The 288358-nt window shown below is 43.9% G+C and overlaps 6 protein-coding genes and 2 long non-coding RNA genes across 24 annotated transcripts; 3 read left to right on the top strand and 5 right to left on the bottom strand.

Moving 5' to 3' along the window:
* Window positions 1–36852: 36852 nt before the first annotated feature.
* DIO3 (iodothyronine deiodinase 3) lies at window positions 36853–39926 on the top strand. Its single transcript, XM_083728701.1, has one exon. The coding sequence runs from the start codon at window positions 38270–38272 to the stop codon at window positions 39134–39136; it is 867 nt and encodes a 288-aa protein (XP_083584827.1). The 5' UTR covers window positions 36853–38269; the 3' UTR covers window positions 39137–39926.
* Window positions 39927–99706: 59780 nt separating this feature from the next.
* Window positions 99707–104871, bottom strand: LOC310844962. Of its 2 annotated transcripts, XR_014564397.1 has the most exons (3): window positions 104819–104871; window positions 103632–103741; window positions 99707–100063 (listed from the first exon to the last, which is right to left on the bottom strand). It is a non-coding gene; the product is annotated as an uncharacterized lncRNA (long non-coding RNA). The 2 variants fall into 2 exon arrangements; XR_014564398.1 differs by lacking the exon at window positions 104819–104871 and having other exon boundaries at window positions 103632–104358.
* Window positions 104872–105091: 220 nt separating this feature from the next.
* PPP2R5C (protein phosphatase 2 regulatory subunit B'gamma) lies at window positions 105092–179210 on the top strand. 9 transcript variants are annotated; one of them, XM_083734739.1, is made up of 17 exons: window positions 105259–105486; window positions 107565–107630; window positions 113714–113876; window positions 118998–119040; window positions 152994–153193; window positions 156664–156774; window positions 157569–157661; window positions 157748–157878; window positions 160640–160699; window positions 161136–161244; window positions 163864–163917; window positions 164921–165091; window positions 165532–165659; window positions 168546–168647; window positions 170284–170356; window positions 173290–173406; window positions 176198–179210. In XM_083734739.1, exons 5-17 carry the CDS (start codon window positions 153125–153127, stop codon window positions 176327–176329), a joined length of 1350 nt encoding a protein of 449 aa, XP_083590865.1. In that variant the 5' UTR covers window positions 105259–105486; window positions 107565–107630; window positions 113714–113876; window positions 118998–119040; window positions 152994–153124; the 3' UTR covers window positions 176330–179210. The 9 variants fall into 9 exon arrangements, with proteins under 9 accessions (XP_083590858.1, XP_083590860.1, XP_083590859.1 ...); XM_083734732.1 differs by lacking the exon at window positions 118998–119040 and having other exon boundaries at window positions 105092–105486; XM_083734740.1 differs by lacking the exon at window positions 173290–173406 and having other exon boundaries at window positions 105263–105486.
* Window positions 176916–185281, bottom strand: LOC310845185. The gene is made up of 3 exons (XR_014564555.1): window positions 183437–185281; window positions 180342–183288; window positions 176916–180289 (listed from the first exon to the last, which is right to left on the bottom strand). It is a non-coding gene; the product is annotated as an uncharacterized lncRNA (long non-coding RNA).
* Window positions 185282–186449: 1168 nt separating this feature from the next.
* DYNC1H1 (dynein cytoplasmic 1 heavy chain 1) lies at window positions 186450–244019 on the top strand. Its single transcript, XM_083729746.1, has 78 exons — window positions 186450–186873; window positions 192450–192537; window positions 194146–194319; window positions 194765–195020; window positions 195884–196070; window positions 196214–196485; window positions 197146–197373; window positions 197818–198894; window positions 199464–199643; window positions 200777–200926; window positions 201816–201962; window positions 202088–202228; window positions 202464–202640; window positions 202943–203053; window positions 203391–203510; window positions 203776–204015; window positions 204533–204688; window positions 204851–204964; window positions 206341–206451; window positions 206545–206754; window positions 207551–207697; window positions 208280–208446; window positions 208605–208778; window positions 210077–210242; window positions 211131–211319; window positions 211425–211619; window positions 211748–212030; window positions 212437–212537; window positions 212871–213030; window positions 213768–214011; window positions 214254–214437; window positions 215021–215233; window positions 215556–215794; window positions 215907–216063; window positions 216488–216715; window positions 216841–217071; window positions 217221–217361; window positions 218028–218261; window positions 218766–218972; window positions 219055–219176; window positions 219526–219691; window positions 219803–219966; window positions 221145–221274; window positions 222264–222397; window positions 222713–222827; window positions 222944–223105; window positions 223568–223782; window positions 223895–224099; window positions 224220–224393; window positions 224507–224626; window positions 224743–224863; window positions 225511–225706; window positions 226348–226465; window positions 226676–226891; window positions 227588–227800; window positions 228426–228553; window positions 229299–229452; window positions 229902–230048; window positions 230143–230293; window positions 231676–231929; window positions 232063–232197; window positions 232281–232375; window positions 233697–233871; window positions 234637–234712; window positions 235141–235301; window positions 236329–236440; window positions 236529–236589; window positions 236689–236812; window positions 237439–237552; window positions 238251–238421; window positions 238780–238997; window positions 239099–239202; window positions 239661–239872; window positions 240252–240405; window positions 240931–241073; window positions 242529–242697; window positions 243335–243462; window positions 243576–244019. The coding sequence occupies exons 1-78, from the start codon at window positions 186603–186605 to the stop codon at window positions 243702–243704; spliced, it is 13956 nt and encodes a 4651-aa protein (XP_083585872.1). The 5' UTR covers window positions 186450–186602; the 3' UTR covers window positions 243705–244019.
* Window positions 244020–244097: 78 nt separating this feature from the next.
* LOC310844307 (uncharacterized protein) lies at window positions 244098–251451 on the bottom strand. Its single transcript, XM_083738391.1, has 5 exons — window positions 251267–251451; window positions 250376–250446; window positions 248530–248583; window positions 246378–246431; window positions 244098–245642 (listed from the first exon to the last, which is right to left on the bottom strand). Exons 1-5 carry the CDS (start codon window positions 251340–251342, stop codon window positions 245217–245219), a joined length of 681 nt encoding a protein of 226 aa, XP_083594517.1. The 5' UTR covers window positions 251343–251451; the 3' UTR covers window positions 244098–245216.
* A 1509-nt stretch (window positions 251452–252960) lies between these two features.
* On the bottom strand, window positions 252961–265454 carry LOC310844182 (uncharacterized protein). Of its 8 annotated transcripts, none has more exons than XM_083738008.1 (7): window positions 265345–265454; window positions 263933–263998; window positions 262933–262986; window positions 261100–261163; window positions 258524–258637; window positions 255264–255797; window positions 252961–253120 (listed from the first exon to the last, which is right to left on the bottom strand). In XM_083738008.1, exons 2-6 carry the CDS (start codon window positions 263984–263986, stop codon window positions 255265–255267), a joined length of 819 nt encoding a protein of 272 aa, XP_083594134.1. In that variant the 5' UTR covers window positions 263987–263998; window positions 265345–265454; the 3' UTR covers window positions 252961–253120; window position 255264. The 8 variants fall into 8 exon arrangements, with proteins under 8 accessions (XP_083594134.1, XP_083594132.1, XP_083594133.1 ...); XM_083738006.1 differs by having other exon boundaries at window positions 255264–255804; window positions 261104–261163; XM_083738007.1 differs by having other exon boundaries at window positions 255264–255804; window positions 261104–261163; window positions 262933–262983.
* A 2527-nt stretch (window positions 265455–267981) lies between these two features.
* HSP90AA1 (heat shock protein 90 alpha family class A member 1) lies at window positions 267982–275996 on the bottom strand. The gene is made up of 11 exons (XM_083733941.1): window positions 275408–275996; window positions 273636–273794; window positions 273180–273546; window positions 272840–272973; window positions 272161–272469; window positions 271553–271718; window positions 270529–270719; window positions 270298–270445; window positions 269667–269935; window positions 268852–269185; window positions 267982–268712 (listed from the first exon to the last, which is right to left on the bottom strand). Exons 2-11 carry the CDS (start codon window positions 273792–273794, stop codon window positions 268603–268605), a joined length of 2187 nt encoding a protein of 728 aa, XP_083590067.1. The 5' UTR covers window positions 275408–275996; the 3' UTR covers window positions 267982–268602.
* Between the last annotated feature and the right edge of the window lie 12362 nt (window positions 275997–288358).

The following is a 288358-nucleotide window of genomic DNA, read 5'->3' as shown; positions in this document are numbered from 1 at the left end:
GTAGGGTCTCAGCCTGCATACCAGGTGGAGCTGATAGACAGCTGCCCTGGTCAAAGAATTGACCCGCTCCTCCATGGACAGCTGTGAGTCCAAAATGTAGGGTTTCCTTTCCTTTCTTTTTTAGTTTAACTATCTATTTTATTTTATTTTATCCTGTATTTTTATCTTGTGAACTGCCCTGAGCTCTTCGGATGAATGGCAGTATATAAATTTAATAATAGAATATAAATAAATATAAATAATAATAATAATGGCCACAGCCACTTTGGCCATGCCCAGCATGAAGAGTGCCCTTTTCTTGGTCACCACTGGCCTGGGGCACCCAGAAAAAGGCTTCCGCTTATGAGCAAAATGGAGATTAGGCTATCAATGGCTACCAGCCACAATGGGCAAGTTCTACCTCTATTGCTGGGGGCAGTAAACCTCTGAATACCTGTTGTTGGGAATCCCAAGGAGGAAGGAGGACAGTTGTGTTCTGGTGCTGTTTGTGGGCTTCCCAACAGCATCTGATTGGCCACTTTGAGAACAGAATGCTGGACTAGATGGGCAATCAGCCTGATCTAGCAGGATCTTCTTGCGCTCTTATATTATTATTATTATTATTATTATTATTATTATTATTATTACTACTACTACTACTGATACCCCACCCATCTGGCTGGGTTTCCCCAGCCACTCTGGGCGGCTCCCAACAGAACACCAATAAGAATAATGAAAAAGCAACAGGGCTGCCTTCAGATGTCTTCTAAAGGTCAGATAGTTGTTTCTTTCCTTGACAACTGACGGGAGGGCGTTCCATAGGGCGGGCGCCACTACCAAGAAGGCCCTTTGCCTGGCTCTCTTGTTCTAACATCCAGGGTGTGGCATCGAGGGTGGGTCCCTAAACTACAGGATTAATCCTTTAAGAATACTGCAACCGTATTCAGAAAAGGTTGAAGACCACCTCGTGGTGGCATATGAGGCTCCCCATCCAACTAGGGATGTGTCCCTAATTCTGCTTTGATCCTGCCAAGGCCAACCCTACTGTTAGACAGTGTGAGGCATCTGATTCAGGTGACAAATCTTTGTGGTACCACCACCACCCGCCCCAAAGTTCTCTTAAGCTAGCCTGCTCTGCACCTCTTAAGCTTGCCTGCTGCAGTTCCCAGGTACAATGAAAGATGCAGTCCACAATGCTGAGGTGAGATGTTCCATTCATCATTTGCTGAGTTTTATGAGGACAGGTTGTTATTATATTACTTACAGTGTGGCTGAGATAAGTGATCCCAGCCAATACAGACTTCAACCGGCAGGAGGAGAAGGGATGTTTCTCATGTGTGGGGGCCCTGCACATTACTCCTCAAATAGTTATTAAAGCACCATTTACAAAAATGCTGGATTTTTATCCAGCTTGCCTGGATCATGAAAGCGACCATCATTGGAAGCAATTGGATGATTAACAAGATTAGAACAAGATAAATAAGTTGCATAAACTCCCCACAGTCACCGAGGGTAAATAAAATGTTCCGTTGTAGCTGCCAAAACCGCACTGACAATCAATCGGCAGCTGTCCACACTACGTAAATATGCCTTTCCTTCAAAAGATGTGTGGAATGAGAGACTTCTGCTCTGACCAACCATGCAGGGGAGAGGCCAAATGTAAGATGAAGAACTGGCCAAGTCCGAGAAAAATAATAAAGATGAAGTTGTGTGCATGATTTAAAAGTACAGATTTGGAATTACCTTTGTTTTATGTGCCCTAAAGAAAACACGAGATCGTTCCGATGGAAGCCTGTGCTCTATCGCCCCGCAAGAAAGTGGAACGTACTGCAAGCATGCAACAACATTGCCACTTCCATTGTAATTTGCGAGGATGTCTGATCAAGCACTCCATGTGGAGCTACCCTTCTGGCTGGTCTGGAAGCTCCCGCTGGTGCTGGACTGTTGATGGACACACTACTACCTCTGGCACCAAATTTCAGAGCTTGAGAGCTTGCACTGGCTGCCCATCTGCTACTGAGACAGGTTCTCTTGCATCAATGTACAAGGCCCTTAACAACAGGGGTCCAGGACATCTTAAGGATGGTCAGATCCTGTATATCCCTACTGGATGACTGAGATCGTTGGAGAGTCTCTGTCGGTGGGCCTCCGTGGCTCAGCTGCACAATTCATAAGGACCAGAGGTTGTGCAGCATTCATAAGAACATGTGAGATACCTTCTGGATCAGGCCAAGGGCCCATATAGTCCAGCATCCTGTTCTCACAGTGGCCAACCAGATGCCTTTGGGAATTCACCAAGAAAGACCTGAGCACAAGAGTGACTCTCCCCTCTCAGGGCTTCCAGCAACTGGTATTCAAAAGCATTGCTGCCTCCAACTGTGGAGAGAGAGAATTGCCATCATGGCTAGTAGCCTTCAATAGCCCTCTCCTCCATAATTTGTCTAATCCACTTTAAAAGCCATTCAATATGGTGGCCATCTCTGCCTCTTGTGGGAATGAGTTCCCTAGCTCAACTATGTGCTGAGTTCAGAGTTGTGGGCCCAAGACTGTGGTTCTCCATCTTGTCTGAACTTAGATAGGCACTCTCCTTGGTGAACTTCAGGGGCACAACAAATATTACAAATATTCTTATTACAAGCAGGCATTTTAAGATTGCGTTCAGGTTTCTGTTTGTGTTTATGCTGAATTTTTATTGCATTATTCTCTATGGGTTATTTTTCTTATGTACCCCACTTAGAAAGACTAATGATTAAGTGGTATATAATTGCCTTAAATAGGCAAATAAAACGAATAAGTTGTTGCAACGTCAACAGCCAGGTTAAGCCATAGCAAGGGTTGAAAAGAAGTTGGAGGTTGCTCTGCCCCAATATTATCTCTGTATCTCTGGAGACTTGCCAGAGTCCAAGCTCAACCCACCTGTTGAAGCTGGCTTTGGCGGGGATCAGCGTTAATTCAATTTCAAATTATATTTTAATACATGTGGAATCTTCTTCTGCTCCCTGCTCCCTAGAGGGGTTGTGTTTTGCCTCATTCCACATCGAAGGCATGAATGAGGCTTTTGCAATCCTTAATTCGCCCTCCAAGAGAGCTGGGTCAGCAGAGGATCACATCGAGTCCCAGAGATCAACTCAGGGAGGTCTTCAATGTACCAGCAATAGAAAACAAGATTAGATTCCACAGGTGCTAATTGGAATTTAAGAAAATGTCATTCAAAAGATGAAATGGAGGGACGAAAACAAAGAAGTGGGGAGACCAGTTGCTGCTGTATTGCTGGGGATGTGCATAAGAACATGAGAAGAGCACTGCATCCTGATTATTATTATTATTATTATTATTATTATTATTATTATTATTATCATCATCATTATTGTTGTTGTTGTTGTTGTTGTTATCATTATTATTATTATTATTAATTATACCCAGCCCATCTGGCTGGGTTTCCCCAGCCACTCTGGGTGGCTCCCAACAGAATATTAAAAACACAATAAAACATCAAACATTAACAACTTTCCTAAACAGGGCTGCCTTCAGATGTCTTCTAAAAGTCAGGTACTTGTTTATTTCCTTGACATCTGATGGAATGGCATTCCACAGGGCAGGCGCCACTACTGAGAAGGCCCTCTGCCTGGTTCCCTGTAGCTTCACTTCTCACAGTGAGGGAACTGCCAGAAGACCCTCAGAGCTGGACCTCAGTGTCCGGGCTGAACGATGGAGGTGGAGACACTCCTTCAGGTATACTGGGCCAAGGCCATTTAGGGCTTTAAAGATCAGCACCAACACTCTGAATTGTGCTCGAAAACGTGCTGGGAGCCAATGCAGGTCTTTCAGGACCAGTGTTATATGGTCTCACAGTGGCCAAGCAGATGCCTGTGAGAAGCCCACAACCGGGAATGGAGAGCAACAGCACTGGCAATTCCCAGCAACTGGAATTCAGAGGCATATAACTGGAGGCAGAGAGAGCAAAGTCATCCTAACCTTAAATAGCCTTGTTTTCTGTGAATTTGTCTAACCTCTTTTAAATCCATCCAAGATGGTGGCCATCACTATCTCTTGAGGGAGTGAATGCCATGGTTTATGCATTACCTGAAGAAATGCTTTTTGTCATGAACCTTCCAACATCCAGCTTCCTTGAAGAAATGCTTTTTGTCATGAACCTTCCAACATCCAGCTTCCTTGGCTGCTCCACGTTCTGGTATTATGATGGAGGAAAACGTCTCTCTATCCTCTTTGCCCGCCCTGCGCGTAACCTTATATACCTCTGCCAAGTCACCTCTTATGCAACTTTTCTCTAAACAAAAAAGCCCCCAGTGTTGCGACCTTTTCCTCACCCCGGTGCACCCTTGATGGTTTTGGCTGCCCCTTTTTGAACGTTTCCCAGTTCTACAATACCCCTTTTGAGGTGAGGAGATCAAGTGTGTATTGGCAGGTATGGACATGATCAACAATCTGTCTGGGAGTGGGATGTATATAACATATATATTTTTAATAAACTGGATTCAGATTTCTTTTCTATAATTCAAGAGAAATGCCTCTCACCGATTTAAGAAAGTTGCATTGCAAAATTCAGCAAGCCAAACAACAACAACAAAATCTGCTATGAATGACAGCAGTTAAAACCAACGCTGTGCCAAAGCCCTTCAACATCTCAATAAGTTTTATTCCCCTTTAAAAGCGGGTTCTATTTTTCTGTCTCTATCTCAGAGCCCTGTATAATTTATCATTTTATAAAAGATGCACGGTTGACCTCACCTTATTCTTGTAAGGTGGCTATTGCTACCCGTGTATGTCTGAATCCACGTGCATATCTACCCCCCGTGAGAAACCCAACATGCACTTTTGAGATGAAATAAAAACTTTACACACAAAACATGTATCAACTGCATGTATACTATTCGCCCTTATCCCCAGTAAAGAACTGTTCACAGCAAGTACTAACAAAAGACTGGTTTATTAAATGGGGAAAATGAAAGTATGTTGTTTGGACAGAAAGTTACAAGGTAATTGTAAGTGTTGTTGTTTAGTCGTTTAGTCGTGTCTGACTCTTCGTGACCCCCTGGACCAGAGCACGCCAGGCACTCCTGTCTTCCACTGCCTCCCACAGTTTGGTCAAACTCATGCTGGTAGCTTCGAGAACACTGTCCAACCATCTCGTCCTCTGTCGTCCCCTTCTCCTCGTGCCCTCGATCTTTCTCAACATCAGGGTCTTTTCCAGGGAGTCTTCTCTTCTCATGAGGTGACCAAACTATTGGAGTCTCAGCTTCAGGATCTGTCCTTCCAGTGAGCACTCAGGGCTGATTTCCTGAAGAATGGATAGGTTTGATCTTCTTGCAGTCCATGGGACTCTCAAGAGTCTCCTCCAGCACCATAATTCAAAAGCATCAATTCTTCGGTGATCAGCCTTCTTTATGGTCCAGCTCTCACTTCCATACATCACTACTGGGAAAACCATAGCTTTAACTATACGGACCTTTGTCGTAAGTAGTCAGCAAATAATCCTCATTGCTACTTGAGTTGGAGGGGGATAGCCCAAGGGTGTCTAAAGGAAAAGAGATGGATAGAATTCCCTGTGCGTAAGAAAGCAGGTATGTGCATTGAGGCCCAGTGTGTGGCTCTGGGACTGGAATGCACATTGGGGCCTCTGATCCACAACCAGAGGGGAAACCAAAGCAAAATTGAAGGATTCCACAAAGACTGATTCTGTGATTTGAGCCCCAAAGCAGCTGTTGACCAACTTGGGCTGAGGACTTCGTGAAATTCCAGGACAAAGAGCTATGCAGGCAACCGCACGGTGTGGGTTTGTCTTCAGGGGACTGTTTATTGATTTTCTGTACAGATCCTTCTTGCAAGTTTTGTCATTGTTCTTTTGAAATGCTGTTGGTTGGTGATTTTTGCATGTTTGTGGTGATGGGAACTGTTTGGTTTTCAGGAATTGTTCTGATAACACTGTGTGTGTGTGTGTGTGTGTGTGTGTGTGTGTGTGTGTGTGGTATGTTTGTGTGTATATACAACTGTGTAGGACAGCAAGCGGCGAGAATGTGTGTTTTTGAAAGCTGTTTGTGCTACAGTGGCACAAAGGGAAGAATGAGAAAGGCCTTCAGGCAAAGCAGCTCTGGCAGTGAGTGTAGTATCCTGCCTTAAACATGTCAGAACCCCCTTAACTTAGGCATGCCAAGTGTTGAAACTTGTGGGTGCCAAACTGTGACTGGGTTTCTGTATAAAGAAAAAGAGGAAATACTGAAGAGATCATGATGTTACTAACTGCACTGAGACCTACGGGTATAGGGTGGTATACAAATTTAATTAATTAATAATAATAATAACCTTACTTAAAAGGAATAAGCTGTTACTGCACAGGTGTTGGGGTAAAAGTGCACCTATGCTTAGCTCTCTGTTCTTGATGATGTGTGTTTTAATGTCTTGGTTAACTTGTGTTGCTTTTCTACAGGGAAGCTGTTCTTCTGCTGTTTGTACATCTGGGGACAGATATCTTGTTCTTGGAGGGAGGGAATATTGCGAGTTGAGGGGAATCTAATGGAAGATCTCACTGTTCAAGTAGCTAGGTAAGGGCCATAATGGGTCATTCACATAAGAAAGGAAGCTGCTCTGTGCCAGAGTGCAACTGGGTGGCACCCCCTCCCTTACCTGGCTGGTAGCAAGAATAATAATAATAATAATAATTTATTATTTATACCCCGGCCATCTGGCTGAGTTTCCCCAGCCACTCTGGGCTGCTCCCAATCAAGTGTTAAAACAGTACAGCATTACTGTAGGATAAGAGAAGGATAAGAGTCAGAGTTGTGTGAGAGAGACCTGGACCAGAGTGTGCCAATTTACCTTCACAAAGTCTATAGTTTCAATACATTTTGGGGACTCTCTAACTCCTATGCAAAAGGGGCTTGTATCCCTGTTCAAGTGACATTCCTTTGAATTCATTTGATTCCTTTGAAATGTGTTTGTTCCTTATGGCTTACTACCATATTGTTGTGAAGAGGTGAAGAGGGCAACCTTCTACATTTGGGGAAAAACAAGTCTTATCTCTGTGGTTCCCACGTCATAAATTGAAGCCCCAAAGTGAGAATCCTTGTTTGTTGAAGCCAGAGTTCCTGTGGAGAAACTGATAACCAGTTTTTTTTCCTGGGAACTAAACAATTTTATTGATCTGGTCTTCCCTGCAGCTGCTAAGTCGGGAAGTCCATTGCCTTCCATGTCACAAAAGGTTAGAAACAGCACTGGGGGTCAGAGGTAGTTCACAAGGGGCTAATTTTAAAATCCTTTTTTTCTCCAAGCAAGACTAATAATCTGCATTGCTGAAATGGGCTAGGTAAAAATCAGGACATGTGCCACTCATGGTCTGCTTCTTTCCATGAAATATTTACTATAATATTTCTATAATACTATAATATTTCTATAATACTATAATATTTCTATAATACCATAATATTATAATATAATATAATATAATATAATATAATATAATATAATATAATAGCCAGTGTGGTGTAGTGGTTAAGAGTCTCGTAATCTGGGGAACCGGGTTCGCGTCTCCGCTCCTCCACATGCAGCTGCTGGGTGACCTTGGGCCAGTCACACTTCTCTGAAGTCTCTCAGCCCCACTCACCTCACAGAGTGTTTGTTGTGGGGGAGGAAGGGAAAGGAGAATGTTAGCCACTTTGAGACTCCTTAAAGGGAGTGAAAGGTGGGATATCAAATCCAAACTCTTCTTCTTCTACTACTACTGCTACTACTACTACTACTCTGCAGACTCCCCGGCTGCTGGCACCTCCTGACCTGAAAAATCCTCATGCGAGAAGTTACTTCCTGATTCAAGGTGCCATGCTCTCTACCTGAAGCATGGAAAGCTGGGATATCGGGCACCTGACATTGGTGCAATTGCTGCTTTTCTTTTTAAGGAAGTTCTTCCTATTACCTTTAAAAAAAAACTGCACTGATTTATATAAAAGTTAAAAGGCTCAGCAGGGAGCAACTACCATGTGCACAAAAGGCAGCCTCCCCACCTTCCTGTGTTTGGGGGAAGCAGGTGGCACTGTGGATTAAACCACAGATCCTAGGACTTGCCGATCAGAAGGTCAGCGGTTCAAATCCCCGTGATGGGGTGAGCTCCTGTTGCTCGGTCCCAGCTCCTGCCAACCTAGCAGTTTGAAAGCACGTTGAAGTACAAGTAGATAAATAGGTATCGCTCCAGCGGGAAGGTAAAAGGCATTTCCGTACACTGCTCTGGTTTGCCAGAAGCGGCTAAGTCATGCTGGCCACATGACCTGGAAGCTCCCTCGGCCAATAAAGTGAGATGAGCGTTGCAACCCCAGAGTCGGCCACGACTGGACCTAATGGTCAGGGGTCCCTTTACCTTTAGCTAGCTGAGGATGTCATGGGGTTTTCAGGAAACAGAGGCACCCAGGGAGGCTGCATTGTGAACCAGAGAGATGATTTCTAGAATGAATGAAAGGCTGCTGTGTTATATCCACATAATATATATTGTAGCAAGGTATGTGTATATTTCTCTTCTAACATCCAACCTAATTATTCAGAAACGATGCTTCTGAACACTGGTTGCTGGAAACCACAAGAGGGAAGGATGCTTTCATGCTCAAATCCTGCTTGCTGGTTTCCCACAGGCTACTGGTCAGCCACTGTGAGAACAGGAGGCTGGACCAGATGGGCCGTTGGCCTGATCCAGAAGCGCTCTTCTTATGTTATTCTGTTCTTATCCTGCTCATCCTCTCCCAGGAACCCAGGGCAGCTAACAAACACACAATAAAAAACAAAAACAAAGCAGGAACATTCTAAAACATATCGATACATTATAAAATTATTATAGAACAATTTAGTTATTTCATAAAATATACAGACCCTTCAACTGTATAAAAAACCAAAACCTCAAACCGATTTACAAAAATATATAGTTAAAAACGGTACATTTTTTCTGGAAGGGACACAGGGGTACACATACCCCTAAACATTTTGTGCATCTAAGTTTGGCCTCATTGAGAGGCAGTATTTCAATATGAGTAGGAAAATAAGAGCACCCTTAAACATTTTTTTAAGAAAAAAAGCACTGGTTAAAAACATTTCAAACCAGTTACAGTTGCGAACATACTTCCATCCAGTGATTTCAGTTACTCTTTGGTCACCGAATGCCAGGGGAAACAGGAATGTTTTCAAATTCTTCCTGAAAGTAAATAATATTGGAGACAGGTTCACCCCACTAGGCAGGGTGCACACACACAGACATGGGGGGGGCTGCAACCCTGTGTTCATTTACCTGTAAGCCCCACAGAACCCAACAGGACTTACTTTCTGAGTAGAGATGCCTAGGATTGCACTGAATGAGACGGAAGAAGAAGCAGATTAGAAGCATTCTGCCTCTGACAGTGGAGATAAAACAGACCCGTTGTGGCTCGTAGTAGCCTTATCCTCCATGAATTTGTCTAATCCTCTTTTAAAGTCATTCAAGTAGTGGCCATCAGTGGCTGCTGTGGAAGTGAGTTCCACAGTTTAACCATGCACTACGTGGGGAAAGTGCTTTCTTTTGTCTTTCCCAAAACTTCCAGCATTTGGCTTCATTCTATGTCCACAAGCACTAGTGTTTTGAGGGAGAAAGCTTTATCCACTGTCTCCATGCCATGCATTATTTTATAACATTCTATTGTTTCACCTCTTGTTGTTGTTTAGTCGTTTAGTCGTGTCCGACACTTCGTGACCCCATGGACCAGAGCACGCCAGGCACTCCTGTCTTCCACTGCCTCCTGCAGTTTGGTCAAACTCATGCTGGTAGCTTCACGAACACTATCCAACCATCTCGTCCTCTGCCGTCCCCTTCTCCTTGTGCCCTCCATCTTCCCCAACATCAGGGTCTTTTCCAGGGAGTCTTCTCTTCTCATGAGGTGGCCAAAGTATTGGAGCCTAAGCTTCAGGATCTGTCCTTCCAGTGAGCACTCTTACTCTTTTCTAAACTAAAGAAGTCCCAAGCGCCGCGGCCTTTCCTGATAAAGGAGTCTCTCTCCATCCCTTTGGTCATTTTGGCTGCCCTTTTCTGAACCCGTCAACCTTCAAGGATGAAAGTAAATTGTCACATGACGACAGTCAATGCGCAATACTGGAAGGAGAAGCTGGGATCATCTGGAAATGCGGGGGGACGGACGAAACCACGAGTACTGTAGTGGAGCGGAGACCTTGCCCAGCATTGTAGCAAGCCGATCGGTCCTCTTGGATGGCGCGCATGCCCCGTGCCCAGAGGTGGGGCAAGCCACCTGTGGGGCTGGGCAAGCCTGGGCAGAATGCTCCATGGGGCCTCTGAGGAGTTTGCCTGCCTCCTGCCACTCAGCCACCCTACAGCTGAGAGGGAGGTGATGGGCAGACCGTTTGGGGCAACATGGAGCCTACAGGCACCCAAGCCACCACATCACTCCCAGGAGAGACGCGTGGCTCAGGCGCACTGCAGGCCCTGAGGTGAGTGCCACCCAGGATTTTGTCACACACACACCCCCTCAGTAGTGGCACCCAGTGCAGACCACCCCCACTGCACCCCTCCCCCTGGCTACGCCCCTGACCCGGCCTTCTCCCTGAACACCATGCAGGAAAGGTGGAATACATGAAAATAATACACTTGCGCAAGCATTCCCATGTTGCAAGAGTACACATACGCAAGTGTATCATTCTGCCTGAATGGCATTGCAACATTTATTCCAGCGTGATTTAAATTAAATATTGTCTCTCTGGTGGTTTTCAAAACTGCTGCTGTTTGCTATTTAAAAAGTATTGCTTTGTTATCTTTGCGAGTGTGCAGTTTCAATCAGTGTAATTCTCCTTGAGGGCACCCGTCAGGGGGAAAAAGTCAGTATATAAACCATAGGGAAACATACTGAAATAAAAGAGAAGCATGTGACCCTTAAACCCACTGGAAAATTAAGGATCTGGATTCATGCTGCAATACCTCAGTGCCTCTGTTGGTGTGAGAACTAAAGTATAAGCACACACCATTGTTGTGTGATAGCTGCTTGGGTGAATAAATTACCGGTAAATGCTCTGGTGGGCTCAGTGAAGTCCCTAGTGGGCATATGCCCACATGGCAGAAATAAACAGCATATATATATATATATATATATATATATATATATATATATATCACACACACACACACACACACACACACACACACACACACACAGTGGTGCCTCGCAAGACGAAATTAATCCGTTCCGCGAGTCTCTTTGTCTAGCGGTTTTTTCGTCTTGCGAAGCAAGCCCATTGACGGCTTAGCGGATTAGCGCTATTAGCGGCTTTTAGCAGCTTTTAGCGGCTTAGCGGATAAGCAGATAAGCAGCTTGGCGGCTTAGAAAAAGGGGGGAAAGGGGGGAAAAACTGCAGGAACTCGCAATACATTTTCGTCTTGTGAAGCAAGCCCATAGGAAATTCGTTTTGCGAAGCACCTCCAAAACGGAAAACCCTTTCGTCTAGCGGGTTTTCCGTCTTGCGAGGCATTCATCTTGTGGGGCACCATTGTACACACACACACACACACACGTATGCCCTGGCAGGAAAGTACTTTAAAGAGATAAGAAGTCACAGTCAAAGAGTCAACTACTGGAACTATTCATTTTACACCAAAAGCTCTTTAGAAAATATGTTTGGGTTTTCAAAGATGTCTATCTAGACCTCACTCTCATTTCTATCATGAACTAATTTCTAGCTACATTTCATTCTTTCTTTTTCATTTGATTGATTGGTTTGTAGGCTGCTATTCCACAATGAGTGGCTTAAAGCATTTGAGAATATCAGAAGAGCCTGCTGGATCAGGCCAATAGCCCATGTAGTCCAGCAACCAGAGGCCAATCAGGAAACCTGCGGGCAGGATCCGAGCACAAGAGCAATACTCTGCCCTCCTGGGGTTTTCAGCAATGGGCATCTGGAAACATTGCTGCCTCCAACTGTGCAGGGCAGAGCATAGCCATCACTGCTAGCAGCCATTGATAGCCCTCTCATTGATAGCCAGTGTGGTGTAGTGGTGAAGAGCAGTGGACTCGTAATCTGGGGAACCGGGTTCGCTTCCCCGCTCCTCCACATGCAGCTGCTGGGTGACCTTGGGCCTGTCACACTTCTCTGAAGTCTCTCAGCCCCACTCACCTCACAGAGTGTTTGTTGTGGGGGAGGAAGGGAAAGGAGATTGTTAGCCGCTAGGAGACTCCTTTGGGTAGCCATAAAGCGGGATATCAAATCCAAACTCTTCTTCCTCCTCCTCCTCCTCCATGAATTTGTCCAATCGTCTTTTAAAGCCATCCAAATTGGAGGCCATCACTGCCTCCTATGGGAGCAGGTTCCAGCTTTTATCTGCCCTGAATCTTCCAACCTTCAGCTTCATTGCATGTCCACAAGTTCTCATGTTATGATGGGAGAGAAAGAAAAACTCTTCTCCACATTTTCCATGTTGTGCATCATTTTATAAACTTCTCTCGTCTTTCTCACCTTTTCTCCAAACTAAAAAGTGTTGCATATGGGAGGGTGTTCCCAACAAATTTCTACAATCTGGTTCCTGCATCTTGACAGGACAGGCTGCTTTCTACAAAAAAAAATCTAAACACCATAGTCATACCAAATATATATATTCACCGTTTCTAGCTTCAGACACACACACACAACCCACACAGAAACCTGGACAGAGGAAGCAAATGGAATCACAGAGGGAAGAAATGTGCTCTGAAATCACTGAACCTCTTTGTGGTAATGTGAACAATGTTCTCCTGCGGGCTGAGGTGGGAGAACCTCATAACCCCATAACAGCATGTTTTGTTTTACTTTGCAGCTGTTGTTTTCGCCATTTATAAAGCAATAGCCACAACAACCGCCTCTGCAAAGCCACATCTCCTTTGTTCCCTCGATAGTGGATGCAAGGTCATGCTCTCCTCCTCTCCATTTGGCCCCTTCGGGGAGGGGAAAAATCTTGCATTGACTGCCTGGGTTTCCACAGACATTAGTTGATCGAGGTTAAGCTCTTCTGAATGAGTCACCTTATGGTTAATCACCTATCCTTACTCCTTCTTGCTGCTGCCAAGATGGAAATGGCTCACCATTTCTGGTAAGCGGAAGCCTTCTCAGAAAGTAGGCAAGGAAAGAGAGTGATAACAATAAATTATAACCTTGAAACCTTTTTTTTAACTGTTTCTAATTCTTTATTGCATTTTTAAAAAAATTACAAAGAAAGCGTAAATTGAACATTACATCAGGTATCTGAAGAAGTGTGCATGCACACGAAAGCTCATACCAAGAACTGACTTAGTTGGTCTTTAAGGTGCTACTGGAAGGAATTTTTTTTGTTTTGACTATGGCAGACCAACACGGCTACCTATCTGTAATCAGATATCCTAAAAGAAAAAAAAATACAAAGGAAAAAAATATAAATATAAAAAGAAAAAGAAAATAATAAAAAAGAATTAGTCGGGTACAGAATATTATTGAAAGGATACAAATGCTAATTTAAATATTCTATACACCAAGTTCTCAGAAGGAAATACATTTTTAATCCTTCTTTTCTCTCTTTCTTTACGGTCGCTTTCTTTCTGTTCCAGGAAATTAGTTTGGATCCCTGCTGTATTGGTTGACTTCCCTCTATCTCTTTGTGGCTTCAACACTTCTCTTAAGTAACAAATCTTCTGTATTCATTTATTAAAATCAGTTGTTGTTGTTGTTGTTGTTGTTGTTTTAAAAAAGGTAAAAAAAAGGAATGGGGTTGCTTTAAAAACTACCTGACAAAATATGGTTCCAAAAACAATACTTGGTTGTGCTTAGATTAATGTCACAGATATAATGGGGGGGAAAACAACCTTGAAATCTGGGTGGCTTCTTCACTTCATATGCCTCATCAAAACCAGGGGATAGATGTGCAGGACTCTAGGGCATGAGAACTGAAACTTAGGTAAGGTAGCTCAGCTGCAGCACATGTCAGAAGGATGTCACACGTGGAAGCACTTGGAATTTAGTATGCATCCCAGTGGAGCTTGGTGCCTGATGGAACTGGTAGGGTAGAAGACAAGGAGGCCAACAGTAGGTGGCGCCAGAGCAAGTGTCTGGCAGAGGCAGAGCCAATGTCCTGCAGACATTACCAGTTCTGGTTTTGTTCCCATCCTTCTCCCTGCCAAGCTCTGCAGGCGGCAACACTGAGACTAAGGAGGAGGGGAAAGCTGGTGGTCAATGCCACACCCCCTGGAGTAGTTGTATGTAAGTGGGCAGGTGACAGCTGCTGCCAGCAGACTGAGCTTAGGCCAACAATGCCCCATTTGTCCTAATGGCCCAGCCTCCACTAATTAATTTGTTACAAGTTAGTTATAATTAATTATCCCAAACCTTATGGTGTACTCATTCTCATATGTGCCACTGAATCTACATATGGCTCCCCCAGACACACAATTCTTATTTTTTAATCTTTGAGGGGTCTCGTTTTACTTAACTCATACTGAACGTAAATTGCATCTTTATATATGGCTTCCCTTGGCCTTTTTGCTACAGCTAATATTGCCTCCCAATATATTTGCATTATGATGACAGCTCAGAGGCTGGGGCTACTACGGAATTCAACTGTTAAGTTGGTAAGTGGGACAGCTCAATGGGGCCATATGTCACCAGTCCTGAAAGTGCTAGACTGCCTGCCAGTAAGCTACCAGGACCTATTCAGTGTGTTAGCAGAAGTATAGGTAAAGGGGTAAAGGGGACCCCTGACCATTAGGTCCAATTGTGACTGACTCTGGGGTTGCAGCACTCATCTCGCTTTATTGGCCAAGGGAGCCGGCGTACAGCTTCACGGTCATGTGGCCAGCATGGCTAAGCTGCTTCTGGCAAACCAGAGCAGCGCACGAAAACACCATTTACCTTCCCGCCGGAGTGGTACCTATTTATCTACTTGCACTTTGATGTGCTTTCGAACTGCTAGGTGGGGAGGAGCAGGGACCGAGCAACGGGAGCTCACCCCGTCGCTGGGATTCGAACCGCTGACCTTCCGATCGGCAAGTCCTAGGCTCTGTGGTTTAAACAAAACAAAAAAAAACCTCTATCTTGACATTATATTTTTGGGAGAGAGACAGCTTAAAAGGTGGTGTGGGATTAAAGCAAAAGCCAGAAATGCATTCTACTTCTATTGTGGATTTTCGTCAAAGTGACATTTTAATAAAAGAACACAAATCAAGGAGAAATATCTTTGCAGGATGCTGGTCTGGGATGCCACTGTTCCTTGTGCACAATTCCAACAATCACTTGGCCCATAGGCTTTGAATCACAAAGATATAGCTTGAGCTATTCACAATGTGAGCAAGCACAATCCAATAATCTGGAGAGGGTATGCTGTAGAGAAGGAATGAACACCAGAGAGTCGAAGCCTAAACGGTGCTTAGAAGTCACAAGGATTTCCAAAATAGAATAAAAGAATTGTAGAGTTGGAAGGATAGTGTCAGGGAACTGCCATCGGAGCCAGAGGCGGAGGCAAGGCTCCCAAGCGATGCTGGAGAAGGGCCCAGCAGGGAGAGAGGGAGCTCATCGGCTGGGGAAGGAAATCAGCATAACACCAGGGATAAAGGGGGACAGATGGGGGAATCAGCGAGGGGGCTCCAGGACTCCTCGCCGGAGACCAGCGGGGAGAGCATGGGTCCTCCGCTGCCCACACCCACCCTGTGCAGAAGACTTCCGCGCAGGGAGAGTAGGCGGAGACTTGGCGTCAAAGAACTTCTTTGCTAGAAGAGGTTCAAGAAACGCCCACTGACGGATTCTGCTAGTGACTGAAACAGCCACAAAGTGAAGGGCTGTCCAGACAGAAAAGGTTTAACCAGGCAACCTAGCCAGGAATGGCGGCAACTTACGCACAAGCAACCCCTATAACCATTACAGATAGGTTTGAATTGATAGATCAAACCTATCCATTCTGAAGGAAATCAGCCCTGAGTGCTCACTGGAAGGACAGATCCTGAAGCTGAGGCTCCAACACTTTGGCCACCTCATGAGAAGAGAAGACTCCCTGGAAAAGACCCTGATGTTGGGAAAGATGGAGGGCACAAGGAGAAGGAGACGATAGAGGACGAGATGGTTGGACAGTGTTCTCGAAGATACGAACACGAGTTTGACCAAACTGCGGGAGCCAGTGGAAGAAAGGAGTGCCTGGTGTGCTCTGGTCCATGGGGTCACGAAGAGTCGGACACGACTAAACGACTCAACAACAAGAGTTGGAAGGAACCAGGATGATCATCTAGTCCAACCTGCTGAGAAGTGGGAATATTTTGCCCCACATGGGGTGCAAACACACGACTCTGAGATTGAGAGTCTCATGGTCTACCAACTGAGCTATGAAAGATGAGAGATGAAAAACGAAAAAGGTTGTGTGATAACCTCAGCTGGCAAACCTCAGAGATAACAGTATCTCTTGATCTTGAGACCAACACAGGAAAAAGTTTGGGTGGAAAAATTAGAAGTTCCATCTTTGCCGTGTTCAATTTGGATATATCAACGAAGAAGCGTGAGCATCATGAAAGATCAATGTCATGGCATCACAAAAAGCTGAAGGTGGTGACAGGATTGCTGTCCAAGCAAACCACTTTGATTTCGATTCTCTGAAAACCCTTCGCTGACAGCAAATTCATTTGCATGGAACGAATTAAAATAAAATTGGAAAAAGTCAAGGAAGTGGTTGGAGAAGAGACAAAAGACAGTGAGCATACTAAATGGAGATCACAAATTTCATACAATCATAGAATCTTAAGAGTTGGAAGGGACCCCAAGGGTCATCTAGTCCAACCCCCTGGAATGCAGGAATCTCAGCTAAAGCATCCATGGCAGATGGCCATCCAACCTCTGCTTAAAAACCTCCAAGGAAGGAGAGTCCACAACCTCCCGAGAGAGACCGTTCCACTGTTGAGCAGCTCTTACTGTCAGAAAGTTTTCCCATATGTTTAGTCGGAATCTCTTTTCTTGTAACTTGAAACCACTAGTTTGAGTCCTATCTTCCAGAGCAAGAGAAGGTAGGAGGAGGTGGGGAAAGGAACAAGTTGGAGAATAATGGCTCCTCCAGGTGTCATTTTTATTATACATCTGTGACGGTTTGTGCACATGATGCTATCAGGGCAGTCACACATGATCCAGTTTTCAATTCTGTTTGCACCTGCAAAGTCTTGGGAGTGCTTCATTTAGCACTCAATGCACAACCCATAACTTCCTACTGAAACCCTGTAACTTTCAATGCTACCAAGTACCTTGTAAACCAGATAGGTAGTTGGGTTCCTATTGAGGGTACTTAGGAAGCCACCATGACAGTGATGAGGGAAGGAGCATTGATCATTCTGTGGTATTATGAAAGTGGGCAAAGCTGTATTGCAACATTCAAATAAATGTGTTTTAATAATATTTTTTTAAAAAATGCTACCGATGTTCTAGTTTATTTTGTCCTGCCTTTGTTGGGTTATAGGCCCTCTGGACAGCAATAATCTGGTAGCATCTGGGGAAGCATCACAGCACAAATTAAAGCAGAAGAAATCTACCATGACTGCACTGTCATTGCCTCAAGAACAAGTTGCAGGATATACCAGCAGTAGAAGACCAGTCTGGTGGGGCCATAAGGTGGTGAGGAAGGTTTGATTGCGCTTGAAAGCCAAGGGCAATTGGCCAGAGAGAGTGAGACAATGAGGAACAGAGTGGGGTGAAGAGATTTATAGACGGGAATGGAAGCTAGGAAAGGGACAAGCAAGCTGAGAACTCAGGAGATCCAAGCTGGTCAACCAACTGTCTAGACCCCAGATAATATGAGAGATTAGACTGTGAAGTTGGGCATTCAAAACCCAAGCTTTAGGGTGGTTTTGAAACCACCGTTAAATACTTATGGCAGAAATCAAGTAAAGTGGTACCTCGGGTTACAAACACCTCGGGTTACAGACTCTGATAACCCGGAAGTAGTACCTCAGGTTAAGAACTTTACCTCAGAATGAGAACAGAAATCGCGCAGTGGCGGCGCAGTGGCAGTGGAAGGCCCCATTAGCTAAAGTGTTACCTCAGGTTAAAAATGGTTTCAGGTTAAGAAAGGACCTCTGGAACGAAGTAAGTTTGTAACCAGAGGTACCACTGTATATCACCATCTACAGGAGCTGGGATGACATACACAAAGCCCTCAACATGCAGGGCGTTAATCTAAATAGCACTTAAACCAATTAGAGAATATTGTGTATCTTTCATGTATGTAGCCAAGGCAGCCATTAATAAATCCCAGAGATTCTTCAGAATAATGCAACACCTGCCCAAGGCCTCTTTCCTGCAAACCCCCTTGGGCTCAGGAGGACAACAGTCTGAACTGTGTTTGAAAAACAAGTTTTTAATTAGAGTTTGCTCTTCCAAGCTGGCAACTGGCAGCGACGCTCTTGTTGAAAAATGACAGCTGCTTGGGTTGGCACTGCGATGGCATAGATTATTAAAGCAATATTGGAACAGACAGGACGTGTTATGTGCCATTAGTGTGCGTCCGCATGATAGCACTGGTGAAAAAGACAATAATATCTTAGTTTTAAAAAATACAGTAGGATGTTGGAAGTTGATACAACCAAGCCTCTGATTAGAAGCTACCATAAGGAAAAAACCTTGAATTGTATTGGGCAAAATCAAAAGAAAATTATCCTGTTGAAATATCTTGCTTCCCCCTCTCCTTAACCTTTTAGTCCCCAAAGCCGTTGCATTTCAGTGCAATTTCCACACATGTAGCTTTGTCTCTGGATTGCATCAAACAGGCAAATCTGCTACATCCCAAGTCAGACCACAGGTCCATTTACCCTTGTGCTGTTTCCTCTGGTGGAACATTTTCTCCTGTCCCCTAAAGATGTACAATGAAGACACCAGGTGAACCTCCCTGGAGAGAGCATTTCACAAACAGGGGTGTCTACAGAGAAGGCCCATTCTCGTGTGGCAACCTTCTGGAGATACACAAAGAAGGGCCCCAGAAGATGATCTCAAGGTCCAGGTAGGTATATATGGAGACACGCAGCCCTTGAGATATTATGGTCCTCAGCTGTTTATATCTAATTCCTTCTACTAGCTTCTACTGGTTCAATCACAAGGCATAGCGACCTTCTGATCTTTTGCTCCTTCCTTTGTCATCAGCAGTGGAGGAGGCACACGAAGAAGGGCCTCAGATGATGAACGTAAGAGTCCAGGACTGTTTATATGGGAAGAGCCAGTCCTTCCAGTATTGTGGCCCCGAGTCATGGCTCTTTCTTCTTCAAGGTATGGGTCACTGCTCCTCTTGAATGAAGTGAGCTGCTGGAAGATCAACCAAAGGCAAGCATGGGATGCCTGCCGCCCTCCAGAAGCTGGACTCTCAACTCCCATCAGCCCCAGACAGCATGACCGAGGATCAGGAATGAGGAGTGTTGTAGGCCAGAAACATCCCAAGGGACTCATCCCTGACTTACACTAACACAATCCTCCAACTTGTGAAATCCAAAATTCTCCAGGTTATATTTACCCTCTCCTTCGTCTGCAGGACCTTGTTTTTGTTGAATGGTCTCTTTAAATTTGAAGGTTCATTATTGTTCCACAAGATGTGCATTTCTTTAAGGGCCAGAGCAAATAATATGACCTAGTTTTACAGCTGTGAAGCAGTATAGCAGGTGCTGTTAAGTTAATTAAGCTGTTGGGTATAGTATATAAAGAGCAGCACCTAGCTCTCTCAGTACCCTGGTAGATGGGTCATGCTTATTGATATATTGTAAAATGAGTTTTTGTTTTTGTTATTAAGGTAAAGGTAAAGGTACCCCTGCCCGTACCGGCCAGTCGTGCCCAACTCTAGGGTTGTGCGCCCATCTCACTTAAGAGGCCGGGGCCAGCGCTGTCCAGAGACACTTCCGGGTCACGTGGCCAGTGTGACAAAGCTGCTCTGGCGAGCCAGCACCAGCACAGCACACGGAAACGCCGTTTACCTTCCCGCTATAAAGCGGTACCTATTTATCTACTTGCACTTAAGGGTGCTTTCGAACTGCTAGCTGGGCAGGAGCTGGGACCGAAAGATGGGAGCTCACCCCACCGCGGGGATTCGAACCGCTGACCATACGATCGGCAAGTCCTAGGCACTGAGGTTTTACCCACAGCGCCACCTGCGTCCCATCAGTTTTTGTTATTAAAACCTAGCAAAAATTACTTTTGCATTCCTTGTAATGTGTGGTCTCCCCAGCATGCCTTCTGCAGCGCAACTAATCTGCCAACAGTTTTATTGCCTTTGCTATGAAAGAGCCAAGCAGCCAGTTGACGTCTCCTCTTAATTACTCTTCCCAGGCAGCCCAGCAGCTTCCATTTTGTATGCCACAAGCTTCTGAGAGGAAGACAAATATGGTGCGCATACCATGTCGGTCACAACAACAAATCCACAACCACCTCAGCTTCCCTCTGTGGAATATTTCTAGCCAGGCATCGTCTCTCCCTTGTTTACTCCCTCCTGCTAAGTCTAAATAAACTGACAAGCAAAACTAAAAAGGAAATATGTAGAGATTTCAAAGATCAGCAAGGGATGAGGTTTTCCCAATGTAAACTAGGAAGAATCGCGGTCCTGTAAGATGCTGAATAATTTCAGTTAATTACTTGCTGTTTCCTGACTATTGGGGCGGCAAGAGGCGGGGGCAGTCTGAAAACAAATCCAAATCTTCCCAGTGCCAAAGAATAACTCAGAAGAGTCACTAGATTTACACAAACTGTACATCAACTTTAAAAAAAAACCTTCATAGAAAGAACCCAAATTCAATCAGATTAACAAATTCAGCGTCCTGAAGCTTTTTTACTAGGTCCAAAAATACCAAAGGAGCAGAAAAGACTGTTTATGTATGCTACAACAGCTGTGCAGATGCTATTTGCCCAAAGATGGAAGGAAGAAAAAGTACCTACAAGAGAAGAATGGCTGATAAAGACGGTGGACTATGCCGAAATGGCGAAAATGACCAGGAAGATCAGAGATGATAAATTTAATAAAGAATGGGGGAAATTTATGTGTTATTTAAAAGAACACTGTAAACAATTAAAAACATTGGCAGGATTCTAAAAAACTCTGGAAATGGAACGAGAACTATGGTGAGAATTGAGTATCAAGTAAATATGGAGAACAGTATGAGATGCAGTTGGAAAAGAATAAAACCATGGAGGGGTGGAGGGAAGTCTGGGGATTCAGAGAATCCTATGTGTACATGATTATGACATACAGTGGTACCTCGGGTTAAGAACTTAATTCGTTCTGGAGGTCCATTCTTAACCTGAAACTATTCTTAACCTGAGGTACCACTTTAGCTAATGGAGCCACCTGCTGCCACTGCGCCGCTGCTGTTCTCATCCTGAAGCAAAGTTCTTAACCCAAGGTACTATTTCTGGGTTAGCGGAGTCTGTAACCTGAAGCGTATGTAACCTAAAGCGTCTGTAACCTGAGGTACCACTGTATTTGTGATGATAATTGTTAAAGACAAAAACGAATAAATAAATTATAAAAAATAAAACAAAACTCAGTGTCCAAGTCCTCTGGGACATCAGGACATTAACTCAGGAATGGGGAACCCCAGGCCCAGATGTGGGCCACCTGGTCTCTCCCCAGCCCATGCCATCCCCCCTCCAGATGACACCCCTCACCAGTCCTGTTCCTCACCCTCCTCAAACTCTGTCCTTGAACTGTGATAATCGCTCTTGCTCGCCTAGACGAAGGGCCAGTTAAAGCCTCTGTCTTTTGTGTGGTGGGTATTAAGTTGTGGGTGAACATATCAGACGACACAGCGATTCTTCAAACAGCTCTTGTTTATTCACAGGCCAGAACAGAACAGAACTGAAGGGTTCAGTCAGCCTGCTTATATAGAGCTCCAGTACAACGTAACTGTAACAATTTTCTAAAACTATCCAATCACTGAACGTCACTTTCGATCCCTTATTTGCATAACTATCTACAGTACTGTATCCCCCTGCTGGCCCAGGGTGAGAACCTCAGTACCTAACAGTGGGAATGCAGTCTACTGTACAAAAGCATGGCATGCAGCCCACAGGGTTCTATCAACCAGGGAATGTGGATCTCGGGCTTTAAAAGGTTCCCCAGCCCTGGTTTAACTTAAATGAAAGGAATAATCTTTTCAACAAGTAAAGGAGCGCTGCAAACTGTTGTTCAGTAGAACAGATCTTCTCTGTAAGAGCTCATTTATTATCTGGTGCTAGCAGTCTATTTTTAATTCGGGTCAAACATATCCAGAAACTCTCTTGATTATCGATAAACAAAAAACTTTCTCTTGCATTGAGTTAAGATTAAGAAACACACCCTTTCATGTTTTTGGTGTTTCTTTAGGCCTCAGCAGAGTGTGACATGCCAGTCTCCGACAGCAGAGGAAGCAGAAATAACTTACCAAGGGTCTGGGAAGAGCAAAGGAGGGAAAGTTCAAGGGAGCGCTTGAAAAAAGAACAATGTACCAATCACCTCCATCTTAAAAGAAACACATTTTAGAATGTTGCATAACGTTGTCTAATACAGCTAAAAATAATGCAGTGGCAGAACAAATGCCAGGAATCAGAAGTTACCAGAAAGGAATCTTCTCCAAGTCGATGTTTAAAGCACAATCATGGAGTGGAAAAGGAAAGAGGGAGGTAATATAGGCAATAATAATAATGCTTGATAGATATAGATGATATAGATATAGATATAGATATAGATATAATCTACTATATATTTAGGAAAGTTGTTTACATTTGCACACCTCTTAAAGATACCATAACCAAATTTTGCATGATGGTTTCTGAGTTCAAGGAGCAGGTTTTTGCCTAACTTTGAATACAATTTGACACCTCTAAGGAGATTGAGGGCATAAGGAGAAGGGGACGACAGAGGACGAGATGTTTGGACAGTGTTCTCAAAGCTACCAGCATGAGTTTGACCAAACTGCAGAAGGCAGTGGAAGACAGGAGTGCCTGGCATGCTCTGGTCCATGGGGTCACGAAGAGTCGGACACGACTAAACGACTAAACAACAACAAGAAGCACAGCAGCCAAGCACTCTTCTGTTAGAATCATAAGAGTTGGAAGAGACCCTAAGAATCATCTAGTCCACACTTTCCAAACTTTTCATCTTGGTGACACATTTTTTAGACATGCATCATTTCATGACACAGTGATTCAGTTTTACTAGCAAACCGGAGGTTAAACTAACCCCTTTCCAGCCCCGGGAGGATCGCAGGGAGCACTCGCGTGATACACACACACACTGCAGCCAGCACATTGATGTGTCACAACACAGAGTTTGGAAAGCTCTGATCTAGTCCAACCCCCTGCAATGCCGGAATATGCAACAGGGATTGAACCTGCAACCTTGCCATTATCTGCACCATGCTCTAACCAACTGAGCTATCCAAGTGTCTGTGCCTACTACCTACTACAACAGCCTTTACCAAAGGTGTCATGGGCTTTGAAGACACTCGAACTCAGGATGCAAGGGAGAAACATGCTAAGAGGAAGGCACGCTTGGCAAATCCGCACCGTGATCAACGGAAACTGTGGAGGGACGTGTGGATCCAGAATTGGCCTCCACAGTCACTTACAGACTCATTGTTAAAACCGTGTTTATGGAAGACAGTCTTACTTGGCTACTGTCAGGGGCTCAGGTCCACTCGGTGTTGGACTGGAAGAGCCCTCGCAATAGGAAGGAGGTCCAGAAATTCATCGGCTTTGCCAACTTTTATCACAAGTTTATCAAGGGATTCGCCATGCAAACGGCGGCCATCACGGACACCCTCAGCTCCAAGAAGAAGAAGTTCATCTGGACGGAGCAGGCGGAGCGGTCCTTTCAGACGCTCAAGCGTCTCTTCGCATCCGAAGAGCAGCTGCTGCACGTGAACCCCAGCAAACCCATGAGGGTTGAAACGGACGCTTCAGACAGAGCGGTGGGGGCAGTCCTGTTGCAGCGAGACCCGCAAGGGGACTGGAGGCCGTGTGCTTTCTACTCCAGGAAACTCAGCAAGTCGGAGCAGAACTACACCATCTGGGACAGGGAGTTGCTGGCCATCCATGCAGCCTTCAAGGCGTGGCGGCACTTCCTCATTGGAGCCAAACACACAGTGCAGGTCCACACAGACCATAAGAACCTGGAGCACTGGCGCACGGCGCGGTTCCTGAACCAGAGACACATCCGCTGGGTGGAGTTCTTTGTGGATTTCGACTTCAGAATAGAATACATCCCAGGACACAACAACATCATGGCGGATGCGCTATCCAGGAAGCCGCAGTATCTCGAGGAAGAGGCACCGGCGGCGGCCAAGCACATTTTCGCGCCGAAAGCGTGGGCATGCGCCTCAGCCACGGTGGACCTGGACGCGGTACGTCGCGCACTGCAGACGGATCCCTTCGCACGATCCAAGATGGAGGAGGTGCGAAGCGGCACAGCGAAGGACGACGAGTTCCAGATACGCGACGGGCTGCTCATCCGCAAAGGGGCCCTTTACGTGCCAGGAGACGACCTCCGCGCGAAGGTACTGCAGCAGTTACACGACGCGCCCAGCGCTGGGCACTTTGGCAAGGACAAAACGGTGGAATTAGTAGCCAGAGACTTTTGGTGGCCCAAGATGAGGGGAGAAGTTGCGGATTACGTCACGAGGTGCGACACATGCCAAAGGGCCAAGCCAGTACACAGACCGCCGGCAGGACTGCTGGAACCGCTACAGACACCACTCGAACCGTGAGAGAGGGTGGCCCTGGACTTCGTCACGGATCTGCCCAGCTCGCGGGGCAAAACAGCAGTACTCGTGGTCGTGGACATGTTCACCAAGATGGCCCACTTCATTCCGTGCGCGAAGGTGGCCACAGCGGAACAGACCGCCAAGCTGTTCATAGACCACGTGTTCAAGGTGCACGGTCTACCACGGTCTATCCTGTCCGACCGGGGGCGCCAGTTCATCTCGAACTTCTGGCAGAAGCTGATGGGCATCCTGAACGTCAAGATCAACCTAGCATCAGCAAGACACCCGCAGACCAACGGACAAGCGGAGAGGGTCAACGCCATCATGCAGCAGTACCTGAGATGCTACGCGAATCAGCAGCCTTCGACATGGGTGGACTACCTACCGCTGGCCGAGTTCACCTACAACAACACGAAGCACGTGTCCACGGGGGTGACACCGTTCTTCGCCAACAATGGGCGGCATCCCAGAACCTTCCCGGGATTAGAGAGAGTGGGGGAAGGGGAGCCACAGGGAGCAGAGGCCTTGGCAATGGAGCTACAAGAGGTCCACGAGCAACTCCGAAGGCAGTTAGAACTATCGAAACACGCCTACAAGATGCAGGCAGACAGACACAGAAGGGTTGGGGAAGACATACAGGTGGGAGACTGGGTCTGGTTGGCAGCCCAGGCAGTACCGACCAGATCGTTAGCTAAGAAGAAGCTCGGACACAAGCAGCTAGGGCCTTACCAAGTCGAGGCACAGATCAATCCAGTGGCCTTCCGGTTGACACTCCCGGAGGGATCCAGAATGCACCCGGTCTTTCATAGATCCGTGCTCACGCCCTACAAGGCACCTCACAGATTTCAGGCGCAAGAGACAGCACCAGGCCCGCTTAGGGAAGCGCCCACGAAGGGGGGGTCACCGAGGGTGGAGCCACTCAACGAGGCCACAGAGATTTTAGACTCGAGATGGGGGGAGGAAGGGATTGAATATCTCCTCGCCAAGGAAGACACCCCGGCCAGCGCCAACAGGTGGGTACCGGACTATGCAGTGGAGGAGCAATTACTCAAAGACGAATTCCATGCACTTTTCCCGCACAGACCCATGCCGGCAGATTATTTCGACGAATATCTTTTCACACCCACACTCTCAGCCAGCACGTTCCAGGGGTTCTCTTCAGCTGAGGACACGGTGCCGGAGACTAGCTTCCCGGAGGGATCCCTCTCAGGGTTTGGCACAGGCGGATCTTATTGGTGGGAAGATCAACCTGAGGTGGGGTGGCGCAGAGAACTGCCGAGCGGGGCCTCGCACGCAGCGTCACCCCAGGCAACAGAGGGAGAGGGGGTCATGGGCGAGTTGGGGGAAGATCCAGGGTTCGAACACACCTCCAGAGAGATGGGAACTGAGGAGATCGACGTCGACGAGCCCATTGAGGACTATCCGGATTTATCCGGCTGGCTGCACACCACGGGGGACGAACTGTATCCCGCACTCACCCCCACAACACTGGAGCACCCAGAACCCACACCAGAAGAGAGGGAGGGGTAGGGGGGCTTCGAGGGGGGGATGGATGTCAGGGGCTCAGGAGCAGAGGCACAGGGAAGAGAGGGAATGGAGAGCGAAGGGGAAGAATCCGAGGGGAGCGTAGGAGAAGAGGACAGTGGGCCGAGGGATTCCATGAGCCTCTCCAGCGAATCGGAAGATTCACAGAAGGGGGCGCCAGTGGCCAGAGGTAGGGGGTTCCCAAGGGGAACGCCCCAGGAGCAAGGGGGCAGCAGGGACTCCCAGAGCAGTAGTTGGAAATCAGGACCAGCCTCCCCACCAGAGCAGAGTGGGGGGGAAGGGTCCCAAGTATCGGGGCCAGTGCACTCCCCACCAGGGAGAGAAGACGAGGCAGGGCTGACCACGCCTCCATCGGAGAGTCGGACAACGGAGGGAAGGTCAGATCCGGCCAGCATCCCGGAAGAGGGAAGCAGTGACAGAAGTAGTGTAACGGTTAGGAGAAAGGTCACTGGGTTGGCGCGAGAGGCAAGTTCAAATGTACAGGAGCGCGGGACAACAGAGAATGAGGATTGGGAACCGGGTCCTAAAGCCCGCCGGAGGCAGGGGGAGGAGCTAAGCGACTCAGCGTCAGAAGAGTCCAGAAAGGGCAATGCCCCAGCGGGCAGGAGGACCCAGAGGAGGAGAGAGCAGCGGAAAAGGTAGAGCAGGGCTAGGATCTTAAACTGATGTCAGAGGGGAGGAGACTCAGACGGGACTTCGCCGATCTAGGGTTTAAGACGTAGGGCTGCACGCTGCGGCTTTGAAATGGAAACTGAACTTCAATAAAGACTTTTGTACATTACGACAGCCTAGCGTTGGTCCTCTGTGAGCTGGGACCTAGAGGCAGCTCTGACAGCTACGAATGAGAAGGAGAAGGAGAAGGAGAAGGAGAAGGAGAAGGAGGAGAAGGAGAAGGAGAAGGAGAAGGAGAAGAAGAAGAAGAAGAAGAAGAAGAAGAAGAAGAAGAAGAAGAAGAAGAGTGGAGAATATATGGTCTCATCACCCCTGGCCCTGGGCCATGCTGGCAGGGGCTGGTGGGAGCTGGAATTTGACATCAGCTGAGCCACCACTGGTTCACCACCACTGACCCAAAACAAAGAAGCATTCTGCCTCTGAAGATGGCTCATAGATAGTGGCCATGATAAGAGTTATCTCCTCCATGAATTTATCGGATCCTTTTCCAAAGCTATCTAACCCTGTGACCTAGAGAATCCCAAGTGTTTACCAGCATTGTTCAGCTTTTCTTATTGCTTCTGACTTTTGATGGAACCAAAGTGCAGTGTTTTGTTACTGGGGAAATAAATGTGCTCCCTCCCAGCTGAAACTTCAGTAGCAATGGCTTTTACGTGGTCACCCAAGGGATAACTGGCAAATCAGGGTCTGGAGTTGGACCTTAGGTCTGTGTTTTAGGCACTGCCAGCTCAACTGCAATGTAATTACTAGTGTTTATTAATGATTCTGAGTCATGACTAATATCACAAAATATGTTTGCCCACCATGGATATAAACACTATCAAGGTTACCACCTCTGTATTCAAAGAGCAGGTGAGGTTTTCAGTGTATATAAAAAAACTGCCCTGTGTGACCTGAGAATATAAAATCAGGCCCCTCACTGAGAGCAGCTTCGTTTGTGCCATTTCCCCTTGCACAGAAATAACCCCTTCTAATCTGCAAAGTGACCCTGAACCACCATCATCCTGAAATTCTTTGTCTATGTATACAGGAGTTGCCAGTTCAGAGTAACAATCCCAAGTCAACATCATCAGGTAGCCTTATCTCCCCAGTTACAGATAGGTAGCCGTGTTGGTCTGCCATAGTCAAAACAAAAAAAATTCCTTCCAGTAGCACCTTAAAGACCAACTAAGTCAGTTCTTGGTATGAGCTTTCGTGTGCATGCACACTTCTTCAGATACACTGAAACAGAAGTTTCCAGACCCTTCTATATAGTGAGAAGGTGGGGAGGGGTATTACTCAGAAGGGTGGTAGGAATGGGTGATTGGCAGATAGCTGTGATGAGCCTGTTGACGACTCCTAACGACTCTTACAGGAAAAAGCAAGGGGTGAAAAAGGCTCTATCATTGTTTATTTTACTTTTTTATACCTGCCCACATTCTGCAGAAAATGAAGCCAAGGATCACAGACTCTGCACACCTGAGGAAAGGCCTTCGTAGTAGAGACATCCAGAAGACCATTGGCCGCAGAAGTGGCTAAGGAACCTATTTGCTTCCTGAAATATCCACTCAAAGGGGATTTTGGTATGCCCAATTCGTTGATCAAATAGGACAGTCAATGAATAGGGTGAGGGGAATTACAGACCCTACTGACTCCTATTGCTCTTAACCTCCACAGTTTGACCTGGCTACTTACACAGAGTACATGTTGTCTGTGTTGTGAACTGCCCTGTGATCTTTGGATGAAGGGCGGTATACAAGTTTTAATAATAATAATAATAATAATAATACTTCAACTGTCAGACAGCATGTTCCTCAAAACTAGTTGCTGGAAACCACAGGAGGCGAGAGGGTCTTGTGCTCAGGTCTGCTTGCAGACTTCCCACGGGCATATGATTGGCCACTGTGAATATATCTGAAGGAGCGTCTCCACCCCCATCGTTACGCCCGGACACTGAGGTCCAGCACTGAGGGCCTTCTGGCAGTTCCCTCACTGCGAGAAGCCAAGTTACAGGGAACCAGGCAGAGGGCCTTCTTGGTAGTGGCACCCGCCCTGTGGAACGCCTTCCCACCAGATGTCAAAGAGAACAACAGCTAACAGACTTTTAGAAGACATCTAAAGGCAGCCCTGTTTAGAGAAGCTTTAATGTTTGATGTATTAGGGTATTTTAATATTTTGTTGGAAGCCGCCCAGAGTGGCTGGGGAAGCCCAGCCAAATGGGCGAGGTATAAATATTATATTATATATTATATATTATATATTATATATTATATATTATATATTATATATTATATATTATATATTATATATTATATATTATATATTATATATTATTATATATTATATATTATTACAGGTTGCTGGACTATATGGGCCCTTGGCCTGATCCAGAAGGTATCTCACATGTTCTTATGAATGCTGCGCAACCTCTGGTCCTTATGAGTTGTGCAGCTGAGCCACGACGCAGGGCCACCGACAAAGACTCTCCAAAGATCTCAGTCACCCAGTAGGGATATACAGGATCTGATCGTCCTTAAGATGTCCTGGACCCCTGTTGTTAAGGGCCTTTATATTGATGCAAGAACCTTGAACCTGTCTCAGTAGCAGATGGGCAGCCAGTGCAAGCTCTCAAGCGCTGGAATTTCGTGCCAGAGGTAGTAGTGTGCCCATCAACAGTCCAGCACCAGCGGGAGCTTCCAGACCAGCCAGAAGGATAGCGCCACATAGGGCGCTTGATCACACATCCTCACAAATTACAATGGAAGTGGTAATGTTGTTGCACTTTCTTGCAGGGCGATAGAGCACAGGCTTCCATTGGAACGATGGACCACTGGCCTGATCCAGCGGGTTCTTCTCATTAAGAGAATGGCAAAACGAATTGCTGGCGGGAAGTTAAGGTTCAATTTAGGCCACCCATAGGAATGCGATTGTTCCTTGCAACCGTAAGAGTTGGTAACGTAACTTTAGGCTTTATCTGGATATCAGGATTCATTCCTCCTGGGCAGATCCAGTTCCCAGTTCTGTACTGATTTAGCAGGCGCACACAGACGTAACTGCGAACAATGACTCATTTGATCTAAGAGTCCGTGGCTACAAATGACACAATGGAACAATGGTTGACATGTGCGGTGAGAACCTGCAGAATTACCGGGTGCGCATTGTTAAACATGGTACTTGAAATTAGATCGGAAGAACCTGTAAACTTAACAAGCACCCTGTCTGTACTCAAGAGAGGACTCTTGTACTCTCAAGAGGTAAGTGGCTGAAGAAGGCAAAGACATCTTGAAGTTTCGTATCAGTTTGCAAAGATTCTTCTCAGGTATTACTTTGGACCGCATGGCAGGACATACCCACAGAAATAACTGTGCAGCTCAACCACTGAACAGAAGGGCCACCTTCCCTTGTGCGCAACCTCATGGGGGCCACATTCCAGTGGTGGGTGGGCCCACAGGCAAAATCAAATGGAGCAATGGATGTAACTCAAGCTGTACCATGCTAGTGCCAGATATCTCTATGTGACTGAAACTGGACCCATGCCAGTAGGAAAATGCACCTGGTACCTGGCTAATTTCAAACACTGGTACCAGGATGTAACTGCAATAGATGTCTCCGGACAGTGATTGTTTTCCGGTTTGTACACTTAAAATGGATTAAAACACTCTGTTGCTCTGCTGCAACAAATCCACTTTTTAAAAAAAACAAATCATAAAACTGGCCAAACTTTTTGTGGTTTGTAAAACAAAGAACGCACTAAAGAAGTGTGGGATGAACAGACAATTAACAGGAAGATGTGTAAACACCCTGCAAGCAAATCAGAATGCAGGATGAACGCTCATTGCCATAAACAAGTCAGAGGAAACACTCAATGAAGTCTAACCACCATGTCAAGTTTTGGGCAGGGACATCATCTGAATAAACAAATCAACTGGGGGGGAAACGCCTAGGCTTTTTGCACAGTGACACACAATCCTTTCCATCAAAGCATGGAAGAGGCATTATTGCAGTTCACTGACATATTCCAGCCGGGCAAAAGCAGCCAAGAAAGGTGTGGTAAGGAATGTGACCTGGGGACAGTTGAGGATCAGATAAGGTGACCTGGAAGGCAACATCCAGCAATGGCTCTACCCACAATTGGTTGAAAAAACACAATCGGGAGACAGGGGGAGATGTGATTAGAATGGTGAGGTGTGGAAGGATGCCAAGATACTTGCTTCGAATGCTCCACACATATGGGATTAGTTAGCTGGCAGAATTCTGATTTACTCAGATTTCTTTGGGGCGCCCACATTTACGTCCATGCAGGAGGTTTAACTGAAGCTGGTCTCATAAAAAGGTATCACAGCACTCTTGAAAAGTATTCTCCTCTTTCTCCAATTGCAAGACTCCGTTTCAGCAAAAGACGGCTAATTTATTCTCTACGGGGCATTACAGGATGAACGAGGGCTTATGTAATATTATCGGTGTGTGAGACTATATGTAATATAAATTGTTCAGCATGCCTTTATTTCAAATTTCTATGATTTTATGAAGTGCCAAGAGCAAAAACAGATGTTCCCCTACTCCACTTGGATATCAAAAACCCTAAACTGGTATGCTAACATGTCCCACAAGGCCTGTGGACTGTCTGGTAAATCTGGGGATAGATTAAGAGGCCCAAAAATGCTTGGCTCCAGAGTTTTCATGCCAAGATTGTCAAAATGGTTGAAATAAATATGAATCAAATCTGGACTCCAATGGGGCAGTCAAACATTACTCAGAGGTGGGGGGGGTGCTCAGTGCTTAAATATAAGTCTAAGATGGAAACGTTCATCTGAAATGTCAGTAACTGGTACAGTGTGTTTGAATGGGAGCTTTGCCAGCAAAACCCAAAAGGAAGTTAAAAGGGTAAAGGGACCCCTGACCATCAGGTCCAGTTGTGACTGACTCTGTGGTTGTGGCACTCATCTCTCTTTATTGGCTGAGGGAGCCGGCGTACAGCTTCTGGGTCATGTGGCCATCAGGACTAAGCTGCTTCTGGCAAACCAGAGCAGTGCACAGAAACACTGTTTACCTTCCTGCTCGAGCGGTACCTATTTATCTACTTGCACTTTGACGTGCTTTCAAACTGCTAGGTGGGCAAGAGCAGGGACCAAGCAATGCTAAATCCCACTGAAATCAATTGGGTTGAAAAATCTGTATGTTTGTGCCTTAATGACAACTGAATTTCCTACAGAAGTTGAACTGTTATAGGAATGTCCTGTTTTCCCTGCTGCTAAAATTATTATTATTATTATTATTATTATTATTATTGATAATAATAATTTTATTTGTACCCCAATCATCCGACTGGGTTGCCCCTGGTACTCTGGGCAGCTTCCAACATATATAAAAACATAATAAAACATTAAACTGCAAACTGCAATATTCTGCATGTCAACTTTCTCCGCATAGATAGGTTATTCGAACTGCTATTCTGATAGTGCACAAACAACTAAATATTGTTTAGGAAATTATTAGCAGGTAATGACAAAGCTGTTTCAGAACATTTCCTTGTCTTTCTTATGTAAGGCAGAAGAAGCAAGACCAAGACTCCAAGCAATTACCTGACGAAGTGTGTATTACACACGAAAGCTCATACCTTGAAAGCTTATATTTAGTTGATCTTAAAGGTGCCACTGGAATTATTTAAAAATAGTTTTTTCATCTTTCATCTTGTTATTTATTATAACTTCAGAAGCTGTTCACTGAGCTAAACCTCGAACAGGAACACAGGACGAAACAGAAGAAGCTACTACATTATACCAAGTCAGACCATTGCATCATCTAGCTCACCACTCATCTTCAACTGGTGGATCAGGACCTTAAGGATGTGAGTGGTGCTGTGGTCAAAACCACTGAGCATCTTGGGCTTCCCAATTAGAATGCCGGCGGTTGCTGTCCCAGCTTCTGCCAACCTAGCAGTTTGAAAGCACACCAGTGCAAGTAGATAAATAGGTACCGCTGCGGCAGGAAGGTAAACGGCGTTTTCATGTGCTCTGGTTTTCGTCACGGTGTTCTGTGTCACCAGAAGCGGTTTAGTCATGCTGGCCACATGGCCCGGAAAACTGTCTGTGGACAAACACCAGCTCCCTTGGCCTGAAAGTGAAATGAGCGCCGCCACCCCATAGTCGCCTTTGACTGGACTTAACTGTCCAGGGGTCCTTTACCTTTTTACCTTTATGGTTAGTGGGTTGCAACAGGAGCACTGCCACCATGCAAAGAGTAAGAAATGGGTCCCCAAGTGCATGTTTAGGTTAAAATATGGGACTGGGTCTGACAATGTTGAAGAGCTGGACTGGCTTGCAGGGTTTCTGACAAGGGACTGAACCTCAGACCTTCTGCATCCAAAGCATGTGCTCTTCCTGAGTTTTCTTCCTACCTTATTGCGGAATAAGGTGCCATTCTGCACACCCACTGGCAGCACATGTCATTGACCTGCATATGTCAATTCATAAGTCCCCCAGAGTACAACAGAACTTCCTGCCAGGCAAGTGAGTATCACGTTGCAGTCTAATTGCTTTCCAGGTGCTTTCCTAGAAGCCATGGGCAAATCATGTAAATGCATTGCAGCATCTGCCAGCCTAATATATAGTTGTGTGGCTTTAGATTTCAGCAATTCACTTACCTGAACCTTAAAGAATCTCAGGCATCTGCCTCTCCCAATTATCCCTGATACACAACCACCCTCTGCAGCTGTTTTATAATGTGTAGCATTGGGAACATACCATATTTTTCCGTGTATAACAAAACCCCTATTTTTCGGGACTCAAAAATTATGAAAATGGGAGATGCCCCCTGTTTTTTAACATTAGAGTAAAAAAAGCCCTAGTCTTATACACAGAAAAGTACAGTACAGTGGACGCTCAGGTTGCGAATGTGATCCGTGCGGGAGGCACGTTCACAATCCGCAGCGTTCACAACCCGCAGGTTGCAATTCGGCACTTCTGCGCATGCGCAAAGCATGGTTTAGCGCTTCTGCGCATGCTCGAGCGCCGAAACCCAGAAGTAACCCGTCCTGGTACTTCTGGGTTTCAGCGCGTCCGTAACCCAAAAATGTGCGACCTGAAGTGTCTGTAACCCGAGGTATGACTATAGTCTGATTTAGGATAAGGCAGCGTATTTGCCCATCTAGGCCAGATTTTTCTACCCAGGCTGACAGGTGGTTCTCCAGGCAAAGGTCTTTTTTGCACTGATGCCACCTTCTCCTTTTAACTGAAGATGTCAGAGGCTGGACCTGGGAACTTCTGCATGCGAGCATGTGCTCTACCACTAAGCTATCATCCCTCCACAGTTATTCATGCTCCAGATCAAACTTCCATTCCCCTTTGCAAACAATGGTCACGATCTACAATATACAGAAGGTGTGGGGAATCTTTGGGCCCAAAATAGCTGGAGTAAAACTCCCATCAGCCACAGAAAGCACAGCCGATAGCCAGGAGGGAAGTGACGGGAGTTGGGGCTCAGCAACATCAGGAGAGCCGAAGATTGTCCATACCTGCCAGACAGCTTTCTGCAACCCGGTGCCCTCCAAATGTTTTGGAGGGCAACTCCAACTGAAGTCCCACCCAGCATGGCTGAGGAAGGCTACATCTCAGTTTCTGGCCAAGAGTATGCAAGCTCCCAGGGAGAAGAGTTGGTGGAAGAAGATTGGAAAAAATTTAAAGTTTATCTACAGAAACATTGTGAAATTAAGGAATGTTAGAAGGATGTTGGAATGAAGTTATGTGGTTTTAGCAGAAATGTTATAAAGGATTAGGAAAAAACAGACTGTTAATTGGTGAAAGGAGGGAAAGTAAAGTTACATTATACTAAGATAAATTATAGGACAAAATCTGGGAAAGATGGAAAGGATTTGCTGAAATAGCTAACCGAACTAGAATACAAAAAAGGGAGGTGTGAGGAGGTCAAGGAAACAAGCAAATGAAAGATAAGTTATGGGAAGGTTTGATGTGTTTTTTAATTGTTTTTATTTTTCTGTGTTTTTTTCTTCGTGTTTTTTTCTTATTGTGATGTGTTGTTTTGTTTTTGCTGAATTTGGTGTTTTCTCTTTTCTAATTTTGTAACCTTTAAAACTTTAATAAATATTACTTTAAAAAAAAAAGAGTATGCAAGTTCCCAGGCCACTGAGGCGTAGACCATATTTGCATTATACATTCAAAGCACCATAATACCACTTTGAACAGTCGTGGCTTCCCTCCAAGAATTCTGGGAGCAGCAGTTTCTTAGGGATACTGAGAGTTGTTAGTTCCCCTCAGAGAGCTACAAATTCTCAAGAATGGTTTAATGAACCCTCTGCAATTGGGAGAACCCCCTGTCTGAAACCCTGGGGAGAGCTGATGCCAACTAGGCAATACTGAACTAACAATAACTCTGTCCATCTGACTGGGTTGCCCCAGCCACTCTGGGCAGCTTCCAGCATATCCAAAAACATAATAAAACATTAAAAGCTTCCCTATACAGGACTGCTCTCAGTCTAAAGGTTACTTTAGAAAGTAGTCACTTATCTCCTTGATAGCAGATGGGAGGGTGTTCTACAGGGTGGGCACCACTACCGAGAAGGCCCTGTGCCTGGCTCCCTGTAACTAGATGGGCCAATGGTCTGAGGTAGTACAAGCCTATGAAGGGGTGTCTAACCCATAGAGGCTAGAGGCGCAGGGCGCCAAGTTCTGGAGGGCGCCAGGGAAGAGGCGGAGGCTGGATGCATCAGCTCGCCGGCCTCGCCTGCCTCCACCATGCTGCGCTGAAGCAGTGCCATGCCCAGAGCCTCCACCTGCCATGGCCACCACAGCACAAAGCAGCCAGCTGAGCTAGGAGCCGCCGCATCCAGACTCCGCCTCTTCCCCTCCAGAGGAGCTGCCCTCCAGCACTGGCAGAGGAATGGGGGGGGAGGTACCAGGGTGCCATCATGGCTGCCTCCCCCTGCCTGCGTTGGGCACCCCGCCCCCGCAGGCGGTGCGCCACACCCCCAGGACACGCACCACACCCCTGCAGGCGGCACTGGGCACATCGCCGGCAGCGCCATCCTCCCTAAAAAAGGTTGGCAACTTTGGGAAAGGGGGGGCACTGGAGGGATCTTCGCAGCACAGCACCAGATATGCTTAAGACGGCCCTGAGCCCATGTCCTATGTGCCTGTGACCAGGCAGCAGATGATGGGAAAGGTGTCTGCTTTGAGAACAGGAGTTGCCAGTTGAAGTATTGCAGGTACTGGACCGGTGGCCTTGTGACTATGCGGAAGGTGGCTCTGTGTATTTGTGCAACGTGCCCATCGTGGGTGGCACTGCGGTCTAATCCACTGAGCCTCTTGGGCTTGCCGATCAGAAGGTCGGCGGTTTGAATCTGCGTGACGGGGATGAGCTCCTGTGGCTCTGTCCCAGCTCCTGCCAACCTAGCACTTCGGAAGCACACCAGGGCAAGTAGATAAATAGGTACAGCTGTGGCAGGAAGGTAAACAGCATTTCCATGCGCTCGGACACTCATCACGGTCCTCCGTGTGTCAGTAGCAGTTTAGTCAATCTGGCCACATGACCTGGAAAGCTGTCTGTGGACAGTGGTGGAGCTTCATGCTCCGGCACCGGGGGGGCGGAGAACATGTGGGGGTGGGGCTGGCAGGTGTCCGGGGGCGTGGCATGCTGCCCGCAGGGGCATGGCGCGTGTCCTGGGGGTGTGGTACACCGCCTGCAGGGCCTGATGCCCAGCGCAGGCAGGGGGGACAGCCATGATGGCACCCCACCAGGACCACGCTGCCGGGGGCGGTGCGTTCCCCCCCACACACACACACACTCCTCTTCCTCTGCCAGTGTCTGTGGACAAATGCCGGCTCCCTCGACCCAAGAAGCAAGATGAGTGCCACACCCCATAGCCAAAGAAGCAAGATGAGTGGCACACCCCATAGCCAAATTTGACTGGACTGAACCACCCAGGGGTTCTTTACCTTTTACCCTAACAGATCAACCTGGAGCTAGCCTGAGTTCACTGAACTTTTATATAGTTTTGGGCACAGTGAGCAAATGTCCTAGGCTTCTTGGGTTAAGGGAAAGCTGCCAACCAGGAACACGATTATTTAGACCTGGAGGAAGTGAGGGGGGCCGTAAATACCCACACGCAGCAGCAGCAGCAGCAGCAGGCAGCCTCGTATCTAGTAGCTTCGCCTCCAGCCTTCAGCCAACAGCTACCCCTAGTGGTTGCTCCCCCAAAAAGCCACTCTGCGGTTTTAACTCTTAACTCTTGTGAATTTCGCTCCGGTCAACAGGTTTAATGCTGGAGCGGCACCGAGAGGTCACTAACCAAGCATTAACCCCTTTCCTGCCGGGATCAAGGCTGTCGGCCGCCACTCTGAAGGCTGAGAGCAAGCGGCGCCTGAAGGTGGAGCGAGCACGGGAGAGATCGCTTGCAATAAAAAATTAAAAATGAAGAGAAAAATCGGGACACGGTAAACGCCACCACCACCCGCTTTTCTTAAGTAATTGATCTTTTTAGCGTTCTTCGGACTTGCAATGTTTTCCGGCAAAATAGGGGGGCGAGAGGCAGTTTGCGGCGCTCGAAGGAGCGGGGAACGGGGCTGCGGAAAGTTTGCCGGTTGCTGCTGAGCGGCTGTCGCTTTGGGTCCCGCGCCGCAAGCGGTCGGCGGGGAGGGGCGGTTAAAAGGATGGAGAAAACTCTCGGCGTCGGAACTTGGCTTCCCCGCCTCGCGTGGACGGCACGCCGGGGAGACACAGAGGGAGGCTACAGAGGGGGGCAAACTTGGCCGAGTTTGCTCGCTTCCAGGCGGGGAGCCGCTTCCCGTAACCCAGCCAGCGCCTCTCTCGGGGGGGGGGGGTTGCGTCCGCTGCCCTCGCGCTCTGCCTGGGGCTGATCCGCCTCCCCGGACGCGAGGCGGGGGTCCCTCTCGGGCGCTTTCCTCCCGGCGCGCCCGGCCTGCCCTCTTCCCCCGAGAAGCCCCCGAGCGTCCCTTCCGGCAGGGCGTCTGGCGGCGGCTGCTCCCTGCGCGCTGGCACGTCCCGCCGGCTTCCTGGCCCAGTCGGATCCGGCTCTTCCTCTTCCTCCTCCCTCCCTCCCATCCCAGCCCCCACCCGCTCTCCTCCCGCGCGCCTTTCCTTTTTCTTTCTCTTCTTCCTCTCTTGGCCACCATATTTTTAGGTCACTGGACTGGAGGGGTAGGTAATCCCCAGGCTCAAGTTCCAAAGGGGGCGGGTTCTGGCCGGAGGTGGAGTCACTTTTTCATTTAAATCCCCGACTATAAAATGGGCTTAAGGAGAAGCGGGATCTCAGCGGCTAAGCCACCCGGAGGAGTGGCGGCACGAGGGAGAGGCGGCGTGGCGGCGAGGGGCTCCGGGCACTTTGCGCGCCCCTGGCCGTAGCCGCGGCTCCGGCGATGCTGCACTCCATGGGCGCCCACACCTTGCAAGCGCTCAGCCAGGTGGCCGCCTGCGTGCTGCTCCTGCCGCGCTTCCTCCTGACAGCCGTGATGCTCTGGCTCCTCGATTTCCTCTGCATTCGCAAGAAGCTCTTGCTGACGACGCCGCCGGCGGTGGCTGGAGAGGAGGCGTCGGCGGCGTCGGAAGAGGAGGAGGAGGAGAACTCCTCATCGGGGCCCCCTTCGGACGACCCTCCGCTGTGCGTCTCCGACTCGAACCGCATGTTCACGCTGGAGTCGCTCAAGGCGGTGTGGCACGGCCAGAAGCTGGACTTCTTCAAGGCGGCGCACGTGGGCGCGGCGGCGCCTAACCCGGAGGTGATCCAGCTGGACGGGCGCACGCGGCTGCGCATCCTCGACTACGCGCGGGGCAAGCGGCCGCTGATCCTCAACTTCGGCAGCTGCACCTGACCGCCCTTCATGGCGCGCCTGCGCGCTTTCGAGAGCCTCGCCGCGCGCTTCGTGGACGTCGCCGACTTCCTGCTGGTGTACATCGAGGAGGCGCACCCTTCCGACGGCTGGGTCAGCTCGGACGCCGCCTACGACATCCCCAAGCACCAGTGCCTCCAGGACAGGCTGCGCGCGGCACAGCTCATGCAGGAAGGCGCGCCGGGCTGTCCGCTCGCCGTCGACACCATGGACAATGCCTCGAGCGCCGCCTACGGGGCGTACTTCGAGCGCCTCTACATCATCCAGGAGCAAAAGGTGATGTACCAAGGGGGCCGAGGGCCCGAGGGCTACAAGATCTCCGAACTCAGGCGCTGGCTTGACCAGTACAAGCGCCGCCTCCAAGGGGGACCCAGCACGGTGGTCGTCCAGGTGTAGGAAGGGGCCGCAGGCGGCGGGATATAGGATGGGGAGAGGGCGTGGTGGGAGACCCTCCGACCGGGAGGAGAGAGGTTTCTCCCATTTTCCTCGAACTCGCGACTCCCCAAAGGCTCCTGCGTGAGTTTTCATGCAAGACGTGCCCCGTGACTCTTTCCACTATTCGAATCATGTTGATTTGCCGAGCATTTGTTATTAACATTCATTTCTACGTGCGGTTTTAATTTTTTTCCTTTTTAAAAAAAAAACACAACAACAAATAAATTGCGTGGGTGGATGAATAGATCTCTCTTTTGTGTGGGGGGAGAAAAGCAGCGTTTACTACTTGGGTGGAAGTTTCTGGGTGTCTGTGCAACCTGATGAGTGCATATTTGGTTAAGTGTGCCGATAGGATTGCAACCTGAGTGCGCGCAACACGCGCTGTTTGTTTGTTTGTGTCTGGGTGTATGTTCCGGCGGGATCCGAGTTCTGCCTCGCACGTGTGTCATGTTGTCTAGGGCAAAGTTTCCTCTGCGCCCGAGTGATCTTCCGCCGTCCTAGCAAAACTCTTCACTGGGATTTCTAATGTTTCTGTGTGATGACCGGTTTCGAAATGGTGATCCCGATGCCAGGAAATCGCGTCTGATGATCTGAAACATTAGAATGACCAGTTTAAAACAAAAGCAAAAAAAAGAAACGAATGTTTATTTATGTGACCTCTCCGTTTGTTGTACTTTTCCTTTTTTTTGTAAAACGTCCATTTTTTATGAACTTTTTATAACATTATTAATAAAGATCATTGAGTAAAAGACATGCCTGATTTGGATCTTTCTAACTGAAATGTAAGAGTGTGCAAAACGCCTCCTCTCTGTTGTTGTTGTTCTTCTGTCTCCTGGGTCACATGGCTTCCTCCCAAAATCCTGGGAACTGTAGTTTGTTACAGAGTGCTGGGAATTGTAGCTCGGTGGGGGAGCAAACTACAATTCCCAAGATTCTTTGGGGGAAGCCATGACTGTGTGGAGGTGACCCTGAACAAAGCAGAGAGCCCTGCTCTAAAGTGCAGTCAGCTCCTTGCGTTTAGCTGGGCGGGGTATGTTTTTTAATGGGTGCTCTGAGAGTTACTATTTGGATGTCTCAGTGCTGAAAATGTTTGTGCATGGATGGAACAGCCTTTCACTCCAGCCAGCGTGGCTGATGGTGCTATGGGATGAGGGCAGTGGTAGCCCTCCAGCCACATCTAGATATCCAATGCTTCCTCATTCCTGGTCCCAGAAAATGAGACTATTATTAGTTTTTATCTGACCAAGTCATACTCAAAAGGTGACCCAAAGAAAGTGACCTGAGTACATTCAATTCAGTGGCAGTGCTCTGAGCATGACTTGGCCAGATGCAATGCTTACTGATTTCTCAGGAACCTGATTCCAGATCATGTGTGTGTGATCAACACCAATGCTTAAATTACAGAGGGGGTGTGGACCCCTAAATACTTGCAAGGACTCCCTTATATACTGTTTTTAGAAAGCTATGGGAGATGAGAGAAGATCAGGAGCTTGGGCTTGTGGATTTCATTAAACCTCCTCCCATCTTCCCATTCAAACACGGGCAAATGTCCACACATCTACAAGGCTATAACCCCCCTACTACACACTTCAGGACCCCTCAACACAGCAGCTTGAGACTGAGCAGTAATTGTATCTGAGGGACATCACATTGGTGGACAACATAATGTCCTCTCCTCCCCATGCACCCCTAAAATCTGATCTGGGCATTACTCTCCCCTCCCATAAATCTCCCCTTGCCGCCTCCCCCCAGCAGATTTGCAAGCAGAGCAAGGGGAGGAGAAGAAATTTGGATGCAGCCTGCTCCATCCAGCGTGGTTTATTCCCAAGTAAGTATGCATAACAGTGAAGAATATGGCAGACTAAGTCTGCCTAGACCAGTGTTTCCCAACCTTGGGCCTCCAGCTGTTTTTGAACTACAATTCCCATCATCCCTGACCACTGGTCTTGCTAGCTAGGGATGATGGGAGTTGTAGGCCAAAAACATCTGGAGGCCCAAGGTTGGGAAACACTGGCCTAGACAGCTCACCATGATGCTGATAATGCCAAGGTTGCAGGTTCGATCCCTGTATGGGACAACTGCATATTCCTGCATTGCAGGGGGTTGGATGATCTGGATTCTATGCATCAGGGAGTTGCTACACAGAGCTTTTCAGGTCACCCACATAGACACACATTGCATGGGATGCATCTCATGAGGGGTCATCAGCCTTGAACTGTTCCAATCTCAAGCCTTGTTGGACTGCAAAGCAAAGGGAGCAGTCCTTTTCCAAACCAATGGGCTACAGTGTCTGTATATCAAAAACACAGAAGCACCCTGTAATAACAACATAAAGACATCTCTGCTGGATTGGAACAATAGTTCATCTAGTCCAGCATCTGGTTCCTGCTGCAGCCAATCAGATACCTATGGAAAGCTGTATCCGTGCAATAGCCCTCTCCCTGGCAACTGGTATTCAGAGGCATACCAGCTCTTGAGTTAGCACACAGCTAATATTTTGAATCAACTGAAATGTCTACGTTCATCAGAAGAGCCCTGCTGAATCTAGTTCAGCTGCATCTGGAGGACCAAAGTTTCCCCTGTTTCAAGTAATGAATGGGATGTGCTCAAAAAAGTCAACTAGATGATCCTCAGGGTCCCTTCCATCTCTATAATGCTTTGATTAAATTAATTGCATCCCACAACTCTGTACATGACCTCCACTGAGGTCAATGAGTTGTTGTTTAGTCGTTTAGTCATGTCCGACTCTTCGTGATCCCATGGACCAGAGCACGCCAGGCACTCCTGTCTTCCACTGTCTCCCGCAGCTTGGTCAAACTCATGGTTGGTAGCTTCGAGAACACTGTGCAGCCATCTCGTCCTCTGTCGTCCCCTTCTCCTTGTGCCCTTCATCTTTCCCAACATCAGGGTCTTTTCCAGGGAGTCTTCTCTTCTCCAAAGTACTGGAGCCTCAGCTTCAGGATCTGTCCTTCCAGTGAGCACTCAGGGCTGATTTCCTTAAGAACTGATAGGTTTGATAATAATTCAAAAGCATCAATTATTCGGTGATCAGCCTTCTTTATGGTCCAGTTCTCACTTCTATTCATCACTACTGGGAAAACCATAGAGCAGCAACCAGCAAGCTACTCCAGTATCCCTGCCAAGAAAACTCCATGGACAAAGCCAGAGGTCAATGAGAGTCACCCTCAAATACATGTACAATTGCAGGAAAAGAGATGGGAGAACTGGAGCCCTCCAGATGTGGCTGGACTCCAACTCCCATAATCTCCAGCCACCATGGTCAATGCCCAGGGTCGATGGGAGTTGGAGTCCTACAATAACTGGAGGGGGGCCACAGGTTACCCCCCCCCCTCCCTGCTTCAATGCTTTTCGGAGAGAAGTGCTTACAAACACCTGCCTTCCTTGTAACTTTCCACATCCCCACAAGCAAGTCTGCCTTGCGCTAAACATTGTGACCTGCAATAACCCAGAGGGTCAACCACTTACAGCTGAGCAGAAAACTCTTATCTGTAGCTGTTTCTTCATTATTTGCATGGCTCCTTGATAATTTTATTTGAACAAGGAGGGATTACTTGAGACCAAACAGTTACTCATTTTGTTTACTAATTTATCTCACAAACACACAGTGTACCCCCCTTTTTTGCCATCACTGCAAGTAAATACCTTGCATTTAGTTGTAAGGGGCATGTATGGTAGGTTACATGGCTGCCCAGTGCCGTAAATCTTGTGGGCCAATCAACATTTGTGCATAGTACCGGGCCAAAAATTGGCCAGGCCACCAACATTCATCGGATTCCAGTTTGGGTTCGATTTTGCTTAGTAGCAACCAAGTGGGTTAAACTACAGAGCCTAGGACTTGCCGTTCAGAAGGTCGGCAGTTCGAATCCCCGCAATGGGGTGAGCTCCCATTGCTCGGTCCCTGCTCCTGCCAACCTAGCAGTTCAAAAGCACGTCAAAAGTGCAAGTAGATAAATAGGTACCGCTCTGGCGGGAAGGTAAATGGCGTTTCCGTGCACTGCTTTGGTTCGCCAGAAGTGGCTTAGTCATGCTGGCCACATGACCCGGAAGCTGTATGTCGGCTCCCTTGGCCAGTAAAGCAAGATGAGCGTCGCAATCCCAGAGTCGGTCACAACTGGACCTAATGGTCAGGGGTCCCTTTACCTTTAAACCAAATGGAATAGGGAGTAAAGATCACACACACAAAAAAAAACCACAGACTTCTGATTGTAACTGAAACAAGTCATTGGTTTATTGATATACAAAGCTCAACAGAATGAAACTGCATGAAAATGATATGAAATAGAACGATATCGAACTTAGATAGAAACGTGAATTTATAAGAACTAAAATAAGACAAAACATGATAAGATTTAAAGCAAGTTAAAGCAACTGAATATATTGCATGTGATCTGATAAGTAGCTTTGACAAAGCAATCTAATCAAAGTAAATAAGATAACTCTTAACTCCCCGCCCCCCATTTAGTTGTGAAACAAAGACTCCCTAGATATCAGATCAACAAAACTGCACAGTTACCACTATTAGGGCAATAGGCTGGACCTCGGATACAGCAAAGCACACAAAGCAAGGCAGATCACAGGGAGCAAGAAAGAGCAAGAAAGAAAATGCCCCCAGCCCCAAAAAAGAAGACCCACCTACAAAATCTGTGTACAGCTTTTATATCATTCAGCAACAAGACCTATCCATTGGGTTTGGGGTTAATTTTACAGTTCATGTAATTGGCACTTCTTCTGCTGTGCCTTGAATCAAAGTTAGAATCAAGTGCAAAAAGACTGCCATGTGCAGTTACTGACTTGATGATTCTTATTAGGAATGTAAGTCAGTGTTGTCAGCACTGACTGGCAGCAGCTCTCTGGCGTTTCAGCCCAGGGGTGTTCTTAGCTCTACCTGGAGGTGCCAGGGATTGTTTGATATTTCATTGTGTTTTCCTATTTTGTTGGGAGCTGCCCAGAGTGGCTGGGGCAACCCAGCTGGATAGGAAGAAGAAGAAGAAGAAGAAGAAGAAGAAGAAGAAGAAGAAGAAGAAGAGGAGGAGGAGGAGGAGGAGGAGGAGGAGGAGGAGGAGGAGGAGAGTTTGGATTTGATATCCCGCCTTTCACTCCCTTTAAGGAGTCTCAAAGCGTCTAACATTCTCCTTTCCCTTCCTCCCCCACAACAAACACTCTGTGAGGTGAGTGGGGCTGAGTGACTTCAAAGAAGTGTGACTGGCCCAAGGTCACCCAGCAGCTGCATGTGGAGGAGCTTACGAGACTACCGCTCTTAACCACTACACCACACTGGCTGTGGTCAGGGGTCAGCAAACTTTTTCAGCAGGGGACCAGTCCACTGTCCCTCAGACCTTGTGGGAGGCCAGACTATATTTTTGGGTGGGAGAATGAATGAATTCCTATGCCCCACAAATAATCCAGAGATGCATTTTAAATAAAAGGACACATTCTAATCATGTAAAAACACACTGATACCCGGACTGTCCGCGGACTGGATTTAGAAGGCAATTGGGCCGGATTCAGCCCCTGGGCCTTAGTTTGCCTACCCATGATCTGGAGTACAGTGGTACCTCGGGTTAAGAACTTAATTCGTTCCGGAGGTCCGTTCTTAACCTGAATCTGTTCTTAACCTGAAGCACCACTTTAGCTAATGGGGCCTCCCACTGCTGCCGTGCTGCTGCACAATTTCTGTTCTCATCCTGAAGCAAAGTTCTTAAGCCGAGGTATTATTTCTGACTTAGTGGAGTCTGTAACCTGAAGCGTCTGTAACCCGAGGTACCACTGTATTCTGCATGCAAAGCATTGGTTAGCTCAGTTGGTTAGAACATGGTGCTGATAATACTAAGGTTGCAGGTTCGATCCCTGTATGGGACAGCTGTGTATTCCTTGGGGGTTGGACCAGATGATTCTCAAGATCTCTTCCAACTCTACAATTTTATGGTTCTAGCACAGAACTACAGCTCTTCACCTTTCCTTTTAGGTAACTTGTCAGAAGTGGGTGGGTGGTGGTTTTGTTTTTTTTTAACTAAATGCTTCCCATCAGAAAAAAGGAATTTGCCACAAAGGCTGGGGAAATCCCTACAAGTGGTCGCTCTTCCCCTTTGCGTCAATCAAGGCTATCTGTTCCCATCATCTTAGCCTCTTCTCAAAGTGAATCATGGTTCGCCTTCCCACCAGGTATTTATGAACGTTTGTTTCCATCAGATTAGACCGCAGGACTCCTGCTCTGACAAAACCTATGTGTATCGCAAGAACCTTCAGATGATAAGAGTGCATTGAGAAATAGCTAATATATATGCTTTATTTCATTTTCTTTCTCTTAAAAAACCCCACAAACCCTCAGTGTAAAATTAATGGTGATCCAAAGGATTACAAATTTCTGACAGAATATGCACAGCTTGCAGACTTAACATATCCGAGAACAAGAAGAATATACGTTTAGAGAAGAAATGGGAAATAATTGTGTCCAGCTAAAAACGCTGGCAGCATTAAGATAAATCCAACAGTGTAAATAAGTTTTGATGGATGCAATAATGGAATACTGAACGGTATAGTTTTTGTAAAATGTGCAGGGATTTGTGATATGTAAAATGAACCATGGAAAGAGAAGAAGGGAAGTCAATGATATATTAAGGATGTAAAAATGAGTATTTTAAATTGTAAAACAGAAAATTTAATAAAAATTATATACAATAAAAGGATTGCAAATTTCCGCAATATATATGTATACATGATGATTGGATTGTTTTCATATTTAAATACAAAGAGACTTACAATGGTACCTCGGGTTAAGTACTTAATTCGTTCCGGAGGTCCGTTCTTAACCTGAAACTGTTCTTAACCTGAAGCACCACTTTAGCTAATGGGGCCTCCTGCTGCTGCTGTGCCGCCACTGTGCGATTTCTGTTCTCATCCTGAAGCAAAGTTCTTAACCTGAAGCACTATTTCTGGGTTAGCGGAGTCTGTAACCTGAAGCGTATGTAACCTGAAGCGTATGTAACCTGAGGTACCACTGTATTTTTGGCCTTAAACATGTGTAAAATTAGGGTGTCCCCCATGCACACAAAATCTCAGGCAATTTAGGCATTTTTTGTGAGTATAGAAAAAGACAAAAAATATTATTTTAATCCCCCAGGTTGGAATAATATGGCTCTCCCCACCCTGCTTCTACTTTCACAGCAGCCCTGTGGGGTAGGTTGGGCTGAGAGAGATGGAGGTTGGTCACTGAGTGAGCTTTGTGGCTGAATGGGGATTTGAGGACAAATTCCCCTAGTCCCAGCCGGTATTCTAACCGACAGCTACACAGCACTGGGTCACTTTACCCTGCGAGGGGCAGAACATCTGCTTGGCATGTAGAAGGTCCCAGGATCAACCCCCAGCATCTCCAGGTAGGGCGAGGAGGGACTGATCTCTGAATGCCTGGAGAGCTGCTGCCAGCCAGTGTCAGCAGTACTGAGCTATATGGAGCAAGGCTCACCCAAGGGACCTGCTCCACAATTCCTTGCCAGCCGCCTGGAATGTTAGAAGAAAGAAGATTCTAACTAAACATCAGGAAGATCTTTCTGATGGTAAGAGCTGTTCAGCAGTGAAACGGGCTCCCATGAGCGGTGTTGGATTCTCCTCCCCTGGAGGTTTTTAAGCAAAGGTTATATAGTGCTGTGGGTTAAACCACAGAGCCTAGGACTTGCTGGTCAGCAGTTCGAATCCCCGTGACGGGGTGAGCTACCATTGCTCGGTCCCTGCTCATGCCAACCTAGCAGTTCGAAAGCACACCAGTGCAAGTAGATAAATAGGTACCACTCTGGTGGGAAGGTAAACGGCGTTTCCGTGCGCTGCTCTGGTTCGCCAGAAGCAGCTTAGTCATGCAGGCCACGTGACCTGGAAGCTGTACACCGGCTCCCTTGGCCAGCAAAGCGAGATGAGTGCCGCAACCCCAGAGTCGGCCACAACTGGACCTAATGGTCAGGGGTCCCTTTACCTTTACCTAGATGGCCATCTGTCATGCATGATCTAGGTGAGAATCCTGCATTGCAGGGGGGTTGGACTAGATGACCCTTGGGGTCCCTTCCAACTCTACAGTTCTGTGATTCTAATTCCTAGGGCCGGCATATAGTGTATCCCAGCATCCCCTGTAGTATCAGAAGGGATATTGTGCTGTGACTCCCAGACGACAGGTTGCAGCTGTCCATGATGGACGCCATGTGCAAGCCATTAGGCACTCCCCTCCCCCCAATACAATACAGTGGTAGCTTGGTTCTCAAACGCCTTGGTTCTCAAACAACTTGGAACTCAAACACTGCAAACCCGGAAGTAAGTGTTCTGGTTTGCGAACTTTTTTCAGAAGCTGAACGTGCTCTGTTTTGTGTTACGCTTCCAATGTGAGTGCCACACTTCCGTTTTGAGTGCTACACTTCCATTTTGAGTGCCACACTTCCGATTTGAGTGCCACACTTCCGTTGTTTTTGTGACTGTGTGGAACACAGTTCAGCTACTGATTGATTAATTGTGTGACTATAGTACAGGGGTCAGCAACCTAAGGCCCATGGGCCACAAGCGGCCCACGGAGGTCATTTAACTGGCCCACGAACCGCCCCCGAACAGAGCCACCCACTCAGCAAGTCCCCGCACGCTGCACTAAACCGGCGTGGCGCGGCACAGCGCAGGGAATCGCTTCCGCAGCACTGGAAATTGCGTCTGTGCAGACGCCAGAATCATGGGCATGTGCACTCACACACACGTGCGATCTAGCCCAGAGAGGGATCTCCGCTGGAGAGAACTGGCCCAGGCGAGGTTAACCTTGCTTACCCCTGCTGTAGTACATTGTTTATTGCTTTCATTTTATGGATCAATGGTCTGGTTAGTAAAATTCATGTTAAATTGCTGTTTTAGGGGTTGTTTTTAAAAGTCTGGAACGGATTAATCCGTTTTGCATTACTTTCTATGGGAAAGCGTGCCTTGGTTTTGGAATGCTTTGGTTTTGGAACAGACTTCTGGAACGGATTAAGTTTGAGAACTCAGGTACCACTGTACAATACAATACAATGCAGGAAGATCTGCAGTTCTCCTTCCAAAGAAAATGCACACTGGAACTAACAGAATTTTAACCACCGGGCTTTTAATGAAAATTGTTGTTGTTGTAACATAATGGTCGTTACCTAACAACCCAAAAATGCAGTAGCAGGGTATTGCATTGTACCGTATAGAAGCCAAGCAAGCAAGCAAACAATAAATAAATAATAGGAAATGGCAACACACCTATATAACCCAAGACTTTTATGTTTCCCAAGCTGACATGGATGGTGAATGTTGGACATCTAAGTCCGAAACATAACAAATAAAATCCCACAAGGCGATACAAAATTGTTCTGTATCCTCCATCCCTCTGAAGACACACAATTTATGCCTCACACCACCCCACAAGTCTGTAAATTCTTATACCACAAAGACCAATGTTGGTTTTTCAAAACTTCTGGGTTACTGAAATCCTACCTGCAGCCATCGTCCATATCAAAAGTTCTTAAAAGTGTCAATCAAAAGATTTTTTTAATGTTTTCCAGTACCAAGCAAAATTCCTTTTCATTTCTCCAGGGCTTTGTACTATGCTGTCCTTTAAGCCATAATTATTTAGCTTTTGGGCTTCTTTCTGAAATTAAAAATACTCTTTTGCATATTCTAATTGTTCGTTTTCTCCTAAAAGATCCAGAAGGCTTTGTTTTAATCTCTGTTTTGGCTGTGGATTTCGTAGTCATCTGCTGCTTCTTAATCTGATCCATTGATTATTAAATTTGTTTTTGCTTCTGAAGTCACACACAGAATGGGCAGCCAATACAGTGGACGCTCGGGTTGCGAACGTGATTCGTGCAGGATGCACGTTTGCAACCGCAGCATTCTGCGCATATGCAACAGCCGAAACCCAGAAGTAACTTGTTCCAGTACTTCCAGGTTTTCGCAGTCCGCAACCCAAAAAAACACAACCTGAAGCATCTGTAATCCGAGGTATGACCGTACTGGTGGAAAAGAAAACTGCAATGCAGGGCTGGGGCCAAATCCTGCCCTCTAAGCACCTCTGCCTTGCCCTCAGAATTCTTCCCATGCCAAGCCTCTTCCTCTCTGATCTACACTCTCCTCAACTGCTTTTGGAAGGCTGAGAAAGTGACATTGAACTGGTGATGCTTCTTGTTTGCCTGGGGGAAAGACTGGAGAAATTTATGAATGGGAGGGGTACATGGTTGCAATGTTGATTGCAGTATAAAGGTGAGAGTCATCCATTGCTCCACCAAAATTTGGCTTTGGTCTCCATCTTCCACTGGCATATAGGCTTTGGAAGTCTAGGAATACAGTGGTACCTGGGTTCTCAAACTTAATCTGTTCCAGAAGTCCGTTCTGGAACGGACCAAAACCAAAGCGTTCCCAAACCAAGGCGAACTTTCCCATAGAAAGTAATGCAAAATGGATTAATCTGTTCCAGACTTTTAAAAACAACCCCTAAAACAGCAATTTAACATGAATTTTACTAACCAGACCATTGATCCATAAAAGCAATAATCAATGTACTGTACTATAAAATAAATAAGACAGTATTGTAGATGATGAACAATTTTTTAAAAAAAAATCTTACTTGCTCTGATGATAGTCATTGTTTGGAGGGGGGACTTTTATCCATTTCCACAGTCACACAATCAATCAATCAGCTGAACTGGGTTCCACACAATCACAAAAACAAATTAACTGAAAAAGCCTCAAAAATAAAAACGCAAAATAGATAGCAAAATAGATAGCAAAATAGATAGCACCAAATACAGTGGCACCTTGATTCTCGAACTTAATCCTTTCCAGAAGTCCGTTTGATTTCGAAAACCAAGGCACGGCTTCTGATTATAATAATAATAATAATATCTGGCTGAGTTGCCCCAGCCACTCTGGGCGGCTTCCAATCGAGTGTTAAAAACAATACAGCATTAAATATTTAAAACTTCCCTAAACAGGGCTGCCTTCAGATGTCTTTTAAAGATAAGATAGCTGCTTATTTCCTTGACATCTGAAGGGAGGGCGTTCCACAGGGCGGGCGCCACTACCGAGAAGGCCCTCTGTCTGGTTCCTTGTAACCTCACTTCTCGCAATGAGGGAACCGCCAGAAGGCCCTCGGTGCTGGACCTCAGTGTCCGGGATGGATGATGGGGGTGGAGACGCTCCTTCAGGTATACAGGACCGAGGCCATTTATTATAATAATAATAATAATAATAATAATAATAATAATAATAATAATAATAATTTTATTTATACCCCGCCCTCCCCAGCCAAGGCCGGGCTCAGAGCGGCTTACAAGCAATAATAAAAACAAGATGAATGATTACAACTTAAAAACAAAAATAAAATACAACATTAAAATAATGGAACATTAAAATATTAAAATGTAGCCTCATCGCAGGAGGAGAAGGAAAAGAAAGGGGGAAAAAAGAGAGGGAGGGAATCAAATTGGCTCCAAGCCAAAGGCCAGGTGGAACAACTCTGTCTTACAGGCCCTGCGGAAAGAAATCAGATCCTGCAGGGCCCTGGTCTCATGAGGCAGAGCGTTCCACCAGGCCGGAGCCAGTGCTGAAAAGGCCCTGGCTCTGGTTGAAGCCAATCTAACTTCCTTAGGGCCCGGGACCACTAGGGTGTTGTTATTTATGGACCTTGAGGCTCTCCGTGGGGCATACCAGGAGAGGCGGTCCCGTAGGTACGAGGGTCCTAGGCCGTGAAGTGCTTTAAAGGTCAAAAGCAGCACCTTAAATCTGACCCTGTACTCCACCGGGAGCCAGTGCCGCTTGAAAAGCACTGGGTGAATATGCTCCCATGGCAGAGATCCCGTGAGGAGCCTCGCTGCAGCATTCTGTACCCGCTGGAGTTTCTGGGACAGCTTCAAGGGCAGCCCCGCATAGAGCGAATTACAGTAGTCAAGCCTGGAGATGACCGTTGCATGGATCACTGTGGCCAGGTCGGGGCGGGAAAGGTAAGGGACCAACTGCTTGATTCGGCGAAGGTGGAAAAATGTCGCCTTGGCTGTTGCTGTAACTTGCGCCTCCATGGAAAGGGAGGCGTCAAGGATTACACCCAAACTCTTAACGGAAGGCAATGGCACTAATTGGGCCCCCGCAAGAGAAGGGAGTTGGTCCCTCATCCCCATGCCATCCCGACCTAGCCATAGGACCTCTGTCTTCGAAGGATTTAGTTTCAATCGGCTCCCACGAAACCATCCAGCCACAGCTTCCAAGCATCTGGTCAGTGTGTTCGGGGCCGAGTCAGTGTGGCCATCCATCAGCAGATAGAGCTGAGTGTCATCAGCATATTGGTGACAGCCCAGCCCAAAGCTCCGGATAATCTGGGCAAGGGGGTGCATAAAGATGTTAAAAAGCATCGGGGAGAGAATTGCGCCCTGCGGCACTCCACACACCAAGGAGTGGCGCGACGACATTTCCCTCCCTAGTGCCACCCTCTGTCCCCGACCAGAGATAAAAGAGCACAACCAGTTACGGGCTATGCCCTGTATCCCCACGTCTGCGAGGCGGTGGTCCAGAAGATCATGATCGACCATGTCAAAGGCTGCTGACAAATCTAAAAGGATCAGCAGTCCTGACCCGCCTCGATCCAGTTGTCTACGGAGATCATCTGTTAGGGCAACCAGAGCCGTCTCCATCCCAAAACCAGGACGGAAACCAGACTGAAATGGATCTAATGCCGATGTTTCCTCCAGAAATCTACCAAGCTGTTCAGCAACCGCTCTCTCAATTACCTTACCCAGGTATGGAAGATTTGAAACTGGGCGGTAATTGGATAGGTCTAAGGGATCTAATGAAGTTTTTTTTTAAGAGTGGACACACCACTGCTTCCTTCAGTTCCCCTGGGAATGTCCCCGTGTCAAGGGACAAATTGATAATTTCAACCAGGGGGGTCCGCGCAACATCTGGGCACTCCCTAATCAGCCAAGACGGGCACGGATCAAGGAGGCAGGTGGTGGGCCTACCAACTTGGAGGAATCTATCCACATCAGTAGGGAGTATCCGATTGAAATGGTCCAACACTGGACCTGAAGTCAGTCGAGGGGCCTCCAGTTCAGTCACTGTATCTAAATTGGCAGGGAGGTCACGGTGGAGCAACAGGACTTTCTCCGCAAAAAAACTCGCGAATGCCTCACAGCTGTGGGTCGAATTGGTGCTTAAATTTGGTTGTCCTCCTAAGGACATTATTGACCTAATTATTTTAAAAAGTTGTGCCAGGTGAGAGCTAGCGGATGCAATGGAAGCTGCAAAGTAAGATTTCTTAGCAGCTTTCATAGCCATCTCATAGGCTTTCATAAGTGCTTTCATAGGGCTTTAAAGGTCAGCACCAACACTTTGAATTGGTGCAGGCGCCCCGGAAACAATAGTCGACAGCCGCATTGGACATTCGGCTTCCGAAAAACGTTTGAAAACCGGAACACTTACTTCCGGATTTTTGGTGTTTGGGAACCAATGCGTTTGAGAACCAAGGTACCACTGGGCGACCTTCAGGCTGCAAAGGATTCCTCATTCCTGTTGTAATGTGTCAGGCAAGAAGGAATCAGGCGATCTGGAGAGTCTAAGAACTGTCTTAGGTTTGCCTCTTCAGCCTGAGCTGCTTTGTCTGCATGAGATTCACCCCCTGTGATTGATCACTGGCCTGTTTGGACCATACTGTTACCCTCCGACCTCACTGGGCCCTGGTGAAGAAACAATCCTAGAAATGACACCATAAATAAAGAAACGGGTGAGAGAAATACCCAAAAGTTAAAAGCTATTTGATAGCATCCCTTAACATATGCAGTGAAGGGCCATCAGGAAGCACAGGGCTGCTGTCAACCAGATTAGCAGCACATGGACCTGCGAGAACAAGCTGTACTCAGACACATGCATGCAATTCCAAACCGCAATCAAAATTAGTCCCAAAAGTAAGGAAAGCAGCGGAAGTTCTGCACATTAAAGCTGGTGATAGAACAATTGGGGAAAACAACAACTGCTCTACATGTCCAGAAAACTGGCTGGATTTATACAGTATCTATATTCCTGTCTCCTTCCTTCTTTCCTCTTTCTCTTCATGCACCCAACCCTATCTTCACTAGCAGCCTTTGACTGAAATAATATGCTCGGTGGGAGGTGAACTTTGTAAAAAGTTGACTTTGCAAAGTTGCTAAGTTCGTGGAAACTAGAATTCCACACAGTGATCCGTAATTCTGTTGCAAAGAACAATTTTGTAGTTGTCTTTTTTTGAAAGATATCATTAAATATTTGCAGTATCAGGACCATAAATTTTGTTAATATTACAGAAGGCTTGACAAAAACCTGCAGCAAACTCAGATTGGCCAGGTAACTAACTAACTATCTATCATCTATCTCTCTCTCTCTCTCTCTCTCTCTCTCTCTCTCTCTCTCTCTATCTATCTATCTATCTATCTATCATCTATCTATCATCTATCTATCATCTATCTATCTATCTATCTATCATCTATCATCTATCTATCTACAGTGGTACCTCGGGTTAAGTACTTAATTCGTTCCGGAGGTCTGTACTTAACCTGAAACTGTTCTTAACCTGAAGCACCACTTTAGCTAATGGGGCCTCCTGCTGCTGCCGCACCACTGGAGCACAATTTCTGTTCTCATCCTGAAGCAAAGTTCTTAACCTGAAGCACTATTTCTGGGTTAGCGGAGTCTGTAACTTGAAATGTATGTAACCTAAAGCGTATGTAACCCAAGGTACCACTCTATCTCTATCTATCTATCATCTATCTATCTATCTATCATCTATCTATCTATATCTATCATCACCTATCATCTATCTATCTATATCTATCTATCTATCATCTATATCATCTATCTAGCTATATCTATATCTAGCTATCATCTATCTATATCTTTTTAAGTGCCCATGCTCTTCATGTTCTCCTTTGTAAAGTTTTCCAGCACAAGTGTGAATGACAGTGATCGGAACCTTGCATATGCAGTTCTCTTACATCACACAGATAAGCCCTGCAGGCAAATACAAGTGTCAAAGTTATGAATGGGCTACAGATCTTATGTTTCAGAAACTTGTTCTTCCAAAGCTGAGCAAATAGAAAAGGCGTCAAAGACACACCAGCCTGGTACCCTCCGGATCTGTCGGACGGCAGTGAATCCCTGACCATTGGGTGTGCTGGTTAGGGCCTGATGGGAAAACAAAAGTGGGGAACTAATGCTCTCTGCTCCAGGCACATCATGAGCTCCCAGGACTTAGGGTTGTATGCAGTTTAGGGTTGTATGCAGCTGCCCCATGTGCTGAGCGACTGGTGGAGCATGCATGGTAGAGCATCTGCCTAGAAAACAACTTAATATCCTCATGTACTGGAGGGACCCCGCTCATCCAAGCCAGCTGTTGGTTCCTTCCAGACAGGAAATACTATGAGATGGATTCCCATTCCAATTAAGCCTAAATTTAGCGGTATGGTCTTCTTGTGCTCTGGGGCTTTTCTGCATCCTTTGGCTGCATACACACCCTGCATTTAAAACCCATGACTTCCCCAAATAATCCTGGGAAATGTAGTTTACCCCAGGGGGTCATTCCCAGCACCCTTTACTATAGTTCCCATAATTATTTGTGGGAAGTCATATGCTTTCAATGTTCTTTTAATATATGTTTGTGAGTGCAGCCTTTGTTTCCATCTCCTTTGATCCTGGCATCTGGTTTCCTCCATTACCCTGCCTCTTTGTTTAACCTTTAAGAAGAGCTCTGCTGGGTCTGGTCAATGTCCCATCTAGTCCAGCATCCTGTTCTCACAGTGCCCAACCAGATGCCCGTGGGGAACCCCCAAATGGGACCCGAGCACAAGGTCCTGTGGTTTCCAACAACTCTTATTCCAGAAGCATTACTGCCTCCAATGCTGGAGACAGAGCATAGCCATCAAGACACAAAGCCTGTCAGGAGTGCATGCAGGAGCCAGGTCCTGTGACCAGTAGGACCTTGCAGGACTGGGGCCTTCCTACGTTTGTACTGAAGAGGCAAGGCGCGGCCGCACAGGTGTGGCCGATTGGTAATGCACAGCACTTGGTGGCAAGAGCCATGAAGGGATATAAGGTCAGCATTTCCCTTCGGCTCTTTGCCACAGCAACACATTCCCTGCCTTGCTGTGTTTGGCTCTGTGCTGGTCCCGGGGGGGGGGTTACCGTGCAGTGTGGTCCGTGTCCAGTCCAAGGCTGAAGCAGGGTCCAAGGCAGGGAGTCGGGCATGGTCAAGAACTCTTGGCAGAAAGCAGGACAGGGTGCCGGCAGGAACAGGTAACCAACGATGTGGCTCCCGCCACCTGGGACTGGGCGGGCTGGCCTTTATCTCCTCTGAGGCATAGGGTGGCCCCGGTCCACAGGTGACTCGTCTCACCTGGCCTGGAGGTGAGCACTCCTCCTGCAAGAACTTAGTTCCCTCCGCCTCTCTGCCCTGAGCCTCTGCAGCTCAGGAGAGGCTGGAGGGTTACTGGACCCAGAGGCAACCTCCTCTTCCCCTGACAGGGCTGGGAGAAGAGCACCTGCAGGCAATGGATCCTCAATCACCTACGGAGCTGGTGTCTGCTCCTGAGGATCCGGCACAGGTGAGGGCCCTTCAGGTTCAAGCCCCTGCCCCGGCTCAGCCGGCCCTGGAGGCGGGGACTCCTGTGCAGGCTGGGATTCCTCAGGTTCAGCCTCTGAATCAGATTCCCAGGCCATCATAGGCTCCTTGACTCCTTGCTTCCCGACCCTCAGACCCTTGGCTTCTTGACTCCCAGCTCTCTGATCCTCGGACTCTTGGCTTCCTGGCTTCTGGACTCCTGTTCTTGCTCCCACCCTGCCGTCTTGCCCCCCTCCCGGTCCCGACGTCCCCAGCCGGGGACGCCCGTGAACCGGACCATGACAAAGCCTCTCATCCTGACCTGTTCCTTCATCCTGACAGCTGGCTTTATTTGTGGTTCCTGACATTCCTTCTTCCAATCAGGAAGGTTGAAAAGGAGCCGTGCTTCCAGGTAAACAATGGTGAGGAACAGACTTCTACTTCCACTTCTTTTGGATCATGTCAAGGCCCAGTAGGGTCTGTGGTAGTAGGCCAGTGGGACAGGCTCTGGAGAAAACAGATGGACAAGGATGGATTAGGAGGAGGAGGAGGAGGAGAAGAAGAAGAAGGCCAGGCAGAGTAGGAGTAAGTCAGTGAGAATAGGTCATCTCATCCCTTATATACCCAACCAGTTGCTGAGCTGTGCAGGACAAGGATTACTATTGAAGACTTTCCATTTCCAAAAAGCCTTTGAAGAGGAGGGTTCGCACGTGTGCTTTATCCCAGTCTGTATCTGTGTTACACTTGACTTTTTAAATACAGTGCTACCTCGGTTTTCAAACGTCTCCATTGATGAACATTTCTGTTTTCAAATGCTGTAAACCCGGAAGTAAATGCTTCCGTTTTTGAACTCTCATTGGAAGTAGAACATGCCACATGGCTACCGTATTGAGTTTTCCGTGTGGAGGCTTAAGTGCTGAGTTTTTGGTTTTCAAACGTTTCGGAACTCAGTCTTTCGGAACATATTACATTCAAAACTGAGCTACCACTGTATATGTATTTTATTGTTGACGCTTTTAATTCATAAATAAAGTTGCTCAGATTCGGGAACCAAGCCTGGGGCAAGAGCTATATAGAGCAAGCCAGGCCTCTGTTAGTCCCTTGAGTCACCTCGTCTGGCTGTGTTGATGAGCTTCAGTATCCACACCATTGTGGGGACCAGGTTGCAGCTCACCAGAGCTCAGACCAATCTCCCTCTGGTGGAGAGCAGTCTGATGTGCAAAAGGCACTTAGGGCCTGCTTCCAGAGGCTGTGTATGAACCATACATTTAAAGCACACCCTTCCCTCTCCCCAAATGAATCATGGGAACTGTAGTTCACCCCATCCCAATTCCCAGCACTACAACTCCCAGGATTCTTTGGGTTGGACAGAAATGTTCTTCAAATGTATGGTCCTTAGCTCAGTTTGCCAGCTTTCCCTAACCTGATGCTCCCCACCCCAGACCTTATTGGACTACACCTCCCATCATCCTCAGCCACCATGATCGGTGATCAAGAATAATGGGAGTTGTAGTCCAACATCATCTGAGGACCCTAGGTTGGGGAAGGTTGCCCTGGAGCCTTACACCTGGAGCATCGGGGATTAACCAGCATTGAGCAAATTCAGCCTTTATCGTTATCATCATCGTCATTGGCTTCTTGCTTTACTCTTGCAATACAACAATATTTGACTACCTTTCTGCAATACAAAATAAAATGTTCTAGCACACAAATCGATTTTGAATGATCTTGTGATTTGTAATGTTAGAATTTAAGTTTCCATTTCAGGCACACCCAGAATCTCACTTTGCAAATTTTGTCACCAGTTCCTTCAGGGGTCAAGTGCTGATGCTTGGGCTTGTTCAACTGATATAGCTGCCAAGCCAGCTAGTCTCTTTTGCAACATTGTCTTTTTTTAAAAAAAAATAAATAAATTTTATTAAGAGTTTTGTTAATACAATAGAGAAAAGACAGAATAAACAGATAATAGACAGAAAAAAGAACAAACATAAAATTTAACATCTTATAATACTCATCTTTTCTTCATCTTTTGGACTTCCTCACATCTCCCGCTCTTGCATTCCAATTTACAAAACTTTAGCCAGCAACTTATCACCTTGTTTCAATTCTTATTATACACATTTCCAATATTTTGTCCCTAACTTTGAATATTTTTATCTAGGTCTTAGGTTCCTAATTTAACACAATGTTTATTGAAAATTTCTCTTTTTCTCATATATTTCACTCATTCTCATAATTTTTATCAACTAACTCAATGGGCCCTGTTATTTTCAATTCTCTCATCCTTCTTAGCACTCATATAGTTTACAATGCTTTTGTAGATAGTCCTTAAATTTCTTCCAGTCCTCTTCCACGGCTTCCTCTCCCAGGTCTCGGATTCTGCCGGTCATTTCTGCAAGCTCCATGTAGTCCATCAGTTGCATCTGCCATTCTTCCAGTGTCTTTTGCAACATTGTCGAGGGTATGTAAGTCTGAGCTTTGAGAAACTGTGTTCAAAATATAAGATAAAAGTAAAACAGTCAGAAATTTGTAAGAAACGACGAAAAACAATCTGTATAAAACCATGTCCCTCAAAGGTCGGAAACTGTGCCCCTCTGAGGTCTGGTTGTCCTGGTTAAGAGTGAAGCAATGCTCTTTGATTTCATTTCCTTAAAAAGGTCACTTCAGAACCTTTGCTGAGATGGCATTACCCAGAGAGAGTTCCCATGACTTCATGGGAGATGAAACGCAGGTTCTAAGAACCAAGAAGGAAAGTATTTCCAAGTCTCAGATAGCCCAGAGTCAGCCTTCTTAATCCATATTTAATTTCCTCAATAATGCCATAATTGGACTGCTTTTCAATGAGAAAATACCCACAAATCCCCTTGAAGTCCATTGGAGCAGGAAGCGCTCAGCTCCACTGAAGAACATGTCAGCGTTGCTCAACAAGCTAACTATGGGTTGATGAACTTTAATTTCTTAACACAACTTAGCAGTGCTTAATTTTTTTTGGCCGGTGAGTAAAGTAACAGACGGGAAAGATTTTGAGCTTTGGTGGCCGGGGTGTGTTCATTGGCTCCAAAAATAATAATTTGCTATTAACATTGCTTTTCCTCCCTCTTAACAGCTTACTTTAAAAGGTTGCTTAAGCCAAGCGTTAGCTGTCCTTAAATAGGGAATTGTTAAGCAAGGCTTAACTATCTTACATAGCTATGAAAATTATGCCAGTCCGTGCAGGTACAAGACTTTTGATTAGCTTTTTCAAGAGGATACAGAAGTAAAATGGATATAGAAGAAAGCCATGGATCAACATAATGAATTAAGAGACTACATTCATGGGGGGGGGGGGGAATATGCACTATCCAGAGAGTCTTCTCTTCTCATGAGGTGGCCAAAGTATTGGAGCCTCAGCTTCAGGATCTGTCCTTCCAGTGAGCACTCAGGGCTGATTTCCTTAAGAATGGATTGTTGTTGTTGTTTAGTCGTGTCTGACTCTTCGTGGCCCCATGGACCAGAGCACGCCAGGCACTCCTGTCTTCCACTGCCTCCCGCAGTTTGGTCAAACTCATGCTGGTAGCTTCGAGAACACTATCTAACCATCTTGTCCTCTGTCGTCCCCTTCTCCTTGTGCCCTCCATCTTTCCCAACATCAGGGTCTTTTCCAGAGAGTCTTCTCTTCTCATGAGGTGGCCAAAGTACTGGAGCCTCAGCTTCAGGATCTGTCCTTCCAGTGAGCACTCAGGGCTGATTTCCTTCAGAATGGAGAGGTTTGATCTTCTTGCAGTCCATGGGACTCTCAAGAGTCTCCTCCAGCACCATAATTCAAAAGCATCAATTCTTCGGCGATCAGCCTTCTTTATGGTCCAGCTCTCACTTCCATACATCACTGGGAAAGCTGGGATCACTTTAACTATACAGACCTTTGTTGGCAAGGTGATTTCTCTGCTTTTTAAGATACTGTCTAGGTTTGTCATCGCTTTTCTCCCAAGAAGCAGACGTCTTTTAATTTCGTGACTGCAGTCACCATCTGCAGTGTTTATGGAGCCCAAGAAAGTAAAATCTCTCACTCCTCCATTTCTTCCCCTTCTATTTGCCAGGAGGTGATGGGATCAATGGCCATGACCTTAGTTTTTTTGATGTTGAGCTTCAGACCATATTTTGCGCTCTCCTCTCAAAGCTACTAACATGAGTCTGACCAAACTGCGGGAGGCAGTGGAAGACAGGAGTGCCTGGCGTGCTCTGGTCCATGGGGTCATGAAGAGTCGGACACGACTAAAAGACTAAACAAAAAGCTGTGAGAATAAAACTGAGGCAAGGAATGTCCTTGAGGACCTGTGACTCACCAGATATTGTTGGACCATAAGTCTCATCAGCTCTAGCCACTATGACAGTGATGACAATTCATGGACATTGTTTGTTGTCGGCATCCATCTGTCTCAAGAGACAATGGAGTGCACCTCCAGGAGTGAAATCAAATTGCTTGAGAATCACAGCGCCTGCTGTGGCTGCAGAGACTGGTAACTGGTAACTGCTGACTCCTACGTTGTTTTTGCTGCTTCAGCAGCACCAAAGTGACTTCTCCACGGTGCCAGCCTGGGCAGCGTATATGGAGGTCCTGAGTTGCTCAGACGACAAGACCTCCCCTCTTAGCCTCACTGATGTGGTCCAAAAGAAAGCAGAGCAATACATTAGGCACCAGCTTGGCTGCAGGAGTGGCTGGAAGGAGGTGTATAGGGATTTGTGTTGGGTTTGCTCCTTAGTCTTTTCTTCTCCCAAAAAGCTTTGGGATGGACACCGTAGTCCAACAATATCTGGAGGGCCGCAGGTTCTCCACCCCTGACCGGAACCAATATATAGAGATAAGTAATGGCTTAGTAATAGAACACGTCATTTAAATGCTAAGGACCCCAGGCAGTGGTGGCTGCTGACTTCTGGTACTGGTGGGGCAGAAGACCACAAAGAAGGAAGACCAACAGTAGGTGGAGCCAGACCCAAGGACCGGTGGAGCCGACTAACTAGTTTTGTCTACCTCCTCCTCTCTGATGAGTTCTACAAGGGCAACACTTGGAAACTGTTGTACCATTCCCTGGACTGGTAGGAAGTAAGAGGGCAGACTGATGGTGCAGCAGAGCTCCCTATGCCCGTATGGACCTGTCTCCACTGAACCCAGATTTATTCCACAGCATCTTAGTTAAAAGAGGTGTTTCCAGCTAGCCCACTTCTTACCTTTAGAAGCCTTATAAGAAGCTGCTGTAGGAGAGGAACTGTGAACAACCTCATGGAAGAGGTGTTTTTAGAACCAATGTAAAACTACCCAAGTCCTTTTTTTATTCTTGGTGCTGCCAGGAGGTGTAATATTGCAATCTTGTTGTAGTAGTGAAATGTTGTGTTTTTGTAAAGGTAAAGGGACCCCTGACCATTAGGTCCAGTTGTGGATGACTCTGGAGTTGTGGCACTCATCTCACTTTATTGGCCAAGGGAGCCGGCGTACAGCTTCCGGGTCATGTGGCCAGCATGACTAAGCCGCTTCTGGCGAAACAGAGCAGCGCACGGAAACGCCGTTTACCTTCCCGCCGGAGTGGTACCTATTTATCTACTTGCACTTTGATGTGCTTTCGAAGTGCTAGGTTGGCAGGAGCAGGGACCGAGCAATGGGAGCTCACCCCATCGCAGGGATTCAAATCACCGACCTTCTGATCAGCAAGCCCTAGGCTCTGCGGTTTAACCCACAGTGCCATCCGCGTCCCTTGTGTTTTTGTACATTGTTGTATATGCTAATATGTTGTCACTCCATTATTTTATTATGAAACAGTTCTCACGATGCTTAATTTCCAGGCGTATTCCTCTTTTCTTTGTTGTAAGCCACTTTGATCATGGTTCTTTTTTTGTGGAAAGGTGGCATACAAATAAAATTACAGCGCTGATGAAAAGGATCAGGTAGCAAGTGATGGAAAAGATGTCTGAAAAGACGCACCAGTCAAGGAAGCGAAATGAGAACCTTACTGTCTCGCAGAACCAGAAGAAGAAGAGCAACAAGAAACACTTGGCTCGCTCAGACACAACTAAGTCCACTGCCACCTAGTGGTCAAGCTATGTAACAAAACTATCCATACAAGGAGAACCAGCTAAGATCCTCAAAATTAGGGCAGGATAAAAATGTAAAGATTAAAAATTTAGTTTGCTTAATGCAGATTAAAAGGGCCTGTTCAGGCCTGGCACTGCTATCCAATTGAAAACAAGTCGCTTTTCCTGAAGTGGCAGCCTAATAGCCAGCTGGCAATGCACTGATAAATTCTGGGCCCAAAAGCAGTTTTCACTGGCTCTGGTGATCCTCCCACCTTTTAATTAAGGTGTGATAAAGGGTCGGCCTGCCATTTTGTTCATGTGAGAAAATGCCGAACTCGGCCATCTCCCCTTCTCTGTGGCTTAGCAGTCCCCGAAGACACCAAAGAATGCTTTTCTGGAATGGAATTCCTCATCCTATTGGCTATCCTCCTTAACACTTAAAACCATGTTTCAGTGGCTTCACTTCAGGCTGTTTAAAGGAAGCAGGAATTGCTGTAATTATCAGCAGGATGTTAAAAAACAGAAAGCACTTCTCTCCTGATTTAAGGCAGATTGTTTTTCTTGCTTCATGTAAGCAACAGAAATGAAGAGTTGGCTCATAGAGGGCAATGCTCACAGAAGCAGAATGAGAAAAAAAACAGGGAGGGGAGGGCATAAAAGAACATGGAACTGCACTGATGCCAGCTTTCTCAGCCACAAAGAATAAAGCAGGGGTCAGGGAACCTCAGGCCCAGGAGCCAAATGTGGTCCTACACCAGGGTTTCCCAAACTAGGGTCTCCAGTTGTTTTTAGACTACAGTGCCTATCATTCCTAGCCATTGGTCCTGCTAGCAAGGGGTTATGGAAGTCATAGTCCAAAAACCAGCTGTTTTGAGACCCAAGTTTGGGAAACCCTGTCCTACAGGCCTCTTCTTTCTGGTCTTTGGAACTCTCACTAAGCCACACCCCCTCTCACTAAGCCACACCCCCTCTCACTAAGCCACACCCCCTCTCATTAAGCCACACCCCTCGCTGGCCTGGATTTGCACCAGAGTGGTTTTCTGCTTGACTGGAATGTATTCTTGAACTTTGATAACAACTTTTGCTTGCCTGGATGGAGAACAGAGATTGTGTGTGTGTAGAAACTAACCTACTGTCCATTGCTCTGCCAATTTTTGCCTCTGGCCCTGCCCACCACTGGCATGTGACCTTTGAAAGCTTTCCAGAAAGGAATGCAGGCCCTAGGGGTGAAAATGGTTCCCCATCCCTGGAATAAAGGCTCCAACTTCCACAAAGTTTTAATAGTGAGTGTCATTTTTTAAAAAAAATTATCATGATGAACCTGCAAAGTGGAGTAAGTTAGACATCAGAGTAGGTTTCCCCCCCCTAAAATGCCCACATGCCTGCTAATAGCAATTCGTTACATTTTAAATGCCATTAAAGGTAAAGGGATCCCTGACCATTAGGTCCAGTCGTGACCGACTCTGGGGTTGCGGCGCTCATCTCGCTTTATTGGCCGAGGGAGCCGGCATACAGCTTCCGGGTCATGTGGCCAGCATGACTAAGCCACTTCTGGTGAAACCAGAGCAGCGCACGGAAACGCTGTTTACCTTCCTGCCGGAGCGGTACCTATTTATCTACTTGCACTTTGACGTGCTTTCGAACTGCTAGGGTTGGCAGATTTCCACTCCTCCGTAGTTCATTACTTGCAGCCAGAGATCAGCCTCACCATCTTGCAACTTCTTACTGTGAGCCATGGAATAATTCTGAATTGGCAACAGGAGCAACAGGAGCTCACCCCGTCGTGGGGATTTGAACTGCTGACCTTCTGATCGGCAAACCCTAAGTTCTGTGGTTTAACCCACAGCGCCACCCATGTCCCTTAAATGCCATTACATTGTACTATTTTTTTTATTATTTAAAAAAACCAGAAATGTAATAGCAGCATAAAGGTAAAGGTAAAGGTACCCCTGCCCGTACGGGCCAGTCTTGACAGACTCTGGGGTTGTGCGCCCATCTCACTTAAGAGGCCAGGGGCCAGTGCTGTCCGGAGACACTTCCGGGTCACGTGGCCAGTGTGACAAAGCTGCATCTGGCGAGCCAGAGCCACACACGGAAACGCCGTTTACCTTCCCGCTGGTAAGCAGTCCCTATTTATCTACTTGCACCCGGAGGTGCTTTCGAACTGCTAGGTTGGCAGGCGCTAGGACCGAGCAGCGGGAGCGCACCCCGCCGCAGGGATTCGAACCGCCGACCTTTCGATCGGCAAGTCCTAGGCACTGAGGCTTTAACCCACAGCGCCACCTGTGTCCCGGAATAGCAGCATAACTGTTACTAAAAAAAATTAATGGCCAGTAAAACCCATTCTTAAAACTGCAGACACAAATGTTCTAGACTGTCATTTTAAAAAATTAGTTGCCTTCAGAGAACACATTTCTGTAGTGTACATAACCTATCATCCAAGCAATCCAGGACATCTCTATGCTACAGGGAATCCTGGGAAAGTTATGGAAGACACACTCAATTCACATGAACAAAACCATTGGTCTCCTTCATTTGTACTAGGGTTGCCAGCTTTTATCCCTGCCATGTACAGTGGTACCTCGGGTTACATATGCTTCAGGTTACACACTCCGCTAACCCAGAAATAGTGCTTCAGGTTAAGAACTTTGCTTCGGGATGAAAACAGAAATCGTGCTCTGGCGGCACGGCAGCAGCAGGAGGCCCCATTAGCTAAAGTGGTGCTTCAGGTTAAGAACAGTTTCAGGTTAAGTACGGACCTCCGGAATGAATTAAGTACTTAACCCGAGGTACCACTGTACTCTGAATCACTAAGATAAGCCATATCAGTAAACAGGCTTCTACAAATATATCACTCACACAATAAAAAACTGAAGGTATAAATCAGGTGCACATCCAAACGATATAGATGGCTACACATCCAACTGTGGATTCTGTTTATCCACGCTGTATTGCTTTCATTGGGATGTGCATTCTACTGTGCACATTCTGGCAAGATTAATTGTAGAGACTCTGTGGTCCAGACAGGAAACCCTCCTGCTTGGCTGAAGCCAATGGCCCAAAAAATGAGTATGGCCCCTTTAAGCACAGAAGATAGAAATTATGACCTGCCTGCAGCCTACTTAAACCTTTGGTTCCAGACCTTCAGTAGAGTAACATCCCTGTTTGCTTGCTTTTCAGTGACTGTATCCAGCCTGATTTTTTGCTCAGTGCCACCCGGAGCTGTCCATGGTCCTGTGCCTGAACTCCCACCCCATTTTCCCAATTCTCCCTGCAAACTCTGCTTAGAGCAGGTCAAATACATTTGGGGGAATGGAACCAAGTAATAATTTAATAGTTTTGTCAAGTAAGGAAACAGCTGTAGGACTGGGGCATCATTATAAATGCATATAATCATGAAGGATCCATGTGCAAATAATCCAATTTAAGATTTGTCTAGCATACCCAGCTACTGAAACACAAAAAGTATAGAAATCTGAGTACCATTATGGATATGACCAGAGCTATAAAAAATAAAAAAACAATGCCAACTGACCTCTAGATTTCAGCTTTTTAGAAAGTGTATTGGAATTTTTGCAATACCACTGACAAATCCAACTATGGACATTAATTTTATAGTCTGTGATTTGAGAGGTTATATGTCAAGGAAAGACAAAGCACAATCCTATCACCCAATTTCACAACTGTATTATGACTCTACAAGGCAACTACTATTTTTTAAGAAGCTCAAACAATATTGGTAATTATGTAAATATTAATCAAACTAGTTTTAACTCTAAATAAACTATTGTAAAATACATAATTCAGACTACAACCTTATTAATATTTATCTAATCCTATACATGTCTACTCAGAGGTATGTCCTGTTGAATCTAATGATACTTACCTCTAACAAGGTATATATGTGCTAACAGCACATATGTCAAAAAACAGCTGCTTAAAGCTTCAGGAAGGTGCTGAAAAAGCCTTTGATAAGCTAGAATGGAGGTGTTTGGCAACTTTTTTGCTAAAGTGTCTTAAATTCTGTAATTTTAGCAGTAGCTTATATTGGTGCTTATGAAAAGAAGACAAGCTGGAAACAGATGATGTAGTCCCTGATACACATAATTCAGAGAACTTAAACACATAATGGGCCTGTAATATATAAAAAGATGGCTGGTTATATAGCCTTGGATTCTGAGAATCACACAGAAAAGAAAGCTAAAGGAAAGGGAATTTAATATTTCCTTTTCCTCTCTACAACTCACTGATCCTCCAAACGCCCCCCCCCCCCCGAGGGTCAGGAATCCTCTTGAACAGAATCAAATGGGCCATGCTGGTGGGCTGCTGGCAAAGGGGAGAGAGACCCAAAGTTGGACAGACGTAGCTTATGTATGTGAAAGTCAACTCACACAAGGTGCCTCTACCTGATTTTGAGTGATTGTCTCCTTCCCCAGCAGCTCCACCCATGCCCACATTCCACACTGTTCCAGAGGATTCCTGACTCATGGGAGAGACTGTTCAGGAGTCAGGGTTGCAGGACTGAAGCGGGTAGTGGAAAACCAGAGATCACACCAATCAACTTACTTGCTTGTCAGAGGAAGTTGACCACAGGAAATTCAACAACAACAACATTATTTATATCCCACCCATCTGTCTGGGTTGCCCCAGGCACTCTGGGTAGCTTCCAACACACATAAAAACATAATAAAACATCAAACACCTTCAGATGTCTTCTAAAAGTTGTATAGTTTTTTTATCTCCTTGATAAAAACTATTTGGACAAGCAGAAGTATGGACAAGCCCTGAGTAACCATGAGCAGCCATGAAAGAGTTGAAGAAAAAGAGTCACTTTTATTTAGTGGGGCAGGAAAATGTTCATTTATTAGAAACTGAAATATTTTCAAGGCAATTCCCCCTCTCGGGGAAGGGGGATCCTTTTAGAGATTGAGTTTCGCTGGCATCTCTTATTTTTAAAAATGTGTTTAGCACTACTGATCTGCAAATGGTTGCTCACACGAATCTCACTATGTTTTAATAGAATAGAAGAAAGGAAAGGGCAACAGCCTGGTTTATTTTCCTGTTTTATTTAATTGACATTAAGCCAGAGTTCTTCTGTTTCGACATAACAGGAATCTTGGCTTAATGCAAACCCGGATCTCTGCACCAAAACTGGCATGCAAAAGGAAGAGGGGAGGCGTGAGATAAGAGTGCTGGGCCTTGACACTTATCCCCAGCTTCATAAACCATGTGCAGCTGGTTTACGAAGCCTGGAATGACAATGAGAATTGGGATAACCGTACTGGGCAAATTTTATGATGCGGTGGCTGTGTACGCACCATGCATTAAAAGCATGCCGAAAGCACATTTCTCCTGTAATTAAGTTTGCTGGATCAGGCCAATGGGCCGTCTAGCCCAGCATCCTGTTCTCACAGTGGCCAACCAGATGCCTGTGGAAACCACTCTCCCCTTCTGTGGCTTCCAGACCCAGACAGAGGGGAGGGGGCATATGGGCCACTGATTCCAAAGGGGGCCTCGGTCAGCACATTCACAATCGCGATAAGGCAGAGTTGCTTGATTTTTCCTGCGTAATTCAAGAATTCGCAGAAAAGAAAGCTAGGAAAGCATTTTTAAATGTAAATACTTACCGTATTTTTTGCTCTATAAGATGCACTTTTTTCCTCCTAAAAAGTAAGGGGAAATGTGTGTGCGTCTTATGGAGCGAATGCAGGCTGCGCAGCTATTGCTGAAGCCAGCAGAGCAAGAGGGAGAGCTGCGCAGCACCTCTTGTTGTGATGCCTTCACGGATGTCAGGGAACTGACATCGGAGCCAGAAGTGGAGGCAGGGCTCCCAAGCAATGCCGGAGAAGGGCCAAGCAGGGAGAGAGGGGACTCATCAGCTGGGGAAGGAAATCAGCGTAACACCAGGGATAAAGGGGGGCGGATGGGGGAATCGGAGAGAGGGCTCCTGGACTTTTCACCGGAGACCAGCGGGGAGAGCACAGGTCCTCCGCTACCCACACCCACCCTGCGCAGAAGACTTCCGCGCAGGGAAATTAGGCGTAGACTTGGCGTCAAAGAACTTATTTGCTGGAAGAAGTTCAAGAAACGCCCACTGACGGATTCTGCTAGCGACTGAACAGCCACGAAGTGAAGGGCTGTCCAGCCAGGAAAGGTTTAACCAGGCTACCTAGCCAGGAGTGGCGGCAACTTACGCACAAGCAACCCCATATAACCATTACAACAGTGATGCACAATGAGGGACGGAAGGGAGCCCTTACGGAGCCCCTTCCGTCCCTCATCCTGCTTCGCTGGGAAGCCAGCAGACCAAGAGGCGCTGCACAGCTCTCCCTCTTGCTCCGCTAGCTTCAGCAGAGCAGCACAGCACCTCTTCAGCTCCATAAGGGCTCCCTTCCTTTCCTCCTCTCACTTCGCTGAAGAGTGTCGCTTCGTCTCACCTGCCTCCTCCGATCCCCCCAGCAGATCCAGCTTCCCCAAAGGGGCGGGTGGACCAGAGACTCCTTAGCCTGATCCTCGCTCCTCCTTCCTCTTCAACAACCTTAGATTCAGAATATTTTTTCCCTTGTTTTCCTCCTCTAAAAACTAGGTGCGTCTTATGGTCAGGTGCGTCTTATAGAGCGAAAAATACGGTGAAATAATCCTTTTCCCTATGTATTTTTAAAAAGCACTATTGTATATCTATATTTTCCATTTTGTCTATATATGCAGATACAGTTCAAGCCTTGAAATAAAATTATTTGTCAGCATAACTTTTGTGAAAATTATTTACCGTATTTTTCACCCTATAGGACGCACTTTTTCCCCTCCAAAAATGAAGGGGAAATGTGTGTGCGTCCTATGGGGCGAATGCAGGCTTTCGCTGAAGCCTGGGGAGTGAGAGGGGTCAGTGCGCACCGACCCCTCTCACTCTCCAGGCTTCAGGAAACTATCCACAAGCCTGGGGAGCCCGCAGGAGTTTCCGCAGGGCTCCCTAGGCTTGCAGATAGCAGCCTGCTGCCCAAAGCCCGGGGCGCGCTGAAGCAGCGTGCCCCGGGCTTCAGGCAGATAACTGCAAGCCTGGGGAGACCGGCGGGACTTCCTGCCGGGCTCCCAAGGCTTGCAGATAGCAGCCTGTTTGGGGGGCTGGGGTTGGGGGAAGCTCAGGCTTCCCCAGCCCCGCTCCTGGGAGGGAAATAAGAAAATCCTTTATTTCCCCCCCCAAAAAAAACCCCTAGGGCTACTTACTTATTTATAAAACTTCAGTTACCCCCAGGGTAAAAAAAGGGGAGGCCACATCATCTACCTGTCCCAGGCCTCTGCCTGGCTCTGCAAGGCCCTGGTGGCTTCTGGCAACTGGTATTCTGAAGCACTGCTGCCTCTGACCATGAAGCAGAGCAGAGCCATCATGGCTAGCAGTCACTGATAGCCTTATCCTCCATGAACTTGTCTGAACCTCTTTTAAAGGCATCCAGGCTGGTGGCCATCAATATTTGCTGTGCAAGTGAGTTCCATAGAACTGCCTTTTGCCCATCCTGAACCTTCCAACATTTGGGTTCATTGGATGTCCACCAGTCCTAGTGTTATGGTTTTTTCCTGGCCCCCTGGTGGGCCCTCCTAGATGCATATTGTTGAGTAATGGATGTCTTAGGTAAAGGGACCCCTGACCATTAGGTCCAGTCGTGACCAACTCTGGGGTTGCGGCGCTCATCTCGCTTTATTGGCTGAGGGAACTGGCGTACAGCTTCCGGGTCATGTGGCCAGCAGGACTAAGCCTCTTCTGGCGAACCAGAGCAGCACACGGAAATGCTGCTTACCTTCCCACCGGAGCGGTACCTATTTATCTACTTGCACTTGATGTGCTTTCGAACTGCTAGGTTGGAAGGAGCAGGGACCGAGCAACGGGAGCTCACCCCGTCGCAGGGATTCGAATCGCCGACCTTCTGATCGGCAAGTCCTAGGCTCTGTGGTTTAACCCACAGCACCACCCGCATCCCTAATGGATGTCTTAGCTCACCAAATTAGCTCATCCTGCTCCCTGGCTTTTAAACTGCAATAGTGAAAACCCACCAGCAGTAGCAGCAGCAGCACAACATTCTAAAAGGTCCAATGGGAATCTGGGCTTGGAATATGAGTGCCCCTCATTGGCCAGTGCCCTCTCCACCCCTTAGCGATTATTGTATTTATGCCTCCCTCCCATTACCTTACCCTACCTCTCCTACTGCATTACCAGAAGCCCAGAATAGCTAAAAAAATCTAATTGGTCCCCAGTGTGTCCTCTAGCAAATTCAGAGAATCTATAAGAAAACTCCATGCCATTTCCACACTTGGTGCCCAGATTTTCGATTCTGCCTATTTTTAGCTTTAAAAACAAGAATCTTTATTTTTACTGGACTCTTCAAAGTCCAGCTAACTCTTCGTGGAAAATGTTGGAAAACATTTTATTTCGAAACAAGCCTGTTTATCCTTCATTCATTCGCTGGAACGCCACACACTCCTCTGCTTTTGCTGATTAGTAATCCCCCTAACTGAGAGCATCGTTCTTTTTTGGAACCCAATCCTGCACCATACTGGGCATCCAATTTATTTATTTTTAACAGTACAATTGTTTTACTATATGCTAGCCAACTAGGATGTCAAAAGCAATGTGGCTTGAACTGGAGACTGACTACCTTCAGGCTCAGTGAAGTTGTAGCTAGTAACAGAATGTCCACTTGCCCTGATTAATCATCACTGTAATTACAAGGACCTACAATGAAATATTGGTGTGTGGAGTGCTACTGCTCAGGATTCCAGAAAGCCCATTTCATCCTCTCCAGTGACCCATTTTAAGCCCCACCCACTCCATCCCAAAAAAACAGCCAGCGCTCCAAGGCCACTAAACACACACTGTCTTCACTGAGCTGTTTGGTAAGATTTTCTCGCCATAGGTTTCTTTTCAAAAAATCCTAAATATTCCCCAATCCCTGTCTCCTGCAGATAACATCTTACCAGGAGGTCATTCTGCCCAGTATAAGAATCAGGCCTTTAGTGTAGTGGCATCTACTTTTTGGAATTCCCTTCCCTTAAATATTAGGTGCTATTTCTGTTGTCTTTTTTTTTTTTTTTTGGCACCTACTAAACACCCTCTGTGGACACGGGTGGCGCTGTGGTCTAAACCACTGAGCCTCCTGGGCTTGCCGATCAGAAGGTCGGCAGTTCGAATCTCCGCAACTGGGTGAGCTCCCGTTGCTTGGTCCCAGCTCCTGCCCACCTAGCAGTTCGAAAGCATGCCAAAAAGTGCACGTAGATAAATAGGTACTGCTCCGGCGGGAAGGTAAACGGCGTTTCCATGCACTGCTCTGATTTTGGTGTTCCGTTGAACCAGAAGCAGCATAGTCATGCTGGCCACATGACCCAGAAAAAATATCTGTGGACAAACGCCAGCTCCCTCAGCCTCCCTCAGGACTGTCAGGGGTCCTTTACCTTTTTTCTTTTAAACACCCTCTGAGTGTCCCGATTTTTTAGGGACAGTATCAGTATTACGAAAGCCATCCTGGCTTCTGATTTGATCCCGGATATGACCCTGTTTCCCCTGCCAGCGCCGCCACTCAGGGAGGAGAATGAGCTGGCGATTGTCCCCAGCTGTTAGGTACTGAGTTGAATAGGATCCAAAATGCAGCAGTCTGCTGCATTTTCCCCCACTGGCTACCTAGAACAATAGGATCCAGAATGCAGTAGTCTGATTGGTCCACAGGAGCCACCCAATTCGGCTCCAGGTGGAAGTGAATCTGCAACCTGATTGGCCTACAGGTGAATCCCAGAATTAGCCAATCACGAGGGGCCCATTGTGTAAATGTATATAAAACAGACATTCTGGGGGAACTTCCATTCCTCCTCACCGCTATGAGCTGAATAAAGAGCATGAAATCCACTCTCAACTCTGAGTATATTTCACCAGCGATGACAATGGTGGCAGTGGCACTGAGGGAGCATTGCTATGCCTCTCCATGGCCGTTGCTGCTGGCCTCCTCCCTTGGCAGCTCATAGCAGCTGCTGGAGAGCAGATGAGGAGAAGGGGCTGCCGCTACTGAGGCCCAGCCTCATATGACACATTGGCTCTGAGGGGCAGGCAGAGGGAGGGCAGGTCTGCCATGGGCAGGAAGAAAGTGGGAGCAGAGTGCAATAAATCTTGTTATGATAAAATGCTTTGGGCATCTGCATCTCATCTTGCCCCTTTCTGAAATTTATTTATTGCAATGTTTCTTTTTGTAAATCTACCAAAGAATAAAATAAAATAAAATTTTGGGATTAAGGGGTTTTCTCGGGATGGTGGAGGGCATGTGTGCTGTGTCCCATTGGTGAAGTTGTGGTGGCACTTGCCCTTCTTCTGATAGGAAATGCTCCATGGGGGGGGGGGGAAATGGGAGGGTCAAGAAGGGTCTGTTGTGGGGGAGTGAGAAATGTCCCTATTTTCATCTGAGGTATGTTGGAGGGTATGAGACCTTCCGCTTCCAACAAGCCTTTTGGGTAGACATATTCCCCAGTTTGCATCTGTACTGGAATTGTTTTTTAGATGTTTTCATTGTTTTCTCGCTTGTGCATTTGCCACCCTGGGCTCTTTTGGGAAGAAGGATGGGCTATAAATTAAATAAATAGTGCATAATAATGCATAAACAATGACACGGCCTGAAATTAGACACAGGGGGGAACTGTTGCTGTTTTATCAGCACTGTGTATATGCTGTTTTGTAGAACAATAAAAAGGAACAAACAAGTTACTGAATCTTTGCCTGAAAAATCTTACAATTAAAGTTTTGACAATGGGACAACAGCCAAAGCAGATGGCAACTCCATCTGAACCTTACTAACTTTACCCCTGACCTGGACATAAACCCCATGGAATTTAATGCGACTTACTTCTGAGTAGATATGTAATAGGTTTGCCATCGGCAATCTGGAGCTCCCAGCTTTACTGTAGCTAGTTTCTCATCCTCCTGCAGATGACTGCCTACAGATGAATTCTGGAAGCCACAAACTGTGTTGTTGATGCCAGCAACAAAATTAATTGGCAAAACTTTTCATGCATCATGCCACTTCAGGTGGCCAGTGGTGTACGGCATTATCAGTGTAGGCTCCCTGCAAGCAGAAGGTGTGTTCCACATGTTTCTACCTGACAGGCTATTTCCCTATGTGCATGGAGTTCAGGGAAGACTTTCAACAAGCATCTCCTATCCTACAGCACAAAGTGGTAGAGTATAGAAGGCAGGGGTGCCAACTTGAATAAAATATTGGGGGGCCCAGGTAAGCCCCAGCCCACATAATTGATCACAAGACATGGTGCGCGCACACCATTTGAATGGCAATGCCCATCAACTTGTGCGGGAGGAGGGGTTGCCCCCCTCAAATATTTTTTGGGGGGAGCCAAAAGGACCTGGGTCCTAGGAGTTGGCTCCTATGATGGGGGAGGTGTTACATGAACCCTATCACAGACTGACAGCATATGAAGGTGTCGCTCTAGGTCATAGCTGTCAACTTACAGATTTGAAAATAAGGGACCAGCAGCCTCGCCTGTTCCAGGCACTCCAGTCTTCCTGTCCTCCTGCAGTCTGATCAAACTCATGCTGGTAGCTTCGAGAACACTGTCCAACCAACTTTGTAACCAGAGGTGCAACTGAATAGAATCTGAATCACATGCACCACAAGGCCTATGCAGCCGCAACTTAAGATGGCTCCCCGGCCTGGCTTTGCACTGCAGCAGCACGTGCAACAAAATTGCTGGCAGGGAGGGAGGGAGAGGAGCTGCTTCCTTTGAAATTTAAGGGACATTTAAGGGACATCCATCAATAAGGGACAGCAGTGGGACATGGCGCTGGAATAAGAGACTGTCCCTTCAAATAAGGGACACTTGACAGCTATGCTCTAGGTATCTCTGAGGGCAGGGACTGACTTGTTTTTACTGATAGGCAAGATGCTCTGAGTTGTTGGTTTTTTAACTGAGGAGAAGGGTAAAAATTACTTAAATAAATAAGGTAACCCAGAGAGCTTTGTGGCTGAGTGGAGGTTTGAACTCTTGTCTCCCCAGTCCTAGTCCTCCTTCAGCATTCTAATATGTGATGTGACATGACTTCATTTCTAAATGAAATAAATGCCCTCTCATTCAGAACATATTCCTCACATCCATGGATGTGTCGAGAATAGTACATTTCTTAACAGGGAAACTGTGGCATTCTATAGACCATACATTAAAAGAACGTTCCCCCGCCCCTGAAAATTTTGGGGACTGTGGTTTGTTAAAGGCTCTGGGAATTGTAGCCCTGTCAGGGTTAAGCCACAGTTCCCAGTATTCTTGTGGGGTGGTGGGGTGTACAGAGCAAAATAAACATTCTCCCTTAAAAGTGCTGTAGAAGTCATGGGGTTGTTAAAAAAAATCAGCCCAGCCAAGTCAAAAAGTCACCAGCTACCACTACTCCAAGTTATCCACTCAGGAGATATTAAGATGGATGAGAAGTTTTTGCTAGGGTGTGTGTTTCTCAGCTGTTTCCATAGAAGTGTCTTTATAAGTGGGGTGGGTGGTAGAAAAAATGGTTCCACATACATCTGGTGCCAAAGGTAGATTTTGGGTTTTTAATGAATGGTTGTGAAAATCAAGTGTCTTTCCCCGAAAAAGCTTTGTTTCAATTAGCTAAGATGTCCACGATTTCTTTTTCAGATAGCCAAAGGATTAGAGACCACCAAACTGCTGGTATTTTAAGAATCTGGCCGTTCACTGCTCTTGACTTTCTCTATCATCTGCGGTTGAAAGGACGTCTTAAGCACTTTAAATTCTTTTGGTTAAGGATCCCTCCCCTCTTTCAGAAGAGACAAATAGAAAAATATGCCAAGTGGACATTTATTACATGCTCTGTGTGTTTTAAGGAGGGGAGGGAAACTCTCCTATCTTCATCTGGAATTTAAGTTCCTGTATTTCAGTGGAAAGGAAGAAAAAACTGTAAACTGGAGTAGAATCCTAGAATTGTAGGATTGCAACCCCTGCAATGCAGGAATCCTTTTGCCCAATGTGGGGTTCAAATCCACACCCCTGAGATTAAGAGTCTCATAGAGGCATAAATACAAGATGGGTGACACCTGGCTTGAGAGCAGTACATGTGAAAAGGATCTAGGAGTCTTGGTTGACCACAAACTTGACATGAGCCAACAGTGTGACGCGGCAGCTAAAAAAGCCAATGCAATTCTGGGCTGCATCAATAGGAGTATAGCATCTAGATCAAGGGAAGTAATAGTGCCACTGTATTCTGCTCTGGTCAGACCTCACCTGGAGTACTGTGTCCAGTTCTGGGCACCACAGTTCAAGAAGGACACTGACAAACTGGAACGTGTCCAGAGGAGGGCAACCAAAATGGTCAAAGGCCTGGAAACGATGCCTTATGAGGAATGACTAAGGGAGCTGGGCATGTTTAGCCTGGAGAAGAGGAGGTTAAGGGGTGATATGATAGCCATGTTCAAATATATAAAAGGATGTCACATAGAGGAGGGAGAAAGGTTGTTTTCTGCTGCTCCAGAGAAGCGGACACGGAGCAATGGATCCAAACTACAAGAAAGAAGATTCCACCTAAACATTAGGAAGAATTTCCTGACCATAAGAGCTGTTCGACAGTGGAATTTGCTGCCAAGGAGTGTGGTGGAGTCTCCTTCTTTGGAGGTCTTTAAGCAGAGGCTTGACAACCATATGTCAGGAGTGCTCTGATGGTGTTTCCTGCTTGGCAGGGGGTTGGACTCGATGGCCCTTGTGGTCTCTTCCAACTCTATGATTCTATGATTCTATATTCTACCAACAGAAGTAGCTAAGCTTTTCAGCTCGAGGGCCTCAATTCCTCTCAGCAGACCTTTCAAGGGCCACATGTCATTGTGGGTGTGGGCATAGGTGTGCTGCACCTGCAGTAGGGTTGCCAGGCCACCAGTCTGACCTGAAGTCTCTAGGTGGCAGGTAGAGAAGCTGAATCTCCAGGTGGGCAAGAGTGTTTTTATTTCATTTTTTCCCCATTAAGAAGACTTTTCATGCTTCAGCCCAACAGGAGCTGGCTGCAAATTATAGCCTGGACACTCTGGGGGAACAGCCCTCCACTAGTCCCCTCTCCCAATTAACCTCCGTCTCCAGGGCCTGCCCCCATGACATCACCAGGGGCTGGCCCTAGGTCTCAGGTCTGGGCCCTGAAACCTCAGAACCTGGGATGCACCTGACCTGGCAAATTGAGCTCTCACACAGCACACTCTCTCACACAAAGGGGCCTGAGCGCAATTAAGCCCTGTTGATTTGAATAAGGAAAGATTAAGGCACACGCTAAACTCTGCCACTGGGTCTTCCAAGAGCTCACCTTTGGCTCAGCTGTGGCTTACATGTCTTAGTTTGGAAAGTCATAACTTGGACAGGAAGATGGTCTTACATGATCAAGCTGAAGACTCTTTTCATAAAAAGGAGGGTGATTTCCACCAGTTCCTCCTCCTTTCTGCTGCACACCATGCAACATCCTACAATTTTGGAAGGTACCCCAACTCTGAGGAGCAGTTTTTAAGGGTTTGCAACAGGAAGGGAGTTTGCTCACGGTAGTCAGGCTGCAAACCATCATTGAAGGATTTCCATGCAGCCATGGGACTTGTTAGGGGACGCGGGTGGCACTGTGGGTTAAACCACAGAGCCTAGGGCTTGCCGATCAGAAGGTCGGCGGTTCGAATCCCCACGACGGGGGGAGCTGCCGTTGCTCGGTCCCAGCTCCTGCCAACCTAGCAGTTCAAAAGCACGTCAAAGTGCAAGTAGATAAATAGGTACCGCTCCGGCGGGAAGGTAAACGGCGTTTCTGTGCGCTGCTCTGGTTCACCAGAAGCGGCTTAGTCATGCTGGCCACATGACCCGGAAGCTGTACGCCGGCTCCCTAGGCCAATAAAGCGAGATGAGTGCCGCAACCCCAGAGTCGGTCACAAGTGGACCTAATGGTCAGGGGTCCCTTTACCCTTTACTATGGGACTTGTTAACAGAATCCCAGATGATCAAGAATCACAGTAAGCCATTGAAGCAGCATGGTTTGAATGGAGCTAGAACTGGAGAGCTCCAAGTTTGAATCCCAACACCCTTGGTGACTTTGGGCCAGTTAATATCACTCAGCATGATCTACCTCGCAGGGGTGTTGTGAGGATGAAAAAGGTGGAGTGGAACTATCCATATCAGATACAGGAAACATTTTCATGCCAAGATTCATGTTACCTTGGTCAGAACTTCCCAGAGCTGAGAAAAGTGGGTGGGGCCAGAGTCCAAAGTGGGTGTGGCTAGAGCAGGGCACACGGGGACACACACACATTCTACACCAGTGTTTCCCAACTTGGGTCTCCAGTTGTTTTTGAACTACAACTCCTAGCAGGACCAGTGGTCAGGCATGATAGAAGTTGTAGTTCAAAAACAGCTGGGAACCCAAGTTTGGAAAAAAAACACTGCTCTACACTGTCCTGAGCTCACTGGGCAAAAGGTGGGATAAAAGCTGCAATAACAATAATGTTATTTTTCAGTGTTCCAAGTTCTCAGTATCAGAATTGGCAGTCTTAATGGGATGAAGTGCAATCCTGAAGTTCGATCCCCCCAGCTCCCTAAATCAGAGCTCTGCAGGCATTCCTTTTGAATTGATGTTTCAGCAGCCCCTAGAAAGAGTGCTGTGTTTTCCAACCGAACAAAGAAAAGCATCTAGACTTACCACTTAGAGAGCCTTTGGATCTATTCACAAGCCAATAATAGAAACAGGACTTTTTCCTTGGAAGGCTGCTCTTGGAAAACATGTCAGATTCTCATAGAAACAAGTCAGGAATTCAAAAGAATGTGTCTGTGGCAGAGACATTAAATCTTTCATCACTGGTCAGGATATTTCTGGTTTGGACCGCCTGCGATTGTGTGCTAAATCATGTGGTATTATTCGGCTGTGTGTTTGCGTTTCATGTTTTATGATTTGCACTAGATTTCATTTCCATGTGCCGTTTGGCTTGTTATGAAATTGGGAGCATTTTCTGACAGGGCGGCTGGAGAGGCGTTTCTGCCATCATTCCGATAACTGGTGTTTTTGAAACTCTTCCCTAAATCCTTCCTCTTTCCTCAAGAGAGTGAACTATGCTTGTGGTGCTGTTTGGGGTTTTTTCTTGCCAGCAGATTCTTAACATGCAGATCCTGTGTCAAAAATAGTTTAGTCTCCCATTCAAAAATCGGATAGAGGGGGAAAAGGAGCAAACTGGAATTTGAGCTAAATTTGGGCTGTCATATAATTTACTACTGTGGCTCCTTCAGTATTAGTCCTACTGCATTAAGCAGACGGGTGGTAAAATATTGATTTATTTCCCTTCTCCATATGATGCGTTAAGGACTGTGGGGGTGGACACTGGCAATGGGTGGCAAGAGATTGAGTGGGTGGCGGTGTCTGATGTTTCAGACCTCCCTAACTTGGTGCCTTCCAAATATTTTGGTCTATAAATCCTATGTTTTAGCTGTGCTGGCTGGAGCCAATGGGAGTTATAGCCAGACACTCTGAAAACTTTTGTATTTCCTACTTAAACTTTTCCCCTGTACCAAGCTGAGCATATGGGAGCCAATCCACCAATATAGCTCCAGTCTCAGTGTACAGTGGTACCTCGGGCTAAGTACTTAATTTGTTCTGGAGGTCAGTTCTTAACCTGAAACTGTTCTTAGCCTGAAGCACCACTTTAGCTAATGGGGCCTCCTGCTGCTGCCGTGCTGCTGGAGCACAATTTCTGTTCTCATCCTGAAACAAAGTTCTTAACCTGAAGCACTATTTCTGGGTTAGCAGAGTCTGTAACCTGAAGCGTATGTAACCTGAGGTACCACTGTATTACGACATATCCTCCAACAGTCCTCAGGTGAAAACAGGGACATATTCTACATCAGTGTTCACCTGCCATTCCTCCTTGAAGGCTGAGGCAGGGATGCAGACGCAGTGAAGCAAGCCAGAGCCAGGCAACCATAACAGCCCACCCACGGCCCTGTGGCGCCCCTCGCAGCCATGGCAATGGCCTCATGGAAGGCCCCGTCCCTATCGCTCCCCCACCCACCCCATTCTTTATGGGAGACTGGTTGTCTGAGGCAGTGGCGTAGCGTGGGTTGTCAGCACCCGGGGCAAGGCAAGTAATTTGTGCCCCCTAACCCATGGATTTGCGCCCCCTAACCCGTGGATTTGCACCCCTAACCCTAACCCCCAGATGTTGCACCCGGTGCGGCCGGCCCCCCCTGCACCCCCCCACGCTACGCCACTGGTCTGAGGAGCAGTGGGAAACTTTTTTTAGGGGCATTTAAGTGACCTGGATCTTGTTTCCACAAAAACAGGAAGTGCCGCCATATTGAGTGGGGGGGGGAGCAAGAGGCATAAATCTAAGAAATGTGGTAGAGGAACACACAGCTCTGCACTTCCAATAACATGTTGAAATGCTGTACGGAAGGGAAGGTCCCTTGGGAATTCGGGAATTTGGTGAAAAAGGGAGAAGCTGTGATGGCTTAAGGGTTTTTGTGATGTTCCTGGTATTTGGGGGGCAGTTGGAGGGTATGTTATGAAGGATTGTGCAGTATATCCATTACATCTATCGTGGGACTCAATTAATTTACCAAGTGAGAGTATTTATACTGCTACCTCTATGGCAAACCAAGACCATTTTTAAAACAGAATTTGCATACACATTGCCTTTGAAACAGAGTATCAGAAAATCTACCTTCAAATAAAGTATTGCTGGCTCCACTTAAAAGAAAACATTTTCTGGGCCTGGTTTAACAACTTATACATTGGTAGAATTGTGGAGACAAGCCGAAGTTTTTTGGGGTTTTTTAATCTCACTCTGTTTAGCCTCAGATGAACTTTCAGTGTCTTTACATTGCCTACAGACTAACATGGCCTGTAATTCATGATTTTCTTCTTTGAATTGTGTAGACTCTGGCGCGAAGGAAGATATTTGGTAAAAAATTTAGAGTGCTGAGTGACTAATGTGGTTAATGCTTCTTTGCACAAGATTAGAGAGTCACATTCTCAAATCCTATGGGGAATTTGGCTTCGACGCTCACCCTGTTTGATATTTTTAGGAGAAAGAGCTAGAACGTGCTATAAACACACACACACACACACACCCATCACACCATTTTGACATGGAGCTGATCAAAGACATGTCAGAAGGAAAACAACATTCCACAACACTTGGGGGATCAGAAAGCGAAGAAATATGCTAGGTGGTAGCAGGAAAAATTGAGAGTTGTTGTTACTGATGGTCTTAAAGGGATTAGGTGAGTGACATTGACCAAAAGAAAATGTGGCTGGCAAAAAGGAGGGGGGAAAAACCCCTACCAAAATAGACATAAACACATTTAATCTTCATTGAAATCTTTGGAAGAGTCGTTAGTCCTTTTCAGATGACAAGCCAAGGCAGGAAGTTAGGAGAGTTGGCTGCTGGGAGATAGAACAGCAAATAATTTGCTGCTGGGAGATAGAACAGCAAATAATGCTCCCTTTAACTTACAGTCACAATACCCAAGGTTTGCAAAGTTATTTTGGCCCCGGAGACAGAAAATCCCACGAAGACCTTCCCCTGGGAGCAAGAATGCAATCAACATGAATGAAATTTTGCTCAGAAATTATTGTTCAGATCAACTGCATTTTGGAGAGATCCTTGATATTTGCAGATGGCTGCAAATCAGCTGGAATAATACGCAATCCAAGATCCCAACTTCACTAGGCATTTAAAGCACATGGCTTTTCTGAAAGAATCCTGGGAACTGCAGTTTATCCCTCAAAGAGCTACAATTCCCAGCGCCTTGAACAAATTACAGTTCCCAGGTTCCCATTTGCTTTAAAGGTATGGTGTAAATGTGACCCAGAACACATTTTAAAACAAAACAAATCTGGGCATAGCAGCTACTTTTGGCAAGTTGAATATAATTGAACGCACAATATTTACTCTGTTGCCAAAAAAGTTAAAGTTAATAAAATGTTAATAAAATGGCAATTTGATAGCCCTGTCCCCTGTTGAAATTCTTCCAAGTTCTCTTAATAGAAATTGAATTTCACTGCTTTTCCTGCTTCAAGAAGAATGTATGAAGATTCCCTTAACATAGAAGACTAATCAGTTCAGCAACATCTAACTTAGTGAACTGTGCCCTCTATAGTCTTAAACTGTAACTGATGTGTTTTGTGACCTATGTCAGTTTTTTACTCTTTTCTGCATAAATTGTATGCTGTGGTCCTGTGGATATTGGGAAGTAAACCCTGCTGCATACAATGGGACTTACTTCTGAGAAGACATGTAAAAGATTGTACTCTGTGCCTTCCTTTAACTATAGGCTGCACTGCCACAACACAACCCTGTGTTTCTTTTTTTGGAAGTAATGTTCCCTTGAGTTCAGTCAGGTTTACTCTCAGATAAATGGATGTTAGATGACAGCTTTAACATCAAGCCTTGTTGTTTTTTCCACCGTAGAGAAAAGCTTTCAACCTTCGCAGAGAGCAGGTTTTTTTCTCATATAGCAGGCCCTGACAACTTGTATATATATATATTTTGAAAATCCCTGAAGGTTAGCCATGTCAGCCTGTTGGAGCAAAAATAGTGAAGACTTTTTATTGTGGCTTTTTATTGTGATCACGGCTGGACTGAACTAGGTCAAAGTTGTTTTTTTTGTTTCGTTTTATCACACTACATGTATTCTTTGGGTTACCTACGCTAAGGTGCCTGAGTGGTCAACAGCAACTGTTTCGTAGCAATGGGCCTTAAATTAAATTAAGACTTGCACAACAGAAAATATAAACTATAACAGAGCTTATATTTTCTAAGAATCCTCCGGAAAAACAATCTCTCAAAGGACCTGTTGATGGCATTTTACCATTGTACTGTGGAGAGTGTATTAACTTATGGTCTGTGTGTGTGGTTTGGGAGCTGCACGGTCAGGGAAAAAACAATGCTGTCCAGGGTTGTAAAGACTGCAGAAAGAATAATTGGGTGCACTCTTCCCACCTTAGATCAAATCTATGCTGCCAGGTGCGATAAGAATGCTGCAGAGATAGTGCAGGATATTGCGCACCCCGGAAATGATCTCTTTCAGCTTCTGCCTTCTGGAAGAAGGTACAGTACAGGACTAGCCTGTCCTTATAAAGACTAGGACTAGCCACTTGAGAAACGGTTTCTACCCAAATTCAATTCTGGTTTTAAACGCAGTATAAGGAGTCTCTATAGGAGTATATTGTATTTTAAAATGGGGTTTCAGAGTTTTTAGGGGTTTTTGAATGTCTTATGTAGATTTTTCCATTTCATTGTTCTGTATGGGACAATAACAATAAAGGTATCATATAATAATTTTTAGAATCTATTGGACTTCTTTGCAGTTGTATAAAAAAGGACTAGCTCAGATAGCTCTGTTTTGGAGATGTGGCAAGAACAATGCTTCCCTGAAACACATGTTTGTACAGTGCTCTATACTTACAAAGTTTTGGGAGAAAGTGCTGAACTTCATAACTATGATGGTGCAGAAAAAGTTAATACCTTCAGCGAAGGGCTTTCTTCCAGCCAGACCTCACTGGAACTCAGTTCCAGCACCTCTCAGGTGGGCGCCATTGCCATTAAGAGAGAGCAAGGAAGGCGTTTGGGGTGAGTTCTGGCACCTCTTTTTCTAGAAAAACAGCACTGCTTCAGTGCAGAATATTCTTTTGAACTATATACCTATTGTAGGGAAATTAACAACAGGACAACGAAAATGGATTCTACGTGCCCTAATGGTGGCTAAAAGACTGATACTGATGAATTGGAAGAATAAAGATATGATACCCCTTAATCAATGGATCAAAAGTATGGCAATACTCATAACTTAGGAACAGACTGCTTACAGGAGTAGACTTTGTTTGGATAAATATGACAACATTTGGAATGAGTTTATACAGAATGTAAGTAAAGGTAAAGGACCCCTGACCGTTTGGTCCAGTCGTGGACGACTCTGGGATTGCAGTGCTCATCTCGCTCTACTGGCCAAGGGAGCCAACGTACAGCTTCTGGGTCATGTGGCCAGCATGACGAAGCCACTTCTGGCGAGCCAGAGCAATGCACGGAAACGCCATTTACCTTCCCACCGGAGCAGTACCTATTTATCTACTTGCACTTTGACGTGCTTTCGAACTGCTAGGTGGGCAGGAGCTGGGACTGAGCAACGGGAGCTCACCCCGTTGTGGGGGTTCGAACCACCGACCTTCTGATCAGCAAGCCCTAGGCTCTGTGGTTTAGACCACAGTGCCACCCACATCCCTTATACAGATGACAGTAGGCTATTAATATCTACATATGCATTAGGATAATAACACTATGAATTTATATAAGAATATTACATTGCATTTTTGTGTGTGTATATATATATATATATATATATTCATATTCTTATTCTTATATACGTCTTTGTTTCCCCCCTCACTTCCCCCCTTTTCCCCCTCTGTATCACTTTATTCCTTTATAACTGAAATTCTTCCAATAAAATATTAATAATAAAAATGACCAGGGTTACTTGTTAAATTACCACCATCTCTCTGCACCATCTGAATTTCATTTCCCTCTGACCTCTCTGTTGACAATTCACATTCATCCAGCCAAACCAGGTGTATAAATGAATACGTGTTAACTCTGTGCCTTGATAAATTCATTAGCTTTTAAGATGCCACAAGACTCATTCAGAATCATTTTTGTGTCATAGGTAATGGAGTGATTTATTCTTTTTAATGAGGAAAAGTGAACACCCCGTTATGTTTTGCGGAAATCGTTGACCCAACAGTGGAAAAGAAGGGACATGGGTGCATCAAGCCCACACACAGCCCGTCCAGCTTTGAGTCCTGTGACTTCCTAGTTTTTGCAGGCTTTGGCAAAAGCAGCATAGGCCACCATGAAAGTCAGAGTTGCATACAAGATTTGGGAAGGGGCCATAGCTCAGTGGTAGGGCATTTGATGTGGATGCAAACGGTCCGAGATCCCTGGCATGTCTAGGTAAGACTGGGAATGTCCTCAGGCTCCATTTCTTTGAGCCTTTCTTGGAGAAGCTCTGTCAGCCAGTGGTGACATTAACTGAGCTAGATAGACAAATGGTACATAGCTGTCAACGTTTCCCGTTTTTAAAGGGAAATTCGCTTATTCTGAATAGGATTCCTCACAAGAAAAGGGAAAAGTTGACAGCTATGCAATGGTATGACATAATATAAGGCCAATGGACAAATCCTGGCTAATGAACTTCTGTGGAGCTGCCTCAGACAGATTTGAGGTTTGTTTGAATGAAAACAGAATCTCTTTGAAGTGCTTCACATCAAAATGTTGTTGTTGTTTGTTGTTGTTTAGTCGTTTAGTCGTGTCCGACTCTTTGTGACCCCATGGACCAGAGCATGCCAGGCACTCCTGTCTTCCGCTGCCTCCCGCAGCTTGGTTAAACTCATGCTGGTAGCTTCAAGAACACTGTCCAACCATCTCGTCCTCTGTTGTTCCCTTCTTCTTGTGCCCTCAATCTTTCCCAACATCAGGGTCTTTTCCAGGGAGTCTTCTCTTCTCATGAGGTGGCCAAAGTATTGGAGCCTTAGTTTCACGATCTCTCCTTCCAGTGAGCACTCAGGGCTGATTTCCTTAAGAATGGATAAGTTTCATCTTCTTGCAGTCCATGGGACTCTCAAGAGTCTCCTCCAACACCATAATTCAAATTAAAATGGGAGCCTCCAAAATCGCCTCACCTTGCCCCATGCAAGGGCCGGCCCTGCAGGCAGCTGATTTGGGTTGTCATGAAAGAGCCACGAATCATTAATTCTTCCATTTATTATCATTGCATTTTCTACTATGTCTTGGGGGGCTGAGAGCCTTACAGTCACTGTTGGTTTCAATTCCTTTAGTCTTGGCTAGAGGTGATTTAGTGGGAGTTATCCAAAGGTACAAAATAATATCGAAAACAATCAACAGTCTTGTCCCAAAAGCATCACCTGCTCCACCTCAGTGATCCACGCAATCACAGTTCTTTATGCCAACTTTATGCATACATATATATTCATGACAAATGTAGCCTCATTTGTGCTGGAACAAGCATTTCCCGCAAGAGGGCACTGTTTACATGCCTTAGAAGACCTATGCATGCATAGGTTTGAGGAAGAAAGAGGGGGGAAGACTGGGGAGTTAAAAATGCACCACCTAAAACAATAAAGATGTTAACACTCAGTCCTTTCCAAGAGCAGAGTTTGCAGGCACAGAAACCCCGACGCTTTCTTCTCATCTAAATATAGAAATGTCACATTCTGCATAATTGTCCGTGACTAATTTGTTGTTTGGGACGCAGGTGGCGCTGTGGGTTAAAGCCTCAGTGCCTAGGACTTGCCGATCGAAAGGTCGGCGGTTCGAATCCCTGCGGCGGGGTGCGCTCCTGCTGCTCGGTCCCAGCGCCTGCCAACCTAGCAGTTCGAAAGCACCTCCGGGTGCAAGTAGATAAATAGGGACCGCTTACCAGCGGGAAGGTAAACGGCGTTTCCGTGTGCGGCTCTGGCTCGCCAGATGCAGCTTTGTCACACTGGCCACGTGACCCGGAAGTGTCTCCGGACAGCGCTGGCCCCTGGCCTCTTGAGTGAGATGGGCGCACAACCCCAGAGTCTGTCAAGACTGGCCGTACGGGCAGGGGTACCTTTACCTAATTTGTTGTTTTATAAGGGTTTTCTGTCATACACGGATGAAATGGGTACAGTTTTTCCAGCAGAGACTGAAATAGTGGCTTGCAGTGAGTAACCAGGGTTGGGCAGGTCGCAGGACTAGAGGTTCCCCTTATCTCTTTAAATCTGCTTTTCAGTCAGGAGATAAGGGCAGCAGCATTCTCTCCTTCTCCTTTGTGCATGGCGCCCCAGCCTTTTCATCCATCACTCTGTTTCTTTGGCATGTTGGATATGCATCCAGAGCATAACAGGTGGTGTCATAGATTGGGGGTGTCAGAGAAAAGGTACCAGAAATTGCATCAGTTCTGGACTAGATTGGGCACTGACCTGACCCAGTGGGCTCTTCTTTGGTTCTCATGAATCGCATTTGCCATTTTAATGCCCGTTCTCCTTTTTTATTATTAAAATGTCCTCTGGCTGGTTTACAAATTAAAATCAATGAAATGCAAATATAATCAATGCTCAGTACAAAAGCTGTACCAGCACAGAAATTAAGTGTGAATTAAGCAACATAAAGTCATAAAAAGCAGCATAAGCTCACAACAACAAAAGAGAAAGAGAAATCAAAGAGAGAAATCAACCTAAGAAAGCAAGACGTAAACCATAATTATTACAAATCTTGGGAGAACAAGAAGGTGCCAAAAAGATCTTCTGCGGGGATTTTTCCATAACCAAGGGGAGAGTGTACCACAGAACAGGATTATATAGTGCAAACATAGCCAACAGTGATACCCTCCGGAAATTGCTGGTTTGGAGAGATCTTTTTGGAGTTCCTCAAAATCCCTTTTTGTTGCTACCATGCTGAAGAATTGGGTGTCATCAGCAAACCTGACCACCCTAATTCCAGATCATTGATGCACATGTTAGAAAGTGCAGGTTCTAATACCTGCCCCTTGGGGAAACGCCATTTCCTCCATCTCTCCTTCAAGAGAACTAGCCATTTATTGCTGCTCTCTGCTTCCTGTTCCTTAACAGCTGAACCAGTTACTTACTGATCCACAGGAACACTTCTCCTCTTATCCTGTGACTGCTAGGTTTACTCAGGAGCCTCTTGGTGATGGGAAAAAGTCAGAAGATTCCCCCCCTCCCCTGAAGTTTAAGTACATCTAATTGCTCCTTTTTGACACTCTCAAAGACTGTTAAAAGTTTGGTGAGACAGGAAAATTACCTTTCCAGAAGCTATGTTGATTCTTCGGCAAGACTTGCTCTGTATATGATGATATTATCTTTAGCCCCAAATCAAGTTATTTGAGTATGCTACCTATTTCATCTCCATGCAGATCCCATAATTAATTTAAATGTGACCATATCGTCCCCTGCCCACTGGAGTTTGAGAGCATCTGCTAGCTATGACTCTTTATACCATGAACAGTTGGTCACGGAAGGAGTTTCTATTGGGACATTATTCCTTCCCAATAAAAACAAAAAAACAAAGCCTGCTGTGGTTATCTCTGCAGATAAATTATTACCTTGCAGGAAACCACTGCTTTGTTTTGCTGCTTTCATTAAATTGCCTTTATTGGGGGGGGGGAGTCTTTAGTCCAGAACCATTTTATGCCTACTGAAATCTATACTTTTAAGAACATGTTCAATCGTTTTCACTCTCCCAATTATACGCTGAATCTGAGAATTTGCGCTGGAACAAATGGTCAATTCCTTGACCTTGTGTGTATTTAAAATGTCTAGACTGGATCCCGATTTCACCATCCATGGACAGAATGTCTCTTTCCATCCGCAGAATGTTTTGGATGCCCCGGAGAAATCTTGCTGGGGTGACTTTTGCTGATTCTCACTACACTTGCATTGTCTGCACGGCTTTCCATAGTGTTTTGCTCACCACCCAACCTTTGTGGGTGGTGGCGCTGGGGGTTGTAAGAGTCAACCAATATTGTCCCAGCCACCCCCAGCCACTACTAGGAGAGGTCTGTTAAGTTGTGGGTGAACATATCAGACGACACAGCGATTCTTCAAACAGCTCTTGTTTATTCACAGGCCAGAACAGAACTGAACTGAAGGGTTCAGTCAGCCTGCTTATATAGAGCTCCAGTACAACGCAACTGTAACAATTTTCTAAAACTATCCAATCACTGAACGTCACTTTCGATCCCTTATTTGCATAACTATCTACAGTATCCCCCCTGCTGGCCCAGGGTGAGAACTTCAGTACATAACAAAGTCTATCTCCAGCTAATCATCATTATTATTATTATTAAAATTTTTATTCTTATGCCATTTGCATACCACCTCATTACATTCCTCTCACAATAAATGAGTAAAAATCAATTGAAATACCAGGTGGAACATAAAACCATTAAAATGGTTGAAACCTACATAAATGCAACTAAAGAACCTGATGCATCTGAAAAAAATTAAAAATGGAATTAGAAACCAGAGGGCTGTCACATAGAGGATGAAGGAAGCTTGTTTTCTGCTGATCCAGCTGGTATATCTTGAACGAATAGAGTCAAACTGCAAGAAAGGATATCCTGATGTATTAAAAAAATTAAGGTCTTATATATATATATAATAAATGTTCATAAATGTACCAAGCAAACATGTACATAAATATACAAACCACATGTCTGAAGCAGCACAGGAAGACAGTCCTGAAACCATTTTGACTCCCAAACTGACCAAATGTTTCTCTGCCAGGAGGGAGGGGGTGAGGGAACTTTCCCATTGTCTCAGGAATTAAGTGATTACCATCTCAAATGAATGGCCAGACTACCAGAAAAGGCAATCAGATAAGGCAATCAGGTAACTTGCCAGACAGGAGATAAACAACGCACTCAGATTTCTGTTGTAGACCTCCTTTTCTGTGATGTATGTATGATGTATGGAGGAGTGGTCTTGAGCTCCAGGGCAGGGCAATTCAAAATGACTATATAAGGGCAGGCACACCTTTGTTCTGGGTCCTCCTCCGCTCCTCTGCTGTGTGTGAGAAGAGCACCCTGTTGCAACAGTTTTAATAACGATCAGGCTTACTAGCTGCTTTGCTTCTCAATTTTCTCAGGTTGGCCTCTGTTATCTTCTCTTACCGATGGAGAACCCACAAAAGACTCTATAAGGGCAGATTTTGTTTACAACACAGACTAAACATTAGGAAGAACATTCTGGTGCTAAGAGCTGTCCAACAGTGGAGCAGTCTACCTTGGAAGGTGGTGAACTCTCCTGTCTGGCAAAGGTTGCAAGACGCCCGCTTCTTAAAAAGCAGAGACATCACCTTGCCAACAAAGGTCCGTATAGTTAAAGCCATGGTTTTCCCAGTAGTGACATATGGAAGTGAGAGCTGGACCATAAAGAAGACTGATCACCGAAGAATTGATGCTTTTGAATTATGGTGCTGGAGGAGACTCTTGAGTGTTCCATGGACTGCAAGAAGATCAAACCTATCCATTCTTAAGGAAATCAGCCCATAGTGCTCACTGGAGGGACAGATCCTGAAACTAAGGCTCCAATACTTTGGCCACCTCATGAGAAGAGAAGACTCCCTGGAAAAGACCCTGATGTTGGGAAAGATGGAGGGCACAAGGAGAAGGGGACGACAGAGGACGAGATGGTTGGACAGTGTTCTCAAAGCTACCAGCATGAGTTTGACCAAACTGCGGGAGGCACTGGAAGACAGGAGTGCCTGGTGTGCTTTGGTCCATGGGGTCACGAAGAGTCGGACACGACTAAACGACTAAACAACAACAACGAAAGCAAAGGTTGGATGGCCATCTTTCAGGGAGTCTTTAGCTGTGATTCCTTCATGACAGGGGGTTGGACTAGATCACCCTTGGGCTTCGTTCCAGCTATACAGTTCTATTATCCTGTGCTTTTTGCAAGGTCAAGTCCTTGTTCCATTGAGCCCAGTACCTGGCAATGGCTCCCTAGGGCCCTCAACCTGATACCTTACTTATCTGCCACCTCTCCTATGACGGTATTTTATGCATTGTGTTTTGCTGTTATTTTTATTGATTATAGATTGGTAATTCTTTATTGTGTGAGTGTAAACTGTTTAAGTGTTATTTGCTGACGTTTAATTTTACTGTTTGCTGTTAGATTCTGATGGATTCTTGAATATTGCTTTGTTTGATATAAGTTGTTTATTTTAAAGTTATTGTGACTTTTATATTGGATCAGATTGTTACTATCAATGTTTGATGTTTTATTGTGTTTTTATATGTGTTGGAAGCCACACAATGTGGCTGGGGCATACTGGGCTGGGGTATAAATAAAAAATATTATTATATATTATACATGACTCCTTTAAAAAAAGAAAAACCTAGCAGCACTAGAGTTTGAATATGAGATTTTATTGTTGCAATGGGTGCCCGCTGCCACTGAGTGTTGGTCCCTGTGACGTTAACATATGAGAGTGCTGGAGGTGAAATAGTTAAACAGGGTGCCCAGTCAGGACCCAAGGGGTGGAGTCAGAGGGACTATAAAACCAGCTCTGGGAGGGGCGAAGGAGGAGTTCATTGGAAGTTGGGTGGTTGGTTGGAGTGGGAGTGAATTGGGATACAGTCTGGGGGTAGGTTGAGTTTGTGTAGCGAAATAAGCTGAGTCAGGAACAGTTAGGGGCTAGGAAGACAAGTAAATATCTGAGAGGTGGTTTAGTGAGTGAGAGCAGGTAGCGGAAGTTATAGGTCTGGATAGGCACCTGTGATGGGATGATGAGCTGCTTGTGCATAAAAGCTTAGTCCCTCAGAGCTTGGGCATGTTTCTCATACTCTGTCTTTAGCGGAGCCCCTTAAACATGACTCCCTTAATCACTGGCAGAATCCGACAGTGGGCGTTTACGGAATCTACTCCAGCATAAAAGCTCCTTAACGGAAACACGTCTTCGGGATTCTCGGCGCGACAGTTTCCGGCGAGGAGTGGGTGTACCTATAGGAGGTCCTGAGACTTCTCCACTGTTTTCGCTGGAAGACTCCCTGAGCCATCCCTTCGACTCACTTTCTCTCTGATCTCCCTCTCTCCCCCTGCTGGTGCCTTCCTCCGCTGCTGAGTCTCTCCTAGCTTCCGAGAGCCCCTCCACCACCTGCCTTTCCGATGGCAGTTCCCTGACATCCACCTCCCCTCCAGGGCCCCCTTCCCGCCCCCTTCTCTACTGGCGGTGAGGATGGAAAACCCCGGAAAGAACACTCCTCATCGTCAGAGGATTCGAACACTTCTCTCCACTGACTCCTGTCTCTTCTCCCTGAGTCCTCCTCCTCGTCAGAGTCTATTCCATCTTCCAGCCCTGATTCTGGGAACCCTTCAAACTCCTCTTCCTCATCGGTGGTGCCACCGGCTGAGGTTTCTTTGGGAACCGTTGATGAAACGTTTCTATTAAAACCTCGTCATTGACCTCCTCTGCCGGTACCCATGTATTTTCTGACTCCGGTTCCCCTTCCCATTCTACCAAATACTCCACCTGATCCCCTTTCCACCTGGAATCAATGATTTCTGCCACATGCATGTTGCGTTCCCTTTCTTCTATGACTGGTGTTTGAGTGACCTCCCTCTCACGTCCCCCCCACTCCCGCCCCTCTCGATACGGCGACAGTAAGGACCTGTGAAATACTGGGTGCAGTTTCATGTGGTTGGGCAACCTGAGTTTGAACGCCACCGGGTTGACCTGCTGTATGACCTCAAAGGGTCCCAGCCGTTTGGGTTTCAATTTCTTACACCCTCCCTTGGGTGGATAACCACACCCGGTCCCCCACCCTTATGGTTTCACCTTCCCGTCTGCTTCTGTCTGCTTGCTTCTTGTATTCTTCCTTGGCCCTTTCTAAATTAAGTTGGAGTTGCCGGTGGATCGCTTCCATCTCTTCAACAAAGTGTTCCGCTGCCGGGACACTCCATCTTTCCCCCCCTTCTCCTGGAAATGCCCTGGGATGACACCCATAATTGGCCAGGAAAGGACTCATCCCTGTGAACACATTCTCCGCGTTGTTGTAGGCAAATTCTGCCAGAGCCAACTTATCTACCCAATCATTTTCTCTGTCATTAACATAACACCTCAGGTATTGTTGTAGAATACCGTTTGCCCTTTCCGCCTGCCCATTTGTTTCTGGGTGTCGGGCTGTCGAAAAATTGACCTCTACGTGTAGTAAGCTCATGAGCTTTCTCCAGAACCTGGAAGTAAATTGTTTCCCTCAGTCTGAGACCACCCTCAAGGGGGCGCCATGCAACCTGAAAATATGCTTTACAAACAACTTGGCGGTTTCTTCCGCTGTGACCGCATGCGAACAGGCTATAAAATGGCACATCTTGGTTAATAGGTCTACCACCACCATGACAGCTGTTTTCCCTTTGGATTTGGGCAGATCCGTCATAAAATCTATGGATACTGCCTCCCATGGCCTTTCTGGTGTGGGCATGGGTTCCAGTAGCCCCGCCGGTGCCCGCCTTTCCCCTTTAGCCCGCTGGCAGCGGTTGCACCCCCTGACATATTCCCGTACGTCTTCCCTCACCTTGGGCCACCAAAACTCCCTGGTAACCAACCACATTGTTTTGTGTTGCCCGAAGTGTCCTGCTGTGGGGCTGTCGTGCAATTGTTTGAGTACTCGGCCCCTCAGTTCTCCTTCGGGTATGTACAGTGCCCCCTTGTAATACAACGCTCCGTTCCTTTCCTCAAACCCCCCTGTGTTCTCTCCCCCTCCCCGGAGTCCCCTGAGCTTCTCTTGGGCATATTCATCGTTCTCGGTTCCCTCGACCAGTTCTCTCGGCCCCACCAATGCCGCCCCACACATCCAGTGGTCTTCGGGGATGACATGTCTCTCCTCTGGCGCTCCCTCCCCCTCTAAATACTCTGGTTTTCGAGAGAGAGCGTCCGCTCTGACGTTCTCCGGCCCTGGCACGTAGCAAATTTCAAAATGGAATTTGGAGAACTCCTGGGCCCATCTCACTTGTCTCTGGTTCAGTACTCGGGCAGTTCTCCAGTATTCTAGGTTCTTGTGGTCGGTGCACACTTGGACCTTGTGCTGTGCTCCAATCAGCAAGTGTCGCCATCTCCGGAACGCTTCATGAATGGCGAGTAGTTCTCAGTCGTACACGGTGTAGTTCCTCTCGGATTTGTTCAATTTCCGCGAGAAGAAGGCACACGGTCTCCATTCCGACGTATCCTTTCCCGGCTGAAGAAGCACCGACCCCACCGCTCGGTCTGATGCATCTGTTTCTACTCTCATCGGTTGCCGCAGATCCACGTGCAAAAGTTGTTCTTCCGACGCGAACGCCTTCTTTAACCTTTCGAATGCCCGCTGCGCCTCTTCCGTCCAGACAAATTTCTTCTTGCTGCTGAGACAATCAGTGATGGGCGCCGTTAAGTGGGCGAAGTTTTTGATGAACTTCCGGTAGAAGTTTCCAAATCCCAGGAACCTTTGCACGTCCTTCTTTGTCTTTGGTGTCTTCCATTCCAGTACCGCTTGAACCTTACTGGGATCCATGGCCAATCCCTTGTCTGACAAACGGTACCCCAGGAATTCCACCTCTCTGGTATGAAACTGACACTTCTCCAGTTTCACCCACAGCTGGTTTGCTTGCAGTCTGCTCAGTACCTCTCTTACGTCCCGCACATGCTGCTCCTCATTCTCTGAGTACACCAATACGTCATCCAAGAATGCCACACAGTTTTTGTAAAGTAAAGGTCCCAGGACGTGATTCATGAATGATTGAAAACAGGCTGAGCCCCCCTGTAGACCGAAGGGCATAACGAGGTACTCACAGGCCCCCAAGGGGGTGAACATGGTAGTTTTCCATTCGTCTCCCTTTCTCATTCGTATCAGGTTATACGCCCCCCTCAGGTCCAGTTTGGTGAAAATTTTCCCCTTCCTCACCCAGGTCAAAATGTCATCGATTCTGGGCATGGGGAAAGTCACTGGTTCTGACACTGCATTTACGGCCCTGTAATCCATGACCAATCTGGGTTTATCTGTGTCTTTTTTGTCCACAAAGAACACTGGACTACCCCCCACCGCTCGTGACTCCCTTATGAAACCTCGTTTGAGGTTCTTGTCAATGAACTCCATTAACTCCTGCATCTCCCTGTCGGACATGGCGTACAGCTTGCCCACTGGCAGCTGGGCTCCTGGGAGCAGGTTAATTTGACAGTCAAAGGGTCTATGCGGTGGCAGTTTATCTGCTTCTCTTTCGCTGAAGACGTTGCCCAGGTCGGCGTATTGTCGTGGTACCTTCCCTTTATCTGTTACTTCCATCCCTGCTAGAGTGGCCTGGGCTCCTCCTTGAGCCCCCCCCCCTCCTTGCAGTGTGCTAGGCAATGTGCTGACCCAAAGGAAACTACTCGCTGGTGCCATCCCACTAGTGGATCATGCGGCGCTAGCCAGCACATTCCCAGGGTGGCCACATTAAATGCTATCACCTCCGTGTGTCTTCCCACCTTCATTATCATGGGGACAGTTTGTTGGTTAACTTCTCCACCCAACAGTTCCCTCCCATCAATCGTTGTCACCTGCAAAGGGTTACTTAAAGGGATAGTCTGTATCTGGTGTTCAGCTGCAAACTCCTTGCTCATGAAATTGCAGGAGCTGCCTGAGTCCAATAGCGCCTTTATCTTTAGCGGATGTCCGTTTGGTAGCTCTAGCACCACCTCTACGACAAGCGCTGGTCTTGGGGGTTCAGGCTTGGGCACATTCACTGATCTTTGGCCTGGCTGCTGTGCCCCGATGCTGGCAACCAGGCGTTGGCTTTTACCTGCTCCTTAACCCCCTCCTCTTCACCCTCAACAGCTCCCGCCATTCCTTGCCATCCCTTCCTTTGAGGGCAGACTCTGGCAAAGTGACCTGGCTGTTGGCAGAGGAAACATTTCTTAGCGCTCTTTCCCTCCTTCTTCCGCCCTTCGTTGGTGTTTGAAACTCTGCGCGTGCGCGCTGTTCCAATCTCCATCGGTTCTACTGGCGGGGAATGCTGCTCTGGCATCTCTGGAATGCGGAACTCACTCCAACGTTCCCCTTTCCCTTCCCGCTTTTCCAAGGCTCTCGCCTCCTGGCGTGCCCCTATGGCAAGCGCGGATTTGGTCAGCTGGTCCATAGACTCCGCCCTGGGCGCGCGGGAAAGCTCGTCCTTCACCGCCGAGGATAACCCTTCTTCGAACAGCATTTGTATCGGGTCCGCAGACAAGTCCCACCCCAATTTATGGATCAGCATGGTGAACTCTGTCCAGTACTCTCGGACGGATCGGTTCCCCTGTTTACACGCCATCAACTGTCTGCGCACCACCCCTTGCTCAATCTCGCTGGAAAACATCAGGTCCATTGCGCGAAAAAACTTTCTCGAGTCTTTTAGAGCGTCATTGTTCGCTGCCATCAGGGGCCTCACCCAGTCTTTCGCCCCCCCCTTCGAGATGCCCAATGACAAACGCCACTCTCGATTCCTCATCGGGAAAGTCATCAAACTGCAGATTGAGGGCGTATTGCATCTCTGTCCTAAAGGCTTGATAATTTCTGGGATCTCCCCCAAACTTTTGCACCAACCCTGGCACCTTCCTTGTGAGTGGGGTGGTTTTCCCCTTGTCTGCATCCTGAGCCCGCCTCTCTTCGAGCCTCGCCGTTTGCAGCGCTAGCTGGAGTTCCAACACCCTGTACCTTTCTTCCAGGCTTGGACCCGCTCCAGCTCCTCCTGCATCTCCGGCTCCGGTTGGGTTGCTCATGATGCCTCTCCTTGCACAAGCGGCTTTCAGGGTCTGTCTGATTGCTGTGATGGGATGATGAGCTGCTTGTGCGTAAAAGCTTAGTCCCTCTGTGATGGCCTGGGATTCCGATTCAGAGGGCGAACCAGAGGAATCCCAGCCTGCACAGGAGTCCCCGCCTCCAGGGCTGGCTGAACTGGGGCAAGGCCTAGATGCTGAAGAGCCTGCACCTGTGGCAGAGCACCAGGAGCTGGCCCCAGGTGAAACCCTTCTGGCCCCAGAGGGGCTTGAGGACTCAGTGGCTACAGGTGAGCCTCCTCCAGGGCCCAGTAACCCTTCGGCCTCTCCTGATCTGCAGAGGCTTAGGGCAGAGAGGCGAAGGGAACTGGTTGCTCCCAGGAGGAGTGCTCGCCTTAAGGTCAGAGGAGGCGGGGCTCCTGGGGGCCGGGGCCGCCCCTGGCCTTAGAAGAGGATAAAAGCCCAGTCAGCCCGGCCCCAGGTTGCGGGAGCAACGTCGTTGTTGGCTTCGGACCTTCCTGTGTTCCTGATCCCTGCTTGGCCTCCTGTTCCTGACCATCCGGTGCTCCTGTTCCCTGCTCGGCCTCCTGTTCCTGACCATCCGGTGTTCCTGTTCCCTGCTCGGCCTCCTGTTCCAGCGTTCCTGTTCCCCGCCCGGCTCTCCGCCTCGGACCTCGCCCCTCTTCGTGTGGACTCTGCTTACGCCCACGGTACCTTACCCCCGGGTCCAGCACACCCTCAGAGCTTGGGCATGTTTCTCATACTCTGTCTTTAGCGGAGCCCCTTAAACATGACTCCCTTAATCGCTGGCAGAATCCGACAGTGGGCGTTTACGGAATCTACTCCAGCATAAAAGCTCCTTAACGGAAACGCGTCTTCGGGATTCTCGGCGCGACAGTTTCTGGCGAGGAGTGGGTGTACCTATAGGAGGTCCTGAGACTTCTCCACTGTTTTCGCTGGAAGACTCCCTGAGCCATCCCTTCGACTCACTTTCTCTCTGATCTCCCTCTCTCCCCCTGCTGGTGCCTTCCTCCGCTGCTGAGTCTCTCCTAGCTTCCGAGAGCCCCTCCACCACCTGCCTTTCCGATGGCAGTTCCCTGACAGCACCCCATGATTGTAATTGACCGATGCCTTTTATGAAAGCAACACGCTTGTTAATCTGAAATAAATAAACAGAAGTTCATGTTCCAATTTAACTCTGACTGGACTCAGTATTGTACTAGGTAGGCCCTGGGTGGTGGCAGCGAGGAATAAAGTGGTGGTACAGGGATCAATAGACTGTGAAACGTCCAGGGACCCTGTGTGATCACCACAGTCCCTCCCAAAGCTTTATACCAGGTCAGACTATTTGCCCATTTGTCTACTCTGGCTTTGCAGCAGCTCTCCTAGTTCACAGCCTAAAAGTTGCAACTCATAATTCTATTTCATATGGAGCATTTATCACACCAGCTTGAGTTGCCCTCACATTAAAATCCTGACTTATTCCTATTAATTGCTTCGGCTGCCTTAGGTTCATCATCAGATGTCACGCAGTGAGTATTTTATGTGGGATGATTCAGTAGGAAATTTCCAGCGATCCGAGATTTTTCTTCCCATCAGATATATTTTCCCTGGTATTTGAAGGCACACATGTGTGCTGTGACTAACAAGTTCCATTCCCTTTATTCTACCGAAGAAGAATTTAAAATGTGGTGCTTATTTTCATAGGAGATCAGTGACTGGAATAAATTTACAACAAGCAGTTCTGCATTTCAGTAAACTCGGCATTTGCTTGTGTGAATATTGAAAATAAGTAAGTATACTGCAAGATTTCAGAGGATTCTCCTGGGTTCCCCCCACACACTCATAATTTTGGGGTCAAAATTTTGTGGTTGCGAACGCATTAAAAATGTCCCTATAGGAATCAATTGTAACAAATGATTTTCTGAGAATGTTCCGATGGCAAGACCTGCTTGTATCTGTAATCGGAGTGTTCCCATGGCTCAACTTGCCTTGCCTTCTAGCAATATTGACCTTAGACCACTTAGTGTGTGCCCTGTTACCTCAGCAGCTCTGAACATTTTTTAGGATCAGTGTGAAATCTTACAACATCAGAGGAACCGGATTGTGAATGAAACTGTCAGGTAATTAATTTTACATGGGCTACTGTCATAAAGTCATTTTCATAAACTAGTTACTTAGAGACAGAAACCTCTGTATCCATTATCCCGAGTACCCTTGAGATCTAGTTTGCTGATCCGAGGATAAAATGCCATCAATAATTTATTCACAGTTTGTAGTCTCATTTCAGTTTTGACATAAATCCTTTCTCTCTCTCTCTCTCTCTCTCTCTCTGTGTGTGTGTGTGTGTGTGTGTGTGTCTGTGTTGTTGTTGGTTTTTGTGTGTGTGTGTGAAGCACCTGCTCACACATCTTTCCCCCTCCCGGTCTGAGGCAAATGTCTCCATCATGTTTTGATTGTGGTTAATACAATGGTACCTCTGGTTACGAACTTAATTCATTCTGAAGCGTATGTAACCTGAAGCGTCTGTAACCCGAGGTAGCACTGTATTTTAAAAGCCTTTTAAAACAGATCCACGGTTAAGGGATATTTTAAGCTGCATTCTGATTGGCCTGAAATATATGCTTTTCTTTTCTTTCTTTTTTTAAGGGATGCTTTGCATGGTATCCTAGAAACATGATGCATGGCAATTCATACTGCATTTGATGCCATGAATAGCATGAGCAGTAAGCAAGAATTAAAAAAAGAGATTCGTGTTTTGTGGAAATGAAGACAGTCCTTCAAGTAACACTCAGAGATGGGCCTAGAAGGATTATTTGCCCTATTTCTGCCATCTGCCCACCCAACAACTCAATTCAATCTGAAGACTTTTGTATCTGGAAAAAGACTCCTGTGGCCGCCTCACGGTACTCTGTGGCTGCATACATGCCATGCATTTAAAATACAGTGGTACCTCAGGTTAAATACTTAATTCGTTCCGGAGGTCCGTTTTTAACCTGAAACTGTTCTTAACCTGAAGCACCACTTTAGCTAACGGGGCCTCCTGCTGCTGCCGCGCCGCCGGAGCCCGATTTCTGTTCTCATCCTGAAGCAAAGTTCTTAACCTGAAGCACTATTTCTGGGTTAGCGGAGTCTGTAACCTGAAGCGTATGTAACCTGAAGCGTATGTAACCCGAGGTACCACTGTACATGAGAACTGTAGTTTTCTGCTCATGGGGCTTCAGCTCCCAGCACCCTTAATGAACTACAGCTCCCAGGATTCTTGGGGGGGGTGCTTTAAATGTATAATGTGTATGCAGTCTTTTTAAAAAAAAAAAATATTTTTTATTAACCAGCCAATCAAACCAAATTAAATCACATCACATAAATTCCGAATTACAAAGCCGAATTTTAAATTTTGTTGGGGGGACCCATATTTCAAGATCCGAAGGGGGATTCTGATCATCTTCTTGCTACTGCGTTAATGTCCAAATCAGTCCAAATCAGTCCAAACAGAGTTCATAATTCTATCCAGTCTTATCTTGCTGTTTCCACATCACATCTTGTTCATATATTTTCTCTTTTTTCTTTATGATCTCTTCTGATAGTCTCCTTAAGCCGATAAACACCAATAATAATCCTGTGTGAATTTTTCCATTCTTCCAATCCTCAAATCAAGATGGTTTCCATATATCATCGCCTTCATAGATAACATCACTCTTTCCATCATTAATCTCGCAAAACTGTCGCTCTTAAGTCCCTCTGAGGAGTTTCACCCACAATATAAAAATAGCTCTATTTCTCTATTTCTCCTCCCAGACTCAAGTCCTCCGACAGAACTTCCCAATATGGCGACGGCATTTTTAACTGCGTCATTCCAAAGCTCTTATACATTCCACGCTCTTCTTAAAACATGCTTTGGTTCGAAAGTTTATCTCCATACAGCCTTAAATCCACAGCTTAAGTCCTTAAAACGACATTTCTGACTCATGAGGGGAGGGGATTCTTGTTTAATCACATAAGGAAAAAAAGGAAAGCTTTTCCCCCCTCCCTCATCAGTCACTTGCCATACCGAGTCTTGGCGTATCTTCTCATGATTTAATCTTGTCTTGTTTTATCAAAGATCTCTTCTGTTAGCAGTCTTTACTCCCCCTCCTTCCTTGAAATATGTGCATTCCTTCATCCAAATTGTTTCTTTTAAAGTTCTTGCAGCTAGTGGCGCGGATCAGGGATGGCGTCCAGGAGCACTGGAATCCCACAGGAGGGCTTTGTGCCTAGTGCCCCCATCCCCACAAATTCGGGGGTGGTATAGGGCACAGCAGGCAAGGCAGTTCCCCCCCCCCACCATCCTGGGGGGGGGTAGGGAGGCTAATTACTCCCATCATAGCCTCCAAATTACCTCGTGTGGGTCAGAGAGATGTTATTGTCAGCCATCTTCCGATGCGCCCCCTAGTGGGCCCCCCAATGTGTGTGTGCAGTCTAATCTCCTCTATGACTTGCCCTCTGTGCTGGTTCCAGGTTTAGGGAAGCCCTTGGCTAGCTGTCTGAAGTATAGGTGGGTTCCCACCAGGCAAGACACGGTGATAACAGCAAGAACCTATATTGAACTACATAACTGGGAAGCAGGGGCAAAGCAACTGCTTATATACATTCCTGAAAGCCTGGGCCACTCCCACTCCCAACATGATTGGCTGTCTAAACTTCCAAGCTGCGAATCACAACTCAGAGTTCAAGGGCCATTGGCAGAGGCCCAAATTATGAAATGTTCTGTGATTGGACATCATGTACCAAATCAGAACATAGGAGCTCAGATTCCTTAGTCTAGACTGACGCTCAGCCAAACACAGACCACTGAATGCAGAACATTGTCCACAATGGGTACTCTTCTCCTGTTGGCTCCTGAGAGGGGCAGGGGTGGCATCATTGAGCGTCCCAAGTCCCCTGGGGAAAGGGATTGATAGGATTTACTACCCTAAAAATTTTAGCTCTGTGAGGGGGGATACAAACCACAGTGTCCCCAGTATTATTTAGGGGAAACCACAGGGCAGCAACCTCAGGGGACAAAACCCAATTCCACCAGATAAGCAAGCAAAAGTGGGGGGGTCCCTTTCCCAGAACCTGGAAGCCAGTGCTGCAGCCCTAAAACTCCAGTAAACAGTTGTGCCGCCTTGCCCCCACGATTGTGGGGCCCCAGGGCTGTGTGACATCAGCACGACATGCAAGCATGCCCTGTGGCATGTGTGCACGGCTGCCACAGAACTTGGGGGGGATGGGGACGCGGACCACTTCGTTGATAATTTTCGGGGAGCCTTGGCCCCCCCTACTTGGTGCCGGTGCCAGTAAACAAGGATTTGGCAGGCAGGCAGGCAGGCAGGCAGGCAGGGGAGGGGGACAGAAGCAGCAGCCATGAAATCATCACCATCTGTGTGGCTTCCAAGAGTGGCCCCTGAGAAGCCATGACTGTTAAAGTGGTATAAAAGGTAAAGGGACCCCTGACCATTAGGTCCAGTTGTGACCGACTCTGGGGTTGCGGCGCTCATCTTGCTTTATTGGCCGAGGGAGCCGGCGTACAGCTTCCGGGTCATGTGGCCAGCATGACTAAGCCGCTTCTGGCGAACCAGAGCAGTGCACAGAAATGCCATTTACCTTCCCACCGGAGCGGTACCTATTTATCTACTTGCACTTTGATGTGCTTTCGAACTGGTATAATAGTGCTTTAAATGTATAGTGTAGATGTGGCCTTGGGAACAGAACCCAGAATGGGATTATGCAGAAGAAATGTGTGGGACTATGCAGATAAGAGCAGGCTTAATTTTCAAAGTCTGGAATCGCCATAGGCCGGAAGCAGGCTTCACCTCCATCCCTAATAGTGTTCTTGTTGGCACTCCTGAATATTCTCCCATCTTAGGGAACAGCTGCTGTTTGCTTTTATGGAAATAAGGGAAGTGGTGCCCTTGGGAAAGTTTTTATGGAGTGTCCCTGACACTGGATGGCTGCGCTTTAGCAACAGGGATCAGGTCTGGAGGCAGAGACCGAGAAAGGTAAAATGTTTATCGGTGTGCTTCCCCCAAGGTGCCCTTGAAAATGTAATCCTCCTCTCCATAAACACATCCCATTATAATGATGGATATTTTGCTAGTAGTTAAATAAATACATAAATGGGTCCTTGTTTATCCCTACCGTAGAGCTGAGACATAAGGAGGTCAAATGATTTACAGCTGTGAAGTTACATGCCTTTGTATTAGGATAAGTTGACATTTTGTCTTTGTGGCACAGATTCAATGGAAATTCAGCCTGTGGGCTAGGCACATCACAATTACATGGTACACGCTCCTGCTTGTGCGGGCCAAATATATAAAACCCAATGCAAAAATAAAAATAAACAACATTTTACATTGGTTTAAATTTTAATACGGTTCTCTGTTGTTATATTTTTGTTCAGATGAGGCATAGCTATTGCACGGCATTTGTGGTGAAGAAGTTGTGGTGCTGTGTTGGTTTGTAAAATTCATTTATTCGTCAGCATCATCATTTTTCTTTTCATTTCTATACCAACTCTACAATTCTATGATTCTATTAAATTTAAAGTATACATTCAAAGCAGCATAATTAACAGGAAACTAAAATATTATCTCAAAGATTTCAAAATAAAACATTACCAAAGTAATTCAAATATAAAATGTGCATAACTGGCAAAAGAATGAAAGAGTATCATAAGCATGAAACATATCAGCTGCTGTTGCTGCCAGTGCTGCCAATGGTGGTTCACGTACCCTCCAACATTTCTCCGATGAAAATAGGGACATCCCATTCCATAATGATAATTTTACTATTTATACCTCAAACATCTTACTAGGTTGATCCAGCCACTCTGGGCAGCTTCCAACATATATGAAAACATAATAAAACATTAAACATTTTAAAAAAACTTCCCTATGCAGGATTGCCTTCAGATGGCTCAGGGGTCATATAACTCCATACCCTCCAACATTTCTCCAGTGAAAATAGGGACACATTCCGAGATCAAATTAGAAACAAGGGTGGCTTCTCTAAATCAGGGGTGTTCCTGGAAAATAGGCACACTTGGAGGGTCTGGGTCAGGGGTCAGCAAACTTTTTCAGCAGGGGCCGGTCCACTGTCCCTCAGACCTTGTGGGGGGGCTGGGCTATATTTTTGGGGGGGGGAATGAACAAATTCCTATGCTCCACAAATAACCCAGAGATGCATTTGAAATAAAAGTACACATTCTACTCATGTAAAAACACGCTGATTCCCGGACCATCTGCGGGCTGGATATAGAAGGCGATTGGGCCGGATTCGGGCCCGGGCCTTAGTTTGCATGACTTGGGTCTGGACTAAGAGACACCCAAGATGGTCTCTGGTTTCTTCAGCAGCCTCAGCTTTTGTAGTTGGAGTCAATCAAAACCCTGCCCTCCCAGGCCTGGTGGGAAAAGGCCTGCAATAGAGGGAACAGGTCCTCTGGGACTCACAGCCAATATGGTCAGGGAGCTATAGAGTCCACAGCAAAAGTCAATGGACTGGGTCAAATTAGGTCTTCTTCCACATGGTCCCTCTTGGGCTTGCTGATCGGAAGGTCAGCGATTTGAATCCATTCAAAGGAGTGAGCTCCCATTGCCCTGTCCCAGCTCCTGCCAACCTAGCAGTTTGAAAGTATGCCAGTGCAAGTAGATAAATAGGTACCACTGCGGAGGGGAAGGTAAACAGCGTTTCCGTGCACTCTGGCACTCAGCACGGTCCTCCGTGCACCAGTAGCAGTTTAGTCATGCTGGCCACATGACACATAAAGCAGTCTGTGGACAAACGCCGGCTTCCTTGGCCTGAAAGCGAGATGAGCACCATAGTCCCATGGTCACCTTTGACTGGACTTAACTGTCCAGGGGTCCTTTATGTTTACCACATGCAGGTGGTGCATTCTGTTAATGGAAGGTTTGTTTTATATTTTGCACTAGAATACTGTTTGAGAAAAGTGAAACTCAGGGCCTAATTACACATTATGCTAATTGCATGATTAGCAATCATATTGAGGGTGTGTGTGTGTGTATATATATAAACACACACACACACACATATATATACACACACACACACACACATACACACCAGGTGCAGGTGTGTATGTGGCGAATTGTCATTGGTGCTTCAGTGTGACAGGAGGGGAGGTTTAAACCTTCTCTTCCCAGCTGCAGTCTCAGTAAATTAGCATTTGGCACCAATAGGAGGTTTTGCCTAATGCTACTTGCCATGCAGGGGGGGACAGCTTTTCCAAGATCGCTCCTCCCTATGTGCTGTGGTGCCAGTGTCAAGCATGCTCCCCCCCCCCCCCCGCTAGTAATTAATTTTTAAAAACCTGTGATGAGATTTACTAATCATGTTGTTAACATAATGGGTAGTCAGGTCATAAATCCAAATATATTATTCTACTTGCACAAGAGCAAATTGCAACTGTTGTTTGTGCAATTGGACGCGTGAGATCAGCTATGGAATCTACCTTGAATAATGTTGTGTGTGGATTCTTGCTCAAGCTTTTATGGAGCTGCTGTTTCTCTTTTCCTCGTGCCTCTTTGGATCCAACCCATTGCTTGTGCTGCTGTAGCTAAACTGGATCAATAAGATTAGGCTGTATGTAAATTATATGTGCAATATTGTTCGAAAGGGAAGTTGATATTCCAGAGCCAAAGATAAAAAGTTCAGAAATCCCTGTATATGCAGAGTTATTTTGTTGCTGCTCCTAGCATGATAGCATTCTGTTACTGGACTCGTAATACAGTTCATTTGTTTACATGTATAACAAACGCTACTGGCAAAGTAAAGAAAGATTGTACAGGTGGTGCTCTCTTCTTTGCGTAGCTTACATCTGCATACGTTGGCCCACAATACTACAAAGCATTTTTTTAAAAAACACCGGCCAAGTTACGTGACTAAAGCTACTGATCTCCACCTGCTCCTTTATGGACTGCCAGCTCAGTGTGTTTAATTACATGGTTGTCTCATTTTGTTCCTAAAATGTACAGTACAACGGTAACCAGGGAACTTATTCCCCAAAAAAAACTCTACCAAAGGTACTCAAACACTGGACTGGATGTTTTCAAAAGAGATTGAATACTTTCGCCAGGTGTAACAAATGAAAAACAGTTTCCCAGGGAAGATGTCCTATGTCAAAATAAACAGAGGGGGTAGGACAGATTTTCATTGCCCTACAACATGTTTTAAAGTCGTAAAGAAGCCACATTCCTCTAAGACAGCGGTTCTCAAAGGGTTGGTGTGGCAAGAGAGGATGGCATGTGTGGAGGAGATTCAAGGACGATCAAATAAACATTTTAACATTTCAGTGTAGTATAGTATCTTTCTTTCTTTTTAATTTGCAGAATATGGATTATTATTTTCCAAAAAGAGCAAGAGCATTAAGATTGATAATGAGGACCATCCTAGTCGTGTTTTCCAGTGGATTTCTTATGAATAAAAAAAAAAAATCAGCGTGACACGAGCAAAGTTTTATTCTGAAAGTATGGCCAAGAGGGAAAAAAGTTTTGAGGACCACTGCTTTAGGTCGTCTTTTAGCTGAGACAAGGCTGATCCAAGGCTGCCTGAGACAAATGACAAGATGGCACTCCTTAATTTCATGCACACCTGACCTGACCAGCAGCTTCGACGCTGGCAATGGGACACAAAACACACCTGAGGGCTTCAGGCAAAGAACACACAGAATGTATGGCACATATGATGCGCTCTGTCTCTCTCTCTTCTCTCCCACCCACCCCATATACCGCCCCGCTTTGGGGGCGATAGGGCTGAGGTTTCTCCGTTTCTCCTCCTTCCCTCAGGCAGGCGGGGAAAAGGGCGGGAAACCGACTCCCCCCCCCCCCGCGCCGCGGCTTCGTGAGGAGAAGTTTGCCTCTTCCGCCAAAGCGGCGTCGGCGTCAGGGAGGGGGAGGGGACGTGGAAGGTACCGGGGAGGAGGAAGAGCAACGTTGGCGCCACGTGACGCGGCGCAGCCAATGGAGGAGGGGCCCCGCCCCGCCGTGGAGCGAGAGTTGCCGACTGAGGCCGCCGCCTCCTCCCTCCCTCTCCTTTGCCGCCGCCGCCGCTCCTGGGAGTCCGAGAAGGCGGGGTGGTTGGCTGGTTGGGGGGGGGAGGGAAGAGGGGAGAAGCTTCCGCCGGGAGGGAGGCGAGGCAGGCCGGCTGGCCGGCCGGTGAAGTAGCAGCGGCAGCCCCGGGGAAGAAGAGGAGGAAGGGGGAGCCACCGTCCCCGCCGTGGGAGGCTGAGACTCTCCGGCCTGGCGGGCCCCCAGCCGCCCACCCAGCCGGCCATGCCGAATAAAAACAAGAAGGAGAAAGTGAGCCAGGTCAGGCCTGAGGAGGAGGCGCGGGCTGGAGGAGGTCCTGGGAGAGGAGCAGGCCCCGGGGAGGGTGTCGCTGGCGGGGTGCAGCAGGCCTGCGGGGGAAGCTGGAGTTTGGGAGGTGGGAAAGGGGGTCCGGGGGGTCGCTAGTACTGGCTGGGCTTCGGGGAGGGTGGTCTGAAAAGACACACAGGGCTTGAAAGATGTACCTCCTGAGAGCAGCTGCTGCTGCTTCTTCCCTGAAGATTTGTTAAAACACGCGTCCCTGTGTACACACGTATACATAAGACACGCGCCTTCCATTATCCGCGCACGCGCGCCGCGCTTCATTATTTTACGCGCAGGTTCCCTCACGGATCTCGAAAAGGGTAACAAAAGGGCAAGAGGCACGAGTTTGTACTTTGGGGGGATAAAGAGACAAAGAGTCTTGTGGCTTTTTTAAAAAAAGGACTAACAGGTTTACTGTGGCGCGGGAGTTAAGTCGTTGTTGCAGCAGGCTTAGGGCGGCTCAGCACCCCTTGCTTTGAGGTTGGTTTCTGGAGGTGTCTGGTATTCCTTGCTAAAAAGTGGGTGGGTTTCTTTTGGAGGGGAGAGGGGAGTCTATCATGCCAAAGGCTGCCAGTGGGAAATACACAACAGAGTTGGTATGGTGGCATCGGTGTTGTTTGTTTATTTATATTTTAATTGGGGCATGTCCTAACAAACTTCCAGATATGCTTGTCAGCTTTCTGGATTTGGCTCTGTCATGTATTTGCAAAAAGAGGCAATTAAAACAAATGTTAAGGTTTAACATGTCATCCTCCTGCTTGGGTAGGGAAATATATTGGCATCTTGACACAGACATGATTGCCTTGAAGTGATGTTTAGGCATAAATCTTAAGTAATGCTGCAATCCTATCCACAGGTACTTGGGGGTAAGAGCTGCTGCTTGATGAGATGTATTTTGAATAAGCATACATAGGATCAGGCTGTGTGATTGCCAGATGGAATGGTCCTCCCTATGTGTGTGGTTCTGGAGGTGGGGAAACTATTGCACAAGCAAAAAATCCTTGCACAGGGCTTCCATTGACTGGGCACATTAAGTAAAACCTGTCCTTTGTCTCCTAATTGACAGGGCAACTGAGGCAGAAACCTGGCCTCTTTCAGACATTCCAAGAAGTCTTGTTTCAGTGCTAAAACTGTGATAAAAGGCTCCTCTTCCACTTAACAGGACCCTTTAGTGTTGAATTCCATGCAACATCTGCACATCTGTTCAGAATTTGTGTGCTTATTGCACTCTGTCTGCTATCTTTTGTATCTCACTGTTACCCTAACAGACAAAAAAAGGCTGTAGCATAGGCCAAATAAATCCCAATAAATTTAGGGGAAGAACAAATCCAGGTGCTCTGTGATGGCTGTTAAGCTGGGTTCTAATTGTCAGGTTTGTTCTGAAGTGCTGGGGAGGGGAAAGTCTCAGGTCCGGTTTACACTTTAGTCCTGCTGTTATAAATATATAAAGTTATGGGAGTGAGCCTTGAACTTGCATGTCTTCTCCTCTTCTCTGTTGTACATAGTTTTCAGTTTGAACACATGGGGTCAAAGTTTAAAGTAGACCTCAGGATCATAGTACTGAAGGTGATGTCATGGATCACCTGTTTCATCTTTGCAACCGTAGGATATATTCCCTGAGCTTCTTCTGTACTAGCTGTGGCCATCCAGCCTCCTTATAATTCTCCAGGGTTTGAAATTGCTCAGACCCCAGTGTCTCTGTCCAGATTTCTAAGCTGTTCATAAAAATTAGAAAGCAGTGGTTGATTGCCATAATACTTTCTGCAGCTTTATTGCCCATCCCTGTTCCATATCCTTTCTGACAGCTTTCCTTGAAATTTCAAAACTATTGCATGTTTCCTTTTACTTGCATTGGGGTAGTTGAGCTTGATTTGAAAACTATGCTGCTTGCTAAGAGAGAGTAAATGGAAACCTAACATCTTCTCTTTTATAGTAAGCATGTGTTGCCATTTATTTTATTTCATGGATTTTGTAACCGAAATTGTACTGTTTCTTTTTCTAAGTAGGGGAAACTTACATGTCTCTGTAAATTTCAGGAACCTCCGAAAGCAGGGAAAAGTGGGAAAAGTAGCAAAGATGTACAAGATAATCTGGACATGGAGGTAAATGTTACAAATTTAAACGTTTTGCTTTCTTTCATAAATGTTTACACTGATGTTTTATAACTTCCTTTGCTGATATTTGGCAGTGCTTTTCAGTCCCTCTTGTGATCACTAGCAACTTCTCAGTTAAAAACTAAAAAGTGAAGTGCCTTAGTGACCTTGTTTTGTGAGAAGCATTAATGTGAAGTTCTCAAAGTGTGATTAAAAATTGTTCCTCAGCATTTTTCTTTGTAGTTAAGAAACTCAGTTTTGACCTGTATGACACCTTTAAGAGTAAAACAGTCTCAATGGGGCTTGTTCTCTTTACCATGAACTTCTGGGTAACTAGGCAAACTGCCCCCCAATCTGAAATACGGGAATAAGAGAGCTGGTTTACCTTACAGGAATGTTGTAAGAAATCTTGAGATAATACACTTCAGGTGCTTTGAACATTTAGGAAAATTGTGCTACAATGTTTGGGGATCTATATTTTTGCCTTTTAAAAGTATGGTGGTGTACCAGTTTTTAATAGAGTAGACCCATTGAAATTAATTGGCATGACTAACTTCGGTCCATTAATTCCAGTGGGTCTACCCTGAGTGGACGGTAGTTGGATGCAGTGCATAAAGGTAAAGGTACCCCTGCCCGTATGGGCCAGCCGTGTCCGACTCTAGGGTTGTGCACCCATCTCACTTAAGAGGCCGGGGGCCAGCGCTGTCCGGAGACACTTCCGGGTCACATGGCCAGCGTGACGAAGCTGCTCTGGCGAGCCAGCACCAGCGCAGCACACGGAAACGCCGTTTACCTTCCCGCTAGAAAGCGGTACCTATTTATCTACTTGCACTTTGGGGGTGCTTTCGAACTGCTAGGTGGGCAGGAGCTGGGACCGAAGACGGGAGCTCACCCCGCTGCGGGGATTCGAACCGCCGACCATGCGATCGGCAAGTTCTAGGCACTGAGGTTTTACCCACAGCGCCACCCGCTTCCCGGATGCAATGCATAGACTCTTGGAAATGAATGTCTCATGTGACTCATGACAGACTGCCAAATGTACTGTACCTTCTACAGATTTGTTCTTAAGGCTGCAATCATGTACGCATTTGCCTATACAAAAGTTCCATTGGGTCTTATTTTTCATGAAAGTACAGCTTTCTCATTTTATGTTTTAAAATGATTCGGTTTGGCATTTCTGTGTGCTGACAAATGCTGATTTCAGCACTTGGAATGTGTTACTGTTGTGGCATTTTTAGGATGGCCATCTGTCATGGATGCTTTAGTTGAGATTCCTGCATTGCTGGGGGTTGGACTAGATGATCCTTGGAGTCCCTTCCAACTCTACAATTCTGTGATTCTATAAAAAGGCATAGGGAAGTAATATGTCTGTTACTGTTAACACATTCTTTAATGCTTTTGTCAAATCTTTAGCTGAACTACTTAAGCAATGTTTTTAAGCATGATAGAAATAGAAATACTTTATTGTCACTGTGCCACTTGTTTACAGTGTAATTAAACGAGGCCCCCCCCCCAATCTCTCTGTCCTTTTAAAAGTTTCCAAAGTGTGTCAAAAGTGTTTACCCTGTTACTGCAGCCGGATAGTACTCAAAGGGTTTTGATGTAATAGTATGCACCTAGCCTCGTCGTATTTCCTGTATGCTGGTGGTGCAGCATGGGTGGGGCCCTGTTGCACCTAATTTTCAACATGAGTTGCTAGTGCTGCATGCAAGCAGACTTGCTGTTTCCCAGATGAGAATCAAATCAGTGGGACAGGATAGATACTGTGCCTGCCTGTTGGAGGAAGAGAGTGATTTCTGTGTCAGCTAGACTTGTGTTCATATGATCCCTTGTAGCTCCCAGAGGAAAATATGAGAGGAAAATTTGCTTCCCTCTTTATTTCACCAAAAATTATATGCCAGTTGATAATAAGGAAACCTCTTGGTACAAATATAAAATAAAACATTAGAAACATTAGAAAGATTATTAAAACCATAATGAAAAAAGAGATAAAACACCTGCCATTTCCAGAGATTGAAGCGGTGGAGTTATTCTGCAAGTAAACTGGTGCTAAGCAGCTAATGCTTTATATACTAACACCTTGCATTTGGCCCAGTAGCAAATGGGCAACCAGTGCAGATCTCTTTAAGCAGAGGTGTTTCTCATCCAGTCAGCTTCTCATTCCTGTCAGCAGCTAGGCTGAAGCACTCTGCACAGTTTCTGGCTCAGGCACAAGGGAAGCCCCACGTAGAGTGCATTGCAGTAATCCAGTCTTGAGAAGTTACCAATGCCTAAATTACTGCGGCCAAGCTCTTCTGGTCCAGAAATGAGCGTAGCTGTCACATCAGTGACAGCTGGTATAAGATTTGCGAAGGGAAGGAGCTGTAGAGACAACCTATGCTGCTGGGGAAAGGAGGATGGAGAGAGAATGGAGAATTGACAGCGATGTGGCTGAACATATGGGCCACATTTGCACAATCAGCCAGGATACGCATGAGCGGTGTGCACCCACACATCCCCGCTTTGCTGCTGCTTTAGTCTTCACTTTGTGTGGGTGGTGAAGCAAACCAGGAAATGAAGTTAGCCATGGTTTAAACTTGACTTCTGAATCCTGTCTCATTTTTTATTTATTTTATTTTTACCATTCACACAAAGGGAGAATCAATGTGGTAGAAAAAGAGCTGTCTGCATGTACATACAGCTTGTACATATCCTGACTTAACAAGCCAGGATTTGATCATGCAAACAAAGCCATGGGATGGCTAGCACCCACAGCAGATAATCTTTCGTTGCTAAAACCACAAGGATGTAACATGCAAGTGTTTCTGCACTTAAATTGTTACTGGCAGAGTAATTGTGCATATTGGAATGTAAGACAATAGTTCAGGTACAATTAAATATTCCATTTAAAAAAAAATGTCTGAATACATATTAATATGTTTTGTGTACATGTACGTAAAAAGAAATTATTTATCAACATACTGGGAACCATTTTAGTCTCCAGTATGAAATTGTGTCTCGTTATATGAAAATATATAGTGAGTGCATATTCTGAAGTGCCATTAATGGCTAAAGGTGTGATGCAGAAAAAGCGCAAAAATTCCTTGCTAAATGAATGTTCTGTGTGTTATACAATGCAGAGCTCTACCAGACTCTCCTGGCGCCATTTCTGATGGCTAGGGAACAAAGGGATACACAGAAACCATACACTTGGATGCTTCCCAGAAAATAGAATCAGCACTACAATCACATATGCTTACACGACGAAGCACAAGTAAATGGGCCAAAGGCTCAGTATGGAAGTTGGCTTCACTTAGCATTCTTAACAGCAGCTATCCATTAGCTAGGTGGTAAATCTTATATCCGTTCAACTGGTTGTAATGTCTGCAGCGTGCAAAAATCAAAGCTTATTTCAAAAGCAGAAATTGGGTGGTTTGATGCTTTCCCATGGCCCAATATTCCCTGGCTTAACTTCTCCACCTTTCCCTTCCCCTGTATCTGTCTTGAGTACTTTGGGCTAATTTTACGTATAATCTTAAGCCTCTCTTTCTGGAAATGTACTAGCATATGTTGTTTTGTTTCAAGTGCTTGTGAAAAATGCCAGATTGTGAAGACTAGAGAATGTCCTCTATTCAAAGAACAAGGAGAACACAAGTGGCTACATCCCACAAATATTTTATTTATAGACACCTATATAAATCTTATAATTTTATTTGAATTCATGGTGGTGCTTACTTTTATGTTATCTTCTCTGTAGATCTGAAAGCACTAGTAAAATGGGTAACATATTTCAAACATCTCATGCAACTTCTCTGAAGTCCAATTAAAAATGAATTCATGGCCAGGGTTGCAGCTGAACTTTTATATTCTGTTAGGCTGGAACTACATAAAGCAGGAGCTGCTTGGCTGATTCCAAAAGTAGAATATATTTAATAAGTGTGGTGTCGTTACACTGTTGAGTTTTTCTGACACCACAAGCAGCAACTAAGTAGAGTAGGGTGGGAAACTCAGCAGTCTACTGTTGTTTTGTGGTACTGGACTTTACCATCTAGGAGGAGAGGAGGCGATGGAAAGCCGCAGTTTGTTGGTGCAGCAGCTATATCTATTTCTGACCTCATCTTTTTTTAAGTCATCTGCATCTGTCTTGCTTACTTTAGTCCAAATACTGATGGTCACAATTGCATCATATCAGATGTAATTAGTTTAGAGTTGTCATTAAGTAGCCTTCTGTGCATCCGCAGACCCTGCTCACAACTGCCCAAAGAGCCTTTGTGGTGTGACTAATACGGTACACCTATTTACAATTCGTTGAATATCCTTATTAAAAAGACACCAAGTTCCATGGACCCCCCCTTCCTTGCCTGAGGGCAAAATATTAACTTGCATATTCCTTTGGGTCTACAGTACTGACAATATTAATTATGAGGGGGTGTGACAACAGACCACTGTAGAAGGTAAAGTACACTAGTCATGAGAAAGAAAGTGTTTATTGGAAGAAAATACAAACATAGTTCAGAGAGTGCATCCATAGTCCACTCTCCTGAGGTTAAAGCAACTTTTTCTTCTTTAGGAAAGAAGTTCCATACTGTTCCCTTTGGGGTGGGCAGGAGCAGCAGTGGGGGAAGAGTCTACTGATGCAACTCTACTTGCTGTTAAGCCCCAACCCGTAAGCTTTTATTCAAAGAAAAATGCTAGTAGGCATTGATTTTCAGTTATACTCAGGGTACTTTGATGAGCGGTTTTCCCTCTTTAAAATGAAGGTGACAGCAAAGAGTGTTAAAAATAGATGCAAGCTTGTTGTAAACAAAGTACTGCTTTTTGGAATCTGAAATGCTATGTGTACTTTACCTAATACCATAATGCAGGTACAAAGTAAGTTCTCAATTCTAACTTAAAGGTTCAGGAAAGTCAGCGAACTAACCTCTAAGAGCTGCTCTTCAAGTGTAGTTCTTTCTTCAAAGTCCATGGATCGCAGACTTGCTGAACCTCATGGGTATTAAAGAGACATATTTAGCCACTTTGCCTCCCTATCCTTTTGGAATGTGTATAGCAGCATACAACATTAAACAAAGTCATTAATCATAGAATTATAGAGTTGGAAGGGACCCCGAGGGTCATTTAGTCCAACGCCCTGCAATGCAGGAATCTCAACTAGATCATACATGACAGATGGCACCCCACCTCTGCTTAAAAACTTCCAAGGAATGAGAGCCACCACCTCTCATGGGAGTCTGTTCTACTGTCAAACAGCTTTTACAGTCAGAAAGTTCTTCCTGATGTTTAATTGGAATCTTTTTTTCTTGTAACTTGAATCCATTGGTTTGGGTCCTATCCTCGAGAGCAGGAGAAACTCCATGTGAGAGGCATTTAGATATTTGAAGATGACTATCATTTCTCCTCTCAGTTTCCTATTTTCCAGGCTAAACATACCCAATTCCCTCATAAGGCTTGGTTTCCAGACCCTTGATCATCTTGGTTGCCCTCCTCTGCACATGTTCCAGCTTGTCAATAGCCTCCTTAAATTGAGGTGCCCTGAACTGGACACAGTACTCCAGATGTGTTCTGACCAAGGCAGAATAGCATGGTACTATTACTTCTCTTGACCTGGACACTATACTTCTGTTGATGCAGCCTAGAATAGTGTTAGCTTTTTTTTGCTGCTGCATCACACTCATGTTAAGCTTGTGGTCCACCAAGACCCCCTAGATCCTTTTCACATGTACTGCTGGCAATCCAGGTGTCCAATCAGATGTGGTTTATTTTTATGCTTTTGTGAAATAGACACACCAAGGGTGAGGCCAAAAATAGAGGCTTCATAAAGCTTGCCTAAAGTAAAGAACATTGGTATTTTCTCAAGGATGCTTCCTTTCTGGATCATGGATTGGGTGTAGCAAGTCTTACAGCACTTGTTACCTTTTTGAGACTGTCTCTTGGCATTATGGACTTGTCCCCTTTAAGGTTTTCTAAAATAGGTTTAAATATGTGGTGACAGCCAAAAAAGAAAACCCCTTTGGAGTTAGTGCTAATGGTATTAGAAGTGAAAACTATCGTTGACTGCTTTATATTGTTTGACTGCTTCTGTTTAAAAAGTCTTAATTATTCTTTATATACAGGTTGCAAGCAAAAAATCCAGCAGCACCGTTGTACCTGCAACACAGATAGCTAAAATCAAAACACCTCCTGTACAACCTGTAGTGAAGAAAGAAAAACGGCAGAGTTCCTCAAGATTTAATCTTGCCAATAACAGAGAACTCCAGAAGCTGCTAGCTTTAAAAGGTATTTACTGTCTTTCTTTCAGTAATCCTTGTCATAGAAGCAAGTTGGTAATGTAAGAGTGAGCTAATTTCTGCAACTGCAGACTTCAATTTGGAGGGCTCATTTAGGCATGCACAGCAGAGGTTCTGACCTTTTCCCCTCAAAGATTGAGTCTTCAGAGCACTTCTCGAACTCGCCTGGTTTCCAAAGTGACTTGTCAAGCTGTGCATAAACTGCTGTTGAGAGAAGGTGGGGAGAAAAAGCTAGTGACCTTGTTGCACATCCAGCTCACCAGATGGCCTATAGGATTGTAGCCGTGGGGTGCGAGCAGCAGATTACATTCCAAAATGCATGCGATAACATTGTGCATTGGTAACGTCGGGGCAAAAATTAGCTAAGAACTTATTGGGCTCTTACTCAGTATGCATCTACTGTAGAGCCAAGACTACACAAGCTTTGGTTTATTGTGGGGCCCTGGGCCATTTCAGAAAGCAAAGCAAATGGGCTTCTACTGCAGATGCTGGCAGTGAACTGGAGAACAGATGAAATTCACACTGTTGGCTATGAGTGCATGCCATTCCATAGGTGATGGCAGCAAAATTCCATCTTTTAAAGAGCCTTGGCATTCATATTTCCCAGTTCATGAGCAGCGTCCAATATGGCTTTTAGCGCTTCAACCTCTGACATACCACTTTTGGCCCACAGTATTTACAAAGCCTACAATTATTCTGCCTGGGCATATTGGCACAATAAAAGGTTATCAAATTCACACCAGTTGAACTGCCAAGGTTTTCCCCTATAGGTCTTGATGTCCCTTCCAACTCTGGTCCCTTCCAACTCTACAATTCTATGATTCTGTGATTGTGGTTTTGTGAGATGCTGTATTATAAAAACTTGCCCTGCCAGCACAGAACTGCAGTTTTCAGTTTTCCTTGGGAAGAGGGATTAATCCTTAAGTGAGTTTTGTAGATGATGCAGATTCAGTTGTGGGTATTTCTAAAGTGTGGGTCACATATGTATTCTTTCTTTGGCATGAATCCATCACCTGCCTTGGTAGCTATTGCTGACCTGGATTTGAAACCACAGTTTGAAGCTGACTTTAAATCCTAATTGAGAGAGAGCACTAGTCATTAGTGAGGGTGGTAAATGCAAATACTGGTGTAACATTAACTACAGTTAGGTTTAGTTAGACTGTTCCTCCGAGAGGAGAGCATGTGATCCTGTAGCCTTGTGTAAAAAGCTTTGCTCCCATTTAGAAACACTGGCCTTTAAATATGCTACTTCATTTGATTTCGTGTTTTTAATATTCTGTTGGGAGCCATCCAGAGTGGCTGGAGCCTAAGTAAATTATTATTATTATTATTATTATTATTATTATTATTAGACTTGAATTCAAGTATTGGCAAATGTCTGTGTACTGAATATCAAAAAGTATCTCACAAGCATATAAATAACTAAAGCAAAGTGGCTGGATGTATCTATGCGGTTCTATGCAATTGTGTGCCTTCTCTTTCATCTATGGTAAATGGAGGTACATTTGAAACATGCAAGTAGTATTTGAAGCGTTAGAATGTTTAAATGTTAGGTGCAAGTTCTTCTTTATCCTATATGATGACCAGTCAGTAACCTCACATTCCAATAATATTCCTCCTCCCGATGCAATCTATTGCTATTTGCTTACTGCAACATCCTCTGGATGTTAATGTGATGTTCCTTATAACTTAAAAAATAGGAAGTTCTGCAAAACATCAAGTATTGTATATAACTTTACTCTAAATACATTAAAATTGGAAACTAGTTGTGTAATCTTATGTTTTTGTCATTTTGCTAATAGAATTTGGTTCTCTTTATACGGAGTATAGACAATGGTTTTGAGGAAGTTCTTCAAAACATAATCCAAATACATTTCTGTTGTTAACTAGCGCTGATGCAAAGTAATGGGGTAGGATTCTGAGAATCACAGGTGAAAGGATGGTTGTGGGAGGGGACTTACCAATTCCCTGCTTCCTACGAAAAAACCTCTGGAGTGTCAGGGGTCCACCCTGAACAACATGGTATGTGACATGGAGGAGAACTTGCCAAAATGATTCAGAGGCATCTTAAGGTTTATTCAGGGCTGGGGAGTCTAGAACCCCCCCCCCCCTTTTCAGACTCTGCCTAGGTTTCACCCTGACGAGAGAAGCTCTGCACCCTCAAGTGCTTTTGCCTGGCTGGAACTGTCTTTGAACTATGGTAATGCTGCTTGTTCAGCTGAATGGGCTGTGAAGGTGTGTGTGAGAGAGAAAACCTTTAGACTTTTACATGACTGGAATGTAGCGTATTATGCAAAGGTAAGAGTCACTTCCCTTGTTTTGCCCATTCTGGCCCTGCCCATTTTTGCTTCTGGTTTTATCAAATCGCTGGCATGTGGCTATTAGAAAGTTGCCCATGAGAGAAAGTGGCCTTCAGACTGAAAACAGTTCCCCAGCCCTGGGTTAATCAGCCTTAAGGTGTCTTGAAACAGACATTTTAATGTTAATTACCTAGCTCTGAAATAGCTGGGATTAAATGCAAGTTTGGTGAAAATTATCTAAAACATGTGAGTTTTGCTTTGTTTTTGTTTTTTTATTCTAAGCACTTGTGCTCATTGGATTTTGTCTTGGACATAATCCAGTGAGCTGAAACATGCCTTGTACCACATCAGTACTTAACCACGAATTGCATTATCCCTCCTGCAGATACTACATTGCGTTCCTCTTTATGGTATGACTGGGAAGTCTGAGGGTGAAGTCTGAGCCACACATAAGCTGTTGCTGGTTCCTTAGTTGTGTATGACTAGCAGAAAGTATGTGGCGCTGCCCAGGAATTTGCAGAAACCGAAAACTGCTGAGATTTTTAAATGAATAATGCAACTTGCTAGTTTCTAGGGCTGTGTCCACGAGCACTTAGCCCCACCCAGGGAGCACCTGCCCCTGCGCAGAATCAGTGCAGGGGGTTGGGCTAATGTTTAACTGGTTTTGTTTAACCCTATACTGTCAGGAAGGTGGGTGGGAAGGAGACATTATGTCTCCTTTCTCGCCCTCCCAGCTGCACTGCAGAGAAACAAGTGTTCTGTTGGAAACATTCTGGCAAAGCAGACCCCATCAGATCAGCCAGCAGGATTGCACCCTTGGCAGTCAGCTCCTGCACTGCTGATGTGCTGGGCCTGTTTATCATCTCCCTCCATAAACAAGAGTGAGAGACTGACTCCAGACACTGGCCCAATATGTGAGCATTTCTTCTCTGCTCGTCTAGCAGATTTTACCAAGTGATTTTTAGTTCGTTTTAATTAAGCACTTCAGGGTAACCAATTGGTGCCTTGGGTGGCTGCCCTTCATGACTTTAGAACAGTTAAAAGGAGAATCTTTAGTGTCTTGGTGTTGCTTGATTTTAAACTACTACTTGATAGCTGTAAATATTAGAAAATGAGAGTATGTAACATCTCATGGGTATAGCATTTGGTCCCAATGTTTAACCTGGCGTCATAGGAAGAGTGGAGCACTTGCAGTCTCCATCAGTGTCAAGGATACTACAAATATCTTCAAAACTTGTATACAGTCCTTCAAAATTGAGAAACAGGCTTGTTCTCTTTCCTGCATAAAAACTAATAATTTCCCAGACCAAGCAAGAATATTTGTGGGGTATTCAAAACTGAATTATTCAGATTACTAGTAATATTTGCATACAAAGAAAGAGAGAGAAAGAAAGAAAGAAAGAAAGAAAGAAAGAAAGAAAGAAAGACTTTGCAGTATTACTTGTGCTGCTTTTGCAAAAATCCTGGAGTTGGGTCTCTAGTACTTCTATTTTACTTATGACGGGCCAAGGGAAAGAATTAAATTTACCAAGGCTGCACAATTTCTGGTAGCACTGAGATTTGAATGCTGCTATCTGAATGAATTAGGGAGGTTTTTAATGTCTGGGCATTTGTGTTTTAATATTTTGTTGGAAGCTGCCCTGAGTGGCTGGGGCAACCCAGTTAGATGGGAGGCATGCATAAATAAATAAATAGGATTATAAGAAACTTTATATACAGTCAGGCATTGTTTTATGTACACAGATTGGCAACATTCATCCAGAATTTCAGGCAAAAGTTATTTAGTTGTTGTGCTTTATTTATTTTGTAAAAAAAAATACACTGCTTGATTGTAAAAAAAACTTCAAAGCAGTTTATAAAACAGTAAAATAAGGAAATCATGAAAAATTCACAACCATACTTTAAAACATGCAGAAGTTAAAATACTAAAATAGATTAAAATTACCGTATTTTTTGCACCATAACACTCACTTTTTTCCTCCTAAAAAGTAAGGGGAAATGTCTGTGCGTGTTATGGAGGGAATGCCTATGGGTGGCATGCCTACGGATTTTCCTCCTCTAAAAACTACGTGCGTGTTATGGTTGGGCGTGTGTTATAGAGCGAAAAATACGGTACTTCTACTTTCTGAACATCTGGATAGGCTTGACTAAACAAAAATGTTGTGGGTTGAACCCCAAACCTTCTGCATACAAAACACTGAGCTATGCCAAACTGTACCAGTCACCCAGTAGCACCATAGAATTTATTGACAACCATAGACCACACCTTTGCACATTAGCACAATTTTGAAATAAGTACTGTATAAAGCTTTATTTCTGTCCACTGTACTCCAGCTGTAGAAAATGGTAGTAATAGAAGTAAATAATATATTAACGACTTCAACTGGGTCTAAGGCCTCTTAACCTATGCCTGCTTGTACGGGAATCAGCCCTATGGAACTCAGTCAGTGTTAATTCTTAGTAGGCGCACATAGGATTGCACTGAAAATAGCTTTTCCTAAGTTCTTACCCTGGGAAGCAACCCCACAAAGTACTACACCAAGCCAGGTTGTGAAATAACATACCAGAACTACCATTACTTGTCTGCAATTTTCCAACTTGAATAAAGGTCTTGTGAGTAACTCTTACATTGTCAGAGCTGCTTCTTTAATTTAATTTTAAGGAAATTTGATATTTAGAGGAGCGCTCAACTTTTAGTAGCTATAATCTTATATGTAGTCAAAAGGCTTTACAATGTCTGTCTTGCACTTTTTAAAGTTCACCTCACTATTATTTTCATAGTTTGTATTGATTGCCCTTTTTGAATTCAGGACTTGGAAAATGGATACATCTTTCATAGAGATCTGTGTCAAGGTAGGCGTCCACTAACAAGCTGCCAGTTGTGTCTCATGGGCATAAGAGCTTCTGTTGATAATGGCCTCTATTTTAGTCTTTGCAAGCGTATGCTCAGCATAGAGCAGACTTCTGTGGTGTTTTTTGAATAGAATAGATGCATGTGACATGCGACTGACTGACTGCTTAACTCCTTTTTGCTAGAGAGTCTGCAGTGCATGCTTATCTGCCGTCCCTTGAGTTCAGTCAAAAGAATTTTTGGAGAGAGGTGACAACAAAATGGATTTGTATTTCCAGAGTGGAGTATATTTATAAAGCTATCAGTGTGCATGAGGCTTTGAGGTTTCTAAAGTAACAAACGGAATGCTAATATCTGGGACAAAATCTAAAACTGGAACTATGTTCCATGAAACTTACAATTTGAAACTAAAATTCTTCAGCATTTGGAGTGGGTTTTGTCAGTCCCCCCCCCTTTTAAATCCAGCTAGCTGTATAATTGCATGACTTTGAAGACTGCTGATATTCTGGCAGTTTCTGCTTAGTTTTTCTTTAAAACCTGCAGGCAATGTGCATCTTCCTTAAATGTCAGAAATGGTTTATACACTTCGGAATTCTGGAAGATGTACTGAAATTTAGTTTGAAAGATGGCTTCCTGGAAAGAATCTTCACCTTGCCATGGTTTCCTTCTCTTTCAAATAAGAACACAGAACAAAGTTTGAGTGAAATTATTGTGCCTTGCTGTCATTCCAGCAAACCTATTTCCTGGTTCTTATGTTACGTTAAACCATAGTTTAAACTATGGTTTAACATGAATGTTCAGTGTGTTGGTGCACACTTGTGAAAAGCTTATGAAAACAAGCCAGAGTCTGACTTGTGCTGACTCCAAGCTCAGCCTCATGGCTTCTTTCTCTCCACTATCCAATGTATATTAAACAGAGGGAATAAATTAAACTGTATCGGTATTCCCAGACAATTTTTTCAAGGTTTTGTATGTGAGTTCTGATTAAAAGGTTTGTATGCAGCACTTTTTGAGTGTACCAGCATGAGCCTTTTTGCATGCATTTGAATATTGTGACCCAGTTTTGTAAGTCGCATCCAATCCTATGCAACTTTTCAAGCTCGTGCTTGAACTTTTAATGGACTGCAGTTGAGGGAGACAGGACCAATATGGACTATGTCATTCTTCTGGGATGGGCATGATAAATCCCCAGTGCTTCCCCAGTCAAAATATTTCTAACTCACCTTTCTGCCCCATAGGGACTCCCAAGGCAGCTAACATAACAAAACTTGGAAACATACTTTTAAAAACGTTTTAATAAGATTTGTATATAAGAAAACCAGGTAAAACACTTCAAGCAAAGGGGGTTAGCCATTCTGCTACCTGACAGACCAAAGGCACGCTGAAATAATGCAGTATTTGCTTGACATTTTAAACACTTAGATTAAGAGGGCCAATGAAACCATAACTGATAACACACACTCTGCCAGCTGTACCCATGCTTGAAGCAAAGGCTCCTCATGACTACTTAAGCAGGAAGAATTGTGTATGTGGACACTATCCTTTAAGTGTACTTTTAGTATGTATGCGTTTCTAGTGAGAACAAAGTGTCTGGGCACAGAACCTTTCCACATCTCTCTTTAGAAAGTTCCCTGCATTCCAAGACCTAGTTTTCATGCTTTGCATTCAGTGCAGCTAGCTGTTTGGCTGCAGCGCTCTTAATTTTCAACCGTACTAATCTGACGAATTTTCATGATTCAAAAAGTGATGCTGCTCATTCACGTTTACTTAACAGTAAGCCCACTGTGTTCAGTGGGGCTTACTCCCAGGAAAATGTGTGCAGGTCATTAAGAGAACAAAGGAGAGGGGGCTCTGTGCCAGATGCCAAAACGTGGTGCCCGTCCTTCAACTGAGATAGACAAAGGCAGAATTTAGAGCAAAGTTTGCTGTGATGTGAGCTAGAAGCAAAAGCAGCAAGCGGAGGGTCAGCGAGCAATGTTTGATTTCTGTTTGAATCCAAGGCTGTGGCTAGGGGAGAAGCAAGACTCTTTTGAGGTGTTGATGCTGTGAACCCCTCCTCCATTGTATGCTTAGGTTGCATATGTGTGTAAATAAACCATACATCATTAAGACACCACAGTCTGCTGTCCTCATTCTGAAAGGGGAAACAAACCCTGCATAAGTGCATGGAACCCCTGGAATCTTGCAGCACTCAGAGATTGGGCTGGATTGCAACAACATGAATTTGCTGGTGTAATAATCATAATAATTTATTTATTTCTGCCCCGCCCATCTGGCTGGGTTTCCCCTGCCACTCCGGGCAGCTCCCAACAGAATACTAAAAACACGATAAATGATCAAACAGGGCTGCTTTCAGATGTCTTATAAAAGTCAGATAGTTGTTTATTTCCTTGACATCTGATAGGAGGGTGTTCCACAGGGTGTGCGCCACTACCAAGAAGGCCCTCTGCCTGGTTCCCTCTGATGTGGGAATCACTGGTGCATTCCACTCCTGGCATGGCAGGAAGGAAATAAGCCATAGACTGGCTTGCTATGTGCAAGGCATGTAACAACAAACCAGTCTGGGTAGAAACAAAGTGCCTGCAAATTCAGTACCATACATTCCCCAAGGTGCACACTGTGACCACCACCTTCTTGAGCCCTAAGGAGACAGAAAAAAAGTTTGTTTTCCCACAAACACACTAGGCTAGTACACCCAAAGCTAATGCTTTCCCTGAGCGGTCTAGACAGGCTACAGACTGGGATATAATGTGTCAGTGCACTGTCATCTGTTGAAAGAAGAAAGCCATTCCTAAAGTGTATCGCACTTTATTGATTTCTCAGTAAGCTGTGTATAGGATTGCAGCTGCAGTGCAAATGCAGTCTCTCTTGAACAGCCATCAAAAGTCATGTAGATGTATGTGTATATATAACTGAAAAAGCTTGCATACCATAAGTACAAAAAATCTAAGCAGCTGGGATATTTCCTTACCCCTGTCTCTGGTGGCAAAATGGGGGTTTATACTTGGAATTTCTCATTTTTATAAACTGGCAAGATTGTCCTAACAAACCAGGAGAAGCACTTTCCCTCTTTCTAAAGCCTGCAAAGTTCATTTAAAGAAAAAGTCATGGATTTCAACCTGTGTGCTCCCCTGAAGTATTTATTATAACTTGGGTTTCTGTGACCTCTTCCTGAACTTCATCTCTATTCTGTCTTTAACTTGCAAGCAATAATTTGATAATTAGTTGCTTCCTTTCTTTGACCTAATTGAACATCTTTACCAGCACACTTAATTTCTGTTTACATAAGTTGCTCATTATGCAAGGGCTTGCCCCATTGCTAGGCCAAATTTCTGCACATTGACCCAACACTTGGACATTGTCTTAATAGCTCTTCAGGCCAATTGTTAACCATGCTTGTGTCCTTAGGGGGTGTGGAGCTATTTTAATAATCATTCCCTGTCCTAAGAAAACAGTTTTTAAAGAAGATTTTTGTTCAACTCCTATTCTTCTGAGTTTTCTAGGCTTCCTGCGGGAGTCAAGAATGTATGTGCTCCACACAAATCAAAGCGGGAAAGAGGAATGCGTGTGGTCCAGGCAGTTAAATTCTGAGTCAAGAACCTGTGCAAATTATGCAAATTGAGGAAATGTTCGTTGCATTATTGTGGCTTTGATCACAGAGAGAGGCAAGAAGGTCTGCAGAGTAGCACAACCAGCCCATTAGAAATCCTATTCACCTGCTCATTGCCTTCTGAAATCTTAGCAGGTGACATGTCTGCAATTTCAAGTATACCTTCATTCCCATATGGTCTAGAATCTGTGGCCTTTAAAACGTGGTGGGGTTGCTTTTGTTGGTTACTATGTGATGCATTTTTGTACTTCATATTGTAAATCACCCTGTGATCACTGGGTGAAGGACAGTATAGAAATCAAATAAATAAATAAAAATAACTCTTTTTTTTTTTTAACAAGAGCTACGATTCTAAATGAGCTAAATTCTGTGCTCTTCTAGAATTGTGCTCCATACGTTGCACTTGCAAAGTTTGCGTGAAGCTTGTACCCTAATATGATGGGATAATGAGCTGCTTGTGCGTAAAAGCTTGATCCCTCTGGGGTTTGGCTGGTCACCCAAACCTAGGCACTAACGGAGCCCCCAAAGCATGACTCCGTCAGTCGCTGGTAGAATCCGACAGTGGGCGTCTACGGAACTTACTCCAACATAAAAGCTGTTTGACGGACATACGCCTCCTGGACTCTCTGCGTGACAGCTTCCGGCGAGGGGTGGGGGTTGCTAAAGGGGGTCTTGTTACCTCCTCACTGTTCTCACTAGAAGTATCCCAGGGCCTCTCCCCCGATTCCCTTTCCGCTGGAACTCCTGCTCTCCCCCTACTGGTTCCTTCTTCTGCTGTAGAGTCTCTCCTATTCTCCTGGAGCCTCTCCACCACCTGTCCCTCCGATGGCAGTTCCCTGACACCTAACATTCAGGTATACATTTTGGTTTCAGTGAAATTACCAAAATTGCCAAGCCATGGAATAACTTCAGTAATCCTTCCAAGACAATAATGCCCACCCACATCACAAAGAACTCATAACCCACCTACTCTCAGCAGCCAGAAACAACATTACCAGACACTGGAGAGACCTGTCCAGGAGTAAGCATGGACCAATGGTACCAAGTAGTATGGGAAACAGCCTTACTGTTTAAATTAACCAATAAGCTGAAACTAACACGGGGACAGATAGAAGAAGATGCCTTCACCCCGGTATGGCTCCCCTTTATCACATACACAGCCCAGCAAAACAATGACAAGAATCCACCAGTGGCATACGAATCAATATGGCTAACCTGATCCAAAACATCCACCCACACATGAAAACAAAGTTCACCAGAGCCAATCACAAACAAGCAACCACACCCCAGACCAGTGGTGTCCAAACTTTTTTCGAAGAGGGACAGATTTGATGAAGTGAAGGGCCATAAGGGCCAACCAACCCTTTTTTAGGACTGAAGTTGTTGATCTTTTTTTAGTGTTGAAATTGTTGAGGTTTTTTAGGATTTTACCCCAGGAAATAAACTGCCACAGTGGCCAGATTAAACCGACTGGCAGGCCGGATTAGGCCCCCGAAAAGGACTTTGGATATGCCTGCCCTAGACCAACCCCAACTTCTCTCACCACCAAAGGAACACAAGCGAATAGCAAAGAGAGCCTGCACAAGACGCTGACACAAAACCCCACACATACATTAAGTAAAATTTAAAACATCGCCACCCGACCCCACCCCCACCCACCATGGCCCCCTCCACCTCTCCCCCCTTTTTTCCTAATGTAACACTAATGTCTCAACAAATGAAGCTCACCTGTAGAAAATGTAACTTGAAAAAAGAGACATTGCACATACAAGAAACCTTTAATAAAAAATACCAAAGAAAAACCTTAGTAATTCTAAATCAGGAGTGCCAATAAAAATATTTTTTGTGGATTTGCTGTATTTTATTTTTATCCTCTGCCAAGTGTGTGTGTGTGTGTGTGTGTGTGTGTGTGAGAGAGAGAGAGAGAGAGAGAGAGAGAGAGAGAGAGAGAGAAATTGTAAATTTCTTTGGATGGTGGGCATATAGGTATTACATAAATCCAATAAATTAAATAAATAACAACAAATATAAGCATTTCTTCTCTGCTCTTGCAGTCTTTAGAATAGGGTTTCCCAAATTTGGGTCTCCAGCTGTTTTTGGACCTCAACTCCCATCCTCCCTAGCTAGCAGGACTAGTGGTCAGGGGTGATGGGAACTGTAGTCCAAATGTTTGGGAAACCCTGCTTTAGGGCAAGGATGGTAAAAGGCTAGGCACAAATCTGGTATGGCCCTTAAAATGTTGATTTGGGAGCCTAGAAATAAGAAATACATTTTCTACCTTATTTCTATCATTGGTCTCTCTGTCTGAAAACAAGCAGCCGTCATCCTTTTCTGTGGGTTCATGTCCTTTCGGATATACATCTAGACTGGTTCAAATTTTTAAAAGGGAGTTTTACCAAATGTAGCTTTATTATTGTAACCTGTGGCATTTTATCAGTTTTATTGGACCTTTGTATGCTTCTGGTGTGGTGTAGTCCTTGGTTTTTAAAAGGTTTTTATAGAGTGCTACTGATTTCAATCGTTTTGATTAGGTTGCATATATTTATTTGTATTGGAAATAACTATGGATGGCTACCCCTGTGGATTTTTGTAACTGAAATTGCTTGATATTAATATTTAGTCATGTCCTATGAGCTCAAGTGTTGGACCTCAATATTGCAATAAATGGCTCTGCTTTGTGGATTTTTTAAAGATGCTAAATAACTGTCAAATACTCATTCTTACAGATAACCAGATACGGTGTTTTTTATATAAATAAAGTTACATCTGCCACATTCCCCACCCCCAGGCATTTCTGGATTTTTTCAGGCCCTCTCTACTTCTATTTATTTTTTGCAGCCATAACTTTTGCGGTTGATCTCATTATTCTAAAATGCTGCTTTTCTTACTCAGATTGTTTATAACAACCATCCAAACATGTTACGGTTGATACCTGCTCATCTTGTCACATATGCGTCAGTTCCTGTTTCCCACCATACAGTACTTTGATTTAAGAAGATTTTGGAAGTTGTTTTCCAATTGTTACTTGGAACACTTGAAAAAAGAACAGGCTTCACAGGGCTGTAAAAAAAACCCACAGTATAGTTATTTAAGCTATTTTTAGAATCAGGACTTCTAGATCTGCACATAGAGCTGACTAATTTTCTCATGGGTCTTAATAAAATAAGCGAATCTGGCCATCTTTGAGTTTTTTGAACTAGGAAAATATCATTAGGAATATGAATCTTAAGTATGGGACTAACCTTATATAACTTGGAAGGAAAGAAGGAAAAAAATCCAGCCTCTGACATCAAAGCCCCCACTTTCTAGAAAATGGCAGTTCAATAAATATGAAGGTAGTTGGTACACAGAGGTCAGAAATGATCTGTTAAACAACAAGTAATATTCAGCTTAAAGAGACAAAATGCCCCACTTTGAGAACAGTTTTCAGATTTCCTTAGGCCATGGGTGAGGGACCTCTAACCAAAGGACAGTCTTGGCTCACCAAGGGGTCCTGTTTGGCCCTCTACCATTTCCCAAAAACTCTAGCCATCTACCAACCAGCTGATGTCACTTTCATGGGCAGGTGACACCAGCTGATGGATGGCACGGGGTTCAATTCTATATTGGCTGCATGTTCCAGTTCTCGAAGCTACCAGCATGAATTTGACCAAACTGCGGGAGGCAGTGGAAGACAGGAGTGCCTGGCATGCTCTGGTCCATGGGGTCACGAAGAGTCGGACACGACTAAACGACTATAAACAACAGCAACCAGTTCCCCAGAGGAAACTGGCGCACACACAATCAAAACATCAGGATTTAACCCATGCTCATCAGCTGCTGAGTGGGAGTTAAATCCTGCTCAGACTCCTGCAGAGAGCAGGATTGAAGCCTGTGCTCATCAGCTGTAAATTTTAAGCAGTGTGCCTCCGATTGCCGCTTACTGGGGGCAGCAGGAAAGCTGTTGCCTTTGTTCCCCATTTGTGGACTTCTCAGAAGCATCTGCTTGGCTCTGGAAAACTGGATGGTGTTTTATTTGGCTATTTATATCCTGCCTTTCAACAAGTTACCAGGGCAGCTTATCAGTATGCTGGACTGGACTGATCCAGCAGGGCACTTCAGTGTTCAAGAAAAGATGTGGGGGAATATCTCTGCACTTTTAACCCACTGCAGCTGAGCTGCTGCATGGGATCATACATATTTGTACCCTTCCTATCTTTCCATGAACTTCAATGTACATAGCTCAATGGATGCTTGGGGAATGGGACACACTGCTGCTGCCTCTCCCACTCCCCAAAGTATTTCATGGGGGAAGGGCTTCCTCCTCATGGTCAGTGGAACGCATGCAGAATAGCTGTATGATAATGCAGCATTTCAGCTCTGAGCAAGTTCAGTAATAGTATTCCTTTTAATGGAATTTTGGAATGGAGGAAACCTCTATGTCTGCATTATAATTGACACAGGTGAGATTCATATCCACCATCAGAGGAGTGTCCTTTTGATCGTTCATTCATTCCTACCATTAATTATATTTTTATGCTGCTTTTCACTATCACAAGTCAGAAAGTGGCTTGCGTAAAATAAATAACAACATAATAGAACATCACAGTTACAACATAAATCATATGAAATAATTAGCAAATCATCAGTAAAAACAACCACCTTCTATAAAACACTATTAACAGAGCAGCTTAAAAAAATAGGCTAAACACCACAGCCTCAAGAAAAGCCATATTGTAAAATTCACAAAGCATTAAACAGCACCCATTATCCACAAAACAATATTAACAGTATTAACAAACTGACAACAAAAAACAAAGTGCTGTTGAATTCACACACACACACACACACACACACACACACTCCTCACAACCATGGCTTGTAGTCTTCCACTTGGTTCATCAAAAGACACATACACATAATAGCCATGGCAGCAATTCCCTTCTGAAAGCTCCAAGGGCTGGAGGGTGGGGCAAGGCAAGTGGAAAAAGCCCTTGCCTGGTGGTCAACAGAGAGTCCCATTCCCCTCACATACCCCTATGTGTCAGTGTAGTTAACCACGTATTTCTGATTGCAGTATTGCTATTAGAGCAGTAGCATTTGCATTGTCATTATAACGGTTATTCCAACACTGGTGTTTAGGGTTAGTGTGTATTTAACCAGATAAATATGTATTGATCATATATGCAGCCAAAGAATGTCTGTTCATGCTAATGCTATGGGTGGCCGGATGCAATTTCTCAACAACTCCTTGCAACCTTTTTAGGAACATGAGTAAAAAATAAATAAATAAAAATGCTTGCCTCTTGACCAAGCCATGAGTGTACCTAATCCAGTAAGTACTGTGATCCCAGCTGTGATCAAACCAGCTGCCCAGGGAACTTCCCAAGCAAAGAAAAATGGCGATAGCCACCCGCTTGCATGCCCCATGTATCTGATATCCGGAGAGATACTGCCTCTGAATATGGGGGATGCCTTTGGCTATAGAGATAATTCTAATTTTCATTAACTTGTCTTGGCCTCTGGATTAGGTGGCTGTAAACAGAACATTACCACAACTTTTAGATAATAAATTATTTTTGTTAATGTGTAGTACTTTTTGCCAGTCCGCAACTAACTACTAATTTTATTGAATGGCCCCAAGTTTTAGTGTCAGGGAAAAGAGACCCCTATTCCCCTCTCCCCCCCCCCCCTCTACACATTCAGCTTTAGCAGTCCTTCCTCCCTCGAACTTAAATGGTAATTTAAGTGTAGCATAATGGTTAGAGTGTTAGATTAAGACCTGGGCGACCAGGGTTCAAATCCTCACTCAGCCACGAAGCTCACTTGGGCCAGTCATTCACTCTCAGACTAACCTACCTCTCAGGGTTATTGTGAGGAAAAGATGGGGAGGAAGAGAACTGTATGCCACCTTGAGCTCCTTAGAAGAAAGGTGGGATATAAATGTCATACATAAATAACCTCACAACAATTTAGCCTCTCTTTTTTGTAGGAAAGGTGTTTATTTTTGTTGCACTGCACATTTTACAAGTTTAAGTTGATTCCTGCAGAGAAGGATGACAAGGAGGTTTGTATAATATCCGGGGGATGTTTCAAATTATACTATATATTTGTATTAAGTCGGTAGTTGCAGTTTTCACATTTGTTAGTCACTAATCAACAATGTAGTCCAAATCTTTCTGCGTTAGGCTGAACAGAGCTACTCAAAACATCTCAAAATGTTGTGCTATTTTATGCTGTTGTCACAGCAAACAAATGTGCCAACACAGACATGTATATATAGTAGTGGGTATATTTTTTACTATCTTTCCTAAAATGTTAAGAGCAAGTTGCAGACTTCACCTTTTAAAATAAATTTTACATTGCTTGGCTTTTGTTTGTTCAATCTGTCATTCCAGACAAGTGTCAAATTTGTGTTTTAGCTCTAGTTTCATTAAGGGTAAGCAAATTGAGGTGTCTTCTGTTTAGATCCCAGACACTAACAGTCAAATTAAAATACAACATTGTTTTTTGTGACACTTTTTTTACTTGTATCAAGATCCCTGTTTTCTTGTCAGGCATCATTGTTTAGAATATACTCTGGGAATTGACAAATTGTGCCCACTTAATTTGTTGCCCCAGAATACCAACATTGGCAGGGTTCAGATGATATTTCCCTAGCTTCATCAACCATGATTTTTATTATCATTTGGCTTGTATGCCCCTTGCTTATCCAAGCCCTTGCATACAAATATTCTTCATTCTTTACTTGTCTTAATCTAGAGTTTCCCTTTGTATCCAGCAGGAGAACTCAAGTTAATGACTGTTAACCATCGTAATAAGCCAGGGTCTGTTTTCTGTACAAATGATAGATTCTAAGTTAATCTACTTAGCAGAATTGGAAAAGGGTGGGTTTGTTATATACAGATTGGTCAGAGTCTGTTTGCTCAGGCATCTGAAAATTTGTTAATGCTGTCTAAAATGTTTCTGATCCAACAATTAAGAAATATTTTCCAGGTTCCCTTCCTGAAGCAGAATTGTAATTTCTGCTATCAAATGCTGGTGGGCCTGGTGAAAGGGGAGCTCTTATAAGGCTGGAATGCAGTTCCAGTGAGATAAACTTCTGGTGCTATTTCAGCATAATTATTTTTTGTAGTGGATTCATTAATGCTGTAGTGGATTCATTAATGCTTTGTAGTGGATTCATTAATGCTGGTTGTTATTCATGTTGTATCTCCAGAATTATAAGCATAGTAATCAAATTGACTTCCTCAATACCTTTGCTTCCTTCCATATTGGGTATTAATAAACCTACCCATCATCCTGGGGGCCTGGTTTTGCTAGTGGCACTTGATGTATTATATTCAATTAGAATTATGCTCCAACGACCATTTGCCAAGTTACTTAGATACCGTGGTACCTCGGGTTACATACGCTTCAGGTTACGGACTCCGCTAACCCAGAAATAGTGCTTCAGGTTAAGAACTTAGCTTCAGGATGAGAACAGAAATTGTGCTCCGGCGACGTGGCGGCAGCAGGAGGTCCTATTAGCTAAAGTGGTGCTTCAGGTTAACAACAGTTTCAGGTTAAGAACGGACCTCCGGAACGAATTAAGTACTTAACCTGAGGTACCACCATATACAGTAAGCCAAGGTTTGCCATAGTGTACATTCAACAGGGAACTGCAAAATATTGTAGCTCCTGATGAGTGTAATTATATGCTACATGTGCCTTTACAAATGTATTTGTTTGATATTTATACTTCACATTTTTAGGCATGAAAATGTTTCAAGCCTGTATATGAAATTATCCTTTCCCTAAATCAGCTTAAAATTGATATAGGCTGAACACTCTGAAAGGAGATAATATCTGAATGATCCAGGAAGGAAATTGATCTTGTCTCTTTACACAGCTTACTAGTTGAGCCTTCTAAAGTTAATTTCACTGTAATTGGTATACAAACAATAAACGAATACTGAAGGAAGAGAAGAGCAAGCAAGACACAGCAGACTTTCTTCTCGTGTTCAGAGAAGCTCTATTTTACTTATTCTACTAAATAGTGCAAGGATTAGTTTTTGCCCAGTGGGATTTCCCTCCTCCTATGTGTGCCATGTACTGTCCCTAAATCTGCTCCAGAGGGTAAGTGGACCCCTCCAGAACAGATTTAGGGGGTGCATGGGGGAGAAAAGGGGAAGAATGTTCCATTGCACAAGGATAAATCCTTGCAGCACCGACTGAACATTTTGCACAACACTACACTGAATACTGCCTGTTGGCTCTTGTCAAACAAGCAATTTAATGTATTCATCAATTACCTATTTGTGTCTTAAGGTGGTTTTATTGGGGTTTGCCTCAAATGACTAGAGTACTGTTCCTTTTCCTCACTTGAAGTAGATAAGTTTTAAGCTGACCTGTTTAATCAGTTCAGATTGAGGCACATTTGCTCCTACATATGAGTTAGTCTATGACAATCCTACTAGTACAATATTATATTTTGGAGCTTGTGTGAACTTCTCTATCACCCCCCTTTCCAAGCCACCCTACTTCATACTGGATTTTTGTTGTTGTTGAAAAAACTGGTTAGCTCAGTTAAAGTGTGGTGCTGATAATGCTAAGGTTGCAGGTTTGATCCTCGTATGGGACAGCTGCGTGTTCCTGCATTTCAAGGGGTTGGACTAGATGATCCTCAGGGTCCCTTACAACCCTACGATTCTGTGGCATTGCAGTGGGCCTATAATCCCCTTGTATTGTTCCTGATGTACTGTGCTTTGCATCTGGTCCTGGTTTTATAAAGCTGAATCCTTATGAGAATTGAAGCATATCTGACTTTCACTGTGAATATGGTTCATAAGAATCCACCAACAACCAATGCAAAACATTTCTTGGAGAAATAGGTAGTGTATAGATACTTGGGAAGGGACAGATGCCAAGAGTGTTATAGACACTAAATTCATTAATGAGCGACTCTCAACCCTTCAAATAAAGCTCACCAAAAACCAGCAGCCTACTATTATAAGCACTTATACACCAACACTAGATGCCGATGAAGACATTAAAGAAAATTTTTACTCTCAGCTGGATACCGTCCTATCAGAGACACCTAAGGAAGATAAAATTACCCTCCTGGGTGATTTTAATGCAAGAGTTAGGTGAGATTTCGATCTATGGCCTGGGACTATTGGGAAAGAAGGAGTTGGCAACAGCAACCAGAACGGAATCTTACTTTTGACGATATGTGCAGCGCACAACCTTGTTATTACCAACACACTCTTTCCACAGAAAAATAAATTTAAAACTTCATGGAGGCATCCTCGGTCAAACCACTGGCACCTCTTAGACTATGTTATTGCCCGTGCTAAAGATCACCGTGATGTGCTCCTTACCAGAGTTATGACGAGCATCGACGACTGCTGGACAGATCACCGACTAATACGCTCCACAATGGCTATCAAGATTATATCTCAACGCAGGCTTCAAGGAAGGAAACCAAGGCACAAAGCGAACACTCAGGCCCTTCAAGATCCCATTAAGCGGGATTGCTTCCAAATGACTCTTAAGGATCATCTGCTTTCAGAATTCCCTGATAACATGGAGGAACACTGGACGAAGCTAAAAACATCCATTATTGCAGCCTGTGAACAAACTATGGGATACCAAACCAAGAAACACCAGGACTGGTTTGATGAGAATGACAGTGAGATTGAATGCATGATTGACAAGAAAAGGAAGGCCTTTCAGATCTGGCAAAGAGATAGAAACTATCCCACTAAGGGGGGGAAAAAACTATGGCAACGCTAAAGCTGAGGTTCAAAGAAGAACCAGAGAACTAAAAAACACCTGGTGGATAAAAAAAGCTCAAAAAGATCCAGCACTTAGCCGACACTCATGATGCACAAAGTTTCTTTAAAGCCACAAAGACCATCTATGGGCCAATAAATCATGGCATATGCCCCCTACGCTCAGCAGACAGTATCACACTTCTAAAAGAGAAAAAAGTGATTGTACTGTGCTGGAAAGAACATTACCAACATCTCCTTAACCGCAACTCCCCTGTAGCTGCTGAGGTCCTCTCTCAAATTCTTCAAAAACAAGTTAGAGATGAGCTTGCAGTATCTCCAAATCTGGGAGAGTTGTGTACAGCTATTAACCAAATGAAAAACAACAAAGCCAGTGACCTGATGGGATACCTGCCGAAATCTTCAAAGTGGGTGGAATTGAACTTACACAACAACTTCACAAGCTCATTGAAAAAATCTGGGAAAGAGAAGAAATCCCAGCAGACTTTAGGGATGCCAAAATCAGCAATCTCTTTTAAAAAGTTGACAGAACTGATTGTGGAAACTATTGAGGCATCTCTCTATTAGCTGCAGACGGCAAAATTATTGCAAGGATCTTAGCAAACTGTCTCTTAACAATATCTGAGCTGATCCTTCCTGAATCCCAAAATGGTTTTCGGCCTTCTAGGGGGACAGTGGACAGGATTTTCACCGCTCGACAGTTGCAAGAAAAATGCAGAGAGCAAAACCAACCCCTGTATATGGCGTTTATTGACCTGACTAAGGCTTTCGACACTGTAAATCGCAATGCCCTGTGGACTGTCCTGAAAATTGGCTGCCCAGATAAATTTGTAAACATCATTCGGCTCCTCCATGATAATATGACAGCAACAATTGCAGATAACAATGGCTCTCAAAGTGAACCATTCACAGTGGGATCAGGTGTTAAACAGGGTTGTGTTATTGCCCCAAGTCTATTCATTATTTTTATTGCCATGATCCTACACTTTGTCGAAGGGAAACTCCCCACCGGAGTAGAAACCATATATCGAACAGATGGAAATCTCTTCAATCTGAGCAGGCTGAAAGCAAAGAGTAAGGTTACCGTAACTTCTGTCATAGAGCTTCAATATGCTGATGACAATGTAGTGTGTGCACACTCAGAGGATGACCTCCAAAACATCCTAAATATCTTTGCAGAAGTTTACGAAAAGCTTGGCCTATTACGCAACATCTAAAAAACCAAAGTGCTGCACCAGCAAGTACAAAATAACCCCTCTGCAGTGCCACAAATCCAACTCAATGGTGTAACGTTGGAAAATGTCAATCACTTCCCCTACCTAGGCAGTTATTTTTCCACAAGGGCCAACATTGATGCCAAAATCCAGCATCACCTGAGCTCTGCAAGCGCAGCTTTCTCCTGATTGAAATGCAGAGTGTTTGAGGACCAGGACATTCACAGGGAAACCAGAATACTTGTTTACAAAGCTATTGTCCTACCAACTTTACTATATGCTTGTGAAACATGGACCACTTATAAACGCCATCTCCAACACCTCGAAAGATTCCATCAACGGTGTCTCCGAAAAATTTTACATAGCTCTTGGGAAAACGGGCGAACTAATATCAGTGTACTGGAAGAAGCAAAGATCACCAGTGTTGAAGCAATGATTCTTCAGCTTCATTGAACTGGCTATGTTGTGCGGATGCCTGATGGACCGTCTTCCAAAGCAACTATTCTATTCCAAATTTTAAAATGGAAAGCGTAATGCTGGTGGTCAACAAAAGAGGTTTAAAGACTGTCTCAAGGCAAATCTTTAAAAATGTAGTATGAACACTGACAACTGGGAATCACTGGCCTGCGAGCACTCCAGTTGGAGAACAGCCTTTACCAAAGGTGTCATGGGCTTTGAAGACACTCAAACTCGGGACGCGAGGGAGAAACGTGCTAAGAGGAAGGCACACTTGGCAAATCCACACCATGATCAACTCCCGCCCGGAAACCAGTGGAAGGACGTGTGGATCCAGAAGTGGCCTCCACAGTCACTTACGGACTCATTGTTAAAACCGTTTTTATGGAAGACAATCGCCAAAGAAGAAGAAATTCTGGATGATAAAATTTCAGGAACTATCCAAGTTTGCATTCTGATGAACGGACCTGTCCCACAACTTGCATTTTGGGTGAATCTTGTAATACAGTGGTACCTCGGTTTACGAACGTAATCCGTTCTGGAAGTCCGTTCTTAAACAGAAACCATTCTTAAACCAAGGCGTGCTTTCCCTAATGAGGCCTCCCACCTCCAGTGCCCTTCCACCGTTTGGATTCCATTCTTAGACCAAGGTAAAGTTCTCAAACCAAGACACTATTTCCAGTTTTGTGGAGTTTGTAAACCAAATCGTTCTTAAACTGGACTGTTCTTAAACCGAGGTACCACTGTACAATAAGCCTGCAACTCACGCAGGGGTTACATTCCAGGGATCATGCCTAAAACCATAATCAAGTATAGTCAAAACACAACGAGTTCAACAGCAAGCAGGATTGCCAAAGTCGTCTTTCCCATATCCTTGCCCGCTTATTATTTTTTATTTTTTGCCAAGCACATAAAGTCGAATACACACATGGTAAATGATTGTAAGTTGGTGTAGCAGTTAGCATGTTGGACTAGGACTTCAAAGAAACCAGGGTTCAAATCCTCACTTGGCCATGCAACTCAATGGGTGATCTTGGCCAGTTAATGCCTCTCAGCCTGACCTACCTCACAGGATTGTTGTGAGGATAAAATGGAGCGGGGGCATGTATACTTGAGGTCCTTGGAGAAGAAAGTGGGATATAAATGCAATAAATAAATGATAAATAAATAAATAAATAATAGTGGAGCATGGGATTGTGTTGGGGTCCTGTAGCAAACCTCTAGTATGATGCTATGGATGTCTGTATTTTTTTAAAGTGTATGATGAAATTTAATATAATTGCTGCTTGCAAACTTTTAAAAGTTTTGTGTGTGTGTGTGTGCGCACGCACACGTACATTGTGTGCCTTTTGGGGGGAAGAGCTAAAATATTTCTATTCGTGCTAAAGCAATCATAAGGCAAATATCACAGAGCCCATGCACACAGTTTGCAGGCTTGTGCAGTTCATTTTGAAGAAGAAAGGGGAAACATTTAATGCATTCATGAAATACTGCTGAAATAGAAAATTGAGACAGTGCATCTATTTGTGGATCTTTGCTGGCTGATAACACAAATAGACTCTGAAAAAATCCTAGCACTCCTTTTGTGAAGTGAAAGTTAACTCCATGATATACTTGTTTGTTCGGAAGGTTTAGTGCTTGTATTTTCAAACAGTAGCCTGGGCATTCATTTACTAATGATGAATGGAAGTACAAGAGAGCTGACAAATGTACAAGCTTAATGCACGGTGACAGCCACACAGAGAGCTCTTTTCATTTGCGGCTTTTCAGAGTCATTTTAAGTTGGTGCATTTAGCCAATCAGCTTTCTCCACTCTGCTGACATCACTAACTAGCCAGTTCCCTCCAGCTGCAGAGAGCTTCAGTTTCTTTTTTTTTAAAACTAAAATGGAGGCTGGTTTCTTGCCTTAAGGAGTACACCGCTTTCCCTGCTGAAGCCTAGATGTTGACATGTAATAAAGCTGGCAGCAGGATGGTGGTGGACGCAGCCAATTCAAACGGGCCATTTCAGCCCGTGGCCCTTCTGCATATTCGAGGTGAGTTATTTGTGTTTGAATGAATTGTAACCCTCTGTGGCTTGGTAATAAAAGGCTATTGTGATTCTCGGGTAAGGAAAGCAGGAAGTCCTTTGTAGCAGAATCCATTTTTGTTCCGATGCAGATTTATTAAAGTTGAAAAAATATAGGGGAGTTCCATTAAATCTTTAAAAGATTTAAGAATCGGAAGGGCTGCTTGCATCGTTAAACAGGTTTTGCTGCTTTCTGCCCTAGTGCTCCCCTCCCCCCACTTTCAGGCTGATGTCAAAGGATGTGAAGTCACTACCCCAGAGAAGGGGGGGGGGGGAGTTGGAGGGAAGAGAGGCAGGGCACTTAAGTTACACAGCAGTTCTTTCAGAGAATTGCAGCTCTTTGTGGCATATGTGAGCGATAACGTGCAATAAAAGGATTTTTGTGTCTACAAGTAAGGGTTCATTTATGGCTGCTGTTTAGGTTTGCAACTAAACAGGAAAGTGTGACTGAGTGATACAGTCCATTGCATTATAGAAGGAAGCCACTATATATTTAGGAAACATCCATCGAAACATGCTTTTTGAAACATACAATGCTGAGATTGTGAATCTTAAAACAATTTTACATTGCCGTGTGGAGCGCTGATTATAGAGAGCATGAGTGTATTCTGCCATTGGGCGTCTTAGAAATCTGTAGTGTGTTTTTAAGTACAGTACCTTAAACAATTCCTAAATTCTCTCAAATTTGATTCCAGTTTGCTTTGTTTCAAACACTTGTGGGATTCATTGATTCATGGCTTCTGAACAAATCAAACATCAGCCAAGATACTGATTCTGTGTTTCTCTTTGAAACTACAATCCCAAATGCCAGTATTGTTACAGGATTACTGGATGGCATCTCCTCTAGTTTTACTAGCAAACTAACAGCATTATAAACATACACCATTCCCCACTCCCTTATAAGCATTCATGGCAGAGAAAGATTTCTAAGCTTTACATGATGGAGACTTCCAAAAATAAAATTTAGCAAGGAGTAATCTTACACATTTCTTGTCTTTGTTATAAAATCATGTACATTTAAAAAAATAAATTTTACATGCAAAGGAATCTTGTATTTCCTGCATATATTTCGCTTCTGGCTGTAGTTTTATTGATAGAAGAGTTTATTTATGTTTGTATTATAATTGATGTGTGCTTTCACTACAAAAATTATTTCTTAAAAACAATAACACTAACGGTCTGTTCAGGACTTGCACTTTAAATAGAGGATGCCTTTGTTAAAACCCTTAACTTTAGGGTTCACTAGTTATGTCCTTTCCATAGTGACCTTCAAACTCTAGCAGTGACTTTTTAAAAGTTAAGGCAAACCACCTCCAGCACTTTCATTTCTAGATAAATACTGAAACAGTTTTAACTTGCACTAAAGTAGAGTGTGCTGAAAAACCTAAATTGCCAGGCCAGTCCATTCTTCTTTTCTTACACACTACCAACTTTTTTTAGAAGTTTCTTTGCTCTTGAAATAGCTTCCCAACTCGTATTTGTAATTGGGATGAAACAGTTGTGTATAACTAGTGGCGTCTAATGCCCACTAGACTTGGTGGGAATACAAAGATGTCAGGGGTGTGTTGTCAACAAGAGGTCATGGGAATGTGTCCGAATTCTGATATTCTCCCCATTCTCCTCCCTTGCAAGATACAGTGGATGCATAGGTTAATGTATCTGCTTTACAAATAGCACCTAGCTAAACTGGAAAATATCATTCAGGAGAAGCTCCTGCTGTCACAGTTGCCTTTCTGCTGGGAGGAAAGTTGTATGGCTTCCACTTTTTCTGTTTCTCTCACTATTCACCTGCTTTGCAAATAGTGGACACTGCATCATTGCAGTTGTAATAATAATTTGGCACCTAAATATATTATCTTGGATCAGAAGGGGTACCCGCTGTCACAATTTCTAGTGTGGGTTCATGCCATAATAGCCATATTTTTCTCAGAGGTAAACCCCACGGGGAATTCCACTGGGGCTGCTACCTGATAAGCAGGTTCAGGGTTGCAGCTGGAATTGGCCACACAGAACTGTTAAGAAGGGACCCCCTAAATTTCCAAACCTGGAGGAAAAGATTATTCTCCTCCCCCCACCCCAGCTTTTAAAATTTACCTAAGTGTCTTATAGTCTTTTTATCTCCACAACAACCCTGTAAAGTAGGTCACAGTACAATTTTAGCAAAACAACAGAAAGGATAGTACTATCACATTAAAAACTAAACAAAATATAAAATGGCATAGCTTTCTTGGGTTGGACTCCACTTCATCAGATGCATCATTCTTGATAATCCATGAATCAGTTATGCAGTAATACTGTACAATACTTTTGCTGTAGTATTTAAAGTGCTACTGGATTGCCCCCCATTTCTGGTGTAAGCAGGGGAAGTGAATCCCATTTTTGGTATAAGTACAGAGAACAACACCACCAAACAATAAGTCTATGGTAAAGGGGAGGAATTGTAAATTATGGCCACTTTATCCTCTGGTGCAGGGGTCGGCAAATTTTTTTTTTAGCCGTGGGCCGGTCCACTGTCCCTCAGACCTTGTAGCAGGCCAGAGAAGTGGCACCGGGGGGGGGGGGCTGGAACAAGAGGTGAGGGCGCAAGTAGTCCTACCCAGCCGCTACGCTTACCTTCCCAGGGGCTGCCACCACCACCACCGCTGCTGCTTGTGGGTAGGCAGAGGGAGCTCGTCTGCTCTGCTCTCTGGCCCACAGGAGCACCAGGGCGGGGGTGGCGGAGGGAAGATGAGCGGCGGGAAAGGGCTGGCTCCAGAGAGGGGCTGCTTAAAATGGCACTCAGCCAGCTCAGCCTAGCCCCCTTCCTCCTCTAGGCAGGGCGGGGAGAAGCCAGGAGGAGGGAGGGAGGAGGCGCCGCGGTGGTGTGTGTGAGGGAGAGGTGGGGAATGGAATGGCTCAGCCCAAACAAACAGAATCCCCACGCCAATCCACAGACAGTTCGCGGGCCGGATCCTGAAGACAATTAGTTTGCCAACCCCTGCTCTGGTGGTTTGGGGGGGGGATGCATAAAGACAAGACTCTTGCCAAGTGCCATCCAGAGAAGGAAAAAGTACAGGCAACAGTTTGGTGAAACCCATGGATTTTATACTGTCACCACCAACTACTCACAGTAACCCACAGTATCCTTGCAAAGATTTAAGCAAGGGGGGGGCATCCTGTGGCAATGGGTGCCCAATTAATCTGGCGGGGTGAAGGCAGGTCCTGTCACAAACAATTTTCCCTCTCTCCCACATAGTTACACTTAATGCGAGCACACACACACCTGACACTAGCATACACTCCTGACACACTCACCTGTAGCTCTGTTGCGCGCGCACGCACACACACACACACACACGGGAGGAGATACTCTGGTCTGGGAACAGGGAAACAATGAATCTGTGGGAGGAGAGCGTTTCTGTGCTTCCTGGTCACTAAGGTAGCACAGGAGCAAGCCAGAGGAGATGTTCAGTGAAGAAGATGTGTGCCTTCCTCTCTGAGAAAATTCACACCCTTTCTTTTGCTCTGTCCACATTTGCTCGCTCTTCTCAGTCTCTCTCTCTCTCTCTCTCTCTCTCTCTCTCTCTCTCTGTGTGTGTGTGTGTGTGTGTGTGAACAAATACTAGTTGTAAAAAAGAAAACCAAGCTGCTCAAACTAGCAAACTTTCCCTCTTGCCTGCCTGCCTGCCTACAAAGTGTGCTTCAAACTGTTTGGAGGTGTGGTCTTGAAGGTAGCAGCCATGAGCATACTCAGAACAGCTCCTGGGTCTACCCAAAAGGTAGATTACATTAACTAGATTGAGATGATGACAACAGGGGCGGGGGCCGGGGAGCAGTTACAATCAGGGCAGATAGCTAGTAGCTCCTTGTAAGATAAACACTGTAAGACGTCTTAAGGGGTGTATAATATTTATTACGCATATATGCCACGTGTTACTCCAGGGGGCTCAAGGCGGTGTGCATTGTTGTCCCTTCCCTATTTGATCTTCACAACAACTCTGTGAGGTAGGTTACCAGGCGCCGTCTAATTAAAAAAAGATGTTTCCCACAGGGTTACAATCTGCCGCTGACCCACTGTTTTTTCCTTGCGGAGAATACCATATAGATAGTGTTCTACAGCATTGTCTTTTTTGTCTATATATTTAATTGGATGTTAGTTCATAACCAATTTCATTTATCATAGTTTTTCATTAGGAAAATAAGTATAATGTACGAATTAAAAGCGTGCTCAGAGTGAGGAATGTTGAGTAAGATTCATGAGGGATAGTTGGGGGCGGAAGAGAAAGGGGCGAAGTGCCCAGTTCCTGCTAGCTCATTGTTCAGTTTGGTTATGAGTGTGCCTGTGATAAACTGGATTTGTGGCGTAGTCCTTACAGATCAGCTTGCTGACTCACACACTGGCGTTGAAAGTGGATCTAATGCATGTGATGTAACACTTAACTAGATAATAAAGATGCAACAGCTTCCCTCTGATTTTGATCAGTTAAATGTAAAAGAGCGCATGCAGCAACTGAAAAAGCATTCACATGAACTCAAAAGTGGTGGGATACCATTTAATAAATGCTGGGTGTATCAGATGTGGATGCCACTCAGATCAAGGCAGGCTATGATAAAGCAAGTTCAGTGTGGATATGCGATGAAGCGGAAGGCCAACCAGTTTTAAGAGATGTTGCCTTTGTCCAATAAGCTTAGTATTTATTGGTTAGATTTGTATCCTACCCTATCTCCAAGGTCTCCGGATTTGTAGATTATGCTGAAAGTGACATCTCCAAGCCAGCCAGTGAAGTTCATAGTTTAGTGCAGGCATAGGCAAACTCGCCCTCCAGATGTTTTGGGACTACAACTCCCATCATCCCTAGCTAACAGGACCAGTGGTCAGGGATGATGGGAATTGTAGTCTCAAAACATCTGGAGGACCGAGTTTGCCTATGCCTGGTTTAATGTCTGTTGGAGGACCTTCTCCCAAGAGGGCTGCATACTGGCTTGCAGTGTATATATTTCATTAGAAATATATAGTACAGCCATTGGTGAAAATACAGCTTGACAGTGCCACTGCATCACTCTGTATCTGCATTATTGTTCTTTAAAAGGGTGACAAAAATCCCTGTTGGCATTTAGGACCCTGTTAAAACCTGCAATACTACTAATAACGATAAGCATTGATGCAGCCTTAAGCATTCAAAGCACTTCACACCTTATATTATTGTGATTATCCTTACAAGATTTGTAAGGGTGGTCTGTATTATTAACCCATATCACAGATTAAGGGGTGGGGCTAGGACACACTGGCTTGCTTAAAAGCTGTGAAATAAGTGCATCACGGTGGTGAGATGCACACTGACAGCTTTGTGAGTCATAGCTTGAGCCTGTGACTACGCCACCCCAACTTTTGATATATAATTAACCAATGAGTGTTTGCCCACTCCTTTCTCTGCTGTCTTCCTTGTTCCCCTGTTCTCACACTCTCTGCTGTCCATCCTGCCATATTTCCCAGGCTTTTGAGACCTAGGAAGACAGTGCGATAGGTCTTGCACTCCTCTTTCAAGCCAAGAAGCAGTAATGCAGTCCTACGATGTTCAGTTGCTCTCATGGTTTCAAAGGTCCTGTAGCTTTGCACAGGAATGTCAAATCAGGAATAGCTTCCTACTACAGTGGTACCTCGGGTTAAGTACTTAATTCGTTCTGGAGGTCAGTACTTAACCTGAAACTGTTCTTAACCTGAAGCACCACTTTAACTAATGGGGCCTCCTGCTGCCACCAGAGCACGATTTCTGTTCTCATCCTGAAGCAAAGTTCTTAACCTAAAGCACTATTTCTGGGTTAGTGGAGTCTGTAACCTGAAGCGTATATAACCTGAAGCATATGTAACCAGAGGTACCACTGTACCAGTATCATTGTTTCTTGGTGCTGTTACCAGCTGGTTATTCCCCACCCCCAATTTTGTATTTAGCTCAAGATTGGCCGTTTTTAGAGTTTGAATTCCACAGAGAATCACCATGTTATTTAGCAAATTTCAACAGTTTCTCTCGTGGTATGAAAACCAGTATTATGCTGATTGTGTCGGGAATGCCAGCCTTTTTTAGACAGCTTTCCAAAACATATCCCACTCCGGCTGGAACAAACAAGTTGTGACCTGTCATTCTGATGCTGACAGACTTTCAGTCATGGTGTGCTACTTGTTTTTGAAGTTACTAAATATGCGATGGCTGAAAGGCCTAGCACACCTTTCTGTTGCTTAAGGAGATTTCTCTGGGGATAGTTGTTAACTGTATACGGCATACTTTGGTTTCGGAAGACCACTACAGGCCAGTAGTTCAGTTTGAATCCTGGGGGAGGGGGGGGACGACATTTGCCAACCCTGCAAACATCTACCATTTCATTCCTTTATTGATCATTGCTTTTCGTCAAAGGGCAGAAAGACATGCCTGTGCAAAAGCAAGATGCACAAAATAAAGTGGGTGGGGCTGTTGTCTGTAGTGTGTGTTCCTACCTGTTCTAGAGATTAAAATTCTTCTGTCATACTGTGATTGGCTAGTAGGCCAATCCTTTTTGGGTGAGGCCGCTTGGCCTCTGTTTTCCATTTTTTACTTATTTTAAAATATGCTGCCTCTATTGTATCACCAAGATGGTGTACAGTAAAAAAATCAATACAAAACAACAATTAAATATAAAATAAAAACTATTCCAATCTTTGGGGAGGCAGACTTTGTTGATTTACACATTGATGTGGCCCGTTAGCAGACAGTATTATTTTGCAAGGGAAAACCACACCCAATTAATTCCCCACTATGTCTGCATGGCTGCTAGCCCAATTAAAAAAGAGGGAAGAAAAGACTTGTTTGGTTCTTTTTCCTTCTTCTGAGCCATTTGACTTAGAAGTGAGATGGGCGCACAACCCTAGAGTCGGACACGACTGGCCTGTACGGGCAGGGGTACCTTTACCTTTACCTAAGCCATTTGGACCCCACTGGATACAGGAGTAGTACTATAATGTAACTGATACCAGCCCATCTCCTTTAGTTTCATGTGTCCCCAATGACAATGTTAATTAACTGTTTGGGGGATTCGATAGGAAACCTTGGATCCTGAAGCAACTCTAGTTTCTGTTCTTTCATACAGAATCTTGGTGATTTCCTCATGACGCTTATATTTTTGGACTCTTGCAGTTTTTGAATTTTTATGATTATGCTGTTACAGCATCCATGAACATAGTGTGCAGAGAATGAAAAGACAAGTCTGTGCCCCAAGAGGTTTACAGTCTAGAAAATGACATAAAGGAGACAACAAGAAAAGACAGAAGCTGGAAGCAGGAATAGAAAGGGGGAGACTATGTGAAGTGTACATGTAATTAGGTACAGTAATTCTTAGATACAGTTGGGAATGGGAACTAGAGGCTTCTCAGAAAAATTAGATTTTGAAGAAGAGTTTAAAAGAAGCAAGAAGTGACACCATAGATTATTTCTGAGATGCAGTTTCAGGCAGAATGAACAAGGGAGAAAAGGAAGAATTTTTTGACGGGGGCCTTTGAAGTTTGAACCTGGATGAGATCATAATGGTGGGGGGTGTGCCATGGAGATTTTTTTGAAGGTAAAGACAATAAGAATGTGCAGAATCTATGAATGGAAAGCTAACCTGTGTAGGGATTTAAAAGAAACTGTGGTATGGTTGGAGGAATGAGAGAAGTGAATTATTTTGACAGCAGAGTGCTGGATAGAGGTGAAAGACCAGATGTAAGACAACAGAAAAGAGAAAATGCAAGGTGAGAGATGGCCGAGATGGACCAGAGTTTTTGTCTCATTTTTTTTAATGTTGCCTAGCGAGAAGTGATGCGATTTGGTAACAGGCAGCAAAAGAAGGACGAGTTAAACCCATGACCTTTTGCCAGATCAATAGGATAGAGGATATTGTCATTGAGAGAAGAGAGCTGGGAGAAGGTACAGCCCAGCTGGATCACAACAGTGGCCCATCTAGTCCAGCATCCTGATCCTTCATGGAGGACGTTGAACATTTTAAAAACTTCCAGATACAGAGCTGCCTTCAGATGTTTTCTAAAAGTTGTGTAGTTCTTTATTTCCTTGACATCTGATGGGAGTGTGTTCCACAGAGAGGGTGCCACTGCCGAGAAGGCCCTCTGCCTGGTTCCCTGTAACGTCACTTCTCACAGTGAGGGAACCGCCAGAAGACCCTCACAAGTGGGACCTCAGTGAATGATGGTGGTGGAGACACTCCTTCAGGTATACGGGGCCGAGGCCGTTTAGGGCTTCAAAGGTCAGTACCAACACTTTGAATTGTGCTCGGAAGGGGTTTGAAACGATGACAAAGCACTGAAATATCCGAAAGGCACATGGAGATGCAGAATTGGAGGGAGAAGGTTCTAGGCTAGAGGGTCAAAACCCTTCTGTCAGAACTATTGGTGGTACTGAAAACCATTAGGTGTGATGCTGGGTAGAGGGAGAATAGTGAAGAGTCACTCCCTTGTGTCCTGCACAGCCATTACATAACCCCTAATGAAGACTATACTCTAAAAGACTCAAGATTCTGATCAATGTTCAGATTGTTGCTTACAGATATATCACTTGAAGCTACCAGGCAACTAGGTTTCTGAGTACCTTGGCTGTTGGATCAGCAATTCCTAAACATTCCATTGTGAACCATTATTCTAGTTTCTTCTTCTTCCTCTTCCTCTTCCTCCTCCTCCTCCTCCTCCTCACTGCCACTTTTTTTCTTATATTGCAGGGACCATAGCATTCAGCACCCATGATTTCCATGCTATGCAAGCAATCTGTGTGGTGAGAGAGACCCATGTTATGGCTGCTGCTTGGAACAGCTACAATGTAAAAGTCTTTCAAGCATCAGCCTCCCACGCAGTGACCATGATCTGAGAATCTCAGTAATGAACAGGAAGCACAAATATAACAACACTTATCTACTATCTCTCCGAACTCGCGCACCCATTGTTGGAATTTATAAAAACTGGAACTCTTCTGTAACTTCACATAGTAAAATGATGCATCAGACTAGGACTTAGAAATTCAGGCTAGGAGTGCCACAGAATTCTGATTGGGATGTAGTGAAGGCTGAGTCTTCTTTCTTCAGAGTTTAGAAATCTAAAATAATTGTCTTGTTGAATCAACTGTGTGCATTGCAATTGCATTGCTATTTCTATTAATACCCGGTTTTAGTTTAGTTTAATTCCCGTCTTCCATTTTTTTTCTCCTACTGAAAATAAACCAGTGCCTTCTCTAAAAATTTCTATAAATTAGCCTATATGACTGAGCTTTGTCAGGCACTCCTGTCTTCCACTGCCTCCCGCAGTTGGGTCAAACTCATGCTGGTAGCTTCGAGAACACTGTCCAACCATCTTGACCTCTGCCGTCCCCTTCTCCTTGTGCCCTCAATCTTTCCCAACATCAGGGTCTTTTCCAAGGAGTCTTCTCTTCTCATGAGGTGGCCAGAGTATTGGAGCCTCAGCTTCACGATCTGTCCTTCCAGTGAGCACTCAGGGCTGATTTTCTTAAGAATGGATAGGTTTGATCTTCTTGCAGTCCATGGGACACTCAAGAGTCTCTGAGCATTGTGCTTAGAGATTGTTAATCTTTTGCCCTCTATAACTTGTCTTTAGACCATCTCAGAGGTCCAGAGAGGCCTGGACTACTTGCAGCATTTGAGGCCCCTAGTTGTAATAAATATTTGAAAAATGAGCAAGTTTGTATATATAATAGCTGGTTTAGGAGGGCATGTTCATCACATGTTCATCATTCTTGTGCTATCGTGTTTATGTACAGTGGTACCTCGGGTTACAGACACTTCAGGTTACGGACTCCGCTAACCCAGAAATAGTACCTCGGGTTAAGAACTTTGCTTCAGGATGAGAACAGAAATCGTGCAGCGGCAGTGGGAGGCCCCATTAGCTAAAGTGGCACCTCAGGTTAAGAACAGTTTCAGGTTAAGAACGGACCTCCAGAACGAATGAAGTTCTTAACCCGAGGTACCACTGTACATTTTAAATTATTCAGGATGATAAAATCTATATCAGTTAATGATGACCTATGTTCTTTACCAGATTGCATATTTTATTTGCTTATATTTGCAGCTCTAACCCGAGCGTGTGTATCACATTTTGGTTGAGTATACATAAAAACATAGCCTCCCCCCCCCAATCCTATACACAAATAGAGAGAAGGATTTGAGCCTGATTACATATCAAATACTTGAGAGACAAAATTACTTATTTGCAGTAGTTCAGGTGGGGGAGCTGTGGAGGGGGGGTTATGGTTTTAAAAATTAGAATGTCCCATACTTGGGTAACTTTCAGTCAGTTTTGACCGGTGATGTTCAGAAGTTACTGGAGGCATGAAAGTGTCTGCATTAGCCCCGTGCCTGTCCTGATTGTTGGCTGTGGTGATTGTGGTTGATCAGTCCTACTGAAAAAATTATACCTTCCCAACTGGTTAGCAGCATTTGCTTTCTAAGATAGGTGTTTGAGGACTACTTCGCCTGTTACTTTTTCTGACACAATGGTTGCTTAGGGGAAATGTGTGTGAAGTTATTTATTTATAAGATATATATTTTACTATAGAGCAGGTAAAACAAAAATAAAAGAAGTTAGACTGTTTGTTTTCCATTATAAATAGAAGTATAACTTTCCCAAGCAAAGTCATGAGGTTGAGTGATGGTCCAAGTCTCTGTTCCTCTGCAAATAGATGGGATGTGATACTACCGCATTTATTGGCTTCCCAGTTCACATGCACATGTTAAGATATTTTCACTGTTCTTGTGCTATAAAATTTGCTGGAACCATATCTCCACATTTGTGTATCCTATGGGATGATCCTAGTTAGGATCAGGATTGTGTCTGTATTAAGATCTCTACTAGTCTGGATTTGTAGCTGATCACGACAGTCTGACTACATTTATGTGGTTTCTAGTCAAATAAGAAAAAAAAGTTTTTTTTTATAAGTCCTATTTGAACTTTCTATTGCCCTGGCTAATATTGATCATAAGGTATAAACTGACTGACTGACTGGCAAGAGAGTCTGCTTCTTCATGAGGGCTTCTCAGAAGATGATCTCCTTGAGAAATCCAGGTGTAGTGTTCTTCAGGTTTTAATGATGTATATATATGTGATCAAAGTACCCATGGTAACCTGAAACATAACTGATTACAGGCCATGAAGAATAGAAGAAATTTACATAATTAAAAAAAAATACTCAGGAGACAACAAAGTATTTTGTGGCATTCCTTATTTCATATGAACATATGCTATCAACTTCAGCACAAGATGCTTTGATTACTTTAAAATATGTATATATAACATAAACCACTGTAGCAGTAATATTTTATGAAGAATTGCTTCAGTGCGCTTGCCCCAAAAATGTTACATGTTTGAGTGTGCAAGTAGATCCTTTCCAGTCCTGTCCCCCCTTATCAGAGAACCAGATTTACAACTTACCACGGCCCTACCATACGTAGAAAGAAGAGCCTTTTGGATGCTATACATTTTATGGTTTCCATGGTGACACAATGCCGCAGAGACATCTTGAAACAATATTCTCACAAGTTAGCACAAATATAAAAATGTCCTCTTTCCAATAAGGAATCTCATGTTGTACTAATCAGAATCTTTTTTCCATTGTCTTCAATTCTTTTTACACAATGCTCTGGTAGTAGTAACATATGATTAAGCAGGAAAGCTTTGTCTACCACACTTGCCATTATGCTTTTTTTCAGAAGAATACAGTTTTTCATGATTAATTTTTTTATTTGGAATAAATTATGCATCACTTCCACTTAAGGCTGCACAGCATGATTAGGTGGTTTTTTTTTAACATTATCAGTATTTATGTAGGTGAGGCATTTTGGGTGTAACCTCATTATCCTTTCACCAACTCAAGTTGTCAAATGCCGTTTCTTACTATCATGGCTAATACTTTCAGACCCTACAGAAGTCCTTGTGCAAACGAGATTACTTCATTGGATGCAGCCTTATGTATTTATGGAAAACTGGCACTAATCATGAAGTGAAAGTTGTCCATTTCAATATCTTAAAATAATCTAGATCTGGGCTCTTTTGGAGGACTGTTCGTCAAACTATTGTGCCTACTACTCATTCAATATCACTCACTTCTACTCACATAAATCCATCAGAAGAGGCACATACAGCCGCCACCAAATCACTCAAATTGTATACATGCAGGTCCCGCTTTGTGAACGCTCGCCATGCAAAAATGTTAATTTACAACAAAATGAAGCTTTCTTGAATTCACAGCCCACTAAAACGGAGGTTGCCCACCATTCTGGAGTCATTGGACAGATCTGTAAATTGCTGTGGGCACTACAAATGTAGGCACTGCATCTTAGTCTATTGGCTACAACAGAATGCTTCTTTCTTGCTTAATTTCAGCAAGAGCAGGAGACCCTGCGAATGTCCTTTACCAGCGCTCATGCACTAGAATATTAGTGCAATGCCTGTCTGGTCTTGCACTTGAAAACTCTTTTCAGCATGCCATCAGGGCTGTGTGGGAAGAAAAGTAACTTTCTATTTTTGTTTCGAGTTAGTCATTTTGCTGGTGTCTAGAGGACAAACGGCTTAACTGTGTTTTTTTGTTGCATTTAAGCTGTAGTTGGGCAAAAGGACACTTGAATAATTATTTAACTGGTTTTCTACCTGTGTCCTGCTGAATGAGTAGGCTGCCTAGAGTCGCTCAGATCACAGGATATTAGGAAAATCATATTAAAGTAATTTACAGTGCTTTACAAAAGGTAATGAGCTTGAGCAGTCCCTTTTTAAAGTAAAGGGCAGTGAAGAAGCCTTCTTGAGGAAGAAATGAGCACACGCTAAAAGTGTAGTAGAACTCAGGAGAAGTGGCAGAGTTGTTTTTCTGTGAAACTCTTTCAGGTGCTAGATAAAATGTCAGGTTTGCTTTAGGGCTAAAATCTGGCTTTGTACATTTTGTTTACTTTCCCTCACTCAGCTAGCTTTTCTACACTCTGCCTGTCTGATTATCTGAACTGGCATCTTTTTAAAATTTCCAATGATATTTGTACTTAAAGTCACATTCATTTTTAGTGGTTTCACTTGCAGTTTAGAGTGTTTCTCTGCAGAGTAGCTTTCAAATATTTGTGTGGTTTCTCTGAACACCATTTCTCAGAATCGTATTTCCACATTATGTCAAACTTCATCTTGATTTTTGACATACTTTACAAAGCAAAACTGGCCGCTGTTGCATCTTTATTGATAAATAAGAACCGCCACCATTTTTCCTTATATTATTTAGAAGGTTTTTAAGGCAGTAGTTAAATGTGCAATGAATGGAAGGAGCTCCATTTTCTTCTACTATTCCTTCATTCGTTTGTTCTAGTTTTAACCCAGGACATATCTTGATTGAAACTTAAACTGAAATTAGACTTCCTTGCAGTTCTCTTCCCCACTTTTTTCTAACACTAGTAGATACCTTTTTTATTTTTACTAATAAACAAAATGAACAAAAGATGAAGAGCATAATGAAATACTGTTAAGCAGGTGGAAAGCAGCACAAGATTGGACACTGTCATTGAACATTGTTCTAAAACATTTCTTAAAATACGGATTTTTCCATAAACCAGCTGCGTTGCTTAATATGTATTCTTTTGTAATAAGTTAGCTTAATCATAGTGACTATGGACCATATTTTCTCAATCCATTCAGATATAGTAGGAGATAGGCTTTTTCCATTTTTTAGCTATTATAATCTTAGTACTTAGAAGGTCAAATATTCTTTCTTGCTCATTTTCCAGAATAACATCTTTTAGATAACCAAGCAGCTATAGTTTAGGTCCCAAATGTATATGATATCCTAACATATCAGAGATATTAGCCTGAACAGATTTCCAGGATATTTCTATTTGAGAACAATTCCCAAAGATGTGTATGTAATCTGCTTTATTTAATCCACTTCTCCAGCATTTATCTGATCCTTATATATTAAGTTCAGTTTATTAGGCATTAAATACCATTGATAGAGAGTTTTAAAATAGTTCTCATTTAGGTCTGCAGAAATTAGCAGAACATTTATTATTTTACATTTTTTGTTTCCTTTCCTGGGTAAAAATAGCTTTCTTGTGCGCAGAAAAGTGTCTGCCCATTTATTCAGTTTATTTTTTTATCTCCAAACAACCTTTCATATGTTCATTCATTCATAGACAGACAGACAGAATAAGTTTAAATAGCTCCAGTTTAAACAACATCCAAATCCTGTGCTTCTGCAGAGGTTATTCAGCCGTCCTATTGCATTGGAGCCATGGGAGCCATTTAGGTCATTTGTAAAATATTGCATCTCAGCTAGTGTATGCTTATGATCACCTGGCCAGGATTAGCCCCATCCTGTCACACATTTTACCCGTTGTGTTCATACAGTCGGTGTGTTTCAAGAGACGTATGGCATGTGGAATGGTGATTGTAATTCATGTTAGACCATAGAATGGTTGTTGCATAAGCAGATGCTATACACTGTGTGGGATGTTCTGATTGGTTTAGCATCAACAGGAATTATATTCTCTAACAACAATCAACCACAGTCCGTGACCAACTGGTGAGCCCGTTGGCTATCTCGAATTGCCATTGCAATCTCTAGCCCAGGAGTGAGGAACCTCTGGCCTAAGGCCAATCTTGAGTCCCAAGATCATAGAATCATAGAGTTGGAAGAGACCACAAGGGCCATCGAGTCCAACCCCCTGCCAAGCAGGAAACACCATCAGAGCACTCCTGACATATGGTTGTCAAGCCTCTGCTTAAAGACCTCCAAAGAAGGAGACTCCGCCACACTCCTTGGCAGCAAATTCCACTGTCCAATAGCTCTTACTGTCAGGAAGTTCTTCCTAATGTTTAGGTGGAATCTTCTTTCTTGTAGTTTGGATCCATTGCTCCGTGTCCACTTCTCTGGAGCAGCAGAAAACAACCTTTCTCCCTCCTCTATGTGACATCCTTTTATATATTTGAACATGGCTATCATATCACCCCTTAACCTCCTCTTCTCCAGGCTAAACATGCCCAGCTCCCTTAGCCGTTCCTCATAAGGCATCGTTTCCAGGCCTTTGACCAATGTGCCCACCTGCCCATCAGCTGACACCCCTTGTGATGTCAGTTGGTGGGCAGAAGGGTGGAGTTAAGTTCTGCTTTGACTGCATGCACCTGTTCTCAGCAGGGAACTGGGGCACCCAGTTAGCGTGGGAAGGTTGAACGACCCATTCAAGTGATTAATGGGGGAGTCAAATCCTGTCAATTCTGCAGGTTGCACACCTCTTTATCAGAAGCTGCAACTTATAAATATTTTAAATAAATGTGAAGTGACAAAAGGTACCAAAAGCAGATAATTTAAAGTTAAACTTTTGCAGGAGTGTCAAATGTCTTTAAAATAATTTCCATGTTGTGAGTTTGGTACCCGTGTTACTTTATATTTAGTTGTTTGGGGTCTTAGAATTGGCTAAATTGAGGCTCTTACCCTGCCAGCCGTCATAAGAATGGTGTTCTGTTCTTAAATAGCTGTCATCTAGCACCTTCTTTGTGGTTACCAAGCTCTTTGCTATCAATGGTCTCCTAGTAACACTGACGAAAGCTGTAATTGAATTTCACTTTGCAGTGTGTGCCTTCTAGACTGTTCGGTTAAGTTGATGCTTTTATTTATTTTGAAGATGCAGCTTAGAATTGCTAGATACGTGGAATTTTAATAAAAGCTATCTTTCTTTGCCCAGAATAAAACTTTTTAATTGACTTGGCATTTTTGGTTGCTCAGTTAATATATTTTGTAAATTGCTTGCACAAGACATTACATGCTGAACTAGAAGGTATGAGTAACTTAAATTTTCAAGGAACTTTGCCTTTTTACACATGTGTAAATTGAAGGTATCAGCACGGGGAGTCTCATTTCCTGTATTTTCAGAAAAGTGCTGACTTCTCAAAGCTTCCCTGTTAAAATGTGCAAAATGTTTCTTTAGCACAGATGAAAGCTAGATGTTTTCTAATTTACGCAAGAAGACATTGCTTGAAATTGCTATATATGTGCTAGTAAACGAGACTTGAGTTTTACAAGCAAGACATTACTGTCTTGTCACTAGAAATCCTACCTCACTCTTGAGACTGAGGCCTGGTCTTGAACCCTGAGATGATAAGAATGGACTGTACAACCTCGATTTTCTGGTGGGCAGTGTCCTTTTTGAATATTCCTCTGCATTTAAAACAAAAGCTGCAAGAAGCAGGAAACTCAACATATTAAAGATAACATTTTATCACATTTCTATATTTATAGGGAGATTACTGTATAGGAAAGCATTAAAAATGTGATTTCCCCACCTGCCACCTGAAATGGTACTGTCTGTTTTACAACCTAAGGACTCCACTGCTCTATTCTGCAGTATGTAGCCAGATTCATAGAATTATAGAAATGTAGAGTTGGAAGGGATCACTAGAGTCATCTAGTCCAACCCCCTGCAATGCAAGAATCTTGGGCCCAACATGGGGTTCAAATGTGTGGAAATGAAGCCAAGCCAGCATTCCCATCTATACATAGTTTTATTTGCTCTAAACTATAGAGCTAACTTGTCCTAGGTGAACTTCATGTCCTGTGTTTTACCACTGCATAAGCAAACACCCCGTTTTTCTAGTTACAAATGTGTAACGATTAATAATGAGAAAAGTACACGATACATGTCTATATAAGTAAATAGAGAGGCTGGAAAAATAGATTATACACTACCTATGGCACAAAACTTTTACAGCTAAATCGTTATCTCTTCGGGAAGTTCATTGCAGTCTTCCACAATACAATATTTTACAGACAATAAAGACTGTACTGCATAAACACAATACGGCAATAACGCAATATTTTCACTCCTTTCAGATGTCCCCCCTGGAGAGCAAGAAAAGCTTTTTATTCAGAAGTTGCGACAATGTTGCGTCCTCTTCGACTTCGTTTCTGATCCACTAAGTGACCTGAAGTGGAAGGAAGTAAAAAGAGCAGCTTTAAGTGAAATGGTAGAGTACATCACGCATAACCGCAATGTAATCACTGAGCCCATTTACCCAGAAGTAGTACATATGGTAAGTGATTTAAATGTAATTTATTTATTTATTTTAAACAACCTTTTTGTTTCTGAGTAAACTCCCCATAATGGAAGCTCTCTAGGTTCTAGAACTGTGCTCCTCAAACCGTGGGCCTCAGCCTACTTGTCATGCAGTAGCCCTTTTGGTGGGCTGAATGCTTGCAGGGGCAGCTCCCTACATGTGCACTACATAGGCATGTGGGGCAGTGGGAGTTGGTTGGAGAGCAAAGCAAGAGTGAAGCTGTAGCACACCATGTTGGAGGACTAGATAGAAAGGAAAGAGGTAATGGCCAAGTGCGACAGAAGAAAGAAAGTGGGAAGGAGGGAGGCAAAGGAAACATACTGCATGAAGGAGAAGAGGAGGGAGGAGAAGCACCCAGGGCCACTGCTGAGTCTTCAAGCTCTCCTCTGCTTTTCTCTGACTCTCACATTGCACACTCAACACCCCGGTTCTCTCTTCCTGCTGAGTCTGCAGTAGAGCCAGGAAGACTCCATCTTCTGAAGGGAAGAGGCCAGAGGGACTGTTTGAGGAAATGAGAAGTAAAATGAATATATTTAAACGTATTAATATTAAAATATTCTAAAAGTAAAGTAATAAACTGGAAATAGAGAAGAAGTGCATAAGACAGGGAAGCCGTTAACAGCAAGAAGATAGGACCAGAGATTAAAGAAGGGGGAAGTTAAGGGGGGGAGGGAATAAGGTAGAAGTAAAGCGTGAAGGGAGAAGTAGGGGAACGACAAGAGAGGAGAAGAAATATTTTGCCTGTTTCCACATGCCTCTCAGATTTTACCTAAACTGAAACGTAAGCCACTTTGTGCCCCGAAAGGTGACCTATAATTAAATTTGCATATGATGTATTATAAGATTAAGAATGGGATGTGTGAGTCACAGTGCTCCAAAATCAGTGCTGTACTTTGCTATGGGACTCCCTGCTACTAGGAAATTGATGTGGCAAAAAGTAATATTGATTTCAGAAGAGGAAATTATGTCATTTTGTAACGGGCATTGCCCTTGCACTGCCATTTTCTGATGGGGGTCAGTATTTTTTCACCCTCAAAAGGAGGCTGCAGTTGGAATATTAAGAACCCCTGATTTAAAAGGGTTTTCTTTACACTTCATTTCCTGCATAACACACTGGCTTGGATTTTTAGTTCACTTTGCACTTTCAGACTTGTCTTTTATAACTAAAATGTAACAGCACCATACTTGCAGCAGCATCAAGTGCATTGTATAAATCTGACTCCAGTCTTTCAAAGTCTGCTTTTACTTCTAGAATCTCGATGGTCCATTTGTATGTTCTAAATTTACAAAAGAGAGAGTTAATAATCCACTAATTTTGGCATTGCTTGCTAGCCAAACCCATTACTTGTGGGCATCACAAAGGTTGTCTTCTCCCCAAATCCTCTGATATGTGCAGTTAACTTGTGTGGGGGAGGGGTTGTTTGCAAAATTAACAAAGCAAACAACATCACTATTTCACAGCCCAGAGGCCCTCCATGAAAATACCATCCTAAAATCATTAGTGAGGGGGAAAGCCTATAACCTTGATGTTACTAAAGTGGTACCTCAGTTTAAGAACAGCCCTGTTTACAAACTGTTCGGTATACAAACCCTGCAAAACCGGAAGTAGTGTTCCGGTTTACAAACTTTACCTTGGTTTACAAACAGAAGCCGAAAAGTGGAAGGGCACCAGCGGCGGGAAGCCTCATTAGGGAAAGTGCGCTTTGGTTTAAGAACTGCTTTGGTTTAAGAACGTGTCATGCTTGGGTCTCCTATCCTACATGCCCAGCCCACGTTAGAAAGTGAAAGAGCACACAGAACAGTTTCTGAAGATGACATAATTGTATGGATTAAGTTCATATGGGAGAAGATGGTCCTTGAGACGTTACTGTCCCAAACCACTTAGAGACCTAAAAGTTAGAAGCAGTACTTTGAATCAGGCCTGAAAAGCAACTAGAAGCCTTCATCGATGGCATAAAATCAGATTGATTTACCTGTGAAGCATGCCCCTGTCAGCAGTCTAGCAGCTACATTGTGGTCCAGTTTAAAGTTTCTGAATATGCTTCAGAGGCCACTTCCTGTACGGCACATTACAGTAAATTTTATTTGAATATCAGCAGACCTTGAGTAACTAGAAAAGATCTCTTCTCTAGGAAAGGGCACAGCTGGAGTTCCAACTAATTGGCAGAAAGCGTCCCTGGCTACTTCCATCATCTGAACATCTAGAAACAGTGCTAGTCTGATCCTTAAGTGGAGATGGAACTCCATTCAACAAAGAAAATACACCTATACCCAGTCCAGTCATATTTTTGATTGAAAGCATCTCTGATTCATCTGGTTTAAGTTTAATGGTTGTTGCTCCTGATTCCATTACTCATCTCAGACACCACTTTGTGACTCCTGCTGTCTCCCCCAGAATTCATTGGAAAAAGAGCAGGTGGTGTCTCTCTGTTGATGGCATCGTAAACCAAATCACAGTAACTATTACAAACATCCTGTAAAGTATGCCAGTCTTATTCCCCTATTACAGATAAATGTTGGGGCTAAGGGATATTTGTCTAGCTTATGCCTACTCAGTGAGTTTATTCCTGAGCTAAGATTTAAACCAGGGTCTTCCCAGGTCATACTTGCAGACTTACGACTGCACTGTTATTTAGGACTGCGTGTGGTAGTTAGAACAAAAATACGTCTTAATACTTTGGTTTCAAAAGCATATACAGTCGTACCTTGGAAGTCAAACAGAATCCGTTCTGAAAGTCAGTTCGACTTCCAAAACGTTCGGAAACCAAAGCGTGACTTCTGATTGGCTGCAAGAGCTTTCAATCAGAAGCCGTGGAAGTCCCATTGGACGTTCATCTTCCAAAAATAGTTCGCAAACCGGAACAGTCACTTCTGGCTTTGCAGCGTTCGGGAGCCAAAACGTTTGAGAACTAAGCTGTTTGAAAACCAAGGTACAATTGTATCTCTCTGTATGTGTAAACTAAGATGAATATATTGATATTATGGTATGGCTAATGTGCTGGTTATTTTCTTTTCCCCTTTTTATTTTTTCTTTAACAAACTTTTAAATAAAGTTAAAAACACTTCTTAACATTTAATAGTCTTGATAGTGAACAGAATACTAGTATACATGGGAATTCTTAAAAAATAATTACAAAACCTTTTGACAGTAATTTACAGAAGAGCTTCCAAGATACAGTGTTCTTTCCCTCTGGTTTACTGGACTTGTCCTAGAGGCAAGATCCTTCTTTATATAAAGCAAATGAAGTGAACATTATTTCTGGGGTAGCGAGAGATAGAAACTTGGAGAAAGAAATGCAGAATAGCAAAACTTGTTTGGTGGTATTTGGAATAAGATTTTTTTCTGCTGTGTATTTATACTTGTTAGGATGTCCTTGTTTAATTTTTTTGTTTTGTTTTTAAATGGGATTTTCTTATAATGCCACTTAGACAAATGTGATTTTTAGTTTGCAGTTAACATGTTTCGCACACTACCACCTTCATCCAATCCAACGGGAGCAGAATTTGACCCAGAGGAGGATGAACCAACCTTAGAAGCCGCCTGGCCTCACTTACAGGTACTATACAAACATAATTTTTTTTCGTTTCTCTGACTAAACAAAGAGGGACTAAATTGCTGCAAAACAAAAGGTTTTAAATCTGAACGCTCAGCACACTGGTTTGCTGTTCTAAGTTTCTAATGGATAGCTTACACCTTTTAAGACTGCAGTTTGACATAAATGTTAATGAACTGTAACTTGGTTATGTCAATGTAGGTTTAGTGTAATACTTTAATCATAAAAATATAAGTGAATGTATATTACAGTAATTGATTTGGGCCTTTTTGGGCTTGTAGGGTTATAGCTTTGAAACATAAGCTCTTTTTAAAAGTGTAAGGTGCATGGTGCCCACTGTTATATAAACAAAAACCCACAAATAGAGTGTACACACAACACTGAGCTGGTTTAACTAAAGTATTCGAGTGTTGGATTGGGGTGGATAGCATAAAGGCCGGGGGTTGCATATGGTCAGCCAAGGTATGCTCAATTCAATTTCCCACCTCTTTTTCTTCCAACAGGGATTTACCAGCAGTTGTGTTTTGTTTCAGCCCAGCTTTGGCAACTATTAGCCTTAATTTGTGTCTTTCTCTAGGTAACTGAGCTCCTATGAGGTGCTTGGCAGGGAAGGTTCTGGGTGGTTTATGCTCATTAAAAAACATTAAGGGAATGTATACAGTTAGGAAGTCGAAGCGATTAATGCTGTTTAGTTTTTCTTTAAATGGTGTTTAAAACTGAGTACTATTTTTAACTGCTTTTCAAAATTCAAGTTGCATTTCTGTTGTAAAACTAATTTTTTTGTGGATCTTTTTCAGCTTGTTTATGAATTTTTCTTAAGATTTTTAGAATCTCCAGATTTCCAACCTAATATAGCTAAGAAATATATTGATCAGAAGTTTGTATTGCAGGTGAGGTTAAAAATGAATATATCTTCAAACTTTAAATCCATATTAATCTGAAATAGATTAAACAAGTAAATGTGCGTCTCTTGCAGCTTTTAGAGCTCTTTGACAGCGAAGATCCTCGAGAAAGAGATTTTCTTAAGACTACTCTGCACAGAATATATGGGAAATTCTTAGGCCTAAGAGCTTACATCAGGAAGCAAATTAACAATATATTTTATAGGTATGTTTTCATTCTGTGCCGATGCAAATTAACTGGGTAAGGTATATTAGAAATGTTGTAACTTTGATGGTACTGCCCTGCTCCCCTCAAATGTTGGCAGTGTTTCATTAAATCTGCAGGTAAGCCTTTTTTACGATGACTTTAGCATTATTTTAATTTGCTGCTCTGGTTAAACCGAATTATGGGTGGGAATAACATGTTAAAAGTTCTGAGTACAGAATTAGCTTTCATTAAGAATGTGCTTTTGGTCAGCTTTGGCAATTTCTATGCTTTACCTTTTGAAAGCTCAGGTCAAGCTTCCTTGTTTCCTTAAGGTTGGAGTTCTGTTTCATTTACCTATGGCAACTTATTCCAATCCCCCATGACCACATTCTGGCATGTGAATTAATACAGTTGTTAAATTTATTATCCCCCTGCCCTCCCCGTGCTGTGTACAGTGAGTATACGAACATAGCATTTGTTAAAAGTGGTTTGGAAAGGGGTGTGTACAGTGGTACCTCAGGTTACAGACACTTCAGTTTACAGACGCTTCAGGTTACAGACTCAGCTAACCCATAAATAGTCCCTCGGGTTAAGAACTTTGCTTCAGGATGAGAACAGAAATCGCGCAGCAGCAGGAGGCCCCATTATCTAAAGTGGTACCTCAGGTTAAGAGCAGTTTCAGGTTAAGAATGGACCTCCAGAACAAATTAAGTTTTTAACTCGAGGTACCACTTTATTGACATATGGCCTTTGAACTTGTTATCTTTCCAGCATATCTGCAGCAGGGCACTATTCTTCCAACATGACCAAAAAAAAATTTTTTTAACCTATATGATTTCTTTATTCCCACTCCCCTTTCTCCCCAAGGTATATTGAGCTGTAATAACTCTGCCAGCTTTTAGCTCATTTTTCTATAGCTTTTCCCTCTGTGCAGTTTTCCCAAAAGGGAATATATGGTACTGCTCCTTTAAGAGCCTGATGCCAACTGCGCCACAGCTTTTTGCCAGTTCATCCATAAGAGACAATAGCACCAGCTGTAGAGGGAGCTTATCTTCTGTACAAATGGTAACAAATACGCACTTTGGGGTGGGGGCGGACAGAGGCATTGACTAAAAATAGCAAGTAAGCTTCATCTGTCTGCATTCAGCAGGTTTTGGCCATACAGAGCCAACACCAATATTTTAGATGAGTGTTTCCTTCCCCCCCCCCCCCCCGGGATAAGAGTTTCTGTAGAAAGAAGAGGTGCAGGGTATAATACACTTCTGATGGGAAAGCTTTGATTTAGGGCTGGAATGCACAACGTATGGCATACGCCGTTGTGAAATCCATGATACTGTGTATTCCACTCTTAAATCAATATATATTTAATTCTGATATTCCATCATGGGCATGTCGCCATAGTTAAGGTGTGAGGTTGGGTTACCACATAACACTAAAGCACAGTTTATTAACTGGAATTTATTCCTTCATTATCCTACCTTTCCTTCAAGGAGCTCAAAGTGTCGTACATGATCCTCCTCCCCCATTTTATCCTCACATTTTATCCTGTTAGGTAGGTTCAAATGAGAAACTGTGAGTGACCCAAGGTCACCCAATGAGCTTCATTGTTGCATGTGAACCAGGTCCTGGTCCAACACTCTTCTCCACTGCACTAAACCATGGTTTCATGTAATGTGTGAGTCAGGTCTCTGCTCTGTCATTCACTGATACAAGCTGTAGGGTCTTCTTCATAGTGGTGCCCACTTTTTGGAACTCACTGCCAGGGAATCTCCTAGGCTGTTCTTCTACTTCTTCTTTATCAGCAGGTTAAAACATTCCCTTAACAACATAGTTTTTAAAGAACTTCCCCAGCCACTGAATATACCAGATGGTTGGTTTTTTGTGGGTTTCATGAGCTCATTGTTTGGTTCAGTATTATTATTTTAGTTTGTTAGGGTTTGCCTGTCCCCCACATTTTATTAGTGGTACCAGCAAAAAGAAGAAGCTGATAAATGCATATATATATATATTTAAAGTTTCAAGAGCTTTGATGTAAAGTTGTTATGTTAACAAGTCTACAGATATAGTGCAGCTTGCCATATGATAGTAACCAAATGGAGACTGGGCTACATAGTGGGATGTTGTGCATGTCTACTCAGCAGACATTCCCACTGAATTCAGTAGGGATTACTCCCCCATAAATTGGTAAAGTTTGCTGCATTAATTCTCTATATTTCATTCTAACTTTAATTCCATCCCTCTCAGAGTATTTTCAAATTCTAGCTGATCTACAAGGTAGCTATTAGTCGTTTTGTAAATCTAAGATTATTACAACTAGCACTACTTGTATTTTCCTGCCCTGTTTCCCAAATGTTGCTTAATGACATGGAAGAATGTGATACACCTTTGCAGTATTTTAATTGCCTTTAATACACCCTGGGCAATAATTGGTGGTAACACTATAGCAGAAGTAAGCAAAACTCATTTAAACTCTTTTCTATCAGCTTGGAAACCACTATTTTTTGTGTTGCGCTACCTTTAGCAAACCAAAACATTTTTAAATGAGTTTATACAGAAAGTATATAAACAGTAGAACAAAGTTAAGGATAGGTACGAAAAAGAGTTGGCCTAAAAACTATATCGAACCTTTAGTTAGGCAAGAGTATTGAACACAAAATTTTCTGATATAGTTTTAAAATAAATGGCAGCTGTTCCTCAAGTTCTTATCCAACTTGAGCTAGACGCATTACCAAACAGATGCTGATTGTCCTCATTGCTGATAACGTATTTGCTTTGTCAGGTTTATTTATGAAACAGAACATCACAATGGCATTGCAGAATTACTGGAAATATTGGGAAGGTAAGCTGCTTAATAGTTACGCATCATAATGTTACTATCTGTGCTCTAAAGCAGAACGACTTTCAAAGAAAGTGAGGGTGGACCTTGGATTGGAAGAAATTTGTACAATTTGTACAGCTTATCTTGGTTCGAAATGAAGAATATAATCACTAGCACTTACGGGGTGAAAACAAAAAATGTGGCAGTACTTCAGGATCAGACAAACCTGTTAAAGAATTCCTGTGTATTTTAATACATAAGAATCTACAGTTTTGCTCTTGGTTGCAGTGTAAGTGAGCATTGTACTTGGGTATTCCGTAAATTCAGAATGAAATTTGAGTGGGAAACATGTCATGAAACAATAGAATAAAAGTGATTTCAAGAAAAGATTTCACGATGAAAATGTAACATCTTTTTTAAAACCATGACGCACTAAATCTCCTCTCCTCTTTTTTAGTATAATTAATGGATTTGCCTTACCATTAAAAGAAGAGCACAAAATTTTCCTTCTAAAGGTACTATTACCTTTGCACAAAGTGAAATCACTGAGTGTCTACCATCCACAGGTAAATGATTCTGCATTTGAATTTCGTTTAAGAGTGTTGATTTAATAATTTACAAACTATTTCTGAGTATATCTAGGAAAAAGATAAAATTAACCAAATGTTACACAAATGCCACCCTCATTTACAAAGTTCGTTGTCTAGCAATAGGTATGATTTTGTTGTATATTAGAAGCCTGATACTGACTTAAATTAATGTCTGTATTTTGGTTGCTTCTGAAAACTATTAAGGTGGTTGGAATGGCTTCGTTGCATTTTGGGCTCACTTTAATTTCACAGTGCTGTAGCAGACTCTTGATAAAGTAAATGAAAGATCTATCATGCTACTAAACTCCCAGGTGTGCTGCAGAACTCCCCCATCCTAGTGTCCACAAGTAGCTGCCCAGAAGAGCTTTTTTATGAATGATGAATTGGCTTTTGCCATCTGGCCAGAGAGTGTTGCTTTGGCATCTTTTGCAACATTTTGTGTGCATTTTGCAAGACTCTTTAGGGATAAAATCGCTCAACTTCAACCAGAATTGGATTTCACATTCAGAATGATGGTATCAGATGTCCCACTTTAACTTGGCCTTTGACCGTTAACCTACTTGCAGGTGCTTTGTCTGTTCTTTGATATAGAGGCGTTGACCATTTTGTGCAGGGATTCTGTTCCTGGAACCTGCAAGCGCCAGCAGAGCGTGCGTAATCCTGCCCCGTTACGCCCCTGTTTTACCCTCTTCCAGGTCCAAACGGGGCACAGGCATCCGTGGTCGCACATCAGCTGAATGCATACAAAATGGTCACTTCCTGTATATTATTCAATTTTGTTTTGGTGTGGTTTTATTCAATTTTAATATCATATGACTGTATTGTAGTAACCTGCTCTGGAATCTTATGGTCAAGGCTGGGTATTATTTAATAAAAAAATTAAAAGGTTATGGAATGAACTCCCAGGTAGCATTCACTAGGCTTTGTCTCTCCTGCCTTTTAAGGAAAAGATAAAGATAGTATGTTAAAGGTTTTTTTTATTATATGACATACTGAGTATGGCTTGCTTTCATTTTGGGATATTCTTCTTCATTTTACTTGGGTGTTAATATGCCTCTGCTCTGCTTTTTGGATATGCAGCAGCAGCTCCCTCGACCTCATCCCCCAATTTGCTTCCAAGGACTCAGGGGCCCCTTTGGAACAATGCTGTAGGTGGCATGGGAGGATGGAGGGATGTACAAAAATTGCTTCTCCTCCTGTGCTCCTCACCACCCAGCTGGTGGAGGCCTCCTCTGGATCAAAGAGCCTTCCCATTGGTGGAGGGACACAATTGCAAACAGCCCTATGTTTTTAACTTTCAAAATACCTCCATCAGCATGGCGAGTTTCAAATGTTTAAAGTGAATAGTTCCAGCATGCACTTTTCAGCTGCGGGTTGAAATACTGCTTTGTAGGTGTGCGCAGTGTTTCTTTGGGTGTCTTCCCCTCCCTCCTTCTACAGTAAACAACAGACATAGTATTTTTCCATCTACCAGGAAGCAAGGTGGTGTGTGTTCTCTCTTGCGCAGACACAAAGAGCCATCTGGAAAAGCTCAACTCTTGTTTGAGCAACATTGTAGACTATTATAGTTACAGTGAAGAATACACAGCTGCCTTTTGCTGGTGAATCCAAATTCAAATAAAGAGCACAATAGGCTACAGACCCACTGATTTTAGCCTATAAAGTTTATCACTTGCTTTTTGCCCCTCAGTTTCATTTATCCTTTCTGATAAATGCTCCTAGAATAGTAGAAGAGACAATAGTATTCAGTCCTCACTCCAAGAGCAAGAGTGGAACTTCCAAGAAATTGTGAATTTGTTTATTTTTTTCTTATATTGAATTATCAGCTCTCACACATCACTGCCAATGAGGGCCTCTGTAGCTGCAAACCTTTGATGCCTTTCCCTTCAGCTAATTTTATTAATCGTACAAAATGTTGCTTAAGTTTTTAGTCATTGATTGTGTTTCTGGAGGAGGCCTATGTGCAGTTACAGCAAAACCGAAGCTTCATGTCCCAGTGTTGCATACAAAAATTGCTTGTCTGATTTCCATAATTATTCTGGATCTGACAGCTGCCCCAGGTTAAAATTATTTTACAAAGGGATAGAAGTTGTCAAAAATAGTATCTTTTTGTGCGTTTGAATTTAGTAGTGTTGAAGAGGGCAAGTCAACAGTACGGTTTACTTGCTGAATAAAGAAATATGGAATCTGTCAAATATTCCCATAGATCCCTGTTAACCTCAAGATAGCTAGGGTGGTGATGGTTGGTTTCCCTCCTTCCCTCCATATTTCCAAATATTTTGTCATTAGAAATAAAGAAAATGTTGCAGTGTGGAATGTAAATAAACAGGTATAGAAAACTGCTTGTACAATGGACATTGTTGTATCCTACCTGAATATCACAGCCCAAGTTCTCAAGTTCACAGTTAAACTGTTTTTCTATATCCTACTTTGTGAGCCTTATTTGTAATCTTAACTGTTGAGTTTTTGCATTTTGCAATATATTTTGGGTTTCATTCACCAAAAATGAACATTCAATAACAACAAAATGTATTTGACTTCTGTATATATATATATTTGGTAGCCTAACAATGTTATTCTTTCCCCTCAATTTAGCTGGCATACTGTGTAGTTCAGTTTTTAGAAAAGGACAGCACGCTTACTGAGCCAGTAAGTTTAATTTCTTTTCTTACTTTTAAACAACATCTTTAAAAGTTTTTACCAAAATAATATAATGGAAATACATTTGATTAATTGCAGGGCAACTACCTTGTCCCCTGAAATAAGTTATGAATTGGTACAATGTTCTACTTGCTAATCAGCTGATTGCAGTGACATCAAGCTTCCCTTGTCAATACAATCAGAATGCATTTTAAGACTTACAGTCATGCACTGACAGACCCATCTCTACCTGCCATCACATATAATGTCAGGTGTGAAACAGGTGGGTGTGGTTTGGAGAAATGACCTCATGGGTCAAATTGAGACTCATTCTGAGTCTAATTTGGCACACTGGCCAGATGTTCCCCACCCATGTCTATTCTATTTGCGTTTTCAATTGGAAATGAAAATAGTGTGAATAGTTTTTCAGTGTGCTTGTAGGAGGCACTGAAAAACATCAACAGATGTATTTTGTCATGCAGATATTAGCTACGAGTTTAGTACTTCCTCATCTCTTATTAAGAACATCAGTGAGAGTCATAAATAGTAAAATCACCTGCTTAACAAAAAAACATTAAAACCTGTGTTTGTTACTTGGAGATAACAAACTTTGATCTCTCCAGGATCTCCAATCACTATGAGCACATTCTTCATAATCAGCATGGCTATACAGAAAAACATATACAGAAAAACATGTGCCTGAGAAATTTCAAACAATACTGGAAAATATGTTGTTATTTTGAGATCATTCCTCTTAAGAATTACTTAGCCTTTCTTCCATCCTGTTTGCAGAGGGTCAAAGTGTTTTTAAAACAAAATCACATTCAACCTTCATTAACAGTTTTTAATTGCAAAGTAAAACTATAATGCCTGCCATTAGTCAAGAATCTTGAGTGTATATTGTTGTTACAATTATTTCATAATGGTGGCAGTCAATGCAAGCAATCCATGATAAATCACTGGACAGATTTATAATGTCCTGAGCATTCCCTCCTCCCTCTTTTCTTTACAGGTGGTGATGGCACTACTCAAGTACTGGCCAAAGACTCACAGTCCAAAAGAAGTTATGTTTTTAAATGAATTAGAAGAAATTTTAGATGTTATTGAACCATCTGAATTTGTAAAGGTTATGGAACCTCTTTTCAGGCAGCTAGCCAAGTGTGTCTCCAGTCCACATTTCCAGGTTGGTAATTCCAATAAATGCAGTACTGTAATTAAGTTTGACATTTTGACATTACACTGCATTAATCACTGCTTAGTGAATATGTTACATGCCTTTTAAATGGACCACCTTTCAGTATGTTGTTAGGCACAATATTTTAAGACCGGCTGAGGGCAGGAAAGGAATAAACTCAGCTACTGCAGCTGTGAAGTCTCCTCTCTATTATCCGTAAACAAAAGTACAGATAGTCTTTCTGTTGCTTTTGACAGTACCAGTTTTGGTTTCTAGTGGATGCTCACACAGAAAGCATAAAAGTGCACCTAAGGAAGCAGCAGGCAAGGGAACAGAAGAGCTCAAGTTGAGATGAAAAAAGGATTCTCTGCTTCCCAAAATGAGAGAACTGTGTAAAGTGTACAGTATGTTAGAGGTGTTGAATGGTAAAATGCTCCCATGTCTCTTAGGTGGCAGAACGAGCACTATACTACTGGAATAATGAGTATATTATGAGCTTAATCAGTGACAACGCAGCAAAGATTTTGCCCATCATGTTTCCATCCTTGTACCGAAATTCAAAGACACACTGGAACAAGTAAGTAGCCATTGAAATATATTGCTTGATGCCCTAAAGTCTGACTCTGTTCATGTCGCAGCATTTTTATAGAAATATAAATCTCAATAAAGTTTGTGTGCTGCAGTTTCCTCATAAGATTGTAATCGGTCAGAAGTATTTCTCTCAAGCAGGTTAGGTGAAGGTAAATGTCACATCACAATAAGGAGCTAAGAAAGATTGATTGAGTAGGTTCTTCCATATCTATGCAGAGTTCTCAGGCACACGTCCTTAAAATCACTGTTCACAAACCAGCCCGTCTTGTTGATGCCACACACAATGGCATAGTGGGGCAAGTCTGGTTCACAGCCCTCCCACCCTGCTGCATACAAGAGGTGGGGAACACCTTTGCCTCCATGGGCCAGATCCTTCTTGGGATATGCCTTGTAGGCCAAATTTGACAGATGGGTGGGGCTGCCCACCTGTCAATCACCTGGAGTCACATATGTCGGCCTTGAAGTTCAAAAGTCGGAATGTCAGTGCCCCTCATATGCAACAAGATGCTTCCAAAAGGAAGTCCTGCCCTCCCCATGATTTTAGCAGCTTCCACATGCAGTGGGGCTTCCCTCCCCTCTCCTCCTCTCCCCACATCTCCACAAAATTGGCTCTGTGGGGGTTCAGTAGAAACCTGAAGAACACCACACAGTGGGAGGAGAAGGGGGGATTGTTCCATCCAGCAAGCTTGAAATGTTTGCCCTGGGGGAGCTAAGGTAAAGGTAAAGGGACCCCTGACTGTTCGGTCCAGTTGCAGACGACTGGGGTTGCGGCACTCATCTCACTTTACTGGCCTAGGGAGCCGGCGTTTGTCTGCAGACAGCTTCCAGGTCATGTGGCCCGTGTGACTAAGCTGCTTCTGGCAAACCAGAGCAGCGCATGGAAGCGCCGTTTAGCTGTGGTACCTGTTTATCTACTTGCACTTTGGTGTGCTTTCGAACTGCTAGGTTGGCAGGGATTCAAACTGCCGACCTTCTGATCGGCAAGCCCTGGGCTCTGTGGTTTAGACCAGAGCGCCACCCGCGTCCCCTGGGGGAGCTATCACCTGTTAATCCCTCACTATGAATTGTAACCCATGATCACCAATTGACTCCCAGTACATTTCCAAGCACAATTGAAAGTGTTGGTGCTGACCTTTAATGCCCTCGGTGGCCTTGGCCCAGTAGACCTGAAGGAGTGTCTCCACCCCCATTGTTCAGCCCAGACACTGAGGTCCAGCTCCGAGGGCCTTCTGGTGGTTTTCTCACTGCGAGAAGTGAGGTTACAGGGAACCAGACAGAGGGCCCTCTCGGTAGTGACGCCTGCCCTGTGGAGCGCCCTCCCATCAGATGTCATGGAAATAAACAACTATCTGACTTTTGGAAGACATCTGAAGGCAGCCCTGTTTAGGGAAGTTTTTAATGTTTCATGATTTATCGTGTTTTAAATATTTTGTTGGGAGCTGCCCAGAGTGGCTGGGGAAACCCAGACTGATGGGCAGGGTATAAATAGTAAATTATCATCATTATAAGTTTGTATTATTTCCCCTCTTTTTCCTCTTTTCCTTCTTTCTGCATTTCTGTCCTAGTTGGTTGTATTTTCATATAGCATGTCTCTCCTTTGTCAGTTTTCATCCACACAGTAGTTTAGAATTCTGGCATGAACCTGTTACTAGCCACCTTGATTTTGCAACTGCTATTTGCCTAAAGAACCTTTTAACTGAGCTACTGTGCGAATGCTGGATGTCCCATAGCCTGATGCTGGTGACAGACTAATGACTACTGATAGAGTAGCCAACAATGCATGTTAAATCTGCACAGTGAAAGAAAATGCTGAGTAGACAGTATTAAAAGTTGATTTACACTAACTGGATGTCAGTAATCCATTGATACATTGGTTTTAAAGTAACATGGATTACTTCATTGAAGATTTGGCAGTCTGTATTTTTTTCGCTTCACCACTTGTGGCTGTCCAGTCATTCTGACCTAAGCATGAGTAATATCACTCTGCACAGTCACATACACAGAGTATATGGCACACCTTTGTACGTGTTTAACTTGCATGATGCAAGGAGCCATAAAACTGGTTTGTCTTTTGTATCTGATGGCCTAACATGTAAGAGATTATTTTTGCAGAATAACTTAACTTCTCTGGCAGGGAGTGCTGCCTAATTCAGGTGACGAGCTTTTACTTTCTCTCCCCATCCCCAATACCATTTTCTAATCTGCTAATTTTAGTTTAAGAAATGAGCTGATAGAGTAACCAAAATTCTCCCACCACTGCCAGTGGCTGTAATCTATCAGGAAAATACCTTGTAGAGACAATACAGCTGTGCTCAGGAAACATTTTAGCCCAGTATGTCTGCATAATGTTGCATAATTTTCGCATCAGTTGCTAGAAACCTGTTAGATGTAGCTTCAAGTATTGGCAATGTTCTTACTTCTTTTACTGAGGCTTCTGTTACTGCGTGGAATTTTGTAATATGGACGATTAATGTTAAAATTGCTGAAATTATAGCATTGATATTCAAGAGGAGAGCAATACAACATCTAAAGAGTGCTTGTTTTTTGGTGTTGAGAAGTTATAATGCATACTTTAGCTAATGGAAGCATCCATTGACTAATTTCTGGTTTTTATGGTGTGTGTGTATTTTGAAATAATCAAACTTCCAGAAGAGATACTATGTAATTATTATTTTTAGAAGACATCTGAAGGCAGCCCTGTTTAGGGAAGCTTTTAATGTTTAATAGACTATTGTATTTTTATATTCTGTTGGAAGCCGCCCAGAGTGGCTGGGGAAACCCAGCCAGATGGGCAGGGTATAAATTATTATTATTATTATTGTTGTTGTTGTTGTTGTTGTTGTCATTTTGAAGCCAAAATTTTACTTTATAGGACAATACATGGCTTGATTTACAATGCTCTGAAACTATTCATGGAGATGAACCAAAAACTGTTTGATGACTGCACACAGCAATTTAAAGCAGAAAAAGTTAAGTAAGTTTCCTCTTGAACATCTTTTTTCCCCTTTCATTTTGTTTTCCACTGATTTATTAGAATAAGCACTATCATTCATATATATATATATATATATATATATATATATATATATTTGCATATATATATATATATATATATATATATATATATATATATATATATACACACACAATAACAACTGTTTAGCTCCTTGAAAATGTTCTCTTCCTGCTACTATCATCATGATTGGTTTATATTGCATGCCCGTATATTGTTTCACAGTGCTTACTGGAGCTGTGTGAAACCCATTAATCTCAATCAAAAATGGGCCGATTCACAATTCACCGTCTTGTTTTGGAGAATACTTGGGGGAGGCTTGAGCAATTTCTGGGATTCATTCAGAGCTCAAAAAGTCCCAGCCCTAGGAAACACCTCTATCATCAGACTGCAGAGTGTCAGTCCCTCTTCTTCCTTTTCTACACTTCACCAGATTAAAAGTTGTGGAGGAGAAAGAGGGGAAGCCCCACAAAAGCCAATGGCTCTCTGCCCTAAATGTTGCTGAGCATGCTCAGCAATCCCATTGTCCACAGGAACTCTGGGAGTTTTATTCATGTTCCTCCAGGAAGAACAGAGAAATTTATTTCCTGAATTAAGCAAAAATATTTATACCCTGCATTTCCTCATATATTTCAAGGGGCAGCTTTGAAATAGGAGAGGGGGCCATATTACTTGTGGCTGGTGCATAAAGAAGAATGGGAAAATTGCATAAGCAACCCTCAGTTTTACCCATAGCTGCTATATTCTCTCCCTCCCAAGGCTAGCCCTATGATGAGGCAAGGTGAACCCCACTGCCCACGAAGCTGCTTGTCACTGGCTATTATGCTTTTATATTTGTTGGAAGCTGCCTAGAGTGGCTGGGTACAAATAATAAAATTATTTTTGTTCCTGCCCACTATCACAACCAGCCTCCCACTACTGTTGGTCATCAGGACCACCACCACCACAAGGCATTGAGTGGCGGTGCTCTTAACAGCAGGCCTGTCCAGAGCATGGGTCTCACCACTCCTCATCCTGAGGCTTTGTGGGTGAAGTAGCCACAGAAATTTGGCCACCAGAGTGTCATTGTTTTGCCATAACAGCAGCCAACACTACACAGAACCAGTCTGTTTAAACAGCATTTACCACTGTTGCAGCAAAGTGGTGGCACAGGCAATCTCTGGGGTCACTTCAAACCTAATGCCTCATTCTGAGGAAAAACTACCTCAGGCAGGGCAAAGTATTTCACCAGCCCTACACAAATACACACCCCTTCAGAATTTGGTTAAGTGGGGTGGGAAAAGATACTTCCAGCCATGGCAAGGTTTGGAGTAGGGTTGAGGTTATCTTGTAATGACTAAGGGTTTTCTGGTATGTGGAGGAGTGGGGAGAGGATCATTTCTGAAATTATTTTCTAACCCCAATATATACTATTCATGATATCTTATGGCTGTTTAACCCTCTGTTATATTTAAATATATGTCCGACGTTAAACAAGTAAATACAAAAAAAAAAAAACCCTGTCCTTTTCTGTAGTGTCAAAAGCAATTTGGTAATTTGATTTATTTGAAAAGTTCATTGAGCTTTTTCTGTGACGTGTGTGGGTTTTTTCCCCTAGGGAGAAGCTAAAAATGAAGGAACGGGAAGAAGCTTGGGTTAAAATAGAAAATCTAGCCAAATCAAATCCCCAGGTATTTCAAAAACGTTCAGAGGCTGAACATTTCAACTGTACATTAGATACTGCTGGAACAATAAGGGCCACCATGAATGTAACATTTCCTTACTCACATTTTTTAAAGTAATTAAAGAAGATGACTCTGTGTGGCTGAAGTGTGCATCTTTGGGTGGTTTCCAATTGTCCGTGTGGCAATAACAAATACCACACAATAGCCTGGTTGTTAAAAGCGCTTCATCACATGGTCAGTCTTTAATAAATACTTCTTCTAAGAGCTGTAGCTGCCACAGGTGAGCCAGAGAACAGTATTCATGTATGAACCAATTACTGACAAGCCAACAAAATCCACTGTTTGTATGTAATGTTGGAAAAGTCCACGCAGAAAACAACATACATAATTTCTGGGAGAGGTCCCAGGAACCTTGCAAGATGCTGCTCTCATACTTGTGACTCATCAGACACCACAAATGCGGGTTTAGGTGTTTTCTACATACTTCTTAACCCTCCCCAAAAAAAAACATGACTAGCAAAATATTTAATTAGAACTAGCCCTAATATTCCTTGCCTATTGAGATCAAGCAGGTGCCTTCACTACTCTTTTTTGGCACCTGTTTGGACAACCCGACCCAGATGCTTAGGAATTTGAGCTCATTTTAATCTGTTTTAGTATTTTGACTTTTGAATGTTTTAAAGTAGGGTTGTGATTTTTTTTTTATACTCCTTTTTATTGTTTTATCATTTTGTAAACTGCTTTGAGTATTTTTTTAAAATCAAGTGGTGTACACGTTTTATGAAATAAAGAAATAGTTCAAGTGATACATTAAATCTGTAAGAGTGCTTTAAAATGTCATTGTGCTGGTGGCCTGTTGGCAGACTTGGTCACAACTGCTTTTGAGGTGTGTGTCTCCCCCCCCCCCCAATCAAGTGGTATATCAGTTTCATGAAATAAAACAAATAGATTAAAATCCCTCTGGTTCGTATCCAGAGTAGCCCTTCTGTTCACCAAAGGGTGGGAGATCCAGTAGAAGGAAGGAGGCTGATTTCTCCAATTCTCCCTGCAGCCTCTTACACCACTTCCCACGCTGTTCTGTGGGGTCCTCCATCCCTCCTCCTGTTCAGATTTTCAGTCGGCACAGGGCTGAATTTGGAATTGGCAGGAATTACCGTATTTTTCGCCCCATAGGACGCACTGCCCCATAGGACGCACCTAGATTGGGGGGGGGGAATAAAGGGGGGGGAATTATTTCCCCCCCCCCCAGACGTGGGGCTGGCGCGGGGGAAGCCCAAGCTTTCCCAGCCCCCAGAACAGGCTGCCGCCCGCAAGCCTTGCGCGCCCAGTGGGACCTCCCGCCGGGCGCGCGAGGCTTGCGGACATCTGCCCGAAGCACGGAGCGTGTTCCACAGCATGCCCCGGGCTGCAGGCTGCCGCCCTAAGACTCGTGCGCCCAGCGGGACCTTCCGCTGGGCGCGAGAGGCTTGCGGACATCTGCCCGAAGCAGATTATTATTATTATTATTATTATTATTATTATTATTATTATTATTATTTTATCTTGCCTGCTTTGTTGCTTCTGGATAGCACTTAAGAGAAACAAACCATGATCCTTGGCTTACATTTGCATCCAAACTGGATAGTTTGTCTGGGTGAAACAAACCACAGTCTCTAGTTTGAATATAATGCTATCAGCTATGTTTTACTGAGGTGCAAACGAGACCATATAGTCTCTTGATTCAGGTAGGTAGCCATGTTGGTCTGATGCAGTCAAAAATAATAATAAATAAATAATTGTCCAGTAGCACCTTAGAGACCAACTAAGTTTGTTCTGGGTATAAGCTGTCATGTGCATGCACACTTGGTATCTGAAGAAGTGTGCATGCACATGAAAGCTGATACCCAGAACAAGATTAGTTGGTCTCTAAGGTGCTACTGGGCAATTTTTTATTTATTTCATATAGCCTCTTATTATTGGGAAGTGCTGATACCAATAATTGGGCCAATGCAAATATTTTAGCATCGTGTCTTCTTTTCCTGGCATACCTTTAGCCACCATTTTGTGCAGTGATTGGTCTTAAATTCTTCTACTAAATTTTAAAATGGTAGGTCATCAACCAGTAAAAAGATGTTTGCTCTAAAGGTTACTTTTTATTGTATCTTGGGTCCTAGGAGCTAGATTAGGGTTTGACTGGACGTAGCTGTTTCTCATTTGAATTTCCCATCACACCAATTTAGCGTGTCTAGTTTGGAAATCCTTCAAAGTCTCAAAGGTGGTGCAGGATAAGGGGGCTGGGTGCATAAAGCCAAACTGGGAGAACCATATTGTTTCATATTTCCATTGCAGAAACGTAATAGCCCTTCTGGATCAGAGCAATAGTGCATTATTCAGCATCTTGTTTCCCACAACAACCAGTCAGATGTTCTGGGAAGCCTCACAAGTAAGGCATTCCCCTTTAAAACCATTTAAGCTAGTGGTCATAACCTCCTTCTCTGGCAGCAGATTCCATAAATTAAGCACTGTGTGAAGTTATTTTCTGTTTTGCTTTTTTTGTTTTTAATCTCCTGCAAATGGGTTTTATTGGATAGAACAACACATTTTCTCCACCATACACAGTTTCAAAAAAAAACCTCAGTCGTGTCTCACCCTTAAGTAACGGGTTTCAACACTGACAAAATGAACCTTAGATTATTATTTTTATGCTCATTTCATTATTTCCATTGGACATACGGCTTTATTAGATTTCAACAAGCAGTTTGGACTATCAGATCTCCTGTTTTTTTAAGATAGAAGCTATAACAGTTCATGGTTTAATCCAAAACTCGATTTGTGCAACAAAATGTGTAAATTACTCTTAATCAAGTGTGAGGGTAACATTTCTGTCAGTAAAATTGCTGTTGCTAATCCTAAGCTTTGCCATCAAAAATTCTGACATAAAACATTTTGCATTTGGTTAGTACTCAGTATTTAGTGACACCTGTCTGGTGAGCAGTCCTGTTGCAATGGAAACAGATGGGCCTTTAATTGAAGACTTGCAGGTGCTGAAAAAGACAGTGAAAGAAGAAGCTTGTCCGGTAAGCACATAGGAAGAAAAATTAGCCTACTCGTTCCAAACTTGATTTAGAAATTACTTATTTTGGTTGGTAGTTATGCTTTTCCTCTCTAAATGACAAATTTGAAACGAGCAGAATAATTTTAGTAATTTCTAAGTAGTTTCCTGTTGTCAGTAAAATAGTTATTGTAGCTGTTGACCGTGTCCCATTGGATATGTGAGCAGTGAGAATTTTTTGTCCTGTGTTTATTAAGTGGCTTCAGAACCATTAAAGTGAAGTGGGTATTTCAACACATATACAGTGAAGAGATTGCTTAACAGAACTCGCTTATTGAAATTCCATGTTTTTTTATTCCCTCGTCCCGTGTCTGCTCAGCACAAGACTGCTCAGCCCTGGCTTCTCTGACATCAGAGGATTGCCAGTGAGTCTTGATGCCCTCTCTGCTAAAGCCACACTGAGAAATCAACGCACATCTAGTTATCGGGTTCCATGAATGTGATGCCTGTGGTTGCAATGGCACCCTTGGGTATCTCCTGGCATCCACAAAGCTAAGCTCACTCCCTAACTGCCCCTTTTTTCAGAAGGTGGTGAGGGTTTTCCCTGAAAAATGCAGAGAGCTAAAGGAGAGAATTGGAAGACTCCTTTCTGCTTCCTCTTTCAGCTCTGTGTGGTTTTCAAGACAAAGTGAAGTGACCAAGAGGATAGAGGAAGAGTGAAAGGGGTGGGGGTGGTATGCCACAGGCATCAGGAGCAAAATAACGGAGAAAAAGCTGTGTCTACACGTACATGCACATACACATAATGAATCCAATAAAATGGATCCAATTGACATTGCAGAATTTTAATAGGTTTGCCCTACCACTACCACCATAGAATCAAAGATCACATGTGCCTCCATAGACTGAACCGTAACCATCACACATCTGGTGGTTTCCAGTTCTGCCAGTACAAAAAAAAACATGGTTCTGCAGCACAGATCCTCATATATTTTTTTTTTGCAAGGGAACATCTCAAAATTACCATGTAATTATAGGCCACATCTTTGTGCATAGATGTGCTATGTGATTTGTTGGTGGTTTTGTTCTCATCCCGTGTTGAATCATGGGATCTGTGCCCTTGGGTGAATGTTTTTGTGGTGCTGGCCACAAGGACCAGATTTGTGATCTTTACTGTGCAGTCTACCAGTGTGGTTTTTCATTTGCTGGTGGGGAGGCAAATTTAAGAGGATAAGTTTTAATTCTACTGGATGCGATTTTTCCCCTTGGAAAAACAAAAGGGTATGGGGTGTGTGGGTGTGCGCACACGCATACACATGTGTATGCGTTAGTGCATGCACATGCACAGTTGTGCATGAAGACCAAAGAGGGAAGGGAAGCAATCAGAAGTGGTAGTATCCAGTGCACTGTCAAAATTCCAGATGTGCTCAGGCTCAAAAAAGTTGGTGACTCCTGGTTTAAACATAGAGATACTGCATATTTAAATATGGCGCAAAAGTTAATAACAATTGGTTTCATTAAAAGGCTTCCTTGTCAAGTAGAAACTGGTCTAGCTTCATTAGTGAGGACTTCAATATTTCTAGCAACACACGTATACTTCAGGGAGATAGAAAATGATCATTGGTTATTATTCCTGCTCCCTCTACCCCACCCCTCAGCATCTTGGATTTTATAGTCCTGACCTAATTCAGATCCTGCCCATGACTACTTACTACACAGGTTTTTGAGGCTAAAACTACATAAGGACCAAATAAGGATATAAATTCATTCGTTCATTCAGCCTGTATTGGCATAATTTAGACAATAAAATCATAAAAGAGAAAGAAGGGGAAAACCATCCATAAAACATTGGCGATCCAAACATATTAAACACGTAAAACATTTATTTCCTGGAATATAGCTGGATGGAAGAACAAAGCTACTGACTCCAACCTCGTTGATTATCTCAAAAGTTTTGACAGTATCTTACTCCAAGAAACTTGGTTAGTGACTGAATATAAGGGGGTGGGCAGGTGCTCACCCCCAAACCTATGTCACCTGTGCTTCTCCTTCCCCCATTTCTGTCCCTGCAACCTGCTATTTTTTCCATCCTCAGTGATGTTGTAGGAAGCCTATGCCTGCATTTGAAAGCCTGACTCACAGCTGCCATAGCACTGCTATGCATCTCTCCAGCTGGCAAAAGAGCTGAGTGCAAGGCCATGGTCTTTCTCGCTTTGGGCCAAATAACAGTAGGAGGCAGGCAGGCATAGTATAGATGTGTCTCCCCAATAAAGAAAACCATAGTTCTATGTATGGCAGCTGCATATGCATCCATGTACACTACTTCTGGACTTACTGACCTACTTGGGTGAGTAATCAAAACATGCCATTCCATCCATTTCAGTGCTACACTGTGCTTCCATGGACCTATGGCTGACTCCTAGGATGGTGCTGTCTAGGATGGTAGCCGCACAATTGGCATGGGCACCTGTAGCCGAAAGAGGGAGTGGGTAGGACAGTTTGCTACACGACTGCTCACCAGGGGGCATGACTATTAGCCTAAACAACTTAAAAATGGTATGCCTATAATGATAGTATGTACTGACTGTTAAATTTATGGACTTGGTGGCTTCCCAAAGAACCAGGAGAATCCAAAAATGTATTCAGAGGGGTGCCGTGTATGGATAAGCATTGCATCAACCAAGTCATTCCAGCAGTAGCCAGGTTGTATTGCCAACTTGCTGTCGTAAGCTTGCTAATAATACTTTTCTTCACCCAAAAAACCAACCTATTGTGGATCAAATCATTGCATTAAAAAAAATGCATTTTGATTTTAGGCACAGAAGGAACAGAAAAAGGATCGTGTTATTGTGCGCCGCAAGTCCGAACTGCCTCAGGATATCTATACCATGAAAGCCTTGGAGTCCCATTGCCGAGCTGATGATCTAATAACGCATGATGGGCATTAGACTATTCAAGTGAAATCTTATTTGGAGGAAAACCCTTTTTTCTGGACTCTGTTCCACAGTAGAGAACTTACTTTTTTTGTGCCATACTGATCAGTTACACACAAGTCAAAGCTTTTTCCCCAATCCCATTTCTTTAGGCAATAACTTTGATACAGTATGCGCAGCTCAAGATTAGTTGTTCAAACAATGGTAAATTATCTGATTCTATATGCAGAACCTTGGGTTGACAAGTATTAAACGATGACACTTCCTTGAGGATGCTGGCATAGTACTAGCCAGTCGGAAGCATGCACTTTTCCCCCTCCATATTATTACTGAGAGAAGAACAGCCTTGGCACAAATCATCAAACACTGTTGCCACACAACCTCCCTAAACCTTTTTGGCTGCTCCACCTTCCCTCTTTTGTGCCGGGTATGGAAAGCAGTTCTGTATATGGAAAAGCATGAAACCATAACGTTGATCATATTGTTTGCAGTATGTACACCTGTTATACTACTGTCGGCTGCAGCTTGTGGCTCATGTACATCATATATGTGCGGGCACACAAGAAAACGTGTGTGTGACTGCACATTCCTTTTCCCCCCCCTTTATATGGAACTGCTTTCTGTGTGTGCAAAGTGGCCTTGCATAGATTTTCCTAATTGGAAGCTGCAGTACAGGAGTGCCTGGTAGGCTGAGGCCATTTTCTTTCTATTCTTCCTGTCCCCAAAGTTGGTACTGTGGCAATAGCCGAGTTTTTAAATTCACCGAAAACCTATTAGGCATTTTTATAACACTGAAAAAACTTCCAGGGGGGAAAAAACAAACCTGAATTACTGCCTTGACAAATTCCTGGCAGCTTGGAAACACACACACACAGTTAAATTGTTCTCTCAGTTCAGCTTACAGAATGGCAATTTTCATGACAATCTTCGATCACGGCTAATTTCTGGGAGCTCTGAAAATTATTTCAGAGAGAGGCACCCTCAAAGTACTTTATATGGATTGAAGCCATATTTTCCAATCTTTTAGCATGTAATAGAAGCTGAGTATTTTGGAACTGACCTGCTAGAAAAAGAATTTGTGTTCCTAAAACTGAAATCCTGTCTGCCTTGATTAGAAATAAATTGCATTTTTTAAAAAAAGTCATTGCATAACTCTTATTTTGGTTCCCCCCCCCCCAAAAAAAAAAACCTATTATTTCATTTACCAGAATGACTTCTGTGTTTTTCTCCCTTACCTGAGTTTTTACTGTATGGCATATTTTGAGCTCTAAGAGTTCTTTTTGTAGACATCATGAGACCAGCTAGCTGGATACATTTCTCTTGGTGATATAATTTGATAAGAGTGCAGCATTAGTACCTTTTCAGATTATATTTAATAAGGCAACAGATCCTCATTGCATTATGCATTTTTCCGATGCCTGTCTTAAAAGCTGAGAAATGAGTTACAGAAGTTCTGCTGTCATATTGTTTTCTGTGGTGAAAAGCACATGTAAAACATACACACCTCACAAGGAAAAAAAACTCATCCGAGTTACTGTTGATCTTCAAATGCTGCTATATAGTCCACAAGATTACGTGCATGTTGTGAGCTCTTTTTTATTGTTGTGGATGGGAAAGCACGAAGAAATTTTCTATATATATATATAGTGCTTTGTCTTCGATATTTGATTTCTCTCAGGGTGGCCAGTATTTTTAGACTTTTGTATCCTGCTTAAGAGCTGGGTTTCAGTTGTGTTTTATTTAGAACAAGCAACTAATTTCTTTTGTCTCTGGCAGTAGCAAACAGTGTTTTAATGTCTTGATGCAGAAAAAGTTAAAACATGTGGCTTCTTTAAAATAAGTTTTTAAGGAAATGAGGTATCGTGAATCCATTAAAATTATTGTGCGAAACAGGCAGTTATAGTAACCTTGTGCAGATGTAGTGCCTGCTGTCTGGTCTCACTTAAAACAAAATGTCCAATATTTATTGCAAAAGCTATGGGGAGAAATCATATGTGGTGTGATGGGAATTAGTGGTAAGGCAGAACTAAATTAATATAAAGACCACTCCAAGCTTCAAATAAAATACCCATTCTGTGTAAAAACAATTCCTGTTAAACTTGAAAATAAATATGGTTTACCATGAAAAAACAAGTAATTTAAAGCAGATTAAAGATGTCTTCCCTTTTTGAGGTGGTGGGAAAGGGTGCTTTTTTAATTGCAAACGGCAACGTCTATATGTATTTTGATATACCATTGTTTGAACTTCCATCTTTAGCTGGTAACCTGTCAAATACCTTTTTATAATTAGGCTGTTCAGTAGGTTCATGAAAGAGGTTTCTGGAAAGAAGCATTCAAACTAATGTTATCCTCTGGGGGGAGTGGGAAAATATTGTATATCAATGTTTGGTTGACTGTGTAACGCTCAACGTATAAGATCTTTCACTGTCTAGATTTTATTTTTTCTCTTTACTGAAGATAAACATTCACCAAAAAGCTAACGTTCTGGGATAGGTAGGAAAATTATGCCATGAAAACTTGCTCTTGAGATTTTAGGCCAGTTGACAAACTTGCCTAAGCAATATTCTAAAATTTAGCAGCACTAATTGTTTGGCTTGTTTGTTATCACAATTTTTATGCTCTGTATAAGTTCTGTATTAAATTATTCTAAAAACTAATACATCCAAAATAAAAACGTGCAAATAAAATATAGTTTTGGTGACTGTTGTTCTTCATAAAGTTCAGTGTTAGCCATCTTCCCATGTTCTCCAAAATTTTATGCCTGTACATCAGGAATGTCAAAAAGAATATTACCAAGTGTCTTTTTTTGTGTGTGGCTTTAGTATGGCTTCATTTTAATATTGTACATACATTGTACTTTGTTTTATTGTAATGAGTAATAAAAATGTAGACTTCATATTTTGTACAGAATGGTCCTATGTACAGAATAAAAAGTTCCTAGAAACAGCAAAAAAAAAAAATTATAGGTAAGTGGCACAATTTTTCTTTATACTATATCTGTATCTTTATGCTTTAGTTGAATGCTATGTTCAAATGTACCAACCTATTTTTTAATATTTTATAATTCAGGTTTTTTTGTTCAGACATTGTTTTATGAAGAAAATCTTCATACACCTGCCATTTAATATGCTCTTTTATCTAGTTTTTAAATTTAAAACTGGTGTATTATATGGATTAAATAAAGAAGAAATGGAATTTTACCTGCTCATCATAAAACTACGTTTAACTTAAGGAAAGGATCTTCCAGCAAGAGTGCAGATTATGTAGGTATCCAATAAAAGAACCCATACAAAACAAAGTTTCAACAAGGCCTTTTAAGGGGGGGCTACATCATCTACAGAAGACTCAAACCATCCAATTGACCATACGTAGAATGATGAAGCAGCCTATATATAGGTGGTGGCCAGGAGAAATCGAGGATTCCATTTCTGTCCCTTGACAAGTCAGACCTGTGTGTTCACTCTGCCCGTATTTACGAAAGTTGCATAAACTGTTGTGTGAAAAATATGGTTTTTGACAATTGGGTTTTCTTAGTGCAAAACATGGACGTTTTAGCACTCTAGTGTCTTGTTGCTCCATGCAAAAAATGACTGCTACTCTTAAAGTTAAAACCATAGATAATAATCTCATTACCTAAAATTGAGAAGGATTTTAGGATTTTGTCTCAATCTGTGCTTACTGAAAGACAAATCCATTTTCCTGCAGTTGTTAAAACTGCTGAATGTTGCATACAAGCCAGATGAGATCCCTTACCTTTTGATGGTGGCAGACATTCTACTTGGTCGTGCGCCCCCCCCCCCAAAAAAAAAAAAAATCTTCCAAGTTTACTCTCAAAGTAGAGAACTTTCTTTTTAGGAATTTCACTGAGCCATGAACAGAGTGGCCAATTTGACATTACCGTATAGTGTCAAATTGACCCATTTAATATCTTAAATAACCCAAAGTTTGTCCACTAATATGTGACTCTTGACACAACTGTTCCGCAAGGGACAATGACAATAAAGATATTGTATCGTATCGTATCAACACGCATCATGTAACCATGCCATGGGGTGGAATTTCCTTCCTTTAGAAGCTGGACAAAGTCCAAGCCCCAGCATCTCCCAGGGCAGCCAAAAGAGCTTCCTTGGCTTTGAGCAGAGGGGGCTAATCCGTTTTGGCTGGTGGGCTGCATTCACTCCTGACCAACCCTTTGAAGATAGTGTGTCAGTAGTAGGTGCGGCCACCCCAAAGTCTTGCATCAACACAAAAAGACTGACAGCCCCCGCTCCTCAGCTGGTCCACGTCTCTTGTGCTTTTCTCAGTTTAATGTAGAACCTCTTCCCGATTTTCCCTGATCCTCCACCGACCCACAGCAAATCCTGAAGGTCGGAGCACCCTCAGCAACTCTGGATTTTGCATTGAGGGTCATGCAGTACTGGAGTCTATGAAAATTGGGTGCCTTGCCTTACACGAATGGAAAGCAATTTCTTCCGGCATAAAACCACCACTGTATGCAGCTCTGCGCTCCGAATGATCATGATTCAGCTTGATAGTATGTCAGTACACGGTGCTCTTCAGGACTACAGTCCATTGTGTGTGGTTGCATCACTACTTGGTACTACAATTCTGTAGTTAAATGCTGAGACAGAAGGACTAAATCGAAATAGTTACACCTGAAGCCAAGGGTAGCAGCAGGGTGGGCCAGCATCCCACAAACTGACAAATGAACCAAGGTGAAGTATGTGAGTCAATTGGGGGGGGGGGGAGAGTCAAAATCCTAGCTTGCTTTCCTCCTGAATTAATGAAGAGTCAGTTCTTTCATGGTACTCTGAATCAAGGCCAGCAGCTAGTAATTGGTCCTGTAGACCTAAGGGGATTTGTACTTTGAACAGCAGCCACCTATGCTGCATGGTGTACAGCAGGGAGTTTCAGAAGTATAGTGGTACGTCAGGTTACATATGCTTCAGGTTACAGACTCCGCTAACCCAGAAATAGTACTTCAGGTTAAGAACTTTGCTTCAGGATGAGAACAGAAATCATGCTCCGGCGGCAGCAGGAGGCCCCATTAGCTAAAGTGGTGCTTCAGGTTATGAACAGTTTCAGGTTAAGAATGGACCTCCGGAATGGATTAAGTACTTAACCCAAGGTACCACTGTAGTTAATGACACCTTATGAGGGTCAGTTCTTCAAGCAACAATAAAAAATGCCATTGTAATACCAAGCCCGTAACATTTGTTCATGCATCTCTTGGATTGTTGTCCTAGTCAGGTAGAAGACCAGGACATGAAGACTTGAAAGCAATACATGAACTTTACAGTAGGGTTTTTTGTCTACATTTTCTCTATACACTTGGTTTGGAATTTGATTAAACCGATCAGCTTTTGTAACAAAAAGCTAGTTTTCATGTTGCAGGGCATGACCACAGCTATGCATCCTTCTAGTTGGCTGTTGCATACCTGCATTAAAACTTTAGTGCAGCAATATAGATGAGGACCAAATTAGGTGTAACAGCAAAGATGCAAACTGATTTACTGGGTGAGGGAAGCAGAGAGCATGTTGCCAAGGGGTAAAGGTCTATTATCCAGAGAGAAACCTGGCATTAATCATGAAAAAATGGCGCTTTGGGATGTGGTCTCCTTAAATAATACATTTCTCTTGCTACATTATGCCTAACCTCATGCAACTGTCACTCATAAAAAATTAAAGAGAAAAATGTTGCTGTGTAGCTAAGTTTATTTTCTGTGTTTGATAACCCTCGAGGCAGTAACATATATCAGATTGTTCTCTCTAGGCATAATGGTTAGCTGCAAGCGGGAAAGAAATCGAGGCTGCAGTCCATGGCACTTTTACTAGGGAAGATTGAACTCAGGTTTACTTCTAAGTCTTAAACATGCTTAGAATTCCACAGCATATATTAGAATGCTACAACATTCCAAGGGACCACAAGGCTATCCTAGCCAACCCCTTTCCCTAGACATATTCCACTATGGAGCAAACTCAACACAAATTAAATTCTGCAGTCCAAGCTGCACTTGGTTGCATGCAGAAAACAGTCTTATTCAATTTTTGAAATAAAAGAAGGGAAAGCCACCCCTACCCCCATTGTCTCTTATTAATGGAATGGCATGACTGCATTGTTTTGGTGAGATCTACCCTTTATACCAACGGGACGCAAGTGGTGCTGTGGTCTAAACCACTGGGTCTCTTGGGCTTGCTGATTGGAAGGTTGGCCGTTCGAATCCGTGCAAAGGGGTGAGCTCCCGTTGCTCTGCCCCAGCTCCAGCCAACCAAGCACACCAGTGCAAGTAGATAAATAGGTACTGCTGTGGCGGGAAGGTAAATGGCATTTCTGTGCGCTCTGGCACTCGTCCCAGTGTCCTTTTGCACCAGAAGCGGTTTATGCTGGCCGCATGACCCGGAAAGCTGTCTGTGGACAAACGCCAGCTCCCTTGGCCTGGAAAACAATATGAGCGCCGCACTCCATAGTTGCCTTTGCACTTAACCGTCCAGGGTCCTTTACCTTTCTACCTTACCCTTTATACCACCTTTTTAAAAAAATAAGGAAGTTTATCCCCTTCGGTCCATTTTTTCCCTGTAACAAAGTCATGCAGAGATGTTCAAAGAAGGTAAGGTTCTTTTAATAAGTGGAAGATTGGTGCACTGATCTCTCATGCTAAACTAATTAGGGAGCAGTCCTCTGGCCGTGGCACTGAGACAAGAATCAGAAAGCAGAGCAAATTAAGGACAAAAGTTCCTTATCTTGTATTTCTTTCCACTTCAGTAAGGTCAAGAGTGCTTCCTCCCTGCCTGTTCTCATTGAAGATTTTGTAATCAAAACAAAAAGGGCCATCAGTGTGGACCTTTGAGTTCAGGCAATATAGTTAAGTTCTAGAAAAAGAGATGACAGCACTCATGACCTTGAAATAACACCCTTTGGTGCCGAAGCCCCTTCCCTCTTTTCAACATGAGCTGCTTCTGTGGTTACTCACCTTCTGCTGTCCTCAGAAGTTCAGAGTGTGGTTGCCCAGGAGAAGACCTGTTTTGTGGCAGCCCCTAAATTGTGGGTTTCCCTCACGATAGAGGTGCTCCTGGCACCTTCACTGTACAATTCTCATTGTATGATGGAGGCCCACTCTGCACCTGCTTAAGGACAGGTTCAACTGCTGCTCTGGGTGTATCAATCTTGAACCCTGCCATTGAAATCACATACTAGTTAGGACTGACCTTTGGGGAAGACCCAGTAGAGTTTTAACCATGGTCTCAAGGAATCCATGCTCACCTCTTCCACCCTGGTACACTTAACTATGTAGCCTCTAAAAGAAGCCAACCATCCCACAGAAATGGCTGCCATTATCACAGAACCAGAACCACCATTTGTTGCAACAAGTTAGTAGCTTGCATTGAAGGGCCCCCAGCTCACTGAGGTTGTCTTCAGCACAATCTTTGCATGCTGGGAAGCATTGTTCATTCACAAGCTTTTATTATTTCTGCTCAAGCTGCTCTTTGGGAAGTGGTGTGCGGTTTTGCTGAGGTAGGTGCCACCACAGAGGCTCCCAACATGTCCGGGTCCCAAGCTGGATCTACTGCAATAATTTGCATGGGGAGGGCAGGGCAAGGCTTGAACACGTAGGCTATTCTCTCCAGCACTCTGGTGTTGGTTTCCAGAAAATCCACTAGCACCGTGTGTTGAGGAATGACCCTTTCCCTATTTTGGAGTACCGCTATCCTGGGTGAGAGACGAGCCTTGAGCATTTCTTAGCCATAGATACCATCTTAATTGCAACCCAAGACCATCTTCCCATCCATAGCTGAGCATGTTCCAACGAGAAGGAATACCTTGTGCATGCATGTTTGAGTTACAGTGTTGTAGGGGGCCTTGTGCTCTGACCCCACTCCCTTTGATGCAAAAGATCCAGTTCGAACGTTCCCTAACAAATTGCTTCGTTACGCAGCACAAAGTTAAACCATGGTATCACACAAGATGTAGCGATGGCCATCGACTTGGGACAGCTCTCAGTGAGGATTGGGCAGGTGATGAAGGCTATCGATGGCTGCTAGCCAAAATGGCTATGTCCTGTCTCTGCTGTCGGAGGCAGTATGCCCCTGAATACCTGTTTCTGAGACTCCCAGGTTGGAAAGAGTGCTGCTGTTCTCCTGTCCTGCTTGTGGGCTTCCCATATTTGTCCGCTATAGGAAGAGGATACTGGGCTATGGGTCACTGGCCTCATCCAACAGGCTCTTGTGATGTGGCTGCCCAGCTTCTTCTGCTTGAAGACCTCCAGCAGGGGAGAGTCCGCTATCCCTGTATGGGCCAGGATGGGAACCAGTGGCCCTCCAGATGTCGGACTATAACTCCCATCATCCCTATCCACTGACCACACTGGCAGGGGCTAAATAGGGTCCAGAAACATCGCTGCTCTATGCAATCCAATCCATTGACTATCTGCTCATCTTCCAGAATGGTAAATCCTTTAGATCAGTTTCCCAAACTTGGTTCTCCAGCTGTTGGTTGTGTGTGTGTGTGTTTTGACTACAATTCCCATCATTCCTGACCACTCGTCCTGCTAAGCTAGGGATGGTGGGAGTATTAGTCCAAAAACAGTTGGAGTTTGGGAAATCATGCTCTCTGGGGCAAATCTCTGGTCCCTCTGGTCTCTTACTCATAAGTAAGCCCCTCGTTACCCGTGCTTAAAGACTACAGCAAGCGGGCTGCCTCATCCTACACGTGTTTACCCAGAAAGAATTCCCATATTGTTTCCTAGGCTTCTTTACCAGCCCGAGTCTGCTGAGAAGTCCACTCATTGTGTCTAAGCCCCATGTGAGACGTGTGGCTAAGATTGTAGTCGTTTTGCCTACTCAGTTCAAGTGGGGCTTGGTGCAGAAGGCCGCAGCGTTAACTCCTTATCCGTAGCCGAAAATATCAGAAAATATCAGAGTGCATCACACTCGGCGCGCTGCAATCCGGGGCGAAGCTCTGCAGCGCAACTCTCTGGCAGCAAAGAGGCAAGAGGCTGCGTAGTAACAGCCTCAAAACTGCTTCTTCATTGCTCCGGCGGAAACAGTCGCAGTGCAATCTGGAACAAGTAGTTTTTCTCCTGCAGCCTTTGGCTTCGAAAAAAAGATTTCCTGAGAATAAGCGGGAAGGCGGGGTCACAAATCTGACATTTGCGCCCTATTGAGTTCTGCTTCCTGGAGAAAGAAACAGCCTGGGCGTTGCGTTTGCTTTACATTATCTCTAGAAAACACACACACACTCTCTCTCTCTCACACACACACACACACACACCCTTTAATTTTAACTGTGTAATTAATTTTAATCTGTCCTGTGTTTTTCATCTCTTGTACTGTAATGGCTTTGGCTAGACATTTTTTTTAAAAAATAGTCCCATGTCTAAAGGATGCTTACATTTACATTTAAAACATCATCGAATTTGCTAGCTTTCGAGAGTGGCAGAATTTAACAGCGCAATCCTGCAAATACCTACTCAAAAGCAAACCCCACTGAGCTCCTTTTGCAGAAAACCGGGACCTGAGGATTCCACTCTCATAAGTAGCTTTCTAATCAGGAAAACACGCATCTCATACTAGCGTGCTTCCTTCGGTTGTGCCAAAAACTACATATGAAAATCCAAGAGACAAGTAATTTTTAAATATTGTTAATGCCCTTCCTCCCAAAGGAGCCCAGGAATGCAAGTAATGCTCAGGATTGAAACCTGAAGGTTTTCTCATATTATTACTATTATCATAATTGTATATTTATTTATTTATACCCCACTTTTCCCCCTGACAGGGACTCCAAATGGCTTACGGGGGGGGGGAGAATAAGAGCAGCTTAAAAATACAGGGAAAACCTAAAAATTAAAAAAAATTAACATGGATAAGTTCAAACATATTTAATATATATGCTGATCATCACAATACTGTAAATCCAACTTGCATTCTAAGCAAATCAGAGCCCCACCGCCGGAAACGTGAACTACATTGCCCGCGTGATCCTCTGGAGGGGGGGAGCGGGTGTCCCCTTTCAGATGCATGTCGGGACTTGTAGTCCATCCTACCCCAGACCCCCCTCTTCAGCTACAAGCCCGGGCGGGTTTCCCCGACTACGCTTCCCATCATCCTCCGGGGCGGCTCTGACGGCAAGAGGCGGTGGTTAAAAGAGCGGCGGGGCGGGCGCGGCGGGCTCAGTACCGCTGAGCCGTAGAACTCAGCGGTCGCCGGGGGAGTTAGCTGCGTCTCGTCTCTAGCGGCGTTTTATCCTTCGGCTTTGAGGGGTGGGAGAGAATCCCACGAACCCTCAGCAGCCATGTCCGATTCGGTAGGGGGAGGCGGCGGAGGAGGAGGGGGAGAGGACGGCGGGCTGGAGGTGACCGGCTCGGCGGTGCAGAACGTGGCGGACGTGTCGGTGCTGCAGAAGCACCTGCGTAAGCTGGTGCCGCTGCTGCTGGAGGATGGCGGCGAGGCGCCGGCCGCGCTGGAGGCGGCGCTGGAGGAGAAAGGCGCCGTGGAGCAGATGCGCAAGTTCCTCTCCGACCCGCAGGTCCACGCCGTGCTGGTCGAGCGCTCCACCCTCAAGGGTGAGTCGGCAGCCCAGAGACACCCCAGTCCCACCAACCCCGCCCGACCGCCTGGCTGGCTACGTGTTTCAGGGCGGCGGCTTTCTGCCGGAGGCCGGGGCCTAGAGGTTTTCCCTTCCAGCTGGGGATAAACAAGGGAGGAGCAGCGGAGGGGAAGGAGGAGGATGGAGAGAGGGGTGAGGCCGCTGGGGAAGACGGAGGCGACGGAGGCTGCCTATGCCGCCACTCCCTCGGCTGTCAAAATGGCGCCGCCGCTTTGTCTTCTTCAGGCTGGCGGGCTGAGGGAGCCCGTCCTTCACCGCCTTTAATCTCCCCCCCCCCTTCGCCAGCACCAGGAATAAATCTCTTTTCCCGCACATGTGCCCTCTCCGTGGCCTGATCCGGCAGTCTCCTCATCAACGCATCTTCCTCTTCAATCAGGCCTTGGGCTGATGAACCATCACTTTCAATGTGGGAGGGGAGCGGGGGTTGGTTGTTGGTTGGGTTTGTTACTGTTTTCGTTGTGGGTTGTATTTTATGGTCTTGTTCTGTATTTTTTATTTTTTTATGCTGCGAACCTCTCCAGGATCTTCGGGTGACAGGCAATAGGTGGATCTAATAAAGAATAATGATATATCTTATCTAGATCTGCGTGAGTAAAGCCTTTTTTGCAAGTCAATACAGTGACGCTCAATGCCACAAATAAAATAGGCCATACCTGCCTGTGTGGAGCTTGCACAGATAGGAAGCTGCCTCACACCATTTCAAATTATTTCTGTTTAATGTGGGTATCTTTCCTCGTTCTTCTCAACACACACACACACACACCTGCCAACTGAAGTGGAGGTTTCGTGCATCTGGGCTCTTACCCATTCTATCACCTCGCACCATAAAAGAATGAAATATTTAGGATGCAGCGAGGCTTGTTTTTGCTGCAACGTGCTGGACAAAGCCACCGCTCTGGAAATTGTCACATGCCTCTTTGTTGTCCAGACAGGCAGAGGATCTTTGGGGATTCAGGCGGAGTGAGGCCTTTCCGCATGTAAAATGAGCATGATCGCTGGCTGGGTAGTCCAAGGTACAGCACACAGTAATGCCTTGCTTGTGTGAGAGGAATTCCCAGTGTGAGATGGACTTCTTCTGAGCACTGTGATGCAGAGTACGCTGAAGGTGGATAGTAGGGTTGCCAAGTCGCCAGGAAGACAAAGCGCAATCTGGTTGGCTTCTATGCCTTTGACAACAGCTTGGTGTGCCAGAATCAGTAGGTGAAGCTTTTCCTGGCATGGAGATAAACAGGGTTGCTGTTTCTTGCCTGATGTTAAAATTGACAACCCTGAGTTCAAGGGCAAAATGTGTTCCACTTTCACAGGGTTGTTAGGTTATCTATATTGGCACAGTACAGTATTTTCTAATCCAGTTTCACCTCATCAGGAACTAGATTCCATGCATTGCTTGGGGTTGGACTAGATGACCCTTGGGCTTCCTTCCTACCAGTCTTAGAAACTCAGATATATAAGCCAAATTGCACCTTAAACCTAGGTTCTGGTCTCCAGAACGGAATGTGTATGTGCCTTTTCATTACTATCCTGCTTTATATTTTAAAGGAAAAATCTGAGTGGTTTACAGCACATTAAAACATCAAATAAAACAATCCAGAATAAAACACATTCCAAGTTTGAAGGATAATATTTCAGATCCTTCTCTTAAGTGACATTTTGTTTTTCCCATATTTATTTACCTACTTATTTTATATAGCTGCCCCATAGCAGAAGAACTCTGGGAAGCCAGTGTGGTGTATGTTCAGAGTGTCTGACTAGGACCTGGGAATAAGGGTTCATGAAGCTCATTTGTTGACCTTGGGCCTGTCACAGCTTCTTAACCTACGTCACAGGGTCATTGATCAGTCATAGCCTGCCAATGGTTAGGATCTGCAATGATGGCAGTTGTGGTCCAACAACATCTGAAAGGCCACAGTCAAAACAAAAAAAATTCCTTCCAGTAGCACCTTAAAGACCAACTAAGTCAGTTCTTGGTATGAGCTTTCGTGTGCATGCACACTTCTTCAGATACACTGAAACAGAAGTTTCCAGACCCTTCTATATAGTGAGAAGGTGGGGAGGGGTATTACTCAGAAGGCTGGTGGGAATGGGTGATTGGCAGATAGCTGTGATGAGCCTGTTGACGACTCTTAACGACTGCAATAGGTCTTACAGGAAGAAGCAAGGGGTGAAAAGGTGAAAAATGGCTTTGTCACCCCTTGCTTCTTCCTGTAAGACCTATTGCAGTCCTTAAGAGTTGTCAACAGGGTCATCACAGCTATCTGCCAATCACCCATTCCCACCAGCCTTCTGAGTAATACCCCTCCCCACCTTCTCACTATATAGAAGGGTCTGGAAACTTCTGTTTCAGTGTATCTGAAGAAGTGTGCATGCACACGAAAGCTCATACCAAGAACTGACTTAGTTGGTCTTTAAGGTGCTACTGGAAGGAATTTTTTTTGTTTTGACTATGGCAGACCAACACGGCTACCTATCTGTAACTGAAAGGCCTCAGGTTTGTTATGTACACAGTGGTTCTCAAGATGCAATGTCAGTAATCCCAGCACTCCAGCTACTGTAATTGCATCTCCTCTGCCATTCTCCAAGCTGGCTGGGGTATATGAATGTGTGTGGGTTGTTGTTTTTAAGGCATGCTGATAAGATTATAGATGGCTCTCAGTTTATATTGGGATTACATTCCAGGGATAGTGCCTAGCACCAATATTGCATATAGCTGGGTTCAATGGCAGGTGGGATTGTTAAGTCTTTTTTCCTCTGACGTCCACCCCCTTTTTATTTTCTAATTTTACCAAGTGCATAAAGTTAAATGTGCATAAGTTGCAAGTTACCTGTACTGTAGTCAGCAGTATATCACAGTCCAAAAGGAAAAAGTCTCTACATATGTTACAGTGGTAACGTGTTGATTGGCTACTAATGTAAGTTTGGCCTTTGGAAAGCTTTTAGTGAATTATTGAGATTTTGCATCAGCTTAAGTTTGGCCTTTTTGGAAAGCTTTTACTATCAGCTACCGTAGATGGAGGTTTTCTAAGTATTATTTGTAACTATAATCTTCTGCAAGAATTTGCTGTTGGTAAGCACCCCGCCCCCACTTTCGAGCATTGTTAATCCCTCCCCAGGAGGTGCTTCCCATTTTCCAAACATTAACTCTGTTGGCAGGATTTCTCTGTGCCCAGGTGTCACCTCAGAAAGACAGCCTGGCCTGCTTGCTGAGTTCTGCTGGCTGCTTAGATAAACAAGAGAACTTTCATAGAGGACTGAGCTATGTAAATTTAAACATAAAAGGTATAATATTTGTTTTAGATAGACTAGAACTAGAGAGCTTATTGGGATAGCTAACATCGTGCCTTCCAGATGTTTGAGACTGAAGCACCTATCAGCCCTAGTCAGCATGGCCCGTGATAGATGATGGGAATTGGAGTCTGAAAGTGCACCATGTTCGCTACCCCTGGCATAGATTTTTTTTTTTAAATCCCTGAGCAATAATAGTTATTCCAGGCTAGGGTTGCCATATTTCAAAAAGTAAAAACCTGGTTACCCTGCAGATTTTCGATTGACTTGCCTAAGATCCAGGACAATGCGCCGCCTTTCGGAAATTCCCCCCAGATGTCAATTCCACCTTTGAAATCCTGGTAATGTCTGAGAAAATCCAGACTTATGGTTGCCATATTCTAGGCCCTAGCATAACTTTCTCTGTGATTCATGAGCAGATTTAATGAGTGTAAACAGACCAATTGTAATTCCATGACTAAATCATAGTCCTGGAATAGTTCTAATGATCCCCCCCCCCCTTTGTGAACTATTAGAGTTTTTGTGGGTGACCTACTAAGTCATATACAAATTTAATAATAAACAAATAGACCATTAAGTTTATTGATTTCAATGGGTCTACTCTAAGCATGAATTAATTGGCTGTCTCCCTGTCTTTTTGATAGGCAATGTGCCTGAAGAGTTTGAGTTGCAGTGCAGATAGTGTAGCAGTTGCTAATGCAATGTTAAATATAAACCAAAGAGAGCTCTATGAGTCTTACTGGAGCCCTGCTCAATGTAGTGTATCCTAGTTGTTAGTGTTGATTCATTACATCATTGCCATTTGCTCCTGAAAAACTTGCAGGCTTAAACAGTGGCTTATTGTTGAGATAAATGCTTCCATCTTCTCGAGATCTGAACTGTAAGGTCATTTGAATGTTGCGCTCCTGTGTATGAGTGCACATAGATTTGTACACATAAAATGTAACACTTCATTGACACAATTTTTGTATGAGCTTTTCACTTCCGTTGCGGGAGGCACTACACTGTTGTTGCAAAACTTTTAAATGTTGCGTGTGGGTGACTTTTTGAAAAAATAGTAATATTTGTACAACGTGAAGGAGGTAGATACTCCCACATATTCCTGCATATTCTTTCTCTCTCATCTAAAGAAGTCTTTGAAATAGGATAGTTTTGAGGCTGAAAACAAATAACGTGTCTGTTGGAGAAATCTATATTTTGTGTCCTAAAGACATTCTTCTGGAATCAGTGTTGTACAGTTTAAGCCACATATTGATGTCTTGATTGATTCAAACCTATTCATCAAATTGAATGGCAGCTATGGTGAAATGTTTCTGTATTAAACCTTTTACTTTTTATATTAATTGCAAAGCAAACCCTGATGCTTTTGCATAAGATTTGGAGAAAAGGACACATGCTTGCAGAATCTTACATTTTGGCAGCATTTGCTACAGTATAGTTTCTCCTGGAAAAGGGCTATGACTTGAGAAGTACCAAGGTTGCTGCTGTTTATAATCAAGCTTTGTGGAAATTGATGCTTATTGAAAGTACACAGCGCAAAGGTTTCACAGTTTTGACAGCAACTTTATAATGAAAAAATAGTGCTTTTTTGGCTGATATTATAAGGAATGCATACAGTTCTCTTTATTACAGGGTTCTTTCCTGATAAGATCTATTCTTTGTCCAGTACACTTTCTCTTTCTGTTCTCCTGTTTGGGTGTGCCTCTTAGATGGAAGAATTGCTGTGCTGCATTGCAGTGGTTTCATTGCTGTAGTGTTGGCTGCTAAAGCAGTGACATCATCCTCTGAACTGTCGGTTATTAACAGGGCTCTTCACTTTTTATCTTGGTTCTTCTGCTATTTATATATATAATATATATCTTAAATTCAATCAGTTTGAGGAAGCTGACTGCTTTTAAATAAATCTGATTTCCTCTCAATATGAGAAGAACTGGATTTTGTTGAGAAGCCGGAGTAGGCTAACCTAGAATAAAGGGAAAGAAGAGGGGTTTTTGGGCAATAAAGTTAATGCTAATGAATTCCTCTAGCTTCAGAGTCATGCATTTTGAGGGATACAAGGCTGCAGCCCTGTACCTGGAAGCAAGCCTCAAAGCAAGACTTAATTTGAGTAGATATGTTTAAGATTAAGTTGTGTTGTGTGTCTAAATATTTAGGCATTCTAACTTGAATGTAAAGTTCTGAACATGTGGCTCATAAAGGAAATGAGGGGAGAGGACATAAAAATAATAAAAGTTTCCTAATTCTTTACAGAGGATGTTGGTGATGAAGGAGAGGAAGAGAAGGAATTTATTTCCTATGGCATAAGTACTGACATTCATTATGGGATGAAGTCAAACAGGTGAGTCAAATCTGTGTCTCTTCTGACAGTAAACAAACAAGCCGTGCACTTGATGCAATTGTGGGACTGAAGAGGAATTCTGAGATTTAGGAAAAAGCTCTGTCAGTAGGAAATTCTCATCTGGGCCAATGTTAGTTGGGCAGGAAGAGTTGAATGAGAGCCATGCCCACTGACTGACAGAGGCCTTTTGTATGACTGCAGAATCTCTCTGCCATCTTCTCCTATTGTTCCTGCCTGCTCCACCAATTTTCTATGCTCACATAATGTAGAAGAAGAAGAAGAGGAGTTTGGATTTGATATCCCGCCTTTCACTCCCCTTCAGGAGTCTCAAAGCGGCTAACATTCTCCTTTCTCTTCCTCCCCCACAACAAACACTCTGTGAGGTGAGTGGGGCTGAGAGACTTCAGAGAAGTGTGACTGGCCCAAGGTCACCCAGCAGCTGCATGTGGAGGAGCGGGGAAGCGAACCCGGTTCCCCAGATTACGAGACTACCGCTCTTAACCACTACACCACACTGGTTGTTGTTGTTGTTGTTCCTTCTTTCTAACTGGCAAGTGCAAAGTGAAGAAGAGAGCGAGAGCTATGCTTTCTGCCTGAGTGCTTCTTTGTCCCTCGTGATCCCAATTGTGACACAAAAACCACCAAAAAACCCAAGGCAGATATTTTAAAGGGGGTGGGGTCTACAACAAAGAAAAAGAACAAAAACAATTTTATTATTTATAAGCCACCCATCTAACTGGGTTGCCCCAGCCACTCTGGTCAGTTCCCAACGAAATATTCAAAACACAATAAAACATCAAACATTATAAACTTCCCTATAAGCTTCTAAAGAGAAGAGGTTAGTAATTTCCATGAGTGTGCATACAACATTTTTTTCCTGAATTCCCCACCCCACCCCGGAAATTTGGTTCACACCAAATTCTGGACCCAGCCACTGGTTGGCATTTCACTTCTGAGCATAAACCCATGGTCTTAACTCTGGAAAGACAACATGGGGACATCTGATTTTCTGCCTGGGGAGTGCCTTCTGACAGCAGATGCAGTCATGAGCAAGGCTTACTTATGAGTAGAACTACAAATAGGAAGAACCTTAGCTAGCTAGCTGTTTACTGTAGAGCCCAAGCAGATGATCTTGCAGATTGATCTGTGAACTGCATATCTGCAAACAGAAGAAAACAAGTACATGGCGAAGGGGGAACAGAAAGGAAAAGCTTCTTTCCTACTTTTCTTAGAAAAGAACTTCCACCTGCAAATATAGTTTATGCTACAAGACAGAATTAAACCATGTCCCTGACTCCTCACTCCCTTAGACCCTGTGAGACCCCATTCACATTGCATCCTCATTCTGCATACAAGGGCATAGAGCTGAGTAGGCAAGATTTTACCCACGTAAAATACCATATTCCTTCAATCCTAACCATTGAAACTTTTCTTTCTTTTAAAATGTTAGGAAACCTTTAAATGTCTAGAACTTCTTTAAGTCTAGAAATAAGACTCCCCTTAAAGAGATTAATGTACATTAAACTACAGTTACCTTGTGAACCCCAAAATACATATGTTCTCAGGTTAAATTGAATAGGTACTTAATATTATTTCTTTGGTTTACAGTTTGGCATTCATTAAACGAGCACCAGTAATTGATGCGGACAAGCCTGTGTCCTCACAGCTCAGGGTGCTTACCCTCAGTGAAGACTCCCCGTATGAAACTCTGCATTCCTTCATCAGCAATGCTGTTGCTCCCTTCTTTAAGTCTTACATCAGAGAGTCTGGCAAAGCAGACAGGTAACTACTTTCGTTTGTGTAATTTCTAGCCGTTGTGTACGTGAAGGAATAAAAGATGTGCAGGGGAAGGAAGATATAACTGGAAAGTAGATGGTGGTCAAGATCCTAAGAGCTTTGTGTGTATGTTGAAGCACATGTTTGTGTGGATTAGGGGTTCCCCAAGCTTTTCTTCTGACTGCAGCTTCTCTGCATTAGAGGCCTGCTCCCAAAGATCCCCAGAGATTAGGGAGCAGCTTGCCAAACAACATGGGTAATATTGAACTATGTTAAATTGAACCTCATTGGCTAGCCCTTTGACATCTTAGCCTCACATGCTAGCTTAAGAAATTTGAAAAATGGGAATATATGTTGTCTCTATAGGGTGGGGAGGGCAGCTGCCTGCACATTAATTGTACGTGACTCTGTGTGATGGATTTTCCTTTGGCTCACTTCCATGTTCTCTCAGGGATGGCGATAAAATGGCTCCCTCCGTTGAGAAAAAAATTGCGGAACTCGAAATGGGACTTCTTCATCTGCAGCAAAACATTGAAATCCCAGAGATTAGTTTGCCAATTCATCCGATCATTACCAATGTTGCTAAGCAGTGCTATGAGCGAGGAGAAAAGCCGAAGGTTACTGATTTTGGTGATAAAGTTGAAGACCCAACTTTTCTCAACCAGCTGCAGTCTGGAGTTAACCGGTGGATTAGAGAAATCCAAAAGGTAAATTCGAAAAAGAAGTTTAGTGTTCAAGGGATGTTCAGTTTCCCTCTTTAGTTCGTTGTTGGATACCTTCCCAGTTGCATATTGTTAAAGTGGAGGATGAAATCTTCAGTGTGTAATCTGGAGCATATTTGGAATTGCATGTTCTTAATTTTAAAATAAGAAGCAGTTACACATTTTACTTTCCTATACCCTTCCATTAACTATTTTATGTGCAGCAATGTGAACACACTCAGGTACATAATTTAGCAGTTTTATTTTTTTAAATAAACCCTTCCATCTACTTTGAGATAATCCATCTGAAGCTGATGGGAGATAATGTCTACACAGTGGTACCTCGGTTCAGGTTCGCTTCAGGTTACAGACTTCGCTAACCCAGAAATAGTGCTTCAGGATAAGAACAGAAATTGTGCTGCGGCAGCAGCAGGAGGCTCCATTAGCTAAAGTGGTGCTTCAGGTTAAGAACAGTTTCAGGTTAAGAACAGACCTCCGGAACGAGTTAAGTACTAAACCCGAGGTACCACTGTATAACCAAATCATCTTACAGTTTACTTAGAAGCAAGTCCTTCCACTGTGTACATTGAGACTCCTTAATATTTAGGATTGCAGCTGTAGTGTTGGAATCAGGTTTTCATTTGCAGCTGAGTCCTTTTCTGTACATCGGTAGGACTATGCTCAGTTCCAGTCAGGCAACGTCTTTTTTTTGCTCTGCCCTCTGTTTACATAGCCAAGTAGCTAGAACAAAGCAGGATGGAAATGTGGTTGAGCAGGCAGTATGATCATATGGTAATGCCTTCAGTTGCTTTGACTCCACCATTTGTTGAACAGTAGAAGCCTCATTACCCTCTTTACCAATTTTCAAGGTGACCAAACTAGATCGGGACCCTGCATCAGGCACTGCTTTGCAAGAAATCAGCTTTTGGCTAAACCTGGAACGTGCTCTATACCGTATTCAGGAGAAGCGTGAAAGCCCTGAAGTCCTCTTAACTTTAGATATCTTGAAGCACGGCAAACGCTTTCATGCTACTGTCAGCTTTGATACAGACACAGGTAAGAGCTTATGGAAGCTGTCCAGAAACAGAATTTTTGCAGGGCTCTAGCTGTTGTAGCACATTTACATTAACACAAGCCAAGTGATTAAATGCTTTTAAATGTTTGAAAAAGTGAAATCGGCTTTCTCTTGTACTATCTAGGTCTAAAACAGGCATTGGAGACAGTAAATGACTACAATCCATTGATGAAAGACTTCCCTCTGAATGATTTGCTGTCTGCTACTGAACTGGATAAAATAAGGCAGGCATTGGTTGCAATATTCACCCACCTGAGAAAAATCAGAAATACAAAGTATCCTATTCAACGAGCTCTGCGCCTGGTGGAGGCCATTTCAAGAGACCTGAGTTCTCAGCTACTCAAAGTGTTGGGGACACGGAAATTGATGCATGTTGCCTATGAAGAATTTGAGAAGGCAAGTCTTGCATTTAGATCCTAATGGGATCAGTGGGGGGTGGGAACTTGAGCTAAACATTGCACTCCTCCTTGCTAACTGAAGCCTTAGCATTGGAATAGGTAGTAAAAGGTAGAGATGTGTGATGACACTACCTTACAATTCTTTAAACAACCTTTGGCCCTGTATACCTGAAGGAGCGTCTCCACCATCATCATTCAGCCTGGACACTGAGATTGAGCACTGAGGGCCTTCTGGCGGTTCCTTCACTGTGAGAAGTGATGTTACTTGGTAGTGGTGCCTGCCCTGTGGAATGCCCTCTCATCAGATGTCAAGGAAATAAACATTTGACTTTTAAAAGACATTTAAAGACAGCCTTGTTTAGGGAAGTTTTTAATGTTTGGTGTTTTATCATGTTTTTAATATTCTGTTAGGAGCTGCCCACAGTGGTTGCGGCAACCCAGTCAGATGGGCGGATCTTGTTGGTCATAATACCAAAGTCATTGTTTGGGGCAATATAGCTTTTTCTACTCTTTCATAATCTACCAGTCCATTCCGCCCGTCCCCCGCAAATAAAGTTTGGGGGCAGATCTATCATCACATCCTTAGTGAACGCATACAATATGCAGAATTTGTGTGATGGAGCATGGTGTTCAGTGACGGTGTTCAACTTTCTTTCAGGTCATGGTTGCATGCTTTGAGGTCTTCCAGACCTGGGACGATGAATATGAGAAACTGCAAGTCCTACTGAGAGACATTGTGAAAAGAAAGAGGGAAGAGAATCTGAAGATGGTGTGGCGCATCAATCCTGCTCACAGAAAGCTCCAGGCTCGTCTTGATCAGATGCGGAAGTTTCGACGCCAACACGAACAACTGAGAGCAGTTATCGTGAGAGTGTTAAGACCACAGGTAAGTACAACGGCTGGTGCCTTTTTTTAGAGACTTGGGTTGTGATTTGTTAGAATGGAACTAGTCCATTCGAAGTAAGAACTTACTCTTGTCTTGACCCAGACTATTTTCACCTGGAACACTTTCTACGAAGCAAGCTGCCCCTCATTTGCAAGGAACGGTTTAAATCCATTCCCAAAGGAATTGCTTCAATGCAAGAGAGCGCCCCCTACTGGTTCCTGGGATAAATGCTAAAACGGAAAACTTGATAGTCATTGAATTATGACTATCAAGAAACACATTAAAGGAGGCCCTGAAAATCTGGCAAACAAGTGAGCTAGTGAGTGAAATAACCACGGCTGCTGGTTGTTGAACCTTTGTTAGGGGAAGAGGTCATGTTGCTGTGTGTTCTTGGTAGTGTGATTACTACTGCTGTTGCTTAATGGTATCTTTTTACCTTTTTAGGTGACTGCAGTACCCCAGCAAAATCAGGGAGAGGTACCTGAGCCACAGGATATGAAAGTAGCAGAAGTGCTGTTTGATGCTGCTGATGCCAACGCGATTGAAGAAGTAAACCTTGCTTATGAGAACGTTAAAGAAGTCGACGGCTTGGATGTTTCCAAAGAAGGCACAGAGGCCTGGGAAGCTGCAATGAAGCGTTACGATGAAAGAATTGATAGAGTTGAGACCCGCATTACTGCTCGCCTAAGAGACCAGCTGGGCACAGCAAAGAATGCCAATGAAATGTTCAGGATCTTCTCCAGGTTCAATGCTCTGTTTGTCAGGCCCCACATCAGAGGTGCCATCCGCGAATACCAAACACAGCTGATTCAGCGTGTGAAAGATGACATAGAGTCACTTCATGACAAATTCAAAGTGCAGTATCCACAGAGCCAGGCTTGCAAAATGAGTCATGTTAGAGACTTGCCTCCGGTATCGGGGTCTATAATCTGGGCGAAACAGATTGACAGGCAGCTGACAGCCTACATGAAGCGTGTTGAAGATGTCCTTGGGAAGGGTTGGGAGAACCACGTAGAGGGCCAAAAACTGAAGCAGGACGGAGACAGCTTCCGTATGAAGCTCAACACCCAGGAAATATTTGATGATTGGGCCAGGAAGGTTCAGCAGCGTAACCTTGGTGTCTCGGGCCGCATTTTCACCATCGAAAGCACTCGTGTTCGAGGCCGAACAGGGAATGTCCTCAAACTGAAGGTCAACTTCCTCCCAGAAATAATCACCCTGTCAAAAGAAGTCCGCAACCTTAAGTGGCTAGGGTTCCGGGTTCCTCTTGCGATAGTCAACAAAGCTCACCAAGCAAATCAGCTCTATCCTTTTGCTATTTCTCTGATTGAAAGCGTCCGTACATACGAACGGACCTGTGAAAAGGTGGAAGAACGGAACACCATTTCCCTCTTGGTTGCTGGGCTAAAGAAGGAAGTGCAGGCTTTGATTGGGGAAGGAATTGCTCTAGTGTGGGAATCATACAAACTGGACCCATATGTCCAACGGCTGGCAGAGACAGTCTTCAACTTCCAGGAAAAGGTTAATTTGCTTTGAAGTTTATTACTGGGGTTTGGGGTTTTTTGCAGTGCATGATTTATCAATAATGTATTGCTTCAGTAAAGAAATCTTGAGAAATTGCCATTCAGCTGTTCAGTAGCCATAATGCCAACACTCTAAAACTGACCAGGAAAGCCTCATGCTACAATCGATTTTGATACAGCCTTTATATAAAATATTTCAGTCAACTAGAAGTAAGGCAGTATTGACTCTATATAACAGGTTATAGTATTTTTTGTCAAAACCTTATTAGTACAGTATTACATACCAGACAGGATGTCAGTCCTAGTTAGTGAAATCAATACTTGAAAATGCAGTTTTTATTTGCATTGTATTCAAATGCAGTGATCCTGAGAGTAAATAACAACTTACCACTGCTAATATGCATTCACTTGTTTGTCTAAATTCTGAATCCACTGGGAGTAATGGTATATTAGACTTACATGTTGGAAAGGCAACGTAGACATTTGTTAATGGGTGGCTTTATAGAGAACAATCATTTTGCATACTGAAACTGAGCTTTTAAGACTGTTTTCATTTCTGCCTTTTAGGTGGATGACTTGCTCATCATTGAAGAGAAAATAGACCTGGAAGTCAGATCCTTGGAGACTTGCATGTATGATCACAAAACCTTCTCCGAAATTTTAAACAGAGTTCAAAAAGCTGTGGATGATTTGAATCTTCATTCATACTCCAATTTACCCATCTGGGTTAATAAACTGGATATGGAGGTAAGCTTTGCAAGTGGTTACCGGGACAAAATAGCTATATTTCTTAATAAGTTTAATTTTAAAGTTATCTGGTTTGAACACTTGAGAGATTTTGAGTTAAAAGCCTGCTGGAAGTTAACAGTTTCCTGATATATCCCATCACGGGGTGCAGAGTCCAACTGCAAGGCTACAAATGTATGTGATACTAAAACAATAGGCTCAGCAGTAATGCCCCAGCATTCTTCTGCATTATTGTTGCCATTAATTAAATTTGTATACCACTCTTCATCCAAATATCTCCAGGCACTTCACAGCCTTTCATGAAAGTATGTCGTCAGCTGGTGCCTAAAAGGTATAAGAGCCAATGACAGCTGTACAGGCAATTCCCCATTTACTTGTGTTCCAAGGCATACATGACCATCCACACACGCATCACCGCAATCCCAGAAGTGGCAAAAAAGAGGGGGGGAAACGGCCCTAAAATCATGAAAATGGTATCTAGCAATCCCACAAGCCTTTGCACCGACCTTTGAGGCCTGTGGAGAGTTGGGAGTTTGAGCAAGGAGGTTTGGAGGCAGCATTTGTGGAGTTTGGTGCATTTTAGGTTTTAAAAAGATTTCCAGAGGTTTAAAGGATGTTTGCAGGCTTGTTCCCAATATACACAATTTCAATTAAATGCATGGTGTCTTGGAACGTAACCCCCACATAAATTGGGAGGTGCCTATATTTCAGAGGAGAGGGAGCTCCATAACTGGGGTGCTGCCACTGAGAAAGCCCTGCTTTGCATTACCACATAATGAACTGCTGACAGCTGAGGTACCACAGGGGATTACCTCCTCTCCCACCCACCACAGATCTCAGTACATAGGTAGGGCTGTGTGGGAGGAGTCACTCACAGGTACAAAGGTCCCAAGTTGTATAGTCAGTCACACACTGCTCCAGTTAACCTAATTCAGCCAAGAAGGACAAGTGTCTAGAGGACATGTTGTCAGAGGGCTCTAAGTACTAGTCCATATCCTCAGGTCTCAAAGGGGCTAATAAGAAAGGATGCTGATAAGAAAAATCTTTCCGTGGATGTTTAGTAGCATGTGCTAACTTCAGGTCTGCTGCATTTCTTGCAGTACTTCAGTTTTGTTAATGCAATTGCTTCCTAGATCGAGAGAATCCTGGGAGTTCGTCTGCAGGCTGGGCTGAGAGCATGGACTCAAGTACTACTTGGTCAAGCAGATGACAAAGCAGAAGTTGATATGGACACAGATGCTCCACAAGTCAGCCATAAGCCAGGTGGAGAGCCAAAGATCAAAGTACGTGGTGTCTTCACTTTGAATTGAATCCATGGAGTCTTGCAAGCTGGAAGTAATGCATGCAAAATCTATAACTAAAATGTGTGTTGAAATGATGCAGTATAACTTAAGTCTTGTCCTGTGTTTGCACAGTTCTGGTAAATCTGATGATCTTCCACAAAATTTGGCATCCAGAGAATCCATAAGAATCCATAATTTTGCTGAATGAAGTTCCCAGCTCTTATGATCACGGAAAGAATGCTTATATTATGAGCATTTATTTAAAGGCTTGGAGTTGCAGGGAACTGGGATGTCTTGAGCTCTTTCATCTAATCATTGGCCAGCCTCCGCCATCCTTTTCCATGGCCGCCTCTTTTTAGTCCTGTTCAGTTCCCTGCGTCTTGTGGGGAGTAGTTATTTGTTCTATTGTTACAGGATGTATTGCGTTCATCAATTTTTGCAATAACTGTTACTAAATCAAATGACAAATATATGTACTGCTGAAGACACCATGCTTGGAAAGAAATAAAAACATTTTTAAAAAAGAATTTCAGAGACAAAGGGTACAGCTCTGTGTCAGGGAGCTTTCATTCTAAAATTTGACAATTTAAGAGATAATGGAGGAGAGGATATAGGATTGCATATATGTGCTCAGCCTTGACGGTGAAGAATAAGGGTTAAGCTAAAGGCTTTACAGGAGACGTGGCTTTTTGGAAACTCTGAACAGAATACATAACTTCATCTAGTGCAGTTTATATTTGTGCTATAATGCACGGATACAAAGATAACTTTCCAACTTAATACCACCGTCAAATTTTGAGTAATGCTACCAGACTAATGATAATTTAATGCATTTGGTTATTACTTCCTCCAGTAAACCAAAACTGAACATGGCTTTATATTCCTGCAGAATGTTGTTCATGAACTGCGGATAACCAACCAGGTAATCTACCTGAATCCACCCATTGAAGACTGTAGATACAAACTGTTCCAAGAACTGTTTGCTTGGAAGATGGTAATACTGTCGCTACCTAGAATCCAAAGTCAGAGATATCAGGTAAGAATAAAGAAATACTACTTTTGAATCTCAAGAATCTTGATTTATCCTAAATCTTTTTTTAAAAAATCAACACTCTCATTGCTTTTAAATCAAAATGTGGTACATCTTCTGTGTTTTGTTAGGTGGGTGTGCACTATGAATTATCAGAAGAGGAAAAATTCTACCGTAATGCCCTGACACGGATGCCAGATGGCCCTTCGGCACTTGAAGAGTCTTACTCTGCAGTCATGGGGATTGTAACAGAAGTTGAACAGTACGTGAAGGTAAGAGAACATGTTATGTTTCCTAGTCCAGAGTTATTACGTAACATTATTCCACGTGACAGTGTCTTGATCAAGAATATGGAATGATGAGTTATTTAACATTTGTTTAAAGTACGGAGTTTACAGTTTTGGTTACCAGTTCATAAACCCGAGAATTGAATATATCTAATAGCTTACAAATCCTTAAAATGAAAAATTGAGGTATTTCTTTTGTGTGTGCACACTCGATCTCTAGGTTTGGCTCCAATATCAATGTTTATGGGATATGCAAGCTGAGAACATCTACAACCGCCTTGGAGAAGACTTAAATAAGTGGCAAGCACTCTTGGTTCAGATAAGAAAAGCCAGGGGAACCTTTGACAATGCTGAAACCAGGAAGGAATTTGGGCCTGTTATCATCGACTATGGAAAGGTAAACACCCTGAAGGAAAATAGATCTGATAGTAGAGATATAGAATCATAGAATTGTGGAGTTGGAAGGAAGCCCATGCAGGAATAATGTAGTAGATATCTCCTGCATTAATTTTCATTAAACGGTATCAAATAACAGACCACAAGTAGAAGGGGTGGGGGAATGAGTAAATAAACTTAGTTGGTCTCTAAGGTGCTACTGGACAATTTTTTAATTTATTTCTACAGTATATAAGAAACACAAGTTTGCAAATTATAAGATAGATGGCATAGAGTAAAATTACCACTGTTTTAATTGTATAGGTGCAATCGAAGGTGAACTTGAAGTATGATTCCTGGCATAAGGAAGTGCTCAGCAAATTTGGTCAAATGCTGGGCCAAAACATGACAGAGTTCCATTCTCAAATTTCCAAGGTAAGTTTGCCAAAATTCGTCCCACTGAAAATACCAAAGCAGAAATTTTTGCCAAAGTACCCCTAACCATAGATAGCAACACTTGCTTCTCTTCTCTCAATATGGGATGAAAGAGATTGTTCCATGTCAAAGCTTTCTTACTTTGGGACTCTTAGAGGGGAAAAAACCACGGGATGTCTGAAGAACTGTGAGTGCCTGTATATGCCTGTATTAAACTAATTGGGTGTGATTGGCAATTCCATAGAGGCTTTCCTTGTCTTTTGAACAGGGCATCTAAAACTTACTCCCTTTCCTTTATGAGAGCATTTCTTAAAATTTCCTTTTTCCCACTTCTTAGTCACGGCAAGAACTGGAGCAGCACTCGGTGGACACAGCTAGCACATCTGATGCCGTGACATTCATCACATATGTGCAGTCACTGAAACGCAAAATCAAACAATTTGAGAAACAAGTTGAGGTAAGCTTTCTACAACAGGTTTCTGCAATCAGTTTCAATGGAAAAGGCTTCATAACAGAGATAGGATCAGAAGATATGTGATTGAAGCCTGTTCCAAATAAAACATTGCTGTACATATCTCATATTCAGGTTATGTGTCAAAATAAAATACCCTTTAAATTTAACAAAAAAGAAACCCCTACATAGTGACAAGTCTCAGTGCAACGCTAGCATCTGAACTTGGCACTTTTTGTTATAATTGTAACTTATTTTTTGGTGCCTATAGCTCTACCGTAATGGCCAGCGCTTGCTTGAGAAGCAGAGGTTCCAATTTCCTTCATCCTGGTTGTACATTGATAACATTGAAGGAGAATGGGGTGCTTTCAATGACATCATGCGTCGAAAGGATTCTGCCATTCAGCAGCAAGTAGCAAACCTGCAAATGAAAATCGTTCAGGAAGATCGAGCTGTGGAGACTCGTACAGTTGACTTACTGACAGACTGGGAGAAAACAAAGCCTGTAACTGTAAGTTGTCTTCAGTGCTCTGGCATTTTGACCCTCAAGTTATCATTCCTTTGACACCTATGATCTCCTTTAGCCAAAACATGAATCTAGTGGTGCACTTAACAGCTTGAGCACCATACAAATACTATCCTGCCCTAAGTCAGGCTGAGACCCACCAATTGAAGACCAGTGATCTAAATTATGTGTCCATTATGAATGCTTGTAATTGTGCTTAGCTGTCTCATTCACTAACAAACCCCAATGATACTTGGGACTAACCGGCTCAGCACGACTTGGAGAACTGGAGAATTTGGTGCTTTTATATTCCTTGACATCCAACTTAATGGGAAGTCTGAAAACGGAGTGCTTGTACCTCTCATCTGCAAAACTGGGATATGCTATATTTCAAAATAGCTTAAGGTAGTCGTACACCATCTATAAAAGTGAAATTTGGTACACGTAGTCAAAAGTGCCACCTTACATAACAGTGAACTCCACTATGCCTAGTCTGATAATAGTATTTCACTTCTTTTTTCAGGGCAACCTGCGCCCAGAGGAAGCTCTCCAAGCCCTTACCATTTACGAAGGAAAGTTTGGGAGGTTGAAGGATGACCGTGAGAAATGTGCAAAGGCCAAGGAAGCTCTGGAACTCACAGATACAGGACTTCTCAGTGGTAGTGAAGAACGTGTTCAGGTATGAAAATCTAGTAGCCGGGCGTATAAATTTCAGCTGCTGTATTCCGTAGAAAGACCTTTCCAGCTACGCTGATCAAAACCTACTAGAATTATTTGTCATATCCTGCTTTCCACCCCCCTCTACAATTACTGATGTTTCGAACCATCTCTTGTCTTGTAGGTTGCTTTAGAAGAGCTCCAAGACCTTAAAGGAGTCTGGTCTGAGCTTTCCAAGGTCTGGGAACAGATTGATCAAATGAAGGAGCAACCCTGGGTTTCAGTACAGCCTCGCAAGGTACTTCAGCTGTATATATGTAAAGAACTTGAGGACCATAGCAAGAGAAATTGCAAATCTATCCTCTTCAAAGCCTGCAAAACAGAAGCTAAAAATGTTCTGCCGTATAGTCAGCGTTGACATTGTTCGGCACATATTTGATAGCGCTGATTAAACCAGTGTGGTGTAGTGGTTAAGAGCGGTAGTCTTGTAATCTGGGGAACCGGGTTCGCGTCTCCGCTCCTCCACATGCAGCTGCTGGGCGACCTTGGGCCAGTCACACTTCTTTGAAGTCTCTCAGCCCCACTCACCTCACAGAGTGTTTGTTGTGGGGGAGGAAGGGAAAGGAGAATGTTAGCCGCTTTGAGACTCCTGAAGGGGAGTGAAAGACGGGATATCAAATCCAAACTCCTCCTCTTCTACGGCCCAGGGACCTCAATCCTGTCCCAGAGCACCCTGACCATCTCTGCACATCTATGAACTAACTTGGGCGTAGGAAGCTAACCTGTCAGTAAGGCAGAGAGACCAACCTACCAATGGCTACCACTGCAGGCTTCAACATTGGCTTCTTTACCTTTCTGTTTAAATTAGCAGTGCAGCTCGTCGGCATTTGTAATCAAGGGGGAAGAATTTGGGATGCAGAGAAGGATGGTGAGGATGTTGGATTACAGGGAGATTTAGGTTTGTAAGATGGGTGGAGGCATCTGCTATGACATTTGGAAGACTTTGGAGGACTTTGGGGAGCTGCAGAGGGATACTCAGCAAAGGAGAAGCTGAAATTATGTTGTGAAACGCCCTAACATCTATGGATAAAGGGTGGTATACAAATTTGATAAATAATAATAAAATTGGGTGGCATGGTGGTACTGGTATGGAATACGGGCAGGGAGGATGCAGATAAGTAGCACATTGAGACCATTTTAGAAGAACACGTAGAATCAGTTTGTGAGGCTAATCTTTTTTAGGGAGTCTTTGGGTGACTTGATAAAGAGCATTAATAACAGCTTATGGGTTGGCATGCAGATGAGCTCTTGCCTTATCAGAAAGGAGAACAAGATAATAACTTGGTCAGTGTTCCTGGCAAACAGGACTACTTGGGTGAGCTGTCCGTTAATAAAGATGACAAATGGGTAATACAGTCATACTTCGGGTTGAATACGCTTCGAGTTTTGCGGGTTTCACCGCTTGCGCATGCGCAGACGCTCAAAATGACGTCATGCGCAGAAGCGGCGAAAAGTGACGCGCACGTGCGGAGACGTGCCATCGCTGGTTAAGTTTACCTCTAGATGCAAACGGGGCTCCGGAACGGATCCCATTTGTATCTAGAGGTACCACTGTACTCAGCAATTTGCGCAGTCTGTGAACTTGTTAAAAGTTGCTCCCTATCTTCCTTATAGCTTCGACAAAGTCTAGATGGCTTACTCAACCAGCTGAAAAATTTCCCTGCTCGCTTACGGCAATATGCATCCTATGAATACGTGCAGAGGCTCCTGAAAGGTTACATGAAGGTAAGCTTGCTTGTGAAAGACCTCTGGATAGAACATCGTGCTGATGCCTAACAAGACAAGTTTACACCTTTCCTTCATTTCCAACCCCCTCAGATAAACATGTTGGTGATAGAGTTGAAGTCGGAGGCTCTTAAAGATCGCCATTGGAAGCAGCTGATGAAGAGGCTGCACGTGAATTGGGTGGTTTCCGAACTAACCCTGGGTCAGATCTGGGATGTTGATTTGCAGAAGAATGAACTGATTGTGAAAGATGTGCTACTTGTAGCACAGGGAGAGATGGCACTGGAAGAATTCTTGAAGCAGGTAGCTATTGGCTTTTAATAAAATACTTTTGCTCCTTCAAAAACTTTAAATCTATATTTCCAGTGAAGTTCCCTTAACTCAAACAAAACCATTGTCACTGAAGCAAGAAATCTATATTTCCAATGAAGTTCCCTTAACTCAAACAAAACCATTGTCACTGAAGCAAGACAAGTCCTGATGCAATGGTTGCTACTTATTTGTGACCCTGCATAGTGAGAGAGTAAAGGGAAAGTGACAGGAAGGCTTGCTGGAAAAGGCTAAGAGGCTTCCTTCAAGGAACACAGCCTTCTGCACTCAGGAGTGCTGGGGACTTTTCTTCCTGAAGAGGAAGCAGCAACTTACTGGCAATATTCTGTTCTTCCCAAGGAAGTACAGTTTGTTAGAGGACAGTTGGTTAAACCTATGTCAGGCTGCAGGGTGTATTTCAAAAAGTTCTGTTCTTAGAAGCTGCTGTTGATTTTAATCAACTACGTATTGAATATTTTTGATCGATAGTGTTAACGTTTTATATTCTTGTAAACTTGTCTCTATCAAGCAGTATATACATTTTATTAGATAAAGAAACAGCTAATTACTCTAGAGTGAAATAATGATAGAATCAAAAGTGGAACCATTTGAACATCTGGCCACATTTATAAGACAAAGGTCTTATAACCACTTCCTGATTATCACTTGTTACATAGATGTACTCTTGCTCTTCATCATTTGTTGGGCTATTTTTAAAGAAAAGCAGCCTTGGCCTGCCTGATTTTTTACCTTTAATCCTAAATATCACTCTGCATTATTTTCTGTAAAGATACGAGAAGTGTGGAACACCTATGAGCTGGATTTGGTTAACTACCAGAACAAATGTCGTTTGATTCGTGGTTGGGATGACCTTTTCAACAAAGTCAAAGAGCACATCAACAGTGTTTCTGCAATGAAGCTATCGCCATACTACAAGGTAGAACCCAGAATGTATCTTTTGCTCTTTTCATTTCTGTCTCTTAATGTATTCAGGAATGTTAATGCATATGCTTCGGTTTGCACACTTTTGTATAGCTATGACTAACTAGCAAGCACTGAACACAATTATATGAGCTCCCCTACAATCCAGCCTGCTTTCTGAGATCATCTTGGTCCTAATTTCCCTGGAATTGCATTTAGTTGGCACTGGGCAGAGGGTGTTTTCGGTGTCTCGTGCCCAGGCTTTTGAACCTTCTCCCAAGAGAGGCTCATCTCAGCCCTTCTTAAATGCCCTTATGCTGGGTTGTTTTAAAACCTTCCATTTTAGGAAGGCTTTTGAGCCATAAGTGTTTTTTGAGCTTTTGCTGATCAGTTTGTTGTTCTGGTTTTTTATTCTTAGTGTACTTTTTGATTATGCAATTTTTACATTTATTGTTAGACAATTTAAGCCCTTATTGAGGAAAATGTTATAAATTTTCTTTAATATAGATAACACAGCTTAAATATAGTTGCATTGTGCTTTATTTACAATAAATGTGTAACTCAGTTACATAAATTAAAGCCATTTATTGATCTGTAGGTGTTTGAAGAAGATGCCCTAAGCTGGGAAGACAAACTGAATCGTATCATGGCACTTTTTGATGTCTGGATAGATGTCCAGAGGCGCTGGGTTTACCTGGAAGGTATCTTCACTGGGAGCGCTGATATCAAGCACCTGTTGCCTGTTGAAACACAGAGATTCCAAAGGTAATGGTTTGTTCTTGAAGATAAATGTGAATGCAGGAATCTCTGTAACTTCTTATTTCACCCAGGAGGCTTTCATGTATAAGTGTGTCCCTCCTTTGGGACAATGACTGGTGGGGGGTTCTGTTTTGATTCAATGCTCTCTCTTCTTGACTTCACAGCATCAGTACAGAGTTTCTGGCCCTCATGAAAAAGGTGTCCAAATCTCCCCTGGTCATGGATGTTCTGAATATTCAGGGTGTACAGAGATCACTGGAAAGATTAGCAGACTTGCTTGGGAAGATCCAGAAAGCTTTGGGAGAGTACCTGGAGAGAGAGAGAGCTTCTTTCCCTCGGTAAAGAATTGATATTTCACTGCATTAGTTTTGTTCTATAAGCAAACTCTGGCATTAATACATTGTCCCCCAGGCTTTATGTTACCTTATCATCCCCATGTTCTAATCTTGTGTTTGACCAAAAAATTAAACCACCTGTGCAGATTTTGGCTTGGAAATATTTCGATTGGGGACAAGCCTTTAAAAGAGAGTGAACGTTGCATTAAGATATAGCTAGAGTTACGTAAATGGCTTCAGTGTATTATAATGCAATGAAGAGCTATACTTTATTAAATTTATGTACCACCCTTCATCTGAAGATCGCAGGGCAGTTTACAATTTAAAAACACAAAAATATATACCTTAATAACTAACGAAAACAATACCCCCCTAGTAGTAGTATTTATTAAATTTCATTTGGGAGCCTTGGATTGAGAAGTTTTGTGGCTTGACACAATACTGTATAGTAACTGGATTCAGTAATTTGTGGTCTGGGCTTCCCATGTTGTCTTAAACCGAAACTAATTACCTACCTACTAACGGCAAATGTGAATATGTAAATACAATAAACAATGCTGTCGGCTTTATTATTTTATGTTCAAATGACTTCAACCTGGCTCTTCAACCAAGAAGAGTGGCTTACAAACATCAGTAGTAAGATGGGGCCCTGGTCTTAAGACTACAACCTAAATGTGTGACACCCAAAAAATACTGGGAGGGAGGCAGGAAAAAAGTAAACCCAGGCACTAGCTCTCCACAGTCAGAGGCAGTGATGCTTCAGAATGCCAGTCATTGAAAACCACAAGAGGGAAGAGTGCTCTTGTGCTCAGACTCTGCTTGAGGGTTTCCCATAGACAGCTGGGTGGCCACTGAGAGCAGGGTGCTGGACTAGATGGACCATTGGCCTGAACCTCTTCTGTTAGTCAGCAAAGGTGTTTGATCAACTGGAATGGAAAGAGTTGAAGGGGTTGGAGGAGCAAAAGGTTGCTGGTTTCAGCTGAGCTGATGAAGTGGCCCCTTCTCCCTTCCTCTGCTGCATCCCAGTGGAGTGGGAGCTCCCAGGTAACACTTGTGGGAGGGAGAAGCCTAAATAAGCTGGCTTCTCAGCATAGCTGATGGCTGCCCTGTTTCCCTTCACGCCCTCTACTTCAGCCTAATGGAACAGCTCCAGTCAGCTGACAAAATGTAGTCTTCTGTTGTTTCACTTGACAGTCCACATAGAAAAATCCTGGGTTTGTTGAGGGGTACTAGGTGCTTGTCACTTTGCATTTCGCTGTATCCCTTTTTGTCCATTAAAATGGCAAGCTTTCTTTTTTTAGGTTCTACTTTGTTGGTGATGAAGACTTGCTCGAAATCATAGGGAACAGCAAGAACGTAGCTAAACTGCAGAAGCACTTCAAGAAGATGTTTGCTGGAGTGTCGAGCATCATCCTTAACGAGGACAGCTCCATTGTTCTGGGAATATCTTCACGCGAGGGAGAGGAGGTACAGTGAAGAGATACCTCACTCTTTAAAACAGGTGGGGAACCTCCGAACAACCAGGCCATCGGGAGCAAGCTACGCCCACCTGCCCTACACCTGACAACATGTAAAGGCAGGGCTTGGCAGAATCCACCAATTGGCTTACCAAGAGCCTAAGCATCAGCTGGCTGTCAGGCACTTGGAAAGTGCTCTTCAAGGGGCTTCCTTTGGAAAGAACAAAAGGCTCTGTTCTTACAAGTACTTATTTTTTCCAAAGGTCAGCAGGTTTGGAGTTACTGTATATCAGCTGATAGGTGGTAACTCCAAACCATTTGAATCAACTGTGTGTTCAAGTGTCCCGTAGGAAGCTTGGTCACACAAGCAATCCCTGCAGAAAGAAGGTTTAAAACAAGTTACTTCTTGTCAGCTGAATTCTAAGTCTCTGGTGCTTCAAAGCACCACACAGGGCTATTTGCAAGCTCTGCATGTCGCTGTGAAGTCCTCACATGTGGCAGATCTCTCCCCCCCCCCTGCGATGAATTTGACAAATATGCAGACTGTTACATCTGGCTTGAGAGCCAGTGTGGTGTAGTGGTTAAGAGTGGTAGTCTCGTAATCTGGGAAACCAGGTTCGCGTCTCCCCTCCTCCACATGCATCTGCTGGGTGACCTTGGGGCTAGTCACACTTCTTTGAAGTCTCTCAGCCCCACTCACCTCAGAGTGTTTGTTGTGGGAGAGGAAGGGAAAGGAGAATGTTAGCCACTTTGAGACTCCTTAAAGGGAGTGAAAGGCGGGATATCAAATCCAAACTCCTCTTCTTCCTCTTCATCTGGCCCACCAGCTAGAAAGATTCCTCATCCTAGCTTTTATGAAAAGAAAAACACACTTAAACTTGATTTTTCCCCCCTTCAGGTGTTGTTCAAAACTCCCGTTTCAATCACGGAGCATCCCAAGATCAACGAGTGGCTCACACTTGTTGAGAAAGAAATGAGAGTCACACTTGCCAAGCTGCTTGCCGAGTCTGTCACGGAAGTCGAAATCTTTGGCAAAGCAACCTCTATTGATCCAGCTACCTACATCTCCTGGATTGACAAATACCAGGTATAGGTTCTCTTCAGCCTTCAGTAAAATGCATTGTGCTTTTTGGGGGAAGGAAAGGGAAACATCTGGCAAAAGCCAATGCTTATTTTTGTTTCAATGCTCTAGGCCCAGCTTGTTGTCCTGTCAGCCCAGATTGCCTGGTCAGAAAACGTGGAGTCTGCTTTGAGTGGCATGGGCGGAGGCGGTGACAGCAGCCCTCTGCAGTCTGTGCTGACCAATGTTGAGGTCACCCTGAATGTGCTTGCAGACTCTGTGCTGATGGAGCAGCCACCGCTCCGCAGAAGGAAGTTGGAACACCTGGTAAGCCACAACCTTCGTTATGCTCTCTAGACGTCCCATCTCCAATTGCTTTTAAACATGATGATGCTTCATGAAATAGTTGTTTTGATACTTTGCATTCTGAATTTCACATTTTCTTTTTTCAAAAGATCACTGAGCTGGTCCACCAAAGGGATGTCACGCGATCACTGATTAAAAGCAGAATTGACAACTCCAAATCCTTCGATTGGCTGAGCCAGATGAGGTTCTACTTTGACCCGAAACAGACAGATGTGTTGCAGCAACTGTCCATTCAGATGGCCAATGCCAAGTTCAACTATGGCTTTGAATACCTTGGCGTTCAGGATAAACTGGTGCAGACTCCTCTTACTGATCGATGCTACCTGACAATGACCCAAGCTTTGGAAGCCAGGCTGGGAGGTTCTCCATTTGGTAGGTTACTGTTTTCTGTACGCCCATTTCTCAAAAACTTTCTTAACGCTGGAAACAAAAAATTGTGTGTTCAAGGTAGCAAAGCGATTTTAATAGCTGCACAGATAATTTAGTCTTAACTAAAAGGATCTTGGGGTTTGCTTTGAGACATATAATACAGCAGTCTTGCTGAAACTAAACACATCTACTTAATTACTGGATAGAAGATCCCCTGCGAGTCCTATGTACAATACCTTAGGGTTCTAGTTTGGTATCGAGCTGGAATTCAAATTGCATCCTCCAAAGACTGAGGGTTATAAGAAAATTGTATGGCTGTTAAGTGGTAACAAGTGTTGGGCATGGCTATTATTTGGAAGTGATGGTTAAGATGACATGAAACATGTCTCTTTTTTTATTTAATGGACAGGGCCTGCTGGAACTGGTAAAACAGAATCCGTTAAGGCTCTCGGTCACCAGCTTGGACGCTTTGTTCTCGTGTTCAACTGCGACGAAACATTTGACTTCCAGGTATGGTGGTTTCAACTATCATTATGCTACCTTGGAATACTGATAATAAATCATGCAAGTTTCAAGTGTCTGTGTCTACTGTACAGGGAAGCTATAGTTGGTTTCATTGGGCTGCCCCGTATTCTGAAGGAAGAGAAGGAGCACTTCTATGATTCTGTGTCTGTACAAAAGAGTGGCACCATATAGGATGCCCTGCCCAATAATAGCAATTTCTGCCTCTCTAAAACTTAAGGGAAAATCCAGCCCCGTTTTACAACTGATCAGTCTACTATTCTGCCGCATAATACTCCACAGCTTCTCAGTGTTCATTAACCTTCCCCATCCTTTTTTCAGGCAATGGGACGCATCTTTGTGGGTCTTTGCCAAGTGGGCGCGTGGGGCTGCTTTGACGAATTCAACAGACTTGAGGAGCGAATGCTTTCTGCCGTTTCCCAGCAGGTCCAGTGCATCCAAGAAGCCTTGCGAGAGCACTCAAATCCAAACTTGGAGAAAAGTATGTTTGATGCATACGCCCTGCTGCTAATTGTTCATGTGTGGTATCTAACAGGATACAACTCCTGAAACAGCGACCAATTAACATCTCTCTTAAAATTGGACATTATAAACATGGGTTCTATCGCTGTGCTATATTTTTGCTAGTCCATTGTCACAGTGGCAACAGCCTTCACATGCTCAGGGTGAGACAAGCACTAGAGTCAGGCAGGCAAGTGAGTGGGGATGGGGCAGAGGGGTGAGCAAAGCAATAGGGGTGGTGGGCCAGTGAGCTGGGCTTAGGGAAGTGGGGCAGGTCAGCTGAGAGAGGTGGGGTGGTGGGTTGAGTGAGAGGGGTGGCACAGGTGAGCTGCAAAGGTTTGATGAGTAAGGGGGTGGGCTATGGGGAGCAGGTGCTTGGACAAAGAGTAGGGGGAAAGGAGGGGACTTTGGAGAGAAGGAGCTTGGAGACCTAAGCAAGCAAGAGTCATCAGCCCCTAGTATTTCAATATAAGTGGCTTTTATTGTGAGAAGGTATGGAATCCACAAAGAACAGAAGTCTGAGTAATTCATGCTTCCCTGTCTTTCCCTAAAGACTAGGGTGGTTTATGTTTCTGTGTCACTTCTCTGAGAATTCTTTACCTCTTTGGGCTTTGGAAGTCTAATTGCTAGCCTTGTTGACTTCCTTTCATGTGTGCGTGCATATGCAAGTTGATTTGGTTAAGAACAGCAAACTGAACGACCAATGCTTGCTTCCAGCTTCCACCACCATTACCTGTGAGTTGCTGAACAAACAAGTGAAAGTGAGCGCAGACATGGCAATTTTCATCACGATGAACCCTGGCTATGCTGGTAGATCAAATCTCCCAGACAACTTGAAGAAACTGTTCCGGAGCTTGGCCATGACAAAACCTGACCGTCAGCTGATTGCCCAAGTCATGCTGTATTCCCAGGGATTTCGGACAGCAGAAGTGCTTGCCAACAAGATTGTCCCATTTTTCAAGTAAGAAACACTGCTGGTAGTAGAAGCACGTAGCATGATTTGTTCTTAGAGCTGTGTGAATTCAGCAATAACTGGTCCAACCTGCTGCCGGCACTGTTATATTTCTGAAACTTAATTGTCAATTATTCTGATGCATCTGACTGTGTTTAGATCATATCTCATGCAACCATAGTATAACTTGCAAGAACATCCAACTCCAAGCCAACTTCAGCATTAATCGGTTGGTGTCTTTGGCTCCTTAGGTTATGTGATGAGCAGCTCTCCTCTCAAAGCCATTATGACTTTGGCTTGAGAGCTCTGAAGAGCGTCCTGATCAGTGCTGGCAACGTGAAGAGAGAGAGGATTCAGAGAATAAAACGGGAGAAGGAGGAACGTGGTGAAGTGGTTGATGAAGGAGAAATTGCTGAGAACTTGCCAGAACAAGAGGTATAGCCTGGGTTTGCATGTGACGAACTAATGTAAAGTACAGTTACATACGCAGATGCTTGGAGACTATGGATGCACAAAAGGAGTGTGGTGTTAAATTGTTTTCTTGCACCCTGTATTCAAGCCTATCCTGCCTCTTGCTGCTGTAGATGTTGCTTTATCTGGCTCCCTGTAGGCTTTGGTAGAAGGCATCTGAATTGGTGTCAGAAGTGCTGCTGTTCATCATGAGGGCTTCACTTCATGTCCTCTCCATAGTATAGGATCTAAAATCTAAAGGAAAATTCAGTAATTGACATTGCATCATTCACAAAGCTTTTATTTCTTTGCATTTTATCTAGCATGTAGATCTTAAGTATTTGTGCTTCTATTTTGCATTTTTATCTTGCAAACCACCCTGAAATTTTTGGATGAAGGGTGGTATATAAATTTAATAAATAACAACAACAATAATAATTAAAAAGTATTTCTGATGTAGGATCTCAATTTGATATTGTACCCAGAAGTATCACTTGAGTATTTTCATAACACGAGTTCTTCTCACACGAGTTAATAAGCAAGTCGGTTTTTTTGTTCTTCTGTGTAGATCCTGATCCAGAGTGTCTGTGAAACAATGGTACCCAAACTGGTTGCAGAAGACATACCATTGCTTTTCAGTCTCTTGTCCGATGTGTTCCCTGGCATTCAGTATCACCGTGGAGAAATGACTGCCCTGAGGGAAGAGCTTAAGAAGGTCTGTCAGGAAATGTACCTGACGTACGGCGATGGGGAAGACATTGGCAGCATGTGGGTTGAAAAGGTACGTTGCGTCAGTGCTCACTGCCAACAAATAGCACAAAGTTATGTGAGATCTGGCCACAAACAGCCTTCTAGAAATTTAAGCAAGATAATTATATCTTCCTTGTATTTATGTGCTATCTCTTCTCCATCATGGAACCCAAGGTGGTGTATACGTGTTTGCCAGGTGTCGCCCACCCAAGCACTCAGCAAACCCAGACTTGCTTAGCTTCAGCAAAGTGATGGCCTTCCTTGTTTTTGGACCATGACAGCTGGACCCACCCAAAGCATTCTACATTAAGATGTTCCTCATGCAACACTTTGATTTTTCTCTTTCTCCATAGGTTCTTCAGCTCTACCAAATTACCCAGATCAATCATGGTTTGATGATGGTGGGCCCATCTGGAAGTGGAAAGACCATGGCTTGGAGAGTTCTTCTGAAAGCACTGGAGAGGCTGGAGGGTGTGGAAGGTGTTGCCCACATCATCGATCCCAAAGCCATCAGCAAAGACCATCTCTATGGCACTCTCGATCCCAACACCAGAGAGTGGACAGATGGACTGTTCACGCATGTCTTGAGAAAGTGAGTGTGTGCTATAAGTAAAGGTGTGAGCAAGAAATTTCTCCCTGGTGTAGGAAGAACTTGGGCTGGCTGGACGTTCTCTCAAATGGCCCTACATTATTCCCTTGTCTAGGATAATAGATAACGTGAGAGGCGAACTACAGAAACGGCAGTGGATCATCTTCGATGGAGATGTTGATCCTGAGTGGGTTGAGAATTTGAACTCTGTTCTGGATGACAACAAGCTGTTGACACTGCCAAATGGAGAACGTCTGAGCCTTCCACCAAACGTAAGGCTAGCTACTTCCCCCCACCCCAAATAAGAGAATAAATCTGCTTGGACAATATTTCCGGATTGGGAAAATGTCTGGTAATTTTGAGATGCTTGTGTCAGCCAGGAAATTCATTTTAAGGTGTTTCCAGCAGACACAGTTTGGAAGTAGGTTGTTACTCCCTGGTTTTGTCATGTTGGGCTTTGCCAGTTCCCATTAGATTATGAGGAACTGCCTTACTTAAAGGGCTGGCTATAAAATATTACTTGAGGTTTAACTTGTACCATTCTGATTGCAATGCTGTCTTAATGCTCCCAGTGGCCTCTTAACAGGCTAAGGTTAGTCAAGGGAGAAAACTCTTAGAAGTTAGACACAGCTGTGTCCTCAGATAATTTTGAGGCCGGCACTGGTTTCTAAGCCATCTTTCTGCTTTTTCCCATAGGTGCGCATCATGTTTGAAGTTCAAGATCTGAAGTATGCTACTCTGGCCACAGTGTCAAGGTGTGGCATGGTTTGGTTCAGTGAAGATGTTCTAAGCACTGACATGATTTTCAACAACTTCCTGGCCAGACTGAGGAGCATCCCTCTGGATGAAGGCGAAGAGGAAGCTCAGCGTAGGAGAAAGGGCAAGGAAGATGAAGGAGAGGAAGCAGCTTCCCCAATGTTGCAGGTATAGTTCAAGAGTATATAACACGAAAGATTGCAGTACCACCTTGCCGTGGGCACGCAGATTATTATACGAGTAGTTCAGCTCTATTTTGCCCGATAATGGTTGACGAAACGCTGTTTCAACAGATTCAGAGAGATGCAGCAACAATTATGCAGCCATACTTCACATCGAATGGGCTGGTGACGAAGGCACTCGAACATGCTTTCAAGCTGGAGCACATCATGGACCTCACTCGCTTGCGCTGTCTTGGCTCCCTCTTCTCCATGCTGCACCAGGCCTGCCGCAACGTAGCACAGTACAATGCCAACCATCCAGACTTCCCTATGCAGATAGATCAGCTGGAACGCTACATCCAGGTAACTCCCATAGCTAAGTAAATAAAAAAGAGGAAACTGTCAAGCTGCCAGCCTTGTTAATTAACCTTGCTGTTAATTTTCATGTGGCTCTCTTGTGTGGGACTCCTTTTTTCCTGCACCTTTACTGATCAGTTTCTGAACTTTCTCAGCGATACCTCGTGTATGCGATTCTGTGGTCCCTTTGCGGAGACAGCCGTCTGAAGATGAGAGCCGAGCTGGGTGAATACATCAGGAGAATCACAACTGTGCCACTGCCTTCTGCACCAAATATACCTATCATTGATTACGAGGTAAAAAATAAACCTTTCCATTTTCTAAATGCCAGGCTTAATGTACTTATTTATTGATGCTATTTGCACAAAACTTAATACAACAAAATAGATGATTTCACAACCTTCTTCCAGAGACTTGGCAGCAACATAATTATTCAGTGCACTTACATTTTGGACGATGCACTTAACTGAACAAATTTCTTGGTGATTTGAATCTAAGGCTGTCATCAGATTTAAAAACTGATCCTTGAGCCTTGTTGATCTGGTTGGTTTTTAATTCATACGCTTAATAAGTTCAAAAGAAAAGCATACTTTGCTTTTAGATGGTATACTCAGGTATTTTAGAGTCATTTCCCACCACTCACTCAGAAGTGTATTAGCTGTTGTCTGCAATGAGTTTCTTTGTTAAAATCTTTTATAAAGTGTTCTTAATTTGCTGTCAGCTTAGTGGAGGCACTTCAGGTTTTTTTTAATTGCAGCAAACAAAAGCAGGGCCAACATAAATATATAGAAGTCAGTAGTACCAGCAATATATACACAAGCTTATTTTAAATGCTTTTGATCAGCTTAATGTTGCAATTAATGTTAAACCTTGAAGTACCCGCTTTAAACAACACCAAGTTGTTGCTTTGGCAGCAACAGAAGCAGATAATACCAGATACTTAATTTTCTTTCTCTCCATAGGTCTCAATTACTGGTGAGTGGATTCCCTGGCAGTCAAAGGTCCCGCAGATTGAAGTCGAGACTCACAAAGTGGCAGCTCCTGATGTTGTGGTGCCAACCCTAGACACCGTCCGCCACGAAGCATTGTTGTATACTTGGCTTGCGGAGCACAAACCGCTAGTGCTGTGTGGGCCGCCAGGTTCTGGAAAGACCATGACTCTCTTCAGTGCACTCAGGGCTTTGCCTGACATGGAGGTAAACAGTTCTTTGTGTGTGACCTTCTCCCATTCCGAACATTCTGAATGAGTAACCACATCTGCAGGCTTTAAAATGCCACTGAGCAGCAGAAGATCAGAATAATTTATTCATCTTGCACATTTAATTAAATCTCTCTGCACAACAATACAATCAGCAGAACGAGCGAGGAGGCGCTCGTTCCTCTCTTTTTTTGCCAAGCCATTTTGTAGATAGTTCATTGCTGTCTGAGCCAGAATGGTTTGTTAGTTTAAGAACTTTAGATACCACTTTGCAAGTTTACAAAAAGCAATTAAAACAAATTCAGCTAACCTGGCATGCTAGCAGAAGAGCAAGAGAGGGAAGTCACGATGTTGACTTCCTCCCATAGAAACACGAGGAGCATTCATAAAGAACAAAGGAAGACGAGCAACAAAACTTTAAAAGCTGTCACCATTCGGCAGTGTTTATGCCTCTTGGATCTTGCCGCATATTCCTTTCCTGATCACGTCCTTGCATTTTTAGGTGGTTGGTCTGAATTTCTCCAGTGCTACTACTCCAGAGCTGCTCCTGAAAACCTTTGATCACTACTGTGAATACAGGCGTACGCCTAACGGTGTGGTGTTGGCTCCTGTCCAGCTAGGAAAGTGGCTGGTGCTCTTCTGTGACGAAATCAACTTGCCGGATATGGATAAATACGGCACACAGAGAGTCATATCCTTCATCAGACAAGTGAGTATAAGTCAGATTAAAGAACTCAACTTTTTTTTATTGTAGTTAAACTCCGTCGTAACTGCCTCTCTCAAATCCTCAGATGGTGGAACATGGAGGTTTCTACCGCACATCTGACCAGACATGGGTGAAACTGGAGCGAATTCAGTTTGTTGGAGCGTGTAACCCACCTACAGATCCCGGAAGGAAGCCTCTTTCGCATAGGTAATGTGTCCACATTGCTGTTGATAAGTTGCTGGAGCTTTAAGGATTAAACCTGCAGTCCACATTCATATTAATGTGCTTTACTGAGAAGTAGCATTCAGCCTTTCAAATGCTCTATTAATGCTTTGGCTACTGGAATGTAGAACTTCAGAGTCTTTTTGTTGTTGCAGTAGGCTTTGCACGCTAGTTCTGACACCTTGAACATGGCTTGGCATCTCAACAGCAGCCGGTGCTGTGCTTTCAGGACCAGTGAAAGCTTTCAGGATCTGTTTTTGCCATATCTAGACCCATGTATGTAGCCTAATAGCTGAGGTGCTACAGAACTCACCTCTCCTGTATGCCTTCCTAGATTTCTGCGCCATGTTCCTGTTGTGTACGTGGACTATCCTGGCCCAGCTTCCCTCACTCAGATCTACGGCACTTTCAATCGTGCTATGTTGAGGCTCATTCCATCTCTCCGCACGTATGCAGAACCTCTCACTGCAGCCATGGTTGAGTTCTACACAATGTCTCAGGTAACTGGAATGATAAAGCTCTTTGCAGCTTTTTTATCAAATGTCTAGAGTGAGCGGTTAAAAAATACTTCCCTGGTTACTATGGACAACTCCTTATCCTGTTACTTCCAGGAAAGGTTTACTCAAGACACACAGCCGCACTACATCTATTCACCCCGTGAAATGACTCGATGGGTGAGAGGGATCTTCGAAGCTCTGAGACCATTGGAAACATTGCCTGTCGAAGGCCTCATTAGAATTTGGGCCCATGAAGCCCTGCGTCTCTTCCAAGACAGGTAAAGTGTGAAATCATAGAATTGCAGAGTTGAAGGTACGCTGAGGGTCATTTAGTTCAACCCCCTGCAATGCAGGATTGCACAGCTGTCCCATAGGGGGATCAAACCTGCAACCTTGACATTATCCACACCATGCTGTCTCCAACTCAGATCACAGTATACTTTTTAAAACTCCTTTTTGGTAGGAGGCAGGGTGCACAATCTCTTTCCCAACCCCAATTTTATGCTCCCAACAACCCATGAGGGAGGCTGAAACACAGTGGCTGGTCCGTAGTCACCCAGTGAGCTTCATGGCTGATTGGGGATTTCAATCCTGGCCTCCCAGTTTCTAGTCCAACACTAGGCACTGCACCTCACTGGAATAAAGTGTGACTGCACACTTGGTAGTATAATAGTCCGCAAGCATTCAGGCTGCATAGAATTCCTCTTGTGTATTCAGACTGGAGCAAGTCGTTCCAATATGTTTTTCTTAATTAACACAACACAGTTTACTGTATTGTAAATAAGCCCTTTCTAGTAAATGCACATGTTTTTGATGAAATAGAAGGATGCACATTACCATAAATTCAGTTTGCCATTTGTTCACCAGTAGCTGGCATCTCTAGGTAGGGTAGGAAAGACTGAGAGATGTACCAGTTGTCTAACTTAGTATAAGGTAGCTTCCTAGGTCCCTGGGGTTTGGCTTTTTTGGCTTTTTGTTGGGGGTGGAAAGTCAGTGGAAGTATTTATAGGTCCTTTTTCAGCATCACTGCTATGGGCCATCTTTCCACCCAAATCTTAGTGCAGAAAAAGTGGGGGGAAAGTGTATTTAAAACATGTTTAGATACCTCTTGGGATTTGTGAGCAAATTTCAAGCTAACTGAGCACTACTTTTCACCTCATAATTTGAAAACTGGGCATATGATGTAAATGTCAGTGTCCGGGTTCAAAAGATGAGACAAACTCAGAGGGAAATTGCTTAGCTATAGGAATATTCAGAACATGAATTACTTGCCAGTGGTGTCCCTGAATCTTAGACCATTGCAAGTGAATTGCAACCATTATGTTTCGCTAGTAGTTGGGAGAAGTCCATTTCACACTTTTGAAATAGTATTAATGCCAAAGCTTCTTTGTCATGAAGTCTTAACTTCAAGCTGTTAATGTGCTTTCTAATACTAATGGTTCCTCCTTTTATCTAGGCTTGTGGAAGATGAGGAGAGACGGTGGACTGATGAAAACATTGACATGGTAGCTCTGAAGCACTTCCCCAACATAGACAAAGAGAAAGCAATGGCCAGGCCCATTCTGTACAGCAATTGGCTATCCAAGGTATAAGCTCTGCTGCTTACTTGAACTTTAATACATCAATACATTGCTTTAGTTCGTGGGTATGTAGAAGTGTGCTGCATTTTATTTTTTCTACTTTTTTGGTTGATGGAGAAAACCTATGACGTTAAAACTTCTTTAATCAGTTGCAAATTGTATTATCATGACTTAATCATTGGTAGCAGATGTTGACTTGGTTTGAATAATAATTTAGAGCATAATTACATTTGGTGTGTTTACATTGGAAGTTACTGTCTTGACCTCGCTTTAAAAACTTCCTTGGATATCAGGGCACAGCTATCCTTTTGAGGATGAGCACCTCTCAATTTCCCCCCAGTGTAACAAACCGTAGATACTATCTGTTTTAGTGTGAGATTCATGCAAGAATTGACCTACCTGGGATTTTGAGTGTCTCTTAAAATAAATGTAATTAGGTGTACATTTTCTCCATATTACCTTCAGGCAGAATGTTTGCCTGTATGGGAATTTAGTTGTCCCCTCGTCCAGCTCACATACATTTCCCCTCTTCTGCTTCCCTTCTTGTAAAAATGAGTCTACGACTGCTGGCTACTTGGCCAGCAACTGATGAAAAGTATGACGTGGGTAGGCACTAGGGACATTGCAGCAAACTGGCCACCTGGAGGCTGCATGTTGCATCCAGCCTATGTGCAAAATTCTCCCATGTGGCTGTCTTCATTCTTGCCCTTCAGCTGAAGTTCTGCAAAACTTCACTAGATTTTTTCAGTGATTACTTCTCATTCCTCATCTTGGGAAGACGCATTTGTCTGTTGCCCACCACTGTTCCCTACTTGGGAAAAGCTTGGGGATTATTGTTAGTCAACATGAGACAAATTAATTAATTGAGGTGGGTGGATAAGCTTCATGAATAGGCAATACTTTGTGCATCTTCAGATACTGTCATAAGCAAGGACAGCTCTAATGCCGATGCTTTATGGTTTGCAAGTATATAAGTTGTTTGCACTGTCTTTTAGGATTATATTCCAGTTAATCAAGAAGAGCTAAGAGACTACGTGAAAGCCAGACTGAAGGTTTTCTATGAAGAAGAACTTGATGTGCCACTTGTCTTGTTCAATGAAGTTTTGGACCATGTGCTAAGAATTGACAGGTACACAACACTTGTGTTCTAAACTTTTTTCCAGTTGCAGCACCTTGGCAAATACATTTCTAAACTAGTCTAGTATGTATTTAGAAAGGGGATACAGATTTTTATTTTATCACCTTGGACATTGAGTGCTAGAGCAGGAACACAAAGAATACTGCCTACTATGTACCAGTAATACATATGTATTTTTGTAGGCGATGGTTGTTTACCGGTTACTTCTACAACATTGAAAACAATATAATTTAACCCCTGAGTAAGCATGCATGGGATTCTCTGCTAGTCAGTACTTCATCTTCTAAGTCAAGACTCTCTTTTCAGAATCTTCCGTCAGCCTCAGGGACACTTACTTCTCATTGGTGTTAGTGGAGCAGGAAAAACTACTCTCTCGAGATTTGTGGCTTGGATGAATGGCTTAAGTGTCTACCAAATTAAGGTTGGTGTGCCCATTTCCCTAAACTGAAGGCCCAGATTCTGTTTCTTGCAGCATTAAATCGAGCTTGGCAGGCTAGATAAAATTGTAGACGTTTAATCTATAATGGATGTTCACAGGTGCATAGAAAGTACACTGGTGAAGACTTTGATGAAGATCTGAGAACAGTATTGAGAAGATCTGGCTGCAAGAATGAGAAAATAGCATTCATTATGGATGAATCAAATGTACTGGATTCTGGATTCCTGGAGAGAATGAATACTCTGCTGGCCAATGGAGAGGTAAGTTTACTAAAGGCAGGACTTGGGGGGTGGGGTGGGATCTGAACTCTGCCATCCAATCCTGTTTAAGAGATTCTGGATTACTGACAAGCTGCTGTGCAGGCCCATATAATTCTTGTTCCAAACATAGAAATTTACTTCTTAAATTTGTATACTGTCATTCATCTGAAGATCACAGTACAGTTCACAACATACCAAACAATACATAACAAAACATAACAGTATAAAATAGAATAAAAAATACATAATACAACAAAAACAAACCAATAACCCCTCGCCTCCAAACAGATTATTAGCTTGTTAGAAGGTCTTGCACATTCTGTGCCCGAAACAATCTCCTGCCCAAACTAACAGTTTTTTAGAGGCTCTGATTTCAGATTGCCATTGGATCCTCATCAATATTTATCTCAACACAAAATTCAGAGATCTGTCTGTAAATTAACATGTCTCTCTTCCATTTAGGTTCCTGGCTTGTTTGAAGGGGACGAATATGCCACACTTATGACTCAGTGTAAGGAAGGAGCCCAGAAAGAGGGTTTGATGTTGGATTCGCATGAAGAACTATACAAATGGTTCACCAGCCAAGTCATTCGTAATCTCCATGTGGTCTTCACCATGAACCCATCTTCTGAGGGCTTGAAGGACAGAGCAGCTACATCTCCAGCCCTCTTCAACAGGTACACAACTGCTTATTTTCCATTACATCCATTACAGTGGTGTGTGGATAATTCAGATGAGCAGGACTGTAAACTACGATTAGTCTTCATAGTGTGTCATCTTTTGCTTTAGGTGTGTCTTGAATTGGTTTGGAGACTGGTCGACAGAGGCGCTTTATCAAGTTGGCAAAGAGTTCACCAGCAAAATGGACCTTGAAAAGCCAAACTACATTGTACCAGACTACATGCCAGTTGTCTATGACAAGCTGCCACAGCCACCATCACATAGGGAAGCTATTGTGAACAGCTGTGTATTTGTTCACCAGACCCTTCATCAGGTGGGTTTGTCCTCCCACTTTTTGTGCAGCTTCTTGCAGTCCTCAAAACATTTCCAGCTTCGAAGGATATTTTAAAATACGTGCATCAGTTTTTAACACACTCTTTACCCTTTCTGGCAGGCTAATGCTCGTCTAGCCAAACGTGGTGGCAGGACAATGGCCATCACTCCTCGTCATTATTTGGACTTCATCAACCACTATGCCAATTTGTTCAATGAGAAACGGAGTGAGCTGGAAGAGCAGCAGATGCATTTGAATGTTGGTCTTAGGAAGATCAAGGAAACGGTTGACCAGGTATGAGTCTTAAGGAAAGAAGCATTGGAAGAAGGAAGAAACCATTCATGACAATCCTTGGAAGTTGTCTTGAAAAGAGTTCACTGTAATTGAGAATTTGCTGTCGGTTCTAGGTAGAAGAACTTCGCCGTGACTTACGGATAAAAAGCCAGGAGCTGGAAGTCAAGAATGCAGCCGCTAATGATAAGCTGAAGAAGATGGTGAAAGATCAGCAAGAGGCAGAGAAGAAAAAGGTGAAGACCTTAAAGTCCTTTTTAGTGCATGTTGTCGCACCGAGTTGTGCCTCTTAACTCAGAGCAGATAGGGTAAGAACGGGGCTCTTGAAATGTCCTGTGTAACTTGCTTCCAGGTTATGAGCCAGGAAATCCAGGAGCAGTTGCATAAACAGCAAGAGGGCATTGCAGACAAGCAGATGAGCGTGAAGGAAGATCTGGATAAGGTGGAGCCTGCAGTCATCGAGGCTCAAAATGGTATGTGAAAGTCATCTGTTGGGCAGCTTTTCAGTGCATTCCAATCTGCTGCATGCAACAGGAACATTTTGCTCCATGCTTTCGAATATGCCCTTTATGGCTCCCCCCCAAAATCAGTGCTTTTTGGCTTGTCAGCTTAATTCTTCTGGGTAATACTTTGATCAGTAATCAGGTTTGGGCTCTGATTGATTAGAAGCACAAGTAGTGCAGCTTTCCAGAATGCCAGATCATGTTGCTAGATAGATAATCCACATTGCCTTTAAATAAAAGGCAAAAGCATTGCCTTTCAAAAACAAAACCAAGAAGTTCATCTGCCATGAAAAGAAGTACCCAGTCTGGCTATGCCTTTGACAAAGGCTTTGAAGTTGCTTATCATAGTTTTGTGTGTTTTGAAATGGTGTTTCTGAAGGCTGAGAATCTGGGAAACATTTTCCCAGGTCATTTTCCCTTGGCTTTAAAAAAAAAAAACAGTGGGATATGTGCCTGGAAAATTGTGCCTTTCGTTTTTTAAATTAAAGTTGCTTTTTGCTGAAGCTTAAGAATCTTTCACACCGATCCTCAAGATTTGCTAATCATCTTGCTCTTCATTGTTTTCTCCCAAATCACGATCTTTTCTCTCCTGGCTGATTGGGCTTGCTTCTTCCTAGCTGTTAAATCAATAAAGAAACAACATCTGGTGGAGGTTCGTTCTATGGCCAACCCTCCTGCTGCCGTGAAGCTGGCGTTAGAGTCGATCTGCCTGCTCTTGGGTGAAAGCACAACTGATTGGAAACAGATCCGTTCCATCATAATGCGGGAAAACTTCATCCCAACCATTGTAAACTTTTCTGCTGAGGAGATCAGGTGAATAATTGGCAGGTTTACAGTGGCTGCTGCAGGGAACAGAAAGAAATGGTTCGCGAAGACTGCTGCAACACTTATTGCACGTTGGAGATAAAAGGCATAAATTTTTAGGGCTCGATTTCTGCTTCAAATTAGCAAATCTCATCTTGATTCAAGGAGAACATTCTCAGAAAGAAACTCTCCATTCAGTGGATTCCATTGTGGCCAAATCTCAGTCTTGGAACCAAATTTCTTTCTCCTATTCCCAGCAGCAGCCTTCAGTGTTTGTTTTTGCATGCTGAACCCTTTTTTCCCTCCCCTTAATAGCTGTGAGCTCTATAAAGAAGCAGCACCTTATTGAAGTAAGAGCTATGGGCAACCCACCTGCGGCGGTAAAACTGGCTTTAGAATCCATCTGTCTCCTGTTGGGTGAGGAGACGAATGACTGGAAAAAGATCAGGCCAGTTATTCTGAAAGATAATTTCATCACCAGCATTGTCAACTTTAATATTGAAGACATGAGGTATTTGTGTTCTGTAGCTTTGCTTACCAAGGGGATGGGATAACTTGCAGGCTTGGCAATTGCATGCTGGATGGCAACACCACGCTTGTCCGGATACTTTCTCAAACTCTCTCTTTCTCTCCCCACCCCCTTATTCCAGTGATGCAATACGGGAGAAGATGAAGAAGAACTACTTGTCAAATCCAAGTTACAATTATGAAATTGTGAACAGAGCGTCTTTGGCCTGCGGCCCTATGGTGAAATGGGCTATTGCACAGGTAACTTGTCTTGTGGTATTTAACTGGATTAGGATAAAATACTATAGAAGCTCAGTCATATTTTGAAGGTGGTTTCCTGTCCCTTGCTGTTTAGCTCAGCAGGTCACTGACAATCCCACAGTGGCTTTAAAAATAACAAAGCTTTAAAACCAGAACTGTTTAAGTGTCCCAGAACTGAGTGACCTGGTGTTATGTCCCCCCCCCCCCCAGCTGAACTATGCCGACATGTTGAAACGGGTAGAGCCCCTAAGAAACGAACTGCAGAAACTGGAGGACGATGCCAAAGACAACCAGCAGAAGGCCAATGAAGTAGAACAGATGATTAGAGACCTGGAGGCCAGCATTGCCCGCTACAAGGAAGAATATGCCGTGCTGATTTCCGAGGCTCAGGCTATTAAGGCGGATCTGGCTGCTGTGGAAGCAAAAGTGAGATAGCCGTGAATTTATCCTTGTTGTGCTTCCTTAGAAATTTGTCTGTGGTTTCCCTCTTTTATCATGTCTCCTTAAGGGCTTACATTATAGTTGCAACCTTGAGTGGTCTAGCTGAGGGAAGCAAAAAGATAGTAGAATGTGTGCTTCTAAGCATTCTACACAATTTCCTTGTTAGTGCTCTTTGTTCAGGCATGAATTTAAAATCCAAATTTCATTTGTATATTGAAGAGAGTTTACTTACTTTGCTTCTATATTTAATACCAATAGCATAGTTAGGTAATCTATAAATTTGTCCACGTTAATAAATGCAGTATAATTTATATAGTTTTAGAAGCTTAATTTAAAAATGTGTGTATCACTACTTCTGTGTCTTCTGTAATAATTCCTACAGCTGCCTAGTGCTGCATATATTCTAGGTTTTAAGGCTGCCTTTTAAGCCAAACTTGATAAGCAAACAATTTTGCTATGCTTCTTTGTTGATGCTAGCTGCATTTTCTAATAAAAAATAAAGTTGTGGTTATGCTGCCCTTTTCTTCAGCCTCCTAGGTATTTGAAATGTGTGTTTCGTAATAGGATGCTGAAAACCTGGCCCTGTATCTCGTGCAATTACAAATTTCTCCGTGTTTTCAAAGGCAGGTAGTAATCTTCAATCCAGTTTTTGTTTAACTGAAGCAATGGTTTTACTTGCAGGTAAACCGCAGTACGGCTCTCTTGAAGAGTTTGTCTGCAGAGCGTGAAAGATGGGAGAAAACAAGTGAAACCTTCAAAAACCAGATGTCCACCATTGCAGGAGACTGCTTGCTCTCAGGAGCCTTCATCGCTTACGCTGGTTACTTTGACCAACAGATGCGTCAGAACCTGTTCACAACATGGTCTCATCACTTGCAACAAGCAAATATTCAGGTAAAAAACTGTTCATAGGTCATAAAGACAGCTGCTATTTACTTGAAATAATTGGAGCATTTCACTTTATGGTACACCTTCCTCTTCCGTGAAGCTCAGAACAGCTTCTGCATGTTTCACACGTGGTCTCCCACCTGAGCAGCTTACAGAACCAGATACGCACTGCAGAACCATCATGTCCCTTCAGCCATTTTATTTTGTTCCCAGATGTCTGATGATTTCATAAGGTGGCCGATAATAAAGGGTGATGCAACATGGGTATTTTAGGATGGGATAGTTCAGTTGGTAGAGCATAAGACTTTTACTGTCAGGGTCGTGGGTTCAAGCCCCAGGTTAGACGAAAGATTCCTGCATTGCATTTATTTGGACTAGATGATCCTCAGGGTCCCTTCCAACTCTACAATTCTACAATTTGTCAACACTATTGCCATCACCTCCTTTGACTTCAAGCTCTGCCCCCACTTTGCCATAAATGGCAGTGAGTGAATATGGTCTTCAGCCAAGAGAATGCCAATGTTTGTGGGAGCTCAAAGCCATAAGTAGCACAAAGACAACTGATTGCTTCACCTAGTCACAAAAGTTTGTCAGTTCTTGGCTATGAAACACAATGGTCCTTTCCCTACAGTTCCGTACAGACATTGCTAGGACGGAATACCTGTCCAACGCAGATGAACGCCTTCGCTGGCAAGCAAGTTCCCTACCTGCAGATGACCTGTGCACAGAAAATGCCATCATGCTCAAGCGATTTAACCGGTATTGTTGCTTTTCTTTTAATTAGTTTTGTCCATACCAATGGCTTCTTCAGGCCAGAAAAGCTTTCCAGTGGAAGTACCATTTCAAACCTTCTAATGTGATCATTTCTGTCCAAGCTTTCTCAAGTGATTATGAGTGTTTTGGAATTGCCTGGGCTCTCGGCATTTAGATAAGAAGCCTTGTTAAAAGACAGGTGAAACCTGCTCATTCAACACATTGTGAGCACAGAGGTATTTGCCAGAGGATATTGTGAATGGCCACTGGCACAGACAGCATGTGCTAGGAAAATTTTGTGGAGAAGTCTAGCATAGTCTTAAAATGAAACTTTCAAGTGGCGTCTGGCAAAACCGCTGTTCTAAGAATTGCCATGCTAGATCAGATCCCTCGTAACAGAGCACTCTATAGTCAGAATGGAAATTTTGAAGCGCAAAAAGGTAATGTAACTTTGAGCCCAACTATTTCAATAGTAAAGACTGGATGATATGCACATACATTACGTGCAACACTCATAATTTCTGAAGTAAAAATTATTCCAGGCCCCTATTTTGTATCTGCAGCATATCAAAATACAAACTAAGGGCTTTCAAAATACTTGAAGGACACCTAGTATAGCCAATTGTAAACTTTTTATCTGTTCCATGAATCCATAAATTGAAAGTGCTTCTTCCGTTAATATATGTTGAACAAATCTCTTCCTCCTGGGCTCTCTGAATTTTAAATAACGTTCCACCAATTACCTTTTTAGGTATCCCCTGATTATTGACCCCTCTGGGCAAGCTACAGAGTTCATCATGAATGAATATAAGGACCGTAAGATCACGCGTACCAGCTTTCTGGATGATGCTTTCAGGAAGAATTTGGAGAGCGCCTTGCGATTTGGTAATCCTCTGCTTGTCCAGGTTAGTTCTGTGCATATATATATATTTTATAACCAGCACAAGTTTCAAATGAGTTGTTGAAACAAATATTGTGTAACTTGAATAAAAGGGCTTCAGAAAAGCTAAAAGATAAGCACTTCACATAATATCAGAAAGACCACGATCAAGATCCCAGGAACTGTAACAATAGTTCCATGAGCCCAAGAGGGTTTGGACTTAGCACTGTGTGGAAAACAGCTTTTGAAACTTGGGGAGAGACTCTTTAAAAGGCAGCTTGTAATACAGCATGGGAATTTGCGGTTCTAATTAAAACGAGAGATCTCAATGGGTTTAAACTCTTGGGTGTGCCTAAAAGCAACTTTGGGAGTCCCAGCCTATATCTGGGTTGCTTTTTAGAACCAACTCCAGAGTTGAAGGGAAGTACAATTCTTAATACTTAAATTATTTCCCCTTTCTGAATGCTTGGCCAGGATGTGGAGAGCTATGACCCTGTGCTGAACCCTGTGCTGAACCGTGAAGTCCGTAGAACTGGAGGCCGAGTTCTTATTACCCTGGGAGATCAGGATATTGATTTGTCTCCATCGTTCGTCATTTTCCTCTCCACCAGAGATCCAACGGTAAGCAAGAAACTTGATTTATCTGCTCATCAGTTGGTGGGAGTGGAAGGGAAAGGAGATTCAATGTAAAAGGTGACTATGCTCTGTTCGGTAGGTTGAGTTTCCACCAGATCTCTGCTCCCGGGTGACGTTCGTCAACTTTACAGTAACTCGCAGCAGCTTACAGAGCCAGTGTCTGAATGAAGTATTGAAAGCTGAAAGGCCAGATGTGGATGAGAAGCGCTCTGATCTCCTCAAACTTCAAGGTACAGTATTGGCAGGAATCGGATCCCAGACGGGACTTACTACTTTCGGTGGGCCTTAAAACAAACTAGAGATACTTGCAGAATCTCCCTCTGCTGCATTCTGACCCAGATTGTATAGTTCTGCACACACACAGGTATGTTCAGTGCTTTTTTCTGGGGGTATGCAGGGGTATGCATACCCCTAACATTTTGTGAATCTTAAGTTTTGCCTCATTGAGGGGCAGTATTTCAATACGAGTAAGAAAATAAGAGTACCCCTAAACCTTTTTTTATAGAAAAAAAGCACTGGGTGTGTTCACTAGAATGTCAGAATCTCATTCTTTCACGGGTGCATTTTCCAGCATCTTTCAAGCTGAGGGAGATTTACTTTATTTTTAATGTTTTCAAGCCAATGACACAAAGGACTCTGCTATACAGTTGCAAACAGAACGTTTTAAGTGCATTACAGTCATACCAGGGGTTACGAACGCTGCGGGTTGCGCGTTTTCGGGTTGCGGACCGCGCCAAACCCAGAAGTACTGGAATGGGTTACTTCCGGGTTTCGGCGCATGCGCAAAATGGTGCAAATCACACGCGTGCGCAGACGCAGCGCTGTGGCTTGAGAACATGCCTCCTGCAAGGATCACATTCCCAACCCAAGGTATGACTGTATACAAATGTGACACTAGATGGTGAGCTTATGGCAAATTCAATATAAAACATTTCATTAAAAAAGCATTTGCACAGCGTTTTTTATGTGTCTAGAGTCCACCCAATGAGTTGAATTAGAAAATGAAGTGCCTCATCACTGACATATATTAAATGTTTATTTGTAATTGTACAAATATTTGAATAAAAACGTGGCTTTTATAATCTTAAAAACCTAGAATTGCAGGATGTGGGTGTTACTCTGCAACCTCTTCAATTTCATTCAAGGACCCAAAAGTGAGGGACTTTACATTTTTAAATAGTACTGTGAGGGCAATCTGTTACCAGCCTTCTGAAATCCGATTGATTGGAACCCAAGGGATATCGGCTTGGATCCAATGGAGGCCACTGAATTCTTCAGGCTTCTCCATTCCACTCTGGCCTGCCTCATGCTATTCCAGGGGGGTCCTCACCCTTCAAAACAACTTGCCAGGGGCACAGGGAGCTGTAGTGAGTGGAAGGAGCCAGGAAAAACCCCATTGTGCAGGTGACTCTGGGTCTGACCTGTCATTTTTATAACTGTGGAAGTGAAACTGATGGAATCTGTTCACCCTTAAAGAAGCCTAATTAAATTAAGGACTGCGCTGATGTTGCTCTGTGGCTGAAAACAATTTCCGGGGGATGTTGCAGAGTTCTTGGATTATCGTGGTGTATAGCTCGAACTGTCCTTAAGGCTTTTTTTCCTCTACCCAAAGGTGAATTCCAGCTGCGTCTGCGGCAGTTAGAAAAGTCGCTTCTCCAAGCCCTCAATGAAGTGAAGGGTCGGATCTTGGATGACGACACCATCATTACTACACTGGAGAACCTCAAGAAAGAGGCGGCTGAGGTCACCAGGAAAGTTGAAGAAACCGATATTGTCATGCAGGAGGTGGAGACTGTGTCTCAGCAGTATCTCCCACTTTCTACTGCCTGTAGCAGCATCTATTTCACAATGGAGTCACTAAAACAGGTACAAAAGCACGACTGCCTTGCCTTGCCGCCTTCTACCTGTTAGCCATGTTTGTTGCACAACATGATAAGATGCCACAGGTACAGAAGCGGCTTGTTTTTGCTGCTGTGTGACTGTGTTTTTCCCTCTTTAGATACACTTTTTGTACCAGTACTCCCTCCAGTTTTTCCTGGATATCTATCACAATGTCTTGTATGAGAACCCGAATCTGAAGGGGATAACAGACCATACCCAGCGTCTTTCCATCATCACCAAGGATCTCTTCCAGGTTCGGAAAAGCCATATCAAGTTAAAACAGTTCCATGTTACCAGTAGGAGATGAAACTAACCTTTCTCGTTTTGCACCGATAGGTTGCTTTCAACAGAGTCGCACGTGGCATGCTGCATCAGGATCACATAACCTTCGCTATGCTGTTGGCAAGAATAAAACTGAAAGGCACTATTGGGTAAGCATACAATTCTCCCTTTTTCAATAGGTGGCCCAATCTTCAGTCTCTTACAAATGTAGGCAGTGTGTTGTGGCAGTTCTTTAAAAGTAAGGCATACCCTGAATTTTTGCAAAGGTGACATTTGTAAAATCAACTCAGTATAGCCTAATAAACTGCAACGGAAGTTTACAAAAAGGTAAGTCAATATAATGAAGAAAGATTCATAACCCTACTTTAAAACATACAAAAATTAAAATACTAAAACACATTAAAATTACCTCCACTTTCTGGGTAGGCCTGGATGTTTTTAGCAGGTGCTGAAAATATCAATAGTCAGGGAGTTCCAAAGTCCAGGTGCCGCTGCATTAAACTATCGAGTTCTTACAAATGTGGAATGAGTATTAAGTGGCAGTTCTAGTAGTGCCAAGCCGCCGATCATAGAGGTCAAGTGGGCCCATGTGGGGTAAGGTGATCTTGTGGGTAAACAGTTTCCACGTTGTTGTTCTTTGTATATATATATAAAAAAATTGTTTTTCATTTTGACAAAGTATTATTATTATTATTATTATTATTATTATTATTATTATTATTATTATTATTAATGAGCACCCCACCCTGAGACCATTCCATTGTAACTATCCAACTTTCCAAAATTTCAACCCCCCTTGCGATGGTTTGACCCTTTTCTGTTTTAACAGTACAAATTCTACAAACACCCTTCCATATCTCCTCCAAATCATTTCTTCTGCATATTCCCCATCTTACCTTAATAGCACATGTCAATTTATCATTAACAGCTATATCCCACACCTCTTTGTACCATTCTTCCATTCTATATTCTGCTTGCCCCTTCCACTTCCTAGCTATAATAACTCGTGCAGCTGTCAATAAATTTGTGAGCAAGTCCTTCATAGCCTGTGTACCTTCCACCTCATCGTAAATTGATAATAATGCTACCTCTGGACTTGCGGTCAGCTTTAACCCAGTGATTTCTGTTGGACACCCTTTGCCAAAAAAATTGTACATATTTATACCTACACCACATGTGAACATAATTCTCCGTTTCCTGGCATCCCCTCCAACATAACACTGAATATTCCTTGTTTATTTGATTTAATCTGACTGGTGTTAAATACCATCTCCAAATTAATTTATAATAATTTATTTTTATCCTTATAGATAACATTTTCAAAGTGCATCTCTCCCATATTTCCCCCCGACTTTGACTATTTACCTGCTCCCATGTTCTTAAGGGCTGAAAATACTACTGCTTCTGTCCATGAGCACAAATAGTGAATTGTTCTCTAACGAGCTCTTCTTCCTTTGTTGCCAATTGCAGGGAGCCTACCTATGATGCGGAATTCCAGCATTTCTTGAGAGGGAAGGAAATAGTACTCAGCAGCACACCTCTCCCCAAGATCAGTGGCCTGACTGTGGAGCAACTGGAAGCCATGATGAGGTTGAGTTGCCTTCCTGCCTTTAAGGATCTGGTTTCCAAAGTCAAAGCTGATGATGTGAGTACTGTCGTCAAACAAAGCTGCCAAACTGAAATTAAAAATGAATTGCTGGTGCAATGGGAGAGGGCCTTATTGATACCGAAGCCTTGACATTATCTTTATTGGGAACCCGTAACACGTGGCAGGGATGCGGGTGGCGCTGTGGTCTAAACCACAGAGCCTAGGGCTTGCCAATCGGAAGGTCGGCGGTTCGAATCCCCGCGATGGGGTGAGCTCATGTTTCCTGGTCCCTGCTCCTGCCAACCTAGCAGTTCGAAAGCAGGTCAAAGTGAGAGTAGATAAATAGGTACTGCTCCGGCAGGAAGGTAAACAGCATTTCCATGCGCTGCTCTAGTTCGCCAGAAGCGGCTTAGTCATGCTGGCCACATGACCTAGAAGCTGTACGCCGGCTCCCTCGGCCAATAAAGCGAGATGAGTGCCGCAACCCCAGAGTCAGCCACGACTGGACCTAACGGTCAGGGGTCACTTTACCTTTACTAACACACGGCACTTGTTCCTTGTGCTGAGAATTTGTAGAGGGGAGGACAAATGTGTTTCACTTCCATACTTACTGCTTCCAGTACATGGACTGGGTAGCTAAAGCTGCCTGATCGATGTATTGTACAACATCAACTTTAATATGTAGTAGTGATATAGGTGCTGTTTCTCCATGTCAGTCTCCCACACCAACCCACCCCCACACACAGACACACTCTTAATAATTTCATTGTGGTCTTTGGTCTAACACAAGGTTCCTGTTCTTTATCTCCACTTGATTCACAGCAATTCTGCATTTGGCTGGACAGCAGCTCACCAGAGCAGACTGTGCCATATATTTGGACAGAAGACAAACCTGCAAGTAAGTGGATAACTCCATTTCTGGATCAGTTTAAGTATATTTGGAGAAAAGGCAAAGCAGGTGCATGTGGAGATTTATTCCACTGCTCTGGGGAAAGATGCTTCAGTATTACGTGCACAAGGCATCTATTGCAGTTGGCCATTTGCCTTTGGCTGTGGCAAGTAGCAGTTGTCCCCCGGCAACACCTACAACTGAAATACTGTGTGAATTGACTGCAAGTATGCACACCATATCCATGGTCAGAAAGTGAGGACTGTTGTCATGTGCCTTGTCCTGAGGACATCCGAGGTAGCTTATGTGCTTCTAGGGTTCAGTTACTGTCTCTATTCCCCTACTGGGAAAAGTTGGTCTTAGAAGAAGCATAGTCCTCCTTTGCAAGGCCTTTTACCTGATGACTTTTACCCCTCCCCCCTTTTTCTTCTGCTCAGCAACCATTGGGCAGGCCGTTCATCGCTTGCTCCTGATCCAGGCTTTCCGTCCTGATCGCTTACTGGCAATGGCGCATCATTTTGTTTCCACAAACCTTGGAGAAAGCTTTATGTCTATTATGGAGCAGCCCTTGGACCTGTCACACATTGTGGATACAGAGGCAAGTCGGCATTTTAAGTCACACCCATTCCGTTCCACAGAACCTCAGGTGGAACTTCTGCAGGCATGCTGCTTAAACTCTCCTTCTCCGTTTTGTTTCAACCACTTCTGTACCGCTTAATACAAAAAACATATCTATGTGATGTACAGGAAGCTAAAGCAGCAACAGCAGACAGCTTAAATGGCACAGATTTTAGAAAAATGCACAATATTACACTAATACAAATTACTAATAAATATAGGCCAGTGTCAATTCCTTATCCTTCTGAAATACGTCCTGACCTCTCGCTCAGGGCCCAGAGAAACTCACAAAGTGGAACCTGCTGACATCACCCTACTCTAAACTTGTTTTTATGGGCAGGCACCAAGGCAGATGGAGTTTCCTCAGGCTGCCAGCTGCTGTGTCCCAGTCGGCTGCAGTTTTTGCAGCCCTCCTTCCTCCTCTTGTAATTTCCAAGGTGGTTTTATGTGGCATTACAACATGCCTTTTTCTACAAGGTTGACTCTAGTTCTGCGTGCCTGTGGGGAGTTCAGGCTTCTGAATCTTAAAACAGCAGTGCCCAGCGCCACGTAGCATAAACACTGTTGAAACTTTGCAGACTTTTCAGGAGCAGTCTATGATACGGCCCAGGTTTTGCTGCTCAAACAAAGCCCCACTTTCTAGGACGCCCAGCACACCTCAAGTAGACCTTTGGATCTCAGCCTATATTGGAAAACGGGGGTTTGATTTGAACCTCAACCTAGATACGGAATATACCTTAAGTGCCCACAAGTCAGTGGGAATGTGAAGAAAGAGAGGTCTGTTTGGAAATGTGCAAGGCATTCCACTCCTTTTATTACTGAGTGCTGTTGCAATCCCGTACACTTAGGCGACTGTTCCCCTCAAGTCCTCCCTGTGCTGCCGAAACATGAGAAAAGTAATGATCAGCTCCTGTGGGTGTTGAAAAAAGCAAACCTGCTTTGTCCTATAACTACCCTAATTCCTTTACCTTTTTCCTTTCCCCCGCCCCACCCTTCTTGGATTTTAGGTGAAGCCTAATACTCCTGTGCTGATGTGCTCAGTGCCCGGCTATGATGCCAGTGGGCGTGTTGAAGACCTTGCTGCCGAGCAAAACACACAGATCACCTCTATTGCTATCGGTGAGACCTTTGGGCATCCTTGTCACTCCAAATGCTGCGGAAGGTAGCTTTAAACTCCGCCTCTAAATTGTCAACTTTGTGTTGGCAGGTTCCGCTGAAGGATTTAACCAAGCTGACAAGGCAATCAATACAGCAGTGAAGTCTGGCAGGTAGGCTCTGCTCGGTCCGGCATTTACTCTGGCATTGTACAAATAAGTATACTGGAAACTTCTTAATCCATTTTTTTTTAAAACTAACATTTATTCTAGATGGGTCATGCTAAAGAATGTCCACCTGGCGCCTGGATGGCTGATGCAGCTGGAAAAGAAGCTACATTCTCTTCAGCCTCATGCCTGCTTCAGACTCTTCCTTACGATGGAGATAAATCCAAAAGTAAGCAGCTCAGAAGCAAAATCCAAGTCATGACCTGGATCTTTGCAAGCCTTTTCTTTCTGCACTGTTGTTTCTGGAAGAAGGGTGCCACAGTAAAACAGACACACAGAGATAGTATCTCCCCCCCCCCCCCATGAGTTCTCTGTCCAGCCTTCTTAAAAATCCATTAACCTTCCCCTCACTAAAGTCACCGTAATGGCAATAAATAGAAAATAATAAATTAACCTTTATGCAGATTTTTTTTTTAAGTTTTATTTAAATAAACTACAATGTTTTTATTTAAATAAAACCTCAACGTGGTTTTTTGAGCGTCTCAATACATTACCTCAGTAAATGAGGACAAAAGCAAATACAAAATGATAAATGTCTAGATGTTCTTTACCCTCTCCTCTGTTCTCTTCTGTTGGTATTGCAATGAGGCTCTGGCATTTGTTCTGTACCAGCTGCCGGTGGGTGGCTTCTGTTTATTATTATTATTAAAAACATGAAGATACTTCTTGACACTAGAAGTATGACTCTTACTAAGGTTCAGCATGAATTTGAGCTGGCGTAGTCATTTTGCAGAGGTCTAGGAAAGAGGGGGACATCTTTTAGTGCATAATTGCGGGGCTTATTCTGTGTTTTAGGTGCCTGTGAACTTGCTGAGGGCTGGGAGAATCTTTGTGTTTGAACCACCCCCCGGGGTAAAGGCCAACATGTTGAGAACCTTCAGCAGCATTCCGGTGTCCAGAATGTGCAAGGTAAGCTGTCTCGATTATTATAAACAGATCCTATAGTTAGCCAAAGCATTAGTGGGACAGCATATGGTGGTTCCCAAAAGTGCTGGGGGGGGTCCATCAGAGTTTAGTTTAGAGCCCACCTATTCCCACCTAAAAGGCAGTGTCAGTCACTCATTAATTCATGCATTGGAAAGATCATCCTCTGCTGGCTTTTTGACCATTCACTGATTTAAATGAAATAAGTTGAAGCTCCTCCCAGGCTATGTTTCCTTAACGCCAACCTTGCAGAGAGAATGGTGCTGGTCCTCTGCTTGCTGCTGACACTTGGGTAGAGCGCAAAGCATCTGAGGAAGGATGGGATAAGACACTGCAGAGCTTTAGTAAGCCCCTCTAGCCTGCACAAAGTAGACAAACATTCAGGCAGTCTTTCTGAGGCAACCTAAACATGTAATATCCACAACGACCAGGCCATCTGTTCTGACTTTATGTCCAAATGCAATACCTTGTCTTCACTAGCACAGGCCTAAGGCTGCCTACTGTGCCTGTTTGCTTTGGCAAACTTGCTCCAGGAGGTTTTCCTGTAACTCCACAAAATTAAAAAAAAATGTACCAAGTAAGGACAAGGTTTATTCCTTGTAATCTCAAGCATGCAGTTCTTCTCTTGAATGCAATGTAAGAAGAAGAAGAAGAAGCATTTTTTTCTCCTCTCTCCTCCCTAGTCACCAAATGAGCGCGCTCGTCTCTATTTCCTTCTTGCTTGGTTCCATGCCATCATTCAAGAGCGTCTCCGATATGCTCCTCTCGGCTGGTCAAAAAAATACGAGTTTGGTGAATCTGATCTAAGATCTGCATGTGATACAGTGGATACATGGCTGGATGACACAGCAAAGGTAAGTGAAGTTGCAGGCGTTCCACTTTACCGCTCTGTCTTAAAGGGAACGTGGCTGGACTGCTTTCATGAAGGACAAGTAATTTGTAACAAGTAGGCAAAGCACATTCATAAAACATATTCATATCCTGCCTTTCCTCAATGGAGCTCAAGGCAGCATGCATGGTAAGTAAAGCTAAATACTGAATAACTTGTCCAAGATCAGCAAATGGCTACGCTAAGCAGGATTTTGAAACCTGGGTCTTCCAACATGGTGACCAGCCTACCACACTGGTTCTTAATTTGTAATAATGTTAGCTTTGTAGACTTTTACTGGCCTTAAGCTATCACCATTACAACAAAACTGTCTACCCCTCCAGGGCCGCCAGAATATCTCTCCTGACAAGATCCCCTGGTCTGCGCTGAAGACCCTGATGGCTCAGTCAATTTACGGAGGACGCATTGATAACGAATTTGACCAGCGTTTATTGAACAGTTTCCTGGAGCGCCTCTTCACCACTTCAAGCTTTGACAGTGAATTCAAATTGGCCTGCAAGGTTGACGGTCATAAAGACATCCAGATGCCAGATGGAATCAGGTACTTAAGTTCAGCCTTTAGTAGTAAGCCTGGGCCAGGTTGGCTCAAACTGCTCAGTGCTATGGACCACGTGGTCATTACCTGTCGTTTTGTCTTGACAGGCGTGAAGAATTTGTCCAGTGGGTTGAGTTGCTGCCAGATACGCAAACACCATCCTGGCTCGGGCTGCCAAACAATGCCGAGAAGGTTCTTCTCACCACCCAGGGTAAAAAAATGCTTCACTTCGGTAGTTCATTGTTCACCGGAATCTAAACAATATTTGCTAAACCACACAAGATTCTCTAAAGAAGCTTGCAAATGTTGCATCGGTTACAACGGAATTAGCTGGGTTTAAAAAAATTAAAGGCTTAGTGCAGCATGAATCTCGTGAACCAGATTTAGCCAGATAGGGAGGTTGAAGTGTTGGAGCAGGGATGAATCCTGAAAGCCAAGACTTTACTCACAACCTAGTCAGCTGAAGTTGTCAAGACCACACTTTGAGGATATGTGGCTGAATGTTATTTGTGAACCGACTAATAGCACACGATCAAATTCCTAAATTATATGGAGGGCTTTCAAAAAGCTCAAGTTTGGATTAAAGTTAGCCTGCTTGCAGCTAGCACACGTATGTTAATCTTTAACCTTTTTAAAATGGTTAAGCATTTCATGCCCTGTACATTTCAGGTATTGATATGATCAGTAAAATGTTGAAAATGCAAATGCTAGAAGATGAGGATGACTTGGCCTATGCTGAGACCGAGAAGAAGGCACGGACAGACTCCACCTCGGATGGTCGGCCAGCTTGGATGCGAACACTGCACACCACGGCTTCCAACTGGCTCCACCTCATCCCACAGACACTGAACCACCTGAAACGTACCGTGGAAAATATCAAGGTGGGACACACAACCAAGTATGTACAGCAGAGCTGGGGAACTTGTTCTGGCCAGGTTCTGCTGGACCACAATTCCCATAATCCCTAGCCTTTGCCATGCTGGCTGGAGCTGATGAGAGGTAGAATCCAACCATATATGGAAGGCCACAGGTTCCCCAGCCCTGATGTAGGGCGAATGTTTGCAAAATCATATTAATACTGTCTTAGATGATGGCGGTGATACTTAATTGACAAAATTGTCTTGGTTTCAAAAATCAAAATGTGTAAAGTTACTGATGGTGCTTCTAGGAAGGATAGTGCTGGGATATTCCTGCTCTCTCAATTCAGTTGCCAGGATTTTCTCCACTTACTAACACTTTGCTCTTCCTTTGGAAACCAAGGATCCTTTGTTCAGATTCTTTGAGAGAGAAGTGAAGATGGGAGCCAAACTCCTTCAGGACGTTCGTCAAGATCTTGCAGATGTGGTTCAAGTGTGCGAGGGGAAGAAGAAGCAGACCAACTATCTGCGGACACTTATTAATGAACTAGTGAAAGGTGAGCTATTCTAAACATACACACACACAGCTTCCTGAATTAAGATGCTGCTGAAAGAAAGAAAACGGAAGGTCTAAGGGGGTCCCTTTCTTAGCTGTGGTGTTGTGCCTATGCGATGGGATTAAACCAAGTACCTATGTTGAACTAAACCTGCTGCCAAATCATAAATCCAGCTTGGTGGTTGGTTGTTTTTTCACGTTACAGAATCCCATCCATAGATTCTGCAGTCGCCGGTGCTTAATTTGGTATATTTACATTTTACACACAAGAGTTTTCAGTGTAAATGTTGAGTGTTTGTAAGTTAACATAAATGCCATGATAAAGTAATTTAATTGCTGTAATTACCTTCTGGTGGGTTTTTTTTTTTTTGTGTGTGTGTGTGTGTGTGTGTGTGTGTGTGTGTGTTTTCTTTTAATGTGTTCAGTGTTTGCTTATAGGGAAACTATCAATGAAGGAGAGAGACCATCCAGTTGTGACTAGTCTTTTGCTCACAAAAAGTACAGCCTTTTTATACTTTGTCTCTAGGCATCTTGCCTCGCAGCTGGTCTCACTACACTGTGCCTGCTGGCATGACGGTCATCCAGTGGGTGTCTGACTTCAGTGAGCGCATTAAGCAGCTACAGAGCATCTCCCAGGCAGCTGCTGCAGGTGGAGCAAAAGAACTGAAGGTAGGCAATAGAGTGTTTCGTAGTGGTTGAATTCATTACCGGTAATGTGAGAATACACATGAGATGAGTTTCATTCCTCTGGCTTTTATGTGAAATGTGAAGACTACATCAGGGGTGGAAAAGCATGTTCTTTGGAGAAGATAGAGGATAATAAATACACTCAGCTGATTGCTAGGGAAGCAGTGAAGCCCTGGTTCTGTAACCCCTCTACTGATGGCCATGGTTTCTCAAGCACCGCTTTTTTAGTTATGTACAATGCTGTCACTGTATGGATCACATCTCACCATAACAATGATATATATGCGCTTGTATAGCATATTCTCATATGCTGTTTGAGAAGGGGTTGAATACAGCATATCCTCATTTTTAACGCGCTGCTAAGGAAGTGTGGGTGTCTGTATTTCCACTCACACAGATCTGCTTAAATCCATGGGATTTTGTGGGGCTGGTGAGGCCAGTAGTTTCCAGGGTCAGAGGGAAGGCAGAAAGCGCTTCCCTGTCAGTAGCTAAACTGCTCAGACCCTGAGGGTGCAGAGTATGCACCTAAAATGATTGGGCAAAGAGAGATAAGAATAAGTCTGTATATGACTCACCAGCAAGCCTGGGCAATATGTCACCTAGAACTGGTATGAGGAGCAGACTGCGATGTTGGTTTCATTCAGCGGTATATCGCTCCTGTCAAGAGTCAAGAGTTTCTTCCTCCAGCGGGCGCTGCTAGCAGAGGGACTCGGGAGCAACGGCAGTTTCACCGGTGGTAATATCACTGAGTGAAACCACCATCCCACTCTGCCGTCATATGATGGAGAGGGAGAAACAAGCTGTATCAGAGAGGCATTGATACAGTCTGTTCCTCCCTCTGCATCTTTAATCTGCTCGACTGAGGAGTGTGCAGCTGTCCCTTGCCTCAGTCAAGCAGTTAAAGGAGCCCAGACGTCCTGTGCATGAATGGTGAGAGCACCCGGCCTATCTCAGCTGGGGGGAGGAGGAAACCTTCCCTCCCCTCAGCTGAGTGGCGCAAATGAGCTGCATTGTCCCAGCCTGCGAGCCTGAAACCGCCTCAGTTCTTGAGGTGAGAACAGGGGCAATTTCACCCGGTGTCTCACAGGCAGAGGCCAATGCATCTTGTTTTTTCAACATTACGGTATACAGTGGTACCTCTGGTTACGAACTTAATTCATTCCAGAGGTCCGTTCTTAACCTGTGAACACTTTAGCTAATGGGGCCTCCCGCTGCCGCTGCGCCACTGCTGCACAAATTCTGTTCTTATCCTGAAGCATATGTAACCCGAGGTAGCACTGTATCTCCAAACCACGATGTTTGGCTGGGGATACACCATGAAGTTGAAAAGCTAATATAGCCCAGCCCTGCTCACTAAGTCTTCACCTGCAGGCTCCTAGTACTGAGCCAATGAATCAAGTTGTGTCAAACAAACTCTGCTGTGGATTTGCTTAACAGAACATCCATGTATGCCTGGGAGGCCTATTTGTACCTGAGGCCTACATAACAGCTACAAGGCAGTATGTGGCTCAAGCCAACAGCTGGTCTCTTGAAGAACTCTGCCTAGAAGTCAACGTTACAACAACTCAGAACGCAGTGTTGGATGCTTGCAGTTTTGGAGTAACAGGTTAGTTGGAGCAACCGTCTCAAGGGTGACATTGAGGAAATACTCTTCATGCTGAAATGTTCCAGTTTCTTAATGGGTGTAAAAGTTAACACAACATACAGAGTATACAGCAGCAAAGTAATTTTGTGTGCAAAAGACCGTGAGGTTAGATTGCACATGCATTCAGTTGTGCTGAAGTGGTGTTCCATTAACATTTTGGGGGTATGTGTGGCAGATCTTCATCTTACACCTCTTCAGGGGTCCTTAATGGAGACAGGTGTGTGCCACAGTGGCTGTGGCAAAGATTCCAGGTATCTGCAGATTCCTTTGGCTTCGTGTATGCAGTTAGGTGACATTGCATTCTGTCCGTGCCAAGATCAGACAAATTTCCAAGACTGCATCTAGCTGCCGTGCAAGTATGAAATCGAGGCATCCTGAAGTGAACACATAATAATTGGAGGTTTTTAAAGCAAAGATAGGGTGGCCATCTGTCATAGTTACTTTAGTTGAGATGACTCTCGGGGTCCCCTCAAACTCTACAATTCTATGTGCTTCGCTTCTAAGGAGACTTTATATGAAATGGTGAATCCACAAAATAACAGACTTTAATATACTTCACGGCTGACATTTAAACATCCCTCTCTTTTTAACTCAATAGGCCTGAAGCTTCAGGGAGCCGCATGCAACAACAACAAGCTATCGCTTTCCAATGCTATTTCAACGGTCTTGCCCATAACTCAGCTTCGCTGGATCAAACAGACAAATGCTGATAAAAAGTCTAATGTGGTAAGTAATGTGATCTGTTGAGTCTCGTGCTTTTCAGTCATACCTGCTGTTTATGCTCTCCTTGTGATTCACTTCCTCCTCTTCACCTTGTACTGAACCCGTTTGTTTTGCAGGTGACATTACCTGTTTATCTGAACTTCACTCGTGCTGATCTGATCTTCACAGTTGACTTTGAAATTGCCACCAAAGAAGACCCTCGTAGCTTCTATGAACGTGGCGTGGCTGTCCTGTGTACTGAGTAAAAAGGAACCTGTAACCAGCATTCAAGCATTTTTGCATCTCGAATCTAGTTCTAGAAGGCTGTTTTAACACTGCAAAGCATAGTTATGTTGTCAAATGGTTATGTAGAGGAGAGTAAGATGGATGTATCTGAAACATGCTTAGATGTTGACTGTTGGATTGCAAGGCATAGTTAAGTTTTCAGATGGCTGTATAGAGGTGGCCAAGAAAGATTTATGTTTGAAACCTGGAAAGACTGTCAGAAGGATTTGTTGTTTGTGGATTGTTCTAGATTGGTGTACTAATGTCAGATGCTTAAATAAAACTTTACAGCACGATTTCTTGTTTTATGGGAGCTTTTCAGTGCCTTATTCACTTGTCAAGATCATGAGCATAAACCAACGAGAGAGAAAGCTAGGTTCAAAAAGTAAGTGTACTGCAGTCCTATCTTGAAATAGTCTCTATAGCAGGAGAGAGTCCACATTGATGTGCTAGCTTGAGTTATATAGTCCATCTGTAGAATGTGGTCTGCCATTTGGCAACCTGATAGCTTGGAATAAATTTATTCCTTCAATTCAGCTTTTACAGTAAGTTTTTCAAAACAGGCTCTAGAACAAGCTTGCCTTCCAACTTGTTGGACTCCCATCAACCCCTGTAAGCATGACCAATGGCTGGGAATTGTTGTAGTCAAAAACAACTGGAGGGTAACAGATTGGGGGGCACTTTTCTAGAGCTATTTATTTCATTATCTAAAATCTGTGAGCCACCTTCAGGAAGGCTCGCAATAATAAAATTGCACTAAAATAATTTAAAACACTATGGCCTATTGCACACAGCAAGTTAGCAAGGTGAAGAAAGCTCAATTAAGTGGGGAAAGGGGGCATCAGCTGCTTCTGGCACAAGGGCTGGTGAATACTGCTACTTCAGTGGGGTGCAAGAAATGCATGGTGTTATTGAGATTTCCGCACTAAAGGGATAACAATTGTTCTTGGTAAATTCTCTGCCATTAGGTATCTTCCAAACTGCCTTTAATACCAGGCGACTGACACTAGCAAAAGCCAGGAGTAGCAAGGCAGTCAGTTGGGGATTAGGACATAGATGGTTAGTTTGATGTAACAAGGCTGTCTAGTCCAGCATTTGGTCTTCAAATAATGACCAGCGTATAGTATGGCCTGCTTTCAGGCAGGACAGAATCATGCCATGTTTGCCCTTGACATCCCAATAACCCGCAGTTCATAACACTATTATTGTGAAGACTATTTAGCGTGGAGTATAAAAATGTTCTCACAAACACTGCTTCCTCAGTGATAGACAGAAATCATCTTCTAGTATGAACTTCCTTTTTAGCGCTACGTGTTCCTAACTTTCCAAAACTTTTGCGATTACCTTTTTTGTGTAATGTGGCCTTGCAAGAACAATGAAGTGCTTAAATGTTAAAAAGACTTGCACACTTGTGGGCTCCACCTAATTTATTTTTACAACAGGCATTGTTTTCACCCACAGACATGGGTAGATTGCAGTTAGGCTACACAAACTCAAGTCATCCGCAATTTTTTCCTTGGCGTTTCTCCAGCACTGTCTAGGACAGCCCTCCCTTGCTTCCTCTTGACCTTAAGAATTTCACGCAGATTATCACAATCGGCCAACATCGGGTGTAGCACAAAATCACAAGGTGGTTTTTTAGAGAGAACAGCATGCTTTGAATGACCTGGCCCAGGAAACCAGGAAGGTTCTGTGATCATCTGCAATACTTCAGCTGCTTCATTCAGTTGAGGTTCATCCTCATGAGTTACAATTAGAGGGCTTTCCATGGGTGCAAAGGCAGAGAGGGGTTCTGGGCCTTCTGAAAGAACACTGTCTTCTGTGCTCAGATGCTTCAGAAAGATCACCCTACTCAACTCAAGGGAGCCCAAACTACTGTTGGAGTTGCCTTCATCATCACCATCATAAGGATCCATGAACTAAAGCAACAGACACAGCAAAAGACTTCACTTAACAAGAGAGAAAGTTCCTTCTCAGCAGCCAACTTTCGGGAAAGAGTCCCTGAAACTAGACAGGATTTGCACATAACACTTAAGCTGTGGTTTGTTTAGCCCACGCTAAGGTGGCTTGTTTCAACATGTGAAACCAGCTCAGAATACTAACAATGGTTTCTTAAAACAACCCAATATGTGGCACCAATATCCAACTGAAAAGTGCTGCCAATGCAAGGACTTTTGTGCTCAGTCTTGTTTAACCATGATTTGTTTGGCCACCCTACCCTGATGCTACAGAGTCACGGGGCAAGGGCAGCTGGAAACCCAGCTTTGGAAAACTAAGCTGTGGCTCATTTGCTAGCCTGTGAGATAACTTGTGGTTTTTTAAACAAACTGGTTAAAACATTCACACTTAGTGGCTTAGCATTGCGTGTAAATGATTTAAAGAACTGTTGCATTAATCTGATGCATTAATCAGACAACAAACTACTACTAAATAGTCAACCTCGGATAACTTTGGAAAAATTCCACCCTGATCTAAGCCTAACAGTGGAAGCAAGAAAGTATCCCACTTTAATAATACAATATAATACAGGCACCTGTTGAATGCATTTTTGTTTGAAAACACATTCTGCAGAGGTATTCATAAAAGTGGAGTGGTGCCAAAGCTGGCAAAGCAAAATTCCATCGGAGGGCAGAGAATAGATATTCAAAACTTACTTGAAGTTTCGTTCTCTCCCGGGATCCTGCCAAAAGCGCACTCTTGGGCGGCACCTGTTTTGGATAAGACACTTTCTGATGTGTATATAGCACGTGGTTAAAGCCTGACTGCTCAAAGCTTAGCACATTCAAACTATGCAGGTTCACTGTGTGCATGTGCTCCCAACTGTCCCTATATACCAGGAACAGTTTAGAGTTTTAGCTAGCTGCCCTTAGCAAAGTAATTGCCCCCGTTTTACAATTTGGGAGTGTGTTTTCAAAATGTTTCTGTAAGATGCAAGAGTTGCCATTCTTCAGCACTTGTCTGCACTTCCCCTTGCCATCTAGAATGGGGGTAAATCTAGGCATGGGGCGCAAGTGCGCCTTATCTCTAGTGCAGATGCAAGGGTGTTAAGGTACCATTAAGGTACACATTCTCTACTTTCGCATTCTTTAGCTAGCGATTTTGACCTCTTAAGGTACTCTGAATACCTCCTTTTTCCAACAAGCCCTTTAAAGTGCAGATTTGTATCCCTGTCTGTGCTCAACTATACAGCTGCAAATATGTTTTAAGTGCATTATCCAAAGTGACACTAGAGCTAACTGCAAATTCAATATATATTTTAAAACTTTTTAAAAAGCATTTTCACAGCATTTTTTCATATGTGTCTAGATTCCACCTGTATCTGCATTGGATACAAAGTTGTTTTATGTATGCTGCAAATCATTATGAGATGTTTCGTAGCCAACAATTCAATAAAATACTCTACTACAATGGCATTGCTAGCTGAAAGAACCAAATCCCTTATTGCATTCAAATTCAGTGCAGGGCAGACTATGTCCAACAAGCAGCCCAATGCAACAAGCAGACGCCATAAAAGACCCTTCCACAAACTGTAGCAGCCTGAGATGGATTCAGGCTCTTGTCTCCAATTCTGTATTCCATGGGTAGGCAAACTAAGGCCCAGGGGCCAGATTCGGCCCAGTTGCCTTCTCAATCCGGCCCGCGGATAGTCTGGGAATAGTGCGTTTTTACATGAGTAGAATGTGTGCTTTTATTTAAAATGCATCTCTTCGTCTTTTGTGAGGCATAGGAATTCATTAATTTCCCCCCAAAAAATATAGTCGGGCCCACCACAAGGTCTGAGGGACAGTGGACCGGCCCCCTGCTGAAAAAGTTTGCTGACCCCTGGACTGTGCTCTGCTTTCAAGGGAGACCTTTGCTGCTTAGTACTGTATTTGCTTGGGCAGGGGTACCTTTACCTTTACCTTACTGTATTTGCTTTTCCGCTATACTGTACATGTATTGGCCAGCGGCAACCTTGAAGATAAGTGCTAGCCAATCTAAATACACAACCAAATGCACCGTGCAGCAACCCGGAGATACAAAACGCTTGGCTAAAAGCTTCACTTTCTGGAGCCCAAAGGCAAAATGTAATTAAATAGCCTCGTGGAACTGCCCTTTTAAGATAACCACTTATCAGTTGCTTTCCATAAGGTGTCTTTGCGTGCCTGCATGTGCACCATCTACCTTCTTTGAAGTGCTAGTCCTATTGAGAGTAGACCCATTGAAATGAATGGACATGGTTAACTTACACCCATTAATTTCAATGCATTCAACTCCAAGTTGGGCTTTGTTGAATGCCCACGACCCTACAGGGTGCTATTCTCCTAACAACATGCTACATCTTTAAGTGTTAAAAGTGTTGAGCAACTTCTATTAAATATATATATATATAATAGGGTGTACCCTATTACACACACACACACACACACTCTAAATTTACTGGAACCACTTCATCACCACACAAGGCTTTCAAAGGGAAAGCCTTACTTGGGAGTAAATTGAATTCAATAGGACTTAAATCTGACTAGAAATGGTTGGGATTGTGTTGCAATTAAATTTACACAGTGGTACCTCGGGTTAAGTACTTACGGTAATTCGTTCTGGAGGCCCGTTCTTAACCTGAAACTGTTCTTAACCTGAAGCACCACTTTAGCTAATGGGGCCTCCCGCTGCTGCCACACCACCGCTGCGCGATTTCTGTTCTCATCCTGAAGCAAAGTTCTTAATCCAAGGTAATTAATTCTGAGTCTGTAATCTGAAGCGTCTGTAACCCGAGGTACCACTGTATAGCTTTTGGATGGATAAAACTTTGTATCTATATATTACCTCAATGTCGGTATCTGATTCAGATTCACTGCTGTACTCAACAGTACACTTTTGCTGTGAAAGAGAACAGCTGGTGAATACAAGGGGATTTCGTTTAATATTCTTAAAACACTTCAGTCCTGCTGCCCGCAACCTTAGCTTCCAAAAAGCTTCCCACTGCCAAGCACACTAAACATCCTTCCTCAAGTTTCCCATTCAACACCTGAAAACTATTCACTTTGCCCAGATTTAAACCAACAGGCAGAGTAGTTTGCCATTTGGAGCAACTGTTGTTCCACAGTTCCTACTCATGCATGATGCAATACCGAAATACCGGTGGACAACAAAAGAGGTTTAAAGATGCTCTCAAAGGCAAATCTTAAAAAAAAATGTAGTATAAGCTCTGATAACTGGGGGGAAACTGGCCTGCAAGTGTTCCAGTTGGAGAACAGCCTTTGCCAAAGGTGCCATGGGCTTTGAAGACACTCAAACACAGGATGAAAGGGAGAAACGTGCTAAGAGGAAGGCACGCTTGGCAAACCCTCACCATGATCAACTCCCACCCGGAAACCTATGTTCCCACTGTGGAAGGATGTGTGGATCCCAAACTGGCCTCCAGTGTCACTTAGACTCACTGTTAAGACTGTGTTCATGGAAGACAATCTTACTCGGCCTACAAGTGGTCACCAAAGATGATGATGCAATTATTCTTCAGGAAAATTTAGGAAACACAAGGAAGCTGCCTTATACCATCGGCCCATCTAACTCTGTTCTGCCCACACAGATTGGCAGTGGCTCTCCCAGGTTTCAGATGAGTTGCAGACCTACTATGATGGCTACCAGCAGCTGGGAATCGCAGGTGGGCCAAGTGCAGTTATGCTCCTGTCAGCTCATAGACTTCTCGCAGGCAAGTCTCTCCTTCCCGCCATTTTCATGGGTGGAAAGAAGCATGTGTGTGCCAGCAATGGCCATCAAAGTGCCACGCCACAGACACTGGCACGAATGAATTTTAGCGCAACATTTCAAACATTTCAAACAAAAAGCCTGCATTCCATAATGCGACAGGCAATGTAAAAGGAAGTGTAAAAGGAATGTAATAAATTGGGACTATGACTAGGAAAACTAACGCAATAATCCTCACGTCTGAACACAGCCTATGGGTTTGTACACCCTCTTGTTTACATCTAGGCCCTGCCTGCTGCTGTTTTGTGAAGAAGTGTACGCAATCCACATCCTACACCTATCTTGTCATTTTTAAAAAAATGAAATAGCATGTTTTGATGTGTTTTCCCCCAAACCACCTTCAATCCAAATGGAGAAAGAGTTTGCATTTTAAACCAGTAACGTGTGCACAGCCTAGGATTTGCGAGACAAGGGTTCAAATCCCAGCTTGGCCATAAAACTCACTGGGTGACCCCCCTGGGCTAGGCCACTGTCTCTCAGCCCAACCCGCCTCAGGGGGACAAAATGGGAAGTGGGAGGTCAGAACCATATATGTCACTTGGAGCTCAGGTGTAAAACTGGTGTAGAAATAAATAAATGGAGCATGCACAGGCCCAAGCAAATTTTTAAACTTTGTCAAAGATTAAGAGGGAAGCACAACTTCACCTGGTGAAGAGGATTTCATGTTACCTCAAGCCTGGTGAGAGGGTTCCATGTTACCTCAAGCAGCTCTTGGGGTCTTGCCTCGTCACCTGCAGCCGTTTCCACCTCACATTTCACAGGTGGCTCAAATTAAGCTGCTTCATCCCAGTCACAAGGCTCAGCAGGGTTTACCAGTGCAATCAAAGCCATCCCTAGGCCAGGTGAGGCCACCCCTTGCTAAGTTTTGTGTTTTCAAATCAGCATTTTAAAGTGAAAATCTTACCATGTACTTCTGAGCTAATCGCTCTATATAATCAGGTTTCCCCCCTGGATTCAGACGATCACATGAATCTACTACAGAAGAAGGGGAAAGTGTTTGGTTAGGGGGAGAAATCAGCTCTTAAACCAGTGAGCGGCTGTGTTTGGCCTCCCTTCTCTTTATCAATCTCCTGACACGAATTTAAGCAAATGTGGTATGGAACATCGCCTGAAAGGTTTGTATTAGAAACATTTTCAGCTGTTTCCATAAGTGGATCTGTTTTTACGTGTTTCTTGCTTTATGGTCCTGATATATTTGTTTTAGAACTCTATAGTTTATTGTTGTAACTGACCCTGGGACCTTAATGGTAAAGGGCCATCACGTTTTTAAAAAGAAAACAGATTTAAGGATCACTGCTCTTTGACACAGAGGCTGAACTGAACACACAGAAGGTAAAATTCACACAAACTATTTTTATTTGTATTTTTTTACTGTGGAGCAGCACACAGAGCAAAATTTGAGCTCTGTCTTATTTGTTGTACCAATATGCCATGTGAGGCTGGCTTTCCAAAATGCATCCTTTTCCATTTGGTTCTATACAAACTGGCAATGCTATCAAAAGACTCCACCCCAAAAAAGTTACCATGAGCTATTTTTTTTAACGATTCTTTCTCCATCTGTTTAGCACTGCTGAGAAGAAGGGAAAAAATAGTTACTGTCTGATCCTAGGCCTATGCCCATCAAATTCCATATGAGATACTCCAAATGCAAAGGATTACAGCTGTGTAACCCAAATAGCTACACATTACTTGCAACAAGCTGTTGACCTTATGGGGACTAATGTTTAGCTCAAGTGAATTAGGACAGCTGCAAAATCAGAACAGGTATTGATACCAGTTCCCTCCATCCTCGTACCTGCAATAAAATTCCCACTTTGGTATATTTTTCTCCTCTTCCTCCTCTTCCGCTTCTTTTCTTCCACTGATGTCATCTTGTCTCCAGCAACCTTCTGTGGTCTCACCAGTCACCACCCATAATTATAACCTTAACTACTTGCACCTGACCTCAAACTTTCTATAGGTAGGGATGGTGTTGCATTGTGGTAGCTGAACTGCATGGTGGGATTTGTAGTTAAAGGCCGAAAAAGAAAAAGATCAGGAAGGGAAAGGGGGGAAGTGGGCTTGGAGAAGGGTGGGGTTTAGCTTTTATTTCAGTTCTGAGTTGGAAAAATAATATTAAAAAATTAAGCATTTTTCTCTGCCATTTTGGATTTCTTAAAACAATTTGGTGATGTAGGTGGGACGGCTTGTGTCAGGAGCAAGCCAGCAGTAAATCACACTGTGCAAGTGGAGTTAACTCTTTATCAGCAAAAACACAATTTGTCAGGCCTAATGTGCGTGGCAACTCCTCCTCAATAGGTCTTGCCCCCGTGATGCAGTTGTTGAGACTGAAGGTCCCCAGCTCTCCAGGGTTTCTTCCAAGCATTTGGAGACTGTGTGTGTGTGCGCATCACCAATCTCTCCTCCACCCTTTTCATGCCTCTTCTGGTTCTGTGAAACAAGCAGGGAGGGGAGCTTTTTACAACCCACTGCTCTTCACCAGTCTAACTTATCTTTGCCTCTTGACTTACCTTGCCTTTCCCCACCCCCTCCTGCTTCAACTTCTGCCTCTGATTCTAGACCTCTCTCTGCCATAGACTCTTCCCAGCTCACTAAGCCCTGTTGCTCTTCAGCATCCCTCTTATGAGAGGAGGAATCACTTGTTTCTTGCCCTTGGTGCCGCAAAAAAGGCTTCCAAGTCCTCCTCACCAAATAAGCAAGAGCCCTTGAAAGACATTGAAGGCAGGTTGACCATGGTGCCACATCACCATTCCAGTTGCCAAATTTTGCACATGGACACTTTTTAGCTTTGATTGTTTTGTCAGCTCAAAACACACCTATGGCACCATTGGAGGGGAACAGAGAACAGAGGGGAATGAAAGAACTGAGGAAGGCTTCAAACGACAACAAAGAACTTGCAGAAGGAAGAAAAACAGGCAGGGAGAATCAGATAAAAACCGCTGAGAATAATCTGTGGAAATCAGGGAAGGAGAAAGTTGATAAGCTGATCTTCCTAGGTGTGGAAGGGAGAGAAACTTTAGGAAGAGGCTTGGGGTGCTGCCTGCCTCTGCAGTTTGGACCACGTAACCCTCTCCTAGGCTGTGTGGGGGCTGTTGACCCATTGTCTTCTGGACGCCTGCATGCCAACCCGGGGACAAAATGCCTCATTTGAATCCCTGCATCATGACAAAGTAACATTAACATTGGAGGACATAGATCTGTTAACTCATCCACGCTTTCATTGGTGCTTTTTAGTCACAGGGTCTAGAGAAGCTTTTCTTTTGTCCTGCATTTTCACCAGGAAAACCCACTGTTTACTGCTGAATTGGAACAAATGTCAATTCACACAAAACCCGATCGGCATTTGTTCCGATTCAGTAGTGAACGGTGGCTGTTCTGGGGGGGGAACAAAGGTCTCTCAGACCCTTGACTAGAACTCACGGAACAAAAGAAATTGTGGACGAGTCTTTAGTTTAAGAGGGGACAAACAAGCAAACAACAACCCTTGAGTGACAGCTTTCTTCTTTCCCAATGTATGTTTTATTTCACTGGTGCCATTTTAAGACATGGTTACTTGAGAAACTGTGAAAATCCATTTATACCCAGCAGAGAGAGAGAGAGAGAGAGCAGAAAAGTACCCAAGGTAGTCAGGTGATTCATTTCAGCATCACTGCAGAATTGGAAGGAAACATTAGTGAGACATTCCCAGCCACGCAATCTCCACAAAACTAAAGCATTAAACTATGTGGGACTTGGGTGCTTCCTCATAGTAAGATTGCAGGTGAACAGAGCTAGAACAGGGCAACAGAAACAATGAATGCAGGAAGCTGCTTTTACCCAAGTCGGGCTATTGGTCTGTCTGGCTCAATAGGTCTACACCATGGGTAGGCAAACTAAGGCCCAGGGGCCAGATCCGGCCCAATTGCCTTCTCAATCCGGCCCAAGGATGGTCCGGGAATCAGCATGTTTTTACATTCATGTGCTTTTATTTCAAATGCATCTCTGGGTTATTTGTGGGGCATAGGAATTCATTCATATTTTTTTCCAAAATATAGTCCGGCCCCCCACAAGGTCTGAGGGACAGTGGATTGGACCCCTGCTGAAAAAGTTTGCTGACCCCTGGGCTACACCTATCGGCATCAGCTCTCTAGGATTTCAGGTGCGATCCTTTCCCCCAGCCCTACATTGATATGCTGAGGACGGAACCTAGGACCTTTTGCATAAATCACCATGTCTAAGTTGCCAGGGAGTGTCCCAGGGTATGGTCTGAAGGCCTGCCATTTTGTTGAAGCCAAGCATGTTTGGGTCACTGTGTGGATGGATGACCACACTGGGAACCTGGTACATCTTGCCTTGGGTTCCATGATGGGAAGAGGGTGAGTTTTGCATGCGTGTGAAAGTAAATAGATAAATAAAATAGAGCACCTTCCGTATGAGCAGCGTTTTTCTTCTGGGGGGATGCAGGGGGAAGCATACCCCTAAACATTTTGTGATTCTTTGTACTTTTGTCCATTTACTGTATTTATTTCCCCTGATTTGAACTATAAAATGGTGATTTTCTTGAGTCAAAATGGCAGTACCCCTAAACATTATTATTTTTTGGGGGGGGGGGAAGCACTGCGTATGAGGATAATCTAAATCAGCTAGAGGCTTAGAAAATGGAGGACAGAGGAACATGTTAAACGTAGTGTGAAGGAGAGCATTTTCTACCTCTCAGTACCAGAACCTTGGTCACCCAACGAAACTAATCAGTGGTAGATGTTATATGTCAGATTCTTCGTGCGCTTATGCCCTTGGGGAAGACTTCAGTTGGAAAGCATTTAAAAAGGTAAAGGTACCCCTGCCCGTACGGGCCAGTCTTGACAGACTCTGGGGTTGTGCGCCCATCTCACTCAAGAGGCCAGGGGCCAGCGCTGTCCGAAGACACTTCCGGGTCACGTGGCCAGCGTGACATCGCTGCTCTGGCGAGCCAGAGCCGCACACGGAAACGCCGTTTACCTTCCCGCTGGTGAGCGGTCCCTATTTATCTACTTGCACCCGGAGGTGCTTTCGAACTGCTAGGTTGGCAGGCGCTGGGACCGAGCAGCGGGAGCGCACCCCACCGCGGGGATTCGAACCGCCGACCTTTCGATCGGCAAGTCCTAGGTGCTGAGGCTTTAACCCACAGCGCCACCTGCGTCCCCTTGGAAAGCATTTAGACCTAATCAAAAACACTTCCCCTTTTCCGCCCTGCAGTACTCCATCTGTCTGTCTCTTTCCATTTTTTTGCTTGCCACCCAAGCCAGAGAGTTCCTGGGCAGAATGGACTGGCAGAAGGAGAAACCCTCTGGGTTCCACCACAAGGAGCTCCCATGTCTTCTCCTAGGTCTCTCTGCAAGGCGATGGTGGCTGGACCCCGTTCAGACTGGTAGGGCAGGAGGAAGCCAACAGTAGTAGGAGCCAGAGTCAACGATAAGCAGACCCAATGGCAGCCATTGCCAACAAACTCTAGTTTTGTGCCCATCCTGCTACCTGCTTAAGTCTACATGGGCAACATGTTACTAAGGAGGAAGACGCCAACACCTAGGGCCACCCTTCTGGACTTGGTTGCAAGAATGCAGGCCAGTCCAGTGGGCTGAGGGCAGACAGAGGTAGATAGGACAGTGGCACTCGCCCTGATGCACCAGCCTCCAGTGAGAGAAGGTATGCAAGGAGGACAACAGAGAAGAGGTAGTGCCCAGACAGAAAATTTCCTTCTTCCACCGCCCTGCCCGCAGTTCTATCACGGTTCCTATTTGTTACCCATCGCAGCGAACAAGAGCCCATTCTGCTACCTCAAGTCTGGCTGGTGCGCAGTTTCTTTTGCCGTAGTGTTTCCCCAACCCGCTCTAGAATCGGGATGTCCTTGGACTTCCTGACAACTGTTTCGTCAAGCATAACAATGTCGCCATCCAGAGGTTGCGGCAAAGGAGCCACAGGTGAAGTTGGCAAGAGTCCCACATCTTCTGAAGGCTCCACATCCATGAGCAAGGCCAGGTCGGGCACCAGCCCCTCAACTTCCGCCTCTGAGTCTTTCGGAAGCTCAGAGCCCCTTGGAATTATTCGGGGCAGGTTGGTCGCCGTCCCTGTAGAGAGACTTCCGTTTGCTCTTTGGGCATCGCTGCTGGGTTCCATATCAATGTCATCGTGCCTTCTTGTTGATGGAGGAATCCACCTTGCAGGCATTGGGAAGGGTTCTGATGCTTCCGCTCCTGATCCAATCAAGTGCATGATAGGAGCGTGCGCTGCTTGGGGCCTTCTGTCGCTAGGAAGGTTCGCATTGAAGTCAGGGTGAATTGAGAGCTCTTCCCAGAATCTGCCACCGGAATCTGGAGGCTAGCACAATGACAAAACACTGTACCATCATACAAATACAAGACATGCTCATTTACCCAAGTGGAATGAGAGATACAGAGAGAGAGAGAGAGAGAGAGAGAGAGAGAGAGAGAGAGAATGTGTACATACATTATGTGTCTGCATAGGTAAAGGTAAAGGGACCCCTGACCATTAGGGTCCAGTTGTGATTGACTCAGGGGTTGCAGCGCTCATCTCACTTCTGGTGAACCAGAGCAGCGCACAGAAACGCTGTTTACCATCCCACCAGAACGGTACCTATTTATCTACTTGCACTTTGACGTGCTTTCGAACTGCTAGGTTGACAGGAGCAGGAACCGAGCAACGGGACCTCACCCCGTCACGGGGATTCGAACCGCCGACCTTCTGATCGGCAGGTCCTAGGCTCTGTGGTTTAAACCACAGCGCCACCCGCATCCATAGAGGATATCTAAAGCATTCGGGTATGCAAGTTTCCATATGTTTTACAATGTGCAGCTAGTGATGGATGGAACAGCTCAGTGCTAAAGCATAGGCTTTGCATGAAGAAGGTACGCCCCTCTGACATAATGCTGGACAGTTTCTCACCTGCTTAACTGTTGCTAAGGACTCTAATCAATGATATATTCTATTATAAGGTCCTTGGGGCAGAAACCTCTTTTTCTGTATAAAGCACCAAGCTGCAGGTGGCCAGGACTCAGCCCAGGACCGCTTGCATGCAAAGCCTGCGCTGCAATCAGCAAGTTGCAACTCTTTCCCACTTTTAAGGGGATTAGATAAGGCTCCGTCCATAGGAGCACCCTACCTCCAGGATCAGACCGCCAACAATGTGTCTGAATACTAGTTACTGGAGACTGCAGCAGGCGATGGCTACTTCCCTTACGTGCTGCTTGGGATGCTGGACTAGGCAGGTCTTTAGACGGAGTGGTAGGGCTGCATTTATGTTCTTTTGGGGAAAGGCGTTTTCACGGAATCGTAGAGTTGGAAGGGACCGCAAGGGTCATCCAGTCCAGCCCCCAGCAATGCAGGAATCTTTTGTTCCATGTGTGGCTCGAACCCACAACCATGAGATTATGAGTTCTCACGCTCTACCAGCTGCGCTACCTGTAAGGGGGAAAGACTTTTTTCTAATGCATTTTAAAAATACATTCTCGTTAAGATGAATGTGAAGACAGGCTACTCTGCCAGTGGGGTTCTCAGAGTCTCCCTCCCTGAAGTTGAAGGTGCATCTCCTGCAGTTTAAGTCTCCCAAGCTTAAATGGCTAGCTCAGCTCTTCATACACAAGCCAACAGTGTGACACAGCAGCTAAAAAAGCCAATGCAATTCTGGGCTGCATCAATAGGAGTATAGCATCTAGATCAAGGGAAGTAATAGTGCCACTGTATTCTGCTCTGGTCAGACCTCACCTGGAGTACTGTGTCCAGTTCTGGGCACCACAGTTCAAGAAGGACACTGACAAACTGGAACATGTCCAGAGGAGGGCAACCAAAATGGTCAAAGGCCTGGAAACGATGCCTTATGAGGAACGGCTAAGGGAGCTGGGCATGTTTAGCCTGGAGAAGAGAAGGTTAAGGGGTGATATGATAGCCACATTCAAATATATAAAAGGATGTCACATAGAGGAGGGAGAAAGGTTGTTTTCTGCTGCTCCAGAGAAGCAGAGACGGAGCAATGGATCCAAACTACAAGAAAGAAGATTCCACCTAAACATTAGGAAGAACTTCCTGACAGTAAGAGCTGTTCGACAGTGGAATTTGCTGCCAAGGAGTGTGGTGGAGTCTCCTTCTTTGGAGGTCTTTAAGCAGAGGCTTGACAACCATATGTCAGGAGTGCTCTGATGGTGTTTCCTGCTTGGCAGGGGGTTGGACTCGATGGCCCTTGTGGTCTCTTCCAACTCTATGATTCTATGATTCTACGAGATTTGCAGTTGCACCACCGAGACCTGAACAACTTCTTAAGGAAGCTGCTTGCCTGCCCTAATTCACCCTGCAGCCCTGGTGAGAGATGAAACTGGGGAGTGTCTCTTTTCAAAGTCACAGAGCTTCATTCAATTCAGGGAACATCCAGGGATTAGCTCAGGATGTGTTTCTGTGCTAAGAACTGAGCCCTCCACCCCATTCATTCATTCATATGCTTCTAACTTCACTTTCAACCAAACGCCTCCAAGGCAGCCAACAAGACATACAAATTATGCCATACAAAAATGTGCATATATGTATATCCCTATAAATATTCATTACAAGCAACATGAATCCTCGCACAGTGAATTTCACAACTGATCAGAGATGTGAACTTGCATTCTCTGCAGCCACTACCATCACCCTTTGCTAGGTCTGTATTATATGACCATCAGGCAATAATGGGTGTGTTTTGTGGAAGATATAGATAGAGCAACACAGCTGCCTGCAATTAAGGACTTTTAATGGAGTGGGGGCGTGCAATAGCCATGGACGCAGGGAGAGGACAATCAGGTGGTCAGGTGACAAAGAGGACACAGGGCTCCTTCACTTTTAATAGCTGTATAGAAGGCAGGATTTTCCACTTCTTCTTCTACCCAACTATTAAAGGAGAAACAGCCCTTGTTCCACCTGACCAACTTTGGTCACAGTAAGCCCCCCCCCCCCCATTTCATATTTTGCTATTGCGCCACTGTGCATTCCTACATTTTCCCAGACCTTGTACCCCCCTCTTCCCTCAAACAAGAGAGCACCCCCAGGGCACCTTGTGACGAAAAGCTGCACTTCTCTTCCTCAGCTTCATGGAACCTGTCGTGCAAATCACACTGAATGCTCCCTTGGTGCAGTTTCTTCTCTTCCACTGTATATCTGCCATGGACTGGAGGGGAAACACTTGTTTATTGCATGGTTGCGGCTGCGCAAAGAGAGGAAGTTACCTTTTTCTCCTGGCCTCCTCTCCTTGTTTACATGTCCCTCTAAATCTCTCATGGGGTTTTCACAGTGCAGGGCATGCAGGGGCAGAGGAGGGGGGGGGATCCTGTTGCACTAGTGCAAATGTTACTGGTTTTTGTTTAATGTATATCTTGCATGGGTGGCGCTGTGAGTGGGTGGACTTTGGTAATATGGCACCCTGCGCGCAAGGACAAAATTTGGTGCTGCTCCCCCACCCCCATCCCTTCATGAGGAAGACTTCAAATAGCTCACTTGGCTAACTGCCGCGTGAAACCACAAAGCCTAGGACTTGCAGATGAGAAGGTTGGCGGTTCGAATCCCTGTGACGGGGTGAGCTCCCATTGCTTGGTCCCTGCTCCTGCCAACCTAGCAGTTCGAAAGCACCTCAAAGTGCAAGTAGATAAATAGGTACCGCTCCGGCAGGAAGGTACACGGCGTTTGGTTCGCCAAGAAGCGGCTTAGTCATGCTGGCCACATGACCTGGAAGCTGTACGCCAGCTCCCTTGGCCAATAAAGCGAGATGAGCGCCGCAACCCCAGAGTCGTTCGCGACTGGACCTAATGGTCAGGGGTCCCTTTACCTTTATATCTTGCATATACGAGCAAAAAGCATGTGGACAAGGGTGGACTTTGGTAATATGGCACCCTGCGCGCAAGGACAAAATTTGGTGCTGCTCCCCCACCCCCATCCCTTCATGAGGAAGACTTCAAATAGCTCACTTGGCTAACTGCCGCGTGAAACCAAACATGCAGAGAGCTTATTTTCAGTTCTTTATTAGCAGTAAATAGAAATACATGGAGACCATGGAATGTGAGCTATTGCTCAGAGTGCCCACTTCTCCCCCCTGGCAGCTACTTCCTACCTGTCAGCCCCCTCCTGCTGTCTGCGGTGGCCGCGAAGGGAATCCCCCTGTCTCTGTTTGGCTTTCTGTTCAGATAGATAGATATATAAAGGTAAAGGGACCCCTGACTGTTAGGTCCAGTCGTGGCCGACTCTGGGGTTGCAGTGCTCATCTCGCTTTATTGGCCGAGGGAGTCGGCGTACAGCTTCCGGGTCATGTGGCCAGCATGACTAAGCCACTTCTGGTGAACCAGAGCAGTGCACAGCAACACCATTTACCTTCCCACTGGAGCGGTACCTATTTATCTACTTGCACTTTGATGTGCTTTCAAACTGCTAGGTTGGCAGGAGCAGGGACCAAGCAACGGGAGCTCACCCCGTTCTGGGGATTCGAACCGCTGACCTTCTGATCGGCAGGTCCTAGGCTCTGTGGTTTAGACCACAGCGCCACCTGCTGAGAAACAACAACTGGGAAACATTTGCCTGCGAGCACTACAATTGGAGAACAGCCTTTACCAAAGGTGTTGTGGGCTTTGAAGACACTTGAACTCAGGATGCAAGGGAGAAACATGCTAAGAGGAAGGCACGCTTGGCAAATCCACACTGTAATCAACTCCTGCCCGGAAACCAACGTCCCCACTGTGGAAGGACGTGTGGATCCAGAATTGGCCTCCATCAGTCACTTACGGACTCACTGTTAAAACTTTGTGTATGGAAGACAGTGGCTCCCAGTACGTTTCCAAGCACCAACAAGTGTTGGTGTTGGTGCTGACCTTTAAAGCCCTAAACGGCCTTGGACCAGTATACCTGAAGGAGCATCTGCACCTCCATCATTCTGCCCGGACATTGAGGTCCAGCTCCGAGGGCCTTCTGGCGGTTCCCTCATTGCGAGAAGTGAGGTTACAAGGAACTAGGCAGAGGGCCTTCTCGGTAGTGGCGCCCACACTGTGGAACACCCTCCCTTCAGATATGAAGGAAATAAGCAGCTATTCTATCCTTAAAAGACATCTGAAGGCAGTCCTGTTCAGGGAAGTTTTTAATATTTAATGCTGTACTGTTTTTAACACTTGATTTTCACAGTAATTCTTTTTTAAAGAAATAAATGAACTGTGCCCCCTCAGTTTGGCACCCTGAACTGCACACACCTCCCTAAATCCAGCACTGATTGTGGATAGCACATTGTCCAAAGTATTGACTTAAACCATTAGGATACACAACTTGATCAAATTCTGAGCCTTTCCAGACCAGGAAAGTGTTGGTTGTTTTTCCGACTGCAGAACATTTTGCTGAATGCCGCCCAATATTTGTGAGCCGTGATCTTTCCAAATTGTTCATTATTCCAAAAGGAAAGTATCAGTGAATCTCACACATGGTGGAAATTCCCTTTTGTAGGCAACTGTCAAAAATACAGGAGCCCTGTCCTCTGTTTCACCTGTGGTCAACGTGCCCCTAAGGTCAGAACACGGTAGTGTTGACATCCACAAATGAAGATAGTTGCTCCAGAGTTTTATATAACAAAGCTGCAAAAAAAAGAAAAAAAGTACAAACCTACTTGATGAGCCAGATCGCCTGTTTTTTCTAGGAGTCCATCTGTGGGCATATAGATGATATCCTGTTTCGGAAATAATTACATCGTAAATAGAAGAACTTCTTAGAATAGAAATGCAGCTGCCTAAGTCTGATTCTCCCACAGCTAAAGCTCTCTGAAATGTGGCAATAATGAATGTGAATCGCTTGAAATAGCTTTTGTAAAAACTTAGTTGTAGTACCATACTGGCCTGAATATAAGCCTCCCCCCCAAAAAAATTCTGATCATGAGAAGTTAAAGTGCGGCTTAAACTCGCGACCTTACAAAAATTGGCTTTTATAATATCGCTGCTGAAATAGACATACGGTAAAACAGAACAGGTGTGAGTGCCTGCGAAATTTTAAGGGAGCGGCTTATATTCGGCTAAATGTATTTTTTTCTTCCCCCACCTCCTTGAATTTGAAAGGTGTGGCTTATATTCGGGTGCGGCTTACATTCAGGCCAATACGGTACTTGCCTGACTGAAGAAATTTAACATGTGAAGTGGGAAGGTGCAAAGACAACACAAGGGTGACAGAAGAGGGATTTTCAGCAGGTGTCACTTGTATGGACAGGTAAACCGGCTGAAATCCCCTCTGTTAAAGGTGCAGGAGTCCTGTCCCCCCCCCCCCTGCATCTGGCCACTCTGTTAACATGCAGTCCTAAACAGGTTTGCTCTCTAATAAAAGTGGTTAGGATTGCAGCCTGGAGATGGAATCCTGTGCTCCGCTTACCTGAAAGCAAGCCCCATTGAACTCAACAAGTTGAGATGTATAGGATTGTGCTGCAAGTTATTAAACTGTATGCATTTTTGTTGATTAATGAATAAATCTGCACGAATTTGCATATTAATACAATGCTTCTGAAGACAGAAAGCACACTTTGTGTTCAGAAGATGCCCCCATTTGAGGCACTGGTACCAACTTCAAAAAAAGTCTCCTGTGTGTAAGAGAATAGTCAATGCATATTCTAAGATGGTGCCTGCCACCTAGTTTTTTTTATAATAAAATGTTACAAAGGTTATTGTACCTTTTCTAGCATTCAAAATAATATTTTTAAATTATTTAAATTTTTGCTGCTGAATTAATCAAGGACACCTTTTCATTCAGTTAAAAGATTTGGTGTTACTTAATGTAGTAGATTGGTGGGACGTGGGTGACGCTGTGGGTTAAACCACAGAGCCTTGGACTTGCCAATCAGAAGGTTGGCTGTTCGAATCCCCGCAACAGGGTGAGCTCCCATTGCTTGGTCCCTGCTCCTGCCAACCTAGCAGTTCGAAAGCACATCAAAATGCAAGTAGATAAATAGGTACCGCTCCGGCAAAAAGATAAACGGCGTTTCCGTGCGCTGCTCTGGTTCGCCAGAAGCGGCTTAGTCATGCTGGCCACATGACCTGGAAGCTGTACGCCGGCTCCCTCGGCCAATAAAGCAAGATGAGTGCTGCAACCCCAGAGTCGGTCACAACTGGACCTAATGGTCAGGGTCCCTACTGTTTAGTTGGGTAGCCTGTTGGTGACAATAAATCTCTTAATAAAAACAGTGCATCCCTTAGAATATTATAATTACTATCCTAATGATCAGTTATACAATTATCTAATTTTATGGCATGGCAGATGAGCCATGCCAAACTGAGCTCCAAACTTCATTCCCCTGAGTATGAATATTATTGGAAATCAAGTGCTACATTTAAGGAAATATTCCTCTCTTGAAAACATCGCTTTTGTACTGCCAAAAAAGACCCCTCTATTCCTCTTTGCATCATTAGCAGCATACAGAGAAGAGGCACAATTGCCCGGAAATGTAGCAGTCATTACCTTAAGCTTGGTGTCAGACGCTGGTCTTGTCCCAGACTCCACTGTGCATTTCTGCTTTTGGGGGAAAAGAACGTAGAGGCAATATTGTAAATGGCCACAAATGGGCAACAAACAAAGTTGAAGACATTCAAAATACATAGGATGATTTAAAAAAAAAAAATTAGTTAGATAGAATGGCCAAGTGAAAAGAGTGCTGGCTCTTTTGTTTCGGACAAGACTAGTTCGGACAAGGCTAGTTTGAAACTAGCCTTTTTGTATACCAATAGCTTAGTAACTTTTACCATCTTGTAACCAGGCAACACTTCACTGCCTGTGCAACTTTTTCTGACTGCTGTATGGAAAAACACATGAATCTGACCTTTGGAGAGTTTTGTAAGTAAACTATTTTATGACTTACCAAACGTGATCTATTTGTGTGCTTGCTAGGGAAGTGAGATATATTGGGGTTCACTGAGAAAGGCACATTTAAGAAGTTTTACAGCCTATATTTCCATGCTTTGCTGTCTTTTTGGTGCTATTAAATTTTTGCTGGGGTTCTCTTACCCAAAAGCATTTGGCCAAAACTTAGGCCTCGGCTTCCAGGATTCCAATGAATTGTTATGAGGATAAAATAGTGCACCCATGGATGCTGCCCTACGCTCTTTGGAGAAAGGCTGGGATGAACATTTTATAAATAAATATTTTCCACTTTATTTTCACTACTTTTTAAAGACTAGGCAGTTCTATTAATCTGAACATATTTGAGTAGGATGTGGATGATAGGAGGGGAAAAGGAAGGAGCATTTATTTTATAAATATTAGAAAACAACATAGTCTTCTGTGATCTGGAACATATAGACCAGTGTTTCCCAAACTTGAATCTCCAGCTGTTTTTGGACTACGATTCCCATCATCCCTGACCACTGAATGGGAGTTGTGGTCCAAAAACATCTGGAGACCCAAGTTTGGGAACATTGATATAGACAGAAGAAAACCCCATAGAGTTAAATAAGGAATTTACCATGAATCTATGCCTTAGTCCCTCCATGTTGTCTGGAAATTTGGCAACATCCATCAGAGCAGAAGTCTAAAACAAAGGTTTAATAGAGAGCTTTGCTGAAAAGGACCACTTTTACCATGTTCCTAAATATAAACAATTTCATTGAGTATATTCATCTTTGTAACTGGCAAACTACTTCATGGCTTAATCTCTTGGTACCCACTTCTGCTCTTTTTGCCTCCTGAGGAGGAAGTCAAACTCATGAAAAGTGTTGTTGTTGTTTTTAATGCTGATGACCTCAACGCATTGTGACACAATGCACAGCTCCAAAATAAATTGCCTCCCCTCAGCTAATCATGTTTTCTTAGAGCAAAACCAAATATACCGTACTTTTCCGTGTATAACACTAGGTTTTCTTAGTTTAAAATTATGTGAAAAACTGTGGGTCATCATATACAGTGGTACCTCAGCTTACATACGCTTCAGGTTACAGACTCCGCTAACCCAGAAATAGTGCTTCAGGTTAAGAACTTTGCTTCAGGATGAGAATAGAAATCGTGCTCCAGTGGCGTGGCGGCAGCAGGAGGCCCCATTAGCTAAAGTGGTGCTTCAGGTTAAGAACAGTTTCAGGTTAAGAAGGAACCTCCGGAACGAATTAAGTACTTAACCTGAGATACCACTGTACACAGATAGTAAATGGTGGGAATTTTTTAAATTGGAGTCCCTAAAAATAGGGGGCATCTTATATATGGAGACGTATTATACCTGGAAAAATACAGTAGTTTGTTAAGGGTGCTGACCTCACAGACCTCTAATTCCCAGCAGCCTTAATAAATACAGTCAAATCTCGTTCTACGTCCGCCTCCACTTGCATCTGCTTCAGCGAATGTCCACGGCAAACCCGGAAGTACTGGAACGGGTTACTTCTGGGTGCGCCACTCACGCATACACAGAAGCGCTAAATCATGCTGCATGTGTGCAGACACAGCACTTCAATGTGTGTCGTTTTTGGGTTGCGGCGGGGCCTCCGGAACTTATCCCTGGATCCCCACCGTAACCCGAGGTTCCAATGTACTGTTCCCAGGATTCCTCATTACATAACCTTGACACAACTATTGTTGTGCACCAACCCAATCTCCAAGTGAAAGAATGTCCCTATTTTCTAAGGAGTGTTGGAGGGTAGTTATCCTTTCCTAGGAGAAATAGGAACGCTTCCAAAAGCTAGGGGGGGAAGTATATAGCTTATGTGGCTGACCACACACTTTGCAGAAGACTCAGGCAGTAATGAGAAGGGCATTCACCTGCAGGCTGTCAGGGCGAACAGTGCTAACCTTCCTCTGCTAACAGTACTGTGGTTCTGACTTTACTGATTTTAGTGTCAGTATTAGGATCTGCATCTCCAAACCAGGAAACAATTACATCTAGAAACCTACCTTTGGGTCATTTTTAATTCTGTTAGCCACCAAGTGCTAGCATTTTGCTTTTGCGAAGAAGGCACCTCTCACACCGAGGCAATCTGTTCCATGCCACGCTCACAACTATGGTAACAGAACTGTGGCACTATGACATCACCATTGGCATGGAAAGCTTATCTACATAACCGTATCCCAGAAAACCACTCAGCCACCCGCCTGTATTGTTTTCACCCTCTTCTCCTGGGCTGAGCGTGCATTGGATATAGTTGCAGAAGCATGTCTCTCTGAGTGTCTCTCTCACTCAGTGACTGGAAGGGAGAGACACACTGCTATGCCAGCAGAACGGCCAATGCATCCTTTGCATGCTGAGCCCAGGAGAAATGAGAGTGAAAGCAAGACAGACAGTCCGGGTGTGCTGAAATGGAAGAGATATTCCAAGTCTCCTGAGGGGGCAAGAAGCATTCGCTTCCTGCATTGCCCTTGCTCAGCGTTCTAAGGCTCTTTTGTCTAGAACGCTGCTTAGGTGTTGGAATCAAAGCGGCTAATGGTCCTGGCCTGGGACTCAATGGCGCCATGTTGTCTGGCGTCCTCTCACTGCTGCGCGGGAGATGATGCCTCATTTTCTGAGCTTGAGGTCCTTGCACAGTGCTTGGGGAGGCTGCTAGGAATCCATGCTCAAGCCCTTGTGCGTTGCCATTCTAATATTACTACTGCTGCTGCTGCTTTGATTTTGTTACTGGATGGTTTGCGGTTGTACTTTTATGATTTGTAATAAGCAGTGCTTTTTTTCTGGGGGGACGCATACCCCTAAACATTTTGTGAATCTAAGTTTGGCCTCATTGAGGGGCAGTATATCAATATAAGTAGGAAAAGGAGTACCCCTAAACATTTTAAGGGGGGGGAAGCACTGGTAATAAGTGCGTGTTTTGTTTTTAATTGCTTTATTTTTGCAACCCACCCTAGACTCATAGAACTGAAGAGTTGGAAGGGACCACAAGTCCAAACCCTTGCAATGCAGGAATCTTAACTGAAGAATCCCTGACAGATGGCCATCCAACCTCTGCTTAAAAACATCTGATGGAGAATCCACCACCTTCAGATGGAACCTGCTGCGCTGTTGGAACAGCTCTTACCATCAGAAGGTTCTTCCTAATGTTTAGCTGGATTCTTGTAATTCAAGGTTTAGATCCTCCCTCTGGAGCAGAACTGGCACCATTTGGTGAAAAGTGAGCTTTAAGTATTCATCATCATATCATCCTATTTGTTATTCAGTCTTGTTATGTAGAACGTAAGTTTTCCTGGACCACTTGGTGTCATTTGATACCAACCAAGGTAACCTTCTGAATTGCTCGTTTGGGTTTGGCATGAAGGCATTGCTTTATGGTGGAGTTCTGCTCACTCCTGGACAGTTGTTCTCAGAAGAATGGTGCTGGGGGACTTTTGCTCTGCCCAATCTACATGAAACCACTGGAAGAAGTCATCATGAGGGTAGGGTTGTGGTCTCATCTCTGTGCTGTTCTATGTCTCTTTTCCATTTTCTGATCCCAGGGAGGCTATACTGTAAAGTTCTAAACTGGTACTTGGGGGTTGTTTTGGGGATGGGTAAGGGGGAATTTCCAAGGAAAAATCTTTAGCAGTATGCAGGTGCTGTGGGTTGGGATACCGTATGCTACAGAAAGTGGTTTACAACTGGCCTTCGAAAGGGTGACACACCATATCACCTGAAAGACCAGCTATGCAGTTTGGGAATTTTCTTGAGAGCTCACACAGAGAAAAGGCTCAGGTGGTGGGGTTAGCCATGATTGTTTTACCAACTGCAGTCCTATTTAGAGAGGTCAGACCTAGCCACAGTAATCCATGTTCTAGGCACATACAAGATTGATGACTAATGTCATCTCCATGGGACTGCACTTGAAGACAGCCTGGAAATTCAGCTGCTTCAGAATATAGCCACCAGGGTCTTGATGGAGACAAGGTGGCAAGACTCCTGAACACTATACCAGCAACACTGGTTGCTGGTGTATTTTCAATCCCAACTTAAAAGTACTGGTTTTAACCTTCAAAGCAAGTCACCTGTCACTTGGTGAATCAATACTTCATAAATCGATACATCTGTTGAAGCAGTTCAGTTCGTATTAAACAGTACTCCCAGCTACACCCCACCAGTCACTCAACTGATAACATATGACACCAGAGGTGTAGAGATGAATGACAAAGGAACCATCAGGTGCGCTCTTAGATCCTGGTTCTCACCAACAAGGTGAGGACAATTTAAGTACTGGAACTCTTAGTATGACTGTTACCAAGCTTTATCAATCTTATTCAGTGAATCTGAAGAACCTATGTAAACAGGAATTAGCAAGTGGTCATTACCATCCCAGAGCCTCCTCTTAACATAGCACTGACACGGGGCCTCCATGTAGTTTTAAAAGCCAGGTTCACGACTATCATCTTTTTTTGAGGTTTGTAAGCTTGCACTTTGTTTTATAAGACCATTCTAGGAGCCTTTTTTGGCTGAAGAGTTGGATAAAAGTTTCTCTCCTAATTAAGACTGTAACTAAATTTTGCAGCATGTATGCTGATCAAACTTTGGCAGTAGCTGCCTATAGACCCCAGTAAAGGAATCCCATTGAAAACCAAGTAATTCAACCAAGATACATTCTGAACACTTTTATTTCTAGATACTTCCAGAGTAACTGTACATGCAAAACTGCATTAGTCACAATAGATTTACAGTAGATTCTAATCTATTTTAAGTGTGGAATTTAGAATCCTTTTTACAGTATATAAAAAGACTAAACATCAATATCCCAGAACTTTGAATAGGATGTTTAAATATTCCACTTTTTAAAGTTGCAATACCTAGTTACTAGGCATTGTATGTTACAGATGGTTGAGTTATCAGAACTTCAGAGGCTTAACAGCAACATTGCAGAACAAATCTAAGCTCCCAACGTATCCCCCCCTTTTCTGTCCACAGCCAACCTCAAAACCCTGCCATCCACTTAACCAATAGAATTTATTCGCCTGTATATAGGATTGTACAGTGTTATTTGTCATGAGAAGACACTCCCTCAATGGCATCTCACATAAACTTTAAAAAGAAATTTAACAAAAATAAAGGTGTAACATCTTCAAAAAATAAATATAAAGAGGGAATGCAGACAAGTGTCAAGACATTTTGGCAGGTCACATTCATAATATACAAAATATAACTTATTCAAAGCCAAGGGCAAAAGAAATATATCCAAATTTCTCTTTCAAGAAGTCAACCATTTAATCCACTTCTTCCATGCGTGATGTGTCATCATCTCCTTCAAGTGGTGGCATTTCTTCAGCAACTGCAGGGGTGGTTTCTTCCGTAGCAGTATCATCTTCATCTATACCTGTAATTGAATTATAGTGTTTTATCACTAACTTTAACTCTAGTACCTTTAGCAAAAATTGAGTTTTAAACTATGTATATTTCCACAACAATAAAGCTTTCCCAACTATGCAACATTTAGTTAATGAGGTTTAGCTTACCCAAACCAAGTTTTATCATTCTATAGATACGGTTGGCATGTGTCTGGGGGTCTTCTAGACTGAAGCCAGATGACAGGAGAGCAGTCTCATACAGCAGGATGACCAGATCCTTCACTGATTTGTCATTCTTATCAGCTTCTGCCTTCTGCCTCAGTGTCTCAATAATAGAATGGTCAGGATTGATCTCCAGATGCTTCTTGGCAGCCATGTAGCCCATTGTGGAGTTATCCCTGAGTGCTTGTGCTTTCATTATCCTCTCCATGTTTGCTGTCCAGCCATATGTGCTGGTCACAATACAGCATGGGGAAGTCACCAATCGGTTGGAGACTACAACCTAGGGAGATAGAGAGAAAATCCATACAGCTAAATGTGTTACAGTACTAACATTTTTGCATGTGAATGTTATCTTATTGGGTATTTAGTTTGTACCAAACTAATGGGGATTATAGTTGTACCAAACTTTTAATGGGGATACATGCAGGCTACTTCAACATACTGCAATATGGAATCATCTCAACACCAAGCTAGTACACCAAGTGCACCAGCATAATTAAGCTTTAGTTATCAAACAGCAATCCATTAGGTAGCACTAAGAATTTTAAAAGATTTAGACAAGGATTAGAAAGGTATCACATTGGCTGGGATTAGTTAAACTCTATAGAGTCAGAGCTGGAAGAACTTCTGCAAACTGTTGCCTGGCAAGATGAACTAATAGCCTAACAGAACCAGCCTAACAGAACCAGATAACTTATGAACTTGCAGGAAACAATCTGACAACTGCTTTTACCAGAGTTTACATATTATTTCATGCTTACCTTCTCTACTTTCTTTTCAAGTATATCTTTCATGATCTTGCAGAGGCTTTCAAACTTTGCTTTCTTCTCCTCCTGTTTCTTTTTCTCCTCTTCATCTTCAGGAAGTTCTAGTCCCTCTTTTGTTACTGAAACCAAAGTCTTGCCCTCAAATTCTTTTAGCTGCTGTACACAGTATTCATCAATGGGCTCAATCATGTAAATTACTTCCAAACCATGTTTACGAAGGCGCTCCACAAAAGCAGAGTTTGCTACTTGATCTTTGGTTTCACCTACAAAGAGAGAAACAGATTCAATTACTTTAACTAAGCACTCCTCCATCCCCAAATTGGTTAAGTCTAAGACCAAACAGTTTCCCTCAAATGAAATTTGCTACCAAGCCACAAACATATGCAGCATCAATGCCCAAAGTAACAATAGTCTAAAACATAGAAGATGAAATATGGCAAACCTGTGCAACAAATTCAAATTCTATAAAGCCACCCTTGGTCAATAGTCAAGTCAATCTAAAATGCAACATCTAGACAACACACACAGTTTCCCAATAATCCTCAGTTAATCAAGGTAACTAGACTTCATTTCACTACTGAAAGTTGTAGTCATTTTAGCTTCTAGTTATAAAAGTGAAACTTGCCTGTAATGTAGTATATATGTTTCTGATTTTCCTTCATCCGGGTGCAGTAATCTTTTAATGATACCATCTCATCCCCAGATGCAGAAGTATAGTATCTCAACAACTCTGATAGTTTCTTGCGATTCTGTGAATCCTCATGTATGCCAAGCTAGAAGAAAGTTGCAATTTTTATGTTAGGCATTACCCAAATCTCAAGACGCACAGGAAAGTGCATTCTCTGACCCAACCAACCTTAATGTTTTTGGAAAACTGCTCGTAGAACTTCTTGTAGTTTTCTTTATCTTCTGCCAACTCAGTAAAGAGTTCTAAGCATTTCTTGACCAAGTTCTTCCGGATCACTTTCAGAATCTTGCTCTGTTGCAGCATTTCACGGGAGATATTTAGAGGCAGGTCTTCCGAATCAACAACACCTCGCATGAAATCTGTGAAGAACATATTCATTAGTCTATCATGCAGAGTGATAATCTAGCTATTCCTAGACATGGGTTATTTATATGCCTAAGTAATTGTATGTTGCTTTCAGTTTATAACAAGGTTTCCTGAAACGGTCATTCCTTAGGGTAGATAGGGCACAGTGCAAAGGGGGGGGGGGGGAGTCCAGGCAAGACCTGGAGTCAAAAAGAGCCTAGGGGTTGTAGAAGTAGTTTATGATGGCAAATGAATAAAGATCAGAAATAATTGCCATGGGCATGTTCACCTCCTTTGCAAATGAGAAGCCTCTATTTAGTAAGACAAATCCACAACTATTATTGGAAAATGCTGCTTTACTGCCAATTGCTTTAAATAGTTACACGGATCAATTCATGGTATCATTATTTTCCTTCGTTTTACTTAATTGTTCCTAGTTATGGTATTTGATCATTAATAAATGTTGATTATATACTTCTTGATTTTACTTCATATTTGCATAAAATTTAGGTTGGGGCCACTGACACTTTGTAAGCTCTTTGAGTGGCAAGTGAATTCTTAGATTTGGGAAAGCCTGATTTAGAAAAAAAAAGTAGTACATCATGGCAGCGTCACCATGCTGCACACACATCACTCACTTGGCATTAGAACTTATTAAAAAATGGAATTTAAAACAGAAGCACTCCACACATAACATGCATTAATTCACTCTCAAGATATGTGAGGTGCTGCATTTACACTTATGTTATACATCTTCCAGGCCACTCTGCACGCACCACAGGTAGCAGCAACTTCCATCCTATATCTACCAGACTACTACTTAGAAGATGCAGAGCTATTCACTTACTCAGATATTCAGGGATTAATTCTTCACAGTTATCCATGATGAAGACTCTGCGCACATACAGCTTGATGTTATTCTTTTTCTTTCTGTTTTCAAACAAGTCAAAAGGTGCACGCCTTGGAACAAACAAGAGTGCTCTGAATTCCAGCTGCCCTTCCACAGAGAAGTGCTGCAAAAAGAGGAAGTTGTAGTGAAACATCTGGAGAGCCCAAGGATTCCTTCACTCCCTATGTGCCCACTTCCATTGGCAGAATGGGCACTTTTACATGTGCCATGTAATACCCGCAGCGTTTCTGTAAGAACTCATTGGCACAATGTGGCAGCACTGTCACTTTGTAACTCCTTGCCCATTGATAGTAGGCAGATGTATTCACTGTATTCTTTTTTGGTGCCTGCTGAAGACATTCTTATTTAGGCAAGCCTATCTACATTTTTAGAATGTTTTGTGAGTTTTAACTTGTCAGTGGTTTTAACTTTCTGTATGTTTTAAATTTTGATTGCAATTTTTTTTAGTAATGTTACTGTTTCATCAATTTTGTAAACCTCATTGAGGGCCTTTTCTACAATCAATCTATACTACAACTTTAGCTTTCCATAAGTAACAATCTTACTTTGACTGCTAGATGATCTTCCCAGTCATTGGTCAGGCTCTTGTAGAATTCTCCGTATTCTTCATTAGTAATGTCATCTGGGTTCCTGGTCCAAATTGGCTTAGTCTTGTTCAGCTCTTCCTGGTCAATGTACTTCTCCTTGATCTTCTTCTTTTTCTTCTTGTCACCCTCTTTCTTTTCCTCTTCCTCATCAGAGCCAACATCTTCAATCTCAGGTTTATCTTCAGCTTTTTCTTCCTTTTCTTCCTTCTCTTCCTCTTTTTCCTCAGCTTCATCATCACTCACCTCTTTATCACGCTCTTTCTCCACCTGCCCACAAAAAACAAAGTTGAAACAAGGCCGGTGAATTTGCATGACTGAACTACACAAGTGAAAAGACCACTGGTTGATAAGGAAGCACATAAACCTCCACAATACCACTTTCTTCCGCAGCTTTGAACTTCAGTTGCCCTCCTATTCCAACCTATTAGAGTGACTAGTTAATCCAAAATAATTTGCTGCAACCTTTCATTATTAAAGCTTTACCAATGCTTGAGCATGCACTGAAAATTTTGCTTCCCTTGCTATTTTTGACACACATATGTGAACTGCTTGGTAGTTCTTATTTCAAGGAGAATTAACAACTATGATTTTTGTATCCGGTACACAATACAATGGTTCTGGAGACAAAGTCACTTACAAAAAGTGTTATTGGATATCCAATAAACTGGGAATGCTTCTTGACTATTTCTTTAATTCGTCTCTCTTCAATGTATTCTGTTTGATCTTCCTTCAAATGTAGAATAACCTTTGTACCACGGCCTAAAGGCTCACCTGCAACACAGAGTTACAGAAGTTAACTGCCACTGCCACAAAAGCTATTTTGAGTATTTGACTGCTAAGTAACAATTCCAAACAGCCAGCTTTAGGAAATGTAATGTTTTAACGTGCATATGTTGGCTCAGGACAATTACTGATCTAGTTTTGTACCAGAGCTCTAGTTTTCCTTAGAATCATGGCAATTTACTAACATTTCTTACCATTGTCCAGCCGGACAGTAAATGATCCACCAGCTGAAGACTCCCAAGCATACTGTTCATCATCATTGTGCTTGGTGATCACGGTTACTTTCTCAGCAACCAGATATGCGGAGTAGAAACCAACACCAAATTGACCAATCATGGAGATATCTGCACCAGCTTGCAAAGCCTCCATGAAGGCTTTGGTGCCAGACTTGGCGATGGTTCCCAGATTATTCACCAGATCAGCTTTGGTCATTCCAATGCCAGTATCCACAATGGTCAGGGTACGATCATGCTTGTTAGGAATAAGGTTGATCTTCAGGTCCTTTCCAGAATCCAGTTTGCTTGGGTCAGTCAAACTCTCATATCTGATTTTATCCAGAGCCTGTAGAACACAAGGTAACATTTTCAGTGTTTAGAAAACCTTAACATAAACCAATTATTTCTTTTCTACCCCTTGGAAGATTTACTTACATCAGATGAATTGGAGATAAGCTCCCTGAGGAAGATTTCCTTATTGGAATAGAAAGTGTTGATGATCAGGGACATCAACTGAGCAATCTCTGCCTGGAAGGCAAAGGTCTCCACATCCTCCTCCATTGGCTGATCTTGTGTGTGTACTTCCTCTGGCATCTACAAATAGTAAAGAATTTTTTTTAAAAGCACAGTTCACTGAATGTAGCCACTGAATTAACAATTGCATGTTTTAAGCATCCTAACTAGGGTCCTAAGTATCTGTTATCTAAGTAGGGAAATTATGTTTAAAGTTTACTTTAGTGGGGAGTCAGTTTTAACTCAATCTCAAATACTGTACATACTAGACAATTTACTAGCTCATCAACAGTTCCCAAAGTAATGTTTCACAGATCAAGAATTTCTGAAAGCAGCTTGCCATGCAAATTTTTCCTGTTATAAAGTTGGTTACAAGATAGATAAGAGAACTCATGTTTAATAATGCAGTATTTCCCAACAGTCTGCTCTCCTGGGAGTAATTCAAGCAGCAGCACCCTATGTAATCAATCACCAGCCCAGACTCTCAATACACATTGCATGGAGCAATGATAAATCAATTTTATTGTGAAAAAAGTTCACTCTGCCATACATAATATGCACCCGTTTTAAGAAATCCTGGCAACTACCGGTAATTAAAAAAAGGCCAATGTTTGCTGTGTGCGCGCTGGCTGCATCTACTCGGCATTAAACCCCACCGAATTCCGCAAGCTTAACAACTTCTGAACGAACAGGTAAGAAAGGAGGCTTAAATATGGTCTTGCTGTGGCTTTTTGCTACTGTAACATGAACCATTTAAACCTGAAACTCGAGGGGGGGAACTCAACAGCACCTGCAAAACGGCCCCCCTCTGCCTAGCGAAACGACCAAAGGAACCGAATGAAAGAGGGACACTGCACTGGCTCTCCCAAGACGCCAGTCCCTGCGCCCCCTGCCGGCCTCGACGCGGAACACACTAAATCCTTCTAGAAACTGCTAGAGCCTTCCCGCCCACCCTCTCTCTTTTTTTGCCCTTTCAAACCCCTCCCTTCACCAGCGCTTTGACAAGCCAATCCTCTCGACCGTGCCGCGAAGCTGCCAGAGACTTAACGTGCACGCGCCGCCACGGCAGAAGACATTCCCCCCCTCCCGCACCCCAACTCGCATCCGCCTCCCCATCACCACCGCCGCCCCCACGAGCGCCGCTTCCATCTTCCCTCCCCACCCCCCACCCCCAGGTACTGGACAATCGAGCCCGTTCTCACCGAGAACAACCGCCCGCTCCTTCGACGTAACCGCCTTCCGCTCATCGGCTCCGTTACTATGTCCGTTAGCCCCGAGCAACTCTGCCTATTTATTCTTCCCCGCAGAAAAACGCCAACTCTTTATTTATTGTGCAGTTTTCTACGCACACGTAGAATGAGCGGCGAGAGCGGGAATAAGAGACACGCGGCCCATTTGCTTCGCTGAGGTGTTTATGTGGGGGGAAGAGGCATCTTTCCCCGCTTGTACCTTCTAAACCAACCCCCCCCCCCCAAATCTCTTCAACCGCCTCCAACTCCGTCCTTCACGTTGCCAGCCGCGCCACTTCTTTCCTCCGTCCTTCTCCCCTTCCCCATCACCGCGCGGCACCTCAAAGCACCGGCAATTCCGCCCCGTCACTTCTCCGATGCCACTTCTGTGGCTATCGCGACGGGTGTCCGTGAGGGGCAACAGACACCGCCAACTGCCGTCCCCCTACCTAGCGGCCTCCTCACCTTGGCGGCGGTTGGATGACCAGGCTGCTTGAGAACGCTTCCTCTCAGAGAGCTCGCTCCCTCGCTACCTCCTCTCGAGCTGCACTGCGCGGCGCCCCCGCCTCACGCTCGCCTTATATAGCCTCGCCGCCGCCTCTTTCCAGAACCATCGGGAACCTTCACTGACAGAGAACGCGCGGGGCGGGGAGCAGGCGGGGTTTCGCCTCCCGCGCGAGGGGGGAAAGGGGATGAACCAAGCTTGGGAGGGAGGGAGGTGCGGCAAGGCGCGCATGCGCTAGCCGCGCCTCTCTTTACCCTCCCACATGGAAACTCGCCGAGTTGATATGCGAGGGGCTCTTCTTCCCTTACCCCCGCCTGGCGGGAGACTGCGCGTGCGCGAGCGCGAGCGCAGAAGTCCCCGCGAGGGGCCGCTGGTTTAGAGGAGGGAAACGCTGCAGCTTGGCGCGGTGACGCCGTCGCCCTCGTTACGGAGAACAACCGAGAAGCAAGGGCGGGGCTTCTCGCATTTTCTTTGCCTTGCCCCTCCCATCCTTCATCGAACTAACGAGGAGGGGCAGAATTGCGCCCTTCCCCCTCCGCGACGGTTGGAGGCTTGAGAAGCTTCCCGACGCTGCCTCACCTCAGAATGTCCTAGAAGCCGCGGGAAGCTGAAGGTGTTCTTCTTCTCCCGCTACACCAACACTTAAGAACTGCCTTGAAACGTCAAGACTTCGTTTCAGTTTACACACACACAGTTGCCCCCTCAAAAACAAACTGTCTTCCACAACCCCCTCTCCCACCATGTGTGATTTATACCTATATATCATATATACCTCAGGATGACTCCCCATGGGCCCAAGAGTATCTGCAGACCCTCCAAATGTCCCTGTTTTCCAGGGAAGTCCCTGATTTAGAGAGCCGTCTGGTTTCTGATTTGATCCCGAAATGTCCCACTTTTCCTTAGGATGTTCCTATTTTCATTGGAGAAATATTGGAGGGTACGGAGTTATCTGACCCCCAGCCATCTGAAGACAATCTTGCATAAGGAAGTTTTTTAAAAAAAAATGTTTTACAGTGGTACCTCGGGTTAAGAACTTAATTCGTTCTGGAGGTCTGTTCTTAACCTAAAGCACCACTATAGCAAAGTTCTTAACCCGAGGTACTATTTCTGGGTTAGCGGAGTCTGTAACCTGAAGTGTCTGTAACCTGAAGCGTATGCAACCCGAGGTATCACTGTATTATGTTTTATATACAGTCATACCTTGGGTTACAGACGCTTCGGGTTGTGGCGAACCTGGAAGTACTGGTACAGGTTACTTCCGGCGCATGTGCATGTGCAGAAGCGCTAAATTGCACTTTGCGCATGCACAGAAGTGCCAAATCGCAACCCGCGTGTGCGCAGACGCAGCGCTGCGGGTTGCGAACGTGCCTCCCGCACGGATCACGTTTGCAACCCGAGCATCCACTGTATGTTGTAAGCTGCCCAAAGTGACTGGGGTAACCCAGGAAGAAGGGTATAAATAGTAAAATTATCATGATGGAATGGGATGTCCCTATTTGCACCGGAGGGTGCATATCCACAAAGGCTTGTGCCAGAATCTGTCAGCACCTCAAGGCTGCTATTGTGGCAAATAGAACCAGCCCACCCATGAGGCAAGTGAGACAACTGCTTCAGGTGGCAGAATCCACAGATCTGGCCTTCAAGGGACGTATCACCCTCTGCTGTGGTACCAGTGATGGCTGCAGCGGTGCATTCTTTGGAGGATGGATCTGCTGCCTGCTTGGGAGCTCTACCAATGCTGTCTCTATGGTGGCCTCCGGGCAAATCGGAGGTGCTGCTGGTCTCCCAGGAAGGAAATGGGAGCTGCCCTGTGGGGTCTCCTGGGCTCTGCACCCACCTGGCGATACTGAGATTGGGCCCCTTCCCGGCACACGATGGCCTTCAATTCCTACCTTTAACAGTTGGGCAAGGTTGATTTGATTCTCCCCCTCGTTCCTGATATAGATCTTCATCTACCCCTTTTTCCCTGGTGGGGAGGTCTCCGCCATTTTGTGGTTCGCCTCAGGTGCCAAAATGTCTTGGGCCATCCCTGGTGGCAAATAACGCTCATTTAGTCATTTAGAGACTCCTGACCTCTTCCCCATCCTGGCACAGAGGGGAAGGGGGACTTGGTGGAACTAGACTAAATGGGCGTGTGTTTGCTCCAGGTTTATTATTGCTGGGACCCAAAAGACCCCTGAGCCACTTGCCTGCGCTCGCTTTCTTTGACTGAGGTTCAGCCCAGAAAACCAAATCGTATTTGCCACACCACTGTGAAAAGCTGGGAACACAAAATACATTTTGCTGCCTGAGGCAAAGGGACAATAATGCACCCCCCTTTTCCATTCCACATACAAGAGGGGCCAGGTGGATGTTACTTCAGCACTAGCAATCTGATAGCATCCTGCACTGTACCTGTGACAATAGGCTAGTTCAAGGTAGCCGGTACCACATGCTTTTGACAGAATCTCCCCAGATCAGAATACACAAGTTTACTTATCATAGTAGTTAAGTTCAGTAATGCACACAAACACAACATAAAATTGCACTAAAAGAGGAAACATAGCATTATTTCTAACAGCTCGCTTGTGCTACAAGGCAAGCATTAATTACTTAGCTTGGTTATGGAATAAACCACAATAGCCTTTGCTGGTTTAACTGTTTGAAACTAACACAGCAGCTACCCACTGGAAATCCTTCATATTTTCAGATTTAGGAAGAGACCTAGGAACTGCATTACATCAAGTCAGATCAGTATGCAGCATCTAGCCCCAAAGTGAATGGTGATGCCTCTCCAGGGTTTCAGAAAGCAGTGTTTCCCAGCCTTACTAAGAGAACCCAGGAATTGAATGTGGTGCTTTTTGTATGCCATGATAAGTACAAAACTGCCGGGGGTTGGGCTTGATGATCCCTACGGTCCTCTCCTACTCTATGATTCCATGAACCTCTGCTTTAAAAGCCACCAATGAAGGAGAGGCCTCCACCTTCCAAGGGAGTCCACTGTCGAAGTAGAGTGCTAAGCTGGGATCTTCTTTGAATCCATTGTGCTGAGTTTCCCACACCATTCATCTGGACCTAAGGTTAGATGTGACTGCATGCAGGAAACTGTTCTGCAGTTATATTATCTGTGTTTAAAAATACATCATGTGTGAAACAGCCCACAGAGTATACTCATCTCCAGAACTGGAGCTCAAAAAGCTGTTCCCTTGGAAGCACACCGTTTTGAAATACACTCACTCATCACTGTGTGCTATATGCTTAAAGCTGCCAGACAAAAAAGCATCAAAAATAAGAAAGCATGTGGAGCCAAGGTGTCTGCAACATTTTCGGGAGTAAAATAGTGTATGGGAATATATATATATATTCTGTTTTTGGTATGGCTCTACAGATTTGGCCTCAAGCTTTTATTAGAGGATCTAGATTTCACATGGGGATGTTGTCAATTCTGCCTGCCATCCTTCTGCAACAATGTTTAGTCAGCCTTACTCGTTTTGATTTCCCAGCCCCTGCTGCTCACAGAGAATAACATGGTAGCATGTTGCCGGGTGTTGTGTCCAACATACTGACAGAGCATCACACAGAATGCTCATTGCCCCACTAGGGCATGTCATTTGCAGGAGCAAAACTTAATTTTTGCAAATTTATTCAGTGGGGGGGAGGTCTTAAAAAATGTGTTTTGGGGTGTAAGGAATTCAAATCTGCTATTCTTTTTGTGATTTGACAACATGTAGCTTGGTAAGTCTAGGTCTGATAAAGAAGCACGTAAATTGCTTTAGGAAAACCAAAGAATTTTAAGTTTACCTTCTGATTCTAAATAATAATAATAATAATAATAATAATAATAATAATAATAATATGAAAGAATACATAATAAAATTGCAAGTACTTGGCAATCATTTTTAATGATTTCTATGCAATTTTACACACATTTCATTTAGCAAGCAAAACAAATTCATATTAATTAAACCAAAATAGCTTTTGAGTTCCCAAGTCATGTTACAACTTTTTAGAACCCAATGTTTTTGGAATTTGAGAGTTTAAAAATTCAACATGTCCTATGGCCACCCCTTCACCCCCCATGGTAAAGTTTGTCATTGAGGGAGACCTGTCTATCTTTCCAAAGTATAAGAGGCTTCATCCCCTCAGAAGGGTTGGCTATGCCTGCAATTAGCATCAAACTTGAGCAAAAAATAACAACAAACACACTTTGAAAGTTTCCTGCACAAACAAAAAAACCCTTGATAAATCTGGCTGGAATTTAGCAGGCAGGCTTAATCTACTCTAGAAAGGCTGCCCTGACAGCAAATTCCAGGAAAGTTTATTTTTTAGATTCCTCATTACAGTGGTACCTCGGATTACATACGTTTCAGATTACATACCCTTCAGGATACAGACTCCGCTAACCCAGAAATAGTACCTTGGGTTAAGAACTTTGCTTCAGGATGAGAACAGAAATCGTGCTCCGGTGGCGCAACGGCAGCAGGAGGCCCCATTAGCTAAAGTGGTGCTTCAGGTTAAGAACAGTTTCAGGTTAAGAAAGGACCTCCAGAACAAATTAAGTACTTAACCTGAGGTACCACTGTATAGTCAATGAGGGCAAAACAGAACTTTTGATTTAACTTATCATATTTGGACCCAAATAACAAATAGAATCAGAGCATCACACAGTAGGCCTGACACGGATTGGGCTGTTTCCAAATGCTACATATAGAAGATTAATCTTGTGGTTGCAGCACAGCCTTAATATTTCTGACTAAATCACACAGAATATTCAAATGCATATTAGAAAGGATACAGGAAAGCTGCTAGGATTGTCTAACAGTGAACAATCTCTTCATTTGTTGAGATGGAGAATCCAAAGCAGAATAATTAACTAGGGTCCATTTGCATTGTATTCTGTTCATTCCCTCTGCAGTTCCATCAGAGTCTCTCATTCTCTGTTATGAAGTCATTTATGGCAACAAGCAAGCAAGCAAGCAAGCAAGCAAGCAAGCAAGCAAGCAAGCAAGCTCTCTTCCAAATAACTTTGCCTAAAAATAGGCATCTGCTCCCTGTTCTGCCAAAATCACCCAGTCACATCTCAGAAAGGCACACGGGTGGAGAATCTATAGAGAGAATATACACTGCTCTGATCTCCATTGGGGATGCGAGTGGCTCCCTTAGACCAAAAGACACCCCAGGTGTTGCATAGTCAACAGCTGGATGCAGATTAAGATAGCTTTTACGATTTTATTTTGCTAAATTTCCTAGAGGTGTATCTCCATTACTATAAACTCCTTTACAATCTATAACATTAACCTATATTAACCAATAACATTGAACTATAACTATAACCATCTCTTAAGACACTGAAGACAGGAGTTTCCAACTCTGTCAGAAGTTATAGGCAAGTTTTATCCTATAACTTAAAATGTTTTGGGGGGTTATTGGGTTGTTTTTGTTTCGATTTTATGTATTTTGTGTTTTTATATTGTGATTTTATCCTGAGACCTGCGTGTATAGGGCGGAATACAAATTTAACAAATAATAGAAATAATAAGAAACTTTCCTTATCACAAAAGGTCAGATCTTTTGAGGAGATGGGTTTGTTGGAGAATACATTCCAATCAACTATAATTCTATCCAAAAATAGTGACAGTCTGACGGCGTCCGAGATCCAAAGTGCAAAGGGTAGATCTGGTCCCCACCTCATCCACCTCATGTTCTTTGAATTCCGTTCCCATGCCTTTCTGTGGATATGTATGCTGTGAGTCATTCATAAAGTATACTACAGTGGTACCTCAGGTTACAGACTCCGCTAACCCAATGAACCTAATGTGTTCTTTGGGGGGGTAGGGCTATTGGGTTATTGTTTTATTTTTATTATGTATTTTGGTTTTATATCTTGATTTTATTCTGTGAACTGCCCTGAGACCCCCAGATATAGGGCAGTATATAAACTCTATTATTATTATTATTATTAATTAATTTATTTATTTACAGCAAAAATTGACAAGCTCAAATCAAGCTAAAACCAAAGCCCACAAATGCCAAACAAACTACTGAGGAAATACATGCAGCTACTGAGGAAATGCACACAGCTAGATATTGCAGCTCGCTCCCTTGCAGGTTAAGGGAGGACATGGGCAGCAGCATCGGTACTGTGTGTTCACATATAAGTCAGCTGCAGTACAGTATATAGCTTAGAAGGCAGCCTCCAAGGAAGCTGAGTGGTAATGCTGTTAGGACAATGAAAAAGGGCAAGCAGACCAAGGCAGGCATCAGAGACCCATGTGCTTTTGAAAGCATCAGCAAATAAAGCCATATCTATAGTTCTATTGGAGTTAGGAAAAGGAATGTTGCACTGCTCCACATCCCCACTAGCAGATGGTACCTCATCAATGCAAGCTGCAACCCTACCCACGCAGAGAAGAAGGCAGAGTACATCATGCCTGCAGTTCATAGGCAGGCACGGGTGTTGCCAGAGGCAACCATCCCACCCACTCCAGTCGATTCTCTCTCCATCTCTCTCTTTTCCATTGCTTTCATTTGGTGAATTAGTTGTGTCCCTCCAAGCATACAGAATTAAGGAGGGGGAAGTTGAATCCGTAAAGAACAGTAGAGATCATTGCATGTGAAATGTGCAAGAAACAGACCTGTATTTCTGAGCTCCGTCTTGGAAAAGAGATACAGACATACCTCGGGTTACAGACCCTTCAGGTTGTGCGTTTTCGGGTTACGGACGCTCCGAAACCCAGAAGTACCGGAATGGGTTACTTCTGGGTTTTGGCACTCGCGCATGAGCAGAAACACTAAATTGCGCTTTGTGCATGCGCAGAAGCACCGAATCAGAACCCATGCATGGGCAGATGCGGTGCTGCGGACGCTGCGGGTTGCGAACGTGCCTCCCACACGGATCACGTTTGCAACCCAAGCATCCACTGTACTGTACAAGGAAGGGCTGTAGCTCAGTGGTAGACCATGTGAGCTGCATACAAAAGGTCCCAGGTTCAGTCTCGGTGTTATGTACTGAGTTGAATAGGATCTAAAATGCAGCAGTCTGATTGGTCCTAGAACAATAGGATTCAGAATGCAGCAGTCTGATTGGTCCTAGAACAAGGCAGCAGTATGATTGGTCTGCAGGAGCCACCCAATCCAGCTCCAGATGGAAGTGAATCCACAACCTGATTGGCCTACAGGAGAATTCCGGAATTAGCCAATCACGTGGGGCCCATTGTGTACATAATGTATATAAAGCAGATACTTTGGGGGAACTTTCATTCCTCCTCACCACTATGAGCTGAATAAAGAGCATGAAATCCACTCTCGACTCCAAGTATATTTCACTCTGGTTTCTTCAGGTGGGGCTGGAACTGGCTACACCTGCTTGAAACACGGGGAAACCACAGCCTTTCAAGTGACAATACTAAGATAGAAGGACCACTGGTCCAATTAGGTATAAGACAGCTTCCTGTTTCAAGTATACTCAGATAGGCATGAACCCTTCAAAGTAATCCATGATGAACACCCCGTGGGCACACAGCATGATGGACTTCCTTTTTCTGCTGTCAAAGGGATTAGGAGGGACACAACTTGGGATAAGAAGGACGCAACTTGGGATAGGAAACTCAGGATTCCAACCGTTGTTCCATGGCAGAGTAGTCTAAGAGCGTGGCTTTGTCGAGTGATGTGAGGTGAGAATATTCTCTGCTAGAAAATTATCCGGAGAATATTCTCCACAAACTGTAAATTCTGTGTCGTCTACACAGCTGTGTTAAATGTACACACCTCATTAATCGGGAATATTCTTTGGACTATTCTCGAGAATTTAACATCACTAGGTACAGTATACAAAAATGGGAACAAAACATCATAATTTAAAGCAGACATGGGTAGAGCCAGGGAATGTGCATATCTAACTGCCCATGGAGGTATGGCAATGGATGTGGAAAAAATAAAATAGGTTGAGCTTGGGCGGTTGATTTGGTATAACACTAGCAGGTGTTACAAGCCTTTATGTCTATGAAATGTTAGAGACTATGCTTTAATGGACTATATCACGATATGCAGCTTGTGCGTGGAGCAAAGGCTGTTCAGGAACATTGTTCTCCAAAAGCATTAAAGACTATTTATGGCACAGCTAGTGATGTTAAATTCTCGAGAATATTCTCGATTAATGAGGTGTGTCCATTTAAACAGCTGTGTAGACGGCACAGAATTTACCGTATTTTTCACTCTATAGGACGCACTTTTCCCCCTCCAAAAATTAAGGGGAAATGTGTGTGCGTCCTATGGAGCGAATGCAGGCTCCTTGGCTTCAGTGATAGCAACACGAAGCCTCCGAAGCACAGAGGGAGCTCCGGAGGCTATGCGTTGCTTTCGCTGAAGCCTGGAGAGCGAGAGGGGTCGGTGCACACAGACCCCTCTCGCTCTCCAGGCTTCAGGGATAGCCGCCTGAAACCTTTGGAGCACAGCGTGAGTTCCTGCTGTGCTCCGCAGGCTTCAGGTTCCTTTTGCTGAAGCCGGGAGAGCAAGACTCTCCTGCCACTTCGCTGATGGGGCGCTGAGCAGAGAGGGGGAGATTTTTTTTTTCTTGTTCTCCCCCTCTAAAACAAAGTGCGTCCTATGGTCAGGTGCGTCCTATAGAGCGAAAAATACAGTACATTTTGTGGAGAATATTCTCCAGAGCATTTTCTAGCAGAGAATATTCTCACCTCACATCACTAACTATACCAACCAGCAAAGTGCAACAAGCATTCAGGGCTCTGTGCTGGAAGTTCTTATTGTATCTCTTCTGCAGCATGGTTTTAATAATTCAGAAATTTCACCGAGTTCAATAACAAAATAGTTCCCCCCCCTCCACCACACACACCTACAGTCTGGAGTAAATATAGACCACTCAGCTGTTGCATGTATAAACCAAAAGAAAGTGGGAGGTAAGCTGCAGTAAGGGAACTAGGCGTTGGGTCTTGTCCAGAGTCTCTCTTGTTAACGGAAAGAGGGAGTAAATTCTCCTGTCTTGCAACATGAACCAAATTCACCAGAGGGAGCTAAAGCAATACATTCAGATTCTAATATTATGTGCAAATGTTCATGCTACACCAGAAACATTACAGCATTCCTGATTTTTCTATGGATAGTTTTATTCTATTAACATTTATTCTTTGCTATTTAGATACATTTATAAAGTTATTATTATTTGACTAATCTATTATATGCATGCTGTAAAATGTGATATGGAATCTGTACCTTGGAACACTGGAACGTGCTGCTGTGATGCCACAGTTGCAAGGGGCCTAGCTCATACTGTAATTTGCTACCAGGCTATGTCTGCTTGGGTAGTTTCTCTTCCTATGGGAAATTAGTGAAACAAATGCTTTCAAACAAATTGCTACTTAGGATTGCCGGTTTCAGATTATAACAAGGTTGCTGTGCAATCACATGCTTGTTAATACACTATGTTCAGCAGGGTTGAACAACATAGGGTTGTGCACAGGACAACAACCTCAGGCAGCTTCTAGGAGGTTAGTTGTATTAGTCTGTTGCAGCAAAAACAGCAATGAATTTTGTAGCGCCTTACAGACCGAGCAATTTTATCAAGGCATAAGCTTTCACAGACTAGCGTCCATTTCATAGCTGAGTCAGCAGAGCATGAGACTTGTGGTCCCTTCTCATCCTACAAATCTATTATTCTATCTATACTAGCAGAAACTTATCTTTACATGTGTATTTTATATACTTTGATGTCAATCATGCCTTTCTTTGTTACCACAAACGGCTGGCTATAGAACAGGCACAGGCAAACTTGGCCCTCTGGATGTTTTGGGACTACAACTCCCATCATCCCTGACCACTGGTCCTGTTAGCTAGGGATGATGGGAGTTGTAGTCCCAAAAAACATCTGGAGGGTCGAGTTTGCCTATGCCTGCTATAGAAGCTGCTTCCCTCCTACAGAACTGCAAATTAGAAACTGTATTTCACCCAGGTAAGCGGGGTCAGGATTGCAGTCTTACTTGTAATTTTAAAAACAGGCACGAACACAAGTCTGGCCCCCTCACCGCCACGAACATGCTGTATGTGGCATTCCAGGCACTCACATTCTGTAATCTTCATTACATAGCTAGACTTGCAGCTATGAAGGTGATAGTGTGCTTTATGTACTAGGTCTTGAAAGTGACAGTTTCCTTGAGATAAGAGCAGATCATATCACAACTGGATTCACAATGATTTAGCCCAGCTTTCAAAAATAATTTGCATTGGTTTGAAGGTTCATGAAAAGCTATGAAAGGAAGCTTACAGGTGGTTTTTCCTTGACTTTTTTGGAATTGGTTCTTTTGAGATAATTTTCATTGCCGTTGCAGATACAGCACATTGTATTATCTGTAAGTCCAGCCATGTAATAGATGTTCTAAAAAGCAAATAGCTCGGAATGTGACATGCAGTATGTTGCAAATACCACCACAGACCTTTGTACCCATTTCAGAAATCACAAGTCAGCAGCCACAATGGAGGCTATTGCAAGATAATAATAATATAAATGTCCACAGCTATTCAGACTTAGAAATATTCCAAGCACCATCCAAACTCAGGACACTATTTCTTTCCTATATTTTTGTCCTGTTTTCTAGACTATTATCTCCAAAAGCAGATCACATAAATGAAAAAAACCAAAGAGATAAAACGCATAGGCCCTGACATCAGGCTTACAAACTCAAAAGGTAAAACATACAAGGGAAGGTGAGTGGACAGTATTTGTAGAGTAGAAAGATCAGCCTTTCAAGGCCGAAACACAGTGGTAAGCTGTAAGAATTTACATCCAGTGGATTGTGAAATCATTTTATTAAACAACAGAGGTTCCTCAATGGAATTGTACATGCCCATTCTTATTATTTCTGAGGCTTACAGATCTTAGCAATTATTATTCTTTTTGGCATTATACCTTGTAAACCTCCCCCACCCCCTTTGCTGCCCCCAGATCTTTATCTACCCCCTGTACATTTCTATCAGCCCTCAAAGGGGTCAGTATCATTTTGGGCTAAAGGACGGAGCCCACTCACTTTTTCTGGAGACTCTCGCTCTCGCTCTCTATCTCACATACACACACACACACACAGAGGGTCTTGCTATTGTGAGGATTTAAAAAAGGGTGGAAGAAGAACCATGTAAAGTATAGAATTGTAGCGTTTATAGGGACCACAATGGTCAAGTTCAGGCATCCCCAACCTGCGGCCCTCCAGATGTTTTGGCCTACAACTCCCATGATCCCTAGCTAACAGGACCAGTGGTCAGGGATGATGGGAATTGTAGTCCAAAACATCTGGAGGGCCAAAGGGTGGGGATGCCAGGTCTAGTCCAATCCTCTTCTATGCAGGAATCTCAACTAAAACCTCCAAGACAAATGGCCATCGAAACCTCTGCTTAAAAACCTCCAATGAAGGAGAGTTCACCACCTTCCAAGAGAGCTCACTGCACTGTTGAACAGCTCTCACCATAAGAAAGTTCCTCCTGCTGTATAGTCAGAATCTCCTTTATTGCAACTTGAATCCATTGGTTTGGGTTCTACCCTCTAGAGCAGGAGAAAACAAGCTTGCTCCATCCTCCATGGGACAGCCCTTAGCTATTTAAATATGGCAGTCAGTCATGTCTGCTCTCAGTCTCCTCTTTTCCAGGCTAAACATACCTAGCTCCTTTAACCGTTCCAGATCCTTTATGATCAGGGTCACCCTCATCCACACATGTTCCAGCTTGTTAACTTCTTTCTGAAATTGTGGCACCCAGAACTGGACACAATACTCCAGGTGTGGCCTGACCAAGGCAGAATAGAGCAGCACTATGACTACCCTTAGGGGATACTGGTGGTGCTGTGGGTTAAACCACTGAGGCTAGGACTTGCCGATCAGAAGGTCGGCGGTTCGAATCCCCGTGACGGGGTGAGCTCCTGTTGCTCGGTCCCTGCTCCTGCCAACCTAGCAGTTCGAAAGCACGTCAAAGTGCAAGTAGATAAATAGGTACCGCTCCGGCGAGAAGGTAAACAGCATTTCCGTGCGCTGCTCTGGTTCACCAGAAGCGGCTTAATCATGCTGGCCACATGACCCGGAAGCTGTACGCCGGCTCCCACAGCCAGTAAAGCGGGATGAGCGCCGCAACCCCAGAGTCGGCCACGACTGGACCTAATGGTCAGGGGTCCCTTTACCTTTTATGACTACCATTGATCTAGACACTATACTTCTGTGGATGCAGCCTCTAATATAATTAGCGCCCTCCCCCCAATAGCTCCTTTGCTGTAAGCAATAATACAAACCACACAGTGAAGAAACAAAAGCCTATCATACACATTCCTTAAGCAATGAAGAGCATGTGCAGAGTGCTTTCCCCTAGATTATCATGATCTAGTTACTTACACTTCGCCTTTTCCCCTTAAGCCTTTTCACTTTTCCCTTTTTGCCTAAGCCCTTTATGGCTTAGGGCCCTCGTATTTACGGGACCGCCTCTCCTGGTATGCCTCACAGAGGACCTTAAGGTCCATGAATAATCATAGTTTAGAAGTCCTGGGCCCTAAGGAAGACTATCCTCCACCAGGGCCAGGGCCTTTAAAGTGATGGCTCTGACCTGGTGGAACGCTCTGTCCCATGAGACTAGGGCCCTTCAGGATTTAACCTCCTTCCGTCAGGCCTGTAAGACAGAGCTATTCTGCCTGGCCTTTAATTCAACCTGATCTTTTATTTCCCTTCTCTTCCCTCCCCTTTTATGAAGATTACCCGCTCTGAGACCCCACAGCTAATTTTCCCCTGGCCTCCTCGCTGGCCCAAGTAGGACTAATTCAGCCAGCTAGCCCTGGTGATTATCTAATGCTTATTAGATGGATTTCCCCTAAATATATTTCTGAACTTTTAATTTTATTGTTATTCATGTTTTTATACTGTATTTTATGCTGCTTTTACAATTAAGTGTTT

The sequence above is a fragment of the Podarcis gaigeae genome (assembly GCF_964106915.1).
Source record: "Podarcis gaigeae genome assembly, chromosome: 1".
In the NCBI taxonomy this organism is placed as follows: Eukaryota; Metazoa; Chordata; class Lepidosauria; order Squamata; family Lacertidae; genus Podarcis; species Podarcis gaigeae.
The sequence above is the reverse complement of the archived record's forward strand: the minus strand, read 5'-3'. Positions and strand labels throughout refer to the sequence as shown.

Bases quoted from the DNA above. Each gene is read 5' to 3' on its own strand.
- PPP2R5C (XM_083734732.1), top strand. From the start codon at position 105,451: ATGCCGAATAAAAACAAGAAGGAGAAAGTGAGCCAG. The intron at 113,877-152,993 runs GTATTTACTGTC...CACTCCTTTCAG, and splicing joins GAAGCTGCTAGCTTTAAAAG to ATGTCCCCCCTGGAGAGCAA. The intron at 160,700-161,135 runs GTAAGCTGCTTA...CCTCTTTTTTAG, and splicing joins TTACTGGAAATATTGGGAAG to TATAATTAATGGATTTGCCT.
- DYNC1H1 (XM_083729746.1), top strand. From the start codon at position 186,603: ATGTCCGATTCGGTAGGGGGAGGCGGCGGAGGAGGAGGGGGAGAGGAC. The intron at 196,071-196,213 runs GTAAGAGCTTAT...TGTACTATCTAG, and splicing joins CAGCTTTGATACAGACACAG to GTCTAAAACAGGCATTGGAG. The intron at 222,828-222,943 runs GTTGGTGTGCCC...GGATGTTCACAG, and splicing joins TAAGTGTCTACCAAATTAAG to GTGCATAGAAAGTACACTGG.
- LOC310844307 (XM_083738391.1), bottom strand. From the start codon at position 251,342: ATGACATCAGTGGAAGAAAAGAAGCGGAAGAGGAGGAAGAGGAGAAAA. The intron at 248,584-250,375 runs GTAAGATTTTCA...TCTCTTTCACAG, and splicing joins GATTAGCTCAGAAGTACATG to CAAAAGTGTACTGTTGAGTA. The intron at 245,643-246,377 runs GTAAGTTTTGAA...CTGTTGCTTTAG, and splicing joins GGGAGAGAACGAAACTTCAA to TTCATGGATCCTTATGATGG.
- LOC310844182 (XM_083738006.1), bottom strand. From the start codon at position 263,986: ATGGATGTTGCCAAATTTCCAGACAACATGGAGGGACTAAGGCATAGA. The intron at 261,164-262,932 runs GTAATGACTGCT...TTTCCGAAACAG, and splicing joins CGTCTGACACCAAGCTTAAG to GATATCATCTATATGCCCAC. The intron at 255,805-258,523 runs GTGCCCTGGGGG...TCATTGTGCTAG, and splicing joins GTGCAGCTTTTCGTCACAAG to CCTCCAGATTCCGGTGGCAG.
- HSP90AA1 (XM_083733941.1), bottom strand. From the start codon at position 273,794: ATGCCAGAGGAAGTACACACACAAGATCAGCCAATGGAGGAGGATGTG. The intron at 272,974-273,179 runs GTAAGAAATGTT...TCTGTGTTGCAG, and splicing joins TACTGTCCGGCTGGACAATG to GTGAGCCTTTAGGCCGTGGT. The intron at 269,186-269,666 runs GTAAGCATGAAA...CTATCTCCCTAG, and splicing joins TTGAAAAGAAAGTAGAGAAG to GTTGTAGTCTCCAACCGATT.